The 243,793-nt window shown below is 43.3% G+C and overlaps 5 protein-coding genes across 10 annotated transcripts in view; 2 read left to right on the top strand and 3 right to left on the bottom strand.

Annotated features, from left to right (window-relative positions):
* Positions 1 to 209: 209 nt before the first annotated feature.
* axin2 (axin 2 (conductin, axil)) lies at positions 210 to 16,374 on the bottom strand. Of its 2 annotated transcripts, none has more exons than XM_041957757.1 (11): positions 16,006 to 16,374; positions 13,549 to 14,473; positions 11,571 to 11,702; positions 9,073 to 9,175; positions 7,106 to 7,246; positions 6,480 to 7,012; positions 6,205 to 6,381; positions 5,863 to 6,078; positions 5,594 to 5,728; positions 4,665 to 4,832; positions 210 to 1,884 (listed from the first exon to the last, which is right to left on the bottom strand). In XM_041957757.1, exons 2-11 carry the CDS (start codon positions 14,355 to 14,357, stop codon positions 1,758 to 1,760), a joined length of 2,541 nt encoding a protein of 846 aa, XP_041813691.1. In that variant the 5' UTR covers positions 14,358 to 14,473; positions 16,006 to 16,374; the 3' UTR covers positions 210 to 1,757. The 2 variants fall into 2 exon arrangements, with proteins under 2 accessions (XP_041813691.1, XP_041813692.1); XM_041957758.1 differs by lacking the exon at positions 16,006 to 16,374 and adding an exon at positions 14,684 to 15,262.
* An 8,586-nt stretch (positions 16,375 to 24,960) lies between these two features.
* cep112 (centrosomal protein 112) lies at positions 24,961 to 121,899 on the bottom strand. 2 transcript variants are annotated; one of them, XM_041956924.1, is made up of 26 exons: positions 121,319 to 121,899; positions 120,901 to 121,091; positions 120,448 to 120,608; positions 114,593 to 114,677; positions 112,617 to 112,694; positions 109,570 to 109,617; positions 109,369 to 109,455; positions 102,514 to 102,600; positions 99,242 to 99,341; positions 98,633 to 98,751; positions 97,928 to 98,071; positions 93,550 to 93,704; positions 93,219 to 93,348; positions 93,052 to 93,144; positions 92,837 to 92,896; positions 91,630 to 91,709; positions 80,564 to 80,699; positions 77,162 to 77,269; positions 72,407 to 72,589; positions 64,483 to 64,713; positions 53,831 to 53,893; positions 48,367 to 48,516; positions 35,067 to 35,156; positions 27,876 to 27,977; positions 25,924 to 25,988; positions 24,961 to 25,329 (listed from the first exon to the last, which is right to left on the bottom strand). In XM_041956924.1, exons 1-26 carry the CDS (start codon positions 121,416 to 121,418, stop codon positions 25,326 to 25,328), a joined length of 2,850 nt encoding a protein of 949 aa, XP_041812858.1. In that variant the 5' UTR covers positions 121,419 to 121,899; the 3' UTR covers positions 24,961 to 25,325. The 2 variants fall into 2 exon arrangements, with proteins under 2 accessions (XP_041812858.1, XP_041812859.1); XM_041956925.1 differs by having other exon boundaries at positions 109,381 to 109,455.
* Positions 121,900 to 122,923: 1,024 nt separating this feature from the next.
* prkcab (protein kinase C, alpha, b) lies at positions 122,924 to 227,616 on the top strand. 2 transcript variants are annotated; one of them, XM_041956185.1, is made up of 18 exons: positions 122,924 to 123,090; positions 123,464 to 123,495; positions 154,912 to 154,994; positions 194,261 to 194,372; positions 197,048 to 197,176; positions 206,573 to 206,729; positions 206,900 to 207,034; positions 207,955 to 208,048; positions 210,551 to 210,580; positions 213,624 to 213,764; positions 213,905 to 214,078; positions 215,446 to 215,537; positions 215,880 to 215,942; positions 216,702 to 216,840; positions 221,534 to 221,614; positions 222,438 to 222,545; positions 224,225 to 224,365; positions 226,370 to 227,616. In XM_041956185.1, the coding sequence occupies exons 1-18, from the start codon at positions 122,924 to 122,926 to the stop codon at positions 226,532 to 226,534; spliced, it is 2,043 nt and encodes a 680-aa protein (XP_041812119.1). In that variant the 3' UTR covers positions 226,535 to 227,616. The 2 variants fall into 2 exon arrangements, with proteins under 2 accessions (XP_041812119.1, XP_041812120.1); XM_041956186.1 differs by lacking the exon at positions 210,551 to 210,580.
* Positions 227,617 to 234,153: 6,537 nt separating this feature from the next.
* cacng5b (calcium channel, voltage-dependent, gamma subunit 5b) lies at positions 234,154 to 238,070 on the top strand. 2 transcript variants are annotated; one of them, XM_041957676.1, is made up of 6 exons: positions 234,154 to 234,345; positions 235,427 to 235,451; positions 235,728 to 235,838; positions 236,382 to 236,522; positions 236,634 to 236,779; positions 237,810 to 238,070. In XM_041957676.1, exons 1-6 carry the CDS (start codon positions 234,154 to 234,156, stop codon positions 238,068 to 238,070), a joined length of 876 nt encoding a protein of 291 aa, XP_041813610.1. The 2 variants fall into 2 exon arrangements, with proteins under 2 accessions (XP_041813610.1, XP_041813611.1); XM_041957677.1 differs by lacking the exon at positions 235,427 to 235,451 and having other exon boundaries at positions 234,154 to 234,349; positions 235,752 to 235,838.
* Positions 238,071 to 240,473: 2,403 nt separating this feature from the next.
* cyth3b (cytohesin 3b) overlaps positions 240,474 to 243,793 on the bottom strand; it is a 39,675-nt gene continuing 36,355 nt past the window's right edge. For both annotated transcript variants that reach the window (XM_041956563.1, XM_041956562.1), the window contains exon 13: positions 240,474 to 243,095. In XM_041956563.1, coding sequence (XP_041812497.1) covers positions 243,023 to 243,095 — 73 coding nt within the window. In that variant the 3' untranslated portion in view covers positions 240,474 to 243,022. The remainder of the gene's footprint in view (positions 243,096 to 243,793) is intronic.

Here is a 243,793-nt window from a genome sequence, read left to right as displayed (position 1 = left end):
GGTGAAGTTTGCTCTACACACACCACCGTTCAAACATCCCAATTAGAGGTAGGAAAATCCATAGAACACCCCATCACACACACACACACACACACACACACACACACACACACACACACACACACACACACACACACACACACACACACACACACACACACACACACACACACACACACAGAAAACCATAGGAAACCATTTGCTAATTTGAAAAATAGAACATTTTAATAAAGGCTACATCTCTTCATAATTACAATAATTAAAGTACCGAGGCATCTTTTCAACTGAGCTCTATAGAACGCATAATTTACAGTTTACAAGTGGAGCCAAGGAAGCCATGAAAAATATTATAAAACATAAACATGATGAAACGGATACTAAAAGGCATAAAAATATCTTTTCAACATAAGGCCCCTTGTAAAAACCAAGGGAGTAATAGGACCCTGAAAACTGGGTAAAACACGGCAAGAATCCATGTAGGCACAGCTACTGTACTCAATTAAAACACTATGGACATAGTGTATATCACCACCATCATTATCATCTGCAGCTCATAGTGCAGGCTTCAAATGCACACAGAGTAACCCTACTCAAAGCAACTCAGTCACACAATCACATAGGTAAGCACGTTGGGGAGCACATAATAGAGCTTTGCGTTGGTAAATATTAATATGGGTGTAAACACATTTTGGGGACTCAAGGACCTGTTCAGGGCAGTTTCCTCTTAGTAAATACGTAGGCTATTTGTGCGATGCCTGCGCCACTGAAACAAAGGCACTAAGACGCAACAGATCAAGGCTAGCTGGGCAGAGTCCCAGAGTAGGGAATTAAACATTAATAGCATTTTTGCTCCTTTTTCATAGCACACTCAGGGCCCGTCAGAGCAGATTGGGACACAGCCACAAATAGCACTGCAGTAGTAAATATATTATCAAACTTTTAAGTGATAGAGAGCCATTCTCAAAGCTTCAGCAGTAAGCTCTCCAGCCAAGAGATCAGAGATGTCCCACTAAATCTCCAGGAACAGGAGTGAAGTTTTTGAAGAGGTATTTTTGAAGTTTACAGTTCAATATGAGGGGCAGAAAATGAATAAAACCCATTTCCTTTGCTTGAGAACTGATGCTCAGACAGGGAAAAAAAAAAAAAAAAAAAAAAAATCACGGATGTGGAAAATTGGAGAAGTTTCTCCAACTCCAAGCAGCTTGTCCATGGAAGAATAATAGGGTTGGGGCAGGGATATTTCCAATAAATAGCAATAGAAATTTTAACACAGCAATACGAGCATCACAATACAATGCAATGTACATGTATATCTGCATATACATATTAGGCAGGGTCAGGTAGGCTGTCAAGTCTCAGATTTGAACCCACCGCCCCGCTTCTTTGAGGAGTGGTCATTCACCTAGAGTCTCTAGAGTTTTCTCTTCTGGAAACGCCGAGATGTTTCAGTCCAGCATCACACAACCCTTTATTTTCTTCACTTCAAGGCGGACTGTTCACGTGATAGTCCTGTAATAGCGACAACTTGTCCTCCTTCTTTTTTCCTCTCCATCTTTCATCCGGCCCCTCAGCCCAAACCTCGTCAACATTCCTTCAACAACATCTCCAGTCCTGCAGTCTTTTAGCTTAAAAGACACATACTTTGTGTGTGTGTGCGTGTGTGTGTGTGTGTGTGTGTGTGTGTGAGCGTATGAAGGAGTACATCCATGGTGGTGCGAAGCGTCTGTAGGAGTGTAATCCACAACATGGGCAGGTCCTCACTCCATCCTCTCCACCTTGCCCAGGATCTTGCCCTCGTAGGTGGGCAGCAAGGAGCCGTCGTCTGACACCTCCTCGAACACCGCGCCACACTCGAACTCATCACTGGCCTTCTTGAAGTAGTACCTGCAACAGAGAGACAAGAGTTAACACCCGAAGAAAGTCTTTTTCATACACAACATGCACGATTCAAGATGCGGCTTATTAATCCATAAAAGTCAAAAGAAAGACCCTAAAAGTCAAACAGCTTGTTGCCACCCTCTTTGTTTAAAGCATCAAGCCTCATTTCTGCCACCCATGAAAAGCCACTCAGTGCACAATCAACCAAGCCTGCTGAGCCTGCAGGCTCTGGTTTCTCCGGGTGGGGTGGAACCTGCTGCTGAAACGTCTTGGTCTAAAATAAGAGGCTTCATCCCTCCCTCCGCTCCTTTTCTCTTCTACGTCTCCCTTTCCTTTTTCTGCATCGTGTTGTTGTGAGTTCGCCCCGACTAACAGGGGCCAATTAGGCCAGCGTGCAAATGAAGGGGTCCTTTGACAAAGGCTGAAATTTTGGGTGCCTGCAAGTCTGCCTGTCATTACCCCCCCCCCCCCACTCCTACACGGCCGCTCGCGCACATGTTACAAGACACACGTGCACAGGCTTTCACCCGCTCCTCATCCCCGTTTCATCATTACAGGGACAAAGAAAAGAGCAGAGACAAAGTGGAGGAGGAGGAGGAAGTACACGGCGTCCTTCCTCACCCCTGTTGATAGCACGAGCCCTCGCTGAGTGCTATAGGAAGGCCAGCCGACTGACAACTTTCTGTGCGCGCCCCTCGACGAAAAAATAAAAACCTAAGGAGGGGCTTCTCGTCAGCCATGACTTCACTGGGCCATTAATGATGCAAACCCCCCCAAATCCTCATTTTAGAGGAAGAGAAAGCAGCAGGGGTGGATTGGTTTGAGGGGGGGGTTCAGAATTCACTCATTAACTATGTAATGGAAAAATGCCTCGGTTTGCTCCATGTGTGGGGTGACTGGAATGTGGGTATGTTTGTGAGCATTTTGTTTTTAATGAGACGGGAGGCTGACAAAGTCGAACATGCAATACTTTTAAAGCGAAAAAAAAAAAAAAAGGTGCCTGAGTGCACATGCGCCAATCAGGATGAGGGTGGTCACTAATGAAAAGCAGCTCCATTTGAAATACAGGAAGGCTTCAACTACACGGAGTATAGGTCTCTCCTGTGAGTAAATAAGACAAAGTAGATAATTAAGAGGACGTAAAAAGAGCGTGGGACGTGTCTAATAACTGTGTCCTCCTTTCCTATCTGCAGGAGGAAAAAGAGTCGAGCTGTTGGACTGTTAAAAAAAATCTTCAAAGAGTCATGATCTTTTTTGCTGAGAGAGACAGAGACAGAGAGAGAGCCTGAATTTCCACTGGAACATGTTTTATGTGGCTAGATCTGCCCCCCTCCTCCTCCCCTTCTCTCTCTCTCCCTCCGTTTGCACTGACATCTGGCACCAATATCGTCTGGCAGGGCCCAGCAGTACTGTTCTTTGTTGAACCGCTGCCATGTTGAAATGACCCAACTCCACACATTCTCTGGCTGCTATTAAAGCGCCGTGCAGGTCTCTTTCCAAAAAATGTGGATGGTATGACACAGGAACTGAGACAGCGAGCCAGAGAGAAAAGAAGAGCGCGAGAGAGGGGGGGGGGGGGGGGGGGCAGACAGATGTGGAGGACTCGAGCTAAGTGCTTGTCACATTTGTTGATCCAGAAACGCTGCACACATCTGGACAGGAGGAAGTTTCGATCAGGTCTTTTGCTTTTTTTCCCTCCAGAAACAGTTTGATACCTGTAATTATTAACACAATACCTGACCCGTGCTTATCCTGGAGACCGTGGCAGCCTAAACAATAAATGTTTGATCTTTTCCCTTTAATGCCCACTGGAAGGGAGCAATCAATGCAAAATCTCCCTCCGCAAACACACACCGAAGCTGCGCGGCCTCAGTCGGGGCCCTGAAGTACAGCAAACAAGCGAATCTGGCATTTAACAATCAGCCTTTCAAAAATATCCATAAAATGATTACAACATGTGTAAACATTGTGCGTGTTCCACACAAGCGCATTCATGTGTACACACACACACACACACACCAGGGCAGGAAAAAAGAGGCCCTGATAGCATCAGTGAAGAATTTGCACGCTGGCCATTTGTGTGAGTCTTTGTTGGTTGAAATGAAAGGGGCCGGGGCTTCAAAGCTATGTGTATTAAGTGTGCCTTAGCATGGAAATCAATACCAGATGGGACCCAAATCACTGCAGTTCAAACTCTTCCACTAACCCCCGCACCACCCACCCTCCCTCGCTCTTGTCCTTTCCTTTTCATTGCACCCCCCTCAACACACACACACAAAAAAAACCACAGAGGCCTGTATCTGACTGCACACACACGCAGAAACAAATACTGATAGCAGCGCTCCACATTGACGCGGATAAACTAATAAATGTGGAGAAAACAGATGAGGTCATGAAGGCGCGGAGCACGATTCAAAGACATAAATTCACCAGGAGACAGTGCAGCCGCTCGGCGAGCTAACATTAGACGTTCTCCCTTCAGTTTGTGGTTGGCTCTGTTTTGACTGCTCACGACGGCTGACATGTCAAATGTTACGCTGAGACTCCAACGATCGCATATTGCAAATTCAGTTCCACTGAAGTTCCACTTTCAGACTGCACCCTGAATGTTTCAGTTTTCATTCTCAAGCGCTGTTTTACATTGAGGTCGATGGACGGACGGCGTTTTACTGCCAGCATTCATAATATCGCAGACTCCGATGGCAAAATTCACGTTACGTCACCAAAAAATCACTTTTGTAAAACCTTATACGACACTTTGTGTATTCCAGCTTCCATCTACACACCTGTAGTTGCCCTTCTTGCGGAGCTGCTCCTTGAAGTGGCCCAGGGTGAGACTGTGGCTCTTCATGGTCCTCCGGTAGGGGATCTCCTCGCCACAGAAGAAGTACGTCACCACCGTCTCGCCACTGCACGCCCCGTGGCTTCCTACGGCCTTTTTACACTCCTTCATCCTGAGAGCAGACAAGGAGGGAGACGATGAGCAGACGCCTTCGTGATGCTCGACAAGATAATGATCAAAAAGAGGAATCGGAAACAGAGCGAAGCTTCTAACGGACTCCGACAATCTACTCCTTTGAGTGTACAGAAGACAGTGCAGGACTAGAAGTACAGTAACAGCACAGAAGAGTAACATTAGTGAGTGAGTGACCCAGTGCCATCAGTAAGTGTGTACTTGTGTGTTGTGTGTGCATGGAGAGGGGGCACAGTATTATCAATTCCCCTTCAGCTATGTCCAAGGCTTTGTAGGCCCACTTCAGAGGAGCTCTCTCTCTGCTAAGCTCTGCTCACCCCAGCCGACTGCCAGCTCACTGAAGGACAGCCAATAAAAATGATACATATATATGAAAGGGATGTCTCAGTCAGGTGGTGCAGTGACTACACACTCCCCACACACAGCACAAATACACAAGATTCATGCAAACAGAGGCAGAGCCAGGCATCTGTGTACAAAGCTTAAAATAAGCTTTGCAAAGGGGGTCACCTTCTCTTTTGAGTGACTGCATGTGGGCGTGTACACGTGTGTGATCTGTGTAGGTTTGCACGTGACTACTCGTCTGTCTCCCTACATGTGCGGTGAGCAGCGCAGGTGTCAAGCGGGAAGAGTTAAAAGGGTAGAAGTACACTGCAAGGTGGAGGCTATGGCTGAGAGGAGGAGGAAGAGGAGCAGAGAGGAGGAGAGGAGGGGGAGGGCAGGACGCTAGAGGCATCGTACTCTTCTGATTGGAGACCGGGGCTGCCTGTCAGGAGGCCAGCAGGGTTGGGATTGGCTAGAGACGGAGGGACAGAGCCCTCACCCTGGACAGGCACTAGGTGGCTCTTCTCTTGCTGGAGACTGGACGTGGAATGCCTGGGAAGAGATCAGGCAGACACTTTAATACAAAAAAATACACATATTTCATTTCTAAAAGAAAATCTGGGTTGGAATAAGCAAGTACAAAGCTAAGAGCAACATTCAACAACTACTGGCTAGTTTCTGTGTACCTCTGCTTGGTGGTCTTGGTGGAGACCTCCTCCAGTCTGCGGCAGGCCTCCTCCAGCTGGGCCAAAGTGTTGGGAGGGGGCAGGGGAGGCATGGCTGGGTCCTGGATGAATGGCTGGGCTGGCTGGTGGCTACGTAGGTGGCCGCAGCTTCCACCACCACCCCACGTGTGTGTCTGGGTAGAAGAGCCTCCAAAGGATTTCTTGGTGCTCTGGTTACTGTAGGGGAGACAGAAAATAAGACTACACGCATTAACAACATGCAATGGTGGGACATAAATTAGGACATTTTGGACTAAAATAGAGCTTACAACTCATGTAAAAACCCATGAATGAGTTGCTCACCTGTGAGGCTTGTGCCTGCCCTGCCGTTTACTTTCCAGGATCCACTGCAACACATTCTGGGTGGGGTCTGTTGTGTCGCTGGGCAGCTGTAAGGGTCCACAGTCCTCCATACACCTCTCTGCTACGCCGTCCTCAGCCCCTGAACGACACACACGCCTGGACAGAGAGCTGGAACGCCTGGGAGGAAGAGAGAGAGAGTCAGTAATGATAATTTCTATGCAACCAACACAAGGAAATAGGAAATAAACAAGACAGGAACTGTGCCTGGAACTGACCCCATGCTGCTGTCTGCCGAGACAGCCCCACACATCTCTCTACCCAGGCTGCGGCTGCGCTGGTAAGGCTGGCAGGGCGGGCACTCGCCGCTGCTGGAGCACAGGCCGTGCACCCTGAGGGCTGCCTCCCTTTCAATCTGCTCCTTAGTCTTGGGACTGGCATGGTGGTGGATGTAGTGGTGGTGGATGTGTTTCGTGCTCTGCCTGCTTATGAGGGTCCTGCTGGGGCCCAAGGCCAGAGTGATGGCCCCTTGGTCAGGACTGGAGACAGAGGAACTGGAGGGCCCCGTCCTTACCAGGGCCTTGAACCCAAAGCTTGCCCGTGCGAAGGGCTTGTGCTCTGGGGAGCTGGAGCGAGGTGAGTGGCGGATGACGGCGGGGGACTGGCAGCCGGGGGTCTTCAGGACGCGAGAGAGGTGATCGTCCAGGATCGCCTGGGGGTCCTCGTCGGATGAGGCAGGGAGGAGGGTCAAGGGGTGGGGAGAGAGCTGGGGAGCACTTGCTATGATCTCTGTGTCTTCTCTTTCCTCCTCCTGGTAACAAAGTACACAAAATTATCAAGTGAGGAATAGAAAAAACAAAACACACACCTTCTGATTGACTTTTCTAGTAAAACACACACAAACCTCCTGAATCAGCTGCAGCCTCTCCTCCAAAGAGTTGATGGTGTCCTGCTTTCTCTTCAGGTTCTCCAGACGGGAGATGAGCTGGGCTGCAAACTCTGCCGGCTCCATCGGGACCATCTCCTTGGGAGGGCGGCGAGTACGCTTTGGGGAGAAGGAGATACATTAACTGCTGTCATCCCTCCAAAACCAAACCCCTGCCCCCCCCCAACTTCTACAAAGATACCCACACTCCTCTCCCCTCATCTATCTACACGTATGCTTTGTTCTCCACCAGCTCCATCACTGGTGGCACTGATCGGGGCACGTTCACAGGCACCCAGGGCTACGGGGTTGTTTGGAGGGGTGGCAGGCCTGGTGTATGGTCATTCTGAGCTAGGCCTCGGCTGGTTCCCCCTGTCATCATCAGCAGGCCTCTTTAAAGTCAGCTCACTTCAAAGGCTTCCTCGTCAAATATCAAACACTCAGTGGGGGGAGAATAGGACGGCGGAGGGAGGGACGGAGGGATAGATAGATGGGAAGCAGTGGCTTTACATCTTGGAATAAAAGCCACATATCGACAGGGGGTGGAAGAGAACTCCAGGGAGGAAAGGATGAGGGATTAAAAAAAAATGGGGAGAAGTTGAGATGCAGAGATGTGTGCTCGCAGGAGGGCAGAGAACGAGAAAATGAAGAGAAGGAAGGAGTGGAGGAAAGAGATAAAGGTGCCAAAAAGGATGGGAGATCAGTCAGGTTGAGGTAATTTATTCCCCCCTTGTCACACACTGGGCAACTTTGAGGTACAGTATAGTGACAGTAGGAGAATGTGTGTGTGTGTGTGTGTGCGTGCGCAGATCTTAAATTATTTGCATTTTTGCACTAGGGCTTTCTTGATTTTTCTTCTTTTTTGTTTCTATCATCCCTTTGTAGTAGGGATGAAGGGGAGAAAAAGAGTGAGAAAAAGAGGCGCTGTCTGATGGAGCCTAGGGCTGCGGCACCATGGGAATGGCAGCCATCGCCAAAAATCAGACGGGAAACAAAAACAAGAATAAAAGCGAAAATAAAGCAAAAGGGGGACAGTGAGAGAAGAGTGTCGAGAAGCAATCTGTGGAGCTTTTCCTTACACAAGTAACACTTGCTGCATGTCTCACGGTGTTGAAATAAAAACGATGGTTACGTCAAGTTGCTTCTGTTGTTACGACTTGTGCAAGATGCTTCCCTGCATGTGCTCCGGACCCCTTCCCTGAACCTGGAGCCTCTCTAAAGCCTTAAGCTACCAACTCCCCTCTGACCCACTGAGAGCTCACATGACACACTCAAACTCTTCCCTAAGATCCTTCACTTTTAGCAAAGGGGGGGCTGGCTGAGTGAGTGTGTGTGTGTATGTAGGGGGGTGGGGTTGCAGCGGAAAAAAAGGGGGCCAGCTCTGTTGGAAGTTGTCACTTCCCTGCGCGTTTGCTCCATTCATCCTTGGATCAAAGTGCTGCGTGTGCGTGCGCGTGAATGCGTCTGCAGATCTTTGTGTTTTTGTTGGGAACCGGGCTGATTTCAGAGCCCTCGGGATAGAGCGGCAGAGATCTTCCTCATTTCTCCCTATTCTCCATATTTACGGCGTCGGTAGGGAAGAAAAACCCCGGCGCGTTCCGAGCGCTGCGGCGATAAACAGCTTAGAGACCTCACCGTCTCCCGCAGACTTCAAGGAACCCTAATGGGGGTGTAGGTGACACCAAAGGTAGCGAGGGGGGCTCGTGTTTGTATGTGTGTATGTGCGCTTCTGTGCGTGTGTGTGTGAGTGGGAGGCTGGATCTTTGACGCTACTCTTCAGATCTTTGCTGGTGTTGTTGAATTGAGAATGCCGAATACAGTTTGCACGGTACTATTCATAGAACCAAGAGAGACCCGGAACAGAGGGTGGTATGGAAATTACACTGTGGGACCCAGGTTCAGAAAGACTTCTGAGTGTGTGTCTGTGTGTGTGTGTGTGTACTTACAGGGAAAGCAGGCAGAGAAACTTGGCTGTTCATCCTCATGTTGCGCTGCATCTCTCTCTGTAGATGTTTCTTGGAGCCCAGTTTATACGGAGGGATGCCATCTCTGGGGGCGTACAGAGAGAACATAAAGGTCAATTACACAATCAGATAAATCATTGAAGACCAAACAGACGTTCAGGAAGGAGCTTGATAGCCAAATGGGTAGATCAAATGCAGTTCAGGCAAGAATAAATCTCATTTATTTACTCTCCCATCCATTTTGGTTCTCATCTTTTAGACTCAATTTGAGAACAGAAAAGGTGCTCAGAGGTAAATCACGCCAGCGTTTCCGGGTCGTGTCGCTGTGACGGAGCAGACCAGGATACATGGATCGGAGTGAGGTGGTGGGAGGCTGTGTTTGCCCTAGAAACGACACTCATTTTCAGCTGTGGCTCCAGCGCAGCACTGGGAACCCTGCTGGCCATTTCCTTTTAACAGGACACACACACACACACACACACACACACACACACACACACACACACACACACACACACACACACACACACACACACACACACACACACACACACACACACACACACACACACACACACACACACTCGGCAGTCACACGGCACGCTGCTCTACTGGCCAGAAGTAGCGTCGGCATTAGCATTCCCCTACCGGCTTTTACACCGAGTCGAGGACACTGTTAGCATTAGCTACTCATTATACTTCAAAGATTTACTGCAGGACGGGACCCAGGGGTGTAGCTAACCTGGTTAAATCTATCTGAGGGACTGAAAGGCTGACTGGCTGAAAAAATGAAATCAAACAACAAACAGCAAAGCTCGAGCTTCAAACCGAAGCACTTGACAGTGCAGAACAGTGTCTTTTCTCCATGCTAAACAGCAGCTTCCTGGTGACCTAGCCTAACTGAGGAGCACTTTTCCACTTTTGCTTTGAAATGCCACAGTCATGCGCATAAGCAACCCCCCCACCTCCCCACCCTCCCAATCTTCATTTGGCAAGCGCTGCCGCAGCCAGCCTCTGATCTCCGCACATCAAAAGGCTGGTTTGTAAGATAAGGTAATGTTTGAAGTCTGCGCAGCTGCATTCCCCAGCGTCCAAGCAAATCCATAAATAAGATATAAGCAAAAATCCCCCCTCCACCACTCTCTTTCTCTTCCCACCCAGCCGCCTCCTCCCCCGTCGCTTTTTTTCCTTTTCAATTCTTTTCTTTATCTGCAAATGAGATTCAAATGTTTATGGGTCCTTACAACTGACCTAAAGGGAGGCATATATTCTGATCAAGAGCAGAGCGAGGCAGGAACTGAAAGGGGGGGGGGGGTTGTGTCCCTGTGTCCAGGGCTTTGTCACTGCACTGGGCAAAGTACAGCAGAACAGGACTATATGGGCTCCGGCCACTTTGAAGCAGAGATAGGCCAGAGCAGAGGACTCACTATTGTTAAAAAAAAAAAAAAAAAAAAAAAAAAAAACTGTTTACAGCCGCCCGTGTCTTTAGCTCAGTCATGGCGAACCTTGCCGCTTCAGTGACATCATCCACGCAGGGCTTCACGCCTCCCGTGTGACATGAGGCAAAGAAGAAGATTGTTCTGCTTTCTGTCCAACAGCCAGCTTGACTCGAGTGCCGCTGGCCTTGAGCCCTGCACCACGAACTGACTTCATAGCGCCGAGTCACTTGAGAGACACGTGATTGCGCCATTGTAATCCTCCAGAAGAACGAGGCCAGAGGCACGTACACAGATAAGCACAAACCACATGCGGACAGAGACATAACACTTGAGCGCTACTTTTAAGATGAAACGATCAGCAGATTCCTCGATTAGTCAGTCCACAGGCGGCTAATTGACGACACTTTTGATGATAGACCAATCATTTGAGTCATTTAGCAAACAAAAACCAGTTGTTGGTCAGACAAAACAAGTTAACGTGTTCTCAGATATTTTGATTAGCGATGTTCACAATTTCCTGACATTTTATTGACCAAATTAATCATCAGTTAATTAGAAAAATTATTCAAACTTTTTATAGACCAAACAACTAATCGATTAATTGAGCAAATGACAGAATAATCACCAATGAATATCGTTGCAGCCGCACAATATCAAATTGAACCATTAACTGCAACCATAGAGTACTTTGAGAAACCATCTTCCAGCAGGGCCCATGTAAAGCCCCTGTACTCATCCCCACGTATCAGCTCACAAAGTCTCTCCAGCATTTACATGATGTGTAAAAGAGTTTGAGAACAGAAGGATGGGGCTTGGCGCTGACCCACGCCACATCCTGGCTGCACCGCCGTTTTCGAGAGGTCACCATTCACCAGTATTTCCACTACAGCAGACCATTCTTCCAGTCTGGCTTCGACTCCCAGCTGAGGGAACGTGTCACTCTGTTTTTTTTTTTCATTTCCACTGCACCACACCACACTCCTGAAACACCCTCATGAGCTGACACACACACACTTGCATGTTTGGTTAATATTCACTTACACGCTGCTGTCAGTCACGGACATGGCATCGTCGGTCAAGGCGTCACTGGACACCTCGCTGTCATTGGTGCTGCTGACGGGGGCAAAGGAGCCGAAATGGCAGGGGTTGAGTGGCTCTCCTCTCTTGTACGATCTGGGGAGGTTACAGCACAAATCAGATTAAGCAGTGTCCAACAGGTGGGTGACATTTCATTTCCACTTGGCAAGAAAGCAGGTGAGTGTGTTTCACTTGTTGAAGATCAAGACAGGCTGTGTCTTCAGAGGTTGGTGACACTGATTGAATGAGTGAGTGTGCGTGTGTGAATGTGAACTTGTCTGCTACCAGCAGCAACTAGACCCTGTGATGAATGAATGTGAGTGGCCAGCCTGAGGCCCAACAACCTCCTTCCCTCCAACACGAGTTCATCTCCGCTGGGAAAGTTGCGGTTTTCTCCTTATGGCCCATTTATGGCTCCTTAAATCGCCTAAAATGTCCCTCTTTCCATTTCTCTCATTCACGCTCACTCTTTCCTCAGCGTCCACCCCCCCGCTGTGCATGCATTCTTGCCGTGGTACAGCAGGAGGAGAAAAGGGGGGAGTGACCAGAAGAAAACAGTATAGAGCGGAAGCATGAGAGTGTGTCAGAGAAGGGAAGAAAAGGGAGAGGGGAAAAAAGGGGGGTCTTCGTGAGGAGGGAGAGACCCAGCAGGACTAAATCTGTAGGCCCCCCAACTCCAGGCTGACCTTCAGAGGGGCTTGCAAAGAGTCAGGTATTTAACACAGCTGGCCTTGCATTCTTTCCTCCCTGCCTCTCTCTCACCCCCTCATTTATCCTTTCTCCTCCCTCCCTTTCTTTCATGAGGTGTACCCCCCCCCCCTTCTGTCCTTCCTTTCCGCTCTCTTTCCCCTCACTTTCGCTCCAAAAGCATGCCTCGTAGTCCCCATCCCGAACATTTCAAAAGGAAAAAGATAAAAGTGGAGGAGGCGCAGGGGGGGGGCAAAGGGGGGAATCAGAGGAGAATTGACGCCAACAAGAAAAGAGGGAAGAGGAGAGTGAGAGGGTTTGGCTGGGGGGGGGCGTGTTGATTCTGTACTGTAGCTGCTGCCGTTCAAGGGTTTGTTTTTAAAAAAGAAAGTCAGATGAGAGGAGGTGAGGAGAGGGAAGCGGAAAGGGGAGAAATGGGTTCCACATGTTTTGAATCTGCAGGGTGACAATGGGCGGGGGGAGAGAAAGGCACCGGGGCTTCATGTCATCTCTCATTGGGCAGCGAGACTCACACTACAGGAGAGAGAACCACCAACACACACAAGCTGTCAATCCATGCTGTCCAAAGCAGGTAGCTGTCAGTGCGCTTATCCTGTCACACTCAGTGTAGAAGTTAAGATCTATGTGCAGCCTGGATTCAGCGTCCCACCAGCAGTGGCGGCAGCATCAGGGGGTGTCCCAATGCTGCCACAGGTTTTTACATACAGCTACTCCTCAAGAAAGCCTTTCATTTGACTGGGAAGCAGGCTGATTTACTCCTTTAAAAACTGACATAACAAGTATCTGAAAGAAGCCACAGAACATCTATTTCAAAGTGCCATCAATAGACCTGCTACAGGTTTCTATCCCTGCCAAAAGGCTCGAGGACAGTGTGGTACAGGAGGAGGCATAGCATAGCAATGTCATCATCTATTATTTGCCGGCTGGGGCCGGAGCCAGCCGTGCTCTGTGAACTTTTCCCGTGGAAGACGATCCCTCATTCTGCTGAACTATTTCAAAGGGCCGGAAATCCAGGCGAGCGCCAGCGGAGGGCTGCTGCTGGAGCTGCTGAGAGGGGCCAGAGAGCCAGGGAGGGAAAGGCAGACAGAGCTCTCTGCAAACTTAAAAGAAACCCTGAACTGATTTGGAGAAAAGCATGTGTTGCACTTTTACGCACGGGCTTTCCAGCCGCCTGTCTGCATGCAGCGTGGGTCTAAACCTTAATGCAGTTGAAAAAAAGGTGTTGCAGACGTACCTGTATCCCCTTTCGATCACCTCCACCGCCCTCATGGACACGGTGGCCCTCTGCGCCTTCGCCGACAGTCCAACCAGCGCTCTGGCTTTGAAATCACAACTCCACTCCTCCTCTTCGTTGAGCGTGGGCAGGTATCCACACACCACCTTCAGGTCGCCCAGCCCGTTCGAGGTGACGTGATTCGGGTTCTCTCCCCCGGTCCTCACGTACTCGAGGTAAATGTCAGAGGTCAGAAACATCTGGTACGCGTTCTCCTCCATGTTGGTCTGGATCTCCGTCTGCGCCTGGTCGAACATGGCAGAGTCGATGTGCTGCTTCTTGATATTATCCCGTATGAAGGTTTTAGTCGCGGGCTTGAGCTGCTTGGCGACAATGCTGTTGTTCTCGATGTAGCGCTTGTAAATTGCTTTGGCGACTCTCTGCGTTTTGGTATCCTTGAGGTCCATTTGCCTGAAGCCATTGCAGGCAAACCAAAAGTCTAAAGTATCGACGCATTTCTCTCGCTCCAGGAATGTCCTAAAAAGATGAGCACCGTCCTGGTCCCCGAGGAGCGAGTGCAAAGACTTTGTCCACCGGGAGAGCGGCGAATCCGGGGAGGCACTCCCCTCTGGCTCCCCGAGACCATCCTCGTTCCTCCTCGCCGAGGAGCCCGGAGAGCCGAGCACAACCGATTTGGGAGGCTCCAAGGGTTTCATCATTGCGAGTTTGCCGGGGTAGCAGGGCGCCTCGCCCTCCTCCCCCGGCACCGGGGGTCGAGGAGCATCTTCTCTGAAACTACTGGCAATATGGTCCATAAGCGCCCGGCTCATGGCTCTGAAGGCAGCAGGAGAGAGCCTGTGTTGTTCGCCTCCTCTGAGCTTCTACTGTAATCTCCTCACTCTCTTATGTCAGCGGGGGAGCTTCTCTCGGGCTGCCCGTCTTCTCTCTGAAACACAAAGTATTGATCTAATCAAAACCAGATCCGCCCCAACTTCAAAGGGGGAAAGACGCAGTAAGAGTCTTTTCAGACCCTCGCTGACTTTTACAGAAGAAGACAGGCTAGTTCACAGAGAGAGGGGGAGAGAGAGAGGGAGGAAGAAAATCAGAGAAAACGCTGCAGCAGCATTACATAAACAGCATTTCTTCATATCTCGACCTGGAATGTGATCTCTGCCGAGCCGCCGTTGGACCGGACGCAAGTTGACTAGAATTTCCCAGTGATTTCGCACATGCACTGAAAAACCACCTGAGCGATGCCTGAACTCAACCTACACCATCCTCCTATTCGATAACAACACGAGAAGTAGTAATCACACGTATGTCAAGCTTGGCTGTGACCCGAACGCCATTAATAAGTCATTAATCCTTCAAAATGACAGAGCATTACGCACGGACACAGCTTCATTAGCGCTTCCGGATCCATCACGCCTGATGTCAGGGTTGTAGCCTGGATGCCTGCTGCAGATCGCAAGCACATGTCCCTCTACCATCCCTGCCACTTTCTCATTTTCTGGCCAGTCATTTCTCTACATCTCATCACAGGCGGCCAAATCACGTCAAATTGAGCCCCTCTGCGAGTACCTGTAGGACACCGATGTGGGACAAACTGGAAGAAGATCGAAAAACGTGACCGACATAGTTAATAGAGTTCACTGGCGGCTGCTGCTGCGTTTAGAGTCCTAGCTGCTACCGGAGCTTTAACACGTTCAAGTGTTTAAATCATCCAGTTATCTGCTGCTCCATTATCGCAGAGGTGACGAGCACTTTGTTACAGATGATCGTCTCTGCGCCCCAGAGCATCAATGCCACAACGCATCAGCGGCTGATGCGCAACATTACAGATGTCACTTTGGATCACTGACGCACGGTTACACCGCTCAAGTGTTTAACTTGTCCGAGACAGGAGAGAAACAGAGCCGGGCACAGCAACAACTCAAAATCTTTCTATCCAGACACCACAGCCTACTTCTAAAATAATAATGCTAATAATGAGAATAAAAGATAAGCAGATCTTCAGAATCATATTCCACCAGATTACATTACAACCCCATTCACGTTAATGCTGTCGCGCAGTCCGGAGTCTGTTAAAGTTACTTTAATGTTGCATTTAAGGCGGAAAAAACAAGCCCCGTTTAACGTCCAATCCCAAGTACGCGAAAGTCTCAGATCTTGTGGGGGAGGAATTCCACAAAAACAAACGAGCGACTTCTCACAATCAGCTGCTTAAATATAAAAATCGCACAAATGCCGAAAAAGAAAAGTGAAAGACACAGAGACGCTCCGACGCGTTTTTCTGCTCTTTGGACGCGAGAAAAGCGGTTCGCTTCCCCCAGAACATTACTTCAAAGGCGAGTCAACAGCACATCAAAGGGAGCTCCAGTGGGGGCCGGTTTGAGGAGGCACACACACACACACACACACACACACACACACACACACACACACACACACACACATACACACACTCTGCTAACTTACCATCGATCCACGAGTTCTCCCCTCAAATTAAACTCCAGTTGTCGGGGCGGTTTTTTATCCACAAAAAGCGCGTATAATCCACAGTGCTCGTCTCCGCGACGCGTCCAAATACAGTCCGTTCAGGTTTGAGTCGGTTTACGGAGAGAAAAACGCACTCGAGAGGAAAAAAAATACCGCTTTTCTCCCTCCTCCTTTTCTCCTCCCTCCGGTTTCAGGCTGCCATGCCGCACGGTAGGTCTCTCCTGCAGGCGACTCCAACACCAACTGAGCCGACAGGCTGGAGCAGCGCACTTCAAAGTCAGGAACCGACTGCCGGGTCCCGACAGCTGCATAAAAAACAATTGCAGCTTGATGCCTCCGAAAAAAAGGAAAACAAGCGGCGGAGCTTCCCGGATGCGTCGCAGTCACTCCGGATGAAACGCATTTTAAAGGCTGCTCGGTTTATTCCCCGACCCGCGAGCTTTTTGCCACGTTTTACCAACCTTTCCCCAGATCGCCAAGTTTTAACTACATAGCGAGGACCTTATCAAAGACAAGCAATCTTGAGCCAACTCCCCGAGGCTTTGGAGCGTCAGAAGTAACTGATCTGCCGCCCCAATAGCATTATCGCTACAATCCCTCTGTTGCTACATAAACTTTAAAGACGCAGGGATCTTTTCTTTTCAAGACCCGCATAGTTTTTTTTTTAGATTAATCCGCTGGAGTCCCGGGGATGCACAATGCATGCACCGGCGTGTATCAAATGGCACGTTCACTACCTCATATGAATTTTTTTGGTCACATAACAAGAAGACAATGGCCCGGTCGAATAATGAAACTATGATTTTTAATCCCCTTAAGGCGCTGTTTGGAAAGGAGAGAGGCACAGATGTGTCCCTCCTGCAGGATTCAAAGGCTTTTCAAAAGTTTTCTTCATTATGCTTAAAGCGTCTATTTTAAATGAAAGTCACTTAAACTACCCACAGACATCATTTAGATACATGTTGCAATAGGAAATCACAATGCTGTTATCACTCCACAGCTCCTACCAGTGGCTGCAGGGGCACATACAGGCGCCTGCCAGATTAAAACGTCTGTTCAGTGAGGATAACTTCCCTGAAGGATGTTATCATATCATTTTAAGCAACAGAAGAAGAAGGAGTCCTCCTCTGTGCAGCCCTGACAGCACAGCTCTCTGCTTTGTGCGTGCCCTTTAAGTGCAGTGCAGATAACACGGAAAGGAGTGAAAAGCCCACAGACAGATCAGCCATTCAATAAACATCCATTCACGGGTCAGACTGTGAGGAGTCGTTTGGATGCAGACGGCGGCTGGTCATTTTGGACGTGGCGCGTCCTTTATTCACGCTGCTCTGGCTACAGGCACTGATGTTAATAGTGTTTATAGAACAGTGTCAATAGTGTTGTGGACAGGTCTTCAGTGGCCAAATGAACAGCCACAGGAGATCCCCTGTACAAGAGGACTGTAGGTGTCTGTGTGTCCTTGTTCTCTCAGTGGACAGCAATTCAAAAAGTACAGCACAAAGACGGCAAACACTTTGATCAGCCCGTCTGCTAAAGGTGCCGTGAAACTTTCTCTCTTGATGCCTCGCTTCCCATCAACGTTAATAAAAGAGGAGATTGCTCTTGAAGAGGCCGTGATGACTAAGGGATTACTCATCGTTCAGAGGCCACTTTATCGCGCTCACATCCTGCACAAAAACATTCCCAGTGTGTGTGCATCACACTCACTGTCCCAGCAGAAGATGGAGTGCGCTGATTGCCATCAGGGGTATTCACACCCCTGGGGGCGGCTGCAGTTGCTCAGGGGTGAGTGGAAGGCTTGTGTGAAAGCACGGCTAATTTGCAAAACAGAAATCAATCCACTTATTGAGTTTGCTGTTACACCTGACCACCATGTGCGAGCCAGCCATGAAAACTAGTTAGCAAGTGAGCAGAGAAGCTGAATCCGTTAGCTGAAAGTGACGGATAAGGGTGGATAAAAAAGATGGATGAATGGCTGAAATTGGTAAAAGTGATGGATGAACAGTCGAACGTGTTGGATAAAATGTTAAAAAAAAGGCACAGGAGGGGAAGCCTACTACAGAGCTGTGTGGGTACATCTGACAAGCAAGGTTGGAAAGCCCTGATATACAGTAGATCTGACATCTGGAAGAACGCCAGATGTGACACACTCATGACTCAGAGTTAAAACGAGTTTGCACAAACACAGTTTCTGGTCTCATAAAAGCTCATCCACACAGTCCAGGTCTTTCCATGGGTATACAGGTCATCTGGCTAATATACCGAGTGCTACCCCGACAATGTCAGCCTTTGTTAACTTTGGAGGGCTGAGGCTGACCTCTGACAGTAAACACACCAGGGTGGAAACCATCACCATGGCGATGGTGTGGACCCCCTGCCAGCACCAGGGGCCAGTTGAGCCCTCATGTCCTGCCTCGTCAACCCCCTCCACGGCTCATGGGAGGTCCCCATAGGTCGGGTCTTCCCTGCTGCCCCTCAGGAGCTGACCTCAGGTCTGTGACTGGCCTGAGACCAGGGGTGTCCTTGGCTCCTGGCCCTATAAAAAGACCCTTGAAAGAGGGCTTCAGGGGGAGAGGTTATGGGGTGTAACTGTCTGTCGGTTTGGGAAGATATTATTACCGGGACAGGTCAAATTCAGCCGGACTACAAAGAGCCCTATGAATAGAGACGGTCGGGCACATAAATCACTTGTGAGCCCAATCGATTCTTTAATGTTGACTGCTGCTTTTTTGCGTGTGCACAAAACACACAAAGCAGCTAAATTTTCCACAGCATCTAAAGTCATATTTGATGAAAAACACCATCTAACAACCAAAGAGGACTACAGAGGTTTTTTACGACTGTGTTATATGGTCTCCTGAGCAGCCTTGGCCTGTCGTAACTGCTACTGGCCACCTCAGTTGCAGTCATAAACACTCCGAGTGTGTGTGTGTGTGTGTGTGTGTGTGTATGTGTGTGTGTGTGTGTGCGTCTGCCGGTGCTGTCCTCTCTGTGCTGCAGCTCTGTGATCAGTAACTGCTCTCAATTACAGTATTGTGTGCTGTTCCTTTCGGCTTGGGGTTAAACTCTTTGCAGACCCCTTTGAAGTACTCATCCCTTTATCTCAAGCCAGAGCCAAGAATTTGGGGGAGGACAATGGAAAATGAAACCAAGAGGGAAGCTTATGGCAATTATCAACCAGGGCCATGAGGAGGAAGTCAGCTCACGCAGTCACAGAGAGAGAGGGAGAGCAGATAAAGAGAGCAGGAGACGGCCAATGTAGGACAGGGGGTTACTGTTTCAAGTTTGTTTGGTATGTACACACCCCAGGCAACAACCGACTGCCGGGAGAGGAAATGGAGGCTACCTCTTCAAAGTAGGTGACAACAGGGGGACAATGGCCTCTGAAGGGAGCAAGGAGCTGATGAGAGGAGCCGCGGTGGAGGTGGGGGTGCAGGGGGTCAAAACACAACACAAGCGAGGACCAAAGAGGACGGGAGGAGAAGGACGGAGGAGAACGGAGGGAGAAGTGCCGTTGTCAGCAGAATCAAATGGCACGCAGAGAGCTGGGGAAGATACAATTAAAGTGTGGAGTTAAGACAGGCTTTGAAGTTGGACATGGTGCATAATACCCTTAAAAGTTAAGGAAGGGCAACAATTCGGCAGTTTGTTATGGGGCTGTTTTGAAAGAGGAGGGGAGGGGGGTGTAGTGCAAGTGGTGGGAGGGTTTGTTTTTGAAAGGGTTCAGTTTGAGGGGAATGAAGTTGGATTTCAAGCGCCAATTGGCCCCAGAAGGAAGTTTTTTTTTTTTTTTGCATAACAGAGAATTTAAAGTGCGAGTGGGAGTCGGCGCCTACCTGTGCATTTTGATGATGGGGATGAGTGTGTGAAAGATGGAAGAAGAGGAAAGAGAGATGTGTTGGAGAGAGTGGAATGGGGGAGCGAGGCAGGTGAAAGAGAAAAAGACTATGAAGAAAGAATGAGACAAACAGGTGGGGAATTGGTAGCGAAGGAAGGCAGAGAGGAAATAAAAGAGAGGCGAAAAGGGGGGGGGGCACTGTTGAAGGTTATTTATTGGTTTTTTTCCCTCATTTTAATCCCATTTTGCGCTTGACTTTTAAGTCTACCAATGTATAGAAACAATGTCGGATGCACTGTCTAATCCCGTTTGGGCCATGAAGCTCACTCCACACTGACAGTAATGACTTTCATTTCCTCTGCTGCTCGCACTGCAGCACCATGCAGACACTTCACAGGCCGGACGCCACTGCTCCGCCATGCTTGACAGGACAGCGATCCGTCTCCGAATCAGTCTTAACCTGAACCCTGGGCTCCCTCACTCATCCTTAATCCATCGCTTTAACCCCATCTTCCTCTTTCCTGACTCGGGAGCGCAGGGTGCCCAGACTGGTAAGGTGATTAACTCGCTCGTCCATTCAACAGATGCCAGACTTTTTTTCTTTTTTTTTTTATCTCTTTCCCCGCTTCCTGTTCCTCCATTACACGGGTGTGACGCGTCAACGGCGCGAGCAACATGGCAACAGATCTGATGTCTACACGAAAGCAGATAAATGTGAAATGCCATTCACGTGTCGGATGCTTGTCATTAACACTGAATCACCAAATCAAGAGAACAACATGAATCTCTTCCTTCTGCGAGCGCAGACAATTTGAGCCAGCAGGTGAAGATTCTTCAGAGATCATGTAACAGTCATGCACATAATTGAGACCACCTCCAGGGCAGAAGCTACAACCCCAAGTCCAAAAACAGTTGGGACGCTGTGTAAACAAATAAAACATGTGACAACTCGCCAATCCTTTTTGACATATAGTCAATTAAAAACAGTACAAAGACAATATATTTAATGTTTCACCTCATCAGCTTCATTGATTTCTGTAAATATCTGCTTATTCTGAATTTAATGCAGCAACAAGTTTCAAACAAGTTGGGACAGGAGCAACAAAAGACTGGGAAAGTAGTGGAACGCTCCAAAAACACCTGTTTGGAACATTCCACAGGTAAAAAGGGTTGATTGGTAACAGGTGATAGTATTGTGATTGGGTATGAAAAGAGCATCCTGGAAAGACTCAGTTGTTCACAAGCGAGGATGAAGCGAGGTTCACCACTTTGTGAACACATGATTGGATAAAGGATGCTACTACATGGGCTCAGGAACACTTTGTCAGTAAATACAGTTCTGTTTTAGTCATGTTTTACACAGTGTCCAAACTTTTTTTTGATCCAGGGTTGTAAGATTTGACTGTTTTTAGGCATAAGTTTGATCAAACAAAGGGAATTCAGTTTTCTCCACCAAAGTTGTGAAGGTATCAACGTGGAGAAGACTCTCAAAGATCATTTAGACCATAATGTTGGAAGATAAAAATGTAAAGCGTCACATGTGAAAAGTTAAATGTATGAATAATAATATGTTATTTGGTGTGTTTAGAGTAAGTGCAAAGTGAATTTAAATGCTGGTGCGACTGTATAAAGTCAATGCAAAGACTAAACTGTGCACAAATAGACCGAGACAGTCGAGTGTCAGCAGGTTGAAGACTCAAGCAATGAAAATATGCACCTGTCCCAAAGGACCGAAGACAAAAGGAAAAATGAGGGACCTTAAACTCACTCAGTTAGATTTGATCACATTTCAAATGAGCTACTTTGCAGAATGAATGAATGGAAGATCAAAAAGGAGAAAAGAAAACAACTTCAACATCAGCTTCATCTGCATTAGTGTGGCTGTGACCACAGTCTTCTTACCCATTACCACTTCTGGTGCGAGAGTTTTTGTATATGAATAAAAGAGATAAATGGAAAGAGTGAGACAGATATACCAGACAGAGACATAGGCCAAGCAATACAGACAAACCTCCCACACTGTCTTGAGTGCAGGGTCTTCTGTCCCTCTGTTCAGCCCACACTATCAGCCCAGACGGCAGATTTATGCCACAATCGCACAAACACATCCTGCTGTGCCTCCTTCACTGAGGCTCTATAGCTTCTAACCCACTTGTTCTCAAATCACGCAGCTGCATATCCTTTTCATAGCTCTTGTTGCGTTTGAGTGACAGGGCCGGGGAAAAAAAGGAAAGCATCACTGCCATAAATACCGTACCAACAAAGAGGCGAACGATACAAGCTAGGAAGAGAGACAAAGGCAGAGAAGGCAGAAAACATGATGGAAGACATCAGTGTGTGTGAGAAGTCTTGGCGATAAACAGGTTTATTTATGCAAGCAGCGTACAGCAGCCAAACGCAGGCCTCCTAGGGTCTGACTCAGAATACAGCGCTATAAAAAGCTCCGGTGGCACACGCAAACACACACGTACAATGACTTTGTCAATCACATGCTGATGTACAGTCAATCCCAGAGGCCCGTCACAAGCACACACAGTCACATGTGTGAACGTAGTACGAGGGGGCACTGAGTGACTTCAAGTCACCCTCTTCTGCGACTGATTAGAAACGACTGCCGGGCTTTAAATTCACGCCCTTGAATAACCTCTCTGACATCCTGCACGAATAAAATGCTTCAAAACAAAAACTGGTTCAGCTGTACAGCGACTTAAAGAGGATACGCAGTTGCTCTACGTCTCTGACTCATGAGGGTGCTTTTTAACCGTGCATTTTGAGCGTGTGCAGCGATTTTTAAATGGGCCTTTGTGCACTCATGTCATGAAAACTAAATTCCACATTAACAAGCATGATACAGTACAGCAGCTGTGAGCACGAGCACGAAGCGAGAACATGGTGGAAGCCTTCGGAGCTCCCCGGCTGCCCTTTGCTGTTGTCACACAACAGTCCACTGTCTGATGTGGAGATAACTGAGAGGAAGCGAGGGCTTTGATCCTTAATGGGGCAATGTGGGCCGTGTGGAAATGACATTCATGCCTTGTATTTACACAAGCGCAATTACGGAGGTTTATTTTGGTGGTAGACAATCAATTAGGGTGAAACTATGTCAGAGTAATAACACAGATTAAAGGAAAGGTCGTAGCTGGAGCCGGTTTGGGTGTAAATTTGCAAAATAGGGGCCTGCTTAAAGGTATAATACGTAACAAATATTTCCAATAATGTTCAAACCAAGAGAAATTTCATTTGGTCGCCTGTGAATGGCGACACAGGAAACACCAGATGATACGTCAAAGAGTGAGGAAGGAAGTTGGCGAACTTTTCAACAGACAATCCGACAACCACGTCAGTCGCTATCTTACGTAGCGATCAATGAGCTGTGTGAAAGCAGACCGGCTTCAAACTCCCTCCTCCAGTGCTCATTTTTGCTCGTCACTTTTCGTGTGTATAAGTGAACACAACACCATGAATGCCTTCGAGGGGAGACCGTCCAAGAGTTTCTGCCATTTAACCCCAGAGATTTAACCGATAATGTAGATCCCGTATAAAGTAGAGTTGCTCCAAAAAAAGAACAGACGTATTTGTTGTTTCATGCTTTCTGTTTTACTTTAAAGTCCGTATCAGGAGCAGGTAGAGGTATCAGGAAACAATACCTGATAAATACCAGGTGTGACAGCTGATTGTAGGCCTAAACTGGAGGATAACAGCTAAACATGCCAACACCCAAAGCTGTCAATATCAGGTAAAGTACTTTTATACCATGGCTGAATAACAGTGTAAATCTCTGTGTTTTTGTATATTGTTCTTACATTATTGTCTTTTTCACGAACATCTTGGTTCCAGATTGAACACTTCTGTTCATCTAGAGATGTAAATGAGCAATCTGGTATTTATTAGCTGACGCCTCTACCTGCTCCTGTAGATCAAGTAACACAGAACCCTTGAAACAGAAAGGACACACTTATTGGAGGATGATCAGGCTTTTCACACCACCTCTGAGTGTTCAGAATACTTTTACCTTTTGACACAGTTGGACGACATGTACTTTGTTTGCTTTAAGCATGAAATGCTTAAATGACACATACAGTACATGCAAAAAATGTCACACATACTTCCTTGCATATACACAAGTGCGCATGTACTTATGATGCTATGTTGCAATAGTTATGAATCCTCGGTGCACTTCTTCCAGAAACAACAGACTCTACAAAGGCTTCGTGCTGAAAGACTAAATTCCTGTTTCTCAGATGTCGGTCTGACAGTCCTCTCTCCTTTCGTCTCTCTTTTTTTGTTTCTTCTTTCTCTCTCTCCCTCTCCCTGCCTGGGCAGCAGAATCAGCACATCAAATAAACACAGAGAGGGGTATAGTGTTTCGCTTGGAGACAGCGGGACAGGTCACGGACAATGGGAACACATGGAAATGCGTGAACTGCGGGTGTAAAAAGAAAAGCAATTCCAATGCAAATAAGTGTGGGGGCCTCTTTGAAATCAAATCTGATTTTGGAATTTAATAATTCCTCCAAACTGTTTTCCAGGAAAAAACTGGATTCTTTTGAAATGATCAGTATTCAAGCCTGTGCATTCCTCACCTACCAGAGACACAAAACACCAACGGATGGGGGCTCATTCTGAAGCCCATCCTTGGTCCACCAAATGTTATTATCATCATAAAACCTCCACGCTCTGGAGACACTGGAGGAGACACGGCGGCCGTTCCATGGACTCCAGTGTCTGAGTCATTCCGCTTGGGTTTGAGTGGAGCCGTCGGTAAAACACAAAGTGGTGGCGGAGGCAGAAACAGTGAGTCCAAGGACTGTAGCGTTTGGCCTGAGGTTCAAACAATCGACTCGCAGCACTCTTTATCTGAACCAACCACAAACCCCCAGCTACTCTTTACAGTTCAAATGGGGGCTTGAGCAGAAAGGCAACGCTTAGAAGTGATGGGGGAGATGGGAATTCAAGGTCTTTGACTTTAGTGTAAAGTTACAGAGCTAATCTTGGTTAACATGCATGTTGTCGTCATGTTAAAAAGAGGGGCCCCTAATTGAGGAAATAATTATGAGGGATTTGAAGAAGATGAAAAAAAAGCATGACAACAGAAAGTACGAAAATCCTTTTTATTAAAAACGATGGATTTCTGTAAGAATGCGACAATTGATATCATATATCAATAGCAATAATGCTAAGTTAATGATATCAAAAATAAAAAAATAACAATGCAACTAGCTGTGAACATAAAAATAGGCATTTTTTCCAACAAGACAGAGCAAAACTAAAATCTGACAATGAATAAATAGTTCATATGTTAATAAAACCATGAGAGGCCACAGCACTTCAAACTAAAAGATGACTGGTCCAGTGGGATAACAGGTGTGTAAAATACTTAGAACAGTTAGTAATGCTCACATCTGATGGACGTCTTATCCTTCATATCCCGTTGGAGGGTGCGGCTGTGGTTCTTCCCTGGTTACCTGTACAGAAAGAGTTGGCTTAATTCAGCGTTAAACCATGAAACTGACAACATAACACATGTGCACTGACACTAAAGAACATCACAGGGGAAACAAATTTAAACTAACTCTCTCTGATTGACTGTTCCTTGAGATCCTCAACATCTCTGTCACTTTAAGTTGCGAGGCAGAGTACAGTGAAATTACTGTTATTTACTGTGATGTGTGTGACTGACAGTCCTGAGAGATGTTTGCAGAGATGTGAGCGTCAGCGTCGTTTTGACGAGGCCTCTTATCACTGCGAATGTATAGATGCTTTTCATAAAGACATAAATGGTTCTTACAGTATGATGGATGGGAGGCAAATGAAAACCCTCAGGACTGGAAGCTGTCATAGTCAAAGACAAGATCTGCACCATTAATAGTGCGCTACAAAGTACACTGCAATCCAATGAATAATTCTGAATGTGCATACTTTACTACACTCACCACCTGAAGCACACTAAGGCACATACACACATGCATTGTACTCTACAGAGGTATAAACTCCCATGTGAACTATGTGCAGGCACGTATGCACACACATTTCTATACAAGATAAACAATCATGCTAACCTCCTGCTGCGACAGGCATCCAGGTCTTCCTGTAGCAAAGAGGCTCTCTTCTGAAGGAAGTTAACCTGCAACACAGACACACAATGCAACATTTGGCACAGACTAATCTTCAAAACAGACTCACTCTGATCAGTGGTGTAGTCAGAAACTTGCCAGAAACTTGAAGTGGAGAGGGTATGATGGCTTTGGGTCAATTGTGCTTTTGGGCGGAGGGGGTTAGCTAAGTGGAAGAAAGGCTCGGTTGTTGAGTCCTGGGGTCAGGACAGCAGGGGTTGGGGGTCAGGAGATTAGGGCAGCGCGGTTAAGGCGCATGGGGACAGAGGGAAGATTATGAGCCAGGTTAGTTGAGGTTAGGACGCTGCGAGAGGAGGCAGCGCCATTCTTTTGTTTGGCTACAAAGTGTGAGTTTATTTATGAAGTGTCTTTGGCTGAAGAGAAAATAAATCCCATCTACATTTACACGGCATCTAGAGCCTGGCAGAATAATCACGGCTCCAAAAGAATCCTTATTGTTCTGGGACTACCGTACTGGAGCCGAGGGTACATTCCTTTCTGTGGGGGAGACCTCAGGAAAGTTCTAGCATTTCATTTGGCACTTCACAGTGGTGAAGTATATGCAAAACCCCACCGAAATGTGGTCGGATGCCTCCAGAGACATGAAAACTCTCCCCACCTTTTTTTCACTATGTAAAAATAATGCACTTTAATGTGCAAAACCCTAGACATCGTCAATGAGAGGAGAGACCATTCTGGTCACGAATTACATCTTATAAACATATCCGAACACAGAGCTGTGGTCTGTGCGCTGAAATGGGATCTTGGTCGACCTATTTGAACAAGGCAGGAGTTTATGATGAGCTCCTTTTACAAACACTGTAGGGTGCTATCATCATTACAGAAAATCCTATTTTGTTCACATTGCAAAAGCTAAGAAAATGAATGATTCACTGTCATTCAGTGATATTAGTAAGAGACACGGCTCAGAGGAACAACGTGGTTATATGAATGTGGCTATGCAAGGGCTGATTGTGTGATCTGATGGAGAGACGAGAAGAGATTACGGTTTATAAAGAGGACTGGTAGACAGCAATGTCTGATGGACCATCTTCAGTGCTTGGGCATGTTACTTGGGGTTGTGTTTCTGATAGCTTAGAAAGATCAGTCTAATTGTCTAATTTGGTCTTTAGTCCAAATTCCTTCAATGAAATAAGAATGGTTTCATTAGCTGAGCATGCTCAGAGCGGATTCAGACTGCAAAGTCTTGCGTTAAAACAGCACAGGAGGCTGCGTTGGAGCCGGTGTGCAGTTTATGGTACTGGTGAGACATTCCAGGAAGTCCAGTTTAAATAACAGATTAATATGTTCAGGCTTATAAGACGGAAAACACTGCACAGCGGTTTGTAACACTCACATATGGGATTTTATGACTCTGGAACATCATCACAGCAGTGACAATTTTATCTTTTGCCACAAACATTGTGAGTAAAAGTACGTCCTTGTTATGTGTGCTTGCATGTATGTGATTGGCCACACAGAGCTTTGCTGGATGACATCACGTTGCAATTCAGTAACTGTTGAGCAAGATTAAACTTTTTTTGCCGGATGACCCTACGCTGTTTTGCTGGAGCCCCCTGAGTTAGCACCTCCACTGGGCCGACGGGCGGCGTTTTGTCATGCAGGGCTATTGCTTGGTTTGGTGGTTTCATTAAAAATAACTTAAAAAACACAAAAACAAAAACAAACATTTGTGGAAATGTAGAGGATTAAAAGGATATGTATGAATGAAAGAGAAAAAGACAGAATGAGCATTTTTCAGGTTGAAAGTGAGCACATTAGCCCCCCAGACAATTTCTAACATGCTTGAAACTAAAGTCACCAGATTGAATATGTCAGCATGTTTGTTCTCGTCCTGTCTGTATCTGATCTGCATCTGGCAAACAGTCAATTCTCACCTGAGCTTTCAGAGAGGTGATGGTGTCCTCTAGTTCCTGTCTGAGCTCTGCTGGCATCAAACCTTTGATCTTCTCCTCGTACTCCTGACGCACCACAGTCACCTGAGAAGACAGACGCAGGACAACCAAACAGTGTCACTTCATTTAGAAGGAACACCTGAACAAATTCATATTACACATTAGTTATTCAACCATCTATGCACACACAAAAACACCTGCATCGCCAGTAAACCCTTAAAACGCGTGATCGTCGTCAGGATTCTTAATTTAAAATATTTTTCTTGATGTTGACACAATTAAAGACTGTTCAATCATGAGGAAAAAGGCTCAGTATCAAGCAAACTAATATTAATCATTGTTGAGTAAGTGCTTCCTCTACCCATTCACATACACACTCACATGTATGCACTTACAGACGTGGCGCCCGAGTGAACAGCCTCCCAGGAGGCACACACACACACACACACACACACACACACACACACACACACACACACAGACAGACAGACAGACAGACAGTGGGTATCCCCTCTTTATTCATGGCTCAGAGTATTCCCTTGCTCTTCACAGCTCCTTCACATCTCCACAGGGGGTCCGCAGACTGGCATGACTCGCTCTGCACAACACCCCCTACTGGCTGCTGATGACTACAGCCAGATCTAACACAATGCATTTACGGGCCTGTTACACAGCTGGGTTTGGAAGAGGACAGGGCCACGGTGGAGGGCAGAACACATCAAACGCAGCAGCAGCTCAATAGCTTGCTAGCTAGCTAGCTCCACTGGGGAGGACTGGAGGAAGTCTGTCTGGGGCTAAATTACACTCCACTAAACCAGAGTCTGATTATAGAAGTTGAAAAGGGTTTGGTTAGCGCAACCCCCCTCCGTTTACCCACAAACACACATGAATGGACGCGCGCGCACGCACACACACACACATACGCAGACATGTGCACACACAAACACACATGCATGCACAAAGACAGAGCTTTTACAGTACTGTAAAAGCATTTACAGCATTTTGAAAAGAGTCGCTGAATCAATTAATCCAGAGCTCGATGAATAGTTTAACAGAGCTCAAGGAATCAACGGGGGCTGTGAAAAGCAACAGTTTTCGCCCACATACTTCAAGGTGTAACCAGGGGAGAGTCTGAGCATTTCAAGCGACCATAATGTCTTTGACAGAGCCAAAGTCCAGCGAACATTAAGAATATCCCCACGCACCCCAACCTTGCCTCTCACCAGTCCGGTCTTTCAAGTGAAGGGAGCGTGAATGAGGTGAGGTGAGGGGGAGGGAAAAAGATTGGTTTTCCTAAAATAATTTTCCTGTTGTGGATTTAACTGATTGTTCTGGCTTTGGCTAATTAATCTTCCTGGGCACAATGAAAGGGATTGGGAAGCACTTCAAAGCAACCTCCAGTATAAATGATCCCAACATGAAGCAGCTCACTTTGTCTCAGCACAGTGTGCAGTAGATTAGTCTGCCACAACTTTGCCAAATTTTTCAGGCTCCTTCTGCCCTATTCATTTTAAAGTGTTGGGACACTTAATATTGGGTCGAGAGTCCATCAGTTTACAGGAATATGTCTTTTTCCTCTCCGTGTGAGAATGAAGTCGAGGATAATTTGAGAGTGACGGGTTCCAGAAGCTTTAATTTGAATGTTCAAGAGTTAAAAAATCAGCTGAAGCGACGGGATTGCAGATTTTCAAAAAAAGTCTATCTATCTATAGCAACTTCTGTAGTCATAACAAAATGGCAAGCCAAGACAAAACACACTCCACTACCTCAGACCGAAGCAATAAACAATGGCTGAATAAACACATCCCTTACCAACCACTCTGAATATAAGTCTAGATTCTTCAAAAGCCACGCTCCTTAGTTTTGCATTCTTGGTTCATGTATGGTGCAGTCACCACAGCAATGAGAGATCCGCTCTGCCTAAATTACAAGCTCCTTTGTGGCAAAGCTGTCTCCATTTTCCTTCCCATACATTAGAATGGGCAAGGCTACAACAGCGTATTCACCGGGACTCACAGGGAGCAACGAGGACGACTGGATACTGTACATACAGTCGTACGGCTGATCAGACTAGACAAGCCACGAATGTTTGCTTTAGAAACGACGACAGACTAGAACTAATCTATTATGTGGTACAATAAGGTTGAGTGTCTGGCATCTGTCCTAATGACTTTGTGGTCGACTGCGCTGAATGTCTGGTGTGGCCGTTGGTGTGAGACAGAAAAGCACAATAAAATAGCATGTATCATTATATTTTATGGTTGCATTATAAAAGTTGTATTGTTCTTATCATAAAACAAGCTTTGCTTTGGTGTTATTGCATCATAGATACATAAGGCATGTACATTAGTTGAGTACTTGCTGTATATCTACGTTAGTGAAAAGTAGCAGCCAGCTCAAGATCAGTGTATTGGCAGGGATCAAAATAAACAGAACACCAGCACAACACATGAATAGTATTGTGGGCAAACAATAAATAACAATAAATGTATTGCCCACAATAAATCAGAGGACTACTTGTGTGTGAGTACCAGTGTTCTGTTTGTTTTGTACTGTAAACCTACATGAATCTGAATGCATACGATACAGATTTCTGCTCTTGTTACACAGCAGCAGACCAAAGCATTTGCAATCACGTCTCTACACAGCATGTCTAACTAAAGCTAAGCCATAGTTTACTATGCAATGTGTGTGGGTGGAATCAGCAGCCTTTTTTATAGCAACATCTCTGTTGTGGAAACGTATGCTAGGCTAACAGATACAGAAAAAAGTACCAATTCAAATCTCTGGCTTCACTGAGTCTCTCAATGGCATTAAAATTCAAAACAGGAGCATCTCTCAAACTCCCCAAAGATGTCTGACTACTGAGAGACATTGTTCCTTCAGCGTTGCATCCTCTCGCCTCTTCCAAGTTCCCTCCTCTCACATCTCTATTTTTCTTCACGAAAACATTTTTCTCCTCTTTCAACATCTTTTTAGAGCAAAGGCATGTTTGTTTTTCTGACAGGTGGCAGGAGGCATGTGATGGCATCTCGGGAGGGGAAAAAAAAAAAAAAGCCTTCTCACCATTAGGACAGATGTCGGGTGCCTTTGAACGATACTGTTGATCAAACCTTCCATGAGGTTTTGGTCATTGACGGACTCCAGATGACAGTGAGCAGGAAAGCAAAGAGAGGGAGGGAAACACGGGGGAAAAAAGTGAGCCACTGCTTCCCAAAGCAATGAAAAGGGACTTTGACTTTCTGGAGAAAAATCAGGTTTTATCTCCACAGCTCTTTTTAAAAAGAGATTTTGTTTGTTCCTGATGAAGCGTGATTCTCTGGTTTTGAAGACTGCGAGGAGCGGCAGTCGTTTTCCCCTCCCAGTCATCTTAAAATGACAACATTTCATCTATATATAGTCTTTAGATTGTGGTTTTGACTTTCCCTTGCGTTTGGTACTGTCACATGGCGTGGTTTTTGACAGCTGCCAGCAGAAAGGAACAAGCCCTCAACACTTTCAACGTTCAAATGAAGTTTGTCACATCGTTGGGAAGCTTGATGTATGCTAATGAAGTTGAGGGGTGTGTGTGTGTGTGTGTGTGTACAGGTTTGCGTGGGACGAGCTGGGGGAGGGGTGTGTAGCTGCTGGAAATACATTTTTGATAAACCCCCCTTGTTCCACAGTGACAAAAACCTTGTCAGGAACAAGGGGGTACATCAAAAATGACGCCACTTACAAAGTTTGCACCTCCACATCCACTGAATTGGCAGTCAGAGAGTTCACCAAGGAACGATTTGAATTCCAAAACGCTTTGCTGCGAGAGGGAAAAAAGAAAGCCCTTCACAAAAGTGAAAAAAGGAGGAAAAAGGCAGGAGGAGATTAGAAGTGGCTACAGATCTTAGTGAAGTTGTTACAACTATGGGATGGATTGGTACCTGCTGATGTAATGTGCCTCAACAAAAAGCACACAGGAACATGACTGAGCCTACAGAGCTGAAGTTCAACTCCTCTGCATTTTTACGTATGCACCAACACTGAAAACAACCACAGAAATGATTTATTTTTTATTTTACCAAGTTCCCATGATGCAGGAGAATACATCTCTGAAACTTGTTCAGTTCACCAAGCCCACTGTCTCATTATGTATTTATCCAAAGGGCTGTACTCTTCAACATTCTGCTCCTCTCTTCAAGGAGAATCGAACCACACACTGAGCTGCTGATCCACCATTTTAGAGTGGGGGAGCCTGCGAGGGCCCTGCAAGTGTAAGGCAAGCAACATCTGTGTGAAGTCTGGGCAGAAAGGCTGTTTTTGCATGTGAGGGATCAGATTACAAAGACAAGTCTTGGCAGATAAACGAGGGCAATATTAGTATGAGGAGACGGAGTGGAGGTTTTCTTATCATACGCAAAGAACAATGCATGCATGAACCAGTGTGCACACATGAATGCAGTTACACATACGATGTGCACCAATGCAAACAGTCACACTGTTACACAAATACCACTGAAAAACACACGGCAGAAGGGCGGTTTGTCTGCTGACACCATGCACACACCTGACCTTAGGTGAGCGCAGGGTAGGAGGCAGAAGTAAATAAGTGATTCAGACAGAACTGTGACTTGTTGGCAAAAGAAAAGGGGTGTTCACCTCAACCAAGGGACAGTGACCAGCAGATTCAGTGACCAAGAAAACAAGCACCAGTTAGAGTTCACTGCACACATTTACAGTGAGGAGTCGTCTACCCACTGAGCACCTTTGATGATTGATTACTGAAGACTAAAGAGCACTGAGTAGATACGGCTCACCTGGGACAAACTGATGTGCAGGGAAAGCTACTGGGCATATAAATTAAACAGAATTTAACCACACGGACTAAATGAAGAACTTTATTTAATACATTTTTCTATAATGTTTGAAGAGATAATTCTATCTTGTTGATGTTCCTTTGTTGTTTTCTAGGCAATGTGATGATTTATAATGTGTTTTTAAATATATGCTATGGCTATTTGTCATCAGCTAGAACCTGTGCATCCTATGAGAGACAGCTATTAGCTGGGTGCAGGCATTTTAAATGTCTACGCTGCCTCTTCTTACTCTGATGAAGACCTTATGTTTATGTTTACATTGAAACAGTTGCTGTCCCTTACTGGAAAGCTCTGACTACAACTGTGTGCTTCAGATGTCATCTTTCCAGATCCTGCCTCAGCTGTCCAATCTGTTGAGGCATCGCTTTTAGCTCAGAGTTGGCCGATGTGGCGAGATTCCTTCATTCTTATGCGACTATGGCACACTTCCTGTTTGTGTCTTTGCTGCCAACTTTGACATTGCAGCACAATCTGCGATAAATTAGTGAAATGTGTTTGTGGCAGAGAATCAAGAACTCCAGTACCTAAAATTGATACCAAATGCTTAGTCAGATTCTTAGTCTTGTTTACTCATTCTTTGCTTCAACATATTGCCTGATTTAAATCATAATGTTGCTGATTTTATACCAGAATGCAGCACGTTTGGTATCAGTGCCAGTGTTTCTATTTGGTGCCAATACCATAAAACCATTCAACCACACAAGACTAAGCTATAAGTGATTTTAAGTGTTTTAATGTGTGAAATAAAAGCATAAATAATCAACGGAAACACCATCAAGAAAAATGAGGTTTGTAGATGTTGAAATGTGATGAAAAATGTAATGAAACTTGTGAATATGTGTCGCGACTTCAAAGCAGAGGGCAAACATTTGATTGAACCACCATTATCTATCTGAGGTAGAGCTCATGGCTTGAGTAACTGTAACAGGTAATAACATATTAGTGGTCGCCCAGTATTTTCAAGGGCCGGTGCCAATATTTAGAGAACAGGGTGGCCTTTTGCCACATGCATCTGATAAAATACAGCAATTTAATAATAATAACAGATCAGACACATTTGCTGAACTTCAATGTACATTTATATGAATGTCATTGGCAACATGGTCTCTGCTCATGAATTCTTAAAACTTTTTTTAGTGCACTTAACAACAGCATTCATCAGCAAATAGCAGCATCTCGTTGTTTCTGAGAGAGATTGAAAATTTGGAAACTTATATAAATAAATGATGAATAAATAAACAATGTCAGTGCACACAGTAGTGCCCAGCAGCACTTTTTTGTTTTTGGTCCCAAATTAAGAATTAAGAGATCAAATTAAGACATTTTGCCAATCTTTCGGAAAACTTTTCACCATTAAACTTCTTCAATGCTGCATCATGCAGCAATAACACCAAAAAAACACGAAGGAAATGCTAAAAAAAAAGACCCACCCACGCCTTGTCCAGATGAAATGATCTGACATTATACCAGACAGGTTCAGGGGTCAGCTTCTCCTAAGTTATAGGAAACAACGTGCAGCGCCTCTGGGACTGGGTCAGTGACCAACAACTTCTAAAAACCACTGACCCCTTTCTGCAGATTTATGACAGCCAGACACTGAGGTGTGTGACGAGTGTGTGAAGTGTGTACAAGGGTCAGTGGGCGGATCAGAGGGGACACAGGAGAATGAATGCCTTTGGTGTACATACCAGCGTACAAAGAACAGCCTCCTGTGTGAGTGTAGTCATTAGTGCTTTCTTCTCTGTGTGTGTCAAGGTCAAAACAGAGCCTGATTACAGGGCATTCTGGAGAGCCATGGGGAGTGTGTGTGCGGGTGTGTGTGCACACACAGGCTTCCCTCTGAACACAGGCGGTGGTGGCATTCCTGGCCCTAGGCGCTGGCTCTTGAAGCCAAATCTCAAGGAATTTGGGAAATGTGCAAGGGGGCATATCTCTGGCTCTGAACAGGAGAATGAGAGATGGTAGAGTGATGAGGGGAGGGCATAAAGGAATCCATTTTTTTGTCTTTTGTAGCCCCCTGCAGGGTCTGGTAAGGATGGCAGCTGAGGGGTGAGGGGCTATGGACATCAGGTGACAGGGGAGCAAGAACCCAAAAGAGGATGACTTGATAATTAAGAAGAAGTCAAACAGAGGTGGCGAGAAGCAAAAAGAAATGTGATGAAAAGGCTGAGGGCGGTGGGTTGAAAACCGTTGGGCAGAGAGAGTGATGCAACGGTAATGAGCAAATGAGTTGAGTAAGAGACAGCCTGTCGCTCTTGTACGTGCCTGACAAGCATGAAAAAGAGACAGTGTGAGATGGAGAGTAAAAGAGTGGTTGCATTACCTTCTCTTCAGTCTCGAGCGCTTTGCTGAGCAGCTTCTTCTCTGAGCAGTGCAGCTGCCTCTGTAGACTTTCCACCTTTTCCTGCAGAACCTGGGGGAGGGGAGAGACAGTCAGTGTCAGCGGCTGAGTGACGGGGAAAAGGAAAAGCAACTTGAGATCTGTGTGGCGTGATGTGTAACCGATGCACAGTGATGTGCACTAATCTATAGTTAAATTTGAGGTGACGAGAGACAAAGGCGGAAGCTGAATGACAGGAGAGAAACAGAAAGCAAGAGTGATCAAGACAGACAGAGCGAATAAAAGAATATTTAAGACACACAAGACAGGACAGAGGGACAGTGAGGAGAGATGCAGCCTGTGATTAGTCTTTGCGTGTTAAAAGGCTAATAATAAGTCATGACAGTAATTACCGGAAAGCTGGCCTCATTAAGCCCAAACTCATTTCTAGACAAGGGCACACAGAAAGAGAGACTTGCTCACTCAGGGAATTAGCACACTCTCGATGCTTTTGTAAAGTTGCATTCCTTTACAATAATTATTTCTTTAGCGTTAATAAGAGAGATATACTGCATCATTTAGTGGGTAAGAATCCAACTCACATGTACTGCAATACCTGAGCTGATCACATTTCCCCACAGGGTGCCAATGAAGAATTTAATCTATTTTGCTTTCTAAGATTCAGGCAAGATAGAAAAAAAGGAAATTTACTGTGTGTGTGTGTGTGTGTGTGTGTGTGTGTGTGTGTGTGCACGCACACGTGTAGGGCACTTTTTCCCCTCCCTGTCTGTAAGTGATATCAGTGGAAAGAAAGGCAAAGTTCCTGCATGTGATGCAGAACCAGATGTTTTGAGTGCACATGTGGACACTTCGTCTTTGATTAGTCTGTATGGAAAGCAGAGAGAGTGATATGTGCACGCACACACGCCTGAAAATAAAAGCACACACATGTATTTACACTTCCAGACATGCACACGTGCACACACACAACGCCTCCAACAAGTGTAGGGGGGCACTGGCTACCATCAATATCCTCAGCGTCTCTCCACAGTGGAGTTGAGTGAGGGGGCCAGGTGTTGCCTTGTTGATTCTCTGAGCTGAGGGAAACACAGTCCAGGTGATAGGCATGACCGGCCTGATCTACAACCCACCACACTGACATAAATCAAACACAGACTGTTAGGCTTCAGGGCCAGGTTGAACTTCTGGGGAGCAACTTTCTGAGAACTACCAACTAAAAAGGTGAAAACGTGCAACACAAAACAAAAGCTGAAACTTTTGTTGTCAGGTAGATTGTGAGATACAGCAGATCTAACAGCAGCTGAAAATCTTTTTTTCATGTGTAATAATTTTCTTTTAATAATTTGAAACATCAAGTCTGCAGCACGGTGTGAACCCACACCTGAGCCGCATCGATGCAGGTAAATCAACTTTATGATGTACCCCCATGCTTTGCAGAGGCTTATCTAGGCCTCTGGCAGAGGGAGCTCTCTACATTACTCGACTATGATTGTGGAGAATGTTGCGGTCAGTTTTAGCTCTGCAGCATGAAAGGCAGCTGGTTTCCAGCGTGTTGATCCTATTAATCAGGGTATTTCTTAGCCAGTCACGATCCCACATCTCCATCCAGTGCAATCCCTTGCCTTCGATTTCATCATTTCATTTTGTTTATTGGTGAATTAAAAGGCTCAACGACACTACAGAAGCATTTTTAGTGCAGTTGACACGAGTTTTCTGACTGTATTGACCAAGGCATGTGAGTGTGAGGTTTCTTCCTTCTTCTTTTGGAGGTTTTCCTTATTGAGGGTCAAAGGACAACAAACATCACAGAATGTTGTAAAGTCTGCTGACACTGATGCTCATGTTTTCTAATTTAGCAGTTAATTTAGCACACACAAAGATTAAACTACTGTACTGTACTGAAAACAGTGTGTTTCTTGTTGTGTATCAGTGGATTGTCTAGTAGGTACTTCAAAGCACATAAAGAGTTGCAGTTCCTATCCTTCCTCCCACTCACACTTGCCCAACTGTGACCCTACTCTCACCTACATCCGTCCTTTGCGGCAGCAGTACAACTGACAAAGAGGATGAGAGACCCTGACAAACCACCAACCCTACCCCCTCTTTCTAAACCCACTTCAGATTCCCCGCACCGTGACACAGCATTTCTGGACCAGGTCTTCTGGGAAGTAAAGCTGACTAGTGGGCCTCACTGGTGACGTGTTCGCCCCTTTCATGTGGGTTCTGTATCTGATGTGTTCAAAACAACTCTGACAGTAGAAGTTCAACAATTGTTGCTTCATTAATAGAATCATACGGGATGATTTTGCGGATGAATAAAAGCACTTTGTGAGTCAGAAAGAGCCTCAGAAATATTTAGTCATTATCACCGTCAGACATTAGTTGTATTATACAGTATCATGGGCTGTTTTTAGGCACAGAGCAACAGACATCACACTAACGCTGACAGCCACAGATCTTAATTTAAGAAAAAGACAACTGAAAACAAATCCATGACGTAAACAATGGAGACACCTGTGAACACCTGCACAGTCCTCCTGATGCAGTGTGAACCAGTGTGTGATCCAGTGCTAGACCTCAAACGATAATGAACAGCTGTTTCTCAATGTATAATTGATCTGTTCTGTATATATACACAGACACATGTATTACAGGCACACCCGTAAACACTCAACGTACACACAAGATGCTGGTTGTTTCTATAGTATTTATTGTGTGAAGGTGTGTGAATGACTGTGTGTAGAGGAACCTGCTTAAGTGTCTCCAGATGCTCTGGGCGATATGGTCTTTATCAGCCATGGAGACTGAGATCATTGCAAACAGGCCAGGAAGAGGGGGAAATAAGATTTCTTTAGGGCGGGGGGAGAGAGAGGAGAATGAAAGAGAAAGGTATATGAAGGAGCAAAAAGTAAATAAAATGCAAAGCAAGAAGCTTGGGGAGATAAGACAGAAATGTGATGTCAGGAAGAGAGAAAGAAGTCCAGAAAGGTGAGAGACAGCAAGATATTGAGGAAGAGGGGAGGGACATGAAGGACAAAAACACGTGGCTGGAGTGAGGAGACAGGGCCGCGGTGCACCTCCGCTGCACAGTGGGAAGCTTGAAGGCCTCTCTCACCTCTCCATCAGCAATGTGCCTCTGCCTTTCATTCCAAACTTTGGCTCACAGGATTAGCGAGGCACACGCGCACGCAAGCACCAACAAACACACCGCTCAGAGCAATCCATGCAGGTATAGGCATGCATTAATATTAACAGCAAAAGTTCTAAAAATGTGAGTGCTACACTCAGTCAAATGAATGTGCAGTTCCAGTGTTGTACACACACACACACACACGCACACAGACACACCAACGACTGAGTCATCTTTCCTGGGTGGTCCTCCTGCGCAGATAAGGCAAGCATGTTTCCCTAGGGTGAAGTAAAAGCAACAGAGGGCAGGAAAAAAAGCAAAGAAGAAAGAAGGGAGGGAATAGTGGGAGGAGGAAAAAAGGCCAGGGGCCTCTTTAAACTTGGTGTTTTGTTAGGATCCGAGCTGCTCTGCATGTGCGGCGGGGCCTTCTATTTGCAGCGCGCTGTCAGAAGTTTCTCCCAAAGTCTGGATTAAAGAGATCCTCTAATGACACTGAGGCTGGACGACTTCAGACAGCAGCAAAAACCTCACACTGCACCGCCTCCAGCCAAGGACACACAAACACACACACACATGCACGCACGTACACATGCACACACAAGCAAAAGGGTAAGAACAGATAGATACACAAGGGGCACGAAGCACACAGACGCACATAAGCAAAGACACAATATGTGGACTGCGCCCACACACGCACACACCAGCTTTAGTAGAACAAGGCGGTGTGTGTATGTATGTCTACTGATCTAATAGTAAATAATAAAGGAGGTGCTAACCTCAAGGAGAGGTGGATGGCCAGAGAGATGAACACAGACTCTCTTTTATCTGCACTTTTATCAAAGGACTGTGGGAAAGGTAAAGAAGTGAGTGTAAGAGAGAAGCTGGAGGAGGAGGAGGAGGAGGAGGAGGAGGAGGAGGAGAGGTCTCCCTCCTGAGGTGTTAGAGAAGTGAAACTTTTGCTTTGCTGTCTGTCTGTCTGTGCGTTGGAATAAAAAGATGTGGTTTAGCAAGTCGACCAGGACAGCCCCTCTGAAATATATCACTGATATTGGTATGAATTGACTTGCTTTCAGTACTTTGATGCTTTTCAGCACTTCTCCCAGAGTTGATTTCGAACTGAGGAGGGAAAATACTGTGATGGCTGCACCAGCAAACTCTCCTGAACAGCAAATACAACAGTTATCTCGTCTATTGCAATATGCACATATGTCGGCACAGTTATGGAGGCGCCTTTCCTGGTACTGATGAAAATAGTAAGACAATTGCCGCGGTAATGAAGACATGTTGCAACTGAGCTGTGCCCACAGGGGGAACGCACTGTTCTCTATCTCCCCGTCTCCGTCTCTTTCAGCTGCTGTGAGCTACAGTAGAAAGAGAATAGGAAACAACTCTGAAATATGCGCCATATGCCCTGTGTGTGTATTTGTGTGTGTGTGTGTGTGCGTGCGCGCGTGTTTGTGTGTATGTGTGTGTGTGTGTGTGTGTAGGCTTACCTAAATATATTCTGTTTATCAAACAGTATATAATTTAATGGATGTCAAGTTTAGCAAAACTTGCAAATACAATTGCAGACTAAAAACTCTTGATTATGTCTTGAAAACAATAAATAAAACATAGATCCCTGTTTTATTTAAGGATGCAATGTTCAGGTTCTTACCAGAAAAGCAGTCGCTGATGCCACCCAAGCTGTTACAAAGATTAGCAGGAAACAAAATGCCTCTATATGCAGCTAGCTGAGACTACTCAGTTGAGGTCAGCCTTCTATCCTGTTGGCTGCATTACAGTGTAATTTCAAAAAAGGTTAAGGTATTTAAACGTGTGAATGTGAAAGAGTCACTTGCAGTGCTGATGCCAGCTCTGTAGCACTATGCAGATTTTTGCTTTTTCAGCTCCTTGTCGGTCCTTTGTTGTCAGAATGTAAGTGAAACATAAGGATTTAACGAAGCAATCTCAAAGATCTCGGTTTCTTTCTCATTGGCGGCACCTATGGCCATAAGCAATAATTGCAGGTGTGTTTTTGGACCTCATTTCCCAGAGGTCTGACGTCAGTCAGGGGGCACATGGGCCACGCCTCCATAACAACTGGAGGTTTGTTCAGCCATAGTAACTGTTTACCACCAACGCTACCAGAGACCGAAAAAAACAGTGAGTTGAAGAGCAAGTCTGTTGCTCTGCTCTGGTGGACCAACCACTGCTGGGTGATGGGACATGCATCACTAACTGTGCGCCGCTTGTGATTTTTCCCAAGAATGTCACCACAGTCACCCAGTTTGTAATACTTAAAAATGCATGGGCCTTCCCAGTCACCACTGTGTTACCTCATTCAGTGACAGATAGTAACTTCACAGCGATTACTTAAATGAAAATCTTGGAGATGACTAACTCCTTCGGTTAAAACTTTGAAAAGTTTTGTATATTATCGCAATTGTTTAAATGGCATTTGATGACAATATTTTCAACGTATAACCCATTCTACAGGATCTGCTGGACAGATTTCTTGGCCAAATTGCTTAAAAAGTGAAATCCTTTGCTTACAGTATAGTGGTATACATGGGTTTATAAGCGAGGTGCCAATGCTTTAATGGTGCCTTGTCTACTCCTGCCTACAGCCTGGATTTATGTTAACATAAGATTTTTCAAACAGGGAAGCACAAGACATTAGGCTGTCATGGTTTCTTTGTACTTAGCATTAGGCCTGTGGTTTAATGAGTAATATCCGTTTGTTGTCCGTGAGTAGAGTACGGTCTCTATGAGCTGTTCTACTTCCCACGTTCCCGAGTTGCATCCTGGAATGTTATCTCTCTGCTTCTTCCACCTCCTGTGATATGTGGATCAAACACTGCCGGGAATCTGCCCACAGCCGGAAAAGTCATCAATCAGCCAACACCAGGCACACATGCAGAGGCGCACGCACGCACACACACAATCATATACGTACATGGACATGAACATGAACGCAGATGGGTGCTTATGCACATACAACTCAGCAGAACAAGCCCTTATACAGTATGAACTTATGAACTTGTTATGGCTAATTTGTTGGGAAATAAATGTCCACTTACACATTCAGAAAAATCAGAACAACATGGGCATGACACTGGAATCCTCACCTTTTAAAAGTCCAGCATTCAGTAACATTTAAACCCCAGTTTATTGAGATAACACCTGAGTTAAATCACTTAAATCACTCATACAGTGTCAATTACCCTCTAACACCAAAACATCCACTTCCATTAAAGATCACATTTTCACAGATTACATTCTTTTACAGTTTGAAATGCAGCTTTTTTACACACACCTATCATCATGCACTGTCAATATAAATCCAGCACATTACATAATGCATATAGACATGCATACATGCATATACTGGACATAATCATCCAATCCATGTGTGCATATTCATTCAAGATTTATTTATTTGCACTATCTGTATTGTTTACAACTTAGCATACCTGACTTATACATAGACTTTAAAATATGTTGTTGGCCATGTCTTTCCATACTAATGCACATTACAGTCCTCCTGACTATTCTTTATTTTGTTCTTGCTGCATGTCTGTTCCTGTGTTACTACATTGAGAGCGATGAAAAACCGGAGTCAGATTTCTTGTATGTGTAGACATACTATACTTGGCCAGTAAACAAATAGTGTATGTAAATCTCTTTGCCTTGCAAATGTTTGAAAATTTCATGAGTCACTATTTTGGCGTTGTCTCTCTACAATTTCACACTGAATTAGTTAATGTGCAGTACGACCAGCATATGTAAGCTGGGAGCAGTTGCCCATAACTTTATACACAGAGGGGCTGTTTTGGTTTATTGGACAGGAAAACCAAAGATTTGTCGTAAAGGCATAAAACAGTCTGCACAGAGCTACAGACTGAGGTGTTGATTCTCAGTGGGATTAACAACAACACCCCTCCATGTTATAGTTTTTTTATGCTGTTGGTCATTTTTTTTACATACATATGTACACCTATCTTTTCACATACTAGTGTACATTACAGTTCTGACCAGTCTTTATTCTCTACCATTCTTTCCATTTATTAGTTCAGTATATGTTGTCCTTGTCTAGCTGTATGTCTATTCCCATGTTAGAACACTGAGAGCAATGAAAAACAGAAGTCAAATTCATCGTATGTGTACATATAATTGGGCAATAAAAGCCGTTCTGATTCTGATATTACAGGGACTCCTTTAACGTTAATACTTAAAAAATATCTTAATATCTTTACAGAAAAATGAAAATCCTGAAAGTAGTATTCATGCCCATATGCACATAAAAAGAAGAAAGTGACAGAAACACAGATGGCTTAACAAACTTCAGTAAACAAATGTGCAGTTCAAGGTTGACACGAAGAACATGGACATGTGTTGAAGGACATGGACAGACACACACACAGAGAAGACAAACGCACACACGCATTCACACAACGACTGAAGCAGCTCTTTGCCTCTGCAACAGAGGGTATCCAGCACACCTGTTCTTGATCCACTGCTGCCATTCCTTCCCACAGGCAAAGTCATCCTTTCAACCCCCTCAGAAACTAATGCATATATAACTAAAGAACTACAGACAAACTGCAGCTGCTACAACTAGCCCCATTGAACGTGCGCATGTTTGTGTGGCTGTGTGAGCACACGAGCCTTGTCCCTCATTACTGGTACGCATGCATGAAAGCAAAGAACCTAGATCACATGGACTAACATGGAAGAAAGGTACACCCCCATTGTCTGGTGTACAAAGAACAGTGCACCTCATATATTCACTCTCACCCTCAAACAGAGTGAGACAATGGTCACTGTTGCATTATGTAATGTGTCTGCTGTCACTTCACCCAGAGGACACTACAATAGGACCTTCTCTTTGACTAGCACCAGAAGTTACTGCTGGATGGGCCTGGATCAAAGGTGTGTATCCCTGTGTGTGTGTGCAAACACTGAGTACATGTGGGTGTATGTTAGAAAATGCAACACTATAGAAAGATTTAGAGACAGGGGCACTAACTCAAAGCTGTGCTTGTGTGCGAGTTTGAGGGACAGAAAGATACAGATAAAGAGTTAGTGAGGAGAAAATGGGATATAGTATATATAAGCCCATTTATAAGAATGATTATAGTTGTGTGTGTGTGTGCGCGTGCATATGTGTGCCTGCGCATGGCAGCATTCGTCAGGCAGAAAGACAGGAAGCACTGCTGTGGGGAGCAGGAACAGCGGTGCTGATCAAAGCCCAGGCGGGTGACACTATGGGCGGAGTGCCATTGTTTATTCACCAGCCACCTCTCCCTTTTGGCAGGGCGAGGTGAGCATGTGTGCTTGTGTATGTGTGTGGGAAGACAGACAGAGAGTTTGAGACAGAAAAGAGTCAGAAGATACAGAGTTGGAAAGATGGTTGTGTGTGTGTGTGTGAGAGAGAGAGAAGAGACATGGCCTGTGTGTGTGTGTGAGAGTGTGTGTGTGTGTGTGTCTTTGTACCTTTCTCTTGGCAGGCTAATGTGGGCTTGAGTTCTGTCAGATTTGGCAGCTGCACATTTCAGGCACACTCACACACACACTCTCACAAAAAAAACACTGCCCTGTGCACGTGGCCACAAAAAAACACAAATCATGTACTCAAGTAATCCCAATAATCTCCCTATTAAACCTCACTTTTACGTCAAACCCTGCATCTCATCAAAGACAAAATCCATGCACAAATGGAGACACTTTACCAAGACACCACATGTAGGGAAGGAGATGACAAAAGGAAGTAAATCACGCTCCAACTCAAATGCTGGCTATGCCCCAAAGTGCTACACTGGCTTCCTCCATGCTGGTTCCCATTCTCCTAACCTGGAATGAATAGATTGGACAGATGAAAGCAAACACAATGCTTTCATCTGGCTTTCACCTTTCACAGTCCTTTGACACCGGCCTGGCTGCAGTGCATTAAAAATGCCCACTCCTTCCTCGCCTACTGTTATGAGATAATTGGTAACCTAAATATAACTGGCTACAACTGACTACATCTCCATGTGAGAAATCATTCATAGCAAACAAAGGCAGGAAGTAAGGTGAAAGATTAGAGAGATTAGAATTTACAAAACTTCAGCTTCTCTTTATTTATTATCTGTGTGATGCTGCAGCTTCCTGCTCCTGATGGATGGATGTGTTAATTTTTAGTCCACCAGCATATTGTTGAATCTCGCCTCCATACAGTCTATGTATGAACAATGAGCTAAAAGTGGCTAAAAAGTTGAGTTAGACAGCACATCTCACATAGCCAGACCTTTCTCCACAGTGCTCCACACAGTTCCTCCACTGTGTCAGCGTTGGAAAATCTGCCAGCACCTGTTATCATTCTGGCATAGGAGGAAAAAACACTCTGGCTTGTTCAACCTTTTTTAAACCAATTACAATCACCTTGAGCGGTGCAAAGCCTAGGACGCATCAACGGTGCACTTGCAAAATAGTGTTGGGAGGCCTGAAATTGGAAGCCAATGGCCCACAGTCTACATCCAGCGAATCAGACTAAACAGTACAAGAAGCCCTTTCCCATTAAAATGAGTCATTTATTTCAGTGTTAATTAAAATATCTCTAATTGAAAGACAACACAGCAAAGCTACTTGATGCTCCATCCAACAGTGTGTTGGCTCATTAATCTGGACAGGGACACTTACCACCCTGTGCACTTCATGTCTGCAACAGACGCGTTGACATTTACTCTATTTGCTATTCAAACCAACTAAGGCCAGTAATGCAAAGCCAGTGCCCCTGTCTGTTACAACACATGCCAAGCCGGCACACACTCGAGCACATGCCTATATGTACACACACACACACCACACAAAAATACAAAAAAACCCCAGATAATGAGCATACTTAACTGTACTACCGTTGTTCTAAAAAAAGGGGTTTACGAGATACAAAGGACTCTGCAGTTAACACCCATATTTAACAAGTCACAAGTACAGTAGAGCCACAGAGGGAGCTAAATTCAGGATAGAAATGGCAGAACGGGGCTGGTGAGGAAGAAAAAAAAAGGGACATCTGATCTGGTGCAGCATGCATTCAGAACAACTGTTTTGGGATTATCCCGATTCAAATGTGCGGCTAACTTTGATGTTATTTTCTTCCCCTCCCATTGTCTGAAGCCCCTCGCTCTCTTCATAATCCGAGCCCTTTGAAGTGAGCAGCATGGAAACAATGTCAGCAGGCGACACACTCCCTCCGATGGCCCACTGACAGCTCTCCGCCAATTTCTTTCTTTCTTTTTCCCTCTCTCCCTCTTTCTTCCCTTGTCCTTCTGTTTGCTGTCTCAATCCTCACACTTCCTCCATCCCTTTGTCAGCTCTCCCTCTCTTTCATCCCCTTGACTGTTTACCATTTCACCCTATTCCTCTCCCTCTCTTTTAAAATTTACACCAACTCTATTTTATTTCATTATTTTATGTGTCTCTATTTGCTGTTTGACCAACCTTACCTTCCTCTCCCTCCGTGACTGCATTATTTCCCCTCATGTCTGGCCTTTAATAAGCAATTCAATCATTAATTGGAGTCTCATTAGCTGGTGGTTAATACAGGGGGGATCATAATAATGAAGACACAGATAATGAAATGAGAAAGCCTTTGTCTGCTCTTAACACAGATGCCAAGACCTCTGTCTTGTAACACAGCCTATGGCTGGGGAAACATCTTGTGTGTTTGTTGTGTCATGGTACAGCAAAGCTACAATATGAACAAGTGTGGCAAGAGTCAGTGCCACTAAGTCTCCTCAACAGTCCACATGGAACATTATTTCAGTAAATAAGGAGTAAATTATTGTGTATATACATGTAATTTAGTAACTTCATAATAGAATAATGTTTCTGTAGTTTTTGTCTTCCATCTAGACAACAAGCAAAGATTAAGAATAAGCAGGAACTCCATTCAGTGAAACAGGAATAAAACATAAAACTGCTCATGACTGAATATCAGTGAACTGACACTTGTGTCAGTTAAGCATAAAAAAGTCAGTAGCTCATCTTCTGCGGTGCTTTGCATGTTTGTAGCCCCACTGGAAAGGATTTCCTGCAGCTTTGTTGATCACAATCTGAACACAGTGAATGTGTGTTTATGAATGAGTATGAAGATAAATGAATAAGGATCTGAGCTATAAGCCATGCCTAGGTCATAAAAATTATTCTGTGAAGGAGTTCCCATCTGGACTGAATTATTTTGAGCCCAGAACCACCATCAGCCTTTTTGTAAATCATGTATGGATAGCAACGGAAAACTGGATATTTCATTTCTAGGTGTGGGGCAAGCCATCTCAGAGCAAAGTGGCCGCTTTAGGGGAAAATTCAGGTCTAGGGTGGGGGGTGGGGGGGTGCTGGGCTACCAGGGCCTGGAAGGAGAGGAGATCTAATGGGAGGCTCACAGACCTGCCTTCTTACTATATGAGGCAGCTGCAACCGCAAACAGACAAGGTTGTCTTTGGAAACGTGTCCTGATCCCAGACACAACAACTCTTTATTTAGTGAGCCACACCCAATCTACTGCCACTGTGTCCCAGTCTGGTTGCTTGGGCAAGAGGCAGAATAAAGATCCTGTGAGTCCAAAAGAGAAACCTGCATGGAGGACGGTGAGGATCCGGCCAAAGAGTGGACAAAAATGAACTAAACACTATTTTATCTACTCATTTTAAAAAGTGCTGATCTCTACTCTCAAAATTGTCATCAACTAACATTGTTCTACACATGAAATTCAATTAGGACAGGTTTAACGAAATGAGCAAAAGTGAGAAATAAAAACGTTAAGGCTAAAAAAGGAGCCTGAGTGCAAAGTTAAACTGTGAAAGAGAATAGCAGCGATAATATAGAGAGGCTCTGACTCAAGACGTGGGGTGCAGCAGACAGATTTATAAGCGTCAGCCAGACACAGAGCACACAAGCCACTTAAAGACACTATGGAGTTTGCAACCAGCCATAAAAATGACAGAGCGCATGCACACAAACTGTGTCCATGCTTTAACAAAAGGAAAGCAACCCCTGTCTAGTCTATAAAAGTCAAATCCAGACAAGGCTTTTTTTGAGAATGTAGTTTACTGACGCCCCCCCTCCACACTCTAAAGGTTTGCCTCTGCAGGTGAACACCACAGAGACCACTGATATAGGACAGGAAGTATACAAGACTGCTAGGAGATTAAGAAGATAGGAGGATAAGAGAAATAGCTGGTGCAGATGCTGCTGACAGTTTTCAATCCACTCCGCTATAGTTGATTACAGTGTATTTACTGAAGTAAAAAGAGTTAAGGAAAAAAAAGTGCTCAGATTGCAAATTAGTGAACAAACAAACTTATGCAAACTTGTTTTGGGAGTTGGGTTTTTGCAAACAATGCCTGAATCAAACAACCTAATCAAACTATACACAACATTACGGGATATAATTAAAAAGTCTGAGTGTTTCAGTTTTACAGTCCCATCCCCTTAAACTGTTGAATAATACATGTTTTATGGACAAAGCTGCGACTCTCTGTTCTTCTTTCTCTTTTAAAATAACTCTCTGATCAGTTTCATTGAAGTGTGTGACCAATCCACTGATGTTAAAATAGCAGTCCAGCTGGTTAATAACTATTTCAACTCACTGCACACGATACTGAGTACAACACATCTCCAGCCTTTTATATAACACAGCGTAAGTTTTTACCCACACATTCCACCTGATTGTGACTGATTTTGTGCTTTTCCCAACTTCTGTCAGAAAAGTTTTTTTTTCTTTTTTCACAAAATTGTGACATGCTGCTCTGATTAATTACTGCAATTCGGCAAGAACTGTGACTGATCAATCAATGTCAACTGCTGCGAATCAGACAGATCCCCATGATCTGATAAATTACGTTACTAGATGATAGTGTATAGCACAGCTCTTTTGCCCTCAGAGTTAATGTTATAGTTTGGAAAGTTCAGCTACAATATGCTGCACTGAGCTCTGATAATGTACTCATATTGCTCTGGACTCCGCAAGTTCCATATGATGGGTAGAGGAGTGGCATTTTTCAACACTCTGTATACTTTGTTCATTCACATAACATGGAAAAAATACAGTTGGTAATTTTGTTTCATGAATGTCGATAAATGCAATTATTAAGTGCGATTATGTGAGTGGTCTTCTAGGTGCCCAGCACTGACCTTGTTGGCCTGATCAGCGTGGCCAGTTAATGTCCTCCTCTCCTCATCCCATCGGGCATTTGTCTCCACCAGCTGCCTCTCCATTGCCTGCTGCAGACGAACAGCCTCCTCCTTTGAGTCACATACAGATGTCTGCAGCTCTGCAATTAACTATATATGAGAAAAAAATTAATGTATGATTGTAATTCTGGATTTTTGGATCTTGATGAATGTCCAGGATTGACAGAAAAGTGGCAGATGGACAACTGACCACACAGTGTGTTATACCCACTGGTCAGTGAGTAAATCAGAAGTCATTGTATATAAGTTATATGTACTTTTTCTCAACTTATATTTGAAACAAGTGACGCAGTTAAAACAATCAACTTGTTGCCAGATGCAAAACACCAAAGATGTTCCCTACGCAAAATACTGATTTGCTTCATTTCACTGGTCTCACAAAATGACATCAGACGGAAAATGCATTTCACATTTGTCATGGACTTGGATGGCAGCAGCAATCACCTTGAAATGCTGCTTTTCCCAGAGTCTCATGTCTTGTGTCTTTTTTGAGAAGAGACAGAAGAAAGAGAAAGAGAAGAGGGAGGGAAAAAAATAGACAGGAAGGAAAAAAACAACTTCCTTTTTGAAGAGCAGAGTGACTTTGTGTTGGTGAACTTGCGGTGCACACCAAGATGAAAAGGAACTGCCTCGGCTTTGAAATCCTCCAGTCAAAATTAACATTCTATTTAAGCTACTGTCAGGGAAAGGCAGAGGAAAGATGAGAGAGAGTAAAAGAGAGAGGGAAAGGAAGGCAGAGAGGGGGAAAGAGAAAGAGACATAGGTGGGGGGGCTGCTGCTAGCTTTGGGCTAGACAGATAATTGTTTACCGTGTTCAAACTCTGGAGGACTAGCCCTGCTGGAATCTGCACATTGTGTGGGAGTATGGGAGTTAGAGTGGTGCAGGTCGACCACAGATGGAGAGAGAGAGAGATGAGAGGGAGATTAGGCTTATTTTATCAGTAGGAAAGCCACATGAAAGCAACAAATGGCACATTATTATGGGAACATCATTTCTGGGCGTAATAATTATTTTGCAGTATGGATTCCCTGCATCTGCTGGTCTTCAGCCCCAGGCGGTGGCGGCACTCTAAACTAGTGAACTCAGCTGTCTGTCTTGTTATTCCTCTATATATATACATATACACACCGCAGCACCTTTTTCTCCGTCTGATAGCCAGCCAGGACTTTTTAAGGCTGTAATTGGTCTGGTGAGACTTGTCTATTTCCATAGCCTGCTAGCATCTCTGTTTAGGGCTAAAGGCGGGCTTACCTCTCTATGAACCTGGGGTAAAAAGGGGGAGAAATGAGCAGGCCTGGTGTTTATTCATCTGTTTATAAACAGAAAGGTGAATAACTAATAACGATAAAATGATGCCACCATAGAAAAGGGGATGCTTTGCAATGTTAATGAGAATGAAAACTTGTTGGCTGATGTTGAAATGGTGCAGCCTGGTTTCAGACCTCTTAATTGCCACACACACCTCTGATCTGCCAAGTGATTCAAAACGTGAGGTGAAAACAAACTGGCAAGTGATAGAAAAATACTCTCAGTCTTCATTCACTAACATTGTGTACATCATAAGAGTCATACAAAAAATAAATATATAAAACTGGAGCTGAAATTATGAGTGAATGATGTAATTAATTAATGGACAAAATATTAATTTGAACATTTAGTACAATTGACTAAATAGAAAAACTAATTTGCATATTTTTTGACAACAGTTAACGATTGTATAGTTGGCTCCCACTGATGGGTGACTTTATAACTTAAGCCAGTAACACACATGAACTTATACGTAAACCTGAGTACTGTCATTATTTTGGCAACCTTTGGGGCAGCACAACTAGCTGCCAAAAAAGCACTGACATATTGTATGACCTTGTAAAGTTGGAGCAATATTGGAATTAATTTTGAGCTGTATTTCTGATGAATGTAAGTCCAATGTTCACTCTTTTAGCTCTGTTTTTGTCTCCACTGACAGAGGGAAATATCTCACGCTTTAGACGCCATGATGCTCTCTAGCAGTTGTTAACTGTCTGCTATTTGGTGAGCAGGGTTTTCGTTATCCAGTAATTACCGGATTTGTGAAAATATTCTGGCTCTACACACTGTTTCCCCCCCCACTGCTTCTGTGATGTCCTCCCTCCCTGTCACTCCTCTCCGAAGATTTTCACATTTAATGGTGAATTAAGGGTTTCTTTTGACCAAACCAAAGTTGGTGGAGATTGTTCGAAAGGTGGAAAGACGAAGCAGGACAGTTTCGGCGAGTTTTACTATGTTTCTGTCCAGTTTGAATGAAGCGTGTTTTACGATGATAAAATGACTGTTTTTGTAAATGGAGCGGTACAGAGGTTATTTCTGGTTCAACAAAGAAGATGTTACTCTTTTACAGAAAAGGTCTGACACTCAGAATAACAATCTGAGCTTGTCAGAGACAAAAACAAACACAATCAGTGGACATACTTTGATGGTGTGCAACACCCGGAGGGATTACATTGCAGCCAGTCGGCTTATGATCCATATGAGCTTTAAAAATGATCAATATGGATAATAACCTGAAGTATAAACAGTAAAGGATGGTTCATTATTGTTTTCAAGTATTTTTTTAAGCAGCGAGAATGTATCAAAAGGAATAAATATTGTAACAGATCCTTTTTGGTTAACACATGCCTAAGAGGTCACCTGTGAACACTGTTTGTGGAACTTAACAACCAGTATTGTGCAAAAATAAATGAGGTACATTTGCATATGGAGTGAACTTCAACCTCTTCCTTCCAGAACACGGTACTTCTCATGCACTGTGCCTCCCATGGCAAATTCCCTCTGCCTCCTCCCTACTTCCATGGTGGACGGTCAGGGATAAAGTAATGATCTCCCACCAGTGCCACAGTTACCACCCACTGTAGCCTGATCATTAAGTGGGGGAAGAGAGCACAGCCCTGTTCAGTTCACAGGTCACCCAGGAGGACCACTCACAGCTAGACGCTTAACACACAGGATTGGATTGGAGAGACACTAATTAGGAGATTTTCTGTGTGTGTGTGTGTGTGTGTGAATGAGAAAGGCAGAGAAAGAGAGACAAAAACGAGAGAAAGAGAGAGAAAGCGATGTGTGTGCATGCACGTAAACATATACCCTGATGTGGTGTGTCTCCAGTCCCCTCAGGATAATGTATGGTGTGGTATGTTTTTAATTGGGCTATTAGCTATGCAGTTGAGCTCAAGAACGATGCCCCCTGTCAGACACTGAGGGGTTAACAACTGGGGTTAGCCTTTGAGGTTCAAAGGCCTCTTGTTTACATTTGACTGAGTTGCCCCAAGGGGGGTTCCACCTTTACCTTTCAAAACAAAGCCGCCCAAGCCCACGACAAATAGCCCGCATTAATCACGCATATTAATGTTTGCACAAAAACCCACACGATCAGCATAACCCTCCGTATAACAACACACTTCAACAACGGTGTTGAATTCTGCAAGACTTTTCTTTCATGTCAGAGAGAGTGTTGTTTGTTGAACCTGTGCCAGCTTTTTGTCCCCAAAAACAGAGGATTAATCACCTGTTGCTTCGTCTGCAGTGGCGTACCGCACCGCCAAAGCGGGCAAACATGGCTGAACTTTCGTACTGCATCCGACTTCTTTTGAAGTCGAGCATTGTGTAACCTAATAAGCTACCGTTTTCTCACAACATCTGCTTGTCAACCTCGCTTTCAACTCTGTGCCTTTGCCAGCCAACCAAAAATGGGGGGATTTAAAGAGGAGAAGAAAGAAAGAAAAATAACAAAACCCCCCTCTTTGAATCTCCTCTTTGGGTAACGAGGTGCAATTACGACCAAATGATTGCGATATTTTACCCTGCTACATAATCAACAAGAAAACTCTTTTCTTTTGTAATGTAAACACTACTTATGGTGTTTTGGATCTTTTAAACTGGTGAGGTAAAGGCTGCCTGAACTTTTGGAGACATTTTGCTGAATGACAGAGTGTGTCCTGGGAAGTTAAATACCTGGTTGGGGTGAAGAATTTGCTCAGTTTTAAATGGGTTCAGTCTGAGGATATGAGCAATAATGTTAAGAATATGGCCCTCAATGATGCCATGACAAGAGGAGAAGTAACAGGCACAGATATATATATATAAAAAAAGAGGTATTAGAGGAAGGTGAGAGACAAAGGAGGGGAGGAGAAAACAAGTCCAAGTGAATGGTAAGTGTATGAAATACAATTAGGGACGTAAATTGATCTTTTGAGACTGATTTATATTTCTGGTTCAAGAGATTGCAGGGGCTACTTGCACTCCTAATGAATGGCGGGAATTGCTGATGGTAAACCTGAAAAATCTGAACAAGTCTTAACAGTTAGATGAATTTGCATTGTGTTATCGAGCTAGCAGAGCCATTTCCAATGCTAACCTCAGCATTATTGCTCTCTATCACTAAGCAGGGAAGAAAGGAATGTAATTAATACCCAACACAGACTGACAATACATCACAAATTCATCTAGTTTTGCAGTGGCGCCATGATGATCCAAGGGCTAAATCACATGTTGAACTATAAATTAATTTCAACACAGAAGACATTGATGTTGGAACTGATGAAACTCACTGGAGAAGCATCAATCTGGATATAGCCCCTTTAATATATAGCACACAGCACTCAAACTACAAAGTGGCCAATACAAGGTGGATCAAGCAATGTGTGGATTTTAAAGTAGTATAAATTGATTTTTGGCCACTTGGGGGCATCTGAACAAGCTGTAAACACAACACTGATATATTAACTTTATGATAGAAAACAGTTGCCTGTTAACACATTCAGGAGGCACGAAGCAACATCAGCATTCACTTGGAGTAGTGTTTCTGGCCAGGAATAGGCAAGTCTAACATTCACTCTCTTTCTGGCTCCCTATGAGTGACCACTTGTTTACAGGTTGGTATTTAACTCAGTGATGCATAAAAATACTGATTAGTGATGCTTTAAGCTATAAGAGTATGAAACCTGATTACAGACATTTCTGTCTGAGCTGCAAATCAGAGCTTTTCAAACAGTCACCATTAACACCTCTGGACATAAGGTTGAAAGAGGGAACAGGAAAAGGAAAGACTAAAGCCGGACAGCAGACCTTTAGATATTCTTTATATAATAGAAACTTCTGTGTTTCATGCGTAGGTTTATTTGTCTGAGCTCTGCACAAGCTTCATGGCAGATATGGGATGAATTTGTGTGTGTGTGTACCAGTGTGCTTGTGCACATGTGTGAAGGGTAAAGGGCAGCAGTGGCTTGCTGTGTGTTCAAGAGAGTGTGTGAGTGTTTTCATGTGTGCTTCCTTCACCTCTCCCATCAGTACGTTTGTCCAATCTTTCAAGCGGTTCAGTGGAGAAAGAGGAATATAAAATGAAAGGGGGGGGGGGAGAAAACTGATTACCTGAGCAGACTTGGCGAGCTTCTGACCATACTCCTTCTCAATCTGCTTCAACCTGCTGTTGGTCTGCAACAAGAAGGGAGAGGGGAGTGTGAGAAAGAGATATGCAGACAGACGGATAGAGAGACACAAAGAGAGAGCGAGTTGTGAAATTGAATCTTCTGTTAGGAAGTGCACACGTAACCCTCCCAACCTAACCATGCTCACACACACACACACACGCTCGTGGTGACCTCTGCCTCTTAGCAGTGTGTCCCCGTGGTCCAGGCCTGTAGCCCCTTGGCACAGTGCCAGGCCCAGTGTTCATGTGTGCCAGCAGGTAGTGACGGGCATGGTGCACAGTGGGCACCACTCCCCCTTTGATCCCCTGCCAACAATTCATCACTTAACAAGAAGGGGGGCAAGTGTGGGGAGGGGATTAAAACGTTGCTGCCAATTAGCTATAGGGAGAAAAAAGAGAGAGAGATGATCGGAAGAAGCTGGGAGACACAACACGGTGGAGACAGAATAGGAGTGAATGGAGACTGTTGTTAGGAGTTTATTGAGCGGCGCTCGTCTCTTTGTTTTCGGTTGTTGCTCTATGGGAAGCTAGCCAGCTGGAAGCAAAGACTGCGAGCGTCTAATACAAGATCTGTCTCCGTTCAGCTAGCCGTGTTGTGATGCCAGAGTTTCAATGAGAGGCTGAACAGTGGAGTGAGATAATGAGGTGTGAAGTGCTGGAATTCGATGGGGATGTCAATGGCTGCCAGTACGCATGGTGACAAGGCCTATACAAGTACTGTAGAAAGGCTAAGGCTTAAAGTAATGGGGGATATAGGTGATTATTTAAAAGGCAGGCAAGTCCTTTCAAGTTTTACATTCATGCCTGAAGATAAAAAGTACTGTATATCAATATATTTATATTGTTCACTGGTCTATTATTTTGAAAACTCACATAAAGCAGAAATAAACTGAGCACACATAGGTTGCCTATATTAACTGTGTACAACATCATTGTGCTCCTCTATTTTGCGTTCCTGTATGCCAGTTACTGTTAGTTGAATCAATTTCCTCAAAGGTGTTACAGAAGTTCCACCTCATCTTATTTCAAGGAAATATTAGAAACTCAAACCCCCCCCCCCAAAAAACAGGGGATGGGAATCACCAGGGGCCCCACAATGCGATATTATCACGATACTTAAGCAACGATCTGATATTAGCGCGATCTTAAACATTTTGTCTGTTCATTCAGTCTGTTTATCTCACTCAAATCATTTTTATAGCAGCAAAATGGGATTGTCAAGCAGATAGACTGACCAACACTGGCAGAAAATTCCGATGATTGTGACCTCTGCTGACCTCACCAGAAAAAAACTCTGCACCATCTACTGGACTGAAAAAGCAATGCTAATAATTTCTCTAATTAAGATCGATACTTGTTTGTATTGCTACAATATTGTAAACCAAAATATCACGCACTATGATAAATCAATTTTTCCCCAGCAATGCTATAAACTCTGAAATACTGCTGCCCCTGTAAGCATCTTGCAAAGCCAGTGATGTGATAAGCGACAAAAAGCCTATTCTTTTTCATTCTTGAAAACTTCCTGTTCATTGAACACAGGAAACATAAAAACACCTATTTAGAAATTTATTTAAAACTTCAGCAAATTTGACTTATATATTAAAAACACCCATTAGACAGACCGATGCACACACACACAGACACACATGTACACACACACACAGGGTTGAATCTCTTGTCCTGACAGCCACTGACAGACAGACAACTCACTAACAAACACCGTTTCATTGAACGCACCCCTCACAGCCATCAACACCTGAGCTGCGTTTGGACTCTGCACCCCATCCAAACACTTCCTGACAAACACTGCCGTCCCGCTCTTAGCGGACACACCTGTCACCACGGAAACACAGAGCCATCACCAAGGATACTGGCCTGTCTTCCTGCGCCAGGACTCTTTTGAGTGGCAGCCCGCTCGTCCCTAGGGGCCCTACAGTGGCTGATGAGAGAGGGTTAGACAAAGAAGGATGTAGAAAAGGCGAGGGAGAAAGAACTGTGTGTGGGAGAGGGGCACAAATGGAGTCTTTCTATGTTTTTCTTTACAGCTGACACATTTGTTGTCTTCCTTTACTGCTGCGGGAGTGCTCCATCTTGTCTACAGCATACTTGAAGTGAAATTGTGGTAGCTAGTCTTAAGACTTTCTTATCAGATCATCTGAAAGCAGGCTACATTTCATTGAAAACCCAACTTAATAAACACCAAAAAATATGAGGCACATCGCCATAACGCTTTCATTTGATGTTATTATCGTTGTAGTGCATATTTTGAAAGTTAGAGCAAAGCATGGGACTTAAATGTGGCTCAGTAATGAAAATGTTCACATCACAGTTATATATCAGCAACACCATTGCGGTTGACTGTGAGGTAATGAGGTGTGTGTGGCTCTCTGTACTGTATGTGACTGTGGGTTCACATGTGAGTGTATTCATGGAAAACATATGGCCATATTGACATGCAAACAAGCTCAGATGTTTCATAAAAACATAAAGAGCTTGCTACTAGCCTATTCCTTTTACCTATATCCACTCAGGGGAATTCAGCAGGAAGCATTATACAACATCATACATTATACAGCTCAACCATCTAGACGCACATTAAAAATGGCTGGAAATAGATGAAGATATGGATGGTACATGCAAGGAAAAATAGCCCAACAGGACTGTGACAAATACAAAGGGAAAATCAGAGCTAAATTAAAAGCCCAGCTATATGTGTGTGTCTGTGTGCAAGTGTGTGTAAGCACTTTCAAAGAGACTACCTGTGCCCTGCCAAAGGCATTTTCGTGCTGAAGGCACTTTGAGGCTGTATCAGGCTCTTCAATCGGCTCTTAATCCTAGCTGTGTGGAGTGCGGCTTCTTTGAAGTGTGTGTGTGTTTGTGCATGTGTATGGGTACGTGTGTGTGTGTGTGTGTGTGTTCAGGAGAGTGGAAGTGGATGTGAAGGCAAGGCATGCACCGCTTACCAGAACTTAATTAATAATCTGTAGTGGGAACCAGGCCAAACACACACATATTAAGACACATACAGCGCACACTAGAAAAGGACTGACAGGAGTGGCAGAAATATGCACACAAGTCACACTTACTCAAACATAGACAATGGACAAACAGGATGCACGAAGGCCAAACACACATCCAGAGTTTGATCTATTGCGGTGTAGAAATGAAATTTGCTCAAGGTGTGCAGTTGTGTCATTGCTAAAGGAAAAAAAAAAAAAAACAAAGTAAACATTTCTCAATAAAGTAATCCAGCCAACACATGATAACTTCTGTGTGTGCGTTCAAGTCAAGTGTGTCGGTTTCCAGTATTTTCAAAATCTGTTCAGTGCAGTCTTCAGTCCTGGACAGGATATTGCCTCCATATGGCATTTTTCTCCGATGTGTTTCCAATCATCTCACATTGCTAAAGAGCAATTATGGTTTTGAGCATCGTCCTAAAGATGAACTTTGACAGATGATACAAAACTACTGACGCAAAGACGATGTTAATCCATGCACAGAAAGGACACATTTTCGACAGCTGATTGACAGGCGATTAGGTAAAGGGCATGGACGTGTTTAATGTGACAATGAGTCACAAAACACGCTCTTTGAATGGTTGTTCGTGGTTTCACCCTGCACACAAAATGCTGTTCACTGCAAACTAGGGAGCTGATTTATGGGGTTCATTTCTCGAAAAACAAAATAACCTGATTTCAAAGAGAAGCTTTTCTCCCCATTGCTCCACGAAGCCTTCAGTTTTAGTGGCAGCAGCATTTGTAAGCACTCAAAACAATCCTCTGTTCACTACGCATGTCTCTCATAACAATTTGAGTTCAATCTGCCAGCGAGGGGGAGCTGGGAGATGTTATTTGCTCGTTTGTCTGTAATCATTGCTGTCTTGCTGTGCTTGCCTGTGTATCTGCGTGTGCGAGAGAGAGTTGGGGCTGTAATGACAAGAGGCTTTATTTCAATTTCACAGTTTGCCATCACTTCCTGTCAGTAGTGATTGTCTTAATGCCTGCTGCTCACTGTCACTACCACATCACACACAAAGTACGGAAATAATGTATCACGGGCACACGCACGCAAGCAGGCATATGCAGATAAACATACATCAAAACACACACACACAACATACCAAATGCTCAGTGATTACGCACTCAACCAGCCAGTTCCTGGTATCAGAGAACCAATTATATCCATTACCATCAGTGTGAGTGGGCTCAACATCTAAACCACATCATAAGGTAAAAAAAAAAGTTGGTTTGAGGCGGTGAATGTGTAATGGCAGATTACTTCACCATAAGCAGGTAGACAGACTTTAAAACCACAGAAAGAGTGTCTCATTCATGCTTTCTGCGTATAGATTTATGTGAACTATCACATAGGCAAAGGTCTTCACTTGAGATGACTGTTAAACTTTGACAGCAACGCTTTTGCTGAAGGAGATGTAAAGTTTTTCCACTTGGTCATTGAACTTTGATAGAACTCTGATGTCTGTCTAATTTTCTGTCTAGGTAGACCTTACTTCCTATCTATTTATGCCTCCATCCCTACTTTGATCAATAAGTCTGCCTGATGTTCAGATGTGGGATGATTCTGAGTTGAATTAGAAACTTAACCCAAAAAAACAGAGCCCAATATCATGGTGTCCCACTTAAAACTCCACTTCAAACCAAAGTGTAATCTATAGCGTGCAACAAGATGGGAGCTGCCTGACGCCATGTTTTAATGCGATTGAGAAAGTGTGTCGCTTCCCTCCCTCCTCTTGGATGACTTCAAAAAGTGAGCAAGGGAGCCGTGTGATGTTTTTTTGGGACGGCAGAGCCTTTACTTTGACTCTTTCATCTGCTGGGTGACTCACTCACTCTCTCTCTCCGCCGCCGGGCCCGATGGTGCACTGAGGAAACGGGGAGCTCAGATAGGTCTGGGCATGCGTACACGCACACAAACACGTAACATATGTTCATACACAAACACAGAAACACAATCTCTAGCACTTTAATGTGTTTGTGCAGCAGCTCTGACGTAAACATACACCAACAGCAGACAAATACCAATTCAGACACACAGGTCAAATAAATCTGAATGTCCTATAACAAACATCCTAAACTTGATCTCTTTCTCCCCTAAAATCAGATCCTTCGCTCCGCCTCCCCCATCTCTTTGTCTCCCAGTTAGTCTGTTAGTGTGAGGTGAATGCGGGCCCTCTTTGATCATCCCTCAGCCTGTGTTTCTCTCCTCCTCGTCTAATCCATGACCGACTGAATAATGTGATTTGGTGTATCTCCAAATGGCAGAGGACCAACCTAATAAGTCAGCAGTGACAGGGGGCAAGGGAGAAGAACAAGACGTGGCTATGGCAACAACAATGACAACAACCTCGTACCACCATCTTCTGGCTGAGAGGGAGAACAGTACACTCACCGAGGCTGAAAGTACGCGGTCGCGATCAAAGTGAGTGTGAAAGGACTGATAAAATGTTAACAGATGTACCAGAAAAACTTTATTAATCTTCCGCATTTTCTGAGTTTAATGTTAACACCTCTCTGTAGAGGACAGTCAGGTTCAAAATCAAATTTGTTCATAACAGCTTTATTGATACTGTTTCATCGCTGCTGGTGAACTTTCCCCTTGTGTCAATGAACAAAGGAGCAAAAACCATCAAGGTCGGCATCGTGTAGGAACTGCAACTCCAGCGGGAATCTGGAAAATCAGCTGTGTGAATGTTTTGCAGTAAAGACATCTTGGGTGGTCTATTCACAAGTGCACAGGTCTAAATATGGATGTGAAGGCACAACAAGAACACACTGAAGACGCATTAAGATCCAATCGGTCGAACCACATTTGAGGATGGTCAGGGTCCACACATGGAGAATAGTGTGAAAGCAGATGCAACCTCGGCCACATAAAAAGATCGCCTAGTCAGCTTTGTTGCAAAGCACAACAAACAAAAGTTATATACAGATGATTTTCTTTTGCCAAACAACTTAAATGAGGGTTTGAAGTTGGTGCCCAAGCTGAGGTACCAAACTGCCACTGCAATCCTCTTCTCCAGCTGCATTACTCATCACAAACAAGCTTTTTTTCCTTTCTCAGCAGCAGTTTCTCACGGATGGAATGAAATGCGAGTGCAGAGACAAACTCTGCTCACAAATGATCACTTACGACCTCATGGATCAAAATGCAAAGAGAATATAAGGATACAGGATATGAACAGAAAAGACAAATACAGACTAAATAATTGCCAACAAAGCTGAAATTACAGAAACACACATTTGATGAGACATAACTAATCAATCCAAAAAATGTATTAATCAAGCCCATTGGAGTTTGTAGTTCATTTCTATGTTCAGCAGAAGCTACCAAAGAACGCACCTACAGTAACACTGTCTGTCAAAGAAACTGTGTTACATCATCTGAGCCCTTGACAACTGCAGGGTCATGTCATAACCAGAGGAGATGTACACAAGAAAGCTCCAGCCAGCTTTCTGAGCCAAACTAAGTTTTAGAGGAAGAACCTCTCAGATTTTTTAGACATGTATAGACTTCGCCTCCCTGAAGCAGAAAGAAAAATGACCTGCAGGGGGAAAAACAGACTAATTGCAAGACAGAGGCCTTCATCCCTCAGCTGTCTAAAGCTCAACCCATGTGTTTGTGTGTCAGAAAGAGAGCGAGCACTGTCAAGCGAGTCACGTGGGACATGGCCAGAGGGACAGTGGTGCTGTGACACGGGGAACAGGGATTGGCTGCTGCATGCCAAAAAGCTGCTGTCTCATTGGCTGATGTTTGCCTCTAGGTGGTTTTGTCACACTTGGTTAGTGTTTGATGAACTGCCCTGTCCCTTTGATCTAAAGTGAAAGTGTGCACATGCACGCACACGGACACATGTTTGTACTTGCATCTTTGTGAGGACACTCACTGACATAATGCATTCCCTAACCTTATTACCTTAACCATCACAACTACATGCCTAACCCCAACCCTTACCCTAGCCTAAACCTAATTCTAACCTAACCCTTAAAGCCAAGTCTGAACCTTCAAACAGCCCTTTGAAGTTGTGAGGACCAACCAACATGTTCTCACTTTGTCAGTAAAAAACTTGCTTCAGTCCTTACTACGCAGCAGGTTTAAGTACACATACACACTCACATACACAATACACACACATATAGACGCACTATGCACATACACAGAGAAAGTGCGTGCTTCACCCTGTCATGTCACTGTGTGTGAACACTCTCTTTAGTATGTGCAGTTGTGCACGTATGGTGACAATTAAAAGCCATAAGAATGCGGGCCACTTGTGTATGCAGTACATGTGCACATGTGCAAACATACCAAGTACATATAGGTGTGTGTTCTCTCTTCACTCAGACACACACTCACACACAAATATATCAGACAAAATTTGCACATCTAATCTCCTCTAGCAGTTCAAAGAACTATGTTCTCCAGACTAAGAGAAAATATGAATTCTAGGTTCCAGACGTTCCTATCAAACCTGAGGCCTCCTGATCTTTTGTCTCGCAGTATCTCAGATCTCTAGTATCGACAGGCAGGGAGTGAGCAGGACACAGCCATGTGTGTGTGAAACTTGTGTGTAATGAAACTTTAAGCTTAAATAATTACTGCCTATTACAAATATGACCTGTGTTTTATATGCTCGTGGTCATACAGAGGAGTGTGTGTGTGTGTGTTTGTGTGTGTGCATGTGGTAAAAATATTCCCACACATGCTCAAAGCCCAGAACTGATTTCTAGTAAGGCCAACTCTTTATAGAAAGCCCTAATGTTCTGGGTTTTGCCACAACTTTAAGGCAGAGTGGGGGGGTGGGGACGATGGAGGTGTGGAGCAGAATAAGAAAGTTAGATAAGGAGGTGGTGGTGTGGGTGAGAGGCAGGATTCATGCCCACAGTAGCCCACAGATGAGGCGTCTTTATCTGTCACAGAGGCAGCTTCACAGGCCCCTCAGTGGAGAACGGAGATTGGGAGGTCTGGGGTTGTGTGCATTCAGTCTCACCCATAAAGACACACACACACACACACACACACACACACACACACACACACACACACACACACACCAGAACACCCCCCTCCTCACACCATCTACTCAGCCTACCTCCATCACTTTTTCCTTCTCTCCTCTTTTCGTTTTGATGCAGCTCAAATGTATGGAACTATCTTAGCGTCTGATCTTATCTCCTCTGATATTCTGTTTCTCATTATTTCATTCCAACAGCTTCGACTGTCTACTCCCAAAACGTCACCCCCATCCCCTGTATCCCGCTCTGTCTCTCCCCTAAACGCATGTGTCTTTGATGGGAATCCATTCATGGATTTAATGGATTTCTCTGGCCTTTTTTCCAGGATCTGGTAGATGTGTTAAAAAAAAAACTGGCCTTCCAAGAGCATGGTGGACTGCAGAGGACAGCATTTCTGTCTGCATCAAAAGAATGAGAAATTTTCAGCTTACAAAACAGGGTGAACGAGTCAATATGGATCTGAACGCTGGATGACTTCAATCCCATGAAAAAAAAAAAAAAAAAACAGGAAAACAGGGCACAAGGAAGAAGTGAAACTACTCCCTGCCCACTCCGAAGTCAAACTTGGAGACAGATTAGAAAGTAGAAAACGGGGGAAAAGCACCACATTCAACCTTTGCTGAGTTTTTTTTTTTAGAAGCGTGCATGCACTTTCAGATGACAAAAAAGGAACGAGAAATCATTAATCTCTTTCAGAAAAAGTGAAACTAGCACATGGCTTATAGTGTTATCAGTTCAAGTTCAACATTCAGCCTCACTGCTTTGAATCCACTCCAGATTCCTCGACAACTGTGGGTCATTTTTTTCCCTATGTATAAAAAAAAAAAGAGCCAAGAGAGAGGGGAATTAAAGTGTGCCAAAAAGATAAAATAACTTTTAGCTGCAAAACAGCTTTCACATATCCAAAAATGAAGAAAAGGGGGCTGATAGGAAATGGCACGATTTCTTCAAATGAGGATTACCCTTTAATAAGCACACTCTTTTCCTCGGATCTCTCCCTTCAGCACCCCTGGTTCTGTGTGCCATATGGAGCCAAAATGGCCGTCTGGGTGCTTTGGAGGTCCCTGCATTCCGGGGCTAATGCTGCGCAGCTGGCGTGGGATGGTGTCTAATGAAAAATGCTCTCTTTGATGGGCCCTGCCGAGGGATTAGGTTCTGATCAACACCACCTTAGGTCAGCTTCCTGCTAGACCAGCACAAGATTATGAGTGATTTCCCAGCCATGGGTCCAGTTTCTGTCGTGGCCAGGGGAGCGAATATGAGACAGAAAGAGGGAAAGAAAGAGAGAGGGTACCTCAGAAGTTCTAATTGAAGTACTTCCTGGTTCACTAAGATAGCAAAAAGCAAAGCTGGATAATGACTTTACTGAAATGCTGTGGTTTCCCCTCCAAGTCCAATCCCCAAGGTGTGTGTGCATTTCAAAATGGTATATCTCATGATGGTAAGAGGGTCAACCAAAGGACTTAATTTCTACAAATACGTAAGGACATGTATTGTACATGCTTGTAGCCCCTTTACCTTACTGAACTCTCTGTTTAAGGATCTGGTAGTAAAATTCTGTAATAGTAACAAGCTGGGTTTCATGTGGTGTTTAGGACAGAGTATCTCAATAAGACTAAGGCTGTGTGGGTGACATATGCACAGGTTTAACTCCAGTTCAGATCTGAAACATTAAGATGTACTGATCTGTGCGACTGCACTGGCATGGCATCAGGCACAGGTTGCAGCAGATCCTTGCTACAGTGGTGAACCCAACCAAGCTCTCCTCCCTCTGGGGGCTTGGCAGGTAGAGTGGGTTGTCCATGAGTCACAGGTGGTGGTTCGATCCCCAGCTCCTCCTGTCCACATGTCCAACTGTCCTTGAGCCACTGAACTCCAATTGATCTTGATAGTTAGCACTTTGCATGGTAGCTTGCCGCCATTGGAATGGAAATATATTTGTGTGGTCATGTGTGTGTGTGCATGTGCGTGTGTGTGTGTGTGTGACTGGCAAAATGTAAAAGGCTTTGGATAAAAGCTCCATATAACCAGTGCTGGACCCAAGTACACAGGCACACGAACACAACCTGTTCTCATTGTCAACACTGATGAAAAACAATAGCTTGATAAAGGCAACGTTCAACACACGTTCTCTGATATCTATGGGAGACACGTAAACAGAGGCAGAAGTACAGAGAGAGAGTGGAAGAGGAAGTGAGTGATACATACAAAAGAATAAAAAAATCTTGATTGTCTGAACAAGAGTACTGCTACAACACAACAAAACACCTTCTAACAGCCACAGGCTGAAAACTGTCTTGAACTCACTCCTTGTGTACTGCAAAGCCAAACAAAGCTACGTCATGACCTCCTTCTTGCACAGTCAGCCACTCTCTCCACTCTTATAGGTTATGTTTATGTTTTATGTATGTATTCTAGTGAATCTATGAGGTGTCACTTTTTTTTCACCTTAATTTAAACCAGCATTCACATGCATCAGAAAGACATAAGATGATTTATGCAGACAGCATCCTATTGGAAACTGACCCTATCCCATCTTTATCCTCTCACCCATCACCCACCTTCTCTTGCGCAGCGTCCTTCTCCTGCTGGTGGCTTCTCTCAAGGTCGCTGCGGATGCGCTCCATGTCAGAGCGAAGCCGGTCCAGGGAGGCCTCTTTGTCCACGAATGCCCTTTGTTTCTCCTCCTCTCGGAGCAAAGCCGTCTCAGCCAACTGTTGCTTATGGTGTGCATGGGCACCCTGGAGTTCCTCACTGAGACTTGACAACTGGGCTTCCAAACCTGAAATGGTCTGGAAAGAGACAGATACACAGATGTATAGCGGATTTAGGTAAGTGACATAACCACTGTCCTGCAGATATTGTGGGGACACTTAGTTAAGATTTCTTCATATTCCTGTTGATAGAACAGATAGAAAGTTTAGTTTATTGTGCATCCCCCCGGGTGTACGTATGTCTAAATGTGTTTATTGGATGTACCAAGGGAGATTTCAAGCTTTTCAGAACATCCACCCATATTTCTATGTGTACTCATATATTCCCACACAGAAAAATGCCGTGCCAGTGGTCTGGCTGGATTGCAGGTGGAGTCAAGTTCTCTAAAATGATACCCGAGTGAAAGCTGTTAAGAAATGTCAATACATAGTATATTGATAGGCATGAAGATTTGAGGTTGAGACACAGTAAGTTTGGAGGAGTGCTTCTACAGCTAAACTAAGTGCAGGAAAGTTTCACAAACAGGCTTAAATGTTTTTTTTCCCTCTGGGTGGTTGTGTGGGGGCTGATTGATGGCCTGACCCTCTCGCTTGACCTCTTGTTTTTTTAACTGCTCAGCCATGACTTTGCCCAGAAGAGCCCTTTAATAGTGCTGCCAGTGTGAGTCAACAATACATAGTAGAAATTGCTAATAAGAACAACCCCACAGCCTTTGTAACACCAGAAATAAGACTGGTCTGATACTGCAAAACTGCATCACTGCTGGTATGATGAAGTTTGTTTCTTTCTTTATGTACATTTCACATTTCAAACTACCAGGTTTAGTAAGAGGACTGCTATGTGCATTTGTGATATGACATGGGCTAAACATGTTACAGTTGGAAGTTCTCGGTCATCAAAAAGCCCCTTAATAGAACATAAAGAACACCACATGTACTGCATTTATCTGTAAAATATTATAATTTCCTACAATTTGCAATAAGCAAAAAGCATTGTAGTGGATTGTAGGTGGCTCTAAGATGCATTGCAGTTGTGGCGTTTCACACTTCCGTACCTATATTGCACATTTTCCCCAGCTATTGCACACCCTCATTACTCTCATTGGTTTACTTGGTTGATGTCTTACTTTGGTTTGAACTGTGTGCCCCCCCCCCCAAAAAAAAAGCCCGGGCATCCCAGGACAACGCCATGTTAAGGCAATCAGACAGAAAGTGTCTGAAGTCTTTTTTAGCGGGCACTGGGGAGAATCAAAGAGACTTCAAAGGAGTGTCACAAAAACAGGCAGATGCTGTGGCTCTGTGTTATGCCCACCCCCCCCCCCCCCCAACACACACAGACACACAGACACACAGATCCACTTGTGCGCACACGTACATACACAGACAAACAGTCACACATGGTCTAACTGCACACACATACAATGGCATGCGGCACATTCAGAGAGAATATGAGGTAAAAAATAAACACACGCAATCCTCTCTCTCCATGTCCCACTCTCTGCTGTCTCTCAACATTACCAGCCTCAGTGCTCCATTTGTGCCTTCAAGGGCGAGCAGCTATTAGATCTGAGCCCTGAAGAGTCTTTAATGTATAATTCTCTCTTTAACAAATGTGGATGATCCGTCTTCCAAAAAATCTTTTAATAAGTTAGAGTATAATCTTCCAGAACACAGGCATTGGCAATGACACTTCAGAAACTTAAGAGGCCAAAAGAGCATGTTTCCTTTGGCAGTAAGTGAGAACAGCCACTTCAACAGGGCACAAGTTAGCATGCTGATGTGGAGCTTTGTGACGAAGCAGCTCGTGTTGACAATAGGAGAGTGTCAGAGGAAATATACTGGGTCAAATCATGGCAGCTAAGAAGACAAAAGACTGGCAGAGCAACAGAGGACAGAGTTGAAAAGGATGGCACACTGGTTAATGGACCGCATATGTTCAATCAAGAGAAAACAACACCGAGTCAAGTGTAAACTTGCTGCACAGACAAGCCAGCATGGCTGAGGAGTTTCTTGATAACATTTTAACCCACGTGCTGCTGTCTTTGCAAACCGCATTGTGACAGTTGTTGAGGCAGCATCCTTTATCGACTCGACAGCCAGGATGCGCTGGTAATACTGGCGGCGTCCTGTGTTTGATTACAACCACAACAAAGCTGCCACTCATTTCCACTATTCTGTAACATACAAGCCTTCTCTGCAGGAAGAAGCCCAGCTATGTTTTGGAGAGTGTCCACATGTTTTACGAAGAAGTGATCCCTGATTTTTGATTTACACGATTAAACAAAACAGAAAAAACAACAAATAAATAAAAAAGGGGAAAATGAGTAATCAGTTCAGTATATGTTCAAAAATAGTTAAGACTTAATAGATGAAAATGTTTGTGGATTGCTGTCAGATATGAAAGATATAATAGCAAAGAAGTGACATGTCTTCCCCATCCAAAAAGCACTACATGAAGGTTACATAACCTTTCTCACAGTGGATATAATGACTTGGCAAACACAGGTGTAAATAATAACATTTACGACAGTTGTGTTCCATGCCGGCATGTCAGTGCCAGGGCTCTGGTATTGTGCATGCTGGCTTCCTGACATGGCTCACAGGCACACCGAAATGGAGCGGAGACATAATTAATCTTATTAGTCACACCTGTGTTTTTCCTGCTTTGACAACTCAAATGGCTGCTGTGAGAACAGTCTGCATCAGCATGGCAGGTGGAATATTTTTAGCATCAACTCTGTTGACCTGAGCATTAAAGCTTACTTATGTCTAGACTTGTTCTACTCTGAAAACTTCTGAGTTTGAAAGAATTTGTTTTTGACATTTTGGGAAATAAAGTTTGTGTATAAATTAAACAAATAATATCTAACATGCAGTGTTACTTAGTGAGCTTTAGAGGTGTTGGTAGGCAGGTTTTGTGTTTTAGCTTTGGCTAGCTGCTTTCAGTCTTTATGCTAAGCTAATCAGCTGCAACCTCCAGCTCCAAAGTTAATGTAGATACTGCACTTAAATGAGAGAGGTATCTTCTTATCTAACTCTTGGCAAGAAAGCCAATAAGCATATTCCTCAAAATGTCGGACTATTCCATTAACACATAATTTCTTCATGATCTGTTCACGGCCTTGACCTTCACTGTAGCCCCCATGCTAATCCCTGTCTAACTTTCTTTGACTTAAATACAAAACAGCATATTGCATTGGCCATATTGATACTTAATCTAGTAATCTTCACTTTATTTATTGTAACACATAAACTAGAAATGTGAGTGAATTTTCTTTTACAAAACTGTGGAACAAGACCTGCTTAAGTAAAAAAGAAATAAAATTTGACCGAACAGAAAAAAAGGAATCAAATCATAAAAGTAAAACCATACGTGCTATAAAAGGGAAATATGCAGCCATTCTGTAAGAAAGTGAATCTTATATCACAGCTGGTACATATTTCATGTGAACAATGCTCTGATATTGTGTTAGCAATATAACTCACAAGCATCAACCAATGAAATAACAATTTCTCCCTCAAAATATGAATAATGTATTAGTGTTTAGACTCTGATATACATACAATACATACGCATTATTTGACTGAGCTAAGCAAGGAAAACGGAGGAAAGAGTGTGGTAATGAATGTTTTATTGTTGTCAGCTAAAGATTCATCTGGTGAGATCCAAGATGTGATGTATGCACATACTAAATGGCTTCATGGATTCAAAGAGCTCACGCTGTAACGCTCACATACATCACAGAGCATCAGCACTCACTGGTGACTTCGCCCATGATCAATCGTACTGAAGGGGGAGGGAGAAAAAAAAATCACCTGGTTTCTGACGTAAATGTGTGGGAAGACGTGATGAAATCATTTAAAGAGCCACAAACGCAGTGACATGCCAGCTCAGTGGGACACACAAGACAAGATCCACTTGACGATACCAGATCTCAGGGACCAATCATTTTGTCAATGACAACACAGTGAGAAAATCAATGTGCACAATGATCTAGCTGTCTGCCTTGTTCTCCTCATCAGACATCCCCTTAGCTTTGACTTAGTCTGTCATCACCCTCTTCATTTGACTCATCTTAATCATGTACTCGGGAGTGAAATGCTTTGAAAAATTGACAGCATCATTATTTAGTCCATCACGGCCCAGAAGAAAGACCCCACAAGACTCTCGTGCTCTCCCATGCTGTTTGAAGTCCAGATGGCATGTACGCTCCTTTAGAAAAGACATAATAATTCTGGAAAATAATACCCATAAAACTAGTTTTGAGGAGGAGCTGGTGGGAAAAATATGAATGACGGGTTTTTGCATAGAACAAACAATTCTGTTGTTTGCAAAAAAAAAACAAGGCTTCAAATTAATTTATAACGCTGGCCCTAGTTTTTGAAGTCAAACTCTTACTAATGTTTAACAATTGAAAAGCCTCACAGACACAAAATAGAGAACATTAAGAACAATGGCAACAGTGAAATATATTAAACTGTTTTATCATATAATACAATTCATCTTTACATTTCCAAAAATGCTTTTTAGAAGAAAGATTCATTTTGTATAGAATATAAAATAATGAGAAAAGGTTCTGGACAAATTGAAAATTATTGTTAAACATATGTTTAACATCCCATGGGTGGATGTGCACTCACCACATATTTCTCATCAGAATATCCCTACAAGGGAGTCAAAAAACGACAGGCCGCTACATCCGGATATGGGCGTGTTAGGGGTATACCGGTGATGGATTCCCAAAACATTCTACAAAACCCCTTCGTCCTCTGGGGGGCATTGATCAGCTAACAGAACAACACAGCACAGGCTGTGGGCAAACATGTTTTACCAGCAAGACGTTTCATCATCCTGGACCAACAGCCAACGGAAAGCTTGCTTTCACACTTTGGTATTTTCCAAAATGGCTTAAGAAACAGCTTATTCTTTGAAGAGCAACAGCATCAGGTCCACAAGGCTGGAAATGGTGAGTTAATTCAATGAGTCGGTGCGAGGCCAACTTCTCACACCAGGCCTTGAATCCAGCTACTTAATTCATGCGAAGGAAAGGTAATGTGTGAATGTTGAAAACTGAACGATGTAGTCGTCCTGAACGCAAAAGAAGCCCCATGTACACAACAGTACACAACAGATGGGCCATATAGCCTTTACAGCATGTAGTGGCTACATGATGGGTGAAGCCAGAGTATCTTGGATAACAAACTGGGATGAGGTGGGCTGAGGACAATGTGTCCCTGTGTGAGATTTTTTTTTTTTAGCTCTTGCCTCCAATCGCTGCTACGACTCACTGGCTCTCCTTCTCAAACACAGGCAGGAGTCAGGAACGCTATTTATTAGTGTCCCGCCACATCAAGGAGATGAGCGGGTATTACTCATCCTATGAGTGTGTGACTGACATTTGCTGTTCCATTCGCCAACTTCCAAGCTGCAACTGTCTTTCCACTGTTTCCAGGAAGACTTAGAGAAAGTGTGAGACAGAGAGAGGCAGAAATAATGAGGCCTGGGTTCAATCGCCACTGCAGACATTTGGGTTGCGTGCTACTGACATGTCACTTGATGACAATATCTTTGTCCATCTGACCCATGTGGTGGGAGTGTGTTGTTTGATGTGCTGGAAAAAAGTCAGAGACCCTCAGACGCAGAGGAGAAATGAAAACATCTTTACACAAAGTGCTCTACGTTTTCTGTAAGCATCAACAAAATGCTGGGGGTTTTTTTAGAAATTCAGTTCATATTTTCATAACTTTCCCCATCCTGTGCCATGTGTTTAGAAAGGCTGCCGGTGAGCGCCACATCGCCATCAATGCGACTGAGTTCTCAGAGGGTAAACATCTTTGGTAATGCAAAAGTGTTTAATAATAAGTGGCTTGGCTCAATGTAAAAAAAAAAAGCTCATGTTTAATACATATCTGCTGCTGGTATGCCAGCTTCTTGTCATTTCAACGGCACATCCATGGAAAAGAGCTCACACAGGAAGTCAAGCCAGCTCACATCCCGACCAGTTTCACAACCTCACAATCCTGAACTCCATCTTTCCAAGGCCTGAGTGACAAAATCATGATTTCTGCTGCTTTAACATCTGACACTAGGCAGGCGTCTGATCTCTCCTCAAAATACTGCACAAGCAAACAGGAACTGAGAATACGAGATGAGTACTGGGGAAGTTTGTTTTCTGTCACCTCTGGAGAAGCTAAGATTTGTCAAACTAGGCGTCATTTTGACATGCGGAGGGTGGCATGTTATCAGCAGAAGTGTCCTGTTGTGACGGCATCTCCAGGAAACCAAATAACACACTAGCTGGTGTCATCGGTGCTGTGAAAGGCATTTCCCGCAAATATGAGACAAGGGAACATTAAAAAAGACACAAGACTTTTCCCCTTATGTTACACAGCTTCTAGCTTTTTAAAGACATTTTGCACTTTGAGCGGTCTATTAAATAATCGCCTCAATATGACAAAGAGGCAACGAATGCCGTAATACTTTGACATTTGAGCTAACAACAGGGGGCAGTTTTGAATCTTCGTGGGAGCATCCCTTCTAGTTTCACTGTTTACACTTAAAATGTAAACATGAATAAAAAAATTAAATATGGAAGTCGTCAAAAACTGTTGAATTTCACAAGAAAAATAGGCTTTCACCATCACAGTGTAGGCAAAAAAAAAAGTTGACGTTGTTAAGCTATTAGTGATAAATGTAAATTGTTTCTTAAATTCACTTAGTAAATGATTCGCACTTAGTGATGGCAAAATAAAACATACAATAGTTTCCGCTAAGTACGATTTCATTCGCCGTCTGGCACCATCTGTGCCCACATTTGGTGAGAACGCAGTTTGGCCACAAATACCACACACACGCATGCCTGAATCCTTATCACCAGCTAAACAAAATTCTCTGCATGCTGACAATGGCCATTTCATTAGGAAGCCTGAAGAGTCAAACACATCCCCAGCTGGGAGCTGGTTTGTCAAATGGCTTCCCGCAGAGCTCCAAGCTAGCCCAGGCTGGATAGAGGCAAAAACAGAGCGAGAGGTATGAGATGAAGACCTGCTGCTGGTTAACAGAATAGCTCCTCAGTGTCAGGGATGTCCATTAATATAGACCCAAATGTCATACACTCACTGTGGCTATCGATGCTAAAATGAGAGAGTAACCACAGTTTTCCGCAGGGAGATGGCTACCTGCAGTGAGAGGAGAATGCCTTGCAGAGATACACTTCGGTGGGAGCACAGGGCGCTTGACGCTGGTCCACACAGCGAAAAATAAAAAAGAAACGCGACCCAGGGTTTTCGAATAAAAGCTTGGTGCTCAACAGAACAGCTTTCTTCTCCTTCATCTGGCTACCTGTGGTTTCTGGATTTCAAGTCTTTACGCTTCTATCACGAAACCCTGCTGCGATAAAAAAAAATAATAATAAAAAAACCCATCAGAATAACGTTAGGACTTGGGGCAGGGTGATTTTTCGGTTTCATTTTGTGGTTTTTTTTTTACTTATTCTGAATCGCGGCACTGTTTTTACCCAAATAAAGTTTAATTCAAATTAAAACAAAATTAAAATGTTTCCGTACGCTCACACTATACAGCAATCTATAAAATCATTCAAATACAATGTCAATATCTGTTTTGCTTTGCATAAAAAAGTGTCTTAACCCGCTGCGCTTTTGAAACCCCAGGAAAACGTCAATGGGCAAAATACAAAATGGTTGTCCATGGGAGAGCGATGGGTCAGCAACTGTGTGTGTGTGCAAACGTGGATCACTGGAGACCCCCTACCTGGGCATCGCGCTTCCTCCACTCCTGGGTGTGCTGTTGGTGCTGTTGTAGGGCGGCCCTGGCCTGCCTCTCCAGGCTGCTCACCTCCTGCTGGCGCTCCTGGACCAGGCTGTCCTTTTCCGCGCTGTGCTGCTGCTGTAGCCGCGTCCTCTCCTGCTCGTGCTGCATGCGCTGCTCAGCCATCTGATTGGACAAGCAGGCAAAGAGAGACTTCATCAGCCAACACACACTCAGAGCAACCCTGTCGTCATGACAACTTGTCCATCCACCGATCCATTCAACCTTTCTTCGTCCTATTCCTTCTACCCCTTCCCTCCACCGGGAACACCCATGTGCCCAACCACATTGGCGAAATTGGTAGGAAGGAGGGGAAAAAAGCGAGAAAAGTTTTTCCGCTTCCTCACATTGTCGGAGGACAACACGATGTGATGTGTTTACATCTGGCTTGCTCCCCCGCCCTCCCACCTCTCCTGCCAATTGCACAGACCAGCCCTCAATGTCCCACTCCTCTCTCTCTTCAAATCTGTCCCCCTCGCCCTATTCTGCGATCGGCATATAAAAGAGCAGTTAGTGTGGGCTATGCATGCAAGCTGGTAGGGGTTAGCCATCTGGCTGCAGTAACTACCCGATGCCCCATGCTATGCGCCTGACAGCATGCGAAAATCGGCTTAGGCGTCGACGATGATGATCATTATAAACCCGAACTGGAGAGGGAGGCGAGGACAGCAGAAACTTTGAGGATAACCGAGAAGATGCTAAATGACTCTTGATACTGCTTTTACCTGTAATTGTATTCACATGATTAATTTAACCAATTTCAAATCCACTTATTCCAATTATTAATCAATATCAGTTTCCGCGTTTTGCTCAAGTATGCTCAACAGCTACCAGGCTGCTATGACTGGGGTTCATGCTGCTAATGAAGGATATCTGAAATGGAGTATAGCAAGGACCTGTATGTACCAGTTAGCAAGAAGGCTTGGTTACGGTATAAACATACAGTAGATTTCAGTCTCACTGGAGTTGCGAACAGCTTCACACAATACAACAGAGGAAAATAAAACATGTTTAATGGGACAGAAAGCCCCAATTTTTCAGGCTTAATCATCCTGCCATCCAAAGCAAGTCTGTATCCCAGCATGACTGTGAGCGGAGTCACCTGCTGAGAGGTGAGCCTTGCCAACGGAGCTCCCAGCCCCAAAGCCTTTCCCAGGCTCTATTCCGTTCCCACTCCCCCATGGCGGGAGGACCAGTGACCCCCACACCATCCCGTCGTGCAGCCCCAGCCGGAGCCTTGAAAGGACAGCAGGAGCCTGGGGCCCATTCGCCTCCCTGCTTTGAAGCTAATCCCCTGCACATTGTGCTTGACGGCACCCTACCTGGCCTGCCAGAGAAGCGGAGATCCACAGCCTCTATGCCCGGTGCCTGCTCTATCCATAGCCCTATCTTTGGACGTTGCGTGCTATTCAGAGCAGGTGATGAATGAGGGGCTATCTACAGGAAGCCGGATTCCTTCCCCGGCACTGAGAGGAAGGCCACAATAGACACTTCATTTTGGCAGCCAAGAATTTACCCTTCAGCTTTTGGGAGAGCTTTGCTAAATGCCCCCTGAAAAGGGCAATGGGAGGAATTATAGCTAGATAAAAATGTATTTTATCTCTGTGGCTCAGTTAATGGCAGGCGAACACAGACACATACATTACACCCTCAAGAAATCTCACACATGCCATTTTTCCAGGACATAATAGAACACCAGAGAGCTCCATTAGACAAACACTATCCAGAGTGTGGGCAACATCATCCACATGCTGCCACTGGTGATGCTGATGCTGTCTACGGTACATTCCACAGACAGGCAAATTTGCACCGCCTTCATTTCCCATTCAAAGGCACAATAGATACAAATCAGATCCACAGGCAGAGTACGTTGTCCCACAGAGGTAGCCAGAGTTATACAGCAGCCCAAGTTACAGCTGACAGATTGATAAGCAGGCAATTGCTTCAAGAACTGCCCAGCAGGACAGCAGGACATGCGGTAACAGAAACTGGGGGAGGATATCGTGGCTTACTGTTCGCTCCTGTTTAGAGTCTCGGGCCATGGGGGTTTTGGAGGAAAAAGGGGACCTGAGGTGAAACGAAAATAAAGAAATGGGCAAGATAGATCCATTGTGAGGAAAACAGCTAAAGAAAAAGATGGAGAGGAGAGGAGATGACAGAGAGCAGACCCAGCAAGGAGCCGGTTGTGACATCACGTAGCGCCAGCGTGCAGCGGAGGATGCTGGGTGCTGCGGTTCTTAAAGGGACCGGCGTGGCGTTTATGAGGGAAGACTGAGTCGGTTATAGCACAGCTTGGTGCCACAGATACAGAGTGGGTCGGGTGTTACTGCACAGCACGACTCCTGTCAGCCTGACATGGTTTTGTGTGTGTGTGTGTGTGTGTGTGTGTGTGTGTGTGTGTGTGTGTGTGTGTGTCTGCTCACATTGAGACAGGACAGTGAGGTAATGGGCTTCTTTCAGCCCTGGGGCGGGGGGGTCTGAAATGTTTGGGATGTAGGAGGAAAGAGGAGGGTGTGGAGGAGAGTAGAACAGAAGCCCTATCTGGGCTCAGCAGGGGAGGCTTGGGTGAGTGTGGAAGGGGAGGGAGAGATGGAAGAAAGACAAATCTCTTATTCCTTACTGTAGGGTTTGAAATGAAGATGGCCAGTGAGCAGTGCCAAGTATGGACATGAGTGCATAGCTATCTATGGACAGCCACACATCTGCATCTCCATAGAGTCTTTTAATATTCATTTTCACAATCTGACATCTGAAGAGCGAGGCTGTTGAGATTTTCCTTATCTCTCAAGGCCATGACTCCAAACCACACATTTGACCTCTACTACATCACCCCAACGTCAAGAGACAGAGCTTTGTCAGGATACCATGACGTCCAGCTGCCAGGGGGGTCAGCTGCAAAACAACTAATTCATACATAGCTCCCTTTTTAAAGTCTCATTGAAGCTGCCCTTGGGTGAATGTTCTTTTGTGAGCATCTGAATGGACAAACTTGACCCCTGCAATCTTGTGACACCAATGGAGTGGAGGCACGGGAGAACAGGCCTCCACTAAGTACTTGTGGTCAGGCTTGTGTGCGTGCAAAACCGCAGTATACAGTATGTAAAATGGCAGTAACTCATGAATAATCACCCGTTTTCATGTGCATACAGACACATTTCCTCTCTTTCTTTCACTACCCTTCTAACTGTAGCTAATGCCACCAGCACTCATCAACATCATCACAAAGACAAGTACTTCGTCTTTATATGTTTTTTATCTGAAAGACAAAAGCCTTCCTGATGTGCTGCTAACCCTGTGTAGCTGGATTCAACTGTCAACTGCACCCCCACTCTCTGTAGCAGCAGATGATAATCGTCACTTGAAGATTTTCTGCAACGCTTTGATTACTTACCTGTTTTTCACATGAGATGGAATTTATGATTTCTCAGAACAATGTACTGGGGTTGGCACTCAAAACACTGATGGAATCTCACAGTTACTGGGTCATTCCAGAGGGATTAAAATGTTGTTTTGGATACTATCTGTTAAACCGTTTTTAGTGGCATTGTGTGCTTTCTATGACAATAGACCCTTGCCGCAAGAGTTAAAAAGGTGCATTTCCCAGTTAAACTTGTTCCTGGTGGATATTTTAAAACGATTTCTATATAGTGAATAAATCAGATCTTATTTGAATCTTTTTAAAGTTTTCCCCCATACACGTCAGTATAATTACAAACGCAAGCATTCAGCCATGGAGCAAATCAATGATGGAGAACCATTTCTCCACTCCTTGGAAATAACACCGGCTTTATATTCTCCACTTACAACTATCTACAGCAAATTACACGCGGTGTAAACTCCGTCTGGCCTGGAAATGAGTGTTATCATGCTTATTATCCGTTAGGTAGAGTGCTAGTTTAGAGGCTGAACATCAATCACGTTGTGGATACAGACAGGGCATAGAGATGCTACACCAGTTAGTGCTGTATGCACTTTTACCATCATTTAAAGGAACAATTAAAGAATTAAAACAATATTTATCATTTAATAGCAGTCTAGGGATATATGAATGTAAATATCTCTTATCACATGGTGCAATTAGTTGCTATGCAGGGTTGCTTTATTAAAATATTCAATCACATTGTTTAAGTATAACAGGCCGGTGAGGTTAAAGTGCCCTGCCTCCTCCAATGAGACTGGCTGCCTCCAGTAATATCCATTTCTGTGGTTTGACTGAATCTGATGCTCTCATCTCATCTAAGAGATGTCTTCCTATCAGCAAGCCAGATTTCAACGAGTTGTGAAAATGGTTTCTAGACTCCCAATCGAAGAAGAGTAACGGAGATGGGATGATAAGGGGACAGTGCGTCTGCTATGCAGATTGCATTAGTTTTCAATTGGCAACGTTTAAGATATTTATTGAGTTGCAATCTAAGCTTAATCTAAAGCATGTCCCTTATCATGAGAAATTAATCATGTGGAACAGATGGGGAGGAATAACAAGACTATTCCAAATGGAAGTCAGTCTCCTTGGCTGGCTCCAGGGGGCCAAGTGTTCACTGATAATAGAGAGACGATAACAATGTGATGATGATGAGGATGGAGGCAAGAGGAGAATTCTTTCCCCTGACTACATTATGAGCACAAAGGCAAGAAAACTATAACTACAGGTATACATACTGCAGACAGACGGACATAAAATTACTGACTCATACAGACCTGCTGCTCGTATTTCTGTCTGAGTGCATCAAGTTGGTGGGAAAAGTCTTTGGCCTGGTTCTCCCTGAGGGACTTGGAGTGGATCAGATCCTCCTCTACCTTCTCCATCTGGAGGAAAAGAGGAAAACAAAAACACAAATTTATTACTATTTTGACTGACTGAAAATAATTCAACAGTCAAAAATATAGGTTATAAAATGTTTGGGTAAAACATTTAGTCTGGCTGTACAATCTGGAACACATTTATTTTTCTGAAAACCGCACATAACATCCCGCTCAAAATCTCGGATTTCAGATGATTGGACATACATTTCTGCTCAGTACTTTTTCATTAGTTCTAGCTGATGCATGCATAATCACACCATAAGTACAATAAATCATGCAGAACATGCAGAACTTGCAACATAACACCATGCATCTGCAGCACAGTGATGCTACTGTAACATTTTCCTTTTCATTTGAAATTAATGAACTGCCATTGGGAAGAAATATTCATTGCATCACGTGTGATACGATGGTAATGATATTGTTCTAACAGCACATCAATATATTAACCTATTCATCAAAGTACAACATAATTACCATTAAATATGTAATACCAGTAGTTCACATCAATATTCACAGGTGCAGGAAAATAACCGCAACTCCAGGACTCAAGTAAAAGCAACACAGTTAGAAATAAGAAAGTTAAAAGCTGCTGCCTCTTTGAGGACTTTGTGTTTCTTTGGAAAAAAGGGGATTTGACAATATTTACGCTATTTATCTTAACTCAACTTCCTTGCAGCCTACCGCTTTTCATATTTTCTGTTCAGGTGACGATAATCAAAACAATTGGAAATGTAATTTGCTGAAACGCCTCTGTATCTGGGCTATGCCGTGTGTAACGCTCAGGAAATGCTAAATGTATTTTGATTAATCCATTTAAAATACTGAAGCCTCCTTTGAACTATGCACGCAACAGAGATTTGATTCCGTATGGTGCTTCTTTTTTCCCAACCAAAATAGGGCAGACTCTTTCCTTTAAGTGCAGTCTAAAAGTGGGATGCTGATTTTAAAATGAGAGAAAGACAGAGGGAGGAAGAGAGTGATACAGATAATCCATTTAGATATAACACCATCTGCAGACAGAGAGAGGGAGAAAATTATGAGAGGGAAGATGGAAGGATGAAAAAGAGAGAGTAAAAAACTTCTTTTGAAGTACTTTCTGCAACATTAAAGCCTTAGCAGGAGGACGTGATGGAGCGATGCGCACGTGGGGTGGGGAGAGGGAAGGAGGGAGAGAGGATGACAAGGAAGCAGAAGAGACTGCTCCCTCTCTCCTGTGGCTTTGATGTGGGCTGAGGATAAAATCAGATTGAATACTGGGATGCCAGGGGCGCAATGGGAAAAGAAGGAATGAGCATGAGATGGAAGGATGACAACAGGAGAAAAGAGTAGGGGGAAGCAGGGGCAAAATACAGCAATACAGACAATTTTCCAAGCATCAGAAAAGAAGACATCACTTCCCCCCTAGTAAAATAAATAAATAAATGAATAAAACAGCAAGTGTAGCCCTGCACAACCCCCAGAAAGTTGGGACTCTGTGTAAAGCATAAATAACTAATAAATAATTTGGAAAGCCTTTTTGACATACACTTTGGAAAACAGTACAAAGACAATATATTTAATGTTTCACCTCATCAGCTTCATTGATTTTTGTAAATGTCTTCTAATTCTGAATTTGATGCAGCAACACGTTTCAAACAGGTTGAGACCGGAGCTCAAAAGACTGGGAAAGATGTGGAAAACTCCCAAAACACCTGTTTGGAACATTCCACGGGTAAATAGGTTGATTGGTAACAGGTGAGAGTATCATGAAAGGGGCATCCTGAAAAGGCTCAGTCGTTCACAAGTGAGGATGAGGCAAGTTCACCACTTTGTGAACACATGATTGTTTGGATTGGGAACACTTTGTAAAACCACTGTTAGTAAACACAACTAGTTTGCAAATGATTGCATTCTGGTTTTATTTACATATCACATCTAAACTTTTTTGAAATCTGGGTTGTGAAAAACAAACCAAAATTCTCTAACTATAAAAATTACATTACAGTGTTGTATTGTATGGTCCCCTATGCATACTCACAAAGCACAGATTACAAAAAATAGTTTCACAGGTGGTAAAAATAGTTTTATTTTTGTACTAGTAGACTGTGTGCTTTTCCTAAAGGGTCCAAGCATCTACAGCATTGAATACAGCGAAAAAGAATATCTCTTTTCAGGTGCTTTCTTTGGCTTCTTTAGGGTTCAGATGCAAGCATCACAATTTCAATACTACAAACATTTTTTTAATTCAGTCTGTGGGAATAAAGGTCTGTGTAACCACAAACATCCATGCATAAATTTGACTCCCACATGAACTCGCTTGCTTTCTTACACTTCGTGTATACTACCACACTCATTACCCGCTTACTTCACCAATCACCATCTAAAACTTGCTAATCTCCCCTAACAAGCAGCCGTTTAAAACATTCAGGACCACACTCAGCACTGCCTCGTCAATAATGCGCGCACACACAGACACAGACGCACACGCGCACACACACAGCCTAAAATGCTTGACAATCACCTATAGACAAACTGACTTGTAGGACAGCATTGGAAGTTTTACAGCTGAGTGCATATCGATCGGAGAACTCTCCCAATAAGCAGCAGCCCACGCGGTGTGAGGCGCTGATCGTGAGGCCGGCCTGACGTACTAATTAGTTTGCTTGCCTAGTGCGCGAGATGTGATCCCGTTCTCCACTGGAAACCAAGCATCCCACGTCACGCCCACTGAGAGGAAGTGAGGTCAACGTGTGGTAGCAGAGAAAGGAATGCAGCTACTTAATGAGCATTATAAATCTTTTCATTCTTTTAGAATGACTAAATGAGAGAATATGGCCATGGGATGATAATGTTCTTGGTTCTCACTTATAGATTTTTCAGTATAGAAGCTTTTAAGGGGGAAGTGACGGGGAGGGAGAGAGACGGAGGGAGAAAGACATACGGAGGAATTCAAGCGCAGCCAGCGTGGCGCCCTGTTGCATCTGTGGTCAGGCTGTGTCTCATTGCACCTACAAAATGTGTGTGTGTGTGTGTGTGTGTGTGTGTCTGCATCGTCCTGGTTACTGCCTATCAAACAGCGTACTGTTTGTGGTAAAGCAAACATGCAAAGGGGTAACAGTGCATATGTGTGTCTGTGTAAATGCATACAACAGGAAACAAAAAAAGACTAATGTGCAGTATGTGCATGATTATCAGGATGTACAGTATGCACACATATAACAGAACAGATGTTAATGGATACCTCTTTCTGGTAACATACACTGTACATTCAATGTGTGTTTTATGCACATTTGTGTGTGTGTGTGTGTGTCAGACCTGGAGTTTCATGTCAGCATAGGCCTTCTCAGAGCTGAGCTCCACCTGTTTCTTGAACTGCTCCAGCGCCGTATCTGCCTGCTGGATCTGCTGCCGTTGGCTCTCCCTGGCTCTGTCCAGCTGGCTTTCCATCTCCCTTCAAACCGAACACACACACACACACATGCACATACACAAATGACTATATGAAGCCATAGAAATTCAACTGCAGACCAGAATACTTTGTTAAGAAAGTATGTGAGCTTTCTTTTTCTACGACTTTTAAAGCAGTAGTAACACCGTGCTTTCGAGAACAAAAAGAAAGAGAGAGATTGAAGGAGCTGAAACAGTGCATGTTTTCAATCTGACCATGTGCAATAAAAAAGTCACCAAAATCTTCTGATAACATTTTGACATGTTAATACGACCATTTTTTCATTTTGATGAAGAGCAGAGTGATGGAAAAGTGATTTTAGCATTCAATTCTACCGTATCCATCAGCTCAAATAACATGGTTTGTGTATGCGGATGTGTATTTTTCACATTGTGGGGACATAAATCTGTTAACACAGTCACATGGTGGAGAATTGGCTTCCTTATGGGGACAAAATAACGTGAATCATTAAATATTAGGGTGAAGACTTAGGTTAAGCTTAGGGTAAGGATTAGGCAAGAAGTGATTATGGTTATAGTTCGAGCTAAGTCTCCAAGAAATGGATGGAAGTACGTAATGTGCCCAAAAGTGATGGAAACATGGTGTGTGTGTGTGTGTGTGTGTCTTCTATGCAGGTACACTGCTGCTATTGCTGGCAAATGTCAGGTCACAGAGCTGCAGGCTGAGTGGATTGACAGGCACACTAAGAGGGACAGCCTCATACTGAGTGCTGTCAGCGCCCAGCCGAGAGGCCCAGCCACAACATCATATACCGCAGCACCAAGCAACTGTCAAGCCTAACCCACGGAGGGTGTGTGGGTACAGGAATGTGTGGCGGGGTGTATGGAAAGAGGGTTACTGAGTTGAGAAGTGAAGGAAGAGTGAAGGTGTTATTTTTGTAAACCACCTGAGAATTTACATGTTGAAATTTACAGTCAGAGAGATCACGTACCAATGTCCCGTACTAATAAGTACAAATAAATGCCTGGCAGATTAGATCATAGATATCAGCTTACTATGATGCCTTTTATATCAATATCCAATGAGGAAACTCTGCAGTCAACATGATGACAGACATGATTTGTTTTTGGCGTCAATATTCATATTGGATTTGGAGTGCTGGAAGTTGGCAGGCTCCTATATCCATTACATGACTTTTCTTGAAGAGGACGTGTTGCTGAAATCCAATAAATCTTGATAATATTCCTGTTATTAAATGTTTATTGTATATCATTTAGTGCTGTCTCATTAATAAAACAATGAACAAAATAATATGTGCCTTAATGACACAATACAGTACTCACATAATTTGCTTTTAACATAGAAGTACAACATAGAACATAGAACATAGAAGTGATTCAGGTATTAATTTAATAATTCAATTGGTTGCCCCACTGCATTCTATGATAACATGTTTGTATCACATGTGCATATATATAGTCAGTAAGTTATTATTCAATAAATATTTGCATGTTCTCTCCAAGAGCACAGACTAGCATCCAATCACAATTCAAGTTCAGTACAATGAGTGTATCATAAGAAATAGTTAAAACTTATTAAAAATGCCTCTCTGGCAGCTACACTGAGGGGAACTATATGAAACTGGGGTTGTTAGATAAAAAAATGCAGGTTTTAAGAACAGATGGCAAACAGGCTGTTTTATACTGCTCTGAATCACAAAATTTTGTAAGATAATCTTTTTGCACTCCTGGTCCTGCTATTCATGAGTGTTCTATGGTAATAATGGCACGGGTGAACCTTACTGAAAAAGTCAATGAACTAATGACATTTTCACAGCCTTTCACATTGAATGTGCAGCTGTTCAACACTGAACATCAACAGAAAGTAAAGCCATTTTTCTAAGCTGCAAAGACACAACTGTGAACTTGCAGTTCACTTCAGCGGCGCCTGAAACCTTCCAAGACCCTTCTTCTGATCAATGCACAAAGATGACAACATTGGAGAGAGAATCTGTTTGGCTGTGCGTGTGTTTTTCAGTGTGGTGTGTACAATACTATGTGGGTATGTGTGTGTGTGGCTGCGTCGCGTTTCTCCTGCGCCCTTGCAAATTAACTAAGATTAGATGGATAATTATTCCCCGTGGACAGACGAGCAGGAGGAGGAATGAATTTTTGGCCAGTGGATGAGACTTTAAACCAATTAGAAGCACAACTGTCACAAAATTACAACAGGCACACACTGGGTAGTGGGGTGGACTAATACTCCACACATTTATCTGTATTTCTCAAAGCAGGAGGACTGTCAGGTGAGTGTGATTGTGTAAATTAAAATTCATAAAGGATATAGCTGATAAACTGACAAAGTTATGAAAACCACAGTAGGCAGCACAATGAACACACCAAGAGAAAAACACAAAAAAACATGCTGTATAATATATGTTGAGGGTCGACAGCTGAGAGGACCTCTTTATATATTTGAATGGTCTTTCAAGCTTTTAGGTTGTAGAAAGTCCTCTTTACAAATAGATTTTGTAAAGAGGATTTCCAAAAAAATCTAATGTTTTGCACATGGAGAACAAAACGCTGTGCAATGGTTCAACCACACTGTCTACTGAAAGGGCAGAAAGAGACAAAGATACCTCTGAGTAACAGTTAACTCAAAAAATAAGACATCAGCAGTCATTGGTAAAAGAAGGTTTAGCATCTAAATCTGTGCAGATTTAAATAGGAACAGGTTCCTGTTTCAGAGTCCAGTGCACAATAAGCCTATAACAGCCAGAATGTTGCAAAGCTATTCTTAAAACTTCAAAATAGAAATAGGTTAGTCCAACGATAGCACTTTTGGAATTGGACCACTGAATATTGGCTGAACATATTATGAACTAAAAAAAAAAAAAAAAAAAAAAAAATCCAACCTATTCAGTGCAACCACGGTGTAAACTGCAGAGGACCCAAAGACAATATTCAAAGCCCAAATGCACCGTTGTTGACAATGATCGAGGGCAGCCTTTCCCAAACCTCGTGACCCAATATGAGTCACAGACGCATTTTTGTTATGACAGAGAGAGCATCAATATAAGTGGTGATTCCAAATTTCTGAACAGTAACGTATGTCTATCGAGAAAACTATAGTCATTACCTGCACACAAAGTTTGCATTTTTGTCAAGTGATCAACCACTTCCCATTATCAAAAGCAACAACTCTTTATAGAGATTGAACAAAAAATGAAAAAAAAAAAAACAGAAATAGAGAAAGACACAGGAGATAAAAACAGCAAAATAAAAAGAAGGCAATAAAAAAGCAAAGAACAGAAGCAGAGGATTGAAAAAGGAATGTGCAAGCTTTCGCTCCTCTTTATAGTGTTCTGTCTCTTTGTAATTTTGGTCTCTCTCATGTCGGACATCAAACGACAAAGAAATTGTTTTTTTTTCTCTCCCCAATTTTGTGTACTCTGTAATTATTAATCAGTCTCGTTGCATGACTGCCTTCCGGGCTCAGACAGACACAAAGGATATGTGGAGAGACCGAGATGGAAAAAAGAAAGACAGAGGAAAAGAGAGGGGGAAGATGGAAAAGAGGATGTCACAGAAATAGCAAGTTTTTTAAACTTCCAAGGCAGAGCAGAATGAATTGGGTGTGTGTCTCGCTGGAGAGTGTGTGTACGGGTGTGCGCATGTGCGTGTATGTGAGCCTTTGTTCATGAGCCACAATCCTGAACCCTGCGTGTGACTGACAACTCTACTCAAGGAATGCACTATGACTAAGTTGGAGCTGGCTGCTGGGCCTAAACCTCTGAGGATACACCGAAAAAATTCACTGCAGCTAACTTCAAGTGTGTGACAGACTGAAACATATTATGCTCTAAAGCTGAGGAGAGCAGGTGAGCACATGGCAGCTTCAGCGATTCCTCGGAGAATAGCTCTGTGTGTGTGTGTGTGTTTCTCTGTGTGTGTGTGGTCACTGGAGCGGTAGACAGCATGTCACCATCAATAACAGAGCAATGAGGGTGAGATGAGAGGACAGCAAAAAAAGAATCAGGGAGGCCTGGCAGGGAGAAACAGAGAGGGTAAGGACGGAGAGGGGTGCCAGCACCAGGGCGGCCCGTTGGCTTTAAATGGATCTCTGGTCAGAAAAGTGGAAGGAGAGGAGGCTCAAATTAAAGATGTGCCTTCTCTAAAGAGGAAGTCCTCTCATCCCTCAATCCTAAACGGCTGTTTAAAGGGGAGGAAGAGAGGGAGGCGAGGAGAGAGGAGTGTTTGTGCTAGAAAGGGTGAAAGAGCTTCCGCCATCCAGCCGCCTGGCAGACAGGAGGGGTGCAGGGATGCCGGCGTTTTCCGGACTGCCCTAACCACACAATGCCACGTGCTGCCTGTGCGTGCACCACATGCTGGATATACAGACACCTTATATAAACATTTACATACACATACAGTTAATACAAGAGTACACATTAAAGTTAATGCACACAGAGCCAACTGTAATTGCTTATGCAAATATTCTTTTCATGTAAGCGAAGTATTTAAGAATTGTATGGGCTGTGATGTGGGTGGAGCAGCACATGGAAAAGACTGACAAACAGACTAGAATGCACGCTTGCATGTGGATGCCTCTGGTCTCTAGTATAAAAAGACAGAGAGAGAGTGTGTGTGTGTGTGTGTGTGTGTGTGTGTGTGTGTGTGTGTGTGCAAGTGCATGAGAGTGCCCGTGCATCTGTGTCTGTGAGCTCATCCAAACGGAATGATAACGAATCCACAGACACATCAAAGGGGCCTGGAAAAAAGAGGGAGCACCAAAAAAAAAAGAGAGAGAGAGAGAAAATGCAAAACTGAAATATTCAGCGCCCTCTGAAGAAAAAATAAAACAGGCTTGGTTTTCATCCGCATCCCCAGAGAAAGAGAAAGGGAGAGAAAAAAGACAGAAACAGACACAGAATAGGAGACAGACCACAAATAAGTGAACACAAAAGAGAGACAGCACAAGGGCAAGAAAATATTAAAGACAGAGAGAGAGAAAGAGTTAAAAAGGGAGAGTAAAAAACAGAATCGTTGAGCTTGATGGCTTTAAAACTGCCTTCAAATGTGGCCTGTTTACAAACAGCATTTTACATCAAGATTTGAAACAAAATGGCCACATAAGTAGAAAGGATGAGGCTTTGTTATCATTGTCTGTCTCCCACAGCAGCATCGGTGTACACCAGTCATCTGGGTGCCTGCAAGGAACAGTTGCCTAACTGGTGTTGATACCAGCCTCACTTAAAATAAGTCAGTGTTGCACAATTGCTAATCCTTAAATCGAGCTTCAACCTCCTGGTACACTTCAGTATTTACAACAGTCCCATAGATGTAAAGTCTATTAGACTATTACAAACCCTTTTGAACTGAGATGGTAATATTTCAGCACTTTCTGACATTTTTTGGACCAAATGATGAATCTATAATGAAAATAATTGTTAGACTCACATAGATTAAATTCAAAGAAAGGTCAAGCGTTAGCCACAGATCACTGCACGTTGCAGAAGGGAAGGCTTAGTGCTTTGCCATGACAGATGACATTTCAATTCATCATACAAACTGGCTCCTTTGAAGCTTGTGCACTCCCATCAACACTGGGGATGAAACCAGTGACTTTCCCTCGTGCTAGTTACTGTGTCAAAGCCAACTGAACACCCTAAGGAGAGAGAAGAGCATGAAGAGAATCTGGTGCAGCCCAGGCTGACAGTGTCACTATGTGGGTGGATAAACATGTGGGTAGGCTAGAACAAAAAGACTTACTAGATGTCTGCTTCGTACTTTAAAATGGCTCTGGAGTTCAGAGTTATTAAATGTTTCTATACAACTCTTTTCTGCTTCAGTATAGTCCAGATATGTTGAAGAAAGAGTGTCATCTATTCTTTGTATACGTGGAACTCAAATTGTGCCTACAGCACAGAAAAGCAAAATGCACAAGGTTGCATGAAGTTATTATTAAAAATGTTCTGAGTTGAAGAAAAGAAGAGGAGAGAAGAGATTTTACTCATGACATGATTTCGAATGGGGATTTTCTTGCCTTCGCTGCGCATTTAGATGCTATTTGGCTTCATGAATTATGCAGACTACAGCATAAAATGCTAAATCAACTAGGCACGAGTCCCTAAAGTAAACATACTGTATTTACATATCCCAAACATTATACAATGGAAAATGAAGCCGGAAGGTTTTTAATGAAACAACGAAAGCCCTGAAGACAATCTATTGAGATTGAGTTGTTTCAGTGCATGAGTTGGCTTGTGCCTGCTTTGGTAATAATTCATACCGTCAGTGCGTATTTGTAAGCGCACTAGCTTAATGTAAAAATGTCAAACAAGGTTTGGTGTGATAATCACATAGGCAAGGGAAGGCATTTAACATCATTACACCATGAAAACTCACGATATCAATCTGGGGCACATATTAAGTGATATGTAGATACTGCAATGATCAGATACAACAGCTAAATGTCAGGATAACTATTAATTTATTTTTCCAGATTAGAAAGTTATTATCTGCCCCATTATCTATCCATTTAATTCACTATTCAAAAAGACAAAAAGAATCTTTGAACCTAAGTACTAAAATAAACAGCTTTTCTTTTTGATATTTTAGTCCCATGTTTTTCGTTGGGATAGCGCTCATGTCTGCAAATCAGCGTTCAATACATTGATTATAATAAAGTATATTGCAGAAGTATCTGAGGAGGCAATTGCCCTTTAACTCAGAGAGCCTTGGCTACAGGACCCAGTTAAAGAGCTCTTTACAATTTTCCTTTAGTCCGGTCTGTGAATCGAACTGGCGCTTCACCCATCTCCATCCTCCCCTTTCAATGCAGCTACCATGGGAGTAAATATTGAGCCCTAGCAGCTTTTCAATATTCAGGATCCATACCTCCACCTGCTCCTGCACCTCACCACTAACTGGGCCTCTGCTCAGCTGCCTCTGGTCCCTCTCCGGACCACCACCCCTGCTTCCTCCATCCATCCCTCCTGTCATGGGAGAGGAATGCTGAGAAAGATAAGACCACTTCAAAAGACACACACAGATGTAGAGCATGCATGTGCACACACACAGGACAACATGAAAGAACATACTAGGTGCATCGTACACGTTTAAGAGCAGAGGGGCATTATCTCATGTAAGCATGTGGGCATGCATGCACAAACACAGAGAGAGACAAACAATGACACACATACAAAGACAGACACGTACACACACACAAACTTTAAACTGAACAGGATCGTGATTTAAGAAAACAGTGTAAATTATACATATCCCATCCATGACACCATGAGTGTGTGCACAGGGTTGGACTGGCGCTCACACAGCCGGTGTGTTAGCCGTTCATAAAAGATGAGCACACTTTCCCTCCAGCTGCCTAAAGTTGAAGCTGCCTCTGCCACTCTAAACTGTAAACGATCAAACTGAGCAGAAGTTACCGCTGAGACACAGTCAGAGTTGCAACAACCCTGCACCACAACCTGAGCAGGCATGTGGTTTTGATAAAGCCAGTTGGGTGCCAAGCAGCAGGAAGAAGGACTGGAATGGTACAGGTGGGAGACCATGGAGAGAAAAAATAAATAAATCTAGAAATAAACCAGGTGTTTTTCTTTTTCCTTACTTTGAACATTCAGGTGATTTTCTGATGTTTTTAAATTGTGATTTGGAGGTCACTGTTGCAAAAGCAGGCAAGCTGTTTCCCAGATGAGCTCCCCCTCTCTCTCTCTTCTCTCCCCCTCTGTGGTACATCTCTCCATCTCTATGCTAATGCCCTGTAATGATCTGAGGCACGTTGGGATGAAAGAAAAGGAGACAAACTTGTTTTCTGCACAGCTTTGTAGTGCTTTCTGTTGTTGTTGCTATAGTAACGCAGGGCTGGAACTCAAATTGACACAGCGATGCATATTTGCATGGCAGGAGAGGGTTATTTTTCTTTTTATATGGGAAAGAAAGAGTGGGTGTAAAGCATGGAAAGACAGCTATATATGTTACATACGAACAACCATAATCAGAACTGCCAGCACATCGATCATCAGTTGTTGTCCTACTTATACAAAAGAAGTAATAAAAGATAAGAATACATAAACTGTTATCAACAGATCTATGTTGTCTTTTAACAGTAGACTGTGTGGGTCAAGAAACACACAAAATATATATCATAACACAGCGCACATACCACATAATATCTGACCATGAAAGGCATGTTGAACAGTTCTACTTGTTTAATTTCATCATCCATCCTCCCATCTTCACACACACATGCATGCACATACACAAACACACACACACACCCCTGTGTGCAATCTTGCTTTGACTTTGAAGTTCTCCTGGATCGCCTTTAAAGGCCGTCAGACAGCAGGCAGGTAACAGACATCAGACTGCTTAGCGTGCGTGCGCGTCTGTGTGTGTGCGTGGAGCCTGAGTACTTAATTAGCTGAGAGCCCAATGGCCCACTCGCCGTTTCTCAGTGTTTAACACTAAACGAGGGAATGACTGGCTCGTTACTGATACTAACAACAAGGATAATTTATGCACAAACGGATCTGTCTGCTGTGTTTAAGCTTGTCCTCTGTTGGCGGGCTGACAATGACAAGCACAAACAATAAGCAGGCAAACCATCAATGTCCCTTTGCGATCTTTATGCTGAATGCTAAACGCCACAAAACTGCAAAATTTGTTTTCATGTTGTTTCAAAGAAAGAAACACAAAGGAGCTGTAATAATAACCACATCCTACAGGTTAATACAATTTCTAAATCACAAAAAAAGATTTATCCTTGGTTTTAGAGGTCATTAAAAAAAGTGTTTAGTTTAGACACAAAGTGCCTTGGGCCACTGACGAGGACCCAAGAAAGTAGCAAATACAGTCATGTTCAACCCCTCTTCCTAATCCACTGCCTCTGGGTTGGTCTTATATTGTGGCAAACAGCTGAAAACCTCTCAAAGGGGGGGTGATGGCACTGTGACTGGCCTTGGCTGGGTATGGCTGGAACTGGAGCTGAGGTTGTTGAATGGGCGTTGTGCTTAATTGTGCAGAACGCATTTTAGTTTTGCCAGGGAAACTGTGATCTGCTTGTGACAAAGTAATGTGGTCCAGTATGGGATTAATTACCCAGCGGAATGTCCTGACTGGCTGGTTGGCTGACTGGCTGGGGTCTGGTGAAGTCTAAGATGTCTGCAGAGTGTGTAGGTCTGGAGGGAAGGGAGTGACTAGGCTAAAGGGTGACAGTTAGAAGCCAAGGGAGTGATGAGGAAACAAAAGTAGCCCTCTACTTTTAGGGTAATTACTGTTAATAATTATCAGGAGTGAAACAGCCAAGTTTGAATACTGAGGCAGAATTTACACAATTATTATCATATGCAACATTACTCTGACTTGTTTATTAATCAGTCCCTGTATGTCAAGCCAAAACTTCTACTGTGAAACCAGGTTATAAATAGAACATCATTAGCATATTTAATTGTTTTTTGTGTCATCGCCTTATAAAGTTGTTATTATGTTGTTATTATGTATTCACTTGGAGTCCTGTTTCTTGCCGCCTGATGAATGCAAGTCTTATATTCACTCTTGTTTTATCTGTTTTTTTTTGCATCCATCAGCTCTGGAGTGTAATATCCGACTGTTTAGCTGCTAAATGCTCGAATGTTTACCAGCTAGTTGCTAACTTTATCTATCCGCTGTTTGGTGCCGGACGGGTAGAGTATGGTGGGTCTTTCAGAGCTGTTTCACTCAAAACAGCTTTATGAGCATGAACCAAAACACTAAAATTGTAGGCCACGAACCCAAAACATAGTGCTGAAAGGTGCTAAAAACATCTGTCGAGCAGAGGGGAACTGCTGAGTTGGTGATAATTATGTGAGGAGTTCATGTAAGAGCAATCGCTTTCAGGTTCCACACAGTCATTTGACCAATTGAATAAACAATATTTAGTGCAGCTTTAACATGCTTTAATGTATAAGATTACTATAATTATAAACAATATTTCTACAGGCACACATGAATTGAATTTGTACAAACTAACTCTTCCTTATGATGTCTTACATCGACAGTCACATAGTATTTCCCTTGTGTAGTTTTCAGTTTTATAGTGTAGAGACTGTCTGATTTATACACTAGGATTAAGTTCGCTAGTTTTCTTCAAGAAAACGCAAATGCCCATCATACGCGAAGCTCTGATCTGTACGGCTTCTCATCACCGTTTCCCGGCTCTCAACTCTAACCATACTACTCACAGTTATAAAAAAAGATCAAAGAGAGTGTGCAAGGGTTGGCTTGTTAAAGCCAAACTCCACCTTAAATCAGAATTCATACACACTGTTCGTATGATCAAAGACTCAAGTCTGTAGACATAAACAACTCTCTAATAAAGTTTGAAGCCACAAAGTCAGGGCTCAAATGTGTGATACTAATTATTGTATAATAAATACTCCGCTAGCATTATGTTGGTAATTTCACAACCAAAGGGGGCAACTTCAGTGCAAGCAGTAATAAAGAAGGGAATGTGTCCATATACCTGTCAAATAACCCTGTGCACCATCACTGTGTTTGTGTTTTGATGATGTTCTCAGATTATGACTTGGTTATAACTTGGCATGTACACGCACACGCACACATATAGGCCATTATACTACACAGAATTTGAAGGGTTCATTGCTCCAGGTTGCATTTTATGTCAACTGTACACATCTGCAAAAACAGACCGAAACTGACGCATATTTACACACACTGGCTGACATGCTGACGCAGTGCCTTTGACAATTACATCATCTACAGTTTAATACTATGAATATAGCTGGAAGCAGTGTTCCACATTACAGTATTTTAGACACTAACTCTGTTATGAGTACTCAATAAAAATGATTTGCTAATTCAGATGTAACACTGACATTGTACATTTAAGAAATGTTCAATCTTGTTTATTACTGCAACAGGTATGACTTCTGGTTTGATCTTTCTCTTTGTACCTGAGTGCATCTTCTAGTTTGGCGATCTTCCTCTTGGCCTCTGTTCTCTCTTTCTCTGCCTCACTGTGGATTGCCAAAATCTGAGGAAGAGAGAGAGAGAGAGAGAGAAGAGGTGTAAGTGAGTGCAACAGCAGACACCATCAAACATCACTCAACAAAACTCTCCTGCCTGTGACCTTGTGCATCTGGTCTCGTCTCTTCTCTCTATCACCCCATCAAAAGTACCATCTGAGCCTGCACAGAGGGCCTCTCACTCTGGATCTATGGCAGCCATATGGACCCTTCTTATGTCCAGATACCGCACTCTGGCCTCCGTCACATGTTTCATTTACCACTTCTGACAAGTGGAAAGAGGAATCTTTCCAGGGGAAACAAAATAGAAAACGACTGACTCCTCTTTCTGTCATTGTTTTCATCTCCTGTCACTTTGCAGAAGGAAGAAGGGGAAAAAAAGAAAGGTGGAAAAAATGATGGATTACAAGGGAAGGACCAAAAACGTTTGAGGAAAACACAAAGAAGTCAAAACCAAACTAGTGACTTTCTGTTAGAAAGGCTTAATTTAAGTCCCCCCCTGACCCTGAATAAAGTGCACAGAGGCCTGCTAAACTCTTGCAGGTGTATCAGCCAGAGGGGCGCCGTCTATGCCAGCCTGCACCAGCACTCATATTATAACTCTGGCACTTTGAAGATGACCCTGGTGCAGCAAGTCTTTAAAACCTGATTTTCACCTGAGAAATCTGGCCTGGATGGGTCTGGTACAGCTCAGATCATTAACAATGGCCTCCTCACTCTGTGGTTTATGGCTGCTCTATGGCTTTGAAGAGGGTCTCTCAAAAGTAAAGACATGAGTGAAGGGGCAATTAAGTGTAGGCCCAGTACAGTGACAGAAAAATGGCCCTTTTGAATGTCCTCTTTTGCAGAGTCATTTGCTCCCATTCTCAACTTATTTTGCATGATAACTCTTATGCTAAATTAGAAATCCTCCTCTTTCTTCTCTGTCCAGTCCTACATCTACCTGTTAATCATGGCCCTGTTTTTTACGAGACCAGACATAAAATCTAAAAGTAAGGGGAACCAAAAGGAACTCGTGACGCCAGGCTTTGATCTCCACTTGACCGTAATAACTTTGTCCAGGGCTGTTTTAATGCAACAACAGAAGCTATGGAGCTCAGTGGTCAGTTATCCTGACGGAGCAAGTACACAATACCTTTTTCTCACAGTTGATCTGCAGTTCATCTTTTTCCTGCTGAAGCTTTACCCCTTGATCCTGAAAGGAAGCAGAGTTGAAATGATACTCTATGGCAGAGGTGATATTATGACACACCCCAGAAAAGACAAGATCATTGTAACTTTGAGTATTTTCACAGCTTGTACAGTGACAAAAAGTAGAGACGCATGCCCCTACCGCCAACCAAATCATACCCTGACTTGTTGGTGTCGCCTATGTTCACTTTCCAGGAGTTGCTGTTTGAGCTGTGCTACAGTTTTCTCAAAGTCCTCCATCACCTCAGAGGCCTAGAAGAAAGAAAAAAAGAGGAAATTAGCAAAAAACTGCAGCTAAATTTGAAAAGCAATGAGGAACTATGGACCTGAGCAGCAGAAAGAGCGTGTTCCTGATGTAAGTGGCTCATGTCAGTCTCATGTTTGGCCTGGAGCTTCTGCACAGTCTGCTCGTGCTGCTCACTCTGCTGCACCTTCTCCTTCTGCAGAATCATATTTCTGTGGACAGTTATGAGCGTAACAGGGCAGTTAATACACACTGACCTGTTACAACGCCACCAATTACATAATACAGTTATTGAATGATTCCTTAAGACCTCAAGCAGATATTTAACAATAAGGAGTACATCTTGATGACCTAGTATCCTCTTTTCCACATTTAACATTTCTCCCTCGTTTATCGCTCCGTATTTCACACACCGTCTGTTGGCCTCCTGCAGTTCAGCGCTGATGGATGCAATGTGGATCTCCAGCTGGGCTTTCTCCTGTGTTGCCTTCTGACGCAGCGCATAGCCCTTCTCCACCTCCACTGACTGCTGTTTCACCCGCAGCTCCAGCTCACGCACTGTTTGCTCCTGACCCACAAGCACACACAGAAACGACTAAACCAAACAGCTTGAACCACTAACGGCACCAGCCTGAGAAAAAGTCATGGGTCAGAGGACAGCATGCTCCCACAGTGAAGTCAGACACAGAAATCTGGTTGGTAATATGGAAGTATGTGGCTCTCTGACTTGATCCTTGTTTCTATAACTTATAAATTATAGGTACTTACTGCTTAAGTTATATTTTGTACTTACGATCAAGTCTAAAGCTTGGGTTGGGCTTAATATAGACTGTTTTTCACTGGCATTCTCCAAAGATCTGTGAGTCATCAAGAACAAAAACATCCTCTCCATACGCACTGTAGCAAAGGTCAAACCAGCAGAACCCTTTCAATGCTACAGAGGCAAAGATCTTATCAAGTGAAAATATTTCTGTCTGTTTTGTTCATCCACTCTACAAAAGCTCAACTGCAGTTTCTGAAGTCAACTGCTGTGCCTTTGAAAAGTTTGTAGAGCTGTAAAACTCCAAGGTACTAGTTCACCTTGTTGCCCTAATTCTGACATTTGGATCAACTCATGGCAACACTGGCAATACAGGGTCATTTTCCTATTCGGAAAAAAGGGCAAATGTCAATATGGCTGTATGTTCATAACCTGCCTCCTAATGGGAACACATGTAACAGCATTATTAAAGTCTCAGCTGCATAAAAAGGTGCAGATTCTGACCACATGTGGGGATCCAGAGCAATGTTTTGATCAGCGGGTCCCTGTTTTGTTTGTATCTTACTTTGAGAATGCACACACAGAGAGGTGCAGACCATCGTCCGCTTCATTACAAGCAGTCAGTCAACATTAAAACACATCACACAACTCTTCTCCTTGCACCACCCTTTAGTCACTGCGTACATGCTTATAGATGGACATGCATTTGCAAAAGTACAGTGGCCATATAATAAATATTTCTGATAAAAGCACAGTGATGCAAATGTAGGACAGCAGGATGTAAATGCATTGTGTAGTGTGGGAGATTTGTGAAACTTTTAATGCACAAGAAAACTCCACTACGTACCTTTAACTGGTCATATGTGTTAAGGCTAAATTAGACTACTCCACTCCACACCAACATAGTTGAGTTATTTCAATGGCAAATGTCAAAAGCTCAATCTGGATTATGATTTTTAATAAAGACAATGATCAAAGTCTAGCTGATGCAGACAGCTTCTTCCGGCACCAATTGATGAAAAGAAACGTCCCCTCTCTGCATATGGTCCCCCAACATGTGAATGTGTGTGTGCGTGTGTGCTTGTGACAGCATGGAATGCAGTGTGGGCAGGCTGATAAAGGCGATGACGGGGCGCTGATTAAAGATGGAGCGTGCTAGTCCATCTAGACGATGACAGAGGCTGGCGTTGACAGGCGTTGGAATGATGGCGGGGGAGGGAGTGGTGTGTTTGAAAAGAGTACAAGAGCAGCGCCCGGCGAGGCGGGTGAGAGAGATTTTTGTCTTTGTGTTCGCAGTGTCGGGTGCTAAGAAAAGGAACAAGGGGCCTGTGTTGTGCTGGGACGCGTGCTGACACTTAGCTCTCTGGCAGGAGATGAGAAGGAGCACGTCTCCATGCTGAGGCCGGACTGGGCACACCTGGACACACTCAGACGGAGCAAATTAGGTCCTCTAATTAGGTGTTTTAGAAGGAGAATTACAAGGTGTGAAGTGCAGACTACATAAGCTACATTATGAGCTTCTCTCCCCATCAGACATTTAGAAGCGATAAAATCTTTGAAGATGGAAAAAAAAAAACATGTAATTTGTTTTTAAAAGAAGACATACAGAGTGATGGATGATCTTTTACAGTTTTTCTATCAGAACTAAAGCCAGCAACTGGAAGACAGCCTGCATCACTCATCTCCTGAGGCTTGTCAGGCTGTGTGCATGCATGCATGTTGTGTTTCCAACTCGAGTGTTGGAGGACGAGCAGCAAGTGGAGGAGAAAGTACAAAGGACATAAGAAAGAAAGACAGAGTGGACTGTGGACTTGTGGAACAGGTGTCAAACAAACACTCCTCAAAGTTTGTTTAACCCTGTTTTACTGTGACTGTTACTGAGTGCACAGTAATATGGGGTATCTGTGTCTCTGGAGGTAGAGCAGGTCATCCACTAATCAGAAGGTGGACAGTTGGATCCCCGGCTCCTCCAGTCTGCATGTCGAAATGTCCTTGGACAAGAGACAGAACCCAAAACTGCTCCCAATGGCTGCATCGTCAGCGTGTGAGCGTGCATGTGAATGGTTGAGTGTGACTTGTGCTGTAAAGCTGGTTGTGATGTAAATGCAGTTCCTTTACTATACGGTTTTCATCACAATTAAGACACTTGACTTCAAGTTATTTTAGTGTTCAGGAACAAAAATATAAAGCAAATAAATATGGAGCTAATTTCACAGTTACGTTGCACACACTCCTAGGAACAAAAGATAAGAAAATACTAGCTAGTAGTAAGAAAGTTCATCTCTGATCACTCCACAATATTAAGCATATCTGCATTATTGGTCCTTTAGGTTATGGACATGCATGTACTACAGTCAAGAGTTTGGCTGATGCAATACCTAGGCAGATACCGGCTTGTCTTTATTTTCAGACACCTACTCAGTCACTCTATCTGCTCTGCCCTGCGCATAGATAACATCCAAAAATAACAACATCTGACATATCTGGAAGCCCCTTGTGAGATCTTTGATCTGCGTTGGATAGAAATCCAACCAAGTTGCGATGGGCAGATGAACATTCTTCATTTCACTGTTATTAAACCAGATCCAGTGCATTGTATTTGAATGAACATGAATCATCAATCTGAGTTTGTCTTGGCTCGCGTACTTTTCATGTGAACTGAGCGAACTTTTCACATCGTGTCCTGGGTTTGAACTTTGATTAAGGAGCTACTTCACCCCCTCATAGTAAGCAGAGGGGGAGTAGTGGCCTGAAACAGATATATATTATCATTTACCAAACAAACCACAAGCTCAAAGCTACTGAGGCTCCAAGCTACTGGGTCAAAGGAGGAGAACTGAATATTCTACAAGCACAAAATGTCTGCATACTGAATAAACTCAGGTCTTCTGCCTGAGATCTTGAAGGTTGAAAGACAGACCTTTTCACAATAAAAGAACACATGACAACATACGGGATGAAGCCTAGAGAGAGCAACCACGCCATATGGGTGCTGTAATAACTCACCTGAGATAAAGTCCACTTTGAACATCCTACACAAGGCGCGTGCATGCAGGTCAGTCCAAACTCCCAGCATGAGAGCAGCTAATTTACAGTGACAGAGAGCTCTTTTCATTCTCTGGGGCCTTGTCTGTCCTTAATTATTAAAAGAGGGGTCTTACCATTGGCTCTGCACTGTCCAGTGTTTGATGCCTCTTAAATGTGGGCCTGCTGACAGATTAAGGCCAGAAGCAATATGTGTGTATGTATGACAGCCCATGAATACTGATACTGATAACAATACTATTTATGAGGGAGCGCATTCGCCTGGCCTCTGGTGTTGATGGTCTCCACTAATGAAATGTGCACGATCCTACTTAAAAGCAGAGTCCTTTCATACGATATCAAAGAAACTTGCTTTGGGAGGTGCGTGCACGCACATCTCCGAGCACGAGCACTGCCATGCGTAAGATTTAATATACACTTGGATCAAAGACCTTTATACAGATGATACAAGAGTCACTCTCGCCCAGAGGTTACAGGATGCCTCTCTTCATTTGAACCATGGAGTTGCGTAGGTCACTGATTTATGATTCGAGGTGTGACAGATGTATACACTTTCCTTAGAGCTAAACAAGGCAAGAGTTTTATGCAAAATTACACCCATCTTGTCACCTAGAATCCTGTTTGTTCCAGTGAAAGTCTGGTGTTGGGTATGGAACATAATCTGCCCACATGAAGTGAACACTTGAATCTCCTGCTGCAGTTTAACATGAATCTCAGCAGCAAGCGAATCCTCTGTCTGATGCTGCACTCAGGCTCATTCCCTCTGGTATAAAATGATGATCACAGACGGATGGAATAAACATGAGTGTACCAATCCAAGTTTAAAAAGTGTTACACGAAGTCTGGGTAAAATAAAAAAAAAACAACTTCAAACTGTTACAGCTCGATGCCATTTAGAGTCAAACAAACGCAGTTTCCTTCAGCTTGATCAATATCTAAATCCTAAACACACGCACAAACACACCAACACCTGCGCCTGTACTCACAGTTGCCTGTGACCGAGAATTATGCTCAGCCTCCATCTTGGCCAGCCTGAGGTTGGTGTCATCCAGCAGCTCCTGGATGTTCTCAGTGTGTTTCTTCTGCAATTCAAACTTCTCCTGCTCCATCTCTGTCACGGCAGCATGCAACTGGAGGAGCACGGAATAACGTATGTATCAGTCACACATCTGTCTCCCTGTATTTGCATGACTACTTTGCTTTATTTCTTTTGTAAGCACTTTGTAATTTCTCGGTCTTTAGGCACATAATGTCTTGCTTGATCAAGGGTAATACAACCCTGATGCCAGAAAAAAAAAACCATTTATATAGCTAAGTGCTTTTTTGTTGTTATTACATCTGAGAAAAATTGTTCGGCAAGATTGCTCATCATGTGCTAAGTGACCCAGAAGAGATGACTGGAAATCTCATTAGGATCTTATTGAGCCCCAACAGCTCTGCTAGCTAGAGCTATCAGGAGTAAAAACACAATTTACCCAGGGCAGAGAGCATTCATTTTTCATCACTAAAAAACCTACTCTAACTTAAGCACAGCATGAAAGAATAAAGATTTTTATAGCAGTATAGCAGAGCCTGCCTGCTTGCAGCGAAGTTTGCAAGTCTCACGCTATCAAACGGTCTTCCTCTGGCTCAAGGCTGCTTTCAGGGGGTTGGGCTGCAGAATATCCAAGCCCTTCAACTTTCCCTCATACCTTCTTCTCCCACTCGTTTTTCAGGGAGTCGGCGCTCTGATCCGACATCTTCTTCAGCTCAGCGATCTGCTTCTCTTTGCTCTCGCAGATGACCTGGGATTCCCGCACCACACTTTGAACTGTGGGAGAGCACACACACACACAAAGAGCAGTCAGGCCCTGCCTCAGGGTATGTACACAGATGGACACACAGACACACACACAGAGACACACACACACACACACACACACACACACACACACACACACACACACACACACACACACACACACATGTTGTCAGTAAATCAATGTCAATAAAGATATTGCTTCTATCAGCTGGCCAGTAGCGCTCCTCTTTGCCAAGTTTATACGTTTCTCATGAAAACCTTTTAGAGTCGGACGAAAGAGCAGAGAGGAGTGAGAGAGAAACAGGGAAGGGGAAATTAAGCATGTGGAAAAATGCACACATTATGCGATTAAAATTTAGCTTGAGCAGTACAGCTGGAGAACATCACTCTACACCAGTCTCTTGTGGAATTGTATCTTTTTGGGCTTTTTACGCTGAGTGTTCAGAGACACTAGTATAAACATCCTCCCAGTTAACCCTGCAATCCTGTGACCTCTCACCTTTCTTCTCCAGCTTACGGATCATCTCCTCCGATTCCTTCTGCTTGGCCCGGTACATACTCTTCATCTCCTCAATTTCACCATTCTTTCGGTCCAGAATCTATGCAGGCGGGGGGGGGGGTTGTATTTAAAGACAAAGTGGCTGTAACGTGGCAAGAAACTGCTAGCAAGTAATCATATGTGTAAACATTGCACAATTCACAATTGAAAGAGAATTTGTCTTTGCAAATGTTTTCATGAAGAATGAAATTCATTAGGCAAATGTATTCAGACTCGAGGATACACACAAGTGTTTATGTGAACAACATTGAATGCAAACCGAAATCGTTGTTTACAAGAATATGGACCTTTAAACTGATCTTAAAATTAAGCCACTGACAGAACAACTTACATCAAAACTAAATCCAAATAATCAACATCTTCTGATGATATGAAAGGTTTATTTACATTAATAATGTTTGTGAACGCTGCAACAAAAAGCCCTCAATTGTTTGACAAAAACAAAATAGATTTTCATCTTTAGATTTGGTTATTTAAAGGGACACCGAACATTTTGTGTTTGTATGACCTGACAAGACAACTTTTTCCACATGCCTATCTAATCCTAAAGACACTATGGGCTTACTGAGTGAAATGGCATTTGAGTGAACCACCTGTGCCGAGGTGTGATGAGGTAACTGCATCTGCTTGTTGCTGCCATCTGTGAGCAATTAGTTAAATTAGGCCACAGAGAGTTGGAGCTCCAGTATAAAAGGACAGTCTAGCACTCTCCATGTGGAGGAAGAAGGCGTATTGACTCAAATGCATAATGCCCATATATGTGTGCATTATGTAGTTGGTATAAGGTTGTGACTACTGCACATTTTCTAACAGGTTCTGAACAAATGCACATGAGCAGTTTTTTTTCCCCCCTAGTTTCTTGTAACATTATGGCACAAAGCAGGCTTTTATGTACTGTACACTGTGATGATTCCGAAGTCAACTGACCTAATATCACCTTACCTTACTCTCCTAATCAAATCATCTACTTTAAATATTAATCTGAAGCTCTTTTGAAGCATAATCGATAATGGTATCAGTATGACCCATCAAATTAATAAGACAGAACAAAACACCAAAGAACAGATGATACTCTCATTTTCTGGCTGAAATGGAAAGTAAAGAGCTTTCCGTCCAAACCGTCCAAAACCCCATAAGACTTTTTCTGTTTCTAGTGTTTTGTTCTATCCAAGTGCACTTAGTCGCCAGACCTGTCATCGTCCGTGTGAATGGGATGGGAGAGATGAAAGGAGGATGGGGTGGCTGGAGCAAAGTTCACAGAACATTTAGGGACACCCAATTTTTTTCCATTTCGCCACCCCAGAGAGATTGTGGTCTTTTTAGGGGTTCAACACGCATGGTGGTGTCACAGTGTCAGGTCCAGGGAGAGTGCACTAGACGGTGGGAAATGACAGCTTTTAGGGTGCCCATTTTAGGCTTTTATAAAACATCCTAATGCAGGGGGAATCCAGCCTGGCTGTCCGTGACTATAACCAAAATTATCAGAATGGAGTAACTGGGGAGTAAAAGACACCTACAAAATCTGAAGTTAGAACATGTTTATACTTTCTGTACATTCAGAGAAACAGAATGTTTTTGTTGAATTTCACAACAAAAACACAAATGTAATTTAATCCCAATGGCATTTACAGCAAAATACCATTACTAAAGATGACCTATGTTTTTCTGGTGTGCGCTGTGGTCTACTGTTCTATTATAATCGTTTACAGGTTAAGAGAAAACACATAAAGATGTGCTTCTTCACCTGAGGTTATTAAATATTTTAGAACTACACACAGTACTGATCTACAATCATTAGCATACAACACTCAGGCCTTTTCTGTCATTACCCTCTCCATTTCAAGCAGGAGGACAATGACCAGTAGCCTTTCAGCAGCCTATACATTATTCATAAGGAGACTAATTAAAACCAAACCTAGCTTGCCTTCTTCCCATCAGGCTTGTCAGAGAGCACCCCTGAATCACTCCCCCTTTGAAGCCATTAGAGGGAATACTGAGTAAAATTCTGAGGAAATTAAATCGGACATAACTCGCAATCTGTATGTAATTAAAGAGAGGGAGAGAGAGCTAGCTGTCATCCTGTCTCTTGTCAAACACAAAGAAGCAATGGGCATCTTAAAGTGGAGAGAAAATTGAAGTGTTTTCTATGTTTTTATTAAAAGCTTCTGTGGCAGCAAAGGAAAGTCATACTGCGGACGTGACAGATCCCAGGTGCTTGATCTGCAGCCTAACTGATGGGCACCTAGTGTGAAATGAACCAGCTTTACTGCTATTTTCACCAGCTGACAAAGAGCTTTGAAGAGCTGATTATTTGCAGGATGGGCCGATGAGAAGAGGAGAGACTCGGCTCCTTTCCTTTTCATTAGCCACTAAATGGAATCAAGAGTCAATGATGGGCAGCGTAACGTAGGTTAACAAGTCTTCATGAGCATTCACATTAACAGACCTGGCTGTCCAGTTGCCCTAAAAGAAACTATCGAGTCATCTGAAACTCTTTTCATGTGCTATTTTACAATAAAAGCAGAAACTATGAGGATCCTGCAAACAATTTTCAGTTGCATATCAGATATTCTACTGGTACCAGCTCAGTTTGGGTTTTATACACTTGAAATCATGGTTTCCTGATGAGATGTAGTGACAGAAAATGAGTTATTATTTCATGCCAATGGCAACCATAGAAAAGCAGTGGACGACCAGAATGGGATTCAGCCACGGTCAGACTACGCCCTTCCCTTGCAGACTCCACAAGAAAATTCTTTGCAAGGACACAGTCAAACTACGGCCAATTCAATGTCTGTGCATGCACTGAAGACTATACACCACTATAGGACCTTGGTTCTGCTTCACACAGTATCTGTGACAGGAATGGAACTGAATGGATAGAAGACTAGATCTGCTGGTATACTAGGCATTCACAAGCATTTGTGAGTATAAAAGATGATTCCATGGAGCTAAATAAAGAATATTAAAGAAATAAAGCTTAATTTCCAACTTTCCCAAAAGCAAACAGCCAAGTTTGTTGTAATATGACGTGTGGCTCTACAGTTTAGTGTTATGCTGGGAGACCGCTATCATTAGAAATCCTGAAATTAGTGACATCAATATGCCTATTGTCAAACTGAAGCCAGAAAGTTGTTTATACTGGCAAAATATCCATCCACAAAGGCAGCTGCTGCTGGCCGAGTATTCAATTCTTCAGTTTTGATTCTTACTTTCTCAACATCTGCATCGTGTCTCTGCTGCATCTTCAGTTTCTCCTCCTGGTGCTTGGCCTCCAGGACTTTGATCTTCATCTCAGTCTGGAGACACAAAGAGATCCAAATGTCATATATGTAACACCATGGACTTGTGGAGAACTTTTAACTCTCCAGTTAATCAGTTTTTATTTACTTATATGAAATGAATGCATATGCTTGATGAATGAAATATTATCTATGACAAGACAACATGGGCAACAAATTTTGTTCTAGGATGTTAATCATTGAGATGTGTGTACTAACTTTTTTAGAGAGATGCCTTGGGGGAAAAAAAAACATCATCAGAGTCATCATATAGAGTCACAGGAAACAAGTGAGAACATAAATCTGGATAAAAGCAGATACAGTGTGTCCTGTCTTGCACACACAAGCAGCTGATGATGAAATAAACCACACTGACATTTGAAAACATGTATCCATGCACAGAGCCTCCAAAACCAGTGTGAAGCTGAGATGTACTCAACTGAGCGTGTGCACATTCGGATAAAATCTGCACTCTATAGTAAGCATAACAAAGTGAAGGCCTGTGTGTTTGTGTGTACTTCTGCAAACACGTAGCAGCTGGTTATGCAGAGTGGTTGTTTTCATTTGAACAGAGTATTTTAAGAGGATCAAAAGTTCAGCGTTGTGGACTCGTGCACATTAGAACAGATCTCCTACAGAAGGGGTTCCTCGTCTTAATGAAATAAGACCCTAACGACCTACTCATCACCTACTCTAATTGGCTATGAAAAATGCAATCCATTTTTTATCTTTATGGTCTTTGTATACAAAACGATCTGTTAATCATTCGTCATTTCTGGAAAATAATTATCACATCTCTGGTAAGGCAATATTATTCACAAATATGGATTGGTCTTTGAAAGGCGTTCCCTTTGCATGACTGCATTTGTCTGCAGAGACAATAATACTAAATGACAGATTTTTTATTTTTATTTTAATTGCATCAAGCATTAGATTAGTTGAAGGAATCCTGTGACTAAGAGTGAGCTAAGAACAGCCATGGCAGTCCTGTGAGGCTCATTACACACTAAAAAAAGGGTGCTGAAAAAAGGGAGACAACTTTTTTTTAACCTCAGAGCCACTGATGGGGCAGTGTTTACCTAGTGTGTTGTTATGTCAAATAAAAGGGGTTTATCCTCTTGTAAACATGAAAGTCTTATTTTCTGGCCTGTGGGTGCCGCATGAGAAACTGTAGGATATCAGTCATTGGCTGCAATACTAATAATAACATAGTCTTCATAATCATCCATTTTAAAACAACTTTAAAGCGCTTTGCAATCATTTTGAGTCTGATTTTTGTTCATTTCTATTATTGTTGTCAAACTTCGTGAATAACATTTGTTTCATGGAATGTGTTTTCCTCCGCCTTCTATTCAGTTTGTTACACATTACACACAAGATGTTTCTGCTCACAAACATGCAACACATGGAAATACACCGAGAACCTTTGACAGACAGATGACTGGCCATTTGCTTTGATGTCACTACTCATGTTTAGTCACTGTCTGTTCTGGCGGGTTAATCAACCCTGGAGCAGGGTAACAATGTTCTCCCTTTGAAAGTGTGATCGTGTGTGTGTGTGTGAACATGTCAGTGATTAACAACATCCTGAGGCGAGTGCTTGTTTGTTTTAGACATCAAAACTATTAAGTAGAAAATTCCCACAACATTACTTGGCACATTCAACCCACATTAGACCTTCCCTTGGTATAAATCAAAGGCCTGAATTAAAAATACGAGTCAATTACAGTATGGTTTGAGTGTAGAAATACTGATAAAATACAATACAGACATCAACAGTATCCTGGATGTTAGAGAGAAAATATGTATGCATACTCTGGGATTGAAATGATGGAATCTACAAAACCCAAAGAGATTAGATTTTGTTAAGATATCAGCACTTCACTTTAGATGATCACTCTGAGCACCATTAAAAATAAAAGTCCAACCAAGACACACAAATTTGCCTTCTAGATAGCTCCCCTCATTACTGAACTTCAGCTACATTTATATACTGTATCCTTGACAAAGCTCAACAAAGTATTCTGTCTCTTTCTTCTGGGTCTTTTTTCTTGATTTACCACTATTTCTTGTGCAATTGAAGGGACCACAGGAGACCTGTCAGAGTAGAAAGGAAAAAGTGAAAGAAAGAGAGAAGGAGAGACACGGCAGTGATTGAAAAGCAGAAGAGTAAGTGAAGACCTGATTCTGCCGGTGCCACACACACAAGCACACGCACGCCGCACGCACGCACGCACGCACGCACACACACACGCACGCACACACGCACACACACACACACACACACACACACACACACACACACACACACAAGCACACACAAGCACATGTGGGGGTGTCACTTTCTCATCCTCTCTTCAAATGCTCTTTGGAGAAAGTTTGTCAAACTAGATCAGGGATGTTTGAAACTTGTTTATAAAGGCGTCAGTGAAGGAAGGAGGAGGAGGAATGTCGTACACCTAAGGCGTCTGAGATGCCTTCAATCAGCCCGACCGGGTGGTACAGCTTTTTTCCCCTCTTCTCTTCTTCAGAGTTGTAGCGAGCGCTGTAAGATGCCATGTTTTTTGACACTTCGCTCTTGAAAGGATGAGAGGGAAGAAGTGGTGTGGGGAGGGGGAATGAGAGAGGGAATGCAAGGAGAAGACGGAAACAGTTGCTTTTTCTGCTCTCAAAACCGAAGCGGGGTCAGGACCTTTTTCCTCAGGGGGATGTGTTCGCAAATCGTCTGCTAACTGTTTGGGCTCCACAAAGCAAGGTTGCGTTTGTGCATCTCCGTCGTCTTGCCTGGGATGTACAATGTCCTGGTGCGTCTTTCATCCTCAGTAAACACAGATGCTCTACGATAGTCGGTATGCAGCGTTCTGCTATCTACTAAGGAGCAGCTAGATGCCATTTCCACATTCTGACAAGAAGTTAATTTACTGTAGTCTGTCCAGATAGCAAAGCTGGATAAAAACTTTGGCTAAATTTTTTTCTATCTCTGCCATGTGAAAAAAATGACTCATAGTTGTAAAGGAGGGGAGTTCCAAACACAGAGTAAGTAAACAGATTACTTGAAATTGCTAATATGAATATATCAAGTAGACAAGAATCAAGTACAGAGGACAGAAATGCTTGAAATGGTGACTTTATCATCATGGTCCTCTGTTGGTCCCTTGTGTCTCCCAGCCTGAAGCACCATCTTCAAAGCCAAGTGACAGAACTCGGCCCATTTAAACTACTAAAGCTCACTCGCTTGCTCTTTTTTAGCTTTGAAAAACGTTCAGATAAGACAAGCTATGGCCCTCTAAATCACAGGCTGAGAACTCAAGCTCCATCCCAGAAGATCCTTAGATTTGAGAGACTGCATCATTATGGCAATGGAAAGCAAAGGGGTCTGATCCCCAGTCAGGGGCTTGTGGCCATTAGAGTGCGAGTGCTTGACAAACACATTCATCTAATATGCTGTGCGTGCTGCCAACAATCTTTCAGGTCAGGTACCAAGGGGTTAGTTTGAAGACAGCATGCGCACACACACTCAAACTTTCAAATAAAATGGGATGCTTTAATCAGCCCGTCACTATCTCCCTCTGTAATCACATGACTCTGCCTTAGCCTCTGGCTAAGCCTGACTCATCAGTCGCCATTTAATTGAATTTCCAAAGAAAGACACAGCCCTCATAATGCTGAGCACTGCTAGGGTGTTGCTGAAAGATTAGCAGGACTTTGCTGCTCCTGCAACACATTTTCCATAACTCACCCATAAGCAAGCACACAGTCTAAGCTATGTGACTCAAAGTAATGTCAGCTTGTGGTGAAGTTTCTCAGCTGCCACTCATTGTTCCATAGGAAAAGAGCAGTCAGCATTCTTATCAATGCAGTCGGTAGCTTAGCTGGAGGATGAGCTTGGTGTGAAAGCTGAGATGTTCGTTAAGCTGTCGCCAGCTTAATGACATGTGGCATGTGTAACTCTATAAACCTGGGTAAATTTTCAACTAGGCTTTGGGGATTTAAGGGAAGTGATGTCACTGTGATTTCCTAGACTGGGCCTAGACAGCCACGCAATAGCAGGGTTGGACAAGGATTCCATGGTTCTGCAGGAAAGCTTAACGTAGCTATTGAGGATGATATGGTTATGGTGGGATTGGTGACTTGAGTCACTTCTATAGAAAATACTGTGTGTGGGTGTGGGTGTGTGCGTGTGTTTGTGTGTGTGTGTGATCATAGCTGTATCCTGGGGGGTTGGAGTTCCTAAAATCCACAAAACACTCTTAATTGCTTATGGTGACTCAAGACACATGATCAGCGGGGGCATCTTAAATGATAAGATAAAAAGGGGCCTTACAGTAACATGTCACAAACAACAGGCCTTTATTGATTCCCATTATAGAGGGTCAAAAAGGAAATCCAACAACCTTACAATGTATTAGCAATATATTCTTCATAGCAGGGCAGAAAAACATGACGTGTACCCAAAGCCTCCACTTAAACAGTATAAACAAGACTCCACAGCCATGTTAGTAGTTTTGTCAGGCTGTACTTACTTACTTGTTGTTACTTGCTTGTGCTTGGTTGCCAATGTTGGTATGCTAACACGTGCACTTGATAACATGCTGATGTTAAGCAGGTATAATGTTCACCATCATAGTTTAGAATGTTAGCATGATATCATTTGCAAAACACACAATGTGCAGCTGAGGCTGAGGGGAATGTCAATAGACTTGCAGGTCATTAACCAAACAGTTCTTAGTATTAGTCAAATTGAAACTGAAAGAGGCTAGACGGCTAGATGAAAAGTTGAGGGATCATCACTAAATTCATCCCGAGGGGGACATAAATACATGTGGTATTGTGGTATGTAGTACAGTGAGATATTTCACTACAAAACACAAATGTTAACCTCATGGTGGCACTACATGAAAAGTCAGGGGATCACCAAAGTCAGTAGATATACTGTTAGGAATCATTCATGTTTGTACCAAATGTTGGGCCAAACCATCCAATAATTGTTGAGATATTTCACAGGATCAGTGAAAAGTGACCTGCTGGTGATGTTTCAGGTAACAGTCTGGGCATCACTTAAGTCATTAGGATTTATCCTCAGGGAACCATGAATGTCTGTGCAAAATTTTATGACAATCTTTTCAGTAGTTGTTGAGAAGTTCCAGTCAGGACCAAAGTGGAGGACCAACCAACTGACCGACATTGCCATCCCTGGAGCCATGCTGCTTGCATGGCTAAAAAGCTGTTAGCAGAGACTTCTATAAGCCTTGGAGGAATTGAAAGCAAGGCCACGACAAACACTGCATCGTTCAATAGTCTCTCTTTCAATGCATGACACTTTCTTTTTCACTGACTTCTCCCTACTGCTTTATTTCCATTCTTTAAAAAATACCTCTGTATAAGGTAGAACACAGCAGAAATGCAATAGATTGGCTACAGTAGGCAAACAGCATGGAAATGGACAAAAAAAATCAGTTCTGCACCATTTCCTCTCATCTGCCCTCCCAGAGTTTCCCTGTGACTTTCCTGAACTGGTTCCCATATTGAGCGCATTCTGGCCTCAGTGGAAATGACAGGCCAGTTCAGTTTCCTACAGCTTCCCTCCTGAACATTTCTGCTCCTATTCAAGGCCACCTACATACAGAGTGGATCTGAGTCTGAGAGGTATACATTCTACTCACATACATTAACTACATCCTCACAAAAGACTTGAGTTAAATCAACAACCCTCTGACTCAATGTTAGCAAAAAATGATCATTATAAGCGTCACACAATATGATTCATTGCACGACTAATAAACTGAATTGCATTACTGTAGACTGTACTGCTGTTTCTAATCAACTGGTAACTCTGTGTATATCAAAGTAAAGTTGTTGCAGGGGTTAAATATGGTCTTCTGAGATGTGATAAATTTATATTCCCACCACACACAGCTGTATGTAGCCAGTCGGCTAGTCTGAGGCAGGATCAAACAGCATGGGACGTTGCTTTAATGTTTTCGTATTGGTGTTGCTACATTCAATATCAGCCCACAGGTAGATCGACTGACTGCATGGACGTGTATGGCGGGAGTGTGTGTGTCCACGCATGTGAATCCTCTTTAAGCAGTTATTAACAGATCTTTGTTGTGACAGGTCAATAAGCCAGACCATTCTTGTCCATCATGTCTCTGTGTTTTTTTTTATTCTCCCCTTTCTTTCTGCCCCTTCTCCTTCCATTCTCTGCCCTCTCCCGGTGAAGCCGTTCTAACTGACTGGAGCATTTTCCCCCCAAGCAGACATGAAAAGCCACGGCTATTACAGCCAAGTCATGCTCAGTTTTATATTTAACAGTGCGGGTAAAGGCGGATGGTGGGGGGGTTGAGTGGTGGGGAGTGAGGGGTGGGGAGGGGCAGATGGGACTTCAAAGCATGCTTTCAGAATGGGGATTTTCAGCTTAAATCCACATAAGGAAAAAACTGTCATCACTGGGAGCCAGCATTATTTTTGTCTAAGAGGAACGCTCGCCTCGGCCATTTCAACAATACAAACTATGCACGAAGATGTATGTACATGGCTGTGGAGGCGTCTAATGCCATAAAGCAGCCAAGGGAGCTTTAACCCCTGTATGTTTTCAATACTTGCTTCTATACAAATGCTGGTCGTACTGAATAGTGAGTAGCAAGGATGTGGGCTTACTGGAATGGATATACTGTAAAGGGAAGTCTCTTAAATATCATGTATTGCCTTTGATGCCATACAAAGCAATGGTATCAGAATTATGATATCTATCACGCGTAGAAGGTACCGCTGCGGTTTGCTTACTGTGGTGCATACCTCCTTGCTTTGCACAAGCTGTGGGCCCTGATCATCGGCCAAGGTGCTGTTCCTCCCAAAGCTTGACTGGAACTTCTACAGACATAAAGAGGAGAGAGTTTTGATGATAAGGTCACTCAGGAGTCCAAAGACAGCTGTTCTGTCTATGTAATAATAAATAATCCACAGGGGGACCCCTTGACAACTTACCGGAGACAAGGGAATGGGCTTCTCTCGCAAATACCTGGGGTTCTCAATCTGAAAGAGTAAATAGGAAAACTTTAGACCTCCCTTTCTCTTCTTCCTCGCCTAACAAAGCCTTACCACTACCAGAATCTAACCTCCACCCTCAATTTGTCATAAACAATGCGGGCAGCACATCAAAAGCCTGGTTCTATGGCTGGAGTCTCTTCCGTCAACTCTTCTCTGTTTAGAAAGACAGAATGCGTCGGGCTGCTTCAAGGCATTGTGTGTGTGGCCAGTTCTGTTTCCGCTCACAGCCCCTCTCTCTGCTGTCCCGACACAGTCCTTTTGTCAACACTCAGGACCACTAATCTGTAAGCTATCCCCCGGTCCGTTTATAGTCAGATGGAGACAAATGTGTATACGTCCTTGCCAAACACTGACACAGCATGTTCTTTGATTATACTATGAAACACTAGAGACAGACACAAAGACCCTGAACGTAACCACCTGAACGTAAAAGGGTCACAGTCCAAGTGACTCTGCAGCATTACATCAATACAGCCCAGTGTGACAGAGACTGTTGACAACCTGCTATTTTCTTTCCGCTATTTGACGTTACTTTATGACCCCATTATTTTCTTGTGAGCTCGCACCATCATACAGTGTTTCTCTCTCATGCACTGAGGCTGTCTGTAGGGGCTGCCAACTAGCGGCAAGATCACGGCCGTTCAAAGCAGTAGAGCTGACTTTGGAGATGACAGCAATGACGCCCAGTAAACAGTTCTGTAGCTAATCTCTTCAACATGGGGATGAAGGAGGAGAACAAGGAGGAATAGTCGGAGGAGGGTAGTGTGGGACTCATTCAGTGGTAAAAAGAAAAAAGAAAGGATTTAATGTTGCGAGGTGACACAATGCACATGAAGCTAACCCAGAATGAATGGAAGATCACAGAACGGGACCTGAAAAAACCTCAGAGCTCGGGACTGAAATAGTTACAGCTACTGTACGAGGGTAAAATAGCAATCTGTTGCTTCAGGGCGAGCCAATGACAGGTGAAACAGATGAAAGTAGCTCTGCTTCCCGACTAAGCGTGCGCGATGCAGGTAAAAACAGGTCAGACGTTTTGTTAGCTGACATACTGTAAGCCCTCAACAAAAGGAGACATCCGGCTTGAACACAATCAGGTTTATTGTAGACTGTAATACATGCACACACAGAAAGACACGTGCACACAAACAGACCACTCAGTTTAGTCAGTGCAGAGCAGCATCAATGGTGCATGCCATGTGTGATGAATTGCTACTTAAATTTGGCACTGCCTAAAAAGAAAAAAAATCCATGTTTACTGAGTGATGAATCAATCAATATCCTTCTAAACTAGTGCCTGGGCTGAAAACAAGAATGGGATTTCTTTTTATACCCACAGACAGCCAGTCATCAGATTTGATTGAGCACGGCCCACAGGGCAAGGAAGACATGTAGACTAAATGCTGTGGTGTAATGCTGGCACAGCGCGATACTAAACTTGGATTTGGTGCACACGTATGCCTGTGCGCACACTCTTTTTCAGCATGCCCACACAGCATGCTCCTGTATACACGTTTGTCCAGCCTCACAGCTGGCATGGCGTCCTGTGTCATTGGAACCTGACGTGGATGGATGGATGGACGCAAAAGAGGAACAACACTCCACATCACAAGGCCTGGCTCTCCAGCCAAACAAACACACAGTGATTGATGGCTTCCTAGTTTCGGACTAGCGTTGAGCAAGCCGTCAGCACACCCACCAAACCACAGACAATGAGCGGCCAAGTGGGAGGGACTACCATTAAATTCTGTGTTATATGAAAAAATAGGCCAAGATTTTACGCAATTTTCTCTAGTTTGCATGCTTTTGTTTTCTTTATGGGCAGGTCAATATCTGCTGCGCCCAACTCTACTGTAACTGTCAACTCCCATTTAAGATAAAAGTCTGCTGCTCCAGCACACAGGCTACAACCTAACCAAAAGATTAAACCGATGGTGGTCCAGCTGACTCAGGTTATGTGTCTCTAAAGGAACTCCTATCGGAGTCTGTAGCAATCTGCTGTCTACTGTCCAGTATGGCCACCATGCTGACTACACTGACTTTATTACATTAGAGGTGAAATGAACAAACCGATATGGACTGCTTTAGAACATCTAAAGCATAGCAAAAGATGTTCTAGATAAGAGCGGCACTCGGCTGTGCTGAAATTTCGTAGGAGCCGGGCGCTTTGAAGCAGTGCATCTATAAAACTTCTGTAAACTTGAAGGGGGTTTGTGTGTGTGCTTGTGTGTGAAGCAACATCTGTTGATTTGAAAGATGCAGGCTTGGGGGAGCGTTGCCAAGCAATGCCTCTTATCAGCGTCTCAACACAGAGGAGTGCAGAGCGGAGCAGTGCACGGCTTCACGTCTGCTGATAGATACCTCAGATTACCCTGAAACTGAACGAGAGAGGGAGAGAGTCAGAGAAAGACAGAGGACAGACAGAGGGAGAAAGTGCGACGGAGAGCAAAAGATAGGATGGTAGAAACAATCAGAGGAAGAAGAAAAAAAACAGAATGAGAGGGGCTGTTGTGTAGAAAACATCACTGTGTGCGTAATGAGAGAGAAAGGACAGAGGCGACAGGCTAACGAAAAAAAAGAGTTTCAGGGTCATGCAGGTGAGGAGATAGGGAATAAATAAGGGAATAAAAGACATGAGGGCAGAGTGCTTATCAAACCCTGGCCTGGTGCACTCCAGACAGAGAAGATAAGAGAGGTGCACACATCTTCAAATGCACAGTTTACACAACCCTTCTCCAACTCCTCATCCTACCCTCATGACCTACAATAGCAGTTGCTGCCGAAAGGAAGTGGTTTCAAGAGGACATGGGTGAAAGGGTTTTTATACCCTTTGTTCAGCAGAATGGCTAAACCAGCATCATTGCACTATTGATTTTGATCCACTCGTGAGCTCAGGCATTCAGATTTACTGTCACCGTGGATGAGCTGCAGAATTTTGACAGCCACATGTAACCAAGAAGCTCAAGGCATGCCCCTGGACTCACCCCCAGGTTCCAGCTGTTGAGACGAGCCTCCAGGTCACTGTCATCGGGAGACATATCTGCCTTCAGCCCCCCATCCACCTGAGGAGCAAAAAGGGAAGTGAAAGAGTGTGTAAACAGCAGAAAGAAAATGGAAATAAAGGAGGACTTGTGTTATAAATTAGAGGAGGGAATTTAAATGATTTCTCTGATTGGCAGTTTGGCCTGAGGATGCAAACAGCAGACAGTGATGGAGGTTTTCATTTTGACACAATATAATTCCTCCCTTGGCAACAACAAAAGGGTTCTTTAAAAGCTTACAGACATACAGTACACCCACATGTGTTCTCCGCCCCTACTAACGGCACTCTACTCCCTCGTTATCTCCATCTCTCCACCCTTTGCTCCCTCACTCTCCTCCCTCTCACATACAGCACTCCAGATGTTTGGCAGTTCCACATCATTTCCGTCACGCAGTAAATTCCACAAGAGGGGCATATGCAGCTACAGTGCCTGTCATTCTTGTTTTCCCCAGCCTTTTGTTAGGCCTCCGGATTTGTTTTATACAGTATAATTCAAATGCTTCCAGGGGTTCTGTTGATACAAGATCGGTTTACTCAAGTCGAGGTTGGGCAGCAAGGTTGATATAGAGGGAAATATCCAATAAAGTTGAGAGAGCGATAGGGAAAGGAGAGCTGTTGTTGAATTTGATTAGGATCTGGTGGAGTGTGGACCTTGGGTGTACCTCAGCGGAACTGCACTGACACAGAGAAATCACTGAATGGAATAGCTCAGGATTAAATGCCCCTTCTGATTAAAAAGGCATTAAGGTCCCACAGCCTCGCCCTCGAACAAACAGAGTAAACGTTTCATTTCAATATCTAGGAATGCTGAGTATGCGGGTCACTGGCTGTTCAAAGCAGCGTGTCACAGACTCTGTATCGCACCAGGAATTCAATGCATTGTGTTAAACACAGATAAGTATGAATGGCCTCAAATGGTTTTGGCCACAGATGTACAAGCAGTTGTGCCAATGAATTGTACATTGCACCATGAACACACTGGGTAAGTCCATGATGGTTTGATGACAACAGCACATTAACAGTACAGAAAACTCATATAAATCAAGCATGTATCTCGGTCTGCTTCTCACTATGAGCAACGTGCTCCTACACTACGTGAACGCACAATTCACAATTGTTTGCCAAAGTTAGAACAGTTTTGATTATTTTACATAATAGAATTTTTCACAGCAGAAACTTGAAACTGATTTTTGTCATTAATATTTAACATTTAACATTAGTTGAGTTGTATTAATATATTATATTAAGTACACCTAACCAAAGCTAATGCAATCTAATATAGAAATAGATCATTTAGAGATAAATTCTACCATCATGAAGGTTAGAATGTTCAGTTTTAATTAAAAAAGAGCTGTTGATTCAACTTAATGATCATTCTGAAGGCTGCCGTTTCTGGTGCTGTTGCACTGTGTTTTGTTGTACTGGGAAGTGTCTTCAATATTTTGTCCACCTCACTTAAGGTAGAGAAAATAACAGAAACACCTCTCAATATAATGCAATTCAATGCACCCGCACTACAAACTACAGCAGTTTCAACAAAAACTGCACAATATAATTGATCTCTGCACACCTAACATATTGGCAGCTGAATGTATGTTACTGTCAAATGTCTTGCGAACCCAACCATTAGCCCCACATTTGTTGCTTGAACCAGCAGTTCAGGGAATTTCCTCCGACTTCATGGGGAAATGAGTTCAGGAATTTCCAAATTGGTCCACATTAAAGACGAAAGCAAAACACTGCGGCTACTATTTGTGCTGGCACCAGCAGGGTTGCTGTTAATATTGCAATGTGTCATCACAGCTACCACGCAGCGATCTATAAATCTGAAAAACCCGACTTGTCGAATCTTAAGGCAAGTATGCAAAGGCAGTCCAGTGGTGTGGCTGACAGTCTGAAATGAGGTAATGAACTAACCATTCTGGCATCATGTCTGGGTGACTGATTGAGTGGACTGGAGGACATGGGTCGTGATGCGGTCTTTTCCTCATACAGCCTTCTCCTGGAAGAGAGTGAAAAGCAGAAAGAAAAGTGTGTGAAGTTAATGTAAAGTATGCATGTCTCTGGAGTCTGTTCTTGTCCCTCTGCTTGCATACGAATGTGCTTGCGTAGGCAGCCTGCCTCGCTATTTACACAGATCAACATCTGGCATTGGTTGCATGGTTTGCGGTCTGCATTTCATCCCATCTGAACAATAAACGGCTCTGCTATACATCAGTTTGTTTCCATGGACAGCCCACAGGGCACCAGTGTACGGCTTGTACAATCCTTTTATAATCATACACCTCAATCATTGTCTCCCATCATGTCCATCATGGTTTAAACAAGCAGCTTAACAGGGAAACTGCTTATATTCACTGGCACACTTGCACACAAACACTTTTCATTCTCACTGTGCTCCCTCTCTCTCTCTCACACACACACACACACAGTATGTCACTATCTCATTAAACACAGGCACATGAGCCACTAATGGCCCACTAATGCTAATTGAATGAAGATGTTAGAGGAGAAAAAAAATTGCTGTCATCTAATAGAGACATCAAATTGCATTCTAGAGGGCACTGTTTCACACACTCAAACTTGGAGCCTATGGGCGTTCTTTTCCTCCCGTGTAATTTTTTAAGCACTTCTGGTATTGAGAAATTTGAACCTCATTTGTCACAGGCAGTGTTATCTCATGAAGGAAGCACTATCGCTGTGAGGTTTCTGGAAAGACCTCTGAATATAGAACAGGAAGGATATCAGTGCAAGTAGAGTCACCTTTGCAATTTGTATCTTTCACGTCAAATCCTTGAACAGGCAACGCTGCCTGTTGACTGAGTAAATATATACACATTCTAGGTAATTTCACAGTACTAACTAAAGAATAGAAGGCTCACTCAATTCTTACTATGTTCCTGAAATGTCTGCTTCTTTACAGAATTGTAATCTATTTTTGGCTGCAACGACTATATTTACTGCTTAAAGACTGTTATATTTAACTGTATGGACAATGACGTTAATATTTTGCTTGGTATAATATTTTGATAAAGGACTATTAATGGACTACAGTGTCATTTTACCTTTACTTGACATTATTAATAATATTTCTGATGTTTAATTACTTTGTGTGTGTGTGTGTGATGAGACTGGACCTAAAACATGACAGCACAGCTCAGATCCTACTATCTCTTAAAAAGCACCAAAGTTTTAGGTGCTCACAGGGAAGTCTTCAGTGAGAGCCAGCTTCTTACTGAGACAGGTGTGTAAGCTAATTCATTTAAGAGTGTGCAGTGGTCTAGAAAATTACGGTATCCACTCTTAAAGCTGCACAGAGTTCTGGAACCATGTATACTAATATGTACAAATTACATTGTGCTGCTGTACGTGTACGGTTGATGTAACGGATCAAGCATGGTTGATGTCACCATCAGAGTGCAGGTTACCTTGTCACACCAGTCACTATGGGAAGGTAGCAAAATCTTGCAACAACTGAGGCATATATACAGCACATCTGTCCTTATATAAATAAAGTTGCAATAAAAATTGACTTATTATTAATTCACTAATTCATAATGAACTATGATCAAACATTTCAAATAAAACCCTCCAGACTTCAGCTTTCATGTACTTGCTCACTTCCTCTCTCTCTCACATACTGGTTTGTCTGTGCATGCACACACAGACACACACACGCACACAAACACACCTGCATGCACATGCACAAACACATGCAGCTATGAAACTTGGATAAGGGGGCCAAGCTTTGCAATCTTGGGCCTCTAAGTCAACAGGTGGATGAGGATAATTGAATCAGATGTGTCTGGAGTCTGAGGCCCAGAGATCAAAGCAGTGGCAAGTCAGGCCAGAGCTCTACACACACACACACACACACACACACACACACACACACACACACACACACACACACACACGAAAATGAGAACACCATGCAGAGCCTCAGAAGCTGCAGCTTGGCTGATTAAAGCAGTCTGACATCCATACCCTAGTCTGACCTCCAGGTGCAGAGCCATTGGGCCCAGGTCTCAGCCTCAGGCACCCTCAGGAAAGCAGTCTGACCTTGGGACACAAACATCCTTCTGCCCCTGCACACCCTCCACCATAACCCAACACCACCTGGAGGCAAGATCAGTGGAAACACTCTGGCCTCTGTGTCAGAGATGTGAGGCCTTTACATCAGCATCAATGGCTAACCACGGCAACTACAGGGACAATGTTATTGTCGCACTTACCCCCCCCCCCGCCCAAAAAAATAGAGGGCCGAGAGGAGAAAGGGGGGGTTCAAAGTTTTCATATGTGGATGAAAAGACCACTGGTGGAGGACAGACATCAGGGGAAGAGACAATAACAAAGCCTAAAAGAGAGGCAGCCAAAAATGTAGAGTAGAGTCACACCAGCTGTGCTGATTACCAAGTTAACATGTCAAAACAACCCACTCCCACCATTTTCCCTCGTCTGTGTCTTTATCGTTATCTGTCTCCTTTGAACACAAGGTGGAGTGGACATGAAGGCTAATCACCAAAGCTGTTCTGTATGATCTCTTGACCCTTGCTGACTGCACTTGCTTTCCCACAGCATTTCTCTGCTTGAATTAGTGCTATAGACAAAGCAGTGGCTCCATCTTGTGGCTAATTTAGGAATAGCACAGCAATAGTGGAACGCATGGTGGAATTTGCTCAGGGCATTTTGGGCTAATGAGGTTAGATGATATATCTGTTCATCACAACATCACACAGACACGCACAGAGACACACAGACACACACACACACACTTCTGTGTGAAAGAGAAGTAATACCTCAAAATATCAGAAAATCATCCCAACTTTGCCTTTAGATCTTGAAACTTGAATTGGACCCAACAGTTTCACAAGCTAAGAGAAGCCCTGCCCATCACCTGACTAATGGCGAGTGAGACAGAGATCAAACGTTGCCACATCATAGGGAGGGAGTCAGACGAGTTTCTTCCATTTAATCTTATCTAAATGAGAGAGACACATAAAAGGAATCTTGGCCAGGCTAATTTTCTCCATCAGGATGTTAGCCTGTGATCTGAGTGTCTTTCATGGTCTTATCCCAATCAGACACTATGGTACTCAGCACTCTGCTCCCCACAAAACCTCTCTATCCACACCCCCTATGGCAGAGGAGAGGAAGGGCAGTGCCTTACTGACTGTAGCCACACTGTTTCAAACCATTCGGAATGTAAGCTATAGCATCTATTATGAAAATGGACACAGCCTTACAAACAGGTTAGCAATGATATAAAAACACCTCACTGTTAGACACAGAACATGGAAAGTAAAGTCTATCGGGCAACAACAGCCTGTGTCGAATTTAATAACATAATTGAAACATGTGTCTGAAAATAGACATCATCAATAAACTAAAAAAAAACATTCATAAACAGCAGTAATATAATCATGTCCATTAACTCCACACCCAAGGAGCAAGTGATTATAGAATGCCGGCATTTTAAACGCATCTTAAATGTTTGTACAACATCAATGTACAAACTCAAAACACAGAAATATACATTATATACATTCTGCTAGTGGGATACAGTCAATCCAACTTAAAGTGTGACAAGTATTTTAAAGACAAGTCCTAATGGTCATTTTCAAAGAATCAAAAATTTTACAACCCCCTGACCGTACAATTTGAATTACATATGACAGCAGAGGGCTGGACTCCTTCTTACACAGTGCCCTGGTGGATATTAAGCTCTCTTTACTACGCTTACAGTGCTCTCTTTTTATTATGCTAATGAGCATATCAAGCCACTGGGCTCTGATTTGCCTTTCCTTGTTAATTAGAATGAAAAACTCTGTCTGAGCCATTACTAACATCACTTTGTCAAGCCCCGAACTGCCTGGAGTCAGAGGAAATATCCCTGAGCAAACTAGGATGACTGATGATTTAGTGAGGCATGTGAAAAGTTTTAACACACGTGCAGATATACCCGTATGATTATGCACGAGAAGCATGAGCTTTAAAACAAGCTGTTTTAATTAAGCAGCACATTCCTAAATCCAAAATACATATATTTATGTTTTAGGCATTTAGCTGAGAAAAAGTGAATGAGCTGCCAAGCCTTATTCTCTGCTTCTAGTTCCTCTGGGGTTATACCTCCGGTTCAACAACTGGGAAAGTGTAAAGAGGAGAATAACAGAAAGATGGATAGAGAAAGCGAGAGGTTCCACATCCTCTCATGCTGTTTTGAAGTGCATCTCTTTGAAAAGTCAGAATGGACAGCTCATACAGACTGATGCAACAACTTGGCAATGTCTTTGGCTTTTCAGATGGTGCTGCTGAGCAAATACGATGGGCTATCAGTCACGAAAGCCATGTATATCCAGCTTCACAGCCAAGTTCAGTGTTTTCAGTCTGATAAAAGAATATCAACACAGAATGCTTGGATAAATATCTTATGTGCTACTATGTGTAGCATCTTGCACAACTGACCAAAAGGTTTTTTCGTCAGTTATTAGAGAGGTTAAGTCACCAGCTGGAACAAGGGGAGCACTCTGTTTTCAATAAACTGTGCATGGAGGAACATAATACCATCTTAGAATGCTTATATTTGACTTCTGACTCTAACATGTGAAGCATTTCAAAAGAGGGAAGTGCCAGAACCTTTCACTGGCATTGTGATAAGCTACTGAGAGCTCTTCAAGGGATAAATGAGAGCATGGGAAAGTTACAGTGGCAATGTACTGTACATGGACATCAGTTTCACTTCTTCATTTTCATGGTTGAACCAAGTTTCTCACAAATTTAGATGACCTCATTTATCTACACAGGAGACAGTTTGACGCAAACAGTTGTGTAAAGCACCGAACACACTATCAGACAGATATGGAAGAACTGACTGACCAGACAAACCCTTTCTGCTCCCAAAAAAAACCCCTAACAAAAAAAATATACGAACTGGACTGGATAGTTAAGATAAATATGTGATGAATGATAAAATAATAACCCCTTCAAACAACAAACAACAGACACGTGTATAACAGGGATCTACTAAAGACATGTTCGACCCGAGTTTGACCCGTTCATATCAGACATCTGTCATCCCGTTTCTCAATTTTCAAAGGGATTCCAGTCTTCGGTGCAGTTCCAGTCAGTGTAGTTACATTAAATAACCACTCGATAAAAGTTTCATTGATTTTTAGTCGTGAAATAGTGGTTCACCAAACTGATTCTGGATCAGATCGGTCCTTACTCTAGCCCAACTCAGGTGAGACCCATGTCACTGTGTTGGTCTGAATGGGGTATAAGTGACACCGAACATGGTGTGACAATTAGAATAAAAGGCGTCACTGATGTGAGACAAAAAGTCTGCATCCCACATACCTCGCAACACCACACATCGCCAAGTGCTTGTTCACGAGGGAACTGTTGGCTACATCCTGACCTGGTCTATATGGAAAGTGTTTGGGGACAAGTTCTGTTGTGATTAGGCACTATATAAATAAAGCTAAACTGACCTGAACACCCCGCTGAGTACTAAAGCCAATGGACTGAGGCCAAGAAGAGGAAAATTAAGCTACATTAGGCCTACAACAAGCAAAGCTTAGGAGTGGAAAAATGCTATAACTAATCTATCTCTAGATACTAAAACCTATAAAGCTGAGATCCTGACCATGCTACCATATCTATGTATAGGTATGAGGAAAAAAGGCAGATTAATTGCCATTGCCATATTTTATTCACGCAATTTTTCAATGACAGTATATATGTCCCTGAGGTAATGTACAGTGGAACAGTACCTGTGATGTGCTGTAATAGGTGTGGAACTGGTTGGGTCCTTAAGCAGACCAACAACCAAACTGTCATCAGTGTAGCCCAGCTCTCCTGTCACCCAGTCAGGCAGACCCGCACTGCTGTGCTCCACATACCGACCAGTCAGAGGCTCATCGAAGTAGATGGACTACAAATGCAATTTCAAAGACAGGTGATGAGGATTGGGTTAAATCATCTATCAGTATATGCAATCCATTGCATCCAATGCATTAGATTTAGGGTTAAAATCTTTATTTTGTAACTCACTTTGGGCATGTTGCCTCTACAAAAAATGGCTCTTCATTTAAACCTGACTATGACAGCATTTCAAATTTTACTGTACTACAAATGAAGGTGCAAACGCAGTTTAAATGCAATTAGTTGTGTCACTACTAAGTGACAACACAGCAATATTTCTAATTCAGTGCAGTCATTCTTACCATGTAGGCAGGGAGTGTTTTGAGACTGCCAGGCTCTGGTTTGCTGATGAAAGGCAACTTCAGGATCCCTCTTTTGAGCATGTGAAGGAGCAAACGGGCATACATGTTGCGGTTCTCACGACCTATCAGACCTGAACCACATGCGGCCGGGTCACACAGCTTTTTTATCCACATGGCACATCGCTGGCGCTCTGAGGTCAATGGAAAAGAGAGAGGGACAGGGGAAATGATGATACGGCTAATAGCAGTAATGTATTGTCTTGTCAGTTAATTTCTGAGAGTTGTCTGATCACAATAATTTGCTTAGCATGGTATAACAAGAGCACAAAACAGAGACTACAATAACAAGCCTGTATGTTACATCTGTGATATTTAAACTTCATTAAGTGAGGTGAATATGGATGAACTGACATCTCACCTGTCTTATTGGGGAGTTTTAGGACATATGGCTTCATGTCCAGTAGAAAATGGTCAAACTCGGTGTCCAGTCTATCCCATGAGTCCTCGTGTTTGCTCATGGTGACCCGAAGAGATAATTGAACGGTCAGCTAATGTTTGTTATAACGGCTGTTTAGAAGTTACTCAGTTGGCTAGCGTTGTCTCTGTTAGCCAGCTAAATGAGTGCTTGTAACGTTAGCTGACCTGTTGACTCAGTTTAAACAGAGTGAAGATCCTAGTTATACGAAACAGACAAGTTAACACCGTGTCACGCAATGTTAGCATAACATGACTGCTAACTGCCGCATAACTATAACGAGCAGCGTTCACAAACTAGCTAACACAGACGCTTCACGAGCTGAGACTGTAGCGCAATTAAGGCATTAGCAAGTGAGCTAAAGCAGACCGGTAAAACCCCCGCGGGGTCTTTCTGAAAGACTTCCGGAAACAGAACAACGACACGTTGAAAAACAGCATATTGTATGAACACGCAAAATGAGACTAAAACACGACTTGCATTGAGCACTGACTCCGCCGCCCAAATAGGTTCAAAACTTTGGCGTCCTGACTCTACGCCACATCCGTTTTCCGTGGAGACGCAGCGTCTTCCTGTTGCCATAGAAACTGCCCCCCCTTATTTCCATCATATACTGCATCACATAATGGGGCTAACCCTGCAAAGGATTCAGCGGTGTATAGATAATGGGGCTATTTTGTTTACAATTTTTAAGGAAATGTGTATAATTAGCGTGCACACTGTACACAATATTGTTTTTATTTGTGCTTTTACAGCACTGTGTTTACATCACTCACGTATTGGAGCTGCCACTATCGCAAATGTGAGTCAGGAATTTGAATCGGCAAATTAAAAAAAAAACTTTATTTTGCTGCATTTCGACCGGACACCTGTTGGTAGTACCTAAAACTGAACCTAAACTTAATCCTAATACCAAATGTTGAATCTGACCCTAACCACACCATTAACTATAACTATAGCTATCAGTAATCTCTGCTACACCCAACTATAACAACCACAACCGCGAGAGCAGACTTCGGTATAACACCAGTCTCTATTACAGCCGGTTTGGCATTATCCTCAGCTCAGTCAAATCCTGTAATGTAGTTCATGTCCACAAGATAGCGCACAATACCTTCTATTTGTGGGGTGGCCCGCAACTACTGAAGGACATTTCGCCTTGGTATTAAAACTGAGAATGTTCCAAAACATTTTATGCATATAATACTTAACTTGGCCTGAGTCAGTACAGAGAACATTATTGGACATGTCTGTCATGTTCATGTACCATAAAACCGCTTCTGATGAGCTCTAATTGTTCGCAGAAACTGAAGTGAAATATTCCCACAGCACGTGAAGGCAGACTTCAGCGACGTCACCTTGAATGAAAAAGAAGCGCTCAGCTGTAGTCCAGCAGAGAGGAGGCGTGCGGTCCGTCAGCAGCGCCCCAGCACATAGAGCACCACTTACCAAGAGCTGTGAAGACACCAGGACCTCACAGGGATCTGTCGGGACAACACGAAGTTGTGGCTGTGTTGGGTTTTTTTGTTTTATTTTGTTTTCGCCATTATGGCTGACCATCTTTTACATTATAATGACTCAGCTTCGGTTGGGAACCGATTCGCACGCAAAGGTGCTTTGCGGCAGAAAAATGTGCACGAAGTGAAAAACCATAAGTTTATTGCGAGGTTTTTCAAGCAGCCGACGTTCTGCAGCCATTGTACAGACTTCATATGGTAAGCCTCTCTCACTCGCCTGTTTGAACAGCACCTGTCACCCACTTTCAAAGCCGTTTTGACTTCAGGATGTTGTCATTGACATGTTCAACAGCAGCTTTTCACAATGCTTTTGCAGTTCAGCAAGTTTAATGTTAATAACCTAGATATGATCGAGCTTCCAAGTACTTTGTGTCTCAAGTGCATCGTTTGCCATTCCCACAGCTCAAGCGCATGTCTTGCTGCACTCAGACTTCAAGCGCATTAATTTGAGACAGATGATGCTTCAAGACAAATTAGCGACACTAACCCGTTTACCAATTTTGAATAGACTTTGCAACTTTGACAGAAAAGTAGCCCTATTTTTCTAACACTTGTTCTTTTTAAATTGCAGGGGATTTGGGAAACAAGGATTTCAATGCCAAGGTAAACCACTTGCATGGTTGTGTATTGGTGTATTTGAGAAGTCAGACTAGTGTCTTCACACACCATGCTTTGCACTGAAAGCACAGCTTGTCCTCTGTGCATCCAGTTCTTCACACTGATTAAACTTAATTTATGCATTCGCGAGTAGGTTCAAGTGGTTCGATAAGCAAATATGTATGAGGATGCAGAGCTAATGTTATATTAAAAACCCACAAATTCAGATTTTTAGAAGTTTTATTTTCTTCAGGAGGACACATTCTGCACACAAGAAAGCAGAGGTTACTACTGTATATGGGACCAGTCCTTGTAAATTTAAGATTCATTGAAGCGTTTACCTGCAGCTTGGATACATCAAGATCCATGTCCTACCACTTGGCTCTGGAAGACAGTGATTAGGCATTATTTCTGTGAAGGACATTTTGTTCAATTAAGCATTCAGAGACTGAGGTTTATAGTAGACATACCACTGGGGGTTCTTTGCGCCTTTAGAGGCAGCTGGTTGACTAGGTGCAGGACCCTTGACACCTTTTGAGCTTATAGGCATCGGCGGTTGAGCTTCTGGCGAGTACTTTAAGTGGGTGGAGCTATACCTGTCTCGCTGGTAGCTGTTTCTGGACTGGACAATATAGCTTGAAGGCAGAGGAAGGACTGGTTCACTCACTCTCTGGGAAACCTCAACTTTTTGGGTGTTGAGATTCACTGGATTTTGTGGATGCCAAGAAGTCGCACTGTGTGGCTGATAGTCAGTTTGCCTAAAGTTAAGGTTTACTCTTCCAGGGAAGCTTCCAGTCCCTGATGGAAGGATCGGCTGGGCTCCTACATTTGTTGGGTAACTGTGGGATGAGGGTTCTTCATAGCCATAACTTTGAGAGGGCTCATTCCCAGGGAGATACTGAAAAACATCCTCATAGACAAGGTGGCGGATGTTCCCGCCAGCTGCACTGGAGCCAGTGTTAAAGTCAGCCACACCATAACCACTGCTAACTGGCTCAGGTTGCCAATATGCAGAGACGGGAGGATTTGCAGCCTGAGAGGTGGCGGATGGGGCATGGTAGGCAGTTGCACTAGCAGAATGAGTGGAGCCACCAGCATGAAGAAAGGCATACATACCATCTGGAGAGGCAACATTAGGTTGTGTTGACTGAGGTTGGACAGGGCCTGGCTGAGACATTGCTGGCTCACTCCACAAAGGAAATACAAGTGGTTCATCAAGGTTTTCCAGCCCCCAGTTCCTTGACGCACCATTAATCAGTCTCTCTACCTCTGGACCACTAGGTGTGTTGGGCAGGTTTTGAGGTGGGACCCAAGCCGGCTGTTCTGCAACGACAGGGTTGTTGTAGGTTGTGTGGACAGGGCCAGTTGGTTGGTTGCTTGAAGCCTGCCAGTTATCCAGATCAAAGGTTGGAGAGGTCAACACTTCATCTTCTCCATCATCTCCTATGTTATGTGAGTCAGGTGAATATGGATATCCATACCCTGTAAAGTTAAAAATTAAGATGAAGCAATAGAATTGTGGCCTAATAGTGGTAATTAAGAGGAAAGTCATTACCTTTTATAGCTGGTGAACAAACACTGCCGCTAAATAGCAAAAAACAAATCCAGGAAACCCTGCAAAAGACACCAGTAATACAAGCATCTGATGAAAGTCTCTGATAAAAGGTAATTGGAACAGTCAAGTGTAGCATGAATACAACTTACTGCAAAAGGAGTCCAAGAGCCATAGCTGTTAGCTGAGAAGCAGCACCCTATACTCCTCAGACACTATGGGTAGAGACAAGCTGCTCACTGGACTTGAGTGTAACCTCTGGGCTCATGTATCCCTTTGTGTCTCTTTTATATCAGCACCGCAGGTCTTAACGAACACCATCAGCAACAGCTGCTCACAGCAATTAGAGGCCAAGCAGTTCACAGGTGTGGCAGCTGGACAACACCGCCCATCGTGTCAGTGTGAAAGTCACCCTTGTAAACATGCTCAATTTGTATTTATACTAAAATATTTTGTTTTTTTGAAGAACACTGACCAATATCTTTGATCATTTTGCATATTGCACATCTTAACAGTCAGGAGGCTATTGTAGATTTTCACTTAAAAGCTTCTACATGGAGTCAGGCTGCCACAAGCGGGCCCTGAAAGCAACACCCTGTTGCAAACGTTTTTGCCAGCGTAACATTTCTCTCTGGAGTCTAGACATCCGATACTGTGGCAGCTAAAGCGGAGAGGGGCACAGGAAAGAGCGACGGGTTAGGGAGTCAAAGATGAAAACAGTAGGAGGAGTTATGATGGGGATTAATGAGGTCAAATTAAGGTTAGATCACCAGTACGCACGGTACGAATGAAAAAAAAAAAGTAAAATAAATGTGGAAATATTGGGTATAGAAAAATAACTTCATGGAAATGATATGTAAAATGTATACTGCCTAATTAAAGTGAGATATGCTTTCTTCTGAAGTGGTGCCTGTCCTGCATTTGCATATGTGCAAGACTGGTGCAGTTGAGCTTAAAGTGTGATCTGCCAGACAAAGAAAAAGGCTTAATCAGCAGTGTCAGGAGGGCTCAGACTGTAGAGTTGTGGCACATTTAGAAGGTAGCAAGCTTATGCAACGAGTGGAAGAAGAATACAGTACACCTCATCAAAGTGTTTGTGTGGGTAGCTTTGGATGGCTCAGGCAATAACAAGTAAATGCCACTCCGCAGTGTGACAACATGTCACAATACAGTTGTACACATCGGCTAAAAGTATAGCATATTACTTTCAAACCTGAATGAAACAGGTGAAGGTGTTTGTAATGAGGCAAGACACATCTGCACTGAACTACCAATGACTGGAAAGAGATTTTATGGTCTGATCAGTCCTGGGGCTGGCTGCACGACTGCAATAATAAACTCACAATATGGATTGTCAACAGGTCACAGTTCTTCTTTCAGGTCATAGGAGATCGAAATATGAATGGATATGCTGTGCTTGTGCTTATGTTGTGCATATATGTATAAAAGTAAGTACATTGCGCAGAGATTAAAATTCATGTCCCTCTTTTCTAAAATGACAATGTCAATCTCAAATTCCACATTTTCAGATTAAATATATACGCATGTGTGCAGGGGCGGCACTGGCCCTCCGTAGCACTGATTCACAGTGGAGCTTGACCATGAATGCATCATGGAAGTGGGCTGAAAGATGCATGCTCTTGGATGAAGACAGTGCTTTTTCTTGTAGAGCGTGCATAAGAAATTGCTTTCTTAAAGAACCATACAGTGGGGACTTTGTGTACGGAGGGTTGCGTAATGACTTTTGTAACTGCTGATAACACTATGGAGCCATGGGATATTGGATTGCATTACATGTAACTGTAAGAAAGGTAGTACAGAGAGATTCTGGCTCAAATATTTATTATGAGGAGACTCTAAATCAAGGCATACATTGCGTTCTATGAATCCAAACTGGGCTTGTCATTCATGCATAAAGCTCTTGAACCGAACCTCTAAGAACTGCTTCTCTGAGGCTGGAATGTAAAGTCAAATACTTGAGCCTCTGTGACACCAGAAGTCGTTGTGGCAATGTTTCATGTGTGAGGTAGGGTTATTAGAAAGGTGATAAATTGTGACTCCTGTGATCTTTCATCTATATCATTTCTCTGCGTGGCAATTATCAGATTACGGCTTCTTAGGCGTGGGCAGATTAAGGACTGTCTTCTTGAGCTTCCTGCTGTGCATTGAAAAAGCAGATAGAAGGTTTTTTTTTTTTTTAAATCATTATTCCCCTGCGATCACCCACCTCCACTACACAACAGTGAGTAGTGGAGTATAGTGCCACTGCAGTGGAAACGTCTTTATTACTTAAGGATGTGTGTGTGGGTGGAGGCAGGAGTTTCTGCTGTTCCCAGGTTGGTGACTGGCCTACCGTTTGATTGCTAAAGGTAGCAAAGGTCTGGTTCTCCTTGGTAAGGGATGTAGGAAGAATGTTACAGAATTACAGTTGAATTAATCACTTAACAGCCAAGATCATACAAGATGCCTTTTTTCAGTGGCCTCTCATTAACAACATTTTCCTCCAATAACAAGTAATTATTGATTCACTGTAACCTACTGTATCCATTGGATGGTGTATTTAATGTACATTTTAGAGAAGTGCATGGTTCTCTCGTTGGCTGCGATGTGGTCCACTGTGGTGAATCTGCTACAGCGATACATCCTGTCATATGGACATGCTGAGTTACACCCTATACTCCCAGACCAACTACATGCTCAGCTTGGATGTTGCTACCATTCCCTTTTCTCCCTCTCACTGTGCATAGTGTATTTTTTTCATTCCCACTCATTTTCATCGTGTGTTGGTTGTGTGTTTTTTTTTTAAATCTGTTACTCATAAATTCATTGCACATTTAAATCTGAATATATTTAGTAGAAATCAGCCTCCCTCAGAAATAAACCATCTTCATTGGACTGACATCTGTATGGCATAAACTTAAGAATGTAAAGTGATGGAAATGTCAGTACGAAGATGGCTTGTTACCTCAAGGAGGTTATGTTTTAGGTTTGGTTTGCTTGTTGGTTTGTTTGTCTGTTCGTCATCAGGATTACAGAAAAACTACTTGCCCAATTTTCAGGAAACTTGGTGGAAGGTTTGGTCCAAGGAAGAACCAAATCACTGTGCAGATACATATATTCCATTAACATAAATAGGACATTTGTCCCTGGCAGAATAAATACCATACTTCTTATAATGACTCCAGTAATCCTCTGGCGTAGCTGCACACGTAGTTGCTCAGACTTCATACAGAAAGCAGTCGTTATGGAGCGTTCTGGGTCAGCGGTTTCATAGGAGAACTGGTACAAGTGTAGCAATGCTTTTTTTTTTTTTTTTTCAAATGATGGTTTGGCTATGGAAATGTAAATAGACACATATCATGCAACTAATGACACTCTGACTCAGATCCAATCCAATTATCTGCATTAGACTCCACCAAACATATGTGTTCAAACTTTACGCTTCAAAGGAACAAGAAGTCATTTAGAAGATTTACATGATAAATGCACAGCTGAGATGATGAGGCTTCAGCACAACCAATTTTTTACATAATTTTAATAGTTTTGGTAATACATCCAGACATATATAGTATATTGTACATCATAGAAGAGTGGTCTGTTGGCCTTGGCAGAGGTCAGCGTTCTCTGAGTGCAGTCCGACTATAATATATTCAACACATTTTTTTCTGTTATGTCTCCCTTCTGTTCTTGCAGATCTTTTTCTAAGTAGAGACTCAAACAGAAACTTATTCCTAAAGCATGGAAAACGTCACTTGCACCCACTAAATAAACGGATTATGCAAGTCAGATGATTAGCAGCTCATGAAAATGGGCTCTTTAGGTTAATAGAGGTTGTGATTCATTTCCTAAAATGGCAAAAATGGGAATTATTCATAACAGAACCATCATGGCCACCTGACTGCAAACTAGGTTTTTTGTGAGGAAATCCCAAGCGTGGCTTGATTGACTTAACATTTCCCTAATGTGAGTGCATTCGCTGAAGTCAAATGATGCAGAAATGAATAATAGGCTGTTATTTTGCATGTGCGCGCAGTAGACAGATGGATAGGCATTCAACACTTGCAGCTCCACGTGTCAGAATTATAAGTTCTCCTTCGCTTGAGAGAGTGTGACACATGCACAAAGGTTGAGCCATATCAAAATATGACAAGAAATCTGACAAAAAAGATGTTTTAATTAGTTACATTTTAAGTCGGACTTATTATCATTAATTATTAATTGCCACAGGAAAACTATTCCTGCCCGGATGTCACAGTGTTAAACAGTGTCGCCCGCTCTCTGAACCTTTCTCCAAACGTCACATCATCTCATTGAAGCTAGTGGTGCGAGAGGGAGTGAGCGTGTTTCAGCCACTTGCCACCACGTCGGATGCTCTGCCCTCCCCCCTTGCCTCCCCCCTCCTCCCCCTAGCCTTTGAAACTGAGCGTCTGTGGAAATGACTGTGCCATCTGGAGAGTTGAGAACCCATCGCTGGGGGGAGAGCACTACGTCTGGACACGAGAGAAACGAGAGGTGGAGGGAGAGGCGGTTGGAAGAAGAGGAGGAGGAAGATGTAATAATGCAGTGTGTTGAAAGAAGGTGACGAGGAGGAAAGGTGAACGCGTATGTATGAGACTATATAAACACAGGATTTGCAATTGCATGGGTGGAAGTGTGAGGGTGAGAGAGATGATGGAGTCAAAGAGGCCTTTTACACGTTCAGGTTTTGGCAAAGATAAAGCAAACAGTCTGACTACTCAGAGCAGATGAGAGAGCAGAGAAAACAGTAGTGGATATTATGTCTAGGTGATTGTAAACTGTGGCCAAGTTACATCTGAGTAGTGATCTGCAGGATTGGTGGGTGTGCTGGATGTTATTGATTCAAACCTGCGATAACTGGTTTTTACCACTTGGGGCAGCAGAAACAAGCGAGCGGGGAATTGACATATCATGACCTTTGAAGCTGATACTGTGAACTTGCACAAACATTTGCTTATTTACACATCAGGCAGCTATGGAGCAACATTATCAGTCATTTACAGTCATGTTTATGAGCACCTGATGAATGTGGGAAATTCCTGTCTCTTTATCTGCTAAATGTTCCACTATGTTCACCAGCTTGCTGTCTGCCACTTGGTGTGGAGCGGGAAGTGTACAGTGGGGTTTTTTTGGTCTTTTTCACTGAAAACAGCTGCCTGCTGTGGCTGAAAGCACCTCAGTGAGAGCAGTGAGAGTGAAACACAACAGCAAAGTTGCAGCAGGACAGCTAAGCAGTGAGCAGGAACTTGCTTTAAAGCTCTGCAGGAAGCTGCGGATTCAGGTGGTAACTCTCTGTAGGTTCATCACTGCAGTGTGAACGACCCCTTTCACATTTTCTCATCATCATCTGATACATTATTATCATAAAAAAAATCGATTACAGCTGCTTTTAAATCAGTGAAATAACTGAAAGTGAGACCGCCTTTATCTTCTGTAATGTGACAGAACATATAGACAGGCTACAATTAAGTAATTTAAATCAGATCATTCAGATTTAATTGGATCCTGTGAGCTGTACATGACTGTAGGCCTCCACCCACACCTCCCCCACTCATGTTGTTACATCAGTAGGGGGACGATGAGGGAGAAATAAATAAATGAGAGCACAATCACACACTGTTTTGGAAACGTATACAATGTTATTGCTAACTGGCAACCAGTCAAACACCTCTGTAGTCGCCCTAAAATCACACTTGATTGGAAACATTTACATACGTCTAGTTTAAGATGAGCGTTAAGAGTTGTTTAAACACTTTAGAGAAACATATTCATATTAAAAAAGAAAATTTTTGACATTTTAACACAGTAACACAGGGACACAGGAGTACAACTTGAATACCCCAATAGCGTGGTGAGGTTGGGGCGTGGACAAATTAATTGCATCCCCAAAATAAATCAATTGATTTCTGTCGCTGGAGGACATTTCAGTAGGTTAGATGTTTGCCGTCTGTTTGCTCCCTCTTGGCGTGCATCATCTCCATGTTGTCTGTGGTCCTCCTGCGCTCCGCTCTTTGCTTCCATGGTGACATTTCCATAACTGTAGCCAGCCTACTTTGTTGTGTTTGAAATATATTTGCATGCCAAACGCAGCCAGTTTGCCTACTCTCACTTCCAACCCAGTGACTATTTGATGCTCATCAAGTGATGATGAGGAGATCTTTATCATGTGCACAGATGAAGGCGTTGGGTGTAGGCTGCTCCACCGCTCTCTGGGACGTCTATCGACCCCGCGGGCGGCATCATGTATGTGTCAGTTAGCATGACGAGGGCTGACACATGCCTCCGATGAGACCGTCGCTGAGCCCTAATGGCAGCGTAGGTGTGGAGCCAATCGCTTCCTCCGCTCAGAAAGGAGCAGTGGACCTCATTAACCAATCAAGGAGCAGAAGCGTGGGGGTGTTGGAACATGAGAGCGAGAGCTGTGCATCTCCTGACGGGGGAGCCCCAAACAATAAACATCTTACACAACGGCCGGCTGGGAGGCGGCGCCGCTCCTCTCAAGTGGCGGATCTGAAGGGTCCTCCTGCTCCTGCGTGTGGCAGATCTGAAGGGTCCTCCTGCTCCTGCGTGTTCAGATGGATATGTTTCATTTCAAGTCTATTCATTAAATCTCACTTTGGTTATTTTATAAAACAGATCAAAGCCTTGTTGCTTTATTAGGGATTTCTTTTTTTTTAAATGACTAATCTCCTGCTCCACATTGTGGGAGGTTTGGAGGAACCAGCATGAATTAGAGAATCCATTAATTTAAAAGCGCAGGTCATTATGTTTTTATTTCATCACTCATAAAATGCCACAGTGAAGTTTCGTTATTATAAGCTTTAAACACTGAAAACAGACAGAAGTAAGAGAAAACGATACAACACATGATTTCATATCTTGAAGAGTAGTTCAAATGTTGAACGGCGTATTCAGATAAATCCTGTGGCGTTTTTTGAACTATCAGCAGTACAGTGAGAGGTCCCACGAGGGATAAAATAAAACTTGCAGCTCTTTCACACTCACCTCAAACTTTATGCCTCTCGAAAGTTATCAAGCTCAGCATCGTGTCTGAGAAGTATCTGCTCGAGACGCATGAAAACAGGCTTGTTTGAACATGGCTGAATCATTCTTTAATATATCAGCGATTCGGAACCCTCTCCCAGCTGAACGGCATTAATTACACAGAGAGTGGAGGCTTAGCTGGCCGGGATAATTATGTGTAATTCTGCTTCTGCTTGTCTCTGCTCCACATTCAAAATGTCCTTTTTTTTTCCTACCATTGAGCGTTGCCCCCTCCCCCTCTCCGTCTCCCTTCCCTCTCCCTCCACTCCTCACTCAACACCACTGTAGCACCAAAGTGGGCCATTTCCATTTTGTTATCATGTTGACAGCTCTTCTTGGCAGTTTTGATGTGTGCTTTATGTTATCAGATCTCATCCGCAGCCCCTTGGTCTTGTTCTGTGCATCACACCCCCACAGCTAGCGCTGTATATTCAACTGCTCAAAATTACACACAGTATTTAGCAACGGCACAGCGCTGTGTTTTCTATTAGGAGCTTTTAGAAATTGTGTATGGCATTTAAAATGTACTATTTCATTGACTTTTCTTTCAGACGCTCCTTTCTTTCCTTTACAAATGTACAAACACACACATGATTCCCACTGTATTCACTATGGATTAAGTGTGTTTTCAATTTGAGCGATTTCGCATCCCTGCCTCTGCGCTTCTAAGGCCACCAAAGTCGCACACTGTCAAGAAATTTTGGCTCTCGCTGTTCTTTGTCTGCATTGGTGGCTTGTCAGGTTGAATTGCAGAACCTTAACAGCCAGTGTCCAAAAGTCTTTTTTATCTGTGTGCCAGTTAGCACCCCTAAAGACAGAGCGACACAAGACCTTCCTGTGTGTCAACATAAGGGGATTGTCACAGTCTGGGTGCTAGACAAAGAGCTCTCATTTGAAACTCGCTCGCTGTAGGGGAGGAGAGGGGATTGGGAGGTGGTGGTGGGAAACAGAAGAGGCAGCAGATGATTTACAGTGTTGGATTCAGAGGTACTCAGCCTGTACTGTGTACTGCCCGATACTTTAGCATGAACCAGTGACCCCCCCGAAATGCTGCAAATGTCTGTTGTCTCGTTTTGTTGATGCGACACGATGTAACTGTGACAAATGCATTGCATTTGCTGTGACTGTTTCACAATAAAAGCCACCCTGTGTTTCGCCGTTGGGATGCTTTTAATGTGAAACAGCGGAAGTCGTTTATTAGGAACTAACATAGCTCTGGTACGGCTATTAAACAGTGAGGCTGACGTACAAACAAAAAGTTACAAACATTGTTTCCTGTACAGGAGGTTGTATTAGATGAAAATCTTGAGGATTATCACTTGAAATGCACAAAAAAAACCCCATTTGTTCTGCTGTCCTGCTAACAGCTACCTGACTGTAGTTCTCCTTCACAGCTGACTTGAAATATTATATATTTTTAGAAGTTTGGAAGTAAATTCTGCTGATCTTCTGTTTTCTGTTGTGCTGTTTTTGGGTTAGGGTTAGGATTAGGTCTTTTAACTTTTTAACATTTTGGTCGTCTTTCTGCTGCTACAAGGAGATTTTAATATGGATATAAAACATGATCTAAAGTCACTTATAGCGTGCCATGTGTAACAGAATCAGAAAATATTTTAAACAGATTTTTTTTGATGAGTATTACCTGTTAAATGAAACAAAATACAACAACACGTGAACCCCTGCAGCATATCTAGCACCTTGCTAATATCTGCATCCATACAGTGACCAGGTCCCACAAATCCTTCTAGGTGCCTCTGGCACCCTAAACCGGCCCTGTGTCACCTCTCACAATGACATTTTGATTTAATACATATCCATATCTTTCTCCTCATCTTCATCAGCTACTGTAAACTCTTGCCAGATATGCCAGCATGGTATGTCGAGGTTACCATGGCAACAGCGCTTGGCCCTCACTCCTTCTGTTATGAACCAAATCTCTGCCAACAACCCCAGGCGAGTGCTTCCCTTTAGAAAAAACAAAACAAAAAGAAAAAAACAAAAAGCAAAACCATAACAGAAAACACCTCTTGTTTCCAAATAATCCTTAAATGACGATTCGACTTGGGAGCTTGGCATCGCCTCCTCGGCTTCCACTTACACAAAGAAAACACAGGAGCTGCGACAATGCATGTAGGTGACGCTTGTGATCTTGTAAGGCAGCATGAATAAAGATATGAATGAAGTGATGAACTCCAGCAGCACTTGGTAATCGCACCCTGCAGCGCAACAACCGGGGAGGAGGCCATTTCATAGCCAATTCACGACAGACTCTGCCCCCATTCTCAGTGCAGCACTGACCGCCACGAGTGCAATATTTTCGTTTTAACAGGCTGTCTCAGCAGATCATGTCACTGTGTTTTGCTTGCATAACGCAATGTCATCTGGTGACATTAAAAAGGGGTCTTTTTGGAGGCTCGGCGGCATTACTCAGCTGAGAGTGGGTAGTTAATTGTCAGGGAGCTGCATGCGTGTTTTTGCCGAGACACAATGCGGTGTAATAAGATGCCACATGCCGTTCCCTCGTAATCTCTGTTTTTAACAAACAAAGGCGAAAGAGCAGTCGAAGAGCGCTGGGAGGGAGAATTCTGAGAGAATGATGAAGATGCTGGAAGGACGCGCGTGCCGCCGTCCTCCTGAAAATACACGTGTGGCTGCATTAGTTTGTATGTAAACAACAATAGAAAGTGACAGGAGCAGCCACGGCGCTGTGATTTAATCTCTGTGGCTTCCAGAAATGTGCTCCGACGAGGAGAGACAGGAAAGATTTCTGACAAGACGCAGTAAACGTTTGGCTGCGAGTGCTGCCACCGACGTGCTGATAACTTTCCACCACACTGTTCTGCATCTGTTGCGAAATGACTCTCTCCCCAGTATGGTCTCAGTATGCTTTTGTGGCATTTATTCGTTTTTCAGATGGATGGGTTTGTGCTCGTGCCCGGCAATCTGCCTTTGCGTTCGCCTCGGATTATTTGACCCGTGTGCCGGCTGGCGCGGTGTGAGCTCTTAGTGGAAAGTGTGTAACGAGGTTTTTCAGAGAGAAGCCCGCGCTTTTCTTTCAGCTTCACGGGGTGAAAGACGGCAGCATCTTGAGCTTTCATCCATAATAGATGGTGCACTAGTGATTTATATAAAGGGACACTATCAGCACATAACAGAAGACCTACATTCCACCATCAGACATTTAACCCCCGCCTTATTGGTCCACACCACTTAGCTACCCAAACCATCTGTTGCTGCGACAACATATCATATGTTTCGTGTTACTTAGTTCCTCTCTCAAATTCAAGGTGAACGGATCAATCAAGTAGGTGTTGAGTGTGTAACCCCCAGCTGTCTATAGACTCTGCCCGGGGGAATTAAGAGCAGGAGTGCTCACCTTGACTGTACGCGTTCAACACTCCAGCTGTGCTTAATGAATTCTGCGGTGATTACACCCGCGGCTATTTCGGGCGCGGTTTAAGTCAGAAATATCGGACTTGACCCACATAAAGTGAGCACAATGTGCAGCCAGGAGGATTTTGAGCTGGCTGGGTCTGTGTCCTACATCCTGTGTGTGTGTGTGTGTTTGTGTGTGTGTGCGTCCTCAGGTGTGATGCTTCAGGGTCCAAGGACAAGAAGCGAAAAATAAGATGGGAGTCTGGTATTCATTCGGTGCTCACTCATCTTTTTACAAAAGGTTATGATCATCTGCGCTGTCGATCTTGGGAAAGGTCATCGTGGAATGAGAATCAATAATCATGATTTAATGTCATCACGCCCGTTTTTCAATGCTGAGTAGACTTAAGAAAGAGCCGTAGTACATCTGTTAGATTTTCAACATTAAAGCAGAACTCTTTGACAAACCTCGGCAGCAATCAATGGTGTAATCAAAAGGTTTTTTCCTTAGTGATGTAGCACTCATTGTTGCCTCTGCACTCTTCTTTATGCGGCTACTTGTCTTTTAGGGATGCAGCTAACAAATATCTCAATGTTGATCAATCTGTTATTTTCACGATTAATCGTTCTGTCAATTCTAAGAGTTTAAAGATATTCAGTTTACTGTCAGACATGACTAAAAAAAGCTGAAAACCTGCAGGTGAGAAGCTGGAACTAGTGACTACACGGCATTTGTGCTTATTAAAATAGACTAATTGATGAATGGGCTGCCTTTTTTATTATTTTGCCGCTAAGTCACTACTGATAAAAGTGTCAGCGAATTAAATTGAACTGCACCCTATAAGAGTAAGGCCATACTGCCAGCACAGAGACAAGAAAATCAAAGGTAACTAAACGACAATAGAGGAAAAGCGGGCAGCGGGTGGCTAAGACGGACACCTGGGACTTTCCCAGTCACACAGTAATATTTTTGCTATTTCTGTGCAAGGACAAAGCAGGGAGGCAGGGAGAGCGAGGGAGCGGCAGAGGGTTAGTGAGTGTGTGTGCCAGTTTTCTGAAGCGTGTGTTCCTTCTTCCTGCTCCTGTGGTGCTGTGTGTGTGTGTGTGTGTGTGTATGTGTGTGTGTGCGTGCAGTTTGAGGGTCACCCGGTAAGAGACTGCAGCGCAGCTCTTAGTCATCCTCACACCTCGCTCCCTTTTTACCTGACCGTCCATCTGTCCACCACCAGAAACAGATTCCCTGCTGTAAACAGACTCAGATATGCAAATTTGTACCTATATGTAGAATTACAGTAAACACTGAGCAGACAGTGTTTGGAAATTTGAATGAGCGTAGTACGCTGCTGTACAAAGGCAAACAAAATATGTTCTTGAGTCCTCGTCAGCTGCCTCTTCTGTTTCAACCAATGAGCTAATAAGGAGTTCATCTTTAATTAGAATTAAAGATTCAGTCAGCCACTTACTGCTATGCTGCTAGGCTAGGCTAGGCTAGTTTCCTGTTAGCAAGACCACTTTATCTGCTGTTTTTACTACTTTTTTCTGTGTTATGATGTAAAATGTAGCGACTGCCGTATTTATGAGTTACTAAAATGCGTCAAAACTGTTTTTTCACTTCCAGAAAACAGGAAAAAGGGGTTAAATTAGCTTTAGCTGAGGCTAAGCTATGTAGCTAACCTGAACTAGCTTTTCTTCTTAAGTTTTCTTTTTTTTTCGTTACACAAGGTACAATAATTTGTATTTTAAGGTAAGATTTCAAAAAGTCAGATTCCTCTCTTTACAAAATTTTGACAGAATATGTACGTTTTGGATTTGCTGTGTAGTGTTAGTGTAAAAGTGTATAAAAACCCCACACAGCAACAGATATATGTTAATGTCACAGAAAACTGCAATAACTACGACTCTGCTGTTAATATGTACAATATGTACATTTAAAGTGAATTAAATACGCCTACATTCAAGTACTCTCTCTCTCACACACACACGCACGCACACACACACACAGTAGTTGTGTTGATGTCAGATCTGTGTATTTCTGACAGGCTGTTATTGTGCTAGAAGCTGCTGTAAAGCTGCTGGTTTGTATGAACTCTCACACTCAAAGCATATATAAGCCTCTCCTTTTTATAGTTCCTCTTATATATACATGAGATAAGATGGACCTTTATTAATACCATCCATCCATTATCTATACACTGCTGAATCCTTTGCAGGGTCACGGGGCAGGTCGCCAGCTACATATACAGACAAACAACCACACGCTCATTCACACGTATGGACAATTTAGAGTTATCAATTAACCTAAGCATGTTTTTGGACTGTGGGAGGAAGCCGGAGAACCCGGTGAGAACCCACGCTGCACAGGAGAACATGCAAACTCCACACAGAAAGACCCAGGCGGGATCGAACTGGGGATCTTCTAGCTGTGAGGCAACGCTGCTAACCACCGAGCCACCGTGCAGCCCCTTTATTAATACCCTATGGTAAAATTTGATTTTTGCAGCAGCATAATGACAGACGTAAGTATAGATGCTGGAAGTATAGAAAGAAAAGTAAATAAATAATAGTATGCGTATATAAAACTATAATAAAAAAGTAAATAGGAACTGTGCATGTAAACACATGCACATCCGCAGGAGCTCCATCTGCAGTACCCTCACCTTAGTGGAGGGAGGACGGGAGATGGAGGCTGTCAACTCTGAGTCTCTAATTGAAGGTGTCACGGTTGTGTCTCCTCCTCGTCTTTCCCAGCCTCTCTGCTCCGCTCGGGGCAAATATAGCAACAGGCACCACAGGGGAGAATCAGCGCTGTGCTACCATGTTTTTTTTGGCATCTGTCGGGTAGAATGGAAGGAATTTTATGCTTTGATCTGCGTTTATCTTCTCTGGGGTCCCACTGGTGAAATTGCTTGAGAGTACGTCTGAGATTCTGTGCCGTCTTGTTTGTGTGAGAGTGTGTGTCCGAGCTGGCAATACTAAGACTTCCCCTTCTTTAATTCCTGTCTTCCATGTAAACAGCGTCTTTGAATCACCTCAAACTGAGAAACATTAAAGTGGGTGGGAGCCAAAATACGCTTAAAAAAAAAGAAAAGCTTCATTAGACTAAAAACAGTCACAAGTGTGTCAATTAGGCTTATGGCTCTATAACTAAATTAATTAAAGCATTATAAAAACTGTTATCCTCGCTGCCCTTTAGTTTAAGAAGGATGTGTGTGGGTTTGAGGGGGCAGCAAAGTTTCTTACCATTTGTTTTGTTGTAAGATTTGAAAGCCTGCACTGTAGCAGTCAAAATATGGCCAACACATTTTTGCTATTACTTGAATTAAAGCATGCAAGTAATGAAGAAATTGCTCTGTATCTAAAATAAGGAAATGGTGAAGGGACCGACCAACAAATCTCCTTGCTAGTTCAGTATTCAGGCCAGAGGCAAGAAATGCTAATGCTGAAGGGAGAGTGCTCACTTGTTACGTGCCCTTACGGATCATGAGGGCTGTTGCTGGCATGCCTCCCAACAGGGTGAAAGAGAAGGTGAAGCTCAGTTTACTGCTGTAGACCTTGTTGACCTTTGTTGTTGTGTTGTTGATACTGATCTGATGAGCTAATCGGGCCCGTCTACCTTTCCTATCTATGCATCGACCATGTGTTCTTTTTTTCTGCATGCAGAGTATTATCTAAAAATGAGACAGATTCTCTTTACAAATGCTACCCAGGAAACAACAATCAAACAAATGCATTTCTCCCTGGTGCTGTCACACCATACGTACTAATGAATAGAGTACACATGGTATTGTATAGTTCAAAGTGAGTGAGTGAACCATCTGATGGATGAAAAATTAAATAAAGAAATCCTATCTCCAACACAGGAACTTTCCCCAGGAACCTTTGGAGAAACTCACACATTTCCATCTCATTGACCAGGGTCTAACTCAAGGTTTTTTACCCCTAAAAGTACAGGAACTTTGGGGGTGGGGCTTGCACTGAACATTTCTGATCGTTGGGTACTTGCAGCATTTTATGCCAGCTGACATAAAAAAAAAAAAAAAAAAATCTGCTGGTGCAAACCGCTCTGTGGTGACAGTCCAGGCTTTTTAGTTGTTTAGTCAGGCGCAAAAATGACATGTAAAAAGTCGACCCTTTCTCATACATCAGTGGAGTGATTTGCCAAATCCTTATCATTGAAAAGTAGTTCCAGTTCTAGACAGTTCTCTGTACTTTCGGTGGAAACACAGATTGTTGCATTGTCAGCAGTAATGCCAGCATTGTACCAGCCCGTTGTGGTGAACAGGGACCAGAGCCAGAAGGCTTTTGATTGACCAGTCAGACTATGTTCCCACCCTCACCTATGGTGAGAGCGTGAATACAACCGGGTGAAATGAGTTTCCTCTATAGCGTTGCAGGGATCACCCTTAGAGAGAGGGTGAGGAGCTCAGACATCCGGAGGGAGCTGGTGTAGATGAGGTGGTTCAGGCATCTGATCAGGATGCCTCTTGGGTGCCTTCATTTGGAGGTGAGACTCAGAACACGCCAGAGGGATTACATATCTCATTTGGTTTGGGAACGCCTCAGGGTCCCCCAGGAGGAGCTGGAAAATGTTGCTGGGAGAGGGACATCTGGGCTATATTGCTTAGCCTGCTGTCACTATAACCCAGCCCCAGATAAGAGGTAGAAAAAGGGTGGATGGATTTATGTAAATAACGAGTGGTAGAGTTTCAAGTATAGCCCTCATGAAGAGGTATATTGTGTCTATCTAACATCCAGCTGAATAAAAACAGCAGGTGCATTAGGGAATCACAGGATTAAAGAAAATTCTGCAGAGTACCTCCTCAAGTATATTTAGTATACTTATTATCAAAGAGAAAACCAGCAAATAGTTGAACTTATTCAGACAGAAGTCGAGTCATTAATCAATCATGTGACTAAAATTCTGGTCTTGGTCCCTTAAAACTTACTAATCATGTGCATTTTAGTGTGTAGTTGTCTTGCATGAACATATGGTCTTTGCTGATGTGTGTGCACATGTGCTTTGTGTGAGTGTTAAGGGATTCTGCAGTAGCTGGTGCAGAAGGACCAACGTATCTCTCTGCAGAGCAGGAATAGTAAGCCATACATCAACCTCACCCCACATGGCAACATACAGCAGGACTGCTCACACCTACTCACACACTGTACACACACATCTGAACTGCTGCTGTGTCTTTGACACACTGCAGCCTGATTCTATGGAGCAGACATTACAAAAGCACATTATCACTGCGACACCCTTGCAGGCTCTGTAATGCAAACTGAATGTCGGACAGACACTGTAGCCTTGACAAGTCAGTTCAGACTGTGTCAACAGCTCTTTGATCCCAGCTGGCTGCACGGAGAGAGCAGATTTGACTGGAAAAGTGTGGCAGTGGAGTCTGTTGAGTGAAAAATTAAGCCTCTATCTGTAAGAGCAGTTCTTCACATGGAGGGCTGGTAAGAAACAGTGTCGGAGAGAGGAATGAGAGAGGTAGGCGTAATTGTGTCTGAAAGTGAGGTTAACCACATACGTATTCAGCGGGCCAGTTAAATCACCCCACTGCAGAGAGAAGTTCAAATGAAGAGACGGCTCAAATCCACTCGTCCTAGAAGCTCTGCAGGGTTTTATTGCGCCCCCCTTCCACTTTGGTCCAGACTCCAATATCTCAACAACTGTGTGAGAGATCATTGTGAGAGATCATTGTGTTTGTGCAGACATTCATGGTCCACAAAGAATGAATCCGTCTGACTTTGGCTTTATCAGACTGATATTGTCATGGACCTGCAAAATTTACTTTGCAAGCCATTGCTTTGTAATGGCAGTCTTTATTGAAGGTCTTTATAAGTCAAAAAAGTGAAAAACAAAATGCCGAATTCCTGAGCTTATACTAAATGTGGACATTTATTTATCATCAAATAATCCATTCAACCTGTATGACAGGATAAAAGGGATTCAGCTCACAGGACTTACATTTTTCATAGAAGATGGCTATAGGTTTAGATCTGCTTTAAATGGAAACCCCCAGCATTTCCAGTTTCCCTGATGTATAGTCCTGCCTGCTCAGTAAAAGGTCATGAGTTATTTAGTGCGCCTCATACCAAAGAGTGGTGACCAGATATAGCAGGTGTAGGTTGCTCTATCTCCAGCTCATCTCCTGATTTTTTCTTCTTTTTTTTCGGAAACACATCATCAATAAAAAAAAATTCATCCTGCAATAACTCAAGTTTTTGGCCACTTGGGGGCAGAAGAGAGAAGCTGTTAAAACAACAGCGATGTATTGTCATTTTTAAAGTTGTTATGGTGAACTTGTTGGCAAAGAGTTACTTATTGACACATCCAGTTATAGACTAACATTATAATTTATTCGGAAATGTGTTCCTGGTCCTGTGTTCATTCTCTTTAAACTTTAACTTTCTCTCCACCAGCTCCTGAGCGGAGTATGAGGCTCTTTAGATGCTCCACTATCTTCACCAGCTGGTTGTTAAGTTTGTCCATCTGTTGATTGGTGTTGAGCAGGTAGTGCACGATGAGTTTTTAGAACCTTTCTGCTGAAAACAACACTATGAGAGTGGTACGAGTGGACCATATCAGTAAAGTCGTGGGGTGGACAGTTAAAGGATAACTTTCGTTTTTTACAACCTGGACCTTATTTGTAGCATTAAATATGACCATTTACTCACCCAGACAACTTTGGTGGCATTTGGAGTCATTTTGAAGAAATTAGCCCCAGAGGAGCGGCGCGTATATCCGTATAATGCGAGTACTCGGGGCATCCATGCGCAGCCTCTATATAACGCATAATCTGCGGCGAAACTTGTTCATATTCAAATATTTTGTTATGATATGCTGGCGCTATTCCCCTCTTAGCCCGAGGTGGCATGTTATCAACATCCGGCATCTCTAGACAACTACCTCTGACTTGGATGATGTCATTACCGAACGTCACCAACAACACGACTAACTCTGCAGTGGTCGGCTACGAATACGCAATAACGAACCATAGATGTGCCAAACTACAGCATATCATAACAAAATATTGGAATATGAACGAGTTTCGCTGCAGATTATTTCTTCAAAACGACTCCAAATGCCACCAAAGTTGTCTGGGTGAGTAAATGGTCATATTTAATGCTACAAATAAGGTCCAAGTTGTAAAAAACGAAAGTTATCCTTTAAGCAATGAGCCGAAAGTCACTATAAAGCTCCCTAAAGCCGAGGTTAACTGCAGATTCAGGTGATAATTCTCTGTAGGTTCATCACTGCTGACAACAGCTTTCACACTGTGATTTGATATGTTGTTAGTCTTAAAACTATTAACTGTTGGACAGCCCTTCTAGCAGTCCCACAGGTTTTTTTCACCCAACAAGACTGAAGTGGTTGAAACAGTCTGACCTGCTAACCCTGCCATCCTTAAAGCGCTTTCACGGCTGAAAAAGTCAGACCATTGTTGTTGAAACAGAACAAAAAAAAGTCAAAGATAAAAGAGTTGAGGGGAAAAAAAAGAAGAAGGCACAGTGTGGCGTGGGAGGTAGCAGGTGCTAATTGAAACCATCTTGCAGAAAGCACAGAATGCCATTTCGCCACAGCTGCTGCCTTTCGTTTTTTCTCTCCCTCGTTCGGCTCCAAATGGTACGAGCCGTGCACTCGACAGGCTGACTAATGGCTCTACACAGGCTTGGATGCAGGCGTGTGGATTAACTAGGCCAATTAGCCAAGCACAGAGACTCCTAGTGATGAGAAGAGTCATGCTCCCTTTCTCAGCTGAGTGCCATTAATCAGCAATAAAGGGGCTGAAGCAACACTACAGTTTACTGACTGCTTTACTACTTACAATAGCCAGGTTTTCTGGCTCAAGCCTCTTGACCTCAATACAGCATGATGGTGTTTCTCTGGGGCTCTGCAGCTTTCGTGCTACAAAAATACACTTCTGGACGGCTTAAGAGAGGGACAGAGAATGAGAGGTTGTGCCACTGTGTGTGTGTTTTCAGGTCTGTGCATCTTTGAGGAGGCTGTGTCTGCATGTGTGAGTGTCCATCTGCGAGTTTCCTCCCAGCATCTGTACATTTGCATCTGTGCATCTGGACGAGGGCCTGCGTTTGTGTGTGGATGTGTGTATGTGTACAGCATGTGCATGTATAAATACATGCATACGTGTGTGTGTGGGTGGGTGGTTTGGTTTTGGTCATAACACAGAGCAAGCCTCATGGTGAGAGTTGTCCAGTCTGCTCTTGTCTACTTGCAAACTGGCCCCGGCTGACCCTGGATCAGCTCATCAGCTCAGCAAAACACGAGAACGAGAAGCCTCCAACGACTCTGCTATACTGTACTGACTCACTATCAGATGAATTCAGTCAGTTTATTAGCCCCATGCCACCTTTTTTAATTTCCTTTTTCCTTTACATATGTCCTCCTTTCCTTTGCTGTCCAAGTTCCTTTTTTCTCCTCAGTGTCTCATTATTAAACCAATCTCTCACACCTAATAGAAAATCACCAGTGTCTCACATTTCTCCTCAATCTAACACCGTGCATATCCAGTGATATACTGTAAAATGAATCTGTTAGTGTTGTTGTTCATAATTTACTACCTGGTGCTTGCTCGCAAAAGGCCATAATGAATCATTTTAATTTGGGTATTGTGTTTGTTCATCTGACTTCTCTTGGATGCGTAAGTCCAATCACGGGGGTAGAAACATGATTCATACTACTACACGAATTCACTATGATTCATGCATCTCGACCGAAGCGGCACTGGGGGGGGGGGAGGGGGGAGAAATTGTCAGGTGCAGTTGTCGTTAAAACTGAAGTGTTGTGCCATTTTGATACTTGCAGAATGTTTTTGATTCAGGCATCATGTTTGTACATCTGACACGTTCGCCAGATCTGATATATGCTGGCCTCTGATCAGCAGAGGATCTTTGATATTTTTAGTGAAAACAGCTACCAGTTGCAATACTCATGTTGAAGTTCGAAATGAAATTAATACTGAGAAGAGCTTTGATCTGACCTAAACACTTTTTTCAGTTCCAGCTGAAGGTAGCGCCTGTATGTTTCTGTTCACACACACACACACACACACATAAGACTGAACTGTGAAGTGACCCTTTCATCTAAATGCTGCTCTTTTAATGCCAGTTGTTGAACATGTTGCTCGTGCTTGTTGACTGTGTTAGGATCTTGGTTTGGGTTACCCACGTTAACAGAAACTTGTTTGTCAGTCAGGTTTGAACTGTTTTGTTTATTTCACATGAGAGATATTTTCGTCTGTGCTGTTATGAGCGAGTCGCTGGTTTGAAGTAGAGGTGCGTCTCAGTTGGTAAAGTATTGTACTTCAATGCACCAATTAGGATTCAGCAATATTTGAATGGTTATTCGTTTTTCAGTGTTTAACATTATGCAGGACTATGTAAATTTTGCTGAACACACAGCCAGTATGTCTACAAGTAGCAATTGCAGGATGATGGCACATTAAATTTCACTTCATTTTCCAATATTCCTGTCATTCACCTATTTTAAAGACATCATCATGAAGCAAGCTGCCTGAAACAAGTGACAGTAAACCCGTGTGCAGGTGAGGTACGAGTTCTTTGCTACCGTTTTGTTTTCTGATGAAACTGTGGAGGAAATCATTTTCTTTCCTGCGAGAAGCCTTTCTATAAAAGATGATGAGACAAACTTGTCTTTGTATGATTCGACAATGAATAAAAAGAGGCTTGCAGAGCGATCAGGTTTACAGCGCCAACCGAGTTTTCAGCTGAAAGTGCAGAGCTACGGCAGAGTTTGATGTTCGAGGTCTGACCCTGAACACTGTTCCAGACTGTTTTTCATTTCATCCTGTTGTGTATTAATGCTTCTGTCAGTTGATCACAACACCGGGGGTCGGGAGGAATCTTCATCCGAGGTTGAATGATATGAAGGAAGCACTTGGTCAACTGAAACAGGAATGCACAACAGATAACACACATGCTTCATCTGTCATTTCAGGTCACAGATAGAGAGAAAATATGGTTATCTGATAAACTGACATTATAGAAACCATTTAAATGTTTATGACAACATAAAACATAATGTAATCGTAACACAAATAAATTATAGATGGCTAACTTAAGATAGCTACCTGTCTTCTAACACTAGCCATCATAAGCTACTTTTCATACCAGAACAAGCAAGGCTGTAGCAGCAAAACCCCTCAGTGCAGTGAAATGAGACAGGTGTGTTTTATTTCTAATAAATGTACCTTGTGATTTGTAAGGGAATCAATGCGTTATGTCTTCTTTCAAAAGTACTCTAGTGTCACCTTAATGTTCACTTTTCAAAGTATTCAGACGCTTTCTGTAAGATTGGATATCACAGATTCGTGACAACAGAACCCATTTAAGGTTGCTGCAAAGAAAAGCTGCAGCAGTGTGAATTATGCGTGTCAGGGCTCCAGTCAGTGAAGCTCATCAGCGTGTTGTTCCTCTGGGAGTAAACACAAAGAAGTGATGCGGCTTCGCAGAAGAGGTAAAAATGCTCGCTGCTTTGATGTGAAGAGAGCACGAGAAACAGTACGAGGCAAGACAAAAGGTCAGGAGCGAACAAAGAAGTCGGCATATTTGAGTCGCAAGCCGACCAACCTGTGTAGCTGCTGCGTTGTATCAGCTGCTGGCCCTTCAGCAGAGTTCTGCCTTTAGCTTCAGATAAGCTGCAGCCAGAGTGGAGCCCAGTTCTTATATTATCCATAGGTTTATATAAAATTTCTTGTATTGTTGTATTGTAATTGCTATTTAAAGTACATTTTTATATTAAAGGATCTGAGTTTTGATTAAGGCCGTGGAACGATTCCGTTTGGTCTTTTTCTATTTGTATCTGAGAGAAAAGATGAAAAAGAAGACCTGTGAGAGAATTTATGTTAAAAAAAGAAGTGTGTTATTTATGTTTCAAAATGTCCTGAGACAAATTTAGCCTCGACTTCACTGTGCCCAAACAAATTAGTGTAGGACATGCAGTGCCGCAGGCGTGGAAGAAGCTCTGATGTTGATGTGCGGTATCAGCCTGTCCCCGGGCACCAGACTTGGACTTGGCTGTGACCTTTGTCTTATGCCCGACCGCCTGCTCTCTGTGTGTAGGCTGTGCATATAGAAGCCAGAGTCCCTGTAAGGAAAGCCGTCGCCCGAGGTGTATGACTGTGTTTGAGCATGAATGCATATACAGGTGATCTTTGACATGTGGGCGTGTTTGCATGTGTGCCTCCTAACACCTCCTGTTGAAAGCCGGTCTATTGTACAATCTAATTTGGTCCTGTCTGTGTGCAGCAGTGCCAGCCTTCTGTATGGACCACAGCTAGCCAGACTCATTACATTACTACCACCGTGACACCTGATACGCAGATAGAGGGGGCTCTGAGCCAGACCACTGCAGGTGATACATCACTGACTGGACACGTGTGTGTGTGTGTGTGTGTGTGTGTGTGTGTGTGTGTTTGTGTGTGTGTGAGTAAAAGTAACTGAGAAGATGAGGAGGGAGGAGAGCCAGACGTAGTGATAAAGCAGAAGTGAATGACTGGGTTTGTGTGCATGTCCGTGTGCCTGCGTGTTAAAAGAAACATGTGTGTGTATTGGGTGTGCGTTACATGGGTGTGTGCAGATACCCGACAGAAAATGTATGCGCTCAGAAGCATAAACGTGCATTCACATGCATGTATGCGTGCGCTTAAACTGTGTATTTGTATGTGTGTCTGCGTCTGTGTTCGGAGTCATATTTAATTCATGAGGCAGGATCACTATTTCCCCTGTGTGACTCAGAGATGTCTGGCAGCCAAACACTCCCACCTGTAGTTTGGAATAATTGATCCAGTCCCCCTGTGGCCATTTCTTAATACAAACACTATTAGTGCTGCAAAGAGTGTGTTCATTTGTGTGAGTATGGGCTGCATGCGTGTCCGTGTGCATCATACCTGATGATGCATGTATTCGTCTCTATGTCTCATTGGCATGTTTACTTTTCCAAGTACTTCATTTATTATTCCAGAAGTGTGAGGCAGCTAATGACATGAATCTGAAAGTTAAATGTATTACTTTGAGACAAGAATTTGATTCAACATCCATGATAGCAGCTCTGCGAGGCTGCACTGAGGCACAGTGGTGCCTTTAGCTAAATGCTAACATCGGCCTGCTATCATGCTAACAATAACATGCTGATGTTTCAGGTATAATCTTCACAATGTTTGCCATCTTACTTTAGCGTGTTAGCATGGGGAACCATGAATATCTGTGCAAAAGTTTGTGCCGATGCATCAAGTAGATGTTGAGATATTTTACCGATTGACAGCTTTGACCCGGTGGTGCTGGAGGAAAAGTCAGGGGCTCACCAAACTCATTAGACTTTATCCTCATGGCACTTTTAGTATGTGTGCAAAAATTCTTTCTTCTGTTTTTACAGGCCTTGTGTGTGACTGTTTAGTGTCTCTATGATGGGGAAGTAAGAAAAACAAATCACAACATGCAAAAAGAAAAAGACAAAAAGCAGCATGATCCCAGGAGACTTGTCTCCACTGTCTGTGTCTGCTGTAACAAGCTACCCAGACATGCATAATCAACCACAGATCTCAGAGGACAGGGAGCCAAGGTGATAACTACCATCGCCTGTTAACCTGCAGCAGCGTGTGGGAGGAGACTGAGGAGGTGGGGTTTCGACAACATGAGCGCTGTGATGCAATCTGACAAGGCCAAATTCACCTTGTCCTCCCACCTCCTCTTAACCAATCAGATGACGGGAGGTTCCCAGTATGTGCTCCTTAACTGTACAACTTGAACACACAGCAGTTCGGTGAGTTTGTGGGGATTGTTTTGCTTTGTTAAAAACTGAGCGGCATCCCTGCTGAGCTCAGTCTCCCCCGAGGTTGTTTTCTCCTCTGTTCTCTGCAATTCCCCACTCCCATGCAGAAAATTGCATAATTCCTTATATATGCACATGTGTATACAAACAATCGAATGAACACACACACACACACACACACACATGCATATTCATACAACAGGATATTGTGGCAATGAAGATAATTGCTGGACAGAAATTCTCGGGAAGTTTTACTAATTTTGTGTGCCCTTTAGGAGATGAAGAGGAGATGGGCTCCTCTTCTCTGGTCACATCGTCACATCTTATCTCTTCCTATCTGGTCATTTCGGCTCCATTCTTTCTCCCTTCCCCCTCTCCTCTCCTCCTCTCTTTTTTCTTATAATTCAGCCCAACAGCGGTCTTTGCAAGCAGCTTTATTGTTGCGTTCAAGGTCACATCGCTGTTCAAGTCTGTGTTTGTGTCCCTTCTGTATGTGTTTGTCCTCTATGTGCCTATGCCATGCATAATTGAATGTATGTGCTGAAATTGAGTTTCCAGGCCGTTATTGTAGCTGCAGCTCTGTTCATTTCCTCCCTCTGCAGGTGCAAACGCCGCTTGCTGGTATAGATCATGTGCACTTCGTCTCCCAAGGGTTGTGGGAAAAGGACAGACTTATATTATGATGCTGAGGCAATTTAATCTGCTACAGTGTTGCCACAGTTTGTACCTGTGAACCAATCTGCCATTACTTGCACAAGGTTTTTCTTGCATAGGGAATGTGAGGGAATTAAGAGATTCTGTGAACTGAAAAAGAAACTTCAGTTTAAAGCAGCTGTGCACAACAGATACTGTAAACTGATTCACTGATGTTTGCTTTAACTGCGTTAAAAACTATTTGCAGCTTAAAGTCCAAGACAGTTTTCCACCAATATACCAAAAACGCACTTTTTGCTGCCTCATTTGAATGAACCTCCCACCTGTTTGTTCGTCTCCTCCCACCTGCATTTATGAAAATACCACGCACATGGACAAAGCAAATTTTAAGGTCAGGATAATACCAGTCGGAGCACTGCTTGAGCTGGTCTTTGCACCACCATTAAAACAAAATCCAGAGTCTTACGTGAGTTGGTAATGGATTTAAGCAGAGATCAACTGGAAGTGTAAAGTGACATTTATTGAGTTTAACAACAGAGAAGGACGATTAGTCAATCAGATCCAATCGACGTGGTGCATCTTCTTTAAGCAAAGGCCAGTGAAGACAGGTGACAGTCTCCCACAGTCTATCACAGGTGGTGGTGGAGTGAAGCCAACACATGGAGGATGAAATCTATCAGTTGAATCTCTTGGATCATCCTGAGGGACGAGGCGGTGGTGGGATATTCAAAGAACAGCATCTGAGGACTGATTGGCCATTGGAACAAGATAATGAAAGGGATTTTGACAGTGTGGTAATAATAGCAGGAAAAAAACTAGGCTTCCCAAAAGAAAGAAAAGTGGAACGGACACCAGCTTTCACCAAAGTCTCATAAAATGTTCTTCTGTGGTATGTGTATTGTTATATTCATATATGCTGTATGCTCATATAAACAAAAGTTTGCAATGAAAAAGAAAGGTGCGTCATCATATTGATGATAACATCCTATAAATCATGAATTAACAAAATATGTGCGTCTGCATCCGAAATGCACGAAAAGTACCAGGGAGATATGAAGTGGAAAATCATCCCGCACAAAATATTACATCCTGTTGTGGCCTCTCTGGCTGTCTTAGCTGTCACTGAGTCACTCCAACTGTGGCCGCTGTGGCCATCGATCTCCAGCAGCCTCCAGAGAGAGCTGGTGGATGTGGGTCACGTGACCCGGGGCCTCTGGGAATCTCAGACCCGTCGCTCACTGCAGTGACAGGAGGTCAGAGGTCACACGAGTGAAGTCTTCTGGAAAATGTATAAAACATGTATGAAGTTTACAGGCCGTGTCTGAGGAGGTATGTTTTTATATGCACAAGTAGCGTATCTGCTCAGAGCATGGGCACAAACAATCGCTCCTCGCATTTGCCTTATCTCCAGATGACATCGTGTACGTCCCTGCGTGAGAGCAGAAGGCAAGTGGAAATGGTCGGGATAAAAAAAAACAGCAAACGGATATAGTTTCTCTTTGAGCTCTATCAAAATTTGATGAGAACTTGACACAGGCAGGAGCACTGCTCTCTGCTCTAGGTAGGATACAGCGCTTGCATTGCTCCATTGTCCGCTCCTCTCCATGGTTCCTCTTTCAGCGGGTTCCACCTCTCTCACTCAGCACTCGCGCTGGCTCGCGACAGGAAAAGCTTTTCTCTCGTTAGTAATTGTTCCCTCACACCTGAGACACGTCTTTGTGCTTGCACAAGGATGCGTCACTGTTTATTTTTGGCATCCGCCGGCCAGGTGTGGAGGAAACGTCTTCCCTCGTTCCTCCACCGCAGTGGGGTTCAGTACAAACTGTTCCAGCCCTGGCCAGAATCGAGCCTAAAAATAACCAAGAGGGGAAAATACACCTCCCTCACCCTCTCCACGCCTCTCCTCTCCTCCCCTCCTCTGTGATTTTTCTTGCCTGAAATGACAAACAATCTGCAGAAGGACCACATAGTCATGACACCTGGAGAAACTGAGCACTTTACTCCATCAGGAGCTGCCTGGTTGGGAGGAAGCTTGTCTGTCTGTGTTTAAACTGCATGGCAAGAGGAGAAGTGCAGAGAATAATTTGTGCATGATTTTGTGGTCACCTCAACAACATTGTGGCACTAAAATGACGTAGATGCCAGAGCACGACAGCTGTTTGAGCAGATAGAAAGACTTCTGACACCTTTTGAAAGATCTCTGCAGTCATAGAAACCCTAAACCCCTGTGGATTTGTTCCCTCCCTCTCCACCTATTCATCCGCCCTTCGCACACTTCCTTCTTTTCCTCCTGTGGATCGCAGATCAAAGCCCCAGTTCTCTTTGTGTTCGGGTGCACTCTGGGGGCCCGGATCAATTGAATGTGTCTGGAAGGTATTGAGCTGGGCCGGCGCTGCAGGTGTCCTGCCCTCTTCCTTATCTCCACCGCGGGCTTTTCATACGGGCAACAGCACAGCATAATTCTATTAGCGGCGGCTTGGTAGATTACCAATTCCACCAGATTAGCCGGGGCTAAACCCACACTTTAAGGGATCAGTAGTGGAGAGATGTGGATGTGGATGGAGAGGTGCAGAAATGCCACCATAGTGTGTGTGAAACATGCCACAAAATGCCCACCTACAGACACAGGCAGCGTAAGCATGAATCCCAGCACAGGGTATAATCACTTCCTGCCTTCTGCGCACACACGCAGTCACAAGAAAGCGTTTGTTTTGTGTAAGCTGCTTTGTGATGCCAAAGCCCCTTATCTCTGTGCTCATGCAATTAGGCTGGTGAAACAAAGCCCACACTAATTAATCATCATATCCTTGACGATACAGTATGTCACTGTGTCACCTCTGCTGCCTCTGCTTCACGCAGCTCTTCCTGAGAGGAAAAAAACCACGTGGAGAAAGCTGCACTTCGTCCTCCAGAGTTTCCCAGTCAGGTCTCTGCGCCTGAGTCATATGAAAAAGATTTATTATAGTCGCTTTAAAATCACAGAGAAAAACTCTTAATTACGTGCACCTCCAGCTCTCTTTCTGTGCTTCTTCCTCTTTCTTTTCCTCTCAGCATACGAGAGTTTGAAGAAACATACATTCTATTTAGATTTTTACCACAGGTGTAAATGTAAAGTGTGTGAAGTGTCTTCACAGCTTTCCTCCTGATTGGTTGCATGTAACATTGCATATGCTCCCAGAATGCCTCTGTGTTTCAGCTATTCCAGCATATTGGCATCCTGCTTTCTTGAGACAGCTTTTAGATTAATGCGTGTATCAGAGTGTGTGTGTGCGTGTGTGTGTGTGCATGAAAGTCGACGCCAGGGATTATAGTCATAGAGAAACACTGTCACTGTCTTGTGTAAATCTGGGTAAGCCTGCCTGACAAACACACACACACACACACACACACACACACACAGTCCAAAACTAGATTCATCCCTTCCGCTATACGCAGCTTAACGGCCCTTCTTCACCTCTGAACTGAGATCAGTGTTGAGTCCGTCTGCTCAGCTCCACACAGCAGCACCAGCAGACACTCGAGCTGGTCTGAGATCAGCGCTAAACGGAGGCGCCGATGGTTGAGTGGGTGTGTGGCTGAAGGTGTGAGGATGGAGGGAGGGAAAAGGACGTCATTACGCCTGTGATTCACATTGTTGGACGTCGGAGTAAAGCTGTGTTACAGAAGATGAAAATACAAACACATGTAAGCAAAAGTTTTCTTAGTTTTAGTGACAGCAGAGTTGGCAGGATGTGACCTGGGAGGATTTGACTTTCACGCTTTCCACATTGACACACTTGTCAGCAAGCATCGACAAAAGAAACAGAGCTAATTTTCCCATGTAAGACGTGGCAGGCACTGGTTTCTATTTTTTATAAAGTCCTTTATGGCAACATGTCATCAAACATCACAAAATTATTATTACACTAGTCACGTAGTCATTATTTGACCAGTTCAAGAGCTGATGTTCGAAATTCCATGTGCAAACACTGAATTTGGGAAAACTGCTTTTAGTATTTGTGTTGCAAACACTTGGAACATTTTACAACACACATTGAAACTTTTTGCTTGTTTTATCTATTTGCTGGTATTTAGACTGTTATAACTGCCCTCTCGACAGCATTGGAAATGATTTCTTGAGGTTTAAATAAAGGTTGATTGAATGAATGACTGCAGGGCTAATTGGACGTGGGTATGAGGTGGTAATCAACGCTGTGTGGTCAGTACCAAACCCATTTCTAACATAGTGAGCGGTGATACAAAAACTGGTTTCAAAACTGGTTTCCCTTTCTTTTTTGAAATAATGAAAAGGTGCTGAAGCAGGCTGCTTCTGAGAGTGCATCGACACATCATGTTATTATCTTGCATCGGAGGTTCTGTATTGTCATGCAATGGCGCTGGTTGGGTTTCAATATATGAAAGATCTGGAGATCGTCAAAATGATTACAGGTCCTCCTGAATGAAACCAATTTTCTTTGCAATCCATCCAATCATTGGTGAGACATTTCACCATAACACACAAATATGAATCTCATGATAGCGCTAGAGGAAAGGGATCACCAAAGTCAGTAGGATTCATCCTCCGGGGAACATAGTGACATGTTCAGTCTGGACACTGAACGTCGCCATCCTCAGACTCTCACTGCTAGCATGGCCGAAAATTCTCCACTGACTGGGTCGTGCAAATCCCCGTCGCCTGCATTTGCGCCCGTGCACAGCCCGCTCCCGTGCATTATGAATATGACAAATGGCACAGATGACGGCTTCAGAGCACGGATAAATCACTTTGTGCCTCTGTTTTGCTGAGCTTTTTTATCCCCCTCCTCTCCCTCTCTGCCTCATTTCTACTTTATTACTGAAAGAGATGAATTCATACTGTACGCTACCACTGGCTCAGCTGCACCGGCAGCCAGAGAATATCCATCTCTGACATACATACACAGTGACTGCAGTCGTGATTAGGGTTGGATTACGACTATGATGATGGAAATGATCATTATACTGAGAACACTGATGATGATACCAATGCTCATATATCTATTTCTGTCTGAAATGGATCTAATTAACTGAGTATCATGATACAGCACAGCCTTTTGCATGGACAGTCGAAACCCCTGCTGTTTCTTGGACTTCTCAGGACACTCATTTCTGTTGTTTAACCAATGGCCATCAGATTGTCTGGCAAGTGTGAGTTAGCTGGCACAGTTAGAGACAAAACCCCCACAAATACAAAAGTGCACATGGACAAACAGGCAGCCTGACAATGAGCAGACAGATTGTGCGAGAATGAGACAGAGGAGAGAGAGAATGAGGAATTTCAAATAATGGCAGGGGAAAAAATACAGTTGGGTACGCAGAGTGAGTGTCAGAGAGGGAGTCAGCCTGTGATCTAGCTGTCACAGATGTCCACACTTTTGCTTCTCCCCCCAGATCTGAGGCAGCGTCCAAATGTAAATGCCAGCGCCGCTGACGTGAGAGCGGCGTCGGGTGTCGTGTCAGCCGTGTCAGTGCTGAGTGACACTTTTCGGTCGGGGCGGATCCCAGTTCAGTTGGAGGCGGCGGTGCAATCGGCTGCAGGGCGCACAGGATCCCGTAGTGACATTTTCCGTGTGGGTGTGAGCGTGGGAGTGCACGTGCACGCGAGTCTGTTTGTCTGTCTCCATTTGTTTGTGTGTCCGCACATGAGAAGCTTGTCGAAATCACTCTGAGGTTGATTGATGATAACTCACATTCACATTCTGTCGTTTACTGCCTTTCTCTGTCTGTTTCTCCCTCTATCTCTCAACCATTTGTCAGATAAATTGCATAAAACACCAGACAGAATAAGGACATAATACTTTGTGTGTGTTGCCTGCTTATATTTTTTCCCTTAAGAGGCAGATTTGTTGGTTGAATGCACTTTATGAGCATCTAAGAACAAGGCCGCAAAGCTGTGTCATAAACGGTTGCTGTAAAATGTCTTCTCTCTGTCTCTCTCCTCTGTCAGTGTGCTGTTTTGTGGTTCACAAACGGTGCCATGAGTTCGTCACCTTCTCCTGTCCCGGAGCCGACAAGGGTCCTGACACAGACGTAAGTTGTTCATACTTTATGCATGACTCCTTGATACCCGGGTGCATCCGTCTGCACAGAAAGACACGCAGCAGCAATAATTCTGCGTGCAGCATGCAATCTGTATACGTGGAGGAAAAATATCATTAAGAGGGCAAAATATGTTTGCAAAAAGCAGGAGCCGATGCTATTCTCCAGCATTTATCCACTGAATTTTAAAGTAGTTTCACTTTCACATATATTTTGACAACTGACAAGAAACAAAGTGAAAGACGTGCGGAGTCAAACAGACAGAAAAGCCAAAGAGCTGAGCTGAGAGCTGAAAAGCAGAGTTTAAATGTCGAGTGAAAGCTGGCTACAACTCCGAGTCAAAGGAAGTCAAGTCTTTTCAGATGTGCAAATCAAGTTCAGCGGGAAACTAAAACTTAGTCTGCCCCTAGTGTGTGTGTGTGTGTGTGTGTGTGTGTGTGTAGGTGCACAGACACAACACACCTCCAGTTAAGGCTGAAGATGGCAGCTGGCCTTTGAAGTCTTCACTGGAAGCAGCTGTGAGACCGCGAACATCGTATGGGACAACAAATACAGTGATAGTGATCGCAAATCAGAAAACAATCAGATCCCGTAAACCAGAGAAGGCGGGCTCAGTCTTTTTAACCATCTCTTTGAAGCCTCAACTGCTTTCTCTCCTGGGAACATTTTTAGGGCTCATTAATTCAGATGAGATGATAAAATTGGCCAAATTCAATAAGCTTAGTTCAGATCTGAAAATTGAAGTAAAAAAAAAATCTGGTTGCTCAAATTGTTAGCCTCCACAGAGGTGAGCAGGGATGTTGGTTTTGTGCTTTATTTCAGTGAAACAGATCTTACAGACAACATGATGTTTATTGAGTTTGGTCGCTCCATCAGTCTTCTTAGAGGCCGGCGCAGACGCTCCACTTAAAAGATGATGGTGCCTCTCCTCTCTCCGCAGACTTAATCCACTCAGACTGATCATTTAACACTCAAGAGCAGCGTATCAATAAAACATTATGAGAGGGAGTCTCGCAATATGTCGTATTGATTCTTTGTGTCAGCCTGTAAAAAATCTGCATTATGTCTCGTGTGGAGCACTTCGCTGCTGCTGGATGAGCAACTGTTCGCTTCCACACATCAGGTGTGATAACATTGTCCCTCATTAGCCTTCTGTCTTTCCCCCAAGCCCATCTGATGCTGTCGGGGCAGCGTGGTGGTGTTTTGTCAGCCTGACCTCTGCGGCCCCTCAGGGTCTCTGTTTGGAGTGCACGTGTGACCCTGCTGTAACAGTTGAACCCCGGTCTCCTCTCCCCTCCGGCCAGGAACGCTTATCTGTCCTCGGCTGGATAAGAGATGGAGGTCAGGCGCAGCTGCAGCACGCACTGACGTCTGTGTACTTACATGCAACAGTTTCTACTGAGGCCGACAAGCCAAAACGACGAGCAGGGGATAAGCCCCCACGCCGCCCCATCAGTGACGCTTTCATCATCTCAACTGTGCGACTGCGAAAAGCCAATTAGACGCCAGAGTTGTTGCGCTTCAGCGTGTAAAGCCAATTACGAAACATACGCACACCCACAGCGATAACCTCTCATGTTTACACGAGCGAGAACACCACGATCTCTGTTTTTTTGTACATTTAATTAACTGTAATGACGATGTTTTAATTGTTCAGCACCTCCTCGCTGGTCATAGGCTCCCCTCATTAAATACCATCAGAAGTTGGTTTAACGTGCTTGAAAAAGTCTGTGCAGTTTAGTGAAGCTGCTGCGTCGCAGACGATTAAGAGGGCGCTTTTGTTTGCCTTGTGTTTTATCAACTTTTATCAAAGCGATCGGCTCCTCTTCATCTCGCTTTCTTTTTTAAGACTCATTACTCTCTCGCCTTCCAAGACCCATTGTTCATTTTCTGTATCACTCCTGAGCTACCTTCTTGTTATTCAGCCGTGCATCTCCTCAGCTCTGTCTGTCTATCTTCCTGCCTAACTCTCTGTCTCTTCCTCTCTTTTATCTCTCCCTCTCTCTCTCTCTCACACACACACACGCACACACACACATACACCTACACTGCTGGCTTCAAGTACCCATTGTGAATTTTGGTCTGCCTGTTTTCGTGCCCATTATCTACCGGCTGGCTTTGAGTGAATAGCGAGCCCTTTGGGGACGGACCTCTTTGAATTCCAAATGATGATACGGGACGAGTTCATATACAAACAGCTCTCTTTTTTTTTTAAAGAGCAAAGCACTTATTTTCCTTTAATCTTGTCATTTTTTGACACTTCTCTCAATTGAAACCGTTTCCATGCAGCATAGTGAAGTTTAACTGCAGACCAAACAGTAAACTTGCCTGTGATGCCAGCACACAAACCAAAATCAACCATGTGTCCCCAGTGGATCACATATTCTGGTGCTCAGTGCTAACTATATAATGCATGTGCAGCAATACAGTCATGTAGACTGATTGTAGAGGGGGGTCACAGTATCTCAAAGGTGAGAAAAGGAGAACTCTAAAGGTGAAAGGTAAGTAGTTATAAAGGGTAAGGATTTATTTTTCTAACTGTCAGTAAATCCCATAAAACATCGCAAAGAAAAGGTGCAAACAGTCTGATTTGCAGTTATAAGTTGTTTAAAAGAAAGACTTCTGAGGAGTTTTAACACCAAAACAAGCCATGAATTGTGCTTATAATGAAACATATTTTCTGAAATGGTTCTGCAGGTGAATAAGATAAGTGGCCTGAGCTTCCTTGCTTTAATAAATTAGAAATTATGTTCTCAGTTACTCAGGGCTCGTTGCCACAATCACATTTTTTACTTCAAATTGTGATTTATATGTATTTAGTTCTAATTCCTCTGAAATCCTACTGAAGATGTGAGAAGTTAATAGTGCATTTTTTGGGTCTATTTTGTAGCGGCGGATTAATACATATTTGGTGTGAGCAGGACTCAATCGTCTGCAGTGCATCTGCTCATCATTGTGATGAATGAAGACGTCTCCCAGTGCAACAGCGTGGCTCACTGATGTGGTTTTAATAGTTTTTGGACAACAGCGTAGGTCAAAAGCAGAATCATCTATCATCAGGCTATGAGTCATCAATCCATTGATCTTTCCATAGGATTTGCTGACAATAAGGAATAATATCACCAGACTTACGCTGCAACGATAAGTCGATTAACTGATTAGTCGGCCTCAGAGCGAATGGCAGTGACTCAACAGCACACATCCATCCATCCTTCCCTCTCACCATCACTCCATGAACGCTCCTCCATCCTCTGCCCCTCAGCTTCTGAATCAGTGTGGTGTCATGACTCTCTGGGATCTGGCTTCAGGCTCGGACACGCACACACACACAGTTGCTTTCTCTCTCCGTCACACACACACACACACCCTCTGCCCCTTTGCACCGTGGGTTGTGAGAGACCCTTGTGGCGACCTCGGTGCGTGAATGACGTCAGCTGTCCAGCAGATGCTTTGATCCTCGCGCAGAACAACATGGAGGAGAGAGATGTTTGCATGTTGGCATTAGCATTTGAGTGAAAAGTGCTCACTCTCTCTCTCCCTCTCTTCTCTTTCTGTCTTTCATTCAGCACATTGTGAGGCGTGGGCGGTAAATAGTGCTGTATTATCAGTCAAGGATCACTTTGTAAACAGTGAATGAAGGTGACTCATCCATAGAGAAACAATGTGGGTTTTCAGCCAGGTTACATGTACATAATGGGCCTGGATCTTAAACCAGATCAAGCCCTTTTAAAAGCTTCTGTTTTCCTTTTTGTAATGTTGCTTCATTTCAGTGGCAGATTTGGTCGGTGTGACCGGGAAGATTATGCTTTACATGGGTATGTTGCTGTTACTGTCCTTGGCAAATCCTCTTTCCAACCATCTGTCTTTCGCCTTGTTCATTAACAACACTGCTGCAGAGCCTTTGCATGTGTTTCACGTATTTTAGAAGTTTGTTTTTTTTTTCATCCCGCTCCATGTGTATTTTATTTTTCACATATTTTGTAGGAGGGGGAAATTGGTGTTTGTGGATATTTGTTAAAATATGTCTGTGTTAAGACAGTTCTAGCAAAAAAAAAAAACCCTAGAAACTAAAAGAAACAACACCTCTTGTGTTGCCTGCATGCTTTGGAAAAGGTTAGATTGTCAGAGAATTATTATTTTTGTTATCCAGTAATCTGCAGATTCAAATCAATCGATTAATTGCCAAAGTCCAGAAATACAGAGAAATTACAATTTTTCTGTCACAATTTCTTAAAATCACTGTTTTACATCATTATGATCATTATGATTGATGCAGTCAATGTTAAATGTTGTAGCTGGTGGAGGAGGATCTCATTTTCACTCTTCCATGTACCGTTAAGTAGTTTAATCTTTAACAGTGCATCATATATTATAAATTAAGCATATTTATGCACGTACTTAAGTAAATATACTTAGTTACTTTCCACCACATCCCATCAGTGTGGTGCAGCAGACCTACAGCAGTACAGACAGAAGCACCGTAACACGTTAACCCCCTCTTGCAAACTCCTCATCAAGCATCTAAATAAACAACTACACCCTCCCACCTCTCCTGCTCATTACAGCAGTTATCAGCGCACAGGCCTGTTGACACTCTGACTCTGCTGAAACGAACACCGGTGGCTTAATTGGAGTGACGAGCAGAGTGAGCACAGGAGCTGGCTCTTGTGGAAATGAGGATGCCGCTAAGAAAAGGAGAGGAAAGTAAGGAGTGATTTGGCTCCTTTTTTCTATCCCTGAAAACAAATCTTCATTTCTCTGATATGACATCTGCTCACACACACAGCACATCTCTGCAGCCCCTGCAGTAGATGGAAATGGAAAAAAAGTTACTGAAACATTGCTTTGAATTTGTGATCTGCTCTCAAATGTAAAATTATCCTGTGAAAATATGGATTTTTGCCCTCAAATCACTGAATTTATTCCCATAAATATTGCCATGTTGGCTTGCAAAGCTTGCAAAACACTTTCAACCTCGCTTTTTGTCGGAAAAAGCATTGAAGACTGTGATGAAGTCCATGTTTTATTACTGATTACTAATCAGAGGAAAACGTTTTACTTCCATCCACACAGGGGCAACATTTAGAAATACACTGCTTGCAAAAAAACATCCAGCTCAACTGTTTCCAGTCCGTTCAGAAGTTAACTGTCAGCTGTAACCAAACGAGGTCATCTGTAATTCATCTGCAGCCTGTCTGTGAGTTTACCAGAGGCTCAGCCCAGGTCTGACAAACTGTGACTGTCCGTGATCAGAAAATGCCATCGGGAAGAGAGCAAAACCGAATTATAATGTCAGTGCTCAGATGAGCTAAAACAGCACGTTGAGAGGCGTGTGTGTCAGGATAGATGTGTGTTTGTGTGTGTGTGTGTGTGTGTGGGGGGGGGGGTGACCAGCTCATTAAGCAGCAGCACACATGGCTGTGTGGTGCAGAAAGGGCAGAGGCTTTCCATGCCACTTTGTTTGAGTGGGAGAATTATACAGGGGGTGGACACAATATCACCTGCGCAGAATAATGCAGTTCACTTCATTTATTGACTTCTGCGATAAATACTTCATGGGAGAAAGTTAGACTGTTCATTTTGTGCTGAGACTGTGTCAGCGAGGCAGTGATTTATGTAATATAATAATCATAATAATAAATTTAGATCAAAGAAAGATAAAAACACCAGATGAGATTTATCTAATATTTGTTTGACTGTTCAGACCAAGTTGGACCCAGTCTGGATCAGCTGGTATTGACAAATGAAACCATACAGAATCACACGAGTGAGCGCCATTTGATTAAGACTTAGGTGATGAGCCTGATGGAAGATAGATCCATGGCGATAGCACCCCTTAAATAGCAGTCACAACGCTGAAAATGGGGCTGTTTTTCTAACTTTGTGGAAAGTTAACCAAAGTTGGGGAAATTAGGTTTTCATAGGACAGGTTAGCGCTGGTTCACAGTCATCTTCCAGGAAGCAGGTGACAAAAAAACACAACCTGCTGGTTTTCATGCTGCATTTGCTGCCAGCGTTGGCTTAAGTTATCTGACCGCATTCAGTTCTGACTAATATTTCACAGCTGCTCTTTCTTGGACGCCTTTCACCGAATATTAAATTTGTCCACAATCAGTCACCGTGCGCCTCAAATCCCAGAGGAGCTGTTGATGTTCCCCTTACTAAAAAACAAGATGGCTGCCCGGTTTATACCGGTGCACAGTACCTGTCAACCGCCATCCGCCGCACTGTCAGCCTGGATAGAAAGAGAGAGCCAGAGCATCACAATGAGTGTGATGAAAAGAGTTGAGCTGCTGAATGCTTCTGCATCACTTTGACACATTGACAAGTGGCGAGCCAAAACATGGAAAATCCCTTTGCTCCTTCCTTCTCCTGGTCCTGCTGTTGGCATCTGTGACAGCTCAGTGTTTCCTTGTTTTTTTTTTACCTTCAGAGGTTGCAGCCTCTGTCCTGATGCACTTACTGGGCATTGCAGCTGCTCTGTGGACATTTGTCCTCGTTTTTTGTTTTTTTGTTTTCATTTTTTGTCACCTCCAATTTACATTTCTCTGCTTCCATCCTTCGCTTGAAAAAACTCAAACTCGGCTCCTGCGCTCAGAAATCAGTGATTACAGCTCCGCCTTGGTAGCATTAGCACCTGACAGCATCCAGCAGCCAGTAGGCGATTTAAGTGGGGATGCTGTCCCCCTTGTTAACCTGTCCCCCCCTTCATCCCATAGTAGCAGAGAGAGTGAGAGGGGCTAGAGGGGTCGAATGCCTTGAATATGACAGATAGTCTGCCTGACTCATTGATCCTTCCATCCATCTGACTGACTGTGCTGTTGGTTGATAAATCCATGGAGCTGTCCATGGTGCTGAAGTAGCTGACGGATTTGTCATTGTGTCTTTTTGTCTCAGTCCCTTGTGTCAGTTTCATCTTAGATCTATAATATTCAGTAAAATATATATTATAGATACTCAATTCTATGCTATATTGTAGCCTAAATTCTGTAGAGAGTAGTGCCATCTTCATGATTGAAGAGACAACCAGCAAGGTGTAGCATGGAAGAGCGAGAGGATCATAGAGACACTGCTGCCTGTTGTATTCCTATACTATTCCTAAGTCCATGATCATCCAATAGCGTCTGTGCTGCTGAAAATACACCCCCAGATCAAACCACCACCTTTCTGCAGACCTGACTGCAGCTTTACTTATTGTTTTACTAAAGATGCTTGGGCTAGGGTCAGGTGCTCCCATCAGGCCACCCCCCCTGTTAAAAATCACCTGAGTGGGAGACTTCGGCTGCGTCTCGCACCATTAGCCTGCCGCTCTCGAGCCTTTCCCCCCCACCAGCAGTTCAGCTATAACCCGCAGCAACAGCTGGAAGGGCTAGCCAACGCGCCTGCTGCAGCAGCTTACACAATGTCAAATCTCTCCAACACGTCAATGCTGAAGTGCACAGGGAGCAGATTACAGCTTAGAGTGAACAACACGTGCCGCCACGAGGGCAGGCGGGGGATGCTGAATTAACTCGACGATAACTGTACAATATGTAAGTCAGAGAGGTCGGCTTAAAAGACGAACGTCCGCCTGCGTGTCGTTGACCCAGAGGGGTAGATCGCTCTGAGATTACAGACGCTATGATTACGTAAGAGCGCTGAGGTCTCTCATTCAAACATCACAATCTGTAAGCAACTTCACTTGAGGCTGAGCAGATGTCCCAGCAGCCTCTGGTCATTTCACACGGATTGCCCTCAATGAGACGAATGACGTGCAAATACTTTTTTAAAACTAGTTTCTTCTTGACTTGGATTGTACCTCTTGTGTGCATCGCTGTGGACAAAAGTATCTGCCAGACGAATACGTTTGGCACAGTGAATGCAACAGATAAGCTTCAGTTTGCCCTCAGACGCACCTGGGGGTAGTGATGCCCTTATCAACTTTGATGTCATCCAAACGTCCCCCGGATGAATTATTTCCTCCGGTTTAGAGTCACCTGTGCGAGTCCCCCGGAGGATGTATTGCCTTTTAATTCATATCAAGCAGTGGAAGCTTCCCAAGCGATTTCTTTATTCTGTGTTGTTTTGATGTATGTGTGTTTATTTCAGTGGTTAGAGAAGCTGTTTTCAGTCATATTAAATGTTTGCATGCACACTGTATTGGCATTGCAGCAAATAAACTGGGACGTTTCAGCAGCAAGACTAAAACGTTGACAGGACAGAGGCAACAGAACAAAACTTTTAGCGTCTGAAATCATTTTTCTAGACAGTTTGATGGAGCTCAGGATTTGTCAGGGCGGCCATTTTACTTTCCGGCTGCGTAGAAGACATTAATTAACATTATGTCCATATATCTGCTGCAGGGGGATCGCTGCAGGTAATGTAGTTAATGTTTTCCACCCACAAACCCACCCGCTGTTAATCAAAATGTTAATTTTTATGACCCGGCCTGCCCGATCTGCGGCGCCCGTGGCTCTATAACACTTACATTACCTTCTTATTATTTGTCCATCATTACTCCTGATATCTATATATTAAACAAAGCATTGATTCAGTGCCAAAAGAGAAAACCAGAACCGACCTGTAGCTGACATGACAGCAGCTCACCCATAGTTCCCAATAAACAGGTTTATATCTATATATTCATCTATCAGACCTGCAAAAACAGTTTTAATTTCCTCCTTTTTCACACAGAAGTCAGATTTCACACTGAGCACCTGGAGAAAAATGTCCAGTCTGAATCCTTTCGAAACCCTTCAAACATGACGATGTTCTGCAGCCCTTCATCGAAAGTTCTAGCAAAAATGGTCAAAATTCATGAAACAGTCAGAAGAGTTCAAATATACAGGATTATTTACTCCATCTGCCTCTGCTAAATTTCATAATCTGTGTTTTTGTTATTTAGATTTTAAGAGAAATCCTGGTCAGTTGGGTTAAGGCTGACGTTAGTGACACAGTCATGTTTCTGGCGCATGGAAACCCGTATTTTAATTATCAGAAATCAATAAGCTTGAAATTCTCAGATGCCTGAACAGCTGGAAAACAGGAGCGATGACAGAAGCTGCTGATTTAATCACACATATCAAATTGCAATCTGCAATTATTGGTCTCATGCCTGATTACATAAGCCAGTGTGTCAGTTAGCTGATGGGTTCTGGGGCTCGTTGGGGACCCTCTGGTTTCCACCGTCTTTCCCAAGACAGGAAGCAATAATAGAGAAATAATGTGGTGTGACTTTGTGGTGTGGCGCAGGGGTCCCTCACTGCCACATGTGGGAATAAAGAAGACATATGCTGTAGAAGTTGTTTGCGTCTCTCTGCGCTGCCTGTGTGAGAACAGCACGTAAACAGGAGTGTACGAGGCCAAGTTGCACACACCTAATTACACAGTAAATGTGCCAAACTCATAAATGCATCTTATTATCATTATCCCTGCCATGTTTACACCTCTTCCTGTGCTCGAGCGTGAGTGCGCGGAGATATAATACACTTGGTGTCAGACGGCCTCTTTTTAAAGCCGCTTTCAGAGCGTGCAAATGAAAACATCACACGTTGCCTAAATGCAGCGAGTCTGAACGGCGGCGTGTGAAGACACTGTTCGCATGACTGTCCAGAGGCTGCACTGCGTAGGGAAGGGAAACACTCTGTCGCCTCTCACTCACAGTCTGCTTCTCCCCGCCTCGGGTCTCTCTGCCCTTATTATCTCTCATCCAGCGCCGCTCGCGTCTGAAAATGGCCACCTTACCAAAACACACACAGTGGGGCCTCTGTGCTGCAGCGCAGCCACCAGCTGATTTGTGCAAATGCCTGCCTCTGTTACAGCAGTGGGTTGGGCACAGTTTTAAAAGGTCTGAGCCGGTGGGCCAATAAACCGGCAATTTGCCCGCACAGCTGGGGATGTTTTTGTCTGTGGTGGTTTATAATACTCACCTTTAAGGGCTGCAACTAACAATCATTTTCCATTATTGATAAATCAATCATTTAATCAGCAATTGCTTGTTTTGACTGATTAACAGTCCAAAGCACAAGTAGTGAAAGCTTCTGCTTGATAAATGACTTCAGTTATTAATTGATTATCAGCATTAATGATTAATGCTGTGTCCACCAACTAATCAATTCATCTCTTTTAAAACACGTCTTCCATATTGTGATTAATGCAGCTGGCTGTCATGGAAACTGCCTGTTTTGCACTTTAGTTTCAGCGTGTATCTTTGAGGTACTTTGCTTGTCTTGACAGACAGTAGATTGTGTTTATCTTGCATTTTCACGTGTCAGCGTGTTTGTCTCCAGTCTTAAAGCCACACTTGTCTGTCAAAGCCTGCTGCTGTGTGTGCGCAGACAGATTTTAGATATGTAGGGACTAAAGTGGTTACAGATTCTGGGAAGCTTTAAGTCTTGTGTTAGTTTGAGGTGGAGTTTTGCACCACTAGTAGTGCTATGGAGCAATGGTGGGCTCTCCATTTTGTTTGTTCAAGGGCAAATGTGTCTTTTGGGTTTGTGTATGCTTTGCAAATTTGTCACTTTTCCCTCAGTGGGATACATTAAAATCTGTGTGGCATATTTTATAAAAAGCATGACTTTGACTGATGTTGCTCTTCATTCAGTACTGGTAAATTTGCTGAAAAAAAAAGCTCAAACTTTCAGCCTTTTTGGCAGGTACTCCATCCCCCTGCTGTCCATCCATCTTCTTCTACTTCTTTCTACATCTTCCTCTTCTTTTATTGGTGGATGCCATTTGAGTGAATGACTCTTCGTCACTGCATGTTGCAGCTGATGTTCTACATACCGCCACCTGCTGTCCTGGAGGGGAATGTAGCAGACTGTCATGATCTAGTTTGTTCGGTTTTGTTATTTCGTGGTTTATGTTGAAGGTTTACCTTGATTTGCTTCCTGTGTTTGTCCGCTTGTGTAATTGTCTGATTGTTTTCACCAGACCTTGCTCGTTTTCGGATTTTTGAATCTGCTCCCCTTTCGTGGGATTTTTTTGTCCCGTGTACTTATTCCTTGGTTTTGCCTCCCCTCCCGTAAGTCTTTGTTAGTTGCCATTTTATTCTAATTAATTTATCAAACTGGAGTAGCTCTACCTTTGTGCTTGGTCTGCATTTGGGTTCTACTTCTTGGTCCTCTGTGACACAATTACAACACAAATGCATGAAATAGGTTAAAAATAGGGGAGATTTACAGGAAAATATTCAAACAGGAGAAAGCAGTAAAATACGGGAAAATCCAGAGAAAACGGGAGGGTTGACAGATCTGATGCAAGTTTCTAAATTAACAAAAAAGGAAATGCATTCAACATCTTTGTTAGGCCTCAAAGATACACCTAATGCACTTTTGGCTCTCATTGCACATTTTCCTCCATCTGTTTTAAGATGATGTTTCGTCAAAGCAAACGTGACACACTTGAAATAAAACAGGAATCATGGCTGCATAATACGCTCTCCTCTCCTCCTCTCCTCCCCTGTCCTCCCTCTGCGTGCTCTCCTAAAGAAATCATGTTTAATAATGATTATGTAACACCATTGTGTGTGTGTGTTCATATCTGCTGTATATACGTGTGTGTCTACTCCGCAGCATGCGTGATGAGTGGATCTTCCTTTTGCTTGTTAACAACGCGGTTCATTAAAACCCCCTCGCGGGCTGACAATGACGGAAGCCTTCTGCGTAAATAAACCCCACAGACCTGGACAGGAGGCGGAAACGAGTGTGGAGCAATTAAGAAGATAGGGAAGATTTACTAGAGAGCTTCAGCGGTTGGGTCGGACTGTTCCAATGCTAATAAAGTTAAAAGATTGTGAAAAATTATGAGCGCAGCAAAAGGGACTTAATATCAGCGGACATTACAATGATTAAAGCCGCAGGCTCATTGCAGCCCACACAGCAGCTATGTTACACACGGGACGCTTGGCTTCAAATCTTGTTTAGGTTCAAGAGTCAAGGAGCTAATGGAGAAGCGCTGCCTCAGCTCAGTCGGCTCTGTTATTAGCCTCACAGCTTTTCCAGCCTAGTGTGACCAATGCGTTTGTAATGGAGGGTAATTAGGGCTCGATCATCTCGAAGATAAACATAGATACTATTTCAGCGCAAAACTATTCGTCTTGCTTATCGGCATGCCATGTGTGCCAATTATGTCCGACTTCCTGGTGAAATGTTAATTAATGGGAGTAGATGATGTGATATTCTGATGTTTTCAGAGTGAAAGGAAGTCTGGCTACAAAAACGAAAAAGAGAAATGTTGGGCAGGTATGAGAACAAGCAGGAAGAGTGTGACGACTAAGCACAGAGAATTTGAGACATCGAGCCAGAGGCAGGTTGGGAGCGTGGGCATTGAGCTCCCATCAAAGTTTTATTAAATTAAGAGGAATTTAGTTAATCTTCTTTTGGGGAAAAGAACAGAGAGCTGCTGCACCTGAGGTCCTGGTCTTTAAAAGAAGCACAAAAAGTAAGAGGAGGAGTGGATAATGAGGGCGGTGAGGAGAGGAGAGAGTGGTCAGAGGAGAAGGAGCATTTGAGGAGGAGCAGGAAGTGATGGGGATGGGGAAGTTGACAACATTGTCGCTTCACCTCGCGTGAACCCGGAGGAAGGGAAAGTAGAGCAGAGAAGGGAGTCTGGGAGCTGGAGGGCGCTTCCTGCCTGCAGGGAAGATGGAGGAGAGAAGAGGAGGTGACTGTGGTTCGTAGTATGTTGTGTGTGTCAAAAGGCCAATCCCTGCCAGGCTGTGATGAGCAAGAGGAGGAGCAGAAATCAGGGCACAATGGAGACGCAGCCCAACTAGCTTAGCCTGCGAGATGAAGAGATCAGTGGGCCTGTGAGTGGCCTTAAATCTGCACAAACACACACATAGACACACACACACACAGTTATTGTAAAGATGTTAGTGTATGATGATGATAACAATCACAGTTGTTTCCATGTACGTTCTTGTTTGAGTTGCACCGTGGATGCTGATGGTGTGTTCTCCAAGTTTCGCACACTGTCGCTGGACAACAGTGTGTGTGTGTGTGTGTGTGTCCCTCAGAACATTACCTGCCCCTCTGTCTCTTTTCTCTTCTTCTCTGGTGCAGAACCAGACAGTGAGGAGACGTCATCACTGTCGGACACCTATTCATAGCTTCACAGCTTGTGTCAGTCATTTGTGTTTAATCACACTTTGGCACGAATACCGAGACATTTATTCAGATTGTTTAGATTGTCTGTTGTAACTAAAATCAGATCAAAACATTCCTACAGTGTGAAACTGGGCAGTATGACCAGAATTCAGGGTATGATTTGACAGGTTGTCTTCCAATACTGTGTGTGATCAAGTACCAGTGCTGTCCTTTTCAAAATTAAAAATCTATAAACCTCACTGTGTGGAATTTATTGGGATCGTTTTTGTGCAGGGCAACATGAGGTAACCGATGTGTGCAAATACTGAGGCTTAGAATGGCATTGATGAAGAAAGTGTATTAAAAGTGGATCGGTCATATCAGCACCAACACTGATCCAGGGACAGGATGGTGCATCCCTATTTTACACACGAGCATCAGTAAGAAATCTGTTTTCTATAAAATTTATCAAGATTATGTTTTAAATACAGTTTGCTAAACTGTTTAAAGTTGATGTCTTTATGTGATCAGTGTGTCAAATTGCAATGTGTAGGATGAAAGGGGTTGCTCGTTGTGATGAGCCCGAACCTGAATCTGCAGCCCCCCTCAGCTTTATGGAGCTTTATATTGAGTTTCAGCTCATTATTTAGTTGTCTGGCCCAGAACTTGACTGTTCTGGTTCGCTCTCACATCTCTCATATCATAATTTTCTTTTCTTTTCTTTTTTTTTTTTAGCTAAAAAGACCTAAAAACCCAGTGTCCTCTGCCTGATTACCACCAAACAGCAGGTAGATCAGTTAATGACTAGCAGGTGAACATAGTGGAGCACTGAGCGACTTAAAAGCCAGATACTTCTGCCCTCAGGAGGTGATGGAGACCAGAAACAAAGCTTTAAAAAAAGGAGTGAGTAGTGAACAAACACATCAGGTGAAATACAACTCCAAATAAATCCTAATGTTGCTCCACAACTGTGGGATGTGTAAATACACACAAAAACACGTTCACTGTAAAAGGTGATGATGAACTTTTTCCACCAAATGGGCAAAAACTGAGTTATTGCAGGTCAAAACCTTACTTCTTTTGATGTTGCATATTGATTTGTTTTATAAGTAGATGTAGATGGGTTATGTAGTTTTCTAGAAAACTGCTCAAGACATGTCCAATATAGCCCAAGAAGCCCCAGGAGCAACTGCAGGATGTCGTTGGGGACAGCAACCTAGCTTGGAAATTTGCTAAGTGGATGCATGAATAACCTTCTCATGCAGCTGTGTTCAAAGGTGCACAAAGAGATCAGATCAGATCAATCAAATAAAGTCTACTGTCCCTTATCACTGCAGCAATCAGGTTTGTTGCATTGCTTTTCAAGTCAGTTGCACATTTGGCCAGAATCTTGCACTGTGTTTGTGTTTTAGGTACTTCTCTCAGTCAGGTGTATTCACACACACACACACACACACACACACATACACACACACACACACACACACACAGAACCACAGATAGCTGCCCCAGAAACGTCAGTCTGAGCCAGTGTTTTTGGCTGCAGTGTTACTGAAGAGAGGAGTTGCTCAGAGAGGTGGACTCTCCAGGAGTTTAGCTTCCCTGACATGTTTACCTCTTCGACAGGCTGTGTTATTGTGACCCATTGTGCTTGTCACACTAACCCAGTCTGATCTCTTTGGAGTTCAACTTCCTCTGTATACCCCGAGACCTCGGCCCATTTCTTTGGATCACACTTTTTGGAAACTTCTTTAAGTGGCTGGTACCAATTGGAGCATTGATGTTATTAATGAATAATTGTTTGCTTAATACCACATGTCCTGATTACATCCAGGAACCTCTCCAGTCTGCGCCCTTTTCGCCAGATAAATGAGCCCACTAACCTGGATGAAAGGTGTTGAATTGCGCAATCTTTATCCAACTCTCTGCTCAGACAACAACAGAATCTTTTGTCTCTGCACTTCAAGCCTGAGAAGCTTATTTTGCCTTTAATCATTCCAGACACACGACACCCATCGCTGGATGTGATTGCTGGATGAATGGAAGCTCATTTAGTGCAGACAGACTAATGATGGTGCTAGATCCTGCTCCCCACTGAGGTGAAGTGCAGAAGATGAATAGTCATAAAAGTTGCACTCTCAGCAGGCGAAAGACTCCGAGTGGCCTGTTGGGAAGTGTTTGAGATGAGGAAGCGCACCACAGAGCCTAACCTGATTTAAGAACTTAATGGCTGCCCGTGAACAACACCTCACTGCTGAGCATAATTTCATAAAGCTCAAATTGGGTTCCATCGCTGATGATTAATGTGCATAACAATGCCTCTGAGTGCATGGAGATTATGGATAACAGAGCAGGATTTAGTATCATCATGTATTCACTTCTTATTTAAATGCCACTGCGAGTGTCTCTTGCTCTTTGGCATTTAACAAATCCCAAATTGATATCAAGCTTCATTTTATTGCCCGACTCACTAATAAATGAGAACATTAAGTCTGGATTCAGTTTTGATTTACAACCCTGATTCCGATAAAATGGGTAGATTGTGTAAAACAGAAATAAAAACAGAATGCGATAATATGCAAATGAACTGTGTTTACTGACAACAGTTTTACGAAACCTCCTTGAGTCCATGTAGTAACAATCCTTTATCCAATCATGTGCTCACAAAGTGGTGAACCTCACTCCACCCTCACTTGTGAACTACTGAGGCTCCTTTCATATTCAATCATGATACTATCACCTGTAACCAATCAATCTGTTTACCTATGGAATGTTCCAAACAGGTGTTTTTGGAGCGTTCCAGAACTTTCCCAGTCTTTTGTTGCTTCTGTCTCAATGTGTTTGAAACATAAGCAGACTAAGCAGATATTTACAGAAATCAATGAAGCTGATGAGGTGAAACATAAATATATCGTCTTTTCACTGTTTTCAGTTGAGTATATGTCAACAAGGATTCGCAAGTTAAGCCTGTTTTGTTAATGTTTTGCACAGTGTCCCAACTTTTTTGGAATTGGGGTTGCACAAATACTGAGACCAGACTGTGTGCTGTAGCAGAGGTCATGAATCTGTACAAAATATGCCTGAAGAAGATGATGTTTTAATGTTTACCAAAGCCCTATTGCATTTGAGTCAAGGCGATCGCTTCTCCCTCCCTCCCCTCCTTCCCTTTGCCCTCATTCTTCATATTTTCCTCAAGTTCATCACTTCTTTCCTGCAACTTCTGCAGATTGCTTTCATTGTCCTTCAGTCATCACAAATGCAAAAGCAAACACTGACCAGGGACGTAAGACTTGCTTCGCTGTCATAAAGCAGTTCTCTGTACAGCAGACACACATGCAGTGCAGGTGTGTCCTGTCTTAATCTCTCTCTGCTTTCAGCCTGGTGTGTGTGTGTTCTGTGTGTGTGTGTGAGAGAGAGAGAGAGAGAGAGAGGAGAGAGAAAAGTATTTGGTCAGCAGAAGCAAACAAGACTCTGGAAACAGAAGCGCTTGCATTCTCTTGCAGTCGACACTGAGTGCATCTTGTTCGCTGAACATGTCCGTCCAGCACAAGAAGAATTTCTGAGGGAAATTTAAAGCTGCTTGTGTCAGTCATTTATATATTAATGCTTGATGAGTAAATGTCTGCATTTAATGTGAAAAGAGTTGCACACAGAATTATCATCCTTGTCTCAATGGAGCATTTCAGCCTCTTTAGGCCTTTTACTTCATTTTTCTGGTCCACAAATGTATTGTTTAGCTTCACTGTCACCGTTCTCGTCAGGGTTGTTAAGTTGGCCATTTTCAGTGAAACAGCTTTAAAAGCCCACCGTACCCAACCTGCTCAGCACCAAACAGCAGACAACGCAGTTAGCAACTGGCTGGTGAACATTAGTGAAGCATTTAGCATCTAAAGAGCCAGATATTTCCCTCAGGAGTTGGTGGAGAACAAAACAGAGCTAAAAGGAAGGCGAATATTGGACTTACATTCGTCAGATGACTTCCAATGAACAATAATGTTGGTTTTTCTGCTGCTAAATAACCAACTGTTTGCAAACAAGTTCGCCGTATCAACTTTATTAGGCTTTATTATGTACATGTGTTTACAGCTTGGTTCTGCTGCCTACAAATGGCCAAAAGTCAGTTTTTACAGGTTCAAAGCAGGAACAAATAAACGATTGATAAGTCGATAGGAATGGAATGAATTGGCGTCAAATTTTGATAATCAGTATACTTGTTTAAGTAATCAAGCAAAATAGGAACAGTCATTCTCTGGTTCCAGCTTCTCACGTGTGAGGATTTGCTGATTTTCTTTCATATACTGTATAATAATTATAAACTGAACATCTGGACAAGACATTTAATGACATTTTGTGTTCTAGGAAATTGTGACAGGATTTTTTTTTAGAAATTGTCACAATCTAAACCATTAACTGATTCGTCAATTCGATTCGACAAATAAAGGTAATGATAATCAGTGGATAATGAATATAATAGTCAGTAGCATCCCTAAATTCAACATAGCAGCTGCCACAGTAGGACACATGCTGCCATGTTGCACTGATAGACACCATCTATCATCAGTACTTGCTGCCTTACAGCATCACTAACTTTCATTACAAACCTGAGCCAAAACGTCATAAAACTACACATACAGCAGACTGTTACAAATCATGACAGCGTGACTTTCAAACTTCTCTCTTGAAGATGGAATATTGTTGCACGCAGTGCAGAAGATAAAAGTTGCTCACTAGTGAACTCATAATGAGATAAACAACGTGAGATCAACAACAGAAACATGAGCTCAACCTGAAATAACATTTATAGAATGTAAAGACATGCTTGACTGAGGCCAAATCATAAATATGGTCTTAGCACTTAAAGATAATCAAGTCAATTGAATTTATCAGATGAGAGTTTTATGAATAATTTATAGACCTATACTACCGAACACCAATGTGTGTGTGAGAGTGTGTGTGTGTGTGTGTGTGTATGTGTATGTAAGTTGTGTGTGCGTGTGTGTGTGTGTGTGTGTGTGTGTGAATGTGACTGCATTTACTCATGCCTACCCGTGCATCTGTGCATGTGTGTGTAATCGCAGACAGGCTGGTAAACAGTGTGCGTTTGCGGGCAGACGGCAGCCGGGGAGCTGACCTATTCCTCAGACTGGAGGCGGAGGCAGCTCGTGATTAATGTCACCACCGGGGAGGGACCACAGGAGAGATGGGGTGGGGGGGCGCTAGGCAGGTTCTCGCTCCATTTCGGCTCAAATATACACGTCCCTTTCCCTCGTGAATGATGATATTTAAAGCTGGCTAAGAGGTGTCACGTACCAGCTTTTGCTCCTGTGAACGTGAGTCACAACCTGTTGACTTGTTTACTGTAAAAAGGCTATTTGCTCATTGATGCATCATTCACCTTGACCAACTCCTCCCAGCGTGCCCACACTTGTTTCTACAGCTGAATTGATGCTCAGAGGAAGTATCTTACAGCAGAGTGTGATACTTGACTAAAACTGCCAAATCAACACCACACAGATAGCTTGTCAGCTTGTGGGTTGTTCACATCCAATGTTTTTACTACTAACTTAACTATTTAACCAATTTAAAAAATATGTCCATCAAATATCACCATTTTTTCTCAAAACATAATCTGTTGCATGCTGTGTTCAACAAGCCCTCCTCTGTTGACAAAGCTTTTGACCGTCTAGCCCACCCACAGATCCATCTACAGTTCCATGACAGTTTTCTGCTGATGAGGACCATGTGATGGGCTCAAATGTTCCACAGCAAGCAAGCAAGTGGACCTTGAGTTGAGATTTTTTGTCAAATCCTGTTTCTGGGGTCAAGAATGAACCTTCGTGCCTTCCAAAATTGAAGCCTAGTCATTTGCACGAAACTGGTGCATGAGTGAGCGTTTCCTGCTCTGCCACCACTATGTTTTGGTCACTTTGGGGCAAAGATATTCCCATCTTGTTAGCAAGCATTAGCTTCTTAAAACACCCAGCAGATACAGGGCAGTATTAGCTTTCATTTTGGGTTGTATCTCTGGCCACCTGATGAGTCTTAGTCCAATATTCACTCTACTTTTTACCTCCATTTTGGTCTCCACCAACTTTAGCTGCTAAATGCACCACTGTGCTCTCCAGCTTGTGCCAAACTTCCCTGCTGTTTGGTGCTGCAGATAGTTTATCAAGGCTTTTTAACCAAAAACAGCTGCCTGCTGCGGCCAAAAGCTTTAACAGTGAATCAGAACAATAAAGTTGTGCGCCATAAACCCGAAATAATTAGTAAAAGCTTGCTGAAATGCTCTGTAGTACCAAGGGAAACTGCAGAGCAAGGTGCTAATTCTCTGCAGTTCATGCATTGTTAATTTTAAAATGTTGAGAAGAGTGGCTTTCATGTTCGGGGAGCACATGGTGGCATGTATTGTAAGCCCGTCCATGCATCCCAACCTCCTTCCCCAGAAGAGGTCATGAGAGACGACAGTCATAATTCTTACAGCCACAGGAGGTCCTTGCATGGCAGATTAAACATAGGTGGTCATAATTGTTTGAGCATATGACCAATAATGCCGTTTTCCCTGTGAGGACAGTCTTACAGAAGCAGAGTTTTCCAGCTGAATCTACAGCAATCTATTTTCTCCATGAGGCGCCAGGGGTGAGATGCCATGCTGAGGTCTCTGTCTGCGTCTGTCTCTCTAACAAAGCCACCGCCGTTTGCTGTGCTGCTCCACTGGGGATGTCACCTCGCAGGTCTTTCCTCCCCTCATGTCTTCCTTCCTCACCCTTCCTCCCTCCCATCCTCACTCCCTGCCTCATTAAGCACCAGAACATTATGTAATGTTCTACTTACAAAAAAAAAAGCCTATGGCCGAGTCCCCTGGGTGTATTTTGGTATTTAATGGTATGTGAATGTGTGTGTGTGTGAGTGCAGATATGTGTGCATGCCTCTGTGTGTGCTGGAGCTCCTTTGTGTGCACCTTCAGTATCTTGCCGGGGGATATTTGGGTGTTGGGAGGGGGTTGTATGACTCAAGATTGTCTCCCCTGAGAACAGCCACATTCGCCGTCCTACTTTGTAGTCTCAGGTAGAGCACAGTGACACATCTGCCATGTGCAGACTCACTGACTTGCACCATTTTAGAGAAAGAATGAACTGAGACGAGCACATTTACATGACCTGTACTGTTCTAGTGTGCTACTTTTTCCCCCCCCTCTGCAGACATTAGGGACTGTGTGGCATCTGTTGTGTTAAAGGGAAGTACATTGAGATGAATCAGGTCCAGGCACATCCCTCGTTCTGTGTCTCCTGATTATTTTCTGTTCCTTTTATTAGAAAAATATCCCGACTAACTCCAACTCCATACAGCCAAAGAAGCCAACCATCAAGGCCTTTATCTTTCATAATCATTTAAAATCACACAGTAGCAGTGGAATAAGAAAGCTATCACAAACCAAACATTGACATCAGAAAATAACTGAGAAGATTTATATATCAAAGGGTAAACAGTAAAAAACAGGACTAAATGTCTGCAGCCATGCAGGCAGCTGTGCGAGGCTGTACCTATGCAGAGCTAAAATCAGTATGCTAATGTGCTCATAATGTTAAGTAATGAATGTTAAGATGCAGATGCTAGGCAGGTAAAGGTTTATTAGCTTATTAGTATGCTAGCAGGCTAACACATTGATTGGCTGATGGGAATATCACTAGTTTTGCAGGTGTTTGGTCTTAAACCAAAGTGCTGGACACATTTTTCTATTTTTAATTTTTAAGTTTGACCTGATGATGGCGCTAGATGTAAAGTGAAAGGATCAAGTTGTTGCAATTCACCCTGAGAGGGGATGTCAGTGTCCATATTCTGTGGCAATACATCCAGTAATTTTTGAGATATTTATTCAAAGCAACAAATATCAACCTCATGGTGGCGCAAGAGGAAAGTCATTCACGTACATTGTCAGGGCACCATGAAGGGCTGTGTTAAATTTCACGGCAATTCATCCACCATTTGAGATATTTCACTCCAAAGGGTTAGGACCAAAGTGGTGGCTGACACTGGTATTGCTGTCCCTGCAGGCTAAAAAATTGCAAAGAAAACAAAAACATGTTTTCGAATATGTCAACACTGTTAAAGACGTGTTCCTGCAATTTGATGTACATTTCAAGCTGAGTTGACACCGAAACGAACAGGAAGCAACGGCCACCTGTGACCCAACATCATCATAGTGATCATGACCAAAGTGTGGAATGAGCATTTTGGTTTAGAAGCCTAAAAATGTTAATAAAGTTGATAAAGTTCCCTCATATTTATCTCATGAATCCAAGGAGGCTCCTGCCCCCCACTTTGGGAACCACTATTTTAGAGGAGGTTATCTCTAATAAATGTGATAGGCTGATATATATGATCCATTAATATCACTCAGTCTCTCTCTCTCACTCACTCTCACACTTTCAGTCCTCTTCCCTCTTGCTCTGTTGGTTGTCAGCTTCCTCTGACTGTCTCTTGCTGTGAACGTGCTGATGCAGGCCTCACCGCCTCACACCCGGTTAATGCTCCCGTCTCCAGCGGCGACGACAGGAGAGACGGCCCTTCCTAAACGTTGCTGGGAGTGACTCATCTCACACCGACTCAGGAAGAGGAGGAGGAGGATAAACAGGAGGCAAAAAAGAAAAAAAAACCCCTCCTGGTCGTCACTTTTTGATAATTAAACACACTGAGCAATTAGGGATGCTCCACACACACACATACACACACACACACACACACACACACAGTGTATCCCAGGCGTGTCAGGAGTAGGAGGACATCAGTGGGACACCTTACACCGTACATTCATTTTAACTGCACGCTCCCAACTCTCTCATTTATCTCTGTCCTTTTTTGTTGGCTGTCATTCTTTACACCCTTCCCTCTCCTCTGGTTTTCCGGCACATCTTTCTCTTTTCTGCTCATTTTACCTTTCCTTTTCCTCCCCATGTCTCCCACCACGCCGCCCTCCTCCCTCTCCCGCTATCTCTGTAAGCACAGAAGCCCTGTGGCCTCATTAAGCTGTCACTGATCCCTCCTGCAGTGGCCGAGCCTGTCGGATCATTAGTCAGCCCCGTCTGAGACGCCCATTCTGACAAGAATAGACCCAAACCCCCAAACCTCTAATATTCTCTAAATGTCTCGAATGCAACCAAGTAAGCTGCGGCCGCCACCTTATCGAGCGATTGATCGGTTCAGCTACGGCGTGAAATTTTCATGCATACACGAGTCCTGTGTGCAATTGGACATTTGTGTCATGAGTGGGTTGATTAAGTGTCGTGTGTACGGATGTGTATTTCTTCTGCCCTCATTATTTTATATCATGAAAATGTCACAGGTTATCCACCTCATGCATCTCACGGGACTGTGAGTGCATATTGTTAATTTGACAGAGGCAGAGAAACAGACATCTACACTGGATTTGAGTCTAATGTGCATTAAGCTGTTGGAGAGAAAAGGTCAGGGTAGAGTTGGGCCGTGTTACAATGGAAAATTTATGATATTTTTATGCTGCAGACTTTATTGTGATAATGACTTTTAATGTCATTGCAAGAATTAATGTTTAGATAAAGTAAGTACAGTTTATATATTTGAGCAAAACAGATATTTGTGCTGTTGTAAATTCTGGTGTTCAAAAAATACCAGTGAAAATAACAACACTGAGATGTTGAATTATCCTTATTTTAATGGAGTCACATGGTAAATTCAGCATTAAGTAGCTACAGCAAGAATTCCATCACTACAACAGCAAGTCTTGTAGGGCTGCATGTAATGATTATTTTCATTATTGATGAATGTTTTGGTTGATAAAACATTAAAAACTATTGAAAAATTCCCCCCAGATTTTCCTAGAGTACAAGGTGACATTTTCATATTTCATGTTTGTGTAACCCACAGTCCAAAAATACAAAGATATTCAATTTACTAGAGTTTGAGGCAGGAGAAATCAACAAATTCGAAGACTTGAGAAGCTGGAACATCAAATGATTTGTATTTTAGCTTGAAAAATGACTCAAATGACTGAACAATGATGGCGGCTAATTGCTCTGAGTCTCTCTTTTAAACATAAACGCTGACTTTGCTCATTATTTCATAGCTCCTACCTTCTGTTTGTTAAATCATCGTCAATGGGACTCACGACTTTGTGCATATGTTTCAAATTAAAAGCCTACCAGGAGTCAACATCTGTGCCTGAACTGAGTTTCATGACAATAGTTTAAGAGTGATCAAAAAATATAAAAGCATCTCTATTAAAGAAGACAAACAGAGCAAGTTTTGTACTGTAAACCTATAAGCCTGCTTCAAATAAAGGCCGAGTATACAGTACAGATTCGAACATTCATGCAGCTGGTAACCTTCTGGTCCTCACAGTCAGAAACTGGCAAAAGTGCTTCTGCCAAACTTGATGTCGAACATTCTCAGTGCTGCTATGTAACTAAACACATTTTTAGTGGCGGTTTGAGCTACTTGCACTTAACTTGAGTCTCTCCATTTTACACCACATTATGCTTCAACTGCTGTTATTTGTCATCTTAAGTAACCAGTTACTTTGCAGATGCAGATTATCAATACAGAATATAATCAACGGATAAATTAAATTAGCATGTATCATTGTAGATTAAGATATCTGGCGATAGTTAAAGTAGTTCAAAATGGCCCAACCTTTAACCGTTGCAAAATTAATGAGACATTTATATTGATGCATTCATAATTATAATCCCATTATATAATCTATCTGATTCTGAAAAGGGCCATTTTGCATAAAGTGTGCTTTTTCTTTTCATACTTGAAGTATATTTTGATGCTAATACGTAGTATTTATACACTGTGGTATTCCTAATATTACTGAAGTGAGCAGTCTGAATCCACCACTGATAACTTTGTGTGAGGGAAAGTCGTTTTGTGGACTATTCTAACATTTTTATTCTTTTTCCAGTGTGCTGTTTGAGAAAGTCTTGTTCGTACACTTACTGCTTTGGTGTATTGTAGTCCACATTTACAAAGGCAAATGCTATATTAATAATTAATGGTATCATAATGATTCGTTTGGCTTAGAGCTAAAACCCTAAGGAAAACTCAGCACACATTCTGTACTTATTCTTCATCCTCTGGTTTAAAAGTACAGTAAATCCAAAGGACAGACAATAAATCAGTACTTAAATCTTCACACTGAGCTTCACCAGAAGTCTTCCTCTTCCAACATGTGGCCACAACTATTTTTTAAGCCTTTTTTAAAAGATCCCTGCACTTCCATCTTTGCTTTGTCCTCACATCTGCGCACATTTAGCACATTAATGGTTGTGACTGGTCACATGTACAGTAACAGACATGATGCAAGAGGATTAAAGTATTGCCACCCTGAGCAGTATCTGTTCATCTCTAGTGAATAGGTCAGAGGTTCATCCCATCTAAGACCTACACATCTCATCATATCATCAGTGATATGTCCCTCTGTCTAATCATGAGAGTATAGTTCGTATGAGTAAGCCATATGAGGATGTTCCCATATCACTAACAGCGTGCGGATAAGCAGCCCGCTGACAGGCCAGCTGTTGATCTTTTGGCTTCATCCTAACACTGCATAACTCTTGGATGATTTCAAAGCTTCCAGTCAACAACTGCTATAGGGGCCTTCAGTTGGATGGGGGAGGTGAGTTTGTAAGCTGGGCGTAGAGTGAGCTGGTGGCAGGAGGAAGGCTCCTAAGCAAAAAGGCAAAGAGGCGGAGAGCAGCTGCGTTGCTTATGTAATTGCAGAAATAGTAAATATTAAAGGGACACACGTTTGCACACACACACACACACACACACAATCAAGTGGCTCAGCGGTAATCATCTGCTGTTTGGACGCTGGACAGAAACATCGGGGGCCAGAGTGGTCTCTCTGCCAACTACATCTGACATAATCCACACACACATGTTAGTGCATGCAAGATAGACACAAACACACACAGCCTGAATGTCAGCGGGTTAGGACACATCGCATCACACACACACACATACAAACACGCACATCGAGCAGAAGGACAGAGGACACCATAATATCTGCTTACATATTTAGATCACACACACACACACACACACACACACACACCTTTAAGTCAAACTTACATTTTTTAATTCTCATTTTTTGAGAATTGAGGAAAGATGAAAACATAATGATGCTGCAGCTATTTGTGCAAATTTATAGACGTGTTAAAGGAAACAGCGTCAAGGACTCGAGCCTCTGGGGTTTCCCATTGCAGCAGTCGACTGACCGACAGTTCTTTATCAAATATAAGCAGCATTTCCCATGAGCCCTACAATGAGTAAAACGTCACAGATAGACGAGATAAGGCGAGTCGAATGTGACTGTGAGAATGTGAGATTCCACCTATCTGAACCCCACGTTGCTCCCTCGTAATGAGCAGGGGGCCTGGTCACCATTGTGTGAATGGGTGAATGCAGGCTTGTGTTGTAAAAGCACTTTGAGTGGTCGTCAGACGAGAGCGCTATGTAAATACAGCCCATTTACCATTTACACAGCCAAAAGGGGACGGAGAGAAAGGGGATTCGCAGCTAATGTGCGAATTAACAGAAATTTGCATCGCAACCGAGGTAATATTATCTCAACAAATAATAATTTATTTCACATGTGTCTCATAAAACAGCTTGCATGCTCTCACTTACATGTGTGTATTTCCTGTGCTGTGTGGAAACACGCTAATAGCTGCTGACTTTGCTGACCCAGTCTGCTGACTTGGACCTGCTACAGCATCAAGTCTCCTGATATGATCGAACTGTAAAGCCATTTCTGCTGTCATCTATGCTACTTGCAGCATTTCTGTTGCGTTCAGCATTTTTCTGAAACCTCAGGGCCACCGTACATTTCCTCTTTTTAGTGATTTGAATTTTGACCAAGTCAGTTCGCAGCAAACATTGAAGCATGAATGTCAGTTTGACTTTAAGCTTCATTTGTGCTCTTGCAATTGAGTCTACCAGCATTAATACTCTTCCATAAGAACATGTGACTGTCATCATATACATGCTGCTATTTTAAATATAGTGAGTCATTACTGCTGCTCTCAAGACAATAAGGATCAGACAAAATGTAATGAATCAAACAACGGTCCCATACATCCTCCAAATGCATTATTATGACAGATGGCCGCTGAGGATTACCATGTGTGCAATTATGTCCCATGCTGATACGGGCTTTAGCTATCTATCTCCCTTATGTACCCCATAGGCTGGATGTGCATTCTGCAATTTCCTGCTTGTTTTTGCTCGTTGACGTCACACAGCCTATAAGCACTTGTAAGGCTGTGCTCATCAACACAGAAGATGAGGGATTCATCACAGAGATGATTATTATCCAATCCAGTGGGTGCTGATCACAAGTTGAAGGATGCGTGAAGCTTCAGGAGCTTAATGATGTTTTCAGCGCTCTAGGCTCAAGGTTTTATCTTTAGTTTGGTCATAGCCGAGTGTGTTATGTTGCTCCCAGCTCTGGCCTGTGTGCAGAGTCAACAGGTCACATGACTCTGAGTCACAGAAATAATATCGTGGTCTAATTATTTTCGTCTCCTGTTGTTTATGTGGAAAGTATTACGCTGTGTGCACATGCATGCTCATGTTATGGCTGCACTTTTCCAAGCACACCTCCTTGTCTTCAGTGTTTATGCTGTGCATTGGTTAAATATAGTTTCCGTGTGAGAGAGATGAGAGGCCACGTGGGGCCTGTCCTCCTTGGTCTCTGTGGTGATGTCGCAGTGATTAACGTGCAGGTATGTTAACAGCCAGTTGTCCGGTCCTCTCGCAAGTCAAAGCTTTAATAAACACGCTGTGAGAACTGGGGTAAAATGGGGTCTGCTGCAAAGCAGTGATGGATGACCTGAAAAGTTTTGTTCTTTTTTCTTAAACTTTTATGACAGTTTGGTAATAGCTGCCTTGCGTCCTTGTAAAACTTCCCCATGTAAAAATCTGATTTGATAAGTCGAGTAAAACAGCGCGTGTAGTTACTCACTGAGATGGAAGCGTCGGCAACAAACAGGAGAAGTGGGAACGAACGCTTTATGGATATTCTTAGCCAGCAATTATTCTCTGCATGTCTGCTTCTCACCTCATTATTTTTAGCTCTACCTGCTCGCTAAAGGTCGCCTTGTTGTTGTCCCTTTTCTGCATAATGAGGTGTTTTTATACTCAGTTAATTCCTGACTGTGATGTTTTCCTAATTGGACATGTTTGTAGTGTCTGATAAGAGAGAAAAAGCAGGAGTGACGCTGATCCTTTGCAGGATTGCTGAGACATGCAGGCACCTGTGTGGCAGACTTATTTCTTGTGTGATTGGTGCAGGGTTTTAATTTTACCTGGAGGGCAATGATCTCTTCATCACTTCCTGAGCTGCTCCGCTGGAGCAGATGGGGGTTTGGGGGTTGAAGGCCTGGCTCAAAGGCACTGTATGAAGCTCACAAGTCCTCTTCTCCAGCCTCTATGCCTGCTCAGCCCTTACATTATGTAATATAATGAAAACAGGCTTATTCATGGTAAAAATAAATAAATAAACCAAAAAAAAAAAAGAAAAGAGTTCCCATTGTTTCAGCAAATGCCCTTTAGTGCCAGGAGGAATTATGATTCATGTCCATGGGGAATAAAGGAGGAAGTCATCTGATATTATATACATAGACATTATAGAGGTAAAAAGTGTGCAGAGGGAGGAGTTCGGCGTGGATGGATGGCTCATTAAAAAGTTGGACTTAAACACAGGAGACAAGTGTTTGTTTCCTGTGAGATGACCAAGCTGAAAGTCATTTTAACCCAAACCGCAATGTTTTTCTAACCTTAGCACAGTAGTTCAGATCAGAAAACAACCAGTCAAACCAAATCACTTGTTTGATTTGGAGGAATTGAATGAATGAATTTTAGCAATTTAGATTTAGATTTAGATTAGATTTTCCCCATAAACTAAAGCATGGTTTGACAAAACTCTCCTGCTTATTAGAGTTTGTCTCAGTCGCTTTCATGCTTTTCTCAGATCAGAATGAAAATTCTCATAACTCTTAGTTCAACCTCCACAACATTTAATCATTTGTGCACATCTTAGAAGCAACCTCTCCTTCCTCTGAAGCAACTGCAAATGTTTTTGGACATGTATCAGTTGCTTCCATACATTTCTCAGCTGTTTTAAACATTCTAATTTACTTATGTCAGGTCGGTCAAAATGAACTACACTCATGGATGCTGAATAGTCATTCCCAATAAAAGTCTTCATTTCATTGCTTGAGTCATTCCATACATAATTGTTGAACTAGTTATCAAATTCTGTCAAGCAAATTTTATACCTTTCTTTATCATTTTTTCCTGGAAATGTCTCCTTAATCAAACATACATGTGGCCAGACAGACAGGAACATCTAGATGTGCCAGAATGATTTACCTTTGTTCAGTTTCAATATGTACTGTTATATTATTCACATTTGTGCACAGCTCTACCCAAAGGGTGTTTCTTATGTTTGTTCTAAATAAGTGACTGTAGTGTATTGCACAATGCTGTAGAATTGCAAAGCACATATACAGTAAATGTGAAACGTACGTATTCGGCATCTTGTACTCACTTACTCCCCTAACTACAGCAATGTGTAACTTTACTGTTGTTTTCAATGGTTGTACAAGTAGTGTATAGTGCTGTCTTGAGCATTTTGAGGTAGTGTCACCAAGTTCTGACCTTTTTTTTGGCATTGGAAACCACTGAGAGAATAAACTGTCATAATTAAAACATGACAAAGCCATTTGACTGTCTTGTTCATACACAATGGTGTCAAGAGTACTTGCTTTTGAGGGATGAACTATCCATTTTTAGCAAGTGATGTGCTTTTGCAGGTTATCCACTAGGTTTTACAGTTTGCACTAATTGTTTTGAGAAATGCACTAAATGTTGTGCAAATTTCAAGAGTGATGTGAGAAAAGCACCAAAGCGATTGAGAAAAACTATAAGATGGATGAACCATTAAAAAACTCACTGAATTATCTGCCACAGGGCTGAAAACAGCGCCATCTTTCTTCGCTCATGAAAAGTTGGCGTTTTGGAGATACATTGTATTCATGGGACAATGATTATTTGCAATAAGTAATGCATTTGTTTTATGAAGTAAATTCTTCTCAAGCTTAATGTTCATCTCTATACAAGCAGACGCACTTTGTGTGCACTCCTGAAAGCAGTGGCTGCATGTTTGCATACTGTTTGTAGCCATGTGCTGGCCTGGTGTAAGCACAGAGGCTAGCCTGGTTTCCCAGTACTCTAAGTGGGATTCTCCAACACCTCTCGACAAAGTCAACTGTCCTCTGAACAGCTCAGCCCCTCTTGCAGCCATTTAGCTCAATTACCGCTGAGTAGAGATGGAGCTCTCAGTGCTGGCGTCTCCTAATGGAGCCCGACAGCTGCAGCCAGGCAGACCTCCAGTCAGACGGCGGAGCACCCAGGAAGTGATCATACTTTCACAGGTTGAAAGCTCTTTGTTTGGCCTCTGTGTAAACACAAAGCAACAAAAGGCTGAGCTGCAGCGGATGGCAGACAGACGCTGACACTCACTCACACGCACATGCATTTTAAAAGTGGGCCTCATCGGTCTAATTAAATGCTGTGTTTGATGATGAAAGTTGGGTTGTGATGAAAGGGTGTGAGGTGTTCAGAGGTGCTGTGTGAATGCATCCGAACACAGGATCTCTGCTCTACTGTTAATTAGAGCGCACCAGGGAAGGATTAAGGGCCCGACACCTGTGTCTGCTTGGTTTGATTTCACTGTCAGTGGTGCAAAGTAACTAAATACATTTATTCAAGCACTGTACTGACATACAATTTTGACATACATGTGGTTTACTTGAGTATTTGTGTTTTTAGCTACTTTATACTTCTCCATCACATTTCACAGGAAAACATTGTACCACTACTCTTATTTTACAGATATAGTTAGTAGTTTTCAGATAAAGTTTTTACATTAAAAACATGATATAAAACAATACAATGTTAGGTATGAAACCAGCAGCTCTGAACCTTTTTGTGGCCCCTCATCATGTTTTAGATGTCTGAGTATCACCTCAAACACAGGCAAAGGTCAAAAAGAGGTGGAATTATTCTGATTCTGAAGATTAGAGAACCATCTGAAAAATGGACAGGAATCAGAACTTCTTTCCTCTCTCATTAATCATCTGATGACCCCTCAGATCCATCTTGTGACCCACCTCAGGTGAACCGAACCTTATGCTGGGAACCATATTGGTGTTGCACATGTACTGAACCCGAATACGGACTAAACAAAGGCAGAGCTGGTGCAGTTAATAGATTTAGTTAAGTCACGTGGCAAACAAAATCCAGATTTATGGGGAGGTGAGGTTGGCGAGAGTCAAACCTAAGTACAAAAAGGCAAGCAAATTAAAAAAAGCAAGCAAGTCCCAAATCTCAAGAAGCACAAGGAAAACACCCAGGAAACACTGAAATACAAACACACAGAACAATGATGGGGCAAAGAGAGAGAGAGGAACAACAGTGGCTTAAATACACTGAGGAGGAGCAGCTAACGAGGCGCAGGTGAAGACAAATGAGGGACAGGTGACAGCAATCAGACAATCACCCAGGCAGGAGAATACAGGGAGTAAAGCAAAATATGACACATGAGGTAAACCTTCAGCATAAAACAGGAAATTACAAAACCAAATGAACTAGATCACGACAACGGGACTATACTCACTGTACACTGGTCAAAGCTAGCTCCAACGCATGCTGCTGATGTATTGATGCCTCAGTATTAACAATCCATTTCTAATAATCTATGATGATGATCTCACATGATAAGAAACAAGTTTATCTGCAGAAGGAGTACCTTTACTCTTGATACTCTGAGTAACTGTTGCTGATAATATTATTTAAGTAACTTTTTTTAATGTTATTGTACTACAGTAGCTCTTTCACTAATGGATCTGATGCTGTGTGTCCTCTCTCTATGATTGCAAAGATTGCAATCGACTGTTGCATCATACTGTCTAATTGAAGCCATATCTCTCAAATACCCAAGAGAAATACTTCTTCTCAGCTAACTGGTACATACAGCATCATCTCCATAATCGACCACGTCTCCTCATCAAAAATCACTGAATCCCTTAATCCGGCGAGCTCGCGTGGAGATTGCTGACGTTGCTCTCTGTACCATTTCTCGCTAACGAGCTCATTCGTATCCTGTGTGTCTGCACGCGTGTGCGCATGTGGAAGCGGCGCATTTGCATGTGTGTGAGTGGGGTTTTTTTTATATCCTAATGGCTTTTGATGTTTAATTCACTAATAAGAGGGGGAAGGCGTACAATCAGAGGAGGCACAAGGCGTGCGTTTTCTGCCAAGCGGACAGGCAGGCCGCGACGCACAAACACACACCGTCACTTTATGTTGCACCGGTGAGCTTAAGACCAACATGATATGTAAAAAAAAAGAACGAACTTGCATGAAAAAACCTCACGGCTAACACTCGTTTCATGCCGTTTGTATTTGATGATTTGCAGCCTATAAATCTGTCCTGCGCATAATGAGGTTACAGTGGGATAGTCTGTACGCGATGGGCCATTAAACGCTGACAGGCTGCTGCAGGTGGAGAGACAGCCAGAGAGATGTCATCCCACTAATTAAATCAGTGATGGATAGTCAATACAGGTGCCAGTTCCTGCCTGCACAGCCTCGGCTGTGAAGACATGGATGAACCCAACGACACGCACAGTCACAGTTGTCGTTGCGAGTCTTCTCCGCCGTGTGAAATGTTAGCTGAAGAGCGATAACAGGGGAGATGACATGATAACGAGCAGGTCATTGTGTTGTTCTTTTATATCAGTGGTACTGCAAGCTTTTCTCTGACTTTTGACAAGCTTTCTTGTGTTATCTGCCGTTTCCCCTCCCCGAGTCGTGCCCTCCTTCCTCACACTCGTCGTGTCGGCTGCTGTTTTCTGCTGTTGATGTATCTCGTGTCACTTCTTTCACCCCCCGTCCTCTGTCTTCTTTTCTTCTCTACTGAGTCACAGCTTCATTATTGTTTTTATCAGTGTCAGAAGACAGATTAGTTCCTACAAGTGACACGACTGATCGTGTGAAGCCAATTTTCTCCCCCGGGACTCGGATGGCTGCCAGGGTGTGTATTTGAGTAGCTCGGTGTGTACATGTGTGCAGACAAGCGATCATTGGTCTATTTGACATCAGAGGACTTGAGCTGTTACTTAATAATCTTTTGCAGACTAAAAATGAACTATTCCCTTTAAACATGTTGGAGCAGCACTTAGTTTTAATGCTACACATAGTCAGAATAATCTGACAGAGGATCTGTGACTTTAGCTTTAGGATCTATTAAGAGGGCCGGATACGTCGCCACCACTTAGCCTAGCTGATCATTTGTCCCAGTGGCCACCTGCGGTACTGCAGTTGGAAAAAAAATCCCTGCAGCCCAAAAAGCATTTTCCCCATAGACCACCATTATAAAAGGGATGTTTGTAAGTCTGCTGACAGCACATCTCCAACTGCAACAACAAGGTCTGTTACCACTCTTTGTATTATGGATATTTAAAACATGATTGTTTTTATATATGTAAATTTAGTGCCTAGAGAAGCTGGTTTTATTTGCATAGGCCAAGCAGGAGAACCTCTAATGTGCATGTGCATTGTATTGTATGTGCTCGGCAAGCAATTTTTACTCAAATGACTGGGCGCCACCTTTGAGTCTATATCCTGTTCTTATAATGCATGCATCCGTGGGTTTGTCATACCGTTTTAGGTCATTGTGTGTGCAACATACGTGACGTTGCTGTTTGCCTCCAAAGCAAAACCAGCAGTCAGTAATTGTCATCATTTTGTCATTGTGTTAACATTCACTAAAGATGTTAAAGATGAGGAATAAACACCCAGAGATGTTTTCTTTCTATCAGCGCAGCGCTGCGGACACTGATGCCAGCGTGTTTGGCAGGTGAAACTGTTCGTCCTCCCTCTGTGTGGTTGACAGAGTTTGTCTCCACACCGTGGACGTGAGCCTGTTCGGCGAGGCCCACGGTGGCTGGCTGGCGGCTTTGATGCCACCCACCTGCACACCCACAGGCACACACACACACAGCTGAGTCTCGTCTCTGACATTCATCTCTTGTTCTGTCCGTGAGTCTCTGTTTGTCTCCAGATCTGTTGTTCTCCATCTTTATTCTACTCTTCAGATCTGACCAGCGGACCTTCAGGATGCCTCGATCTCTTTTCCACCATCTCCCTACTTTCACGCAACAATTTCAACTTTTGTAACTGTCTGCTTTCATTCAGCTGCGCACAAACACGATACAAATCTCTCTCCGTCTTTGTCTTGCTCATACTGACAGATGCACACACACATACACACACTCTTTTTAAACCAGTCACTGGGTGCAATACGCAATCTTTGCCCTGCACCACTGCGGGTCAGGCTGTCGCCAGCTCAGTCGAGGCTGTGGGCAGTGTGTGTTTGGACCGGCCTGACACCACCAGTTGTTGTGGGTTCACACAGGGAGGAGAGAATAGCTGAGGATCCCCTCGGCTCTATGCACGGCCTTTTCTTTCAGCCTTGAGGAAAGAGAACATTTCATCATCATATGAGATTGTTTCTTCACTAGTCTTCTTCTATTTGGACTTGCTCCGTAGTTGTGGTGGATTTGCCTTTCATGTGCATACATGAGGAACACGCACACACTTAATTTCATTAAGCCACCGAGTGATTTACTCTCTACTTGTTTTCCTCCTTCTCTCTACTGTTTGCTGTCTCTCCGCTGATTTTCAATTTATCAGTAATTTTCTCCAACCCATTATCACCATAGCAACTGTACAGTTTTTCACTTTCTTCCCCCCCAAGCCCCTCATCCCAACACACACGTACACACAAGCGAACACACACATGCACACACACACACAGTACGATAGTGGTCTTTTAATTTGATTGTAGTTTCAGTGTGTTCCTGTTTACTGATGTTTTTGGAAGATATTATTCCTCACAGTGATGTCTGGAGACCATTTTGCTATTACCCAGTGTGTGTTTGTGTTGTGCATAAATAGTTCCACTGACTGTTTGGTAAAACAACAAACAGAGAAAAACTCCCTGACGGAGCTTCACTGAATCAAATCGCTAAACAAAAACAGCTCTCCACTCTGTTGGTTGGTTTATTCTAAATTCTTATGGCGAGGATTTGGGATGTTTTAAATCGTGACATTTAGTTATAAAGGTTTTGTGCTACTCTTCCCAGTAAAAGCACAATGACTGTGCAGAGTGTTGCGTAGTAATCTTTCTTTGAGTTTGTCCCTGTTTTGTTTGTGCGATACACATTCCTGCTGCCGGTTTCACACTGTTCCACTGACTGCCAGTTGATGGCAGTAATGGGCAGAGAGGCATAGCAAAATGCCATCTGAGACAGTGAGGAAGAAAAGTGGAAGCCCTGCAAGTCAAGCATCGTCCTCCGGGGCTGAGAAATGAATCCAACATGGACGTGCCAAACACTGAAGTTTTGCAAATGGTCCCATGATAAGCAAGTCAGTCCCCATAGACCCCCATATTAAATTTCCAACTTTACAGCAGGAATAAACATGTTTACAGCCTGGTGCGAAAAAAACAGTTCTGGTCTCTACGGATAATTTCCCCGTTCATGGCAACTGTACAGGGGGTGAATTTTTATATAATTCACTAATTTAAATTAAACTTAGGCTTAAAGCTATGAGTAATTATGGGCTCGGCTGCTTTAAGTGACAGCCAGCCGCTAGGTTTGGGCAACCAGGCTTCATTCAGCCCACCCCGGCTCCACCTGTGCTCCACCTTTTTATCCATTTATGGATTAGCCGGGAGTCAGTCACTGCCAAGATGACGACGGCCATTGCTGTCACTGAGCTTCACAATGGCTCTTCAGAAACCTACGGGTGACGTCACGGAGACTACGTACATGATTTATACAGTGTATGTTGCAAATATGAATGTAAACAATACAAAATTGTCCTGTTAAGAGGCAGGAAAAAATATTCGGCACCTTTGTTTACACTCCACGCCTTTAAGTTAGGGAGATGTGATTCCATACTGATGGTAAAGCAGCATTTTTCTTTTTCCTTTCCCAGCAGCCGTGGTGAAATGCAATTTCTTGCTCAGGTACACTTCAGTAGGCAGGATGCTCACCAACAATGTCCTCTGCTCGTTTTGTCTTTGAACTCTTCAACCCACCATGTATGGAGCAGAGGTGACGGTAGCTCTGAAGGGTCGCCTGTTAACCAATTAACCCCAACTCACGTCAGCCTCTTCACTCTCCTCTTTACTTTTTACAGCGCTAATTTCCAATTAGTAATTAGACATTGTTACCTCTGGTGTGCCTGTCGATGCCTGAATATAATTAGCAAAGACCCGTGTTTGACTCATTGCCACTCCGCTCTCATCATCGACTTCTTCCTCCTCTTCTGCTTGATGTGGCCCTCGTTATGCTCCGAGGAATTCTGCAGCAGCATCATCTCGCCTCACTGGAAGCGACCTCCCTCCTGGTTTCGCCTCAGCAGCTCTGTCTGTTCGTGTTGATGGTTCGTCTGCCAGCATCTTTCCCCAGCACAGCATCGTGTCCAGTATTTAAATGGCTGAGAGGATTTTTGATAGATACAGGCTTATCAAGCTGGTTATAAATTCCATTTCTAGATGTGCCACTCACCACTTTCAGATGTTCGTATTTTGCAATTTGAGCGTCTATTTGCCAGGGCTTCAGCTCCATGACTAAGCTGTTTTTGATGTCTATTGATGATTTGTGAGTCATGAATTTGTGCTCCTCGTGACAGGCGTTCAACAACAGTAATGGCTGCACAGGAGATCGACAGATCACCTAGAACAAACCTTAAGGGAAAGCTCTGTGGTGTTCATGTGTGCATGCATGTTTGCGTGTGTATCTAAATGAACTGGCGAGACGAAAGCAGGGATGAGTTTACTTCAGTCTTCTCTTTCACCCATGGATGGATTACTGAACGATGTTACCAGACCCAGGGGTCCAAAAGGCCCTCAAGCCACAGCCTCTGTGTGGTCAGACTGTTGTGAACATTTGTTTCAGTGTCAAAGCGCTTAGTCTTTCTTGGTAAAAAAACATTTGACGACACCATCACGACAGCTTCACATGGAGTGTTTCTGTCGAACAGCGTCGTGCTCCACACTGACACCATGCAACATGGGTCCTCTGGCTGGAAGAAATCAAAAACATTTACATCTGTGTCTTCACTTGATTTTAATGTGCAAGCGTAGGCCACGATGCAAGCTGCCAAGAGTGCTGCCTCTTCAAATAATATGCATATTATTCTGTTTGATACGTAATCAAAACAAAGGAATCTCAGCTCGTCGCCTTTATGTTGAGTCTTTTGAAACCCTTTATGGTGCTGCAGCAAAAGTCCACTGAATTCACTCACGGCTTAAGTAAAGGAGAGCACTGTAATGCTGTATATTACGGTTTATAACCTACGTTGTGTAACAAATACAATTCACAGATCATGTATCTTACTTTAGTGTGTTTTGGGCCTTGCAAACATAAAGAGACGCCTGTTTTAATTGCAGATAATGCTGCAGGAAAGAGAAGCTTGTGTCCACGGCAGGTCAACACAACCTGCAGCCAGTCCTACCATAAGAAGCTGTATTGTTATTTTCGAGGTTGTTGTTCTGTTGTTTTTGTATATCAGAATGTCCTGATGCTTTTACAGCAAGGAGGCAGATAATTATGGGTCAGAAGAGGTCAGATAGAGAGACAAAAGAGAGTTTTTGTGTGCGTCTGAGCAGTTGTTCAGCTTCAGCTATAATGTGCATCTGCGCTTTTCCGGCTTTTTGCGCCAACACAAAGCTCAGAGATGGCCTAAAGGGTGGAATAAATGCACGCATGCATGCAGACATGCACGCACACACACACACACACTCAAATGCAGGAGGCGGGGCTGCTGAGCAGATTATGTCTTCGCACCCAGCCTCTTGGTGCAACGGGCTGCACTGAGTCGAAGGCTCAGGATGGCTGTGAGTGGAGACCCTGCCATTTTAATTTTACCCACGCTTTCCAAGAGGAGGGGGAGCACAGAAGGAAGACACAATGACAACAGAGTGAAAGAACAAAACCATATTAAGAGAGACGAGAGCGAGGGACATCCAGGGCTCACTGTCCAGAGACTTGGAGGCGAGGGGAGTTAGGAAGACGGCTGATAAAGTCAAAGAAAGAGAACGAGATAGTGAGCAGGGAGATAGCATCTCCTGTGATACTGCCTGAGTCCCTGGTGTCTGTTGTTCGCTCTCTTTTAACATGAATTCAATGTTCCCACAGTTGAAAAGTTTGAAAAAGAGTGCTCATGCAGTAAGGAGGCGAAAATGGTTTCAGAAGGAGGGAGACCCAGGAGAGCAGGCTCAGGACACGAGGGGCATGACCACGGCACCATCTGTTTTGTTTTGTTTTTTTGTTTTGTTTTTTTCTCGAGAGAAGCCTCCAGGAAAGGCTGGAGGAGAGGAGCAAAAATAGGCGAGCTTACCAACAGGAGAACATGCTAATTAGACTTTTCCGGGACCCTCACGCCACTGACTCACTCCCCTGCCAATCACACTCGGAGCACTCAGCAACTCCTCTTTCATACACAGAGCCTCCCTTTACATCTCGCTCTCCTTCTTCCTCTGCCATCACGTCTTTTGCTCGATTTAGCCTGTTTGTGGGAAAAAAAAGTCACTTTTCAGCGATGTGGGCCCACTTACTCAGTCAGTGGCCTGTATAATTACACATGCAGCCATTCTGACACATTTCGGCGTGATGGAGGCGACGCTGGCGGGGGTTTTCCCACCCTCATTTGCAGGGCTTTAATTACAGCTCCGTTTGTTTTGTGGTGATTGTAGAAATTAGCTAACCTCAGCTATCACAGCACTGACTATATGAATTGATCTCCAACAAATGGAACTTGGTCATGCTGACGAACGGATGCAAATAACCACGCAGGGACACTGTGTGCGAGAAAGCGTTTGATTTTTTTGTAATGTCATCCAGTTTCTGCTCAGTTGAATGAGATTTCTTGGAAACCTATCAGAGCATCAATCCCCAATTGCTCATAAGCTCGATTTTTACTCAGCCTCAGTGCCAGATGTTCAGGCCAAGATAAACAGTAACAATAACGCTCCTCCTGGCGCCACAAGATCACTGTACGGTGTGTTTGTGCCTCAATAACATTTGAAGGCTGAAACGGGGAGGATGCTGGGAAGGCTTCCAGGATAACAAGATGGAGAGAGCTGACACCAGGCTCGAAAACACTCGAACCTTACACATTCCCACGCACTGATAACAGCCTGACATTTCCTTTCCATCTGGATCCCTCTTTCTTTCTTGCTCTCTTTCTGCGTCAGTGTTGTCCGCTGACGGTACGATGCAGATTATTCATCGTGTGATTTGCAGATCGTGCAGCTAAAGCTCAACTACCGTACGCAGAAATTAAGGTGAAGTGCTGTTTAGTGTGTTAATGAGGACGCTCTTTGTAGTCACTTATTCCATTCATCTCTGGGGGAGAAATGAAGCAGTAGTGCGATGAACAGATGTTGTAAAAAAAGTCCATTTATATATTTCCTTCAACAGAAATGTTGCAAAGGCTCTTGAATTATGATCAAGCATTACAGTTAACGTTACAGTTCAGCCCAAAGAATTTTCTCTTAACTTTAAATTCTGCCTTCTGAATGTTTTCTGAGGGCTATGTGGTCTCAGGTGGGTCAAGGAATTGTATTTTGCTTGTTAGAGGCGAATAATAATTCAAAGCTTCATTAAAAATGTCAACGTTTTAACTCTAAAACAATTTTAGGGTGATCATGTCATAAAATCTTGACATGATCACCCTGAAGAGCCCTAAAATGTAAAGTATGTTGAGGTAAAGAGGCACACTGTGGAGTGTAGCAGAGGGAGAAAAAGCTTCTCCCCTTGCTTTAGAAACACATTCGATATGTTTGGGAATTTTTTCTACAATTTCCTGGACTGCACATATGAACTAATGCAGGATGATGAGTATTTAGTTACCACGTTCAGGCTTGTCTCAGCATGGATTTTGATAATTTTGTTGATCCCTTAACCTGCAAAACTAAAGACACACAACCTCAGCTGTTCTTTCTGAAATGACAGTGAGGCCGTCCTCCTGATATCCACTGCTTCCCATCTCTCTCTTTGTTTTGCACAGGACCCCAGAAGCAAGCACAAGTTCAAGATCCACTCGTACGGCAGTCCCACCTTCTGTGACCACTGCGGTTCCCTGCTGTACGGCCTCATCCACCAAGGGATGAAGTGTGACAGTGAGTATGCACGCCGTTTATGTGTGTGTGTGTGTGTGTGTGTGCGTGCACCTGTGTGTAGAATATGCTGTGCTGGTTTCCATCCCGCAGTAGAGCCGGCCTTAATGAGAACAGATGGGAATAGACTGGTACTGTACTACACTGAGCCTCATCTGCAGCCCAGGCAGAATTCGCTGTCCCGCCCTGCTGAGTCCTCTCTGCGCTCCCATTCCTTCCACCCACACTCCTCTATTAACTCTTCCCGTCTTTCTCTGCATGTACGACCCCAACCCCCGCTTTATTTTCATTATTTTAATTCTCCTTTTCCTCCTACTTCCCTCTTTGCTTTATCAATTGTTCTCTCTCTTTACTCCCACACATCCTTGCCCCTCTTCTTCCTCTATATAATTTTTCTTTACATTTTGCCACCCATGTCCCTGCTCCTTCCCTCACTGTACCTCCTTTATGCCTCCACGTCGCCTCCATCCATCACCCTCCCTCCCTCTCTCCTCCTCTAACTCTGTCCATCCATCTGTGGGTCTCTGGTGGCGGCCTCATCGCAGATGGTAATGGGAGCACACCAGAACAAATTGATGCGGGGAGGCCATCGCCATTACGAGACGCTTCCCCTGTCTCTCGTCTCTCCTTGTCTCCTCCCAGCACGTCAGCCTGACAAGCCTGCCGAGCGGAGGGAGGAAGGGGGGGAGAGAGCGGGAGAGATGGATGGTTGGATGGAGGAGGACAGGAAACACAGAGGGGACGAAAGGAGGAGGAGGGTGGAGGGAAAGTTAGAGGGCAGTAAGTGACGGAGGAGGAAACGAGGGAGAACAAATGTCCTCTCTCCCCCCTGGTCTCTCATCTGTTTGGCTTTGTCAAAGTGTGTGTGTGTGTGTGTCCGTGTGTGTGTGAGACCCCCAAGACAGGCCACAAAATAACTCAAATACATTTTAGAATAAAGTCTATATAAAGGCTAATTAACCTCTTTGTTCATCTAGTAATGTTAAGAGGTAATGTTTATCAAAATGAAGATCACGTTTCCCATCATCCCTTTTGCTCTTTACTGAGGGGAACCTTTAAACTACTTTTCCCTTGTCATTTCACTGCAGGGCCCATGCCAAGTAGCTCTATTTACAGTGAATAAACAAAAACTCTCCTGCCTCTTCTTACCGTCATTCAGCTCACACACAAGGAGGCTGCTTGTCGGCTGGATGTGATCTCATCCGCTCACAGCGATTATATCATTTCCAAGGTTCATGTGCTGATTACTTATTGATGCTTAAGTGCTAACGCAGCACCTTTGAGAAAAGCAGTGGCTATTTTGATTGCTGGTTTTACTCCTCTAAAATAGACGTTTCTTTAGACAAATGTCTTTGCCACATTGGTTCTGCAGCCTTGCGTGCGTCTGTTCGCGGCTCCGAAGGTAAAACATCAGTGAGTCCAGGACTTTACTTTAGTTCAGTACGTTGTGAGAAGCACACTGGAAAGCTCCTGAGAGTTTAAAAACCAGGGTAGTTGTTTATCAAAGTGCTAAAATTTTAGAATTAAGTGAGATATTTTTTTCTCCCACTGACAAACCTGAGAATAAAAATGACTTGTCAGGTTGCTTTTGCCTTAAAAATCAGAGAGAGCTGCACAGAAGTTGGCTGCAGTCCAGAAACAGAGGTGAGCAAACGCCCTCTGAGACATGTTTTAGAATGACTGTACAATATATCACGGGCCATTATGAATAATATGTTATCTGAAGTGGTATATGGTCATATTGGCCTGCAGCTGCTGCAAAACCCACATTTTGCATCCCTCAAGGCTGCAAACAACACGAATGAAGCTGAATTTGATTTTGTTTGCAGTCACTTTGCACTAAATAGCCGTTACTCTCATGCCCCACCTCCACCAGCAGCACAAGTTACCTCCCTGCTCCACTTTGGTTGTCTTTTTGTTTCCTGTTATTTCATCCGTTTTTATATATTGTAAACATGCTCGATTGTTGTTGATTCGAGAGTTCACACAGAGAAAATTTACTTAAAAAATAGTTCTGTTTTCACGAAGTGATTCACTTCGCTCCGACGATGTGAAGTGAATCCTTGTATCTGATTGGCTATTTCTGGTCAGAGCATACATGTGATTCATCATGTGATCACTTAAGCTCTTAGATGTTACTTCTGCAGTCTGCTGTAAGCTACTCGCTTCTACTCGTGTCTTAATCTTCATTCTTAGTGAAGAACATTTTACCTTCCAGAGCATTGTTAAGTGTAGGGTTTACTGAGTACAAAACCACAACTTTTTGTGTGTTGATATAAAAAGTCTTTCAAATGGTCTGTTTTTATTTATTCAATTTATCATTTGTCCACTATTTTTTGTTCACTACAGCAATTCAGCAGAGCTCCCTGCAAGACGTTATTATGTGCTTACTTTGTCTGCTGTCATTGAATTATCTGTAGTATAACTTCTTTTCTCCACTACAGCAACTCTGTTTACACATTTTCTTCAAAGGCAGAGCATTTTCCACCCCAAAATGTATCACATACTGCATGAAGCTTTTTAAATTCAGTCTAATGTGCAATCAACCACACTCTCCGGTCCTCCCTTTATATGCATGATTCACCCTGAAATGCAGTTTTTACTGTTAACATCAGTAGTTCAAGAAATAATCCTCTACAGTTCAGCTCAACAGTCTGCGTCTTTCTGCCTCTTTCTAGCCTGCGACATGAACGTGCACAAGCAGTGTGTGGTCAATGTGCCAAGCCTGTGTGGGACGGACCACACGGAGCGCCGCGGTCGCCTCTTCCTGAAGATCGAGGTCAGCTTGGACAGGCTACACGTCACAGGTTGGTCTCGTTCTCAGAGTGTGGTTTTGTGTCGTGCAGCACTTGAGGCTTCTCAGTCTCAGAGTGACGTGAGCAAGAGGCCCCCTGATGTGACTGTGAGTGGTTGATTTTCAGAACATTGAAAGAAATCTCTGGTTTATTCACATCTCTCGTCTGCTTTGGGCGGCTTCAACTCGCGTTAATGAACTGCTCAGAAACATGTGTCTAATCTGCTTGTCGCCAGACACTCTCATGTGGTCACTCACTCAGGGGACACTGAAAGGATACTGGGGGACAATATCTGAGCATGTTGTCCTGCACCTTCACCATGCTGAACATGTTATTTTCCTCAACAGAGACTTCTCCTGTGTCAGTGCAGGGTTAACTCTGTTGCCAATGTCTTTAGTTTGCATATTATGATCAACTTCTTAAAGGACGAGTGTGTAGGATTTAGTGGCATCTAGTGGTGAGGTTGCATATTACAACCAACTGAATACACCTCTTCTCAACCCTCCCTCACCAAACATGTAGGAGAACCGATGGTGGGCATTAAACACATTAAACATCCTCTCTAGAGCCAGTTCATTTGTCCGTTCTGGGCTTCTCAAGAAACATGGTGGACTCTGTTGAATAATAATAATCATAATAAACTTTATTTGTACAGCACCTTTCATAGTGCTTTACAACAAAGAAATCACATGCACCAAGTGCTTCACATAAGACAATATAATGGACATGAACAGAAACATTATGTAAAATAAAAGGGAGAATAAAACCCACTTGATGATAACAGTAAAAATGAGACAGAATAAGTTTGAATGTAGATTAAAGAGAACGCATAGGATGGAAAATAAAATCCAGTCCTGAATAATAGTACAGTGTGAGTGCATAAAATCAAGTAGAATAAAAGAGCAGCAGTGCATAAGTGCTGAAGTTTCAAGCATGTATCAGGAAGGTCAAGGCTAAAGGCTAATGTGCGGTTTCTTGAGCTTCGGGGCGTAATAGAAAAAGGCTGCATGCCATATTTTCTTTTGGCTGTTGCTGGGAACCTCCAATAAACCAGCAGCAGACGATCGCAGTGCTCTGGAAGGCAAATATTGAAAAAGAGAGTTAGCAATGTGGCTTTGTAGGGCTACGAGGAGGAGGACACGCTCCCTCTATAGATTTAAAGAGCTCATTCTAAGGTAATGAAAACACAACAATTCTTATTTTCATGTGATTATACACTAATGAAAACATACTTAGGAATATTATATTACATTTCTACCATATTCTGCAGTTACAGCCCCCTGAATGTTCTAAGATCAAACTGGTATTAACCTCAGATTTGCTTCAAGTGAATTCCATTAGTGGCAGATGACATATGTAGCATATGTCTGTCTGCACACACACACACACACACACACACACACACACCCACAGAAAACATTCTTTGCAATCAAATTTGAAGTCTTAAACAACCAAATCCTGACTTTATTTTCTGGGTGACACACGTGTTCTGTGAGTGAGCAGGAAGTCAGCCCGCTCAGCCGGAGCAGGACTGCGATGTGCATGCTCTATGGGGCAACGTTTTCGTTCAGCAAAAAGCAGCAAGCAACCTTCCACGTTTCCGTTTTTAACACATCAGCGAGGTCACCAGCGAAGTTGCGGCGACAACGACTGCTGTCCAAAAAATAAACACAATTAAAAGTTTTGAGTTTTGAAATGGTCGGACACTGTGCTTCACCTGCAACGAAAGCAAAGGAAACGTCATCTGAATCTGTAAACACAGTTCACCTGTAGAGATCTCTGGAAACAGAGCGGCGTGCACCTGCGTCAGCACGAAGATGAAGTCAGGGCTGCCGTCATAACCTGTGTGTGTGTGTGTTTGCTCGACGCCTCCAAATTGTCCTGTCAGTCAAGAGCAGCACCTGGAGTGGACGACTCTCCGGTGTTAAAACCCCTCTGGCAGGAAGAGAAATGACTGCTGGGTCACTTCCACAACCTCTCTCTCTGTGTCACACACACACACACACACACACACACACACACACACACCAAACCTGGCGAGACAGTGGTGGTCAGGGAATATGAGTGCTGAGGCCAATAACGTGTTTTTAACTCAGCTGGGATCAGACAGGAATAACCTCCAGCTACAGCAGGAAGAGTGGCAGATGTGATTGACGTGGAAATATTGCTTTCATAAAAATGTGTTTGTTTGCCTGTTTGGGGATGGACAGAAATGCAAAAAGAGAGGAAGTTATATTCGCAGCAGTCTTACATCATGTGTTTGCTGCGTTTGTATTGCTTTTCAGTTTATTATGTTGGAGTCTCGTGGCTTGCCCTGCTGCGCACGACATCCAGCTCTTTTGTCCGCTTTAGTGCCGAGCAAGGTCTTTGATGTGATGACCACCGTCAGCGAGAGCGAGGAAATAAGGCAGAATAGCGGCGGCGGCCTCATTGACATGGTTTCCTCAGTCTTTTCAGATTAGGCAAAATGGACACAGCTGAAACTGAGCTGCGTGGCTAAAATTCACGGAGAGAGCGGGAGAGACGGCTGTTGCCATGTTAAACTGATGTGCTGTTGTCCTCCGTTTTATGCGTACACACATCAGAACACCCACCAGTGTTCCAGCGTTTGTGAAAGTGTTGCTGCCGCTTCACACTGTCAACTTCAAGTAAGCGTACGACAGCGTGTTCTGCAGCACCTGCTGCTGGCATATGTGGCGTCTGATGTTTAAAAACAGATTCCGGACTTCTGTGTCTGTTCATCATCATCGGCTGCTCGAGCTCTCTTTACCAGAGCTGCAACAAGTGTTTTTCACGTGCGGCATTTAGCCAAAAATGTAAAAACTGAATCACAGCCAGAAGTTGCTGTCAATTATAGTGTGTCAGCCAACTAATCAGTTAATTGACTAATAATTTCTGCACTAACCCTTAAAAGATGCTCACTCACTCATTGCACAAGGTTAAAGCTGCATTCTGTTTCCGTGCACCTGCTGAATCCCAGTTAGCTCTGGTTTTGGTCTCCGCCAACTCCTCTGGGAAATATCTTATTCTTTAGCCCCTAAATGCTCAGTTACGTTCACCAGCTAGTCGCCCCTGCTGCCTGTCTATGATTTGGTGCAGATCTCTGACTAAGCTTTTATCTGCAGTAAACAGATGCCTGCTCTTTTAAATGATAACGATGAGACACGTTGAGGGCCCAAAAAGCTAAAAGAATTAGCTGAAAGATACTAAAATGCTCCATAGAGGTGAGGACAGGTGGTAATCATGCAAGTGTTCATCACTATGAATGACACCGTTCATGTTACGCATAGATGTTTGATTCACTGTTAATATAAAACCATTTTTAAGACTGCATCTGTTTTAAAATGAAAGTAATGTGCACATTGTTCAGTATCCAAAAACAGATGTGGAGTCAAATGGGGGGAGACTTCACATTAATGTGAATGAAACTCTCTCTTCCTCCTTCGTCTGTCAGGAAAAAATGCGTGAAATACATCCAGATTCTTTTTAAAGGATACAAAGGCAGAAGTGACATGATGATAATGGAGGGCCAGTTGAGACAAAGCATATGGACTGTGATTGACAGTGTGCATGAGGAAGAAAGAGGAACAAAGATAAAGATCAGTACTGAGAACCATACAGGGGGGGAGAGGAGGCGGAGGAGGGGTATGTTCTGCAGAGGTTTGTTTGCTTCAGATGTTTTTTCCCCTCTCTAATGGCAGCGGTCTGAACAGCGAAGCCTCAGCTTGTTCTCCGGCTCCCCTCTGGCTCCCACAGACAAGTGTCGGCCGTTTGTGGTTCACCGCACTGATGTGAACTTGATTAAATCTTTCCAGCAAAGAAACAGACACATCTCCCGGTCCTTCTCTCTCTCTCCCTCCATAACCCACCTCCTCTCCTCTCTTCCTTCTATCTCTCCTCGCCATCCCTCCTTACAATATTGACATTTCCTGTTATCTTCCCCCACCTGTTCCTAGGAGACCTCAGAGTGTCTCCCCCCGCCCTCGTCATCGTCATTTCCCTTCATACTTGCTGACCTCCTGTCAGTTCGGTCATGTTCTTCTTCTTCCTTCCCTGTATTCCTCAATAAGACATCAACATCTGCCTCTTTTTCTATCTTCCTCTAGTTTCCAAGCCGAAACATTGCTCAGTTTAGTAAAATCTCATTCCCTTCTTCTTCGTCTACATCCTCTTCTTCTACCTTGTTTGATATGTTAGTAATTTATCCTTCTCATGAGAAGAGGTTTATTCTAGGGTTTTGAGGGAATGTAGACATGTACACGTCCCTCCATGACCTGCCTAAATAGATACAAACACACACACACACACACACACACACACACACACACACACACACACACACTCATAGGGCATCTGAGGATCGGGCCAAAGTGAGCACACAGAGGTTTACTCAGGGTGAGATTGCCTGCTACTGACGTGCTCGCCTCAGGTTTAGAGCACAGTTGAACAAGAATACATTTTTCCCTCCAGTGACACAACTCACAGCCCCATCAGGCCTGTTGCACAAATAAATGCTTAATAACTGATATTACGCTTTTTATTCTGAGAGGTTTTTCAGAAATATCAGGATCCCACTCACTAAACTAATCATGTAGCATTTATAATCATTATATGAACAGTAAATGTCTGTAATACACTGTAGCACAAGGTAATTTTAAGCAACAACAAGCGTATTGTTTCTTTCTGTGAGGAATAAAAAGATATTCGATAATAAAAAATAATATGTGGCTGAAAGCTCTGGGAGAAATCAAATCAATAACCAGCCCTAAAGCTTGTGTATCTGTGTAGCTACGTATCGTATTTCATAGCACAGATATGCTTTTTACAGTGCAAACAGCGGAAGATTTACAATTACAAATATTTGTATTTTTTTTAGATTAAGTCCTTTATTTCTGACGTACGCAGACAGAAGCAGGCTTCACATTTCTAGCCACGGATTTTGTCAACTGCAATGACAACGGCTGTAGCAGGCTAGCTCATTAAGCTAACATTAGCTCCATGAGTTAGCTGAAATCACGTCTCTGACTGACGTTTTAATGTTACATGTCCCAGGTTAAAAGTTAGCATCCTCAGCTGATGGGCCATGTAGAAGACACGTAACATAACCATGTTTAGCTGCTTAGCTTACTTACTTGATAGAAGTGAAATGGGCTTTATTTGATTGTATTTTGAAAACAAAATTTTTCACTCTTAAATTTAAGAAAAAAGACTTTTGGGATAAGTTGTATTTTGTGTGTTTGGACAACAGGCTAACAGCTAACGTTAGCCCCCTACAGCAGCATCCAGGCTGACGCAGGCAAGGGAAAACGCTACACAGTGCTATTCATGGACAGGACTTTTTATTAAATGTAATCTGTACTGTGTGTTAACACTGTTCAATTGTACTTATATTTTTGGATTTTGAAAGACTAAAGTAAAGTGTCAGCAACACATCTCAGCTGAAGAAATGCCAGTTGTTTTCATGTACAGTGCTGCATATTGTTTGTGTGTGTTGTTCTGCTTTTGGTTGTTGACTTAGCAGATCTCATCATCCAACAGTTCAGTCAAACCCTCTGGAAAAAGACCGGAACAGAAAAACACCCCTGAAAAGAGCTCAATGAATTTTGTTTTACGAAAGTGTCTGGGAATTTAAAAAAAAAAACACACCATGCATGTTTTACTGAAGAGTATAATTTCCTTCTAACACCCGGCACTTCGTAATTGCTCTTCCTTGAAACAACCACATGCAGAAATAGAAATCTTCAGGTCATTTCAGCTCTCTTTTTCCCTCCACTTTGTGTGTGTGTGTGTGTGTGTGTGTGTGTGTGTGTGTGTGTGTGTGTGTGACGTCTGCATCCAGATCTCTGGCAGTGCACCGCAGGGATCCATCCAGCGCCCGCTTGGCCGTGCAGCCTTCCCCCAGATTATCAGGCATTCATTGGTTGCACATGGCATTGTTATGCAACAACACATTTGAATTTCAAAGCCTTTTCGGGAGATTACACTGTCAGCCCACCGCAGCCCCGCACGCACTCACCCCAGGATCCAAATGAGATGTCATTTTTAGCTGTGGCATATTTTTATTACGCACATATTAGGTTCAGATACAGCAAATAATGCTAGCATTTCATCTGCTTTGTCTGTTGCACGGTGTTTACACCTCAGCTCAGGCAATGAGCACTTTAAAGACACTATTATTTTAGATTTATTTTGGAGAAGAAAGAACTTGAACTTTGTCGTTCAGTATCTCTACAAAGGATCCAGGTTCTAAAAGTAACATCACTCTTTCTTCTTGAGTTCGAGTTGCCACTTTTCCAAAAGCAGAACATTTCGCTTCTGCGTGCTCCACTGCAGGGTGGCTGCAGGACAGTTGCAGAGTGGATGCGCGCTGATAGTTTTGCTTCTTCAGCGAAGCAGCGATTGGTCTCTAAACGAGTTAACAGGCACATAATCTGCTTTTCTGTCTGCATCACGTCTGCTTTACCCCAAACAAGTGATAAACACAAAACACACTCACGCTCTAATTTTATTGGTAACTATCTCATCAGGAGCGAGGGGAGGGGAGGCAGAAGGCAAGCAGCTCTTGTTGTATCTAAGCAACAACAGACAGCAGAGATGGTCCTTGATCACTGCTGATGATGATGTTTCATTGTGTGTGTGTGTGTATGTGCGTGTGTGTGTGTGTGTGTGAGTGAGAGGGACTGCACATGTGCACAAATACAGTTACTGTGTATGTAACTCGCACACACATTCCTGTGCCCAGTGCCCATGCATCGTCATCTGTTTTTCTACATGTGTTTGCTTATCTGTGTGTGTGTGTGTGTGTGTACCTCATTAGTGTGTTTACAGGCTTGTTGAAGTTGCTTTGGCGTTGTTTGGCGCCAGCGTTGCCATGGAAGTGACTGATGCCTTCAACGCTGCCACAGCCAGCAGAGGGGAGGATTTAGATGAGAACGTGGGATGCTGAGATTTTCCTTCTGCTCCTCGTACTTTTTTATTATTATTATTATTATTATTGCGTGTGTGAATTTGTGTCAGTGTGTGTGTGGGGGGCTTGTGGGTGAGCGAGAGACAGAAAGAAACACACAGAGAGAGAGAGAGAGAGAGAGAGAGAGAGAGAAAAAGACAGGGAGGGGGATGACTGTAGCTGAGAATTTGTATTGGATAAGGAGTGAACGGTGAGGTTGAAGCAACACATTCATGAACAAGGTAAAAAGCTTCTGACTCTGGCTTTTTCTGTCAGATACGCAACCCAGAGACCTGCACTGCCCTCTACTGCACGAACCTGGACCAGCATGGAAAACTGTGAAGTCGACAAGAAATATTACCACCTTATTGTCCTTCGTGTTTTCTAACTTTGTGATATTATATGTCTAAAATGTTGTTTTTCTCGTCCTTAATCTCACTTGAATTAAGTTTAAAGCGTAAAACTACTATTTTCATTCATGTTTCGGCCATAAATTCATGTTTTCCATCGCTTTCTTCTCTTCTTATGCTTTTCTCTGCGCACAGTGATGAAGATGACGTTTTAGATCTTATTTTTCTCCCCTCAGAAGAAGCCATTTAGTCTTTTTGGACAGCGAATAACGATTATTTACATTTTTGATTAATCTGATATGTAGTGTATTAATCTTGCTTTATTTGACCAAAACCATAAGACAGTTTAATACCTCGAAGATGACAAAAAACTGCAAATATTCACACCTGAAAAACTGGAATAAGTAAATTTTGGCATTTTCAAATGTATTTAAACAATAAATTCAAGAAATTGCTGTTTTTTTCTCTTAATCCCTTAAAAGCTTGTTGCCTCACAAATATTACTGCCAAAAACAGCTAAATGTCAAACAAATCTGATTAAATCTCACAAAGACAGAGCTAAAAGAGCTGCGGTGGCTCTAAATGACATTGCCTTTTCTAATGTTTTGCCTACGCTTTGTGCTCAGCCCTGGAATATTTATGCTTTGGAGCGAAAATACATTACCACTGTTTTAATGAAGAATCTCAGCGAATGTGTCCTTGTGTGAAAGTTCACACTGACTCTCTGAAACACGCAGATTACAGCCTTTTCCTCCTGGACTGTGTCTGATTACATTTAAATATGCAGAGTGGGGAGGTTGGAGCTGGTAAACAGCATTTTAGAGGATCAGTGTGAGGATCCTGTGTCTGTTCTCCGTCTGTTATAGTTTTGTCGTGTGTCATCTCCGTCAGAAAGATTTATTTTCTCGGTTATGTAGCCTTTCTTTCTTTGTCTCTGTCTTTTTCATGCTGTCTTATAGCTGACATTTGTTGTCCATTTTCACACGATGTTGCTAACTGGGGCTGTGCTGGAGTCGGCCCATTGGCCACTTACAGTAGATGTTGTCGCCATGGTGAAGGTGGCATGCTCACGCCGCCCCGTCCCCCTACTCCTGTTGCTATGTAACAGCACTCCTTTTTTTTCCACTTGTCAGTTATCACACGGGGAAACGTCACGCCTCCCTCACATTATCTGCTCACCTATTACCTAACCATGTGCACGAATGACAGCGAGAGAGTACGCTACAAGAAAACTATCCACTGCCTCCACCGAGGAGAGAGCCGTTTATTATCACCTGCCTTATATGCACTCCTTTTACAGCAGAATGTGCAAGACAGACTTTTAGGCGAGTAGTATTTTTTGTTGTTGTTGATTTTGCGTTTGCGTGTGGCCTCCCACCCACCAGTGTTGTAATCCAGTTGGTGCTGCTTCACACTGTCAACTTCAAGGGAATCTTGAGAGCATGTTTTGCATTGCAGCACCTGTTATCAGAGCATGTGGTGTCTGATATGATGAGCCATTAGCTGAGTAACTGACCGTGACACTATCTATCTATCTATCTATCTATCTATCTATCTATCTATCTATCTATCTATCTATCTATCTATCTATCTATCTATGTGTGGTTTTGCATGTGTTACACCAATTTCAAAACTTTGCTTAAATGAAATGACCAAAATTATAATATAATTCAATATATAAACAACACCATGATACTGGCAGTTACCTGCCAAATGCTCTCTGCTACAGGGACGTTTTGATTTGTTCCAGGAAAAAAATGACTGTGGTTTGGTGCCCGGCTGTACTGCTGACCGTCCAAAGTGCATTTTTTGTTCCAAGTTTCAGTTCTCAGGCATCCTTTGTTTTAATTCTTTTGCCAGTGTGGTTTAAAAATCAACTTGCAACAACTCAAAATGTGTGTGTGAGATCAGGTCCACGTATATAGTGCAGAGAGGCGAGTTTGCTTGGGCTGAAACTCAGATCATTTGCGATTCGGCCTTGGAGTGATTCACATTGTCCATTTTAACCCTTGAGTCAGTGTTGAGTCATGAATCTGGCTCGGGGCTCAAACGCACACACACACACACAAACACGGTAACATTGTCTCTGTCTGTCTCCCTTCCATTTTCTAGTGGGTGAAGCCAGGAACCTGATTCCTATGGATCCAAATGGTTTATCAGACCCCTATGTTAAACTCAAACTCACCCCGGACCCAAAGAATGAGACCAAACAGAAGACCAGGACCATCCGTTCCTCCCTCAACCCCTGCTGGAACGAGTCCTTCACCTTGTGAGTCTGTGTGTTTGTTACTTGTGATGTGCCTCTGTGTACGTGTGTGAATAGAACGGTCATTTTAGAGGGTTTTACAGGTATAGTTCAAGTATAACAATCCATGAAAAGCGATGAAATACCTCTGTCATCACATGTTGCTTCTCTTTGCCCCTTGTGCACCTATTCAGTAAGCTGAAAGCGTCAGATAAGGACCGCCGTCTGTCCATTGAGGTGTGGGACTGGGACCGAACCACCCGGAACGACTTCATGGGTTCCATGTCATTTGGGGTGTCCGAGCTGATCAAAGCCCCCAACTGTGGATGGTCAGTGATCTTTCACTCCTGTTTATTCTCAGATTCTCTGAAGCGAGGAAGTCATTGCATCCAGAATTACGTTATGACATGCGTTTATACGGGCAAGTATATCCGGCAGGGAAGTAATGCGCCAGTGTGACGACAACTGTTGCTGAAAATGACGAGTGATCAAAAGTGTAGTAACGGTGGCCATTTGTTTAAATAAAAGGAGGCTCGAGGTATAAAAAACTGAATTTTCTTGGTAGAATATAAAGTGAGTCACGATCACGGAAGGCCCATTCAGACTGAGATCTCTCTTTCAAGGGAGGCCTGAGTATATGAATAGTATAAATAGTAGTATATATAGTATAAAAACACACACACACACAGACATACAACTTGATACTACACAACCAGCGTCACTACAGCAGCAGCACAGATGAAAACACTGGTGGCCAAAGCCAACTCCATTCACTCTGACAAACAGTTCCCGCTGGCGTCATTTCCTCATCTCTCTGTCTTTGTCTGCCTGCTTTGTCTCAAACTAATAAACACACACTCACAGAGATGTTAAAGTCACTCTTCCATGTTAGCATACCGAGCCTGATGGACTGCTGACTGAAGCTCATTTAGAAGCTTCAGGAAAACCCTGCGCCTCGGCATCTGCAGCTCGGAAAGAGCGCGTCTGCGTGTGCTTGTCTTTGTATCATGCTGCATGCTCCAGGTCATCAGACAGGTGGCTGAGAGGACATTGGAGAGGACAGCGAAGCTGCCTCTGTTGGCAGAGAGCAGGCCTGCACACACTCAAAGACTTATGACTGATGTGGTGCAGAGATGTGAAGTTTTATCGCTGTGTGGCATCGACTGAGGAAAAGATGCGTGGAAGATGGATTAAGAGGAAAGTAAATGAAGAAATAAACTCACTACCTTCCATCTTTTTTCTCTCCCAGGTACAAGCTGCTGAACCAGGAGGAGGGAGAGTATTACAACGTCCCTATCCCCGAGGTGGATGACGTCAACCTGGAGCTCCGGCAGAAGTTTGAGGTGAGGGCAGAGGGGGGGAGGTCGACTCGGGTTGTGAATCTGTAACATTTCATAAGAGCCTAAGTAGGTTTTCTTTGTCACACTCACTTCAGCAAAATGCGTTCCTCTCTCCTGTCACCATGGTAACCTCGTCCCACTTGTGCTTTTCACCCTGTGTGCCCGAGAGGGAGATCACTTTCTTCTGGCATTAGAAGTGAGCGTTCTTGCTTATAAAGAAAAATCCCATATGTATGTATATATACAATACAAGCTTGCAGTTGGCAAAGAAAACAAGTTCCCAGTGGCCTGATTTAAGAGGTGCAAGTGCAGCTGCAGATAATAAGTCATGATACTCACCCCTGTCAGTGGAAACCGCTACAAACAGCATCTACTTGTGCCAAAGCAATAAAGGCCAGACTACTTTTCATGAAGTCCAATCCAAACCTAGCAGTTATATGGAGGTCTAAAAGAAGATTAGCACTAACAGTTTCTGCTAAAATAACCAATCATGACTGTCCATTTCATTGCAGAATTACTTCTAGGCTCAGTCTACAGAAGGAGAAATCATATAGACGGTCCAGGAGTCCAGAAAGGGTTTCTGTTGTTGTTCACATTACCAGCTTTAAAGATTCAGCTGTCTTTCCTTGCCCTCACTGGACACTGATATACAGCTGTTTCCAGCAGAGCACTTGTTTCTGCAACTGCTATAACGACAGTGTGAGTTACAGCCAGTAGGCGATATGAGGGGGGATGCCACCCTCATAAGCCAACCTGCCAACCCCCCCCTCCTTCCTCGATAAGCAGAGAAAGTTCAGGGGCAGAAGGGTTGTTTAGTTGAATATGTTGATCTAGTCGGCCATCCCCCTTGAGCCCGAGTTGAAAGGAGCTGCCTCATTCTCTTCTTTTGCTTAAAGATCGAGCCAAGTGCAACTGATTGTGCAGATGACTGGCGCTTCTTATATTCTGAAAATGACTGCTTCAGTGAGTAGCTTTACAACCAAAAGAATAGGAGTATTACGCAGAAATGAAATTATATAGTAAATGGCCTAAATATAAACATAGATAACCGAAATATAGATTGCATTAGTATAAATACAGATATTTATCTAGATGAATATAGTAAATGAACTTTTTCCTGGAGAACACATTGACATACCCTTTGAAAAATGTTTGCAAGATATTCATGGTGAAAATAAAAACTTTCTACTTCAGTGTGTTCAGACTTCTATTAGTAAATGCTAGGAGCAGTTACAGTGATTCTGACTGGAAATAAAACTTTAGAGTGTTACATTTCAAGAAAGAGAACAAGAACAACTTTCAATTTACTTTGGGTACGTCCTAAATCTGCCAAAACTAAAACAACAAAACACAGGATTTAAGAAACTGTTTTTGTCATCTAATTTAGCCCACATTTCTATTAAACCAGGCAAACACCAAGTAACCTTATTGACTGATTTATATTGAGCTTTTTCCTGCTTGCTAATTGTCATCTTTGATTTAATTTACCTATTTTGTCTTATTTTCCCTTAATATTATCCAGGGCCTCTCTCAATCATGGTTCTTGGACCACATCAGTCCTGTTGCGTGTTTTTTTTTTTTTTCAATTTACTTAAAATCATTTATTCCTTACATATTATATCTTCACACCTGCTCTTCATTACCTTATTGTCAGACTCCACAGTGAACACCATGGTTGCTTTTATTAGTGTAAAAAATAATGAAAGTTTGACTGAAATTAAAAGTAAATAGAATCATTCATTGTGCACGTTTTGAGACTCTTTGAGGGCGTGCATGAAAAGAGAAAAATCAAAAACACTGTTCTTTGCTTGGAAAATGGTTGGCAGTAATGTATAAGTGATTTGTACTAAAGTAGAAGTTATGCAAATGTTGCTCTCTAGTGGCCGGTCTGTGTACTGCAATCAGTGATCTGTCAGGTACAGTGACACTTTAAAAAAAGGAGCTTATAATTTCTTGGCGTCCATATTATTAACATGCAGGTTAGAAGGTGGCTGCTATATTAAATGCTGCAGTGTAAAGAAGTGCAAAGACGTATAACATTCAACTGAGAAGGAGGAGATGGGAGAGAACAGGCATTTTTATTAAAGTCTAGCTCTGTGTGTGTGTACAGATGTTTTAATACTGAGTGTAAATGTCAACTGCTTACAGCAGTCACACACTGAGTCTTGTTGTTTTTAATTTTTCCATTCCTCTCCGCACCGTGCAACGCTGACCTTGACTTTCCTCCGAGGCTAGCGTCTTCACACAACTGTGCAGTTGCCGTGGAAACTAGCAGCAAGCTGGCTGCAGAGATCCAACCAGATGTGACAGAAAAGGATTTATTCTGTTGTGTAGTCATGCCTTAGATTGACTTTATTGTTTGCTGGTAGGTGAAACAGATATAGAGATAATAACTCGTCTGTCCACATGTGTATTCTGTCACTGTCTCCCTCCCAGCAGAGACACACATGCACACACCAGCTTACCTCTGACCACACTAATAAGTGAGTTTCTTCTTTCTTCTAGGCCTGCCAGTTAAATATCCACTATCTCAAGGTAGCTCTCCTGCCTGCTCCGTCTCTTCTTCTACTACTTCACGCCAGCTTGCATCACACTCACTTTACTTGTTGCATTAGGATTGTTTGTGGATCTCTGCTGAGCTTCCACAAATTAATCTGATTTACTAACAAAGGCTCTCAGTGGTATGCAGTTGAACCAGCTAGATTTGCTTGCTGTTATATGCCACCTAAATGAACATGTTTTTATTTCTCTAACTCCTCTCACTCGCTGACTTCCTACTTCTTCCTGTCTCACACGCGTAAATGTAAAACTTAAAGGGACAACATATGGTTTCAATATAAAGGAACTATTCAGTTTCTGAGGATTTTGCAGCACCTGCAGCAAAGGTCAGACCAGCAAAGTCTGACATTTGCAGCATTTGCATTCGACTTAAGAGCACAAACAGGAAAGTAGCTCATGTTCCTCCGGCACGAACAGGAGCAAAATGCAACATCCTCTTTGAAAGTGAAGCTTCATGAACATAGAAAATGTGCATAAATGTGCTGCATGTGACAGCATTAACATATGTACTCCCGACCCTACGCACAAACACCAGACAGCATTGTTGTTAGTAAATGTGTTCCTCACCACTATCAGTGCACTGTCATTGGCCAAGAGAGCCTCACACCTGCTCCTCATTGGCTGACAGTGTGATCCACACTCCGCCCTCTACTAGTCTGCCTTTGGTCTGGACTATAGAAGGCTGTTAGGACATGCAGCATGGATGGACACTCACCTATGCACAGTATCTGTATGAATGGATGCACACAGGCAGGTTCTTTGGTGTGTTTGGTGTGCATGCCAAATATCTCCACATGGTGGCAGTGTTATATTTATTTTTAGACTGGCTGCATTGTTCTGTACCTGTTTGAACACAACTTTGTGGCCACTCTGACATAAATATCTCAAACTTTTTGTGTTGAAACAGGTATATGTGGTTTTTGTGAACTGTTCATGTCTCATTTCTGTACAGGCAAGTTGTTCGTGTTGTACTGTATGTTGAAAATTACCGCTAGATGTCTCTGCAAGGCCGGGGTGGTGATAGAACAACTACTGCAAGCTGCAGAAAGCAAAACAAACACAGGTTCACCACATTATTCAAATGTTTTCTGCTGACAAAGCATATCTGCATGATAAAGCAACAACAGTGATGCAATGGCATCACTTTTCATTTGTATCGCTGACATGCACAAAAATATCTCCACCCCTTAATTAGAAGTAAAACTGACATAAACCAGATCAGTTCTGTCCCCTTGCAGCTCTCAAGTCCTGTTTATGCCAGTAGTTTTCAACTTTTTCTGGCTTGTGATGCCTTAAAATGCGGGCAAAACTGAGCAGCAGTAAAACCGAAGTCCTTTTTTCTCATTTGGAGGATTTTTGGAGGTGAGAAAAGGTGAAAACATACAGTATTTTACACAAATTAGAGAAAAGCCAGAGAAAAATAAACTGATAGTTTCCTCTGAATCTTTCTGGGCCCCCTCAGATTCATCTTGGGAGCCCTTTGCTGGGTTGTGACCCATGGGTTAGGAACCACTAGTTTATTAATCAACCATAGCAAAGCCACAACAAACTATAAATCTGTTTAATTTTTATGAAATCCTGCCTTTAGAAAGAAAGACGTCACCCTGTAAGGCACTTAAATTCCCTCTTTGATGTTTTTCTTCTATTTGCCACCTTGCTGTAGTTCATATCACATCTGATATGTCTGATCTCTGCCTGTCAGAGTCCTGCTGACTTTCATTCCAGCTGTCTCCCCTGGAACTGACTCAATTACACCTGGGCTGCCAGATGAAAATAATTAACTGCAGTAAATTACGGTACTTGGTAGCATACAGAGCCAGCAGTGCCCCGGGTCACAATGAGAACCTCTCTCCTCCAGGCTATTTTCTCTGTCACTGACACACCTAGTTAATGTTCACATTATTCTGCTCTTAGCTAACTCAACCAGGTCGGATATGTGACAGTTATTTTGTTGAGTGTATCACAACATTGGGTCAAGAGAAGGGAAACGGTTGGCCTGGCAACAGCCTCTCTGTGCCCCGCCGGTCGCCTGTTTTCTCTGCTCTATCTGACAGAAACAGACAACCACCGGGGCCGTGATGGAAGCTGGCAGGGTCCTAATTGCCCTTTTTGTTCAAACACGCTTGGCAGGCCAGTCATTATAACAACAGGGAACCCTGCAATGCCGGCGCTCCTGGCTGACTGCCCACCTCACGATTTCCCAAAATGCACCAGTAGAGATATGCTGCTGAATATCTGTGAGGGTCTCATACAGCTTAATTTTACTCTAACGTAGAATATGCAGCTAACCAGATGATGATAACGTAACAGAATTTATCATATAGCAAAATAAAATCTTGAACGGGTTTGAAAATGTAACAGTCTTGGTTTAAAACGCAATCCAGTAGATAACTTTAACTAATATGGTACAATAATGATGCTTTCCTTTATGCTACATTTTACATGATTGCTTATTAGTGATGCAATAAGTACACTTCATGCCATCAAGGGTTCTTGCATTTTAAACTAATTTAGAGAGATATTTTTATTCCATTTGAAAATGCTTTTGAAGTTCATCAGTTTTTAATGATAGAAATCTAACTGGAAAGCTCCAGAATGACGGATTAATAGCTGGCAAGCACACTTCCAGCAGCCTCACTTTGTTTTCCACAGCCAGTGATTAAATCCTGCTTCTGTGGCGGTCTGTGATCTGCAGGGAGAGCTCTCTGTGAAAGCCAGATGTGAATATCTGACTCCAGAACAGCTGTAAGACACCAGCATGACAACTGACTAAGCGCTCTGTGTCCTCTCCTGCAGTCAGATAAGACAGGGAGACACCAGACACGGTGTTAGTCATCTTACAAACAATACTGTCAAACGAACAGAGCTGTGCAAACAATTTAATATTCATGTTTGATTCATTATTATTCTTTGCTTTATTTCTGAATCTTTCAAACTATGCATGTAAGATCTCATGTAAGACACACACAGCAGTAAACCAATGAAAATCTTGACTATACTTTTTACTTTAATGCCACAGAAAGCCAAGCTGGGGCACGGTAAGAAAGTGATCACGCCGTCAGACCACCGGCGTTTCAGCCTGCCTTCAGGTAACATGGACCGGGTCCGACTGAGCGACTTCAACTTCCTGGCCTTGCTGGGGAAGGGCAGCTTTGGCAAGGTGAGAGAAGACTGCAGACTGTCATACAAAAGCTCATTAATCATTGTCGCATTTTAAATACGGCAGCCAAAGAAGGCCTGATTGTCTGTGTTTGTTTCGTGATCGCAACCTTTGACCTGCTGTGCCTTCGTCAACTGCAGGTAATGCTGGCGGAGATGAAGTCAACAGAGGAGCTGTACGCCATCAAGATCCTGAAGAAGGACGTCGTGATACAGGATGACGACGTTGAATGTACGATGGTGGAGAAGAGGGTCTTGGCCCAGAGGGACAAACCGCCCTTCCTCACGCAGCTCCACTCCTGCTTCCAGACTGTGGTGGGTAAAAAGTCACGGACACATAACTGACTAATGCCATTTATCTCCCTCATCATTCTTTCATCAGGTGTCTCTTCAGGCCTTGGTATTTTAAACCAGTGTGTGTGTGTGTGTGTGTGGATGTGCATTAGATTGTGGGGGCATAAATCAAACACGGTCATATTGTGGGGACTCACCTTCATTATGGGGACAAAACAGTCCCTATAATGTAAATCATTAAATTTTAGGGTGAAGACTTGGGTTAAGGTTAGGTTTAGCTCAGGGTTGGGTTTAGGTCAGGGTCACAGTCAGAGTTAGGTGTTAGGGGGTTAGGGTTGGGGGTTAGGGGGTTAGATTAGATAAGATTTAATTGATCTCCCAATGGAGAAATTCACTCTTACAGAAGCTCTTCAGAACACACAAGGGGGGGGGTGCAAACAGCAAATGGAGGAGCAAATAAGAACAATAGGAACAATAAGGTGCAAAATAAGAACAATAAGGGTGCTAATAAGAACAATAGGAAGAACAAGAACAAGGTGTAAATAAACGGAACAATAAATTACAACTGTAAAAGTTTAAAGTATCTTTTGCCCAGCAGTAGTGGATTGGGATGTTTGGATGTTTGTAATCAGAGAAGAACAGAGGTTATTGCACATAATAACAATACATTGGAGTTGTACAGTCTGACAGCGGTGGGAATGAATGACCTGTGGTAGCGCTCCTTCCTGCACTGAGGGGGCCTCAGTCCATGTCCATGATGGCTGTGAGCTTGGCAAACAGCCTCCTCTCACCCACCTCCTCCACAGAGTCCAGTGGGCAGCCCAGGGGTAGGGGGGTTAGGGTTAGGCAAGTAGTGGTTACACTTAGCGTACGTCTCCAAGAAATAAATGTAAGTCTAAGTATGGCCCCCAAAAGTGATTGAAACCCTGTGTTTGTGTCCTTTTGTGTTTGCCTCTCTGCCATTACATCTATATCTACTCACATTTATTCGCACTCTTTCGCCAGCGCTCTGCAGAGAAAATTGATACTGTGCTGAGACCACCCTTGAATACGAAGTCTCCGGTATGACGTCAACTGTGTGCGTAGACAGGGTGACTCAAGGAGTCTTTAATGAAAACTACATTTACTGATCAAAGCTTCCCGACTAGTATATGAGGTGACCACAGCCAATGGACTGAAAGAATAAATCACATCAGGCATTTTAATACAGCAATAGATTCATGGCTGTAGATGATCAGATAAGAGTTTATATTATATTTACATTATATTCACATCACACTTTTTTCTATGTAATGCACTGCTGCTGTAGCAGTGTGCTGCACTTTTCTTTGTGTAGCATCTGTTTAGAGCTGCTCTTTGGGCTATAACATCCCTTTTGTCCCCCCTAGGATCGGCTGTATTTTGTGATGGAGTACATCAACGGGGGAGACCTTATGTATCACATCCAACGCATGGGCAAATTCAAGGAGCCACAGGCAGTGTAAGGACACTATAGTTCATCCACAGGCGCATGTTTAAACAGCAATAGGCTGGTTTACAGCTGCCTCAAGTTAGTAGTTCAGCCCCTGTACTGTGCAGCGACATCTAAATCCCACACTTTAGATTATTTTGTGTACAAATATCACAGTATAAGCAGTCCCCAATCTGACAAATCTCTATGATATTTAGGGTTTGATAGCGTGTCACCCCAAGATTTCTTGATATTTATTCTCCAGGGCAAAGGATTCTTGTGTATTGCTTTCTTGTTGTCATTACAATCACTTTCCCTGACAAATTTCTTTTGTGAGTGTGTCTATTTATTTGCTGATTTTCAATTTTGCAGGTTTTATGCTGCAGAGATTGCTGTCGGCTTGTTTTTCTTGCACCGAAAGGGAATCATCTACAGGTGGGTGAGTCAGAGAGAAACCAGTTTTATGCAATGAAGCACCGCATCCGCCTCAGATTCATTCATTGTTAAACGGAAAATAGACTGAACGCAGGCTGTTTACAGTAAAGCATTTCATGATACATCAGACGAAAGGATGTTAGATAGACAGATAAGATAAAGTAAGACAGACAGAAAGGCAAGGAAAAGTAAGAGAGAAAATGACTGAGAGAAGAAGATTAAAAATGGATGTGTAGATTTAACCTTTCTGGTCTGTCTGTATTTTAACTGCACAGCTTGGATACCCTCAAAAAAGAGGTGATTATTAAATCCATACTAATCACCCTGAGGCAAAAAAAAAAGTAAAAATAGAAAGGACAGAAAGAAATGCTTGACAGAAAGTAAGGTCACCCTGTTCCTCTTCAGTACTTCAGCTAAGGACTCACATCCATTCTCCATATTCCACCAGCCATGTGTTTGGCATCCTGACACTACTTTGTGACAGATATAGCTGCCAGAAGTGCTGAATGAGAGGAAGAAAATGAAGAATTGAGACATACACGGGCAGAGACAGACTGAATTGCAATAAAAGGAGGCAAAATGGTGGAAAAAATATTCCAGGACCAGAACTTATTGTTTGTTTCCCAGCGTTTGATGTGCACTGCGGACAGATGAACTGCTCAGAGGAGATACAGCGGTGTAGGCCAACGCAGAATCAAGGTTGTCACAAGTCCAAAAAAGTGCATGTACACAAACGCTCACAACCTCGCTCTGCTGCAGGGATCTGAAGCTCGACAACGTGATGCTGGACTCCGAGGGCCACATCAAGATTGCCGACTTTGGCATGTGTAAGGAGAACATGTATGAAGGCATGAGCACGCGCACCTTCTGCGGCACCCCGGACTACATCGCACCGGAGGTGAGAATAAAATGTCCAGATCACAGTGAGCAAAACGCAAACTGACTGATCACTGCGTCTTATTTTTAGACTTTCTTGGCCACCGTATTACGGATTTTAGCTGTTTTGAATTGACCGTCTGCTACACCCCGCCTCTGAACAGATCACGGCTTAGCAACCGTAACCAGGCACAGCAGGTGTGTCTCACCATGTGCCGCCACATTACATTAAGAGTTTGCGCTTTTTTTTTTTCAAGCTTTTCCAAAAGCAAAAACAGAGAAGCTGTTTAGTTTTTCTAACGTAAGCAATCATTAGCATGCCCAGCTAACTAGCATACCACCAACAGTAAACGAGCATGCCGTTACTTCCCAAGACAAGAAAATTAACTAGAACTCAATGTTACATTAAGAAAAGCCCTTTTCACAACCAGCACATCCACTGTAGTAAGTCACTGAGTGTAACATCGGGCTAACGTTAGCTGCTCTGTCCCAGGATTTGAGGAAGTTTATGCTGCAAAATTGCAAGGTGAACTGGTAAAGCTACCAAACTTTTTGCTTCGGGCATGCAACTTAATCCTTAAGCATGATATCATATCAACGTAAATTTGTAGTCATCAAGTGAAGACTTCCTCTTCCCTCTCGCAAAATTCTTGCCTAAAAACAAACCAGCCAAAAACATCCCACACAAGGAACAAACGTTAGCTTGATTAGCAGCTAGCTACAGCTGATAAAACCTGACAGTGAAACTTGTGATTTCAAGCAGCAAAGTCAATGGTAGCCGGCTGGAAATGAGTGGCCTGCTTTTGCCCGTGTCTGAATTCAAGGACCTGTCATTTCAAAAGCAGCAGGTTGATGAAGTTTAGCTTAGCTGTCAGAAGCAGGTTGGTGAACATCCACAAGCTCCAGTTAGAGCTCTGTGTAGCCTCACTAGGAAGATAATGGTTGGATTGTTATAACAGCATATAAAGAGGATGTACAACCACCAGAGCTATTGATATGTTGATTGACAGCAAGCTAGACCAATCAGTTGACGTACACGCCTCACTTAAACACTTGGCATACTTTACGTTGATATATAGCATCCTGTGCCGTTTATATATTAGGAGGAGGAGTGACAAATCTAAACTGATGTGTGGAGAAATTTAGCAAATTTAGATGCTTCCATTTAGCTCTCATTAGGCATTTGGCTAATGCTCTTATTTGAAGTGATCTTTCTGCTGTATTCTACTGTGTTAACAAATCACATCAAATATCAAGCAAGGTCAGAGACTCCCAGCAAACAAAGAAAAATAACAGTTATTTCACATAGTAAAGACTAAAGACCAGATATGATTCACTTTGCCCGTTTGGTGATGTGTGTACATGTATTTCTGTGTATATCTATCCACTGCCTGCACTGATGCATGAAGGTGGGAGGCGAGGGAAGCCCTTACTCCTGGTTTCTCCAAGCAAACTTCATCTGGACACGCCTTTTTCAAGTTTTTTTCCCCCCTAACATTAGTGGCTTTATAATGACTTCATGAGCTGCCTCTTTGCCTTTCTTACAGCTCTTATGCCCTCAGTTTATGGCAGGGGTGTCCAAACTTTTTGCAAAGAGGGCCAGATTTGGTAAGGTGAAAATGTGTGGGGGCCGACTATTTAGCCTGACATTCTTTGAACCATTAACATTAAATACAAATTAACTTTTTGGGATTTTTTTAATTACAAATGGCATACTTTTACTTTTACATTTTTTTTTACATTTAGGTTTTTACCGAAATCACAAACCACAAAAAATTAAGAAAACTATCAAGGATATCTAAGTTCATGTGAAACATTACATATTATTCACTATTATATGCTCACTGTAGGAACAGTGCTGAAAACAAAACAATGATCACTGCATATTCAAACTGTGATTTTGACCATCACAAAAAAATGAATTAACTGAGATTTAAGAATTTATTCAACTCAGAGGACTTAACAAAAATCTTGCCTGCACTAATGTGAAGGGTGATACTGGGATCTTGACTGCAGTATGTAGTCCAGGTCTGGCTCAAGAGCAGTGGTTTTGATGCGCAAGACGTCACGCAGGTGAGAGTCACTCAGTCTCGTCCTCATGCGGCTCTTGTTAATGTTCATAACGGAGAATGTCTTCTCGCACATGTATGTGGAGCCAAACAAGCTCAGCATTTTCTTAGCAAATGTCCGAATTGCTTGGAACCTGCCTTCATCCAGCTGGCGGTAGAAGTTGACAAGAGGGAGCTGTTGGTGCCGACTGCGATGCTCGGCGTCACACTGCAGCTCAATGAGCTCCAGTTGCAGGTGGTCTGGAGCGTCATCAGGGTCCACGGAGAAAGGAGAGGAAAAAAGCGTGATCTCCTTTTCAATAGCTGCAAAGTCCCGAAAGCGCTGCTGAAACTCCTCAACCAGAGATGAGATGTCTGCTGCATACTTTGTCATTTGCGCACTGATATTGATCTGTGGGAAACTGGTCACAAATTCCTGCAGCGACGGGAAATGTGCGGTATTGGGCTGCGCCTGTGACAGGTGTCTTTGGAAAAGTAGCAGCTTGGTCCGAAAGGCTTTGATGTGTGAATACAGTTGGCTTACCACTGCATTTTGCCCTTGAAGGCTTGTGTTCAGCGCATTCAGATGTCGCGTTATGTCAACTAAAAATCCCAAATCAGCCAGCCAAACAGGATCATTTAATTGTGGCATGGGTTGTCCCTTTTTAGTCAAGAATTGTCCAATTTCCTCCCTGAGAGAGAAGAAGCGCTGCAGCGCGGACCCCCGACTGAGCCACCTTACGTCGGTGTGATACAAAACATCTCCGTATTCAGCCTGGATGTCGAGAAGAAACTGTTGAAACTGGCGGTGGCACAGCGCTTTGGAGCGAATATAATTAATAGTCTTTATCACCGGTTTCATAACATTATCATACTTCAAATATTTGGCACAGAGAACTTCTTGATGAATAATACAGTGGAGTTTAATGGCGCTGCCTCCTTCTTCGCTGACTTTGTTACAGACAAGGCTTGATAATCCACTCCACTCGCCAGCCATGGCAGGTGCGCCGTCCGTAATAATCCCGGTGACTTTATTCCACTGTAGTTTCATGTCATCTACGGTGGAACAAACAGAAACAAATAAATCCGTTCCTCTTGTTTGGCCCTTCAGACTCTGGAGGTCCAGAAGCTCTTCACTCACGTTCATGTCATTGTCCACTCCTCTTAAAAAGATCAGTAACTGAGCGGTGTCGGACGCATCCGTGCTTTCATCGCACGCTAACGAGACAAAGTCAAACTCAGTTCCTTTTGCCTCTAACTGTCTCTTAATATCTAATGAAACGTCTTCAATTCTCCGTACCACAGTATTACGAGCCAGGCAAATATTGGCAAACTCTTGCTTCTTCGCGGGACAAATTTTCTCAACCATTTTCATTACACAGTCTTTAATAGATTCACCCTCAGTGAAAGGTTTGCAGTGCTTTGCAATCAGCGTTGCCACTTCGTAGCTTGCCTTTGTGGCATTTTCATTTGACTCACGGGCTCTTGTGAAAAAGCTTTGCTGTGCCGTTAAAACAGCTTCCAGTTGCTTCACTTTTTCACTGCGTTCGTTCCCAGTTAGCTTGTCGTAGCTAGCATGTTTCGTCTGGTAGTGCCTCTTGATGTTGAATTCCTTGAAAACAGCCACAGTCTCTTGGCAAATTAGGCAGACACAGTTGTTTCGTATTTCAGTGAAAAAATACTCAAATTTCCACTTGTCCTGGAAGCGGCGGCCCTCGCGGTCAACTTTCCTTTTTTTGTTTACAGTCGCCATGTTAGAAATGGGCTGGGCTGAAACGATCACGCAAGGCCAAGGGTCACGGCGGCCAGAGTGCGGCCACAGGGCTACTGCCATCTTCTGGTGAAATGAAAAATAGCTTTTTGTACACATGTATTTTATACTGTGGTCAACAGTGCTGGCGGGCCGCATATTATTGATTTCATGATAGAGGCCGCGGGCCGGTAAAAATTTGTCCACGGGCCGCAATTGGCCCGGGGGCCGGACTTTGGACATGTCTGGTTTATGGCATTCGAGCACAAAATCGATGCGGTTTTGGGTTTACATCCCGGCAAGGTTTTCTGATTAAGCACGTGAGGAGAGAGATATAAACACTTGCATATCATGTGTGGGTGTCGACAAGAAAGCCGAGCAGCAAATTGTAGCTTTGTGAACTGTATAAATTGCTGCATTTCTGTCTCTGTTAAAGCCGAGTGCAGCTGTGATTTAGCTCTTTGCTTGTGTGTCTGCATGATTATTATTGTGTGTGTGTATGTGTGTGTGTATGTGTGTGTGTGTGTGTGTGGTGTGTGTGGCCTGTGTGTGGGAGGAGGGTGTAGGATGGCAAATTGGATGGTAGGAGAAAGCGTCTTTGTTATGGCAGCTCAAAATAGCCGACTGTATTTAATGGTGGTTGATTTGGTTTGAGTTCAGATGAGAAAAATGCTGCTTTCAGCGCCACAGTTCACGGTTCGTCAGACGTCTTTACTGTAGATCTCTGGGCCTGCACGTCACACAGAAGTGTTCACCTTTACCTGCCTGTAGTCAAATAATATTGACAGAATAGAGACAGGGTTGGAAATAATTTTGACAGCAGAAATAAAGCCATTTTTTCCACTGAACCTGTTAATAGCCACTCTTGACGATTATTCCAAGTTTTTAATCTTTTCACTTCTTCTTCTCTCTGTCAGATTATAGCGTACCAGCCTTATGGAAAATCCGTGGACTGGTGGGCTTATGGAGTTCTTCTGTATGAGATGCTGGCAGGACAGGTAATATGTTGTTTTACCGCACATTTAGTGGTGTGCTTTTGTCCACAAAGTTGGGCTGTAAAGCCACAAATCTCATTAATTAGTTTAAGTCATTTATCAACAGAAAGTACAGATGAGAGGATTTGCATTTCTCTGCTTTGTATCCTTGAGTTTTTGACCGTTGGTCAGATTAAACAGGCAATTTGAAGATGTCACCTCGAGCTCTGGGAAGCCGAGAAATATGTCTCACTATTTTCTGACATGTTAGACTGATTAATTAGACGAGCTTCATTAAAAGCTAGTATCATAACACGGGGAAGTTGTTTTTTAAACAGCTTTCTGGGTCTTGAAAGGTGAAAAAACACATTTTTATGAATCATTTTCTACATAAAGCAAAGCAGCATGTTAGTGAGACTGTATGACCACGACAAGCAGCTTCAGTGATTAGAAACTGGGGGCGACTCGTGTCCCTGGCACAAGAAACCGCAATAAAAAGTTATCTTGACTGACTGATATTGAGACAGAAAGAGAAAAAAAAGATTGTATGGTTTCCAGTTTCCAGGCAACACTTCAGCAGAGGATACTTTTCTTTTCCAAGTCACTTTTTCACATATAGTAAACACCCAAGACAAAAAACCCAGAAACGTTAAAATATCTCATTAAAAACCAGCACAAGAGAGTGATTCAACATATAGATGTGGCACAGCTGCTCCTGCTGCTCAGCTCGCCTTGTGACCTTGTCACCTTCGTATCTCGTGAGGTTTCACAGAGACAACCCTCAAGCTGTAAGCCGTCATCAAGCCCAACTTGCGCTTCAACTTCACATGCGTGTCTTTCTCTTCAGCCACCGTTTGACGGAGAGGACGAAGACGAGCTCTTCCAGTCCATCATGGAGCACAACGTGTCCTACCCCAAGTCCATGTCTAAAGAAGCTGTGTCCATCTGCAAGGGAGTAAGGACTGTTACAATTAATACTTGCAGAGGCTTGAAACACACATAATCCTGTTAATGTAACAAGAGAGCAGAGACTGAGAGACAGGTGTGAGCTACTGAAAAGCGTTGCCATCATATGCTGTTGCTGTTTATTAAAGTCATTAAAGCTGGACAACATGGAGGTTGTGGTAAAGCATAACTGTTGGCAGTGGCTTGCATCAAAAAGGTTGCTGTTGCTGGCAAGAACTGAAACCATTGGCTGCCTAAGAGTTAGCCAATCATTCGGGGGCTCATGTACATTTTTGCAGTTGCTGGGTAACAATAACCTGCACAGGAAAAAAAAAACAGTTCTCAACTTCTTCAATGCTACACAGACATGACAGCGTTTCGACCACATCTGGAAGTTAGGAACAGAGTTGGAAAATCAAAAGGGGCTCTTCAGCGTTTTTGCAGGATTTGAATTACACTCCAATAAAGTTGGACAACCTGTCCTGGCTTTTAAACTCTAAAAACCTTCCTACGTTTCCCACAATGCAACTTGATAGTGTGTGCTGTGTTCACCCCCTTCCCCCCTTGCCTGGCCAATGTCTTATTTACTCACTCTTGACAAAGCCCCTCCTCAGACACACTGTACAGCTGTTTTTACTGACTGGGTGGAGCAACTGAACAAAGTTACCAATTAACTCATTAAATTGCAACAGTTTTAATGATTAATCAAAGTAATTGTTTCCAGCTTGTAAACTGGACAAATTTTGGACTGTTTTTGGACTATTAGTCAGACAGTTAATTGGAAGACTAATTGATTGATTAATCAATCATTAAAGTGATATATTGATATCATACAGCGGAGTCGTTTGATTTCCTGTGTTGAATAAAGAGATGTATAAAATCAACGGAGAGCCACTTAGATGTCAGATATGAGCTTCCCCAGCATGAGTAGTGACAGCGTCTATTCATGTCACTCCGCTTTAAATTTTCATTGGTTAATATGACACAGAAAATGTTTTTACTTTTCCATTTCAAATTGTTCCTTCAACACAATCGAGTCACGAATTTCCACCTGTTCCTCTCATACCTGTGCATCGCTTCTGTGACATCATCAGTGTGAAGCATCACGGTTGTCACGATTATAATTATTTACCAACAAGGAAATGAGTTTTCAGAGTCAATTTACACACCAGAGAAGATTCAATTAAGATTCGGGCCCAGTCCGGCCAAGTCTTTTAATAACATAGCCTGCCTTCATTTATAATGATATTATTATACCCTGTAGCTGCATGCCGCCACGAAAAATATCATTCATCATCTCAGAGCCGCTGACAAAAGAGATGATCCTGATCCCTCTCATTGTTTGCTTCACATCTCATTTGCAAAAATGATTCATGGACGAAATTAAAAGCGGCTGCTGGATGAGAAACGGAGCCGTGAAAGAGGCAGCGCAATTTCCTGTGACTATTTTAAAGCTGGGTGAGTGAAAACAGTGTGAGCGTCGGTCTGGCTCTCCATAATGTTGTAGATGTGATGGCGTAATAAGAGGCAAAGATTTTTAAAAAAGTGGATCATCTGTAGCTTCAGAGATTTTTACACACTTTCTCTCTTCTGCCTCTCTCTGCTTCACTATTTGTGCCTTTTCTTTCTCTTAAGCGGCCAACTGACTCCATCTCATCTCCCAATCCCTCCTCTTCTGTTTGTCACCAGCTGATGACCAAGCACCCGTCCAAGCGTCTCGGCTGTGGCCCAGAGGGGGAGATGGACATCAGGGAGCAGGCCTTCTTCAGACGCATCGACTGGGAACGCCTGGCAAACAGGGAGATCCAGCCGCCATTTAAACCCAAAGTGGTGAGTGATGGCGTGAGTGTGTGAGAGACTGTGGATCCAGATGTTTAGATATGTACAGCTTGACTTCCAAAGCTATAATATCTATCACGATATTGTACATTTTCTGGAAAATAAGTTGAGAAGATATTATATTAATATAATTAAACTCTCATAGTGTAATTGTGCGTCAGCTTGTCATTTTTGCAAACTTCAAACAGTATATTTCCATCCAGATGTCGCTCATATTTGAAAGGATAGGTTCAGTTTTACCATACACACATGACCATATAATCAAGTTTGGTTTTGGGGGGCTGTAATCATTCCTTTTTTCTATACAAGCTGTGGAGAGATGACATTTAGTGTAGGAGACGGGGACAAAAAAGAGCAAAAAACATTACTTACTAGCAGATTCCAGGCCCGGCTGATTCATCTCACTCAATGCCTCGTATTAGCTTCAGCTGAACCCATCACTGACATTAAAATCACTTTACAAAGATAGAGCTATGCTAAGAGAAGCTATTTCAATGTACGTATGAGCATGCGAAGCAAGTTAAGCAAGTTTGCATGTTAAGAAAATGTCCAGAAAGTGTGGTTTTCTATCAATGCATGCAAACTGCTGTAGTTCATGTTAACTCATGAAACGACTCTTGCTTTGCTCTGCTTATGCCGTGTCATGAATTAAATCTGGCCACAGATACCTCAACCATTGCCATTTTAACTAGAATAAGACGAGAAGGCACGTCTTATAACATCATAATTTATTCAATACATTAACCTTCAGCTCAACTTGCCCGAGAGGTAGAAATGTGGATGTAACTTCAAAGTCAAACAGGCGGATATTTCCAGATGCAGACAGAGATGATGATGACAGAAAATAATGACCATAAAACATCTGATACTGCGTTTTATTCTCGCCTGCTCCTGTTCCTGCGTGCTAAAAACAGCGAATCACCAGAAAATCTGTGTCACTCCTGAATGAATCACTGCTGAAGAATTGAATTACTTCCTCAGAGAGTCTTTAAGTGTACGCATGAATGGGTGCATAGTGTATGTCTGTGTTCCCATTCATCCTCGCCCAGTGTAATGGTTTACATGCACCCAGCGGAGTTGAGGCTGGATCCTGGCTGCAGCCACCAGCCCCGCTGCCCCTGACACATGTCTCCCCTCCCCATACCGACACCTGAACCTCTTCCTGTCACCACAAACGCTCCTTTTCTGTTCTGTTGCTGTGGACCCCCGCGTCCTCCATCTCCTCTGCGCCCACCGCGCCCGAGGCAACACAAGCGTTGCCACCGAGGATTAAAAATAGCTCTCTAAGAGCAGACTTCCCTTTACTTCCACACAAGGGCCACTGTAAATGCAGGGTTGCACAGCGGATGTATCCGTCTCCGCTCACGGATGGGGGAGGAAAGCATTGCTAAAAGTGGATCCATCCATTCAGGGGGGCTTTGTGTGGTGTATCACATTTGCGAGCTCATACACTGCGTCATTAATTGGTCTGAAGGGACTGGCAAACAAAAGATCCATCTGAGGCTCAATGGCTCTGCTTCTGTAATATTACAAAGCAGCTGAAAGCCCGACATGCCGATATGTCTCATGAGAAAATGTGTCGCAAACAGCAGGCGCTGAAATCCGCTGTGAACTGCAGATTTGTTTGTGTTGCGCATTAGTCATTCTGGAGGAATCTGTCTGTTGAGACTGTTGCTGGTGCTGTGCATGGCACTCAGTAACGTCCATACATATTCAGCCGCTTCAGACACATGACAGCCCAGAGCGGAGTGGCACACTGATGCTGATGACCTCCACTGTGGACGCTCAGGGTTAGCTCCTAATCTAATTACAACTTCTGCCCGGCCACACGTTCCCCTGCACCACCTTCCCTGTGGGACTGTTGGGCAGCTTTCTAATAAAAGACTCATGAGGGAAAAGCCTGTAAATGACGAATCCACCATCCTGTTGCTGTTTTGCAGTCTTTTGCATTGATTGATCCTTCCCACTTCTTTTTTTTCCCCGAATCTCTTTCAGTGTGGCAAAGGAGCAGAAAACTTCGACAAGTTTTTCACACGCACGCAGCCCGTGCTGACCCCTCCCGACCAGCTGGTCATCGCCAACATCGACCAGAGCGAGTTCGCGGGCTTCTCCTACATGAACCCTCAGTTCATCCATCCATCCCTGCACAGCGTGGTATGAGGAGCGAGCAGAAAACCCCAAAAGCATGGACATGTCGCTGACTACAGGATCCTTCCAAACTCCCACAACAGACTCATATCATCCTCTACAGTATTCTGTCTACTAGTTATCAATATCTGCGTACAGAAATGACTGAGGAGAGCAGAGCCAAGCGTTAAAAGGATGTTTGTGGGCGAGGAGAAAGTACATGGCACTGATACTTTTTGCGTAATTTCCCCAAAACATCTCACGATATGTTCTGTATTCTGCATCTGCGTCTGTGTTTTCCTTCAAACCTGCAGCCTTTTTCTCCTGTCCATCAGTTACTATCTCATTAGGCACTAAAGATGCAAGATGTTCTCCTTCTCATTCCATGTTGGCCCGTCTTACTACGCAACAAGCTGCAATGCACGACAAGAACAGATCATATTTTTCTGCTCTGTCTCGGCTTTATCGACTTCTGAACCGCTACATGTGTATTTTATATTTATATACTTAAAAAAAAAAAAAGCTAAAAAAAGAGGTAGTATACTGTTACATGAGTGCCAAAGTAGAAGTGGAAAAACATTTCTATCCTTGAAGTCCTTGTAATGTTTTTCCCCTCTGGCTTTCCAAACACTGTCAGCACACTAAAACCCCGAAACAGGGGCCGTTTATATCTGTTGTTTTGTAGGACGTGGAGCTATGCTATATCTAACCCAACACAGAGAGACAGAAGCACATTATGCTTTACAGTCACAAGCCGGTGGGTGTTGCCTCCAGTGGGTGAGTGCAGGGTGAGTTCAGTATATGGGGTCAGAAAACTGCGGATCAAAGGAGTGTTTTAAAGTCTGAACATGCTATTTCCATATGCACAAAGCAGATCTCTGTTGCATGCTTATTTTCTGACTCTGTATGAGCAGTAGACTCTAGGATGCAGTACACGTCTGGTATCACTGTAAAGTTTAGTATTACAATATAAACCATGTTAATATATAATTGTTGTACGTTTTGAGGAGTGTTATTCTGAAGAAGAGTTTCTGATCGTTGATCGGTGACAAAAAAAAGAAGAGGTTTTGTTCCTGTTTTATGTTCTAGCTTAACTTTTATGTCCGGAGAGATGTTTGAACCCTCTATTGTATGTGTATTTATTTTTTTTTTTTTTGTAAATATGTTTCAAAGAGATGTTTCAAAAAGAGAAGTTACATGCAGATTTTATACTACGAACTGAATGTGCTTTTACTATCGTAGACAGTTTGAACATTTCTATGTTTAAATTACCCCTAAAAGACTATATAAAACGTTTGGCTGAATCTTTGGTAGCTTTGGTATCAGCAAACCTTGTTGTATGTATTTCCACTATTTATCCTTTGTTTTCTACTACTCAGTATCATGGAGAATATGCAGCACCGACTGTGCGTGAAACGGTTGAATCCCCTCTTGCCTTGGTCGTCTCAGGGCCGACTCCTCCTGTAATTCGTAACCGAGTAACGGTATGAGGATTTCAGAGCCCTCGGTGGCTTCGCGTCTTTTCTTTCTTGCATATATTGTGTGCATGCCTGAGGCGAGGCCTGGTCTAAGCATGAGAAAGACCCCTGCATGATACAGAGACCTCCCCCCCCATGGAGCATGGAGTTTCCACAGATTGAGACAAACCCGTCCAGCGAGCATTGTGCGCTTTTTCTGCTCATCGTCTCCTCCCTCTCGCTCATGTAGCCTGACCTGTTTGGCCAAAAAGCTGAATTATAAACAGACAAGTATGTGTAAAACGCTTCTGTTGGCTCTTCGTTCGCTGGTGCCAAACTGACTCTTTTTGTTTCCAGTTAGGTGTGTGTCCGGCAGTGTTTTTTTTCCTTGAGAGGCACACAAAGCTACAACAGTGAGGTTTCACAAAACTGCCAAATTTAGAAGGACCACAGCTCTTAACCCCGGAACTAATCACCTAACATGTAGACTGATGTCACAGCTGTCACATCTGGACCAAAATGAGATTTTTAAGGTTAAGAGAGAAAACTGAATGTTTACATGTCTCACATTGAGAATTGAAAAACAACCTTTGGACCCATGACAGAGATAATCAAATGTCAGGCCAGTCAGGGTACAGTACCACTACAAGCTACAGTTAGAGCCACAGGGATGTTTGTATGTGTTTCCTGTCACTGCCCCTGCTTTTGTTAACCTGATTCTTCTTGTTCCTCTGTTCATTGTGGTATGATGAATACTGTGTACAAATAAAGTATGAAAAACAGGAATCTGCTCTGTTTTATTTGGGGGGAAGTGGCCATTACAGTCCCTTAACACACATGGTTCACCACATGTTTTATAAGGCTGAGGAGGGTTTTGCTCTTCCAAAAAGTGAAGGCCTAACCACCATGAATTCACGCATTGGCATATACTGGATGTTTCTTTCACATGTGAAAAAATTCACATTCAGCATGAATTCAATTTTTTTTATATGCGATTTTTCAAAAGGAATTTGGCTCAGGAGGTAAGTGGCACTGACCACTGGCGGGGTTTTCAGCTGAATTAAAGACAAATCAATAAATGCATTTGAATAAACACTAAGAAAATATCTAATGTAATCCAGTGCAACAGGTCTGCCACCTGTTCTTTATTTATGAAGCATATAATGGCTTTTAACAATATATTTTTTACTCATTATATATTTTGAACTCAATATAATTCATTTCCTTTCAACATCACTGCAAATTACAACTTCAACAATAAGCACATTCAATCAATACCTCTCTGATAATGCCAATCAAAACTAGAGCTGTAACGTTTAGTCGATTAATCGATTAGGCAATCGAAAGAAAACTATTTTGATAATTAATTCATCGTTACAGTCATTTTTCACAACAAACAGAAATGTTAAATGTTTAATGGTTCCAGCTTCTTAAAAGTCAGGATTTGCTTCTTCTTTTTTTTCTTTTTTTTTCTCTTTTTTTTGTTATTTATGACAGTAAATGAAGCGTCTTTAGCTTTTGGACTGTTGTTGGACAAAAGAAGCAGTTTGAAGTTTGTTCTTTGGGGAACAGCGATGAGTATTGTTCTCAATTATTTGACATTTTATAAATTAAACTATTGATTGATTCATAATTAAGATAATCAGTAGAATCATTGCCAATGCTGGTTAGTCATTATTTATGATTAATTGCAGCCCTAAAGGTAGAATGTATGGCTGAGCTGTTGTATTGGATTACATTAACTAAAGTTTGTCCCTAATAATGGCCTGTTACTGCTCTATAAAGCATTAATAAAGGTTTTATTAACCTTTAACAAAGCCATTAGTCATGCTTTGTACCCCCTACAGGATATAAAGTATTATCAGTAAAACCAGCCCCGTGAATGTGCCATCCGTGAGACAGTCGCTCTATTTACGGCTCAAGGGTTTTGTTTGTATGTGTCACCTTCAGGTACCTGTTGTAGTTTCTTTTTCCTGCGCACTTGAAACACACCACCTCAACAGGCAGCTGTCTCACCTCCTGTCAGAGCTGAGTGGCGCTGTCCTTGGTCCTGGAGCACTTCACACTCACTCATACACACACACACACACACACACACACACTCTCTCTCTCTCTCTCTCTCTCTCTCTCTCTCTCTCACTGTTTTTTGCATTCAGCAGCTGAAACCAGTTCGTGCACCAGGTCCAGGCGTCTGACTGGGTTTGTTCGGTTGCTGCTGACGCACTGCTGCATCGTCTCGGTCCCGGCAGCTTCTCGCGGCTCCACTTCACAGTTTCCCGGACGAATCTGGGACCAGATCGACGGAGGACAAAAGCAGACCGCCGGCCAGTGCAGGCATGCGGCTGTAAAATCCACAACTTTCCAGCACAAATCTTTGCCCCCAAGTGCAGGAAACACAGCGCAGAGAGTGGACACATAACAACAACAGTATGTAAAATTCAGTGTTTGCATGTTATATTCGCATATTTTTACTTTTTTCCCTCCTGCTATGTATTAACTGGGTTTGGATTCTGATGTGTAAGGTCTGATTTGAGTTAATCGACGTTTGGTCGCGGGTGTGATCCTGCATCCTGAAGTGGGCAACATTTCTTTGGATTGTAGTGTTTTGTAGTGTATTAGAACATCAGGCTTGCTGTAGGACGCTGGAAACCGCCACGCGACATGGCTCAACCTCATGAACGCACTTCAGGTGGCTGCAGCTTGTGTGTGATGCTTTCAATGGCAGTCAAAAAAACTGTAAAGCCTAATCAACTGCAACAAGGTTATGATGTAGAGGAACAGGGTGCAAATGCATGATCGATGCTGGAAATTATGCTTCAGGGGCAAGAACACCTAGATCATTGGTGTGTGATGCTGTGAGGAAAAAAAACATTATTTGCTTCCTGTTTGCTAAGTTGGCTGTGAATTTTCCACAGAAGCCTCAACATGTTGGCATACAGATGGCAAAGACATATGATCTGATGTGAAAGTAACAAGGCTCTGCAGGAACTACTATATTCACCGTCTGTGCAGTGGCTCAGTTTGTCATTTCGCACTGCATTTGTGCATCAACGACGTCCCGATGAATCATTTGATGAGTGAGGAGCACACGTTTGACCATTTCCAGGACCGTAATGAAATCCTTTAATGCTTTTATCCGTCCTTGTTCCAACCGTAGACAATAATGGAGCGATTTTAGGTGAAATTCTTCTTATTTTGACTCTAAATGATACTCCTGAGGAGAGTCCTGCATGGTGGCCTTGAGATTTATGACTCTGATCATGTAATACCAAGCTCTCTCCTGTCACTGTTGAATAAAAGTGGTAAGAATTTAAATAATATGAGGACTGATGCAAGGAGGAGAGCTGAATGTGACATCAAAGTGTGAGCGATTAGGCCTCTTCAGTGACCTTGCTGGTGGACAATCAGATTTTTAGAGCTGCTTGAATTCTGCTTGTTCAAAGGCTGACAGAGACAAGTGCACATATGTGGAGGAAAATATCGATCTATCATGTTAATACTGGTGCACACGTTTAATAAATTCAACTTACACATAGCAGAGCTGATAGTCCATCCCTGACAGTATGTCCTCTAGCCCACTGTCCATTCACGTGTCATCGCCCTGTCACTGTCAATGATGTTTTACTATGTGATCACGCTGCCAAATTCCCACTCTGACTTATGAATGATTTTATGAGTGTCTGACCTTTTTCCGACGCTCTGATTCATGCGTGTAAAATGTTTTTTAAAAAAAGCCAGTCTTGGATTTCAATGATGTCAGCATTTGTATTCACAGTAGTGGGCTGCAGCACCTTTAATGTCCCTCAGTCTGGAGGCTTGAGCGGCTTGACTTCGTTATTCCTTTTTCATGGCAGGTTGGACAGAGTTAGCAGTGACATGCACTGAATTAGAATTGATAAAACTTTAATATTGGAGGAGGAGGAGGAGGAAGCGCACGGGTCCAAGATTAAAAATACAACAAGTTTAAGTGGAAGGCTGCCTGTTCTGTCTGCCTACGAGTCAAAAACTTAAACTGAAAGATGAGACTTGAAAAGCATTTTGTGCCAGAGTGGAACAAGATTGTTTAGGATTAGATTCACCAACACAACAACCAAAGATGCTATGGATTCCTGCAGCCGCCCAGCTGCCCTGACATTTCATAAGCTGCCAATCATGAACAGATTTTACCTGTTAAGTCTCTCCAGCTTTGTCAGAGACTCTGAAATAAATATCATGTGGACGGGAGAAAGAGATGAAGCTCACAGACAGTGTTATCCTCTCTCTAACCTACCGTATTCCCCTCTTCTCTCATCCAAGCTCACGAAGCCCCTGGCTGCACACATGCGCACACACACACCTGCAAGGCCCTGAGAGTGTCCTCAATCCAAACCCAGTGTGTGTGTGAAACACTGCGATGTTGTTGGGGGTTTTGTTAACGTGATGAATCTGCACAATCCTGAGAGTTTAAGGATTGGCAGACTCTAAATGCCACACTCAAACAGAGTAGACAGGAGTAAAGCAAAACAGTTTAATGAATGTTCAACAAGCAAGCCGGCAATGAGTCCAACTGTGAGCTGAGTCCAGAGAGCTACTGATCCGGGTTTCCAGGAAGGGCAGACAGACGAGGTGCAGACGAGAGCAGTCTAGCTTTGGACACCTGAGCACAGACAGAAAATGAGGGAAGCTGGTAACAAATAAGTTGCAGATGGAAAAACTTGGCACACAAGGAGGTCTATGTTGTTACCACACTGGTTGATCTCCTGGACCTTATATACTGTGTAGGCAGGTGGGTCTTGATTACTTCATTGAGCACACCTGTGCTCAATCGGCGAGGAGGCTGGCCCAACCTGTCGGCCCCGCCCTGCAGTGATGCCACTCAACTTGACAGACAGGGCAGAGACAGACAGGAGATAAGAGGAGGGGAAAAACAGGGGGGCACAAAATGGGAAGAGGAGGAGAGACTGCAGATCTCCACACCAAATGATCTGAATGCTGCTCATTCAGCGTCTAAACAGGCAGCTGGAAACGGTGACTGACCCTTAGTAAGATTTAGTGGAGAGATTTTTCTTTGATATGCTGTATAAATTAGTGGTTGCATGTTACAGTGTGAATATGTGTGTGCAGCAGACAGGAGCTAAAATACTGGAGTTTCATCCTCACGAGCCAGTAAACAGAAGCTCAGAGAAGGTTTCTAAAGACAGAAACAGCCCATACCTACTGAGTGTAGTGACCCAGAGTGTTCAAAATTAGAGTAATACAAATAAAACACTATGAAATAAACAAGGAGGAGGAGGAGAGGACAGAGACAAGATACAAAAAAAATATCATGAAATTGTGAAATAATCCAATAAATTGTGGAAGGAGTAGTGCAATGATTTGAAGAAATAGGCTTTTTTGCTTTTTACCAAGACTTGGATGAAATAGTGAGTGATGCCATGATGTCTGCATGCTAAATATAAAGCTACACCTAGCAGACGGTTAGCTTAGCACTTAGCAAAGAATGGCAACAGGGGGAAACAGCTGGCCTGGCCTCACTTACCTACATTTTTTGTACAGATTCAGCGAACAAAAGATATCTTGTGTTAATTGGTGAGTTTTATAGGTGCTGGTAGGCTAGCTGTTTCCAGTATTTGTGCTAAGCTAAGCTAATAGGTGCTGGGTGTAGCTTCATATTTACTTTACAGACGTGAGAGTGGTATCAATCTTCTCAACTAACTCTCGCCATGAAAACAGAGAAGTGTATTTCCCAAAATGTTGAATAATTCCCCAAAAACTCGAAAGCAACACAACTTGTTCCTCAGTCTGTTTTTATATCACACTGTTTTCCCCACTGACTGACTGACTTCTTTATCTGTCAATCAAGACAAACAGGACAGAGCCAGTCATGCGATTGGGTCTCAACAAGAAAAAAGGATGTTTTGAAATAAAAATGACCTGCAATCAAATGTAATGAAAGGAATTAAGATAACATAAAAATTCCTAATAATTATTAATAATTACTAGTTAACATCTATTATTTTTGTCTGTATTCATTCATATGACTATTTATCTTATCATGTGTTACCTATTTTTTTTCAATTTGATTAAGAACACTTTGGGTCTCCATATCCAGCTTCCTTTAAACTGCCCCCCTCTCTCTCCTTCCTCCTCCAGATTGCATTTTGGACTTTTCTCATTTGTAACCGCCGACTGCCAGAAGCTCCCCCCGCTGTCGCCATGAGCACGTGCGGCAGGAAAGCCCTGACACTGCTGAGCAGCGTCTTTGCAATCAGCGGCCTGGGGCTGCTGGGAGTGGCGGTCAGCACCGACTACTGGCTGTACCTGGAGGAGGGCGTCATTATGCCTCTGAACCAGAGCACCGACATCAAGACCTCGCTGCACTCCGGCCTCTGGAGAGTCTGCTTCCTGGCCGGTGAGTAACGAGTCTGGTGGTGTGCGCTTTCTCTGTGCTGCTGAAATCTGACATTTAATGGTGTGGAAGTCAGGTTTGTGGCACAGGTGCGTGCAGTGACGTGAACTGTTGGAGTGGAATTGTCATGTTGTTCGTTTGTGATGTGCAGCATTTACATGTGGCAGCAGCAGGCATCTAAACCTGTCACACTAGCACATGTTGTCATGGCATCAGCTCAGGGTGTGTGTGTGTGTGTGTGTGTGTGTGTGTGTGTGTGGGCTGCTATAGGCAGTGACGGAAACAGCAACAAAGAGAAGAGAGAAGTGTGCTTGTGTTTCATCCTTACTTCCAGCCCACAGTATAAAACAAGGTTCATTCAGTGTACGGCCACTCCTGCAGCACGACTATACGTGTGCACGCACATACCGACACACGCGCTCAAACTCGCACCCACACGTCTCCAGAGACAGATGTCATGGCGTCGTGCAGCAGGATTAGCTGGTGTCTGCGTGTGACTGTGTGTGTGATGCTGAAGTGATAATAACGAGGATGTGATGTAACTCACACTTTGTTTAAAAAAATAAAAAGTTGATGCTGCAACAATGTTCGAAGGAGGGAAATCCATCATGAAGATGACTGTTTAAAAAACAGGCAACCATTTTACATCGAGGATGTGGTAAAATATAGAAAAAACATACTTTATTTGGTCAAATCTACAACATGTATTAGAAATAATGATGCATCATATTCCACATAATGTTATTTTTACAGGGGTTTCGTTGAAGTGGAGATTCCAAGAAGTAACTGGTCCCAACAAATAAGATGACATGTTAATTAATGAGCTTTAGAGGCTGATTTTCTTAATGCTAAGCTAAGCTAATAACTGCAGGGTGTGGCTTCATATTTACAGTACAATTGTGAGAGTGGTATCAACCCTCTCATCTAACTCCCTGCATGAAAGCAAATGCAGTAATGAACGGTTTCTTTCTGCACCTTTTGTTTAGGCTCACTGGATTCTGTCGTTGTTCCTGTTTCATGCCCACAAACAATTATCCATTTTGGTTATTAATTTTCTTTGCCCTCCTGTAAGTCTGTCAGTCTCAGATATCTCCCTCCTCAGTTTGTTTCCACTTTTTTTTTTTCACACCAACCTGCACACCTGCTCCCAATTCCCCCATCAGCTCCACAGTGTGTGTACCTGCCCTTTAGCCATTATTACCTGCCAGATCATCTATTGTGGCGTCTCAGCTGTAGAGTTTGAGCTTTTCTTCACCTTTTTGTTCCTGTAGTGACCCCTTGGCTGCCTTTTTGGGCTTCTTCTCTGTCTGTTTTGGACGGCTCTCCCTTTTTTCCCCCCTCAATCCCTCATCTTGCCTCTGCACCCCACTTCACGTCTAAGCACTCTTGTCTCCTCCCCCTGCAGGCGAAGAGTCCGGTCGCTGCTTTACCATCGCGTACATCATGCCCGTGAACATCCAGTTGACGTCAGAGTCCACAGTGAACGTGCTCAGTGAGTAACAACTCCTATCTCCTACAGCTTTAGGGTTAGTAACTCAAGGTGCCTCCTCGAGGTTGTCCAGACTAACAGCCGGGGATTTTATCTTCATGCTGAAAACATGCTGTTTTCTAATGAGGCTGTGCTCTGAAACCATCGGAATATAACCAGACTGATGAGCGTGAGTCATCTGAATCCTCATGTTGATGCCCTGCTCCCCTCTAGAATACTTATTACCTCTTCACAGACAATTCACCTCACATGTCCTTCAGTGTCGGAGCCTCACCTGAGGATGACTCCACTCCAGTGAGTCAGTGTAATGAGCTCTGATACACAAACAAATCTGGTAAAAGAGCGGGATGATGATCGACCGTCCTTTCCTCCCAACACAATTGTGATACGTGTGTGTATAGCTGCCGTATAATTGTGATAGAGCAGCAAAATACTCCTTTAGATGCTCTAAAGTTCATCTGTTGATAGGTATCATTCTGCAGAATTAGTCTTTAGGACTTTGTCGTGCACTCTGGGGTTGAACAGCAGCTTTCCTCCCCTCCTCAGAGATGATCCGCTCAGCCACTCCCTTCCCTCTGGTCAGCCTCTTCTTCATGTTCGTCGGCTTCGTCCTCAACAACATCGGCCACGTTCGTCCTCACCGCACCATCCTGGCGTTCGTCTCCGGAATCTTCTTCATCCTCTCGGGTACGCCGGCCTTCCTCCCTCCACCTCTTGTCATGCTTCTGTCCTCCCTTCCTCTTGCTGTTAAGAGGAATGCCTGGTGATTTAATGTTGATTTCCCCCTCCCTCTCTCAGGACTGGCTCTGGTGGTGGGTCTGGTGCTGTACATCTCCAGCATAAATGATGAAATGCTGAACAGGACTAAGAGCAGTGAGGCCTATTTTACCTATAAGTACGGCTGGTCATTCGCATTCGCTGCCATCTCCTTCCTGCTCACTGAGGTGAGCCACTGACCATAGACACAAACCACTCTAAAAGAGTTTAAAGGGAGTGGCTGCTCAGTGCTGCAAAAATATCTCATCCAACAGCCTTTTTTTAAATTTGATTTATATAGCAATTTCACCCAGGCACATTAATTCAAGGGATGACATGTTAACGCGAGGACACTTGTTTGCACCATTGCCCCAAAGTCAAAAGACACAAAACATGTTGCATAAAATTAAACTGTAGAAACTTAAAAATCACATTATCCACATATAATATAGGCAATCACAGGTTTAGTTATGAAATGAAAGCTTTCAAGTATAACAATAAAACAAATGAAATGCTGTTATGCTGTAAGTTCTCAAAGGTTGCTTCAGTTTGAGATGTGAACGTCCACATTACTTGTACAATCTAATGCAATCAATACAACTGTCCTGCCATAAGGTCAACTGTTATGATGCCTTTAGTGTTCAGGGTTTTTTTTATTTCATTTTAGCATCAAGGTCATAGTCAGTGATGGGTTGCAAATACTAAACTGGACTATATTCAGATGTGTTTCTATACATTTTTGACAATGTCAACAAAAAGTCAAAATTACGAGCTGTAAAGACAGATGTTGCAGAATCATGAGGTGTCACTGCCCCCCAGTGGTGACAAGGAAAACTGCAACACTAAATTGAGAGCTAATTGACACTGTTCATATCAATGAAACTGTGATAAATGTCAGTATTTACAACTCATTATTAATGAGAGTATTTCGAATAATAACTGTGACATCCATATTGATGATAATATATAAGCTGTTTTAGTAACAATTTTCTGGTGTGGAGACCAATCTGCCTGTTATGATAGCATATAAACAAATGAGAAAAAAATGCTATTTTACTTTTGTGCTTGGACTTGTTTAAGCTGATAGAGAGTTTGGCTGTAATGTAATGATAACGTTGGAATGCATATCATAAATTGCACAATTTCTTTTACATGGAAGCACTCACAGGCTCATGATCCTTTCACTTGCTCTGTCCCATTGGCTTCATTTCACTGCAGAGTGCAGGCGTCATGTCCGTCTACCTGTTCATGAAGCGCTACACGGCAGAGGAGATGTACCAACCTCGCCACCCCAGCTTCTACCGCCCTCGCCTCAGCAACTGCTCCGACCACTCGGGCCAGTTCCTTCACCCAGAGGCCTGGTCACGTGGGCGAAGTCCCTCCGACATCTCGAGCGAAGCTTCGCTCCAGATGAGCGCCAGCTACCCCGCTCTCCTCAAATGCCCCGACTACGATCAGGTCTCCTCTTCACCCTGCTGAGTCATCACAACAGAGGCCACCTTAAGGTGACTGAGGGGTAACTGAAGGGTCACACAGGGTCACAAAGCCTAATGAGGACAGAGTCTTTCAAGAAAAAGATACAACTTAGATATGTAACTGTGAGTTTGATGTTTTTCAGGGAGAAGAGTATGTGCAGCTTTGACTGTGGCCTGAGGACTTTAGAAATGTCTGTCTGAATTGAGGCTTTTAGGGTCAGATGCTTTTTGGGAATTTCTTGTAGCAAATCCTGCATTTTTAATAGGTGGAGGCAGAATCTGCAGGTTTTAGGTACTTTCTGCAAAAGGTCTCAGTGAAAATGTGGTATACAGTAGATAGACCTTTTGAACTTGACTGAAAGGTAAAAAATGTTCTGTGTTTTGATTTGATTGTATCTGTGCGTTTTACCCTCCAGTGCCTCACACTAGCTGTTTATTTTTGTGAATATCTCGGCTTCCTCGTTTTGCAATAAATGTTTCTTTTGCTTTTGGATCTTTTTCATTCGAGCACTTAACTGTGGCAGCACTGATGTATTGCATCACACTGCAAAAATCCACCCAAGGACAAAACCTCCCACACTGGACAGACCAAAACCTTTCTCACAGAGAAAAGACTGTCCTGTGTGATGATCCATCTACTCTGTCACAGCTATCAAACGGCAGAGCAGCCTCCTGTGTCACTGGGTTTACTCGTTGCTGTGTATCTAACTGCAGATGCTGTTTCGTCTCTAACATCTTGACTCTGTCGGCAAGAGGACATTTCCCCTGTGATGGTCTTAACAGTAAGACATGATAACAGTGAGGCGTCAGTGAGGACTTTTCTGGTCTCAGGAGACACCCAGGTACATAATGCAAATGTCCAGACTGAACCAGCTGAGATCACACAGGTAATATAGGTTTTTATATCTGTACAGCTGTTGGACATTCTATGAATTCACGATAGGAGTTGGTGTAAAGATGTAGCTGCATGTTAAGTGCTGTTATGCCGAGTGTCGGTCTTGATGAAGAGATACAGAGGAGAATTCAACTGTAAAATAAATGTCAAAAATCAAACAGCCTGTAATTTTTTTTTATTTCACACAGTTATCCTGCATTTATCCACTAGGGGGCAGTGTTTGGTCTATTTTTTTTTTTTTTTTTACAGTTTCTCTCAGTCCCTTTGGCACGATGGTCAACAAAAAGTCAAATCTTTGACACTCTGACATCCACATTCTCAACTCCACAGTGTGAACTGTCCCACAGAATTCAAGTGTGTGAGTACATTTATATCCTCAGTTGATCCAGATCAAAAATGCATTGCATTGGTGGAATGTAAATTTAGTCAAGTACTGTACTTAGGTACATATATGAGATACTTGTACTTTCATTTTATGTAATTTTATACTTCTAATTCACTACATTTCACTGGGAAATATTGTATTAGCTTTGAATGTTTCTGATAAAGTGAGGTATTAAGTTTCCTTTATGGGTTGAGAAATCAACTCTTCAGCTAAATAAACGATTTAAAACTTGGATTAGCTGGAAAACAGGGCTGTTTTTCTGAGCTCAGGACAGGTTGACTCATTACACTGAAACGGCATCTACACACATTCAGCGGCCACTTCATTAGGTACACCATCACAGTCAGTTGAGATCCAATCTGTCTTCACATAGCTCATAATGTTCTGTTTTTGGTGGCATTGCTGGAATCGTATTTTAATTACGATTAATTTCAATCATGTGTTTCTTAGGGAGGTCAAAGTGTTCTTCTGGACTACGTTGAACTGAGAGGCATTTCTACTTGTTTGTCCTTCGTATTACATCCATGAGGGGTGGCAGACTGTTAGAAACCCCTCTGATTATAATACAGTCCACCGCCACACCCGATGACAGTGTCAACAAAAAACTGAACATTAAAGGGATCATAAAAGTAGAATTTATGGCAGAACAGTTGTATTGGATTGTACAGGTGTACCTAATAAAGTGGCCAGTGAGTGTATTTTGAGAGGGTGAAGCCACCGTGCAGCCCCACTTGTAATCATATTCTTACATTTCTTCTCACATTATTAGTATTATTATTATCATTATTGACTCTATGGCTTTTGTAGATTAACACAGTAGAGGGCGCTCTCTCCCCAGTCATCCTGACCACTAGCTTCTCTCCCACTCAGGTCTCTCTCAGGAGCTAAACATGCTTTCCTTTACCTTTCCCTTTGCTCTACTTCTGTTCATTTACCATGTGTCCGACCAGGTTGAACTACACGTCGATCCTCACGACTGAGGACGGCGTGATGCACGTTCAGAAAGCTCGTCACGCCACCTCAGGAGAAGTATCTGTATAATTCATTAATGATAGCTCATTACTCATGCAAATATGTAGGTCAAGATGAGCATCAATAATAAATACACCATACATCTGCTGTAAGCTTTATGTATACTTTATATAGATACACGTAATGTACAGCGTTACCAATAGCTTTTACAGAGAATATAAAAGTTAATGTAACTATAAGCCCACACAGGGCGGTAGAAGATAATATTCTGCCCTGACCACAAGGCTTTCATTTTATTTTACAATCACATAGAAAACTACTGGTGTTTATAGCTTTTGACATCATCATCAATGATAGTATCACCACCATCATCATTATCACTTATATTACTTCACTATAATCATCATCATTAACATCAAACATCATTTTCACTATAATCTTTATCATCATCGTAAAATACAACCATCTTTCTCACACGTCAGTCATGGCTTTTTTTTTTAACAGCATCGTCACAGTTATTAACCAATATTCTCATCATCTTCATCACCATCATCATCATCATCACCGTCATATGTTTTGTTATGATTATGTTTAAGGCTTTTGTAAAGAAGACCCCAAACTTCAGCTGATGCAAACTTCCGCCTGCAGGCTCAAACATGTTACACAGAGTGTGCATACTACAACAAAGAGACCAGAAACCTATACATTATATATACATACATAACTTAAGCATACATTGTTTAACATTTACAGGTAGTATTAAACCATTTCACAAACGGAAATAAATACAAAATGATAGTTGGTTATATTCATATACTTTTAAAGGGGAACACAAAAGCAAGCAAGGATCTTTAGGATTACAAACCAAATGCAAACAGGATCACAACAATACATCGACCTTCACTGACATAGGTCATAGACAAGAAGAAGGAAAAAAAAGCTTAATCGGACTGGTACCCTATCGGGGCCATTGCACAGCCATAAATAAAACCTACGCAGTAGACTGAATAGACTTTCTCACAAAGGAGAGTGCTTTAAAAGTTAAAATCCTTAAGATTTTCATCTAATCAGACCCTGTTTTGATACTATTTATGGTCAGCATTTAATCTGCAACAGCCAATTAATGAATTTCCATTTTGTAAATAACTCTATGACTACTAGATTTTATTGGTAATCCTGCTGGGTTTAAATTGCCTCTGCTTGCACAAGTGGTTCAAAGGGAACTATGCATGCATGTCATCCTGCTGTTTTAAATTTGATGTCAGAGGTATCATCCTCATTGTTTACCGTCCAGTCTCCTGCAGCTGTATAAGAGCAGTATCAAGCTGCAGCTAATGCAAACCTAACACTTCTAATTAAAAGCTTAACTGCGAAACATGTAGTGGCTCTTATTGTGAAATAATAGAAATGAATTTCATTTGTCACTGAGGTTAGTGCTAACCGTGATCAATAATTCATTTTTGGCATTTTTAATTTTTGCAGGGTAGTAATGGAGCAGCCACAGTGGACATGCTGCATACCTCCACCTCTTTAGCAAGGTAACCAACTTCACTGTGCTCTGCTGTGAGTGAATATCTACTCCCGCCATGTCGGCTGCGGTTATTACTCACCGGCTTCTTTATTAAAACAATGAGAGTTGGTTTGGCTGCACTGTAAACAGATACACCAGATGCTCCTCTGCTGTATTTCTGTCTGCTGTCGTATTAAACTGCACTTGCTTTTACCACCGTTAAACATGGGCGTCACCAAATTAACCCGGACTGAAATCTTAAGGATTCCAACTTCAGGTCCAAAAAGCAAGTTTCATCTGAAGCCTTGGCAAACGCTTATTTTCTACTCAACTAAAACAAAAAAGTATGCACATTTCAAAATTCTCTGCTCCACACAAATAAATGAAATCAGCCCAGCTGACTCAAGACTGTAATGCTAACCTAAACGTAAGCCAGCGCTGTTTTCTGAGGTTACTCTGAGCAGGGCTTCTGCCATGGCACCTGTAAAGAAGAATTCAGCACCAGAGTGAGATGACGACATGGTCCAGGTGAGGTTATACTGCACTGATCAACCCGCCACCTCCCAAAAGCGTCCATCTGTCTCCTTTTCCCACCCACACGCACACACACATTTCGTGCCCTGTGTAGATAACCACACATCTGAACTCTGATTTTGAATTTTTCATAAAGCACAGTGGAGAGAACGCTTGTATGACTTGTATGGCACCCATACTGTAGATGCTGTGCGCATGGTTAGCATGCACACTGCTGCATACACACACACATAAACAAACACAAACATATTGGTAACCCACATGCATGCATGTGCACCTGAAACATGGCAGTTGTGCTTTCGGGAGACCTTGAAACAAGTTATGAGCATGGGGGAGGGGGGGGTGAATGAGATGGAGGAGAAACAAACTGGTTGGTTGGTTGTTCATGTGCTGCTCCATGCGAGAATCAAGTCCATATATCTGAGTTTTCTGGAGCTCTGCTGTCCCCTCAGTAGTGTGTGATGTCTCCCCAGCAAGCGCACATGACTTGTGCACAGTCCAGGGGAGAGACTGAGGTTTGTCTTCAGGGGCAAGGTCTGTTCTGGGGCTGACAGTCATGTCCGTGGTGAACCATCTTTTGCAGTGTGTGGTTTATGTGTTCATGAACGGAGGGAGAGAGAGAGAGATGGAGTCGGTGGAGGTTGGGAAGATTGTCCCTCTTCACTTCTTGTTAGCGATGCGTCTCTTCCTGGTGGCCAGCATGTCGTAGAAGGGATCTCTGCTGATGCTGGCCCTGGAGAAGAAGCCAATCAAAGGACAGCGATGAAATAAATAATAAGGCCACATGAGAGGAGTGTCTCCGGCATCTTTGATATGGAAATGTAGGCACATTTATACAAACCCCTGCCTTAACTAGATCAAAAAAAAAAAAAGAACAAAGTTTGTGCAGTGACCTAGTTTGGTTTCCATGGTTTCTGATGAGGACCCCCCCACCCCCACCTCCCTCCCAAGTTTTTCCAGTTTACTGGAACCTCCTCCAGAACTCGCCAAGCGCGTAGTAAAACACACGATCACCAACTCTCCCTCTCGCTATTTTGCAGGTTTGTAGCTCTGAAGGAGGGCGAACAATGACGCTCAAGATTTTTGACCCTCCTGTGTTCTCCTGCTTTCCTTGTTTAGAGCGATGGAGCGGCAGCGCACAATGAGAGCGAGTGAGTCAGGAAGCCATTCGGGCTCTACTGAGGAGCCCAGTTTCATGGCTGCTAAATCCTGTTAGCACCAGCACAAAGCAAGAAGAGGCTCAACCCCCCACTGCGGATATCTCTGATTCCCTTTACAACGCCACGCGCTGAAGAATGAGTCCGCATATGATGACTATCCCGCGCGTTCATACCGCTCATTGTCATTTTGCGCAACCCAATTTCATGAAACAAAAACTCTATTGTGGAGCGATCAAATCCAAGCAAGGCTGCTGTGACTAATGCGACATTT

The sequence above is a fragment of the Chelmon rostratus genome, chromosome 17, assembly GCF_017976325.1.
Source record: "Chelmon rostratus isolate fCheRos1 chromosome 17, fCheRos1.pri, whole genome shotgun sequence".
In the NCBI taxonomy this organism is placed as follows: Eukaryota; Metazoa; Chordata; class Actinopteri; order Chaetodontiformes; family Chaetodontidae; genus Chelmon; species Chelmon rostratus.
Note: the sequence above shows the minus strand (reverse complement) of the source record. Positions and strands in the feature narration are given on the sequence as shown.

What these genes read in the sequence shown, in the direction of transcription:
- cacng5b (XM_041957676.1), top strand. Translation starts at nt 234,154, where the DNA reads ATGAGCACGTGCGGCAGGAAAGCCCTGACACTGCTGAGCAGCGTCTTT. An exon ending in TCTGGAGAGTCTGCTTCCTG is followed by an intron (nt 234,346 to 235,426) that starts GCCGGTGAGTAA and finishes TAAGTCTGTCAG; the next exon opens with TCTCAGATATCTCCCTCCTC. An exon ending in GTCCACAGTGAACGTGCTCA is followed by an intron (nt 235,839 to 236,381) that starts GTGAGTAACAAC and finishes TCCCCTCCTCAG; the next exon opens with AGATGATCCGCTCAGCCACT.
- prkcab (XM_041956185.1), top strand. Translation starts at nt 122,924, where the DNA reads ATGGCTGACCATCTTTTACATTATAATGACTCAGCTTCGGTTGGGAAC. An exon ending in CCAAGGGATGAAGTGTGACA is followed by an intron (nt 194,373 to 197,047) that starts GTGAGTATGCAC and finishes GCCTCTTTCTAG; the next exon opens with CCTGCGACATGAACGTGCAC. An exon ending in AGCTCCGGCAGAAGTTTGAG is followed by an intron (nt 208,049 to 210,550) that starts GTGAGGGCAGAG and finishes TCTTTCTTCTAG; the next exon opens with GCCTGCCAGTTAAATATCCA.
- axin2 (XM_041957757.1), bottom strand. Translation starts at nt 14,357, where the DNA reads ATGAGCCGGGCGCTTATGGACCATATTGCCAGTAGTTTCAGAGAAGAT. An exon ending in TTTCTCTGCCTGCTTTCCCT is followed by an intron (nt 7,247 to 9,072) that starts GTAAGTACACAC and finishes TTCTCCCCAAAG; the next exon opens with CGTACTCGCCGCCCTCCCAA. An exon ending in CGCAAGAAGGGCAACTACAG is followed by an intron (nt 1,885 to 4,664) that starts GTGTGTAGATGG and finishes TCTCTGTTGCAG; the next exon opens with GTACTACTTCAAGAAGGCCA.
- cep112 (XM_041956924.1), bottom strand. Translation starts at nt 121,418, where the DNA reads ATGAGCAAACACGAGGACTCATGGGATAGACTGGACACCGAGTTTGAC. An exon ending in ATGCTGACATGAAACTCCAG is followed by an intron (nt 77,270 to 80,563) that starts GTCTGACACACA and finishes CTTTTCCTCCAG; the next exon opens with ATGGAGAAGGTAGAGGAGGA. An exon ending in AGCTCGCCAAGTCTGCTCAG is followed by an intron (nt 48,517 to 53,830) that starts GTAATCAGTTTT and finishes TCTCATATATAG; the next exon opens with TTAATTGCAGAGCTGCAGAC.